General features: G+C 45.7%; 2 protein-coding genes across 3 annotated transcripts; both read left to right on the top strand.

Moving 5' to 3' along the window:
- Positions 1-7286: 7286 nt before the first annotated feature.
- On the top strand, positions 7287-9621 carry LOC120838825 (neprilysin-1-like). Its single transcript, XM_040208899.2, has 2 exons — positions 7287-8555; positions 8714-9621. The coding sequence occupies exons 1-2, from the start codon at positions 7324-7326 to the stop codon at positions 9579-9581; spliced, it is 2100 nt and encodes a 699-aa protein (XP_040064833.1). The 5' UTR covers positions 7287-7323; the 3' UTR covers positions 9582-9621.
- Positions 9622-40764: 31143 nt separating this feature from the next.
- Positions 40765-223900, top strand: LOC120843711 (long-chain-fatty-acid--CoA ligase 5). 2 transcript variants are annotated; one of them, XM_042292462.1, is made up of 21 exons: positions 40765-40975; positions 41962-42062; positions 156037-156206; positions 163529-163643; positions 164320-164387; positions 164515-164616; positions 166863-166962; positions 167310-167482; positions 168805-168837; positions 169456-169578; positions 169926-170003; positions 170992-171126; positions 174399-174481; positions 179922-180072; positions 181064-181136; positions 187600-187688; positions 189648-189764; positions 196236-196379; positions 204163-204264; positions 214067-214138; positions 222631-223900. In XM_042292462.1, the coding sequence occupies exons 2-21, from the start codon at positions 41972-41974 to the stop codon at positions 222766-222768; spliced, it is 2157 nt and encodes a 718-aa protein (XP_042148396.1). In that variant the 5' UTR covers positions 40765-40975; positions 41962-41971; the 3' UTR covers positions 222769-223900. The 2 variants fall into 2 exon arrangements, with proteins under 2 accessions (XP_042148396.1, XP_042148397.1); XM_042292463.1 differs by lacking the exons at positions 40765-40975; positions 41962-42062 and adding an exon at positions 107385-107718.
- Positions 223901-288358: the final 64458 nt, after the last annotated feature.

Consider the following 288358-nt stretch of genomic DNA (forward strand, 5'->3'; position numbering starts at 1 on the left):
CCGACAAAGACGGAAGCGACTGTGGGACGTGGATCTACGTTAAATCTGCTCAACAGCCAAGATCATGGCACGGGATCGAAGTAAGTTCGTGTTTTGTTCGTTTGGGCTAGATTATTTCCTGCGTTCAATAGGCTTGTTATTGTCTGTAGATCGCTTGCTTTTATCAGTATTACTAATTGTGCGCGAATGGTGTTATGCGAGGCTGTTTTTCTTTTTTCTCCGATGCAGAGGCTGTCTACTCGCTTAAGGCTGTCTACTCGCTTAAAGTCGATCAGTTGCGGCGGAACTCTTTGGGAGACGGATTGGGGGTGGGGGGGGCAAAGGCGGAAGAGGAGGGCGGGGGTTGATTTCCTCCTTCCGCCGTATTGTTTACTGGTAAGCTAGAATGTCTGGAAGAGCGCGATGCCCCTCCATCGCCGACGCCACTCTCCGTACTTGCGTGCTGAGAGCTGGACCCGACAAAAACAGCGATTGATTGATCGAGCAAGTCCGTAGCTTTCGCCGCCCCAGTCGTCTGCAGACGCCTTCATTTTCGCAGTTCGTACCCAGAAAAAAATTGCCAAAAATTGATGCCGCTATGAATTTACCCCATGGTGATTGATGCATAGCATACCACTTCCGATCGCAAAAATTTGTGCCCGCGAAATAATTTTTGACGCTGGCATTTATTCCTCGCGAAATGTCGAGCTCTAAAGATCATTTGCTGTACACGTGTTTCGTATGATCCAACGCACGTGTAACGAATTTCACACCTCCAGAAACACTCAGGCTGCTTGAAATGGTGAAGCATTTATTCTCTTCCTACTGGTGTATTTTTAGAGGCTTTCAAGTATTAATTACAAGCTTCTAGGGAAATGTACATGCATGTCCTCAATTAAGGTAATGTCTCGCCAGTTTTTGGTATCTATTTTGTTCAGTGTAAGTATATAGTGTTAGACATATTTGTCGTGCTAAAGCCTGTCAGAATTTTTCCGAACTCTGATCTCCACGAGATCACAATACCATTGTTTCTGTTGTAGTGGCACGGCAGAGTCTATACTTGTTTGGCTCCAGTCTTTGTAAGGGGGACGCTGTAATCCGATTCTACTCAATTCTGGTGTACTACAGAGCACTATATTTGCGGAGCTAGTCTTCGGTTTTTGTAGTTCCATCGAATATTATATTTCAGCTTTTAAGTTACGTGTTATTTAGCATGTAAATTTACAAGCTTATCTAGATTGAAGGCAGCAAATATCTTGCCAGCACTCATGCTACGTGTTTGAAGTATATTGCGTTAACATAATTGACCCAACCTTTGATTTTTATTTGTCAGTGCCTCAAGGGAAGCAAGGAGGAGTGGATCGCCGCCCCTGCCCGTTTCGATCTGGATGAGCATCGTCCCGGCGTGCGGTTGGGTATCACTACTGCGTGGTGCGCGTTAAAGACCCCAGGATAGCAGTTGTACCGCGCTGGCTAAATTATTCTACAGCTGGGACAGCAGACGCCCACTGAGGCAAGCTAACTTCCGACTGTATAAACATACACACAATTTTTCTTTTTTTTTTTTTAGGAGTGGGATTATGTAGACAAACTAGTGGGTTTTTCTATGGGTACGAAGCTGTCCGAAGGTCAGAATGGAAAATACACCACCAAGTTCCGCCTGGTTCAAAACAGCCACAATAATGAACACGGAATTCAGAAGAATAGTAATACGAAGGACTTACGCAGGCAGCCACACTTTTTGAGTTCGCAATGACATTTGATTATGATCACAAATATTCCTGCTTTGCTCAAGGTGGCCTAGTTTACACACCATATTGGTGATCTTTAGCGCAGTAGGAATATTTTTTATCAGAATTAAACGTCATTGTTAACTGAACAAATGTGGCTGTCTGTGTAAGTCCTTCGTGTTTTTATACTTTTTACTTCTGTGTTCATTATTCCATTTTTTGTTCTCATGATTTAGTCCTTTTGTTTTTGTTTGTTATGTGTTCATTATTTTATTTTTTTATTTTTATGAGGTTTTAGTTAAAAATATGATGCCCTCGTCATTTCCTAGTCCGGGAAACAGTGGTGACCTCGTCGTGTTCAAGGAGCAGTAATGACCTTTTCATCTTGTATTGCTTCCGCGGCAAACAACGGTGTCTGTGTGCATGTGTGACGATTAATGACACGGGAAGATTTGGCGACCGAACGGAAAAACAAGGCCAGCGAGGAGCGACTGGGGGCTTTGAACATCACACGGTGCGAGGAAGAACTTCAACGACGAGGCTAGCAAGCTAGCCATTGTCAAAACTGCTGTGCTCGACCGGAGAGTTGAATCAGGACTGTGACTCTGTGAGTAGGAATCAACGACTTTGAAACTTTCGTATAGTTTACAGCTTAATTGTTGCCTTCCGTTTGTTTTATTTAATAGGTGTCTTTGTGCTATTACATTTTTAGACTACTTTAATCTTTGTCCGTGCTATATTACAGTTTTGTTTCTTATCATTTTTTCTTGAATGGCGGAAGTACTTGTTTAGAGTTTTGGCGCTTTTATAAATAAAACTTTTTTTGCAAACCATATTCTCGGTCTGCTCCCTCGACAACCAATCCCGCCAAAGGGCTGTTTACTTTCTGACGTCGAATGGTATGTTACAATGTTTCCGAGCTAGCGATCGCCTCCATTCTATATTTGTAGCATACATATTTGTTGGAATGACAGATTCCGAACCAGACCAATAAGGATTGGTCAGTGGCCTATTCTGTAGATATATCTATACGTAAACACACGTTTGGCAGTGTGGGATAGCAGTAAAATGTATATTATGTGGATATTCATAGAAATGCATTATATGATCCCATGTCTGGACCTGGAAAATAGGGTACCTGCCCCATGCAAATAATTTTCATGTGATTCTGAAGGAGCATCGCATGAAAATTGCTATATATCGGGTGGATACCCTATTTGCCAGGCCCAAACACGGGATCATATAAAGCAGTTCATATATTGCATATAAGGAATTGGGCAGATATGGGTATATAAGTAATTGGGCAGATATGGGTATATAAGGAATTGGGCAGATATGGGCATATAAGGAATTGGGCAGATATGGCTTTATCAGTCCAGATATGGCCTGATTATGGATATCTGGCCATATCTGCCCAATTCCTTATATATCCATATCTGTATTTTTTAATATAAGTCCAGATATGACATTTCTGTAAGGGCTACGTCGACGCCGCTGAATACACCCGCCGAGAGGCGTTTGCCCTCTCGGCGGTTAACGATGCAGGCTCCCTTCTGACCTCCGCAACTCTTTACACTACACTTTCAGAAGAGGCAGAAGAGTTCGCCATTGCTCTGGCGATGACCAACACCTCCGCCACCACAATCGTTAGCGATTCCAAAACAGCTATCCGTAATTTCATGAAGGGGCGAGTTTCCCCCTACACCCTACGCCTTCTCACCACACACCCTCCTCACCATTCTGTCCACCTAATCTGGACCCCTGCGCACTCCTCCCTTCCTGGCAACGAGGCCGCCCACACTTCCGCCCGAGGACTCACCGACCGGGCTGGGGACCCCGCACCTCCTGGGATGGAGTTTCGCACGGCCCGGGACCGATTGGTCACCTTCCACGAGATCACAAACCATTATCGACTAAGGCGGCGCATCTACCCTCCCCCACACCCTTCCCTGCCTCGAGCTCAAGCCACTACGTGGCGACAGCTCCAGACCAACTCATATCCCAATCCGGTCCTCTACTCCCATATACACCCAGGCCTCTTCACCCCCTCTTGTGCGCTATGCCATGGGAGGGCAGACCTAACCCATATCATTTGGAATTGCCCGAAGGACCCTTGGCCCGACGGGCCTGGCATTGCTACCCTGGGGCAGTGGGAGGCCACGCTGCTCAGCTCGGACCCGGTCCTTCAGGACAGGGTCACCCAACGGGCTGAGTGGGTCGCTGGGGTCCATGGACTCCTAGCCACCAGGCGGGGATAAGCCCCCTATCCTGCCCGCTCAACAATCACCCTAAGACAAATAAAGTTTTTCCTCCTCCTCCATCCAGATCGGAACGGGCAGGGGTGGGGATTGCAGCGCGAGCTTTCACTCCACGTGCTTCGAGCTGGTGTGCGCTAGCCCACTCGGCCACCTATCCCCCCAGGACAGGCGCTAACTCACAACTGACGGTTTTATATACAACGTTAAAGAAGAAGGTGAAGGAAGTGTCTGGAGCTAAAAAAGAAGAAATAGGTCTTTTCCTAACCGGGGCACTCTAAGAAGATTGTTAGACTAGAAAGACTAAAGCACAGTAGACCAAGACGAAATTAGTAAAAATTAAACAAAGGTAACAAAGGCCACGCTCGCAACTACAGCACCCTTGGCCATGCAGGAGCCATCGACATTACGAGCGCGATACGCATCGCGCTTCTCGCTGACTGATTTTGAAGCGAGAAGAGGATGTCGTTTCCGTACCCTTTTAAGCTGGGACATAGCCTCCTCTATACTCGCAAAGCCTTGCAATTCAACGACTGAGCTACAGAGCGCCCGGTCGCAGATTTGGAGCGAGAGGATCTGGTAGCACAGAACATTTCTCGGGAAGCTAGTAGTGAGCGCACAGCTGCTGCAGCGGCGAGGACGCGCGAGGAACGCAGCAAGGAGCACGAACGGACATTCCATCGCTCAGGAGAAGTGTGTTTCGGCGTCTCACCGCAGCGGTGCGCCCGTTACATGACTCTCCTCTCAGCCGTCGTCTGCCGCTCTATTTTTTCACCAAATACTTTACTAGGGGGAATGCATTCCACTCCTCGAAAATACAATAGCCTCGGCGCGGACAGGTTTTCTGGCTTGGCGAGAGCCATCTATCGTCGGGGAGGTCTCGTCTACTGGGTGGTAAATGATGATGATGATGATTGTGGTTCTTTGAGGCTGGCTTTTTTTTTCAAAGGCAGTGCCCGGTGCGCGCGCCGCTGGCCGTTCGATTGTGTGTATTTTTATGTATCTTATATTATTTATACATATATACGTGTATGCATAAAAAACACAACGACGACCACGTTGAGAAGACGACACACCGGGCGACAGCGGTGCCTCAATCTGAGCCCTGGTTCCTCGAGAGCGGCAGCTTCTACTTTGACCGGGCTAGCTCCGCGAAACCTGCTGCTTCGACCGCAGTGGACCCCAGTGAGCAACAGTGCCATCATGTCCCATGGGGCTTTTTCATGCACCGATCAAACGGCGTGCCAGATCCCCCAGCTCGCTGCTGACCCGCCCAACCCGCCTCCACGAAATCTGGACTTCTGCGAATCGAACTGTTATCCTCCCCAATACCAACAATCCATGTCGTCGTCATTATGCATGTATATACTCATCATATTATCATGTACGCGGCAACGCGGCAACGCGGGCCTCCAAGGTACGGGCTGCTGTCTTTCCGCGGTGCCGCGGCTCTCCGGAGCCAAATAAACAGACTGAAGACAAAATGTTTTGCTGACCAGCAGCCGGTAGCGCATTAAAAAAAAGAAAGAAAAGAAGCAATAATGTTTTCTCGTTTACAGAATACAAATTCCAAAACTACACCATAGTAGTCACGCACATCAGTGAAATAGCATACGCGCGTTGCACGTGCCTCGTGCATAGACTGACCTTGCGCTATACTTTTGAAACATGAAGGGGCTTTAGGTGGAATCACCGTGGGTGGAATCGAAGACGACGCCGCCGCGGCTGCCGCGAACATCCACGTGCACATGCGCGTGGGCTGACGCGGACCTCCCCTTTGTCAGGGCAGGATTCGGCGCTGTAGGCGTTCTGTCTAATGCAAATGAGCGGAGTGGGATGTAATAATAATAATAATAATAATAATAATAATAATAATAGTACCTTTATTTTTTCCAACAAAAACAATGTTGAAAAGGTGACTTGGGAAAAAAGCTGTAAAAACAGCTTGACGAGCCCCAAACCACCTACACCAGCAGTCGCGATGCAGGCACTAAAGATGTATTCCCCCTATACTCTGTTTCCCCTTATGTTGTACCGCAGAGAAGGCTACAAGCGCGAGCTCCTTGCTCTAGGGCACATCTAGGCGGCACAAGCTCTCGTGCATTAAGGGCAGTTGCCAACGTTATGAGCTCGCGCTTCTAGCCTTCGCTGCGGTACAACAGAAGGTGAAACGGAGTATAGTAAACAATTTGTTTTCACTTTCGGCGGCCGCGTCACACAGTGGTCCGCCAGGCCAAGACCAGGCTTTGTCTGTATAGAGGAGGCTACGACTGAGGTTAGAATCTCCGCCTTCCTCGCGAGCTTTCTGCCCTTGCTAACACTGGTGTGAACGCGCAGGCACGCCCAACAAAAGCTCTGCGGAAGCCAGCGAGCTCGCGCTGAAGGCGGAGCTTTCTTATTAAAGATGAACGGAGTGTAAAGCCGCTTGATGTGTTCACGCTTGTCTTGCAAGCAGCGTCAAATGCGCCAGTGCACGAGGCCCGTGTCTGGAAGCAAATGGCGGCGCAACACTAAAATGAGCGGCCCTTGGAAGCGAATGGCGGCGGAGCACCCGCTCGTGGCAGGTGTCTTGCGCCTTTCCACAACAATGGTCGGTGGAACTTGTAAAAACCGCCTTTATCAAGGGTAGAGTTCAAGGGACTTTAGTCCCGTCTACAACTTCCTCTTTTTTGTTATTTGTGCGCTGTTCCCAGCTGTAACATGAAACCACTCGCCTCCATCGCAACTTTAAGTCACTAGAAGCAGTAAAAACACAAAGGAAAAACAATGAGAAACCCAAAACTACTAATGAAAAAATTAGATTGAAAATAAAAATAAATAAATATATAGAGTATATTGACACGCTATGGGGTTATACCACTACTCAAAACAGATTTCGTCATGCGGAATTTGTATCACCGCCAGGACATAATTTTCACGTTGGTGGCTTGATGCTCTGACACCCTGACCTTGTCTTCAAACCCTATTTATTAAGAATAGGGTGCCTTCATGTGCGCTTTGCTTGGGGTGATGACATCTGGCCATTTTGTTTCTAACGCTTATTTTTATTTTTTGTTCTGAAGCGCGTGAAAGAGCGTGTCCCTGCACGTGCTCGTGGCGCTGACTGTGCTACGACGACATTTTGTTTCCTGCGATTTCTTTGTATTTTCCCTGTGAGCGCGTGCTGTCGGCCTCGGGTACTACAAACGATGGCATCACCCTAAACAGAAGAACATTGAGGCACTCTAATTAAGAATACACTCACAAAAAAGAAGAAGTGAGGTAACAGGTCTCGTGCCTCTTGGTCACCGCCCGTGCACATTTTCCACGCGCTCCCAGAACAGGCGAACGGTCGCACCTCCGAGTCCAGGTGCCAAACCATGGCGGACACCACCGCAGCGGCCACCGAGAACCCTGGGGCGGGCAGCACCCGCCCCGTCAAGGCCATCTTGGTGGCCGTCTTCTCGATGTCCTTGGCGTTGGCAATCTCCCTGGTCATCGTGTTCCTAGTGAAGAACATCCACCGACCTAAGTTCCACGGAGAGTTCCAGGCGGCTCACCTGTTCTCCTGGCAACGCCAGCGCTCGGGCTTCATCTACACGTGCACCTCGGAGCACTGTCTCAAGGAGGGCGAGCAGCTCCAGAAGCACATCGCCTGGACGCTCGACCCCTGCGACGACTTTTACGATTACGTCTGCAGCAGCACCAAACCGGCGTCGTCCGTTCGCAAGTCGGCAGTGAAACACTTTCTACGCGAGATTCACGACGTGATCCGGAAGTTTTCCAAGTTAGGTTGGCTGAAGCGCACCAGTCTCACGAGCCAGGTGACTTCGTTTTACAGGGCCTGCAAAGCGGGGCCCCACAACGCTGCTCCAGATGAGACTCGTCGGGTCATGGCTTTGCTGAAGCTCGGGGGTAAGGACAGCTACGTGGAGGATAGTTTGGCCATGCTGGCGAAGGGGTTACAACTTTATCCTTTCATCCATGTTTCTATCACGAAAAAAGCGAGGAGTCAGACCGAATGCATCGTGCTTAAGAGGCCCGGAGACTTTGGTGGCGATCACATTTTTGACATTCCGAACTCGTTTTCGAAGTCGTTTATCGCCTTTGTGCGAAACATGGTCGGCAGCGAGGAGGCCGCACATAATGTGAGGGACATCGACATCTTTCTGAAGAGATTTTCGGGATTGAGGAGCGAGAGCTTTCAGAAGCTGCCAGAATACGAGACTACAACCTTACGAGGGCTGAAGTCGGATGCATGGGACTGGAGCAGGTTCTTGGGAGGTCTCGTCGATCCCATTGAGCCGGACCAGTGTATTGTAGTTAGGTCGCCGGACTACTTTAGCCACCTTGTCAAGTTGCTAACGAAGTTTACACCAAATCAGGTGCAAGACTATTTGCGATACAAGGTGATGCTCCATCTGCTACCATTCAACAAGCTCCGAAGTGTGGCCTCCAGTGCATCTTACGAGAACGTGAGCCGCGAGGTCTGTTCTCTTCTTACTTACAGACTGTACAACTACATTTTTGTGAAGCATTTCAACGAAACGGTGCGACTGGATGTAATTACCAGCGCGGGAATGAAAGAGGCCATTTTGAGAAATTCATACAGGTAAGATTTGCGTTAATGTTTTTTTAGCTATTCTTTACTACAATGAATCAGCTTTTGATAGACTGCAGACTTCAATATTTTTTTTTAATTTTAATCAAACGTTTAGAGGCAGTTTCTCGCGGCTATTCTTAAATGTTATTGTTTTGGTTTTCTTTCAGGAGCGTTCTTGACTCGGCAACTCAAAGTCCGATGACAACCGTGAACAGCATCGAAGACGAGATTATGTCCATAAGCCCTAGCTACTTTAGTGTTATGGACAACGTTGAGGACTACTATTCCGCAATCGCATTTGAGACGGATCCCAAAGATATCGTTGTATCGTACGTCAAGATGAAAGTCGCACTCTCCACCAACTACCTGAAACGGATCCTCAAATCTGGGGAAGTTATCTACGACACCAACTTGGAACTTACGTCTCACTTTGACCCGGACACGAACGTCCTCGGCGTTCCGCTCTCCATAGCTCCGCTGATGCTAAAAGGAAGGGAGTTCTTTCTCGAATCATCCACCGTGGGCTTTGTGATGACGCGCTTCCTCTACTACGTCTTCCAGGAGAAGTTCATGTTCAGTTCAGACAGCGAGGCAGAAAACCTTCAGTACATGAAGTCCTGCTTGGAACGCCAGTACAGCATTATCGAAGTTCCCGCCCTCAACAAGACCCTCGACGGTCAGCGGACTCTGAGAGAAAACATGGCCGACAATGTGGCCGTGGCCGTCTTGCACAGGGCCTACAAGACATCACTACTTTTCTACATCTCGACTATGGACGCGCTGGGTTTCCAGAATGTGTTTCTCCATTTCGAGAACCTTCCTAGCGTGAGTTCGGAGCAGCTGTTTTACCTGATGTTCGGTCAGTCGTTCTGCGATCCAGAGGAAGACACAGCTAGAGTCGTGGATGACGCCATGTGGTCTCCAGCGAAGTACAGAGTGAACGTACCGCTCAGCAATTACCAGCCGTTTGCAAAGGCATTTGAGTGTAAACTGGGCAGCAGAATGAACCCCAAGAAGAGATGTCCCCCGCTTTAATTCTGCACTTTGGAAATAAAACAACTAGTTTCTTGTGCAATAGGTCTTGTGAACAGATGAGATGATGGTGACGTTGCTTTATCAACAGAAGCATAGTATGAAAGTTTCTTGCGCGAGCTCTGTGTTATTTACTTTTCTGGCAATTTTTTTCTGAACTAAGTTTCGCTCTTTTCTTGTGTTTATATATATGCCACAAGATTTCACTTTCACACACTCAGCGGTGGCAGCCTGGAACCACACTTCACTTTTATTTGCAGCGGAGACGAAAAAAAGTCTGAAAAGGGGGGGGGGGGGGGGGGGGGGGAGGTGCTTGCTTGAAGAAAAGATGCGAAAGAAAGTCCGAAACGAGCGAGCGTGTGTGACTTGACTTCACGTGCCATTCCCAGTGTTTAACAAAGTACATCTAAAAATTACTTGAAATAAAGTACAAAGTAAATGAGAGGTTATGCACTTCAAGTAAAATAGTAAGTACACCGGGCGCCATGTACTTGAAGTAAAGTACAATAAATACAGTATACTTTTAAACTAAAGTACAAATAGTTTTTTTTTACAATCTTACATGATAAACTTGCATTCCCCTATACTGTTTTATTTATTTTTTTATTTGGTTAGCATTACTTATGGGTGACCGGGGGTCACGGTGTAATATAATACTCTTCAGGTGAGGACAGCGCGCTCCTCGCGACGTGCCCGATAAAGTTCCCTCTTCACTCTCTCTCACTATGGTTTCAAGCGGCGCCGGCAGGTGACTCGTCGACCCGTGGGCACGCACAAGACGGCTCGTGCCGCCTCATGTACTACACGCGCAGAGCTCCAGCGAGGTTGTGGCACGTGCAGAAAGACCACGGTGTACCGGGGTGTCATGGCAACGAGATAATTTTTTTCGCTCTCCCACAGTTTCGCCGGTTGACCGCCGGCGACACTGTGGGAGAGGCATGGCGGCGAATATTGCATAAACTCAAATGGCCTGCAATAATGTGCTTAGATGGGCCAGTTAGTACATTGCCAAGGGTATCTCGCTGTTCGTTTGCAGAAGATGCTCTTGCACCCTGTCATTCAACAGCACACAACTTTTGGCAAAATACAAAAACAAGGTGTCAGGCGAACTACACGAGGATTTTCACATTAGGGCTAAGGGAAACAAGTGCGTCAGCGAAACGTGTTTAGCCCGATCTACGGATGAGTATGAGTATTACAAATGTGAGCTGGGCAGGGATTGACTGATGACTGTGCGTTCCCATTGGGAATAATAGTGTGTACTTTTTCGAATAAACTTCAGTTGAGAGTGCGCCCTGTGTCGTTGTTTTTCTGCGTGTCTCGACCCGTGTTTTTTTTAGCGCTTTCTACCCTTTTCAAACGGCCACAAAGTTATTGCTTTACTCTCAATAACAAAATATTTAACGCAATCAACTTATAAGCCAGTTGCTGACAAATAATAATTTTATTATACAAATTCAACAATACCAAATTTGGGGAATGCGGATTCTTGAGCGAGTTGGTACTGATACTTTGAGAACATGATAGCGCTTCAAGACAGAGATGAGAGTAAGAACGAGACAACTACAATGCGCTAATTTCAACTGTTAATCCTCAGAAAAGCAAAGGAATAAATACTCTGCATCATCGCGCCATGCATCCAATCCCATGCAACGCACAATGCTCTCAAGAACTGTGTCTCCTTGTCGCCCAAATTGATCGACGCTTCGCTGACACATCGATCCCCGTATTTTTTAGGAGGTCTTCCTTTGTGATTTTTCTTACCGTCTTATCTCTATGCTTTCTAATAACAGTGCACAATTAAATTCGGGTTTGCACCCACAGTCATGGCAGTGCACTGACAAACGACCTTCACGCAGTTCGCTCACTTATTGGTGATGTTCGCGCAATCTATCATTTAGGCATCTTCCCGTCTGTCCCACATCCTTTCTGCCGCACGTCAGCGGGATCTGATAGGCAACTTTTTCTGTGCATTCAACAAACAGGCGTCAAATAAAAGCGATCGTGCTCGGCGTCGTCTGCTTCCATTTTATTCGGAAACCGTCTGGCACAGGGGAGGAAACGGAAAATGCATAGAAGCAGTTTAGGAGCCGCGTTTTCTTTCTTTTTTTTTTCCGTTCAGTAGGCGCTCCAAAGACATCCTTACAAAAAAAAAAAAAAAAAAATGAAACGAGTTTTAATTGAAAGTCATTCAATTGCATAGAAACTCAATTGAAACTCATTGATCATTTTTGTAACTCCAGTTACTCCGTTCGGAGCTGAGGGGGCCGCTACTGAGCTCGCCCATTGCACCAGCCTGCAAGCACGTAGCCAGGGGGGGGGGGCATCGGGACCGGGCCTCCCCGAAATCTTCCATTTCGCTGGGACCTCCTCTCCCCTCTCCCCTTCATACACCATTTCGTCATCGGCGGGCCCCCGCCCCCCTCCCCCTCAAAAAAAAAAAAAAAAATCCTGGCTACGTGCCTGGCACCAGGGGTAATGGGGGGTGCATCATGTATTTCCGGAAATGATGGCAAATATTGGATGAAGTCAAGTAGTCGCAGAGTGATTCTCTTACGCTCGCTGGCGAACTATTTTACATACTCAACATTTTAGGCACTTATTTGAATTCGTCTTACAGCCGCCATTTCTTCACTCAGAGAAATGATTAGACGGCATCTCAAAAAACTCAGCGCGTTTTTAGCTGACGATACGCAATTTACGCCGTTTACAATACGCCGTTTACGATACACCGTTAGAGCGATATGACGCATCGCTCCAATCGGAGCGATGCATCGTCTGCTCGCGTGTAGGCTCAAGGTAGAATATGCCCCCCCCCCCCCCCCCCTTAGTATTGCTTCAGAGTCGGCAAAGGATCATTTTGTGATAAAAATTTAGCAAGACTAAATTTGGGGAATGTAATTTGAAGTCGGGAGTTGTATTTCCCTCGTAAAGTACCAGAAAATATATTTTAAGTGAAGTACAAGTACATACTCAGAGAATGTACTTTGAAGTCGGGAGTTGTACTTTCCTCGGAAAGTGACAGAAAGGGTGCTTTAAGTAAAGTACAAGTACACATTCAGAGAATGTACTTCAAGCAAATAAACATACTTGAAGTAGTGCTTTCAGTACAATGTACTTAAAAGTACTTCCCAACACTGGTGCTCTCTCATTTGAAATGTAGTCCAATCGCTCGTGACCTCCCGCCTGGCATTGTTGCGCTGCGCCCACAACTATCAGGGTATATATACAGATTGTTCTACCTCTAAGAACGTCGTGGGTTTTCCCAAAACAACGAATAATGAAGAAGGAGAAGACCTCTCGAGCATGTATCCCACCTCAGCCAGGGTCGAAAGGAATATGCAGAGCCGTGTCTTGAAGAAGTTGAGTTCTGGTTTCCGCTGGATGCATCGATGCCAAGAGGAACGTCTCCCGGGAACCACCAGCCGAGCCAAGACTACCAGCTCTCAAGAGAAGAGACACCGGCGTGTATGGCGGTGTGCGTGCCGTTGCGAGCGGCGAGATCATCGACCTCTTGCAAGCACATTGCGTCAGCCGCTTGGCAAGGGCGGCTACGTATTTTGTCATCTATAGGCCGCGCCCAAAGGACGCGATTGTGCCAGGCCCTGAGACGCGCCCACGCCGTGAACGCTTTCACCGAATACGTGTTGCTTTCACTCTGGGGAGAGCTCCTTTCTTAACGAGCCTTCTCTCCTTTGGGGTCTATTTAACGGAAATTCAGAGAGACCAAAGAGGACTCAATTGATCTCTGTCAGTCACATACAGTATATGCAAATCATCTGTGCATAAAATATATTTCCCAATGTTCCCACTCGAGTATACTTTGTCGGTGCTATGCGGCCAGTGAGCTACAGCCCCGACACCTTGTCTCGCACTTGAGACCGTCTCCGGGGTCGCAACAACATGTTAACACTGGGCTGATCGATGGACACCTTTAGCTCGCGCTGAAGACCCCGGAATTTGTGGGTTCAATCCACGCCTCTGCCAGTTTAAATATGGATGAGTATCGGCACCTGGCTGATGTCGTGTATCACTACTGCGTGATGCACGTTAAAGACCCCAGGATGGCAGTAGCGCTGCACTGGGAAAATTTCTTATTTACAGCCGAGACACAACATGCCAATGGGGGCTGTCTAACATCTCACCGCCTAAACATGCACAAAACACAATTACTTTTCTGAGCCCCTTTATTTCTAGGGTGTGTACTCTTTTGGGATGTTCGAAAACCCTAAACAATGAGGGACACGAAAAGCGCCATTAAAAAGACGTTTCGATTTCCATCACATAGTATATTTCGCTTCCTCATCATTGTTTGGATTTCCGGAAAAGCAGTACAAGTGCAAGCAGGTCGTTTCAATTGGTACTCTCCCTTGCGAATCAAAACCAGCCTCAAAGTTGCCGTTTTCAGCTTTTTATTTGGTGTCACTACTGCGAGCATTCACGAATAGAAAAATTGCAAAATATTATTGATATTCTATAGTTCAGACATTCTGTGGGATGACTTATTGATATGACAGTATAAGTAACTTATAATAATTGGGTTAAAGAACTTATAAGAATAGTATGAGACAGAACAGAGAGAAGCCTTTAGGTTCTTTCTGTTGAAAATGGCCAAATAAAAGCAATTTCGGGTAAATTTTATTATGACAGTAGGAAGGTCAAAGTTCTTGCACTGATTGACATACAGAGCAAAAGTGTCTTGAGTAGATGACATAAGTTTCCTGTGCGAAACGTCGTGTGTAACTTTATTATACCAAAGTATATAATATGTCCGTAAGAGTGGGCATTGAAGGCTCCGAAATATGACTCGAGCATTGGAGGGACACTAAAGAAACCTAAAAGGTTTTGTGATGATCGTTGTTTATTACGTGTATAGGCTGAAGATGCTAGGGTATTTTTTCACAAACTTTTGAAAGTAATGGATTTTTTTTTCTTATTTTTTTCCCAGAAACCATTTTTTACAGGGATACGGAAACCAAATTTCGGAGCTCATATTTTCGCTTCAACATGAAGCGGGATGAAGTAGGACTTCTTTAATAGCAATATTTTGTGGGGAAATGTAAAGACAAATATTTTAAACTAATTAAACGATAACAATAAACAACCTGGTGGATGTCTGTAAAGATTCGATGGAATGTCGTCACGCCATCATGTCAGTAAGAGCAGCGCCGCAGCGGGAAGTACGCTCACTCGTAGAGATTACTTATACATGAACGTAGTACCGAGGCGCTTTGGTGAAAAAAGTCCCAGCGGAGTTGGTCACCATTGGTTTCAGTTTCAGGTGGTCTTTCTGGCAACGCTTTTTTGGGGTGGTTTAGGGATCGTCGCCCTGCGATGTAAGGTCGACGCTACGAAATGTATATTTAAAGGAACCCAATGCCCACCCCTCCCTATGACGGCATAGCCGGCTTTGTCGACTCCTACGAACTCAATCGCTATGAAGTCACCACGACTGCCATCGTTGCTAAAAGATCTCGGCCCGCACGGCTCTGCAAAGCGGCGCACACGTAAACAAATCGCTACGGCGTTTTACGTGGCTTCGGGGATGCGGGAGTGAGCCAACGTCCGGGACGATACGTTTGAACTACAAGAGCGTTAGGAAAAGCCACGTAAATACCTGTTCACATCACACTGGGAGCGGAACCGCACTGGTACCGCGCTCTTGGTAGTCGCTTTGGGGACGATCTATTACAACTGATTTTATGAACTGCTGGGCCACCAAATCGCAACTCAATGCTGACGTGACGCCGCAAAGAAAGGTTGAACCCCCCAAAACTGCTCTAACTCGACATGTGTTGGCGTACCGAAATGTGATAAAAAGGACATACCAAACAAAGTGTATACGTACGCATGTTGCGGAGGCAATGCATATGGCGTTTATTTGCGAAGGCAATGCATATGGCATTATGATAATATCAGCACAAGACGATATTCAAAATATAGCTTCTTCCACTTCAGAAGTACCAGGATGATGCTGACTCAGATAAATTATTTTTTCAACTCGCTACATGGTCATTACTTCATAGACATTCACAAATGTGCTTGTTAGATATGCCAAATTTTACAATGCCCGATTCCCACTAGAGTGGCAAGCAGAAACAACCGACAGGGACAAGCGTCAAATCAGAATATTTAGCAATTTGACAGGCTTTGTAGAATAAAGGACGCTATGCTCAAGCACGAGCGTCATGCACGCGAGGGTATCTTTAGCGGACTCGCAATCCCTCGTGCTTACTTCAGGAGCACCGAACGACTAAACGCCTGCCAGAGGTGCCATTGCGAGCATGTTGCATGTATTGGAGGCTTGACCGTGTCCATTGTTTTTGTTTGTCGCCCTAGTGGGATTCGGGCATAACGGAATTCGGACAACACAACAAGTACATTGGGCCTCATCGCTTCAACACGAATTCCTCCTAATAACTTTTTTTTTGTTAACTGTATCGACCATTTAGATTGATGATCGACGAATGCTGTAAATAGAGACATTTTTGTGGTTTTCTTGATAATATTTTTAATAATTAAAGGTGTTTTTACTTTTAAAATGCCTAACGACCTGTCTTTGCCTGGCAGTAAGTCAAATAAGAAATACCACTGTCTCTTTTCTATTGATTTTCCTAATTTTTCTCAGACGTAGCAGTGAAAAAACATGGGTTCTTCCATCTAAACACGTGCACACTGCACAGGGATCGCTTTTGATCATGCTCATTTATTTCCGTTTTTGAAAACATTTCTAACTCGAAATATGTACTAACTATTGTTATTCAACTGCAAAAATCAGTATACAAAAATCACAATCAAAAATAACACGGGGGGCGCCGTTTGTTTTCACCCATCGGCTGACGAGCTCCAGGCGATATCACGCCTGTGCGTCACGTAAAATCAGTTCCTCCAACCGAATCATGACGTCGCCACCGGTAGATTATTACCGGGGCTGCGTCACTTATAGCTAAAAAAAGCTTGGTCAATATTGCCTGGGATACACTAGCTGCCTTATTCATCGATTAGAACTTCGAAATCGACTTCCATGTTCAATGCTCACACGCAGCCGGTGTAATTCTTTGGATCAACACGCTCGTGTTTGGTGTCTCAACTATGCAATCCGCCTCCGTTCGAATCGGGAATGCGGGAAATGATTCACTCTTAATGTATAGCAGAAAAACTTTTGAACCGGCATAGAACTCTTCCTAAAAAGATACATTTTTTTTTTCATGTTTTATTTGTGTTTAGCAGGAAAAAAGTCTCCGGACATTTTTCATATTTTTTTTTCTGTTAAAAGGATCTTCTTTTGACGAAATTTGTGCGCCATCTGAATTTAACATCATCTTGACACAAAAATTAAGAAGTTTATGCTGTAAAATTGTTGAAATCACCTATACAACTTTTCTACAAGGGCGCAGCCATCTTGATTGTCGTCACTTCTGGTGTGCGGTAAAACATCGTTTCGATCTCTCCACGCCGCTGGAGGGTGTTTACGAAAAATGCGTGATTGTCACACATTCTTGTTTTGCCTCACTTATATTTTCTCGCATATTCCAGGTTGAAATAGTTTGTTATTTTTTCGTCCCGCATACCAGATACGGAAACCACGTGACTCAAAACGACAGGAAACAGAAAACGTCTATACGCCCGTTGTGTCGTAGGAGGCTGCTTGCGATAGTCAGAATGATAATCCATGGTTAAATGATTTCATCTCGAAAGTTTATTTTTACATTTTGAATTTCGAAAATGTCTGAGACTGCGGAATCTCTTTTCATAATGTAATTTGGAATCTTACACTATAATGAATGCCGTGCCAGCAGAAAACGTTTAATTTTCTTATTTTCTGGAGAAACGTTTGAACCCAAGAACAGGCATTTGAACCCAAGAACAGGCATTTGTGTTGCGGAATTCAAGTTTTCATTATCTAATTGTCAGGCAAAACTTCAGAACCATAGAAACAATGTTAATGTGAAAAACATAGCACGATATTTTTTCCCCAGCAACGTTTATTGAATTGACTGGATGCATTCAATATATATATAAGAACGGTAATCGTGCGGGGTCCACCTGCGGCTCACCTTTGTACCGGTACATTTATGAATTACACTGATATTCCTGGCATTATTTCTTACACTTGTTCTGATTATTCATCCTGTATCAGTTCGGTCGAACTACGAAAAAAAAGCTGGTGTGCTAAAAATCTAGAAGAGACCAGAATCTGCTCGACGAGAGGACAAGCTAAACCGCTGTGCAGTTTGAGTAAACGTAAGTGTGTGGCGTTGCCGAGAATAAGATGGGGCTTTGCAGTGTAGACGGCTGCAAACACCTTGCGCTGAGAAGAAGAAGAAAATAAATGGTGCTATGGAGAATTTGGCAGCCTTGAAATGGCGCCGGCTACTCCAAAGTCCAACCTTGCGCTGAGTGTTTCGTTCACCGGCATGCCCCTCTTAGATTACGTCCTGGACTTCGCAGTCACGTGAACTTATATAAGCGGTTCATTTACATTTTTGAGAACCATCGAGCTGCTCAAACGATGGATTTCGGCCCTTTGTCGCAACAGTGACTGGACCTCACCGAAGTGGAGTTTCGTTCGTTTGAATTCTGATGACTTCGAGAGTCATGCCAAGTACACACGTGCCCCCGCCAAATCAAATCGAGTTGGTCCAATGTCGGTCGATACATATTAATAAAACGCCATAGTCAAACTTAACTGCGTGGTTAAATGTTGGTTGCGATGCATACCAATAACACCCTCAAACGTTTTGTGAAGTTGTGTGAGCGCACCCCAAAACCTTCCACACGGGCGTGCACAAATTATTTGCTGTCAAAATACCTAAGTATTTAAAATTCCATCCATGCAAAACACATTTCTCAAGCTGAACGAAGTTACAAACACCGTTAGAACGCTGGTATCCAATCGCACGATGTTAACGGAGTGTAAAAAAATAATTCCTTCCATTTATTGTTACGCGACCAAATAAAAGGAAGCAGTCGCAATCAGCTGCCGCGATCATGAAGAAAACTACGGTAGAACCTGACGCCACTCATTTCGTAGATGCAACGCAACCCTGTATCATTCCATGGCCACGTGTGGTTCATACTTGAAAGAGGAATTGACGAGGAGGATGAGAAAGAGTAGAGCGACGCGTGAGGATAAATTGGGAGAGCTGCGTAGGTGACGTCCACCCCCCCCCCCTCCCCCCAACACGCACACACACAAAATACCAATGAGAGGCGACGCATGTATGACGTAGTGATGGCAAACGTGCTGTGTCTCGCCGCCCCGTGACGCCTTTTCACTTTTCAGTTTTAGTGACTACAGCCGATGCCACGACCTATGCGGTGTTACGACTCGCCATTATACACTCTGTGCGGGAACTATAGGGGGCGCTTTGAAAAACGCGCGTAGCGCCGCTAGCGGAGGAGCTGGCGTTCGACAGTGAGGCGCGTTCAGCAGCCTGCGGCGCCTTTTCGCATGCGAAGCTGTGGCGGCGGAAGCGCGCACGGACGAAACTTTTGCTTTTTGAGCCGATACGTTGAGGGTGACGTTGCATGACTGCTGGGGCAGACCTAAGAAGGGCATCTAGCTGTTCTCAACTTCTTATATATGGAGTTTGAGTCGTTATTAGGGGTGATTTCTCTAGTTGCGGCCGAAAAAGGGGTTAGAGCAATTTTACGAAAAGCAAGACGGCCGTCACCATAATTGCTCTGAGTGGGAAATTTGTTTGGCTCGTCGCTGTAAACGGAACTGCTGAAACGATGATATTTGGAGGCGAGTGAGATGTTCACTAAGTTTGTGCACGAAGTGTGCCAAGTTTCATTAAGACAGCAAGTGTGGAAGTTATGTTTCTAACGAATAAAGAAATAAAGCTGTAGGGGATATCCAATATTGGACCCAAAATGTTGTGTTATAACCGGGCTGTGCGAAGTTCAGATTTGGGCACGCAGGTGCTTGGACTTGACAGTAACATGATACGGCACTTATTATACCAAAAATAGGTGGCATAGGGAAACCAGGTGGAAATTTGGTTTGGGCGGTGTAGCCCAATGGCAACCGGTTTTGACCATGAAAGGGCTGTCAAGAGCATACCACTCGTCGTGTGAGGCGGAGCCTTTACAGGTAGGAAGGGACTAGTGGACTGTACTTCCGATTGAAACAACTTTACGAAAGGTGGTTCTAAAGCCGAGAAAACAAAGTTGTCGGCCAACACACGGTTTAGCCGCCAAAGGCTTTTGCGGTCAGCTCTTGTGTAATAACCTGTTGCGCGAGGTGCTGACTTTGAGCACAGAGGTACTTTGACATGACCTTAACTTGACACAACACTTATTATACCAAAAAGAGGTGGGATAGTGAAACCAAGTGGAAATTTAGTTTGGGCGACGTAACTAAATGGGAACCAGTTTTGACCGTCAAAGGCTGTCAAGATAATACCACTCATCGTGGGAGGTGCACACTTTACAGGTATAGAAAGGGACAAGTGGGCAGTACTTCCAGTTCGAACAACTTTGTGATAGGTGGCTCTAAAGCCGAGAAAAAAAATTGTTGTCTACAGAACTCGGGGTGTCAGTGTTTCCACATTCAAAAGGAGGCTGATCAAAAAAGAAAGCACACCACATAAACTTCCATACTCAATCGTCGATTCTCCAGTGATTCCGAGTTTCATTGTAGTTTTCCTTAGAATCATATTTGTCACTTTTTTTTTTTACCGTTCGAATCTTTCTACATGAAGTACAGATTGCGTGCCATACTTGTCCGGAAACATCATCGACACGTACGATGGGCACGAAACTCCTTTGGAGGGCATTCCTCCAACGAAATTGGCACTGCATACCCGCGAGTGTGGGATGGCATTTCAGTTCGTCCCACCGGCGCTAACACATATAGACGTCACTGGTACGAAAACAAACGCAGAGCGTAAAGCGGCAGTGTAGAATATTTCAGCCGTGCCGACACAGTGGCAGATATGATCGGAAGACTGAATTTCTCGCGTAGTACGGCACGGGTCCATCGTTGTCGCTGTCCCACAAAACATCAGCGAGGTGAAAAACTGTGAAACGTCCCCACGAGATACGTCGCATAACTATTGAAGTACTTAACGACGCAGCACCGGCAGCACTTCATGCTGTGAACCCAGCGCAACAGCACCGCTCCGACTTCAACGCGTACCAACGTACGTGGCGTGGTTTCGGTTTCGTTTTCTCTGGGGTTCTCAATGCCTACCTTCGGTAATGGCCGCGCGGCGGCGCGCCAGTCGCGTCGCACGGATTCTGAAAAGTTTACCAAATGCCGCCTGCTCCCGTTTCCAAAGGAGGCTGGCGTCACCATCCTCCCCCGGATTCCCGATGAAAGAGGAATACTTCGTGACCTTTTCTGCCCAGAAGGCTGCTCGGAGGGGCTTTAGCTCGGCGAGGTTGCTTCGGCTTGCACGTGACGTCACTGCACCATGTCGGTGGTCGTTCCTTCTTGCTCTTAACAAAAAAAAAAAAAGAAAGGAAAACGCGGCGGTAAAAAAGTGTATGCTGCAAAAGGATACGTCTTTAGTAGCAAGACCACCACAATGGCAGCTCGTTTGACGTTCCCCCAGTGCAGGCCATTGATTATAAAACCCTTTCAAAAAGTCTGACAACAATGGAAAAAAGCTAGATCTGGCTGGGTACACTGGGCAGCGGACACCATCTTGAAGGATGCTCCAGGTTTGCGTACGGGGCCCTAGAACGGATTTCGTGGTGTGATGAGGAGGTCGTGGGTGAAACACAACTTTGGTACAACCGTCGTTTCTTTATCACGCACTGAGAATATTTTTCTCTTTCTGCTCGGAGTACGAACAAGAAACTGAGTGGCACCATTAATTTGTTAAAAGTGGGAGTACATTAGTTCCTTTAACGCCCTTTATGTGTTTCGGTGATGTGCTCGCAGACACCAGGGGTGCTATGTTGCGCTTTTTGGACTCCCAGGAGAATAGGGAGAAGGAAGTGACGTCAACGACACAGCAAACGCAGATTGGGTGTTGATTTCGTTTTCTTCTGTCAACATCCAATCTGCGTTTGCTGTGTCGTTGACGTCACTTCCTTCTCCCTATTTTCCTGGGAGTCCAAAAAGCGCAACTTAGCGCCCCTAGTTGTGGAAGATGAGTGAATGTTCGTGGCTACTCGAGCTCAGGGGCTTGCTGTTGTATCATCCTGTTATTCTAGAGTCTATTCCCGAACAGTCACGAGTGTATGTGTACGCAGTGCACAGTTGTCGGCAATCTGGTGACCAGAGGCACACCGATTGCTAGTCGCTGCGCTCGCAAGTCCTCTGACTTCCAAACTCGCTAGCAGGTTGCAGTCGCCATGTGAAGTACGTAGGCATCATGCCTGGAAGCAGTTTTGCGAAAGCATTGTTCCTTTCCAATGAGTTGGAAGGCGCTAGCATATCATCTGTGTAGGCTGGTTATGTAAAAGCCAAATTTGATTGTATCGCAATTCTCACTGTGCTGTATTTAAGTTCTGCCACAGATTGTAATATTGGCACACACAAATAAAGTACATGTTATAAAATCTGTTGCACGAAATTTATTTTAATTTCTTGTTTAATGAGTCGTATCAGCGGCCGAATAATTTTCCCGCGCCTTGTAGAACGTAATTTCTAAAACGATCAATCATTGGTAAATAATTGGTACACCTATTAACCACAAAACTATTGTGATAACGTCACTTTGAGTTGAACTTAGCAGTCTGAACGCTGTCACTAATCAGCCGTTCAGTCTTGTCAGACAAGCACGTGAGGCCGTAGTCTTACCTATCTTCCACGTCTACGAACGCAACTTCCCACACGAATAAAGCCGTATTCAAAACCGATAGTCGCATACTTTTATTGAATAACATTAGTAACTCTATATGTAGTGTAGCAGACTCAATTTCAAATCTAAGCGTTAAACGAACCTCGCCACGCGGAACGGGCAGCCGCCACCACGACTGTGGCTCTGGATATCACGGCAGAACAAGACAATACAGCTTCTTCATCGATTCTGGCAACCAAAGAACTCTGCATCTGGCTTTACACAACAAAACGCGAACGTATTGCGACTAGTATTGCAACATTGCAACGTGCGCAAACTGGCATGAGCGACACGGTATCCTTCAAAATGGTGGAGGTGCTAGTTGCCTTTTCGTGCAACAGATTGCGGTCTTTTATCGAAATGGTCTATAAAGCTTTTCCACAAGGGCGCAGCCATCTTAAATGCTGTCACTTCTGGTATTCGTTAAAACATCGTTTTGATATCTCTCCACGCCGCTGGAAGGTGTTCACTTAAAATGCGTGATTGTCACACATTCTTGTTTTGACTCACCTAATTTTCTCGCACATCCCAGGTTGAAATGTCGTGCTATATTTTCGCCCCGCACACCAGATATGCAACCAACGTGACTGAGAACGAAAGGAAACGGAAAACGTCATCAGGGAGTATTCGCTGGCGGCCATAGCTATGTGCGCAAATGCTAAGCACGTGCTGATGGCGAGCTTCCACAATTCTTTTGCAACGTGCTTTCCGCACAGTCAAGAGTGCCGGTCTTAGCAGCCTAATGATGTGAGCTCGTTCTGAGCATACGCTCTAAACAGCACCCACAAATATGGCGTCTAGTGACTACTCCCTATAGTCCCAGCAACCCCATTTTTGGGAGCGACAATAAACACCATCACTTTCAAGCTTCATAACACAAACACTCGTAGAAGGCGAATTTTGCATCTCGCCTACGGTTATGTTGGCGACTTTCAACTCCAGCTCACCGTGCTCTTCGACGCCCGCACGTTCTCGCTCGTTGAGCAAACACGTACCAGTGCAAGCCTGCCAAAGCTACCTCCACGCGCATACTGCACGTGCGCATGAGGCACCAGTCGGGAACCCATGTTTGCAAACACCGTCACTTTCAATCTTGATAGCACCAAGAGCCCCACCCCTGCCCGTTTCGATCTGGATGAGCATCGTACCGGCGTGCGGTCGTGTATCACTACTGCGTGGTGCACGTTACAGACCCCAGGCTAGCGGCTGTACCGCACTGGCTAAATTTCTCATCTACAGCTGGGAGACTCGTCGCCCCTGTGAGGCAGACCAAGTTCTAGGCTGTATAAACACACACACAACCCAATTATTATTATTGATAGCACCAACACACGTAGAACGTGAATTTTGCATCTCCCCTAGGGTTATGTTGGCGACTTTAACCACAGCTCGCCGTATTCTAGGCCACTGGCCGCCGCCATGTCTCTGCTGGTGCGGACAAGCCCGTGCAATTGCAAGCTTGCCAGAGCTATGTTCACGCGCAAGCTGCCCGTGCTTGCACGCGTGGGGCACCAGTCGGGGCGCCGTCCTTGCAATTGTCTATAGTGAACTGGAACTCTAAGTATACTCCGTTTACCTTAAACGCACCCTGAGGAGGTACGTGCTTGGCAGACGTGCGGCACTGACCGGAATGCCACGCTTGCAATGGTGTACATAGACCAGCACGCTTTTTACAAAAAAAAACAACAACAACAAAACTTAGCATTTGCCGACACCAAAGGGAGGGGGGGGGGGGGGGGGGTAAACCGCTCGTGCGGAGAAAGCAGCTTCGAGTGAAGTAAAGCGTCCGCGCATGCACCGCGCCGACAGCAGCGCCGACTTAGCGGAGTGACGTCAGATGCGCGTATTGGAATGGCGGGGTGTCTCTTTGGGACGCCCGACCTCCAGTCCGTGCTCGTGGCCATCCGGTACTGTTGATTCGCAAGCATACTCGAAGATCATGAAACGCGCCACCTTGTTATCTAACGATAAAGCATTGCGCTAGAGGCGGGTCTGCAAAAGGGCATCCACGCCTTGTTTATCTTGCGAACGACTATAGATGAAGGGAAACTACGTAAGATCAGCAGGACTTTTACGTCAGGAACCATATAAAAACATAAAAAAACTACGAAAAAAGTTTAATATATTTTTCTAGTAATACAGTGCGAGACAGATCTAGCTAATGAGAATGCAGCATTTGTTTATTCTCAGCTGATAATTGTGGCTTACTAAGAAGGCGTTTCTGCCCGAAAAGTCTGCGATTTAAAGTCTTCAGAGCACAAAACTATGTGTTCCGACTCAAAACATTTTAAAAAAATTTACAGAAAAAAAATATTACGAAGGCTGTCTTTTCAAGTGATAATTGTGGCTATCTGGAAAATGTGCACCTGGCAAAAAGCTTGCGGTTCTAAGTCTCCAGAGCAAAACAATACGGGTTCCGACAGGAGGATACATTTTAAAAAAATCACGGGACAAATAATATGCTAAATATCAAAATGCTGTCTAGGACTACACTAGAACACCTACCCAGCTACAGAATAGGTAGCATTTGTATCTTCTCATCTGATAATTGTGACCTCCTGTGAAAGGCGCAGCTGCCCCAAAAGTCTGCTGATCTAAAAAAGTCTTCAGAGAACAAAATTACATGTTCCGACACGAGAAACCATCTAAAACAGTTACAAAAATAAATAAACCAGATCTAAAAACGTTCTCTCGAACTACACTAGAGCCCATGGCCAGCTACGAAAGAGGCAGCATCTGTATCTTCTCAACTGATAATTGTAGCTTCCTGTGAAATTTCACTCGCCGACTCTGGGCATCTTGCCAAGAGTCTGCGAGTCAGGGAATGGCGGATTTCGACAATAGGAATCTTTGAGAAGTATTACCTTCAAATCAAGATACGGCTCCTCCGAAGTATGTACTCTATCTCATAAAAGGTTTGCCGCGTTGTGGGAGGCTATGAGCCCGAAGTCTGCTTGAATAACAACTCTTTGTTCGCGATAGCAAACCGCCGTTACGAGGAACTTCAAATGTATCTAACTCGACAATAAGTGACATTTTGAGAATGCTCTCAAGGAATAAGCTAGAAATAGCACCCCCCCCCCCCCCATATAAAGCAATAATCTTTAGTTTTATTAAGTGTTATTTTTTTCCTGGTGGCCAGACGTTACCGCAATCACGATGTCGACGATTTTTCGAATTTTATATCGAAATGGTAATAAAAGGTACTAAATTGAACCGCTTAGGCTTGTGGCCCAGATGTGCACTTTCAAAGACACTAATAATATGGACGGCAGTCTTTCGATTCTTTGAGAGAAACAGCGAAAACCGACAATCGCTCACTCACACTTACAGTGTCGCGCTCTGTACAATAGGGGCGTCTTAGAATAACGGAGGCAAGCACTTTTAGTAAGAAAATAATAGTGTTGCCTTAGTTTTTATATTACGACACTGTTTTTAGGTTACCCAAAGCGCTTGCGTACGTTATTCTAATACTTCTCTGTAGTGAGCGGGATATTCTCAAGAGTGAAAAATCAGACAGCTTGATAGGCATTTGATTGTCACTTCATTTTCTTACGAGTTCAAACACAGAACCTTCTCGCACACAGGAAAACCCCATAAACCACAAAATGCTATCGCTTCAATTGAGGAAGTCGAGCAGGAAAATCGTGCCATCGGAAAGGCGACGCTCTGAATTTGATAGTTCGCGGCTGTTCACTGGCCCTCACGGCTCCACCATTTGCAAGTTGCTGCAGAGATATCCTTGTCAAGGCCTCATTTCGTTTTATCAGATTGATGCAGCTGTAAATGTTCGGGTGAGCCCTTCCTGCCAGACACAGCGTTTATCTTACAACGTCCACGATCTCTTCTTCCTCTACTTCTTGCCACAGCTATATCCCGGTGTTAGTCGTGAACACGTTATACGGTGCCACGTCTCTAAGGTTGTTTCGGGAGAGTTGAGAAGTGAGTTGAGCAAGGACAGACATTGGAGAGCTGAACCTAATCAACTGTTAACGAACAATGCAAACGAACCGACCCAACTGATAACGAACGGGAAAGGATGAAACGAGAAGCACGCGTTTTGAGCCTGGTTGAAAAGGGAAGGTACAATCGGGAAGGTCGAATTGGGAAAAGGTCGAAACATGAACCACCCAAATCTCAAGGTTGCTTGATACAAAAAAAAAAAAGAAGAAGAAAAAATTAAACATAATATCTTAAAAGAATGGACGTTGACATTTTCACATTTTCATCTTGGAGTCTCTTCTTGTATTCAAGGGCGTTTTTCGCTAAGATAAAATATTCGTCTAAATAGATATTGTCCTTGTTAAAAAGGTTTTTGTATAGACTTTCATTTGATGTCTAACATAAGTCCTAAAATTTAACGTAACGAAACCTATCACCATTCAAACCGGGTAATTTATCGTCAGCGAGGCGAAATGCTGGATTAAAAAAAAAGAAAAAAAAATTAAAACAAGAACTTTGTATCAGCATTTTGAGCTTTCAATGCAGTTAAAAAAAAAACATAAAATATATAAATACAGGTATGGGCAAAATAGATGCAAATATTTATCTAAATACGAATACAAAATACTTCGTCAAAATGTATTTAATTACAAATCAAATTACATTTCCAGAAAGTATTTAAAAAACAAGATACAAATACAACCAAACGTATTTGCAATGGTTTCCTCCAAATAGTTTTCCAAATACATTCCTCATAATTTGACGTCAGCGACTTCAGGGTAGCCTGCAATGGGTTTCTGGGTACCTCATCTTAACTTTGCATCACACATGTGGGACTTGGTATGCGAGACTCTAATAACAGAATAGGAATATAATCGCGAAGAAATAAAATAAGCCTTAACGCAATAGGAAAAAAAAAACAGAATTTCAAGCAGTTCTTCTTGTCGATTACATTTTGCTGTAGACCAACGAAGAACCTAGACGACCAAAACGCGCAGCACTAACTAGCCAATTTTTTTTTTTTTTTAATCTTTGGAATTTGCACCAGGTACGAAAATCTAGACGACCCGCACATTTAGAATGTCCCAGACAAAAATGTGAGCGGAAATCAGACTGGAAAGCATCAGAAGTTTTCACGCGCACTTATTTAGCCAGTCTGTCTGTGAACGTCAATTTCGTCACTATTCCTGCCCTGGACCAGCGCCGTAATCTGGTGTCCGAAGAATATCTTGGTATGTTGTTGCCCCTGGCATTGAGATAAAAAAAAGAAAAAGAACAGCTTTGGACACGCCTTAGGATGAAAAAAATTAGTGGTGGCAATAAGTTTGAGGGATGTGTTTTCACCCACAAAATTGTATTTAATTAAATTTTGGTTGAAATACCCACGTTTTGATATTTAAATGCACTCGTCAAATACATTCTCCTATATTTAAATTAATACAAATGAAAAATACTCAAAGAACTTGAAGTACGTATTTCAATACTTATATTTGAAATACTGCTCATCCCTGTATATATATATATTATTTTTATTTTTTTTTTTTTTAGGGGGGGAAGGTATTGAGTCTGGCGAAGCGCCCAAAAACGCGACCTGTAACGATCGCCCATACCCCAAAATTCGTCTTTGGTGATTTGAATTGAAAACGTCGAGAACTAGACACTTGACGCAAAAACGGTCTTTAGTTTTATCCTAGTGAAGAATTTGCTCAAGATATATATATATATATATATATATATATATATATATATATATATATATATATATATATATATATATATATATATATATATATATATATATATATATATATATATATATATATATATATATATATATATATATATATATATATATTAACATTTTGAGGTATGACTGCTTTCTCCTGTACGGTTTGAAAGAGACAAAAACGTGTATATAGGCAAACGAGTTAAGTGCAATAATAGTTTCCGCAAATGTCTATTTAGGTGACGCCTTTATCATACTCAAACTTCGTAAATGTAGGTCTCTGGAAAAAAATTAAGAAAAAAAAAAACACCTTTTCTATCCATAATCCAAAAAAAAAAAAAAAAAGGCCTGGTTGACTCTGTTACCAAAGATGGTATACCTCAGACACCCGGATCGCTTAAATTTGTTTTCAGGCGTTCAGCGTGAAAAAAACAAAAACAAAAAAAAAAAAAACATAAAAATGAAGTTTTTGTTTTGGTGTTTCCCGTAAGTACAGCGTCCACCAGGGTTTTTTCTCCGTATGCATAGAAATACAATTTTTATTTCTTAAGAATGTTTTTTTCTTCAAATACCTTTACTCGCGAAATTTGAATATGATAACTGCACAACCCAAAGACGCCTTTGCGAAAAGTTGAATTTCACTCTTCTTCGTTGACCTCTTATTATATTTTCCGCTCTATGGCCGAAGAGCGCTCAGGAACACCGTGTCGATTAAAAGCTCGTACAAGATCTGGCCAAAGTGCTGCGTCACAGTGGTAAACAGACATCCATTACTGCAGCCGCGTTTCTGCAAATGGCCCATTGTCAAGCTGGGTTGTATGAACCGCCGTTGTGTACGACACGTGGAAGCAACGGGACGTGCAAGGAGGGTTGCATATATTTATACTTCCCGCTGCGAGCACGCTTATCAGTGGCGACAGCCGGGCGACGCGTCCAATAGACATCCGTCAAGAACGCGACGTGACGTAACAATCGTAAACAACTTGAAACAATGACTTCAATGCTGTTAGTATATATATGGCGCCGCGGCCTGATGTCAGGCTTAGCAGATTCGACACGGCGCACTAGAAACGAAGACGAAGTAGAAGGGGATACACCATAGAGTTATTATAATGTACGCTAGAGGTTCAACTGGCTCTAGTGTCTATGCGACCACCGGGAGACAAATTGAAGCAGTCAGCAACCGGTCTACTTTTACTTTGCTCCTGTGCATTCCCATGGAAAAACGCGCGTGCATTTCGTCTCTTCGCCGAAAAACAACACGGAACGCTTTGTTTATTTGTGTCGTACCGAATTGTATGTACCCTGATTCACATTCTAAAAATGTAATTGCTTTGGTTAGCGCATTTTTCTGCATGCGTGAACGATGTTTAACTTCGCTAGATTTCAGTCCCAAACATGTGTTCCAAAGCAGGTGTGTAAAAAGAAGCGACGTTTCAAAGCAAAATTACAATCGAAAGGACTATACAGTGTGTTCAAGGTTCACCAGCATTCTGGTGACGCTTATATATTACTAATATACCAGCCCTGTCAACATGAAGATGACCCTGTCGTGCATGAGCCGATAAAAACATTCAAAACGTAAACAATAAAGTACGTGGGTTATGGAACATGTCTCTTCGTATTGTTTTCTCTATCGGGCAGCTTTTATCGGGCACTTGTTCTCAAAGATTTCGAGCGTGCGGGTGATATTTTGAACGTAGAATAAGCATCTTCGCGCAGAGCAGAAATAATAAAGCAGTAATCCTTTTCCTTTTTTTTTAATCAGAATATATCACGTGGCCTTCGATTCATTTTGATCGTATACACACGGGTAGTTACTGATCCAGAGTTACTGAGTACGTTCTTAGGCTCTTTCTTAGTTTTCCCGACGTCCTTCGTTCGTTTGGCACGTATATCCTTCATGCTGAAAAGTGCCGACGTCGTGTTCGTGCTAACAGTGTCCGACCGTGCACATAAATACACGTACGAAGCTGTTTTAGCACCGTTTTTAATGCAATGAATTTGAAAGAAAAACGCCGTAACTGACCAATTATTTCGTCGGCCTGACTGAGAAATGTTCCAAGCTACCTAGTGCGTACGAATTATTCGGGATATTTGCTTTTATGATCGAGCGCAGGGAGAAAATGCACTCACTTTTTCCCCTACTAATGCATTACCGGAAGTCAATTTTCGACTGGTTACTGTCTGCTTCAATGTGTCAGCACACTAGCGCCACTTGAACTTCTAGCGTACATTATAATAATTCTATTGGCTACTCAGGACAAGTGCTTGACCTGTGTATACCCGTCTATACTTCGGTCTTCTTTTCTTGCGCGCTGTGTCGAATCTACTAAGCATGAACCAACTAGCCCGCATCGCCACCCTAATTCTAAGGTCAGTACCTGTGTACCCGACGCGGTCAACACCATCTCTACTCCCTTTCACTCTAGAAGTATATTCAAGCACAGGGAAAAACAAACAAAGAAAACGCGGGTTTTGGTTGACGTTGATGCCGCCGTCTAAAAAAATGTTTAACAGTCCTGCGTTAATCCACGGTACATTCACAGCGGTGGCTACGACACGTCACGGCGAATTCGTTAAACATCGACGTCGTGTTCGCGCACCCTGGGGTGCGTGAACAGAAGCGTTCTGAACAAAATGGACATCTGACCATTTTGTTCCGAATGCTTTTGTTTCTTTTCCTGTTCCGGAGCGCGTGAAGACTCGCTACAACGGCATTTTGATATCGGCTATTTTTTCTTTTCTTCAGAGCGCGGGCACTGAGCATCGGGTACTACAAAAACCCTGCGGTAAGGCCTCCGCTTCGCACGCAGCAGACCCTGGCTCAATTCTCGCCGGTGAAGAGCGGCCTTTTTCGAAGATTTTGCGACATCGACGACGGATCCGCCCTACCATGCGCCAAATACGACATGAACAACGACAACAGCTACAACATCAACGACGGACATCATATCTTGTAGTGGGAAGAGGCCATAACAGCTATCGCTGTAACAAAACGTATATAAAAGAGCTAAAAAAAAAAGTTGAACAATTAAGGGAAAGTCGCAGCTCGTGCTTGCAATGTCTCATCGAAACGACAAGAAAGCTTTTCGTGTTGCTTTATTGTTCCTGTTATTTTTTTTTCTCGAAAATTTATATCCACCAATAAAATGCTACCAGCTTGGCGTCCACGAGAATCTGAGAGAGCGGAATGACGCACAACGAAAGGCGACCGAAAAAAAATATTAGATTTTGATTGCCAGTGGCGCTGGTAAAACTTGAGAGCTATAGGCCGCCAAAAACGACGAGCGCCATGACGATGCACTTTTGGCGCTGTCCGATTGGTTCCATCAGCTGGTATAGCTTTGGCTGCGGTATGGCTCGATGTGACACGGGAGCCTGCGAACGGCCTTCTCTACGTCACATCGTCACAATCGGATGGCGCCAACTCGGCGGTGAACCCCTAATGCCTGTAGAGTGCCTCAATGTTGATTGCCGACTGCGCCTTGCTAGAGTGGGGACATCCTTCGGGAGAGCGAGTGCCGCTTTTTCTTGTTTTCCCCCTCTCGCTTCCGGCCACCGCCGCCATTTTGCCGACCCGATCGGTTGCCGATGCATGCATGGGATTGCTGAAATGGCTTGTTCTTTTGCAAATGCCGGGTTGCTGCGTGCCACAGTGTTCGAATCACTCGAGGAATCGGTGGAAGGTGTACGGCGTCCCAACAAACGTCAAATGGAGGCATCTGTGGCTTGTACAGATAAAGCGCGACGACTTGGAGCCGAGCCGTTCGTCGTCTGTGTGCAGCGTGAGTACCAACTTTGTTTCCTCGCAATCACCGTGTCTTTTGCCGCACAGTCTATTGCTAGAAAGTGGTATTTCAGGCCGTGATAAATTATTTGATATGAAGGCTTCTTGGACTTGGTATTGGAATGAAGCGCCGCAAATAACTTCCGCTGATCGTGGTCAAGGAGCGGCGACAAGCCACAACCGCTCAATCGACGGAGGAATCGAGCGGTCGTAGACAAGCAATACGACTTCTTTTATATCCTCAGCTGCGCGAGCTAAATTCGAGCGACCAGCAGGACATGTTCGTGTGCGCCCGCAAGCAGTCGGATCATCGACGGGATGCTGGTGTTTTACTCCATTTTGTCCCGAAGTCCTTTCGACGTTGCTAATGCAGAATATGAACTCGGCGTCTGCGTTGTTTTGCAGATATCGCTCTAATGCTGTACGAGCAGTTTCTCGTTTGATGAATGTCCGAAACTAATGTTTAGCTGTCGAACTTTTGCGCTTAATTCCGCGACTACTCTCCTGTTTCTAATGGATTGCTAACTTTAAGAACGATAAATAGAAAGTAAGTTATCACCTTCTACCTCTTCCTATTGGTGCCCCATATAATATTTTCGGGCCCACTTTGAACCCAGTGCATTTCAGGAGAGAAGAGCTGACGGGTGGTGAAAGCTCGAGCCGAATGCAGTCCCAACTTTGTTTTCCTTCCGTCGTAAGAATGCATACTGTCGAAAGTACCACCGGCCCGGGCAGTGCAATTTCTAGACATATACTCTCCTTGGGGGTTAAAAAAAAAAAAATATTAACCAAAAGCCTGGGTCGACGGAGGAATCCTTTGGGGTGAGGAATCTCTTGAGATAATATTAAATATAAACCGCATGTAAGCAATTCGACGAGCGACTTCACAAGCGACGACGACCCACTTCGCTGTCACTCAGTCACTCGCGTGACGAGGCAAACCTCATGAAAGCGACGGGAGCAAGCGACCAATGACGATGTGCGACGTTTTCTAGAAATACAAAAACCGAGCGACACAACGAGCAATAGTTAGAAATCTCCGTTGCTCGTCACTGCCACCGTCGCTTGTTAAATTGCTTACATGCGGTTCATCCTTATAAAAACCTAGCGTCACGACGAGTGACAGTGCCTTTGAACCGCATGTAAGTGCTTTAGTGAGCAACAAGAAGAGAGACGGAGATTTCTCACGGTTGCTCTTCGCGTCGCTGGAAGAAGTCAGGGACTGAGCAACGCGGCACTGAGAAATCTTCGTTTCTGTCTCTCGCTCTTTGTCGCCGTCGCTCGCTAAATCACTTACATCCGGTTCAGACGAGCGACAGTGACAAGCGATAAGGGTCAGCGACGAGCGACAGAAATTTCTCATTGTCGCTCGTCGCGTCGCTCGGTACTGGATTTCAAGAAAACGTCGCTTATCGCCCGAAAGTGACTGAAGCGATAACCCAATAGCGCAAAATGTCCCATTTTACGTCATCACCGGTTCGCTCGCGCGAGTGCGTGGCTGGTTTAGGTTGTGTATCGTTGAGAAGCTTTGTTTTATCACCGGCTGCGATGGGTAAAAACCCCGACGACATGCACCGCTTCAGCGAACGCCTCATCGATGAGGCGGAAGGAGAGAGGATCTTTTGGGACATGTCCCATGCCAAGTACCAAGCACATACTTTAAAAACTATTGCGGGGAGCTACGTCGCAGCGGCTCTCGGATCGCTTGCTCCCGTCGCTTTCATGTGGTTCGCCTCGTCGCGCAACTGACCGAGCGACAGCGGGTCCTCGTCGCCGTTCCTTGTCTTGTCGCTCGCCAAATCGCTTGCATGCGGTTTATACTTAATGCTTTAGAATTGGTGCCCTAGTACATGCGCTGACCTTGGATCATGATGGGGTATACCGTAATTCAACGTTAACTTTAGAGGCGGATACAACCAGTGGCTGCTAGAGCACGTGCGGTCTTAGTACGGACTGACGCTGTGCACGGACACTAACGAAGCCATGTCGCTCAACAACACCACTTATAGATTTGATCTTCAGTCTCCATGAACATAAGAACAAACGGCGGCATATTACTTATGAACAAATTGCTATATAAAAAGTCGCAATTACTTGCGTTGGCTAAGGCGCATGTAGCTACAACTGCATCAACACCCTAGGCTTAGGCAGGTGAGGCTGGCGGGATCACGTTTGGGCTTTTATTTCATTGTCTTTCTCCGTTCATTTCGAACTATGATGCTCCTTAAACCCAAGAACAAATATTTCCAACTGTTATTGAAGTCCTGTATGGCTGAGACCCCTGAACTTCCCTGTAATACCAACCCTCTCCCGTACGATGGCGGTAGCCATGAGCAAAGCTATATCCATATTGGAGTGAAAACATTTGAAGCAAGAGAGAAGTCTTATCACTTGTCCTGAGGTAGGAGCAGGAACATGTCTATGTTTAGAAGTCTCTTGGAAACTTTGCTTTATGTGTTACAGCGGCGCCAAAACAAAGAAAGCCACCGAGGCCAAGATGTCCCCTTCCTTCTGCTCTGACTTCAGCAGCCAAGGGCTGTTGTCAGATGGCCGCCACACTTGATGATAACCTAGATGAGCGCCCGAGCTCTCCACCATTACCTGCTCTACCCAGTCCTGAGATCCCAGCATCTGAAGATGACTTTCCTGGTCAGTGTCGGTGTTACCCGGCAGCAGGTGTGGCTACTGTATCTGCTATGAATACAGACGAGTATCGGAGTTCTCCACCACTTCCTGCTGCATATGATAAGAATGGCCTATGTACACCTGCACAAGATGGAAGAGACTTTCGCGATCATTATCACTGAGCAGCGAGGGACAACCCGTTCACTAGCTAGAGTCCTGACGGGCTAGACTATGCAGAATTCAAAATGAAACTGGCTGAGGTCACACAAAAGTACACTTGCAAGAAACTCACCAGAAGCTAATGGTGCCATTAAAAGCCTGAACAAAAATGTAAAAACACTAGAACAGGAACTCCAGAATCTAAAGGGTAGTATCAAGTTTCTGAATGACGATCAGCTCCGTCCACTTTCAAGAAACTACACCCAAGGCTGCACATGGTCTGTGAACACTATCAAGTAAGCCCTTCAAATAAAATATGCTTGTGGGACATCAGGTTCTAAAACACCGAGGAGTCTGTGCTATCCATTACCATCCAGCAGAACCCTTGCTCGAAGATTACAAGGCTTAAGCTTCCTTCCAGGCATTCCTACGGTGGTATTCGATGTTTTAAAGAGCAAGACGCTTGGAATGGATGACATCGAAAAAGACAGCATACTTTATATTGATGAGATGGAGATCACGCAATGTTACTAGCATGACCGACCGGAAGACTGCCTTTTGGTGGACTTGTTTTATTCCATACGACATGACGAATTGTTCTCTGCGGTTAGGGAGTGCATAGAGCGTAACGACGAGATTGCGTTTAGGAACTCTACTGGGCTCAGTGTGCACTCATTTATAGAACTGCTCACAAGTTACCTGGATTCTACCTTTGTGTCTTTTAAAAGTGACTTGTATGTTCAGAAGCATGGAATCTGCATTGGGTCACGAGTCGCCCCCGTACTGTGCGATATTTTTTTGGCGCGATTTGGCCGGGAAGTGCTCAGCAGTCTAAAAGAAAAGGGGGACGTTAAGATACTAAGATACGTGGATGACTTCCTGGTGCTGGTACCGCAGCCCACTGTGTTGGATGATAACCTCATTAAAAAAGTGCTGGGAATTTTCTGTTTAAATTCGCGAGGACTAAAGTTCACTCACGAAACAATGGCGTCAGGAAAGCTGCAATTCCTGGATTTAAGTTTAGATTTTCAAGAGGAGCACGTGTGCTGGGGAGTACAGACCACGCTCAAAGAAAACGGTCCTGCCCTTTAATTCAACACACTCTAAGCTGGTTAAGAGAGGGATCGCTTCCTCTCTTCTGAAGGCATCGTTGGCCAAGCCGTGCCAGCACGCCGTGAAAAGTAGTTTTGGCAACCAGGTGGAACGCCTAAAATCGTCAGGTTACCCTGATCGCTTTCTTCAAGAGGTGGCTGAAACACTTGTTTCCAAGATGAAAAAGAAAGAAGAGGAAGCCCAGGAGGAGAGTGAGACCCGCTGTTATACCGTATATATACACAAGGTCTCACACAACCTAAAAAAAGTGCTTTCGGCCCCGGAAAAGCTGTCCAGCCTGTGCCAAAGAATTGACAATAAACAAGACGGAGGTGACGTTTGCAGAAAGAAGCACTCTAGAAAATTCGTGGAATGCGCATCTTCGGTCGTATACGAAATTCCAGTGACATGCGGAAAAGGATACGGGGGGCCAAACGGGCAGATGCTTTAATGAAAGGGCAAGAGAGCACGCGCTATCAGTAAGGAATTCCCCCTCGGGCAATTTAGCTATTCATTGCGACAGATGCCCTTGCGCCCCGGAACTGGAAAAAACAAAAATTGTGGGAAAGCTGAGAAGTAAAATATCGAAAGAGATGTTCGAGTCATTTAACATTAGAATACAGGGGGATGACAAGTGCATTGCTGCCCGTCAGTGAATCTGACAGACAAAGAATTTGAATTCTTACTTGAGAAGCCCGATTGGGGGTATATAAATAGTGTGCTTTCAATAAACATTCAGTTGAAAGTAGCGCTTCGTGTTGTCTCACTTACTCTGTCCTTGTCTTGCGGTGCATTATGGGACATTTCCCATGATGCACCACGCAGTTACGCGGACGGTGACGCCGACGCCGACGCCGCGCAAGCCGGAAACGGGTACTAAGAGCTGCGCTCTAAAATCGTTTCATGGCTCCTTTGATGAGAACAACCGACCTTTGCGGCCGTTTTCTTATGTGTGACTTCGAAGCGTTAGACTTAAGGTGGAGGGCATTTTACGTATATGCCCCGAATGATCTCAGCGATGTAGTTTTTTCTTTAATCATCTCTTTCCGTATGTCATCTCTGACCCTTACGTAGTTATCCTAGGAGATTTTAACTTGCCATTTTAACTGCGTCTGTAAAGGCCCATTCACACTTTTGCGACCGAGTAAGACCGAGAGGCCAGACCTGTTTTTAAGCCTCTTGCAACGTCATAGGACCGGATGCGCTGCAGCGGAGCTGGTCCTAAGACATCGCAAGAGGCTTGAAAACCGGTGAACAGGCTTTAACTTGATTGACCGAGCGCCTGCTAAAACCCGCCTTGACAAGAGCGAGCATTTATTACTGGATGTGATAAAAAAGGATGTTTTGTATGACGTGGCAGATTTTCAATCTTGAGGAAAAAACATTTTTATGCGCACTTTCAACAAGCCTCACACACCCGGTTAGACGAAACTTACTCTACGTTAGATCTTAATAATGAAGTGCCATTCCCTCCGTTTTTAATGTGTTAGTATCAGAACCTTCGTTTTGACGAAAACCCGGCGGTGTCTTTCGTTTGTCATTTGTCGCGTGCGACGCTCCCATTGGTCCGAAGTGCTGACGTCAGCACGCGTCAACCTCTCCCTCTCTTCCCGGCGCTGACAAACTGACAGAAAGTGCCGTGTTTTCGTCAAAACGAGCCCTTTCGTTTTCGGCAAATTTTCGCGCACAGCAGGCGCGGAGCCAGAGAGCAAGAGGTGCTGCGCAACGGCACCATGACGAAACAGCACACTACAAAACAGCACGCGACAAAACAGCACGATTAAAACAGCACGCGTCAAAACAGCACACGTCAAAACTGCACGGTGTCAAAACAGCACGCGGCAAAACAGCACAGCGTCAAAGTAGCACACGACAAAAGAGCACAGTGTCAAAACGGCACAGTGACAGAAGAGAACGGTGTCAAAACAGCACCGCGACAAAACAGCACAGCGTCGAAAAAGGACATTGAGGGGCGGCGGAGAAAAGCTCACCGGAGAAAAGCTCACCGGAGAAAAGCTCACCGGAGATAAGCTCACCGGAGAAAAGCTCACCGCAAAATCGGCAGGTGCGGAGAAAGCTCACCGATTTTGTTTTTAACTTAGCGGATTCCGCGCCAAACCTGGCAATTTAACACAATTCGCATTCGTCACTTCATTTAACATATGTCCAGAACATCGTACACCGGTAAAAAAGACAGCATTTATTGACAGCTGACAGTACGCCGTCGGTAGCTCTGTCAGATGAAAAGGTTTGTTCTTTGCGAGCTAATATGAACCGTTTCAGCTCCGAATATTGTGCACTGCCTAATAGAAAAAAAGGCGTTTGTTGATTTAATCAGTGTCCGCTACATGTTTTCTTTCTATTAATTTCACTAACAAACCTTTTGTTGCGAGAACAGCTTCGTCTTGTCGTGTTTGTTGTCTTCACTCAGTCGCCGTCATTTGAGCGGTTTTCATCATGTATAACATTTGCCAACTCGCCCAATTCTCTCCTTTACATAATACGAGTTCTTATATAGTTCACGAGTAACAACAATGCCAGTGTGCGGCTCTGAAGGTCATGGGTGGCTCACCGTAGAAGAAGCACTATTCCACAAAGGCAACGTGCGGATCGCTAGCACGAACGGCTAGAAAACGTGCATGTCCGTGGAAGAAACAAGCCTCGATATCCTACTGACTGTTTTAACCTTTTTTCAAAAGTTAACAAAAGCTTCAAAGAGAATTTCAAGCGGCGCGTTGTTGCGCATCCACTTCCGGATATTCGGCATTTACAATATTGTTTTTTTAGGCTTTAGGCAGACATTAAGTTTTCAACTTTTTCCTGTTCTTCAAGTTCATAAAGCTCTCAGTTAGGCTTTCGTTGCCTAGAGAGCAGGCCACAAAAAACACTCGCCCGCAATTATTATTTTGGGAGCAGTATACCCAATAAGCTTAACAAATATTACAAAAAAATAGATTTTCTTTTTTACAAAGTTGACGAATTTTAATGATAAATTGATATATGTTACGCATGATCCAACAGCCTTTATATAAAAAAAAAGAAAAAAAATCGGTAAGCCTTTTTTCGCATACGCTCAATGGCCGGTGAGCTTTTCTCCGCATCCGCCGGTTTTGCGGTGAGCTTTTCTCCGGTGAGCTTATCTCCGGTGAGCTTTTCTCCGGTGAGCTTTTCTCCGGTGAGCTTTTCTCCGGGATTCATTGACAATATAGCTAGGGTTTGGCGTTTTCGGTTTTTAGTATTTTGAAAATCGGCGTACATTTTTTGGTTTTTATTCCAAACAAAAGTTCTCGTTTTATTGCAGTGAATATTTGTGGACTCAAAAACTTTTCTGTTCTTTTCGGTTTATTGACGAAAACTTATTGCAATACTTTATTGAAAACTTTATTGCAATACTGACGAAATTGCAATATTTAAAAGCGTTTGTTTAAAATGTATAGTGGGTAAACCAGGTTCTGGTTTGCTGTTTTGTTGCTGTCTGTGGCAGTCGACGCGGCCTGTTCTGCAAGAGGCACTGGGGCCCTGTCGTTATCTGGAATGGTTGTCGTGTGCTTGTATTTGTACGGAGGACGAGCATGAGCTTCATTATCACTTCGGTCGGAGAGGCAAATATCAATATCCAGATATTCGCAAGCGTCGGTACTCGGTGCGTTTTTTCCCCAATTTCACGACTCCGAGATGTGGTAAATTCGAGCCGACCACAGAAACGACAATAAAACAGTCATACTTATGTCCTCCTCTTGTTGACGGAAGCTAGGGGTGTAAAAATGTGCGCAATTTACGGACGCCCCCAAGACGTACTGTGCCACACAGAGAGGATGAGCATCCCACCAGCAGCCAAAACCTTTTTTAATTTGCACTGTTCTGTGCTTCCGACTGAAACCTGGCTGAATGACAAAGGTATTTTTGTCCCCTGGACAGTTAACTGTTTCTTGTTTACACTATCAGGAACTGCGAAGCTTAGTATTATTAACTGCCAAAACGCGATTTCTTTTTGTGTGTGTGTGTGTGTGGGGGGGGGGGGGGGGGGGGGGGGCGTCTTGAAACGCACTTTACGAAAAGACATTGTTATCTCACCGCATTCAATGCGGTTTCTACCTACTGAGGCGAACGACACTGTTCCATATTACATTATTATGCTGTTAGGTTTGTATGGCATATGGGAATCTCGAATCGATGTAAAGAAAGCCGTGCCTGAGCCAAGATCTGTACGTCGACATTTTACTCAGTTAGTAGCACAAGATAAAAGTGTCTACGACGGTCCGGAAATTGTTCCTGACTGGTTGCCATCATGCAATAACCTTACGGCAATGGAAGAATTTTAATGCAATAACCTGGGAACCTAACTATTCTGTATGTGATGTGTCCTTCTTAGAAACAGAAAATCCCGGTTAGCTCAGTTGGTAGAGCGCTCCACTGGAAATGGAGAGGTCCCTGTTTCAAAACCAGGACCAGGCGGATCTTTTCAGTTGCTCACCAGTCACCTATTTGTGTTTGGAGATTTGTGTTTGTCCTTTGTCCGACTTGTTCCCCCTCTCTAGGCTTTATTATTCCCAAACAAACAAAGCTTTTCTTTTTTTTCGGTGAGATGTACATTAATTAAAGTTGTTAATTAAACTGTACATTACAAGTTTAAATTTACTACAGTTTTCCCTTCGCCTACGTTTTCAGTGACCGGACGAATTGATCAATCCTTCCGACATGTTTAAAATACAAAGAATCACTTTTTCTCTCTACAGTGATTTAAATCAGATAGATCTCTCTCCGTAAACCAGGCAATATGATGTCCATGAGAGCGGGCCTATATCAGTGCCAAAATCGGACCGTTGACTTACTTCACTAGGTTTTCCGAATACGCGCATAGGGTTTTCATTATCCAGAGTGGCGTTGACGCGGCCGAGGCGGTAAGCATCCGAGCAGTTCGTCGTGCGATGTGCGACCGAGCGAGGTACGCGCATGCGAGGGCGAGCTCGGATGACGTTGATGGCGCAATCGCGGCGAAGCTTGCTTTCCACTCCGACGACGACGTGGAGCTTTCTGCGCTCCCTACGTCGCGGGTTGTCCCTCTCCCTCCGACGCGTTTATCCGCTTTATCGCCACAGTCATCCTCCGACGGCGGTGTGTGAGCTCTCCGGCGTCAACATAAAAAAAGGGTTCCCCTTTAGCCGGCTTGCAGCGTGCAGCACGATCTCGACACTTCGCTTTCGGTTTGTGCTCCCGCTCGAAGGTTTTGATTCGGAAGTTGATCGTTCCTCCTTCGTGAAACGTGAGTGCCTACCTTTGGATCTTTGTTCTTGGTCGGCGATTGACGTGTCATAGTTACATCCCTGTTTTTCCCTCGCTCTTCAGTTGATTCAGAATTCGATGTTGCATTATACGCGCTGGAACTTTGTTTGCTCGGTAATTCACATGCGATTGACGTTTTAGCGAACAGCGATCATTACGGAAGCTTTAACCCACCTGGCCCACCCGTATACACCGTTTCGCGGCGGCCGAATTCGCTAAAGTGTCTTTAGGTGAAAAGTCGGGGGCGGGACATCGTTCGCTAGAACGTCGTTCGACCAACGGAGTGCCACCCGAGTAGGGTTTATGCTTTTTGTTCAGAGTTTGTGGGCATAATAAAATACAAGGGCACTCCAAATGTTATCTCAGGTGATCAGTTAGAACATATAGGCCCCTAAATTGAGGGCTCACCCTTCAGCACACTATATCAAGCGTTACTGTACTAAATGGTAGAACTACTATATAATACGTTTTAGAATTCAAACTCTTCAGTTTTGCGACGGCCTGGAAAATGGAAACGGAATACATGACACAGAGTCATGTCTTGGATGCACAACGGCCTGAGGAAGCACAATTGATAAAATAACATTTCGAACCATGGCTCACCCGTTTTTTGTCTAATTACATCACTCGTGTATCCCTTCGGCGAATGTTTGAGATTTTTAATGGTAACTCGCAAGCACCCAAGCCTGGCACCGCTTTTATTTAGCGTATCAATGTCTCTAATGGCTAAAAAGTACTGTATATGATGACATGCAGTCTCACAAACATTTAACTGCACCACTTTCAATGTTTCTTGTCTCATTTCAATGTTAAGTTTTGTCAACTGAGTTAGTAGTCAACAACAGAAATAAAACAGCGTTTCAGTTTCGGAAACTGCACTAAGTTTAGGTACAACTGAAAAGAAAAATGTCACATTTCAATAAGAGTTGTTCAAATTTTGAATTAGGTATTTTCGCCTCATTTCAGCGTCGTCAAAATGTCAGCGTCAATGGACGGAAAAGTGCAGCAGGTGGACGATCAAAGCATCGACAGTGATAAGAAGATTGGCCACAAGACATTGAAAAAAAGTGAGTTACTCTGATACAACGACGACAGAATGCGTTTTTTTTTTTTCTTGCCTTCCTGCGATTTTACGATTCTTATGAAGTACTGATAGTAGTAGGACGACGGAACGTTATTTGCACCCTTTATCAGCTTGTCTCTCGGTGGTTTTACTATTCATTGCCTTTCAAGTGCTGAGAGTGGAAATTCTGCCAGGTCGTCAATATCACGCAGTGTACGCGATTGCAAGGAGAGCATCGGGCGACCTCGCATATGTACTTGTGAGATTAAGGTGGCGAACCTGCCAAGCATTACTGTCACGCGTATATTTTTTTGTAGGTTAGTTTTGTTTGCGTGTAAATAACATCTATATTTATCTTTATTCACCACATGCATAAATACACATGGTACAAGCTGCAGGGTAATAAAAACTGTCTAAGCAGTTTGACTGGCTCCCAGCGCCCTAACAGATAAACGGAGGAGACATAACTGTACAGGAATCTGGAAAATAAAAACAAAAGATCAACACAAGGTAAACTGGAAACACAACATTAATTAGGCATTATACTCATATATATATATATATATATATATATATATATTGCAAACGACTTAATTTTCGCGGGCTCAAATTATCGCGAATCGGGCCAAAGCTGAAAATTTTAAATTATTCGCGGGTTATAATTTTCGCGAATCGAGTGTAGCTTCCGTAGCGTTCACATATTGCCCGAATTGTTCGCGGGACATGTTTTTCGCGAATTGTAGGCGATTCGCGAAATTCGCGAAAATTCTGTCGTTTACTGTATATAGATAGATAGATATAGATATAGTGGGAGTAAGGGAATATTGACGAGTGCAGCCGTAGTAATATTGTAAACGAAGAAAGTAGAGTGATTATTCAACTTATTTAATCAATGTTATATATATATATATATATATATATATATATATATATTATTTTTTTTCGTGAAGTTACTGAATTTACAATTTCGCTCCTCACCGAGTTTTTCAAACTGAAACTCTTCATTGTCAACAACGAAAACGTAACGCCAGCGAAAGGCGGGTTCACTTTTTGGCGTATAAAATTTGTTCCCCACTGATTTTTAGCATTTTCATGGTGTCAAATTAGTGATTTAGAATTTTGCTCCAGTACCCGCGTACCAGCAGGGAACAAATGCTTGAAATAATATATTTTTTAGACTGCTTGCTCGACTGGAAAGCCTGCCTGCTACTGACGTCACGGCACTGAAAAGTCCGGGCGTACTTGAATGTTGGTTTTTCATCAGTTTCATTGGCCGATTTCACAATAACTATTGTGAATTTCGCAATACTATATAGCATACTGAAAAGGGCAAACGCCGGGGATTCAGAAAACATAGTTAATGTGGGTAGCTGAAAAAATCGCCGGAGTACTCCTTTAATGAGGTGCGCCGCATGTCCCCTAATTCCACACACACAAAGCTTCTTAAGAAGCATTTCGTGGTTAACGAAGGGGAATGCCTTGGTGAAATACAAATATGCCCAGTAGTACATTCATCTTAAATATTGCGTAATATAAATTATTTTTGCTCCAGCAACGCGAGCTCAGTCAGACGTTTTTTTGTTAACCCGCATTGGGACTCTCTGATAATCTTATGCTTTTATACAAATGAGTAAAGACGACCCTGGATGATTTCTTTTTCTAAACTTTTCGAAAAAAAAAAAAAAAAAACGTGAAGGAACGGCACTGGCCTTCAGTATTTGAAATCGTTTTGTCACCTTTTTTTTATGAAGTACTACCACTTTCGCCCTCTGAATTTTTCTAGAAAATATGGCCGTCTCCAAACAAAGATGAAAAATATATGGCATACAGTGGCCAATAATGTGCAAGACATGGAGGATTCGCCGTATTTGGGTATCGTCGGCGTCACAGCTATTATTCTTGTTTGCGCTACAAAATACCGTTTCTACTTCGTTTTCATTGATTGGGTTTAAGTAAAAAGTTTCTTCGACTTTTAGATTTATGTAACCACAAGCACCGACTGCATTTGCATTTCCTACTAAGTTTACAAAAGAGTAGTTAGAAACGTTTGCTAGAGAGCTACCAGACAACTCCACGTTATTGTGGGCCAGCGATTCAATGTTGCTTTGCATTTTATTCTGATGCAAAACATTACATACTGCCCTAAAATATTGCGGTAATAGTCTGCATTTCTTCAATTCCTTGTTCACTGTCAAACATAAATAGTCTGATTTTAGTTTTAAAAGGGTTTGCTGAAAGGATCTGGTAGATATGTTACGTCTTTTTTGTATGGGCTGCGTTTTTTTACAGCTTATAATTAATTGGCTCATTAGTTGGAAAATTTACACACGCTCATGATCAGTGTCGGAGCATTCGTAATGACACAGATATGTCGCATTTAGTTACGAGAGAGTTAATAAAAACCTGAAATAAAGCTTGAATCGACTTCATTTTTTAATTGTCACGTCTAGTTTGTTAACGGCTTTATATTGTGTGTACATCATAACTGCTTCGTTTTTGCTGTTACCTAGATATTCTGAGAAAAAGCCATGGTATACTAACGTGTACAATCAAGCGCGAGCTTGGAATTCGAATTTTTTAAATTCATACCATTAGTGTCTTTCAGCAGATTTGAGTGGCTAAGTTGGAGCTCCGCACATATACTATTTTATATTAACCTGTTTTACGACAAATGATCGTTGAACCCACTTCATTATGCTGCGAATGCGCAGTAACGGTCACAATGATTGTAGTAAATGTAATGATAATAAATAAGCTCGAATTAAGATTAGCCGCATCCTGTGTTCCGTGGCGCCTGTCAGGAGCGATACACCATTTCCGGCCACGCTTCCTGTTCTTAGTCGCTTTGCATTTCAATATAAGCATTCGACTTTATGTTTTGGTCACGACTTTGCGATTTAAGGCATTACCGCTAAAGCCCGTTCTACTATGTACCGATCTACCGGGTGTTGGAGATAAAAAAGAAAAGGAAAGAAAAAGAACCGTGTTTTTCTCACCGTAAAAATAAACTGCGCGTCGCCGTATGATCAGTTTCCGCACAATTGCAGTTCTAGCAGTTGGTATCAGATGCCAAAGCTTCAGAACTTACCGTTATCTAACTCAAAAGTTGTGAGTGATTCTCGGAAATTGCAATGAGGAAATGGCGACCAAAGGAATCCGCGAATGCCAGAAGATGAATGGCGAGACGCTACCGGAACACGCCCCGTTTTCTCATCCAAAATTTGCTGATAACTTCTGAACCAGATAAGAGTTCAGAAACTTGGGGATTATAGTCCGACTGCTAGCGCTACTGTTGGGCGGTAACTGAGCGTACCGCGATGCGCATATAGTTCGATTTTTCGGTGACTTGCCTGACTTTTTCGCCAACTATCCAGATTAGAGCCCCTGATATCCAAGCAAGGAAAGCAACACGGTGTGGGTAGACTGGCTTTGGGAGCGCATTGCAAAATACCGAATCGGGGGTACAAGGTGATACGAGATGGTTCTCATTTGAGGGCAGGAAAGATAGTAAGTAGTAAGATAGAATTTGAAGAGAGACTAAGGGACATGGAGGGAGGAGCGATGGGCACGGAGAGCTTTGGTCTATTTGTACATGAAAGGCGCCGATACAAAGTGGAGAACGTGAAAAAGAAAGCTCAGGTCGAAATTGTTAAGCAATATTATCGCAGATCAGGAAATTGCAGTTAAGAAAGGAGTTAAAGCAGCAGAGAGGGAAATGAGGGAAGAGGGGATGCAGACTCAGTCGACTCTGGGGACTTACAGAAAATGTAAGATGACTCTTGCTAAGGTATCTATGCCAATACAAGGGGAAGCTTGTTGCTGTTTGAGGCCAGGATAGGGACTTTACGAACTAGGATGTACAGAGCGAAATATTAGTACATATAGACACGGTGTGTGGGGATGGTTCTGGGGAGGAAAAGCAGGCGAGTGAACACTTATCACTCTACTGTAATATATATATATATATATATATATATATATATATATATATATATATATATATATACATAATAACACGATACACAAATATCATAGACGCGTCACCCAAGGAAAAAAACAACACGTGCTGCGCTTTCCTAGAACGGTATACAGGGACCGTAGCATAAAGACCTTTCAGTCAAGAGCGGTTTGTCTTTCTGAACTCGGAATTTCCTGGTCCGTGAGTTCAAGGTCGGATCATGAAACAGAAAAAGAAGAAAACGGGGCGGTTGTCCTCTCTCTGTCAGGTTCTGCGTGATCACGCTGTACGGCGAAGGTCACTGCGTACTTAGTTTAAATGCTGGCTGCATTGAAATAGCCTAGTTAGAGATGAAGAGCAGGCGGTGACGGCCTTGTGTCTACGCACACGGAAAAGAGAAAAGCATTCTTTTTCTTTGCCTGAAACATAATAAACCCCGATAAATTAGCGATAGTACGAGTATCGAGTCATGAGAGGAACATGAACACTTTGTGTCAAGATAAAAATCAGCAACAACAAAAACGATCACAACGATATCTAAAGACTTCTGACAATGCAAGGTCTGGCTTACCTAAACCCGAACGTGTTCTTTTTTTCTTTTCATTTTTACTATGCAATGTTTCAAAGGAACGCTAAAACGTCAGACTTGCATATCGTAAGGAGATAGAAACTAGGAGAAGAGCTGCGAACCTCCTCCACTCTGTTCCAGCTTCCAGGCCATACGGGTGGAATAATATTAATTGTAGGGCCAGTTGGGGCACATCAAGAAAATAGATTCAAACGTCAGTTGACAGTGCTTCTCCCGTCTCATTCTACCACTTGCCCTTGTCCCTTTGCGCTTTTTATTTCTTTATTTTAGTGATCCATACAAGTGCTATGAGGAATCATTAATCTTGTTTTGTGTTGCGTGCTCTTGGAAGATAACGTCAGCGTACGGACCCCGGGCGCGCGGCTCCCTGGGAACTGGGTCTACCGTACTGAGTCCACTCAGACATCAGTGCTTTGCGCCTAACATCATATACGGAGAGACGGGTCCTGTAAGCACTTCCATGGGGTGCCGCGCGCGCGATCCTGGTGGTCAGCATTCAGCATGATATTCCGGCAGAGGTCACACGCGGGTGAGGGCAGGCTGAGGGCAGGGTATACAGAATGACTCGTCCTAGTCCCGTATCAGCGAGTAGGGCAAACGGTTGCCGGCAGATGTCAGGTCGTGCTATGCTGAACAGGTCGTGCTCTGCAGTGACAACGATCCGCATCGGTTACATTTTGATTAAGTTGGTACATTTGATCATCTCTGCCCGAAAGTGCGGGACATGGATATAAAATAGCTACCTGCGCTATCAAGACTTGATATTCTCATTTGTGATTATTTTTTCGTGTGAACCTTGTAATAATATGCGACCTTACATATGCGTTTTGGTTACCTGGAAATTTTCACAGCGAGCTTCCGATTGTGTTAAGGCCACGGTCCCACTGAATGTGGCAGTTTGGGTACTTTTTGGCAGGTCTTTACTCATCTCCTTTTAAATACTGTTTTGTGGGATTTATGTCATTCGAAAGGCAATGCAATCCTCTTTCATTTGATATTATGTGTGTGTTGGTTTTTACTGTTCATGCGCATTTGTAGCGTTGCGAATATGACGGCGCGGACCCTCACTTGCTCCCCTAGTTCAAGTTTTATGAACGATCCATTAAAGATAACACGGTTCCAATATAGCAGTTTTGTTAAGATGATGTCGGAGCAGAATGTAACGATACACTTTTTTGGTATTTGCAATACTTTGTTTTTTTTTTATCCCTCCAAATATTGCCCTAAAATTGACATTTTTTAGCACAAATATGTTTTTAATGACAAGCGCTACGACAATGAAATTAGCTACAGATGTAGTGCTTATAATTGGTAATATGCAGAAAAAAATTTAGTGTTGTGTAAACTTTTTTTGTTTAGATATTTTATATCAATCTTAGCACTTTTTTGTGCTTCGAGTCATGGTACTTCAAATGCCACTGAGGAAATAATTAAACTATGATAAAATCTTTTATAACATTTAGAGCTACAATTGTTGCCCAAGAGGTGGACGATGGCTTTTTTTCATTTTCAAAGTCATAACGCTCCTGGAGCCCTTCAAACTTACCCGTTTTTGACGCATATCTTTTTTGACTTCAAACATATTTATTGGCATTTAATAACATTTATTGTTTTGAATAGATAAACATTGCGATGTATTAAATTTTCACAATGATCTTGCATTGTTTTTTTAATAGGTGTAGAGCTTAGCTAATTTTAAAACAATTAAAAACTGTTTGGGTGTTTTGTTGCGCTACCTGGCGGATGGCAGACAAACTGCTGATTTCTAATGTTCAAAACATTTCCGAGGGCGGCGTTGGCGTCTGTATCATCATCAATCACCGTGTCTTTTTGCCTCCACATTTAAAAAAAATATATTGGAAGATTTACTATCGATAAATGAATGGTTTAAGTACTGGGTCAGGTTAATAAATCTAAGACAAATAATTACACAAGCGTAGCGTGATATAATGTGTTCATTATTCGATATGATTGAAATCAATAAGCAATAAAGACGAAGAGGAAAAGAATACACCCGAGTTCATGCCTATACTTCGTTTCAGCTTCGGTCCAGACGCAGCCAAAGCTACAAGCGCGAGCTCCGGGCTTTCAGCATCCCTGCCAAGCACGCGCGCTCGTGCAGTGCAACCACTGTTCTGGACCACATGCTCGCGCTTGGAGCATCGGCTGCGTCTGGACCGAAGCTGAAACGAAGTATAGAGTCACTAAATGAGCTTAAATTATCGGCACCCCGTTCCCCAGAATTGTTTTGGCCTCCGCCATTTTGGGTCTTGTTCAGAGCAAACGCAACTGCCGATCGTCATGATCCAAAAGAGCGACTTCATTAGATGCGGTGCTAGGAAGCTGATGCAATATTGCAATGCTCTGTCGCGGGTTGTTTAAACATTAGTGAGGGACGGAAAAGCGTTCCCTGTGATTTTAGATAAAGCTTGAGATAACTGGCAACCATGATTTTAAGCCACAATATGTCCAAGCCTGGGGTCTTTAACGTGCACCACGCAGTAGTGATACACGACCGCATGCGGGTACGATGCTAATCCAGATCGAAACGGGCAGGGGTGGGGATTGAGCCCAGGATCCCTGGGTTCTGCAGCGCGAGCTTTTGGTGTGCGCTAGCCCACTCGGTCACCGATCTCCCAACTGCACTGCCTTCCCGCGCTCGCACTATATGCTCCGTTCGCCCTTCAGCTGAGATTAGAAGCTCAGCCTTCAGCGTGAGCTTTCTGTCCTTGCTAACACAAGTGCGAACGCGCAGGTACGCGCAAACAAAGCACTGCGGAAGTATCAAAGAGAATGGGGGCGCTGCCGAGCACAATGAGCCAAATTACGTAACCGCAAGTAATATCGTTGTGCTTTTCGAAAAAAAAAATCGTGGACAGGGAGGTATACACGACGTTTTGGGCGGTCGCCCTTCTTCAAGAGGAAGGGCGTCCGCCCGAAACACCGTGTATACCTCCCTGTCCACGAATTTTTTCGAGAAGCACAACCATATTACTTGCGATTACGTGTTTCTGTGGAAGCCAGCGAGCTCGCGCTGAAGGCGGAGCTTTTAGTCTCAGCATAAGGGTGAACGGAGTATAAGAAAACTCGCAATTCCAACGCTGAAATAGTCATTCCAGTGCAAACTGTAAGTATATCAGATAGTAAACAAAAAGTACTAGCTGTAACAACGTGCATGCCGAAAACCCAGCAATGTGTGGAAGCATGGTTCGTGTTGGCATCGTTCATATCCATATACGCGCCTCGTCTTTAAATGGTACTTTCTTCGAAGTGCCTGAGCCCAGAAAAATGTTGCAACATAATTCATTGAAGATTTCTATTTTTCGGGAAGAGAGGCCAAGGGGGGAGGGTTGCGGGTGATTATTTCACTGAAAACAATAGCGGATGGTCATTGCCTAGCATGGTGAGCGGTTCTCTGCTGATCACCACGAGAGCCACTAAATGAGCTGCGCTTAGAGCATCGGCACTCCGCTCACCGACATTGTTGTGGCCGCCACCATTTTAGTGATTGTGCAGAGCAAACGCAACTGCCGATCGTCATGATTCAAAGGTGCGACTTCCTCAGCATTAGATTTGGTGTTAAGAAGCTAATGTAATATTGCTTTGCTCTGCATTTTCGCAAATTATTTAAACACTTCTGGAGGGCGGAAAAGCGTTTCCTGTGATTTTAGATAAAGCTTCAGATAACTGGCAACCATGATATTAAGACACAGTATGGGGAAGTGTCGTTTCAATGAAGCGTAGCTTATTCAGTGGCACTAAACGACGATTGCGAACAGGGTATCTGGCGGCCGCCATGTTCCTCGTCGTGTGAGCAAGCACGTGCAATAAACCAATTGCTAAGTTACCCAACCACCAAGGAGAATGCAGGGACTGGTGTTCCACACGCCGCACGTGTTGGCCTCAGCAGTAGTAACTTTTCTAAAGCTAACACCTAAAACAAATGACATCCTGCAAGCGCGTTCGTCAGCGCTTTATTTTGGCTCTTTACTTCGAATCTTTTATGCGGGGAAGGCGGGCGCGTGTGGCGCGCGGAACACCAATCCCTGCATTCTCATTGATGCTTGGGTAATATAGCAATAGGTCTATTGCAGACCTACCAAAACTATCTTCACGCGGATGCTGCACGCGCTTGCACGAGGGCACCAATCGGGACAGAACAGCGGCGCAGCTCGCGTGACATGTCATAGTCTCCCCCCTACACGGGAGGGTATGGAAATACAGTTCACGTGGCGCTCATGCTCACGTGAGGTAGGCTGGGCCCGCTCAAGGCACAGATTCGTGCTGCGAAGTCCTCCTTGTAAAATACGGAGTTCCAAATAGTTTTTTTTTTTGTACAATTATTTCAGTTGCTGGTCGACAAGATCGACTGGGAAGATGAAGCGAGCGCCAGAATCGTCGTCGACAAAAACACAAACACGTTTTCTACCCCCCCCCCCCAAACCCCTTCCCCCCCCTCCCCCAAGAAAAAAAAAACAAAAAAAAACATCGAGAATAGGAAGTATTCACTGGCGGCCATAGCTGTGTGCATGACTGCTGAGCGCGTGCTGATGGCGAGCTTCTACAGTTCTTTTGTAACGTGCATTCCGCACCCTCGAGATTGCCGGTCTTAGCAGCCTATAAATGTGGGCTCGTTCAGAGCATGCGCTCTAAACATCACCCACAAATATGGCGCCCAGTGAATACCCCTTAGAGATTGATCTAGAGTTCCTGTATAGGCTCCCTACGGGAGCCGGAGTTGCGCGTTCATCCCCATAGCGCCGTCTTTCTTGCATGTCTTGTTGCTCCAGCTCGTCACGTGACTGAATTCGGCGAATAGCAGCGCCGCGCGTTCGAGGCGCGCGGCTCGCTTTGTCACGCTTGGCTCGGCTGAGCGGACACTTTCACATACGTGGTACACTCCTTTATTCTTCCAGCGCCATCCTTCACTCCCCGCCGTCCCTCGCTCCTCCCCGCGACTCCCGGGAGCGGGGACAAGTGTTGTCCCTAGGAATCCCCCCTAGGGAAGGAGTGTCCCCGCACGGTCCCGGTTGTCGCCGGCGCCACACACTCCTCACATTCCTTACAGGTCTCCCCCCCTTCATTCGTGAAATTGCAGGAGTGGCATCTGGTCGATCTTCGTGGTAGGCTGTCAACTGGTCTGCGTGGGCCACTCCGCGGCGACGTCCGGGAGTTGGGTCCCTCAGTAGGAAGTCATTCTCGCCCAAGCACTGTGCCACCCGGAAGGGCCCAGAGCGCCGCGGTGCAAGCTTGGCCGTGATGCCCTTGGCCGCATTACTCAGGGTGTGGCTATCCAGTAGGACGAGGTCACCCTGTTTTATTGTTGTAGGCTTCCTGTGCCGGTCGTAGTTGGCCTTTTGGGTTTGCCTTGCTGCCTCCTGGTGCTCTCTTGCAAAGCTGAGAGCATCCTGAAGGCACCTGGTGACCTCAGCAGCAAAGGCATGGCAAGCCGTTGCAGGCGGTTCAGTGTCGTCTTTGCTTCCTGGCTGCTCCCACGGGGTGCGCAGTTCCCGACCGTAGCACAGGAACGCCGGCGTGTATCCCGTCACTACGCTCTCAGCCGTGCGCATGGCAAAGGCGATTTCGGGGATGTGACGGTCCCAGTCTTTGTGGTCGGAGCAGTAGGCTCGGAGGCACTCCTTCACTGTGCCGTTGTGGCGCTCCACCATTTGTCCTGCCGGTCGATAAGGCACCGTATGGCGGTCCTTGATGCCCCAGTGCTTAAGGAGACCTTGCCATACGGTGCTCACGAAGGGCTTTCCATTGTCACTGGATATTGTCGCAGGTGTGCCATGACGGCAGAACACCTGCACCATACACTCCACAATGTTGCTGCTTGTTGCCGCGCGCAGCGGGAAAAGTTCGATAAACTTGGTAAACCTGTCGATTACCACGAGCAGGTACTTGTGGCGTCGAGGCGTTGATGGCAGAGGTCCCACGATGTCTACACTGAGCTCCTCCATGGGCGAAGTGGCCCACTGACTGCTCATAAGCCCTTCAGGCCTCTGGCGGCGGGCCTTTGTCCGCTGGCATACCTGGCAGCACCGGACGTACTTGGATACATCGGCTCGCATGCCCAGCCACACGAAGCGTTCAGAAACACGTTTGAGGGTTTTGAAAAACCCTGCGTGAGCTCCAGTGGGGTGGTCGTGTGCCATCTTGAGCACTAACTGGCGAAGTTGGTCCGGGAGCCAGGGTACCTTTTTGTTACCTCTGTGCTGAACGAGCAACCCATTGGCCTCCAGCTCTGTCGTCTCAGCCAGGTCGTCCAGTAGGCGTTGGTCTGTACTGTCGTCTGGGAGCTTCGTTCCCTTCATCACCATTCTGAGCTTGGACAAAAGGGCGTCTTGATGCTGCTCGTGGACCAGGCTTCCCGGGTCACTCAGGACTGTGGCATCGTCCATCATGGACACTGTCGCAGCTGGTTCAAAACTGATTTGGCACTCAGTCTCCGGGGCAGCAATGGGGAAAAGCGTCTCTGGCAGGCTGTGTCCAGGGGTGTCCATACACTGAAGCGGAGCTCTGCTGAGGGCGTCGGCTGGGACATTTGCAAGCCCCCTCCGGTGCTTGATCTTGCAGTTGAAGCCCTGAAGCCGAAGAACCCATCGCTTGACTCTTGGTGAGGCTTGGTCTGTACTAAACATCCAGGCCAGTGAGGAGTGATCGCAGTGGATCTCAAACTCTGTGAACTCCAGGTAGGGTCGGAATTTGTCCACAGCCCAAACCACCGCGAGACACTCCCACTCCTGAACGGTGTAGTTCCGCTCCGACTCAGTCAGCACTCTACTGATACTGGCTGTAGCTGGTCTAGCTGGGCCCCTCTGCAGCAGCACTGCCGCAATGCCAACTCCACTGGCATCAGTCTCGACGACGAAGGGCTGATTCAGGTCGGGAAGACTCACAACCACGTCGTGGGCCAGGGACTCCTTGAGTGCGGCAAACGCTTGCTCCTGACGATGAGTCCAGTGCCATTTATGGTCCTTCCTCAAGAGGTCTGTGAGTGGTCGGGCAACAATGGAAAATTGAGGAATAAAGCTCCGGTAGTAGCCGGATAACCCCAGGAAGGCCTGCAGTTGCTTGACTGTGCTGGGCCGAGGGTAGTCCAACACCGCAAGCACCTTCTCATCGTCGGGTCTGCATTCCCCTGGGGAGATCACGTGGCCCAGGAACTTCAGAGACCGACGGCAGACTTGGACCTTATCTGGATTGATGGTGAGTCCCGCTGACCTGATGCGCTGCAACACCTCCCGCACATGCGTGACGTGGCTCTCCAGAGTATCCGAATACACGAGGACGTCGTCCATAAATGCCATGGTGAATTGGTGATTTATGCCGTCCAGAACCCTGTCCATCAAGGTTTGGAAGGTGGCCGGGCCCCCTGCCACTCCAAATGGCATCCGTGTGAACTCGAAGGTTCCCAGGTGGCAGATGAAGGCGGTCTTGGGAATGTCCTCTTTGCACACAGGAATTTGAAAAAAACCCTGAGGCAGGTCGAAACTCGAAAACCACTCTGCCTGACCCAATTGTGCCAGCAGCCAGTCCGTCCTGGGCATGGGGTAGACTGGCACCCTGGTACATGCGTTGAGTGGCCGATAATCGATGGCAAGCCTGAAGCCACCTGACTTTTTTGCCACCAACACTGGTGCGCTTGTCCACTGGCTGTTGCTTCGGCGGATGAGTCCTTGTTCCAACAAGTCCTGCACACAGCCGTCAATGATCTTCTGCTTTTTGGCGTTGACAGGGCGCAGCTTGCAGCGCACGGGCGGACTCTTTCCCGTGTCTATCTGATGATGAGCGAGGGTGGTGCAGCCCGGAGTTGTGGTAAACATCGGCCGAAAGTCCACCAGCACATTCTCCATGCAAGTGTCCACTTCCGGTGCATGACTCTGAGGCCGATCACCTCTGGAGGTGGTCTGGTCAGAGGCGCCGGCGCAGGCAGGTTCTTCCTCCGTGAAGATGCCCTGGAGGCAGTAGGAATCCTCCCCGGCCAGAGGCTCCTCAGTTGGCCTCTTTTCACCCTTAGCAAACGGAACAATGCACTGGGGTTCTGTGCCAATCGTCCACCCCCCAAGTGCCACGTGCACTGAAATGCCGGTGATCGTCAAAAAATCTCTCCCCAGGACAATGTCTCGGCAAAGGTCGGGCACAAACAGGAAGCGCTGCCTCCGAGAACCGGCCGCCCATTGGATTTTGCACCTGAGCGATGTGGAGGATTGAGACCAGCCTGTCGCGAGGCGCAGCGTGCGGACTTCCCTATTGTGACTGGCTCCTGTAGCTTGGGCAGCTGTCATCGCCGGCAGTCCCAGCAGACTAACGCTGGAGCCCGTGTCGAGCAGTGCCTGGAAGGTCGTCGAACCAATCCGCACGTCCAAGAGGGGTTCTTTCCCACCGGTAGTTGTCGCCACCTGCAACGCGCTGTCGTAGATGCCCGCCGGGGCAGCATCTACCAGTTCCCGTTTCCCGGGCACTGCGCTTGGAAGTGGCCCGGCTGCTGGCATTGGAAGCAGAGAAGAGACGCAGCGGGTGTTGACGCAGCCCGCCGACCGGTGGCGCAGTGACGAGCGGCGTGGCCGATTCCTCCGCAGCGCTGGCAGTGAGCCTGTCTTCCGTTAGGCTGCTGCCACTGGGTTGCCGGCAGCGCGAAGGTGGCTGGGGGCAGCATCGGTAAAGCTGGGCCGTAAAGCTGGTCCCGGTGGTAGGATGGCTGGATCGCTGCCGGGTGAAGTGGCCAGGGGTACGTCGACTGCGTAACTGCGGCCGGGGAAGCGAACGTTGCAGCCGCCGTCGATGGCTGGACCGCTGCCGAGTGAAGTGGCCAGGGGTACGTCGACTGCGTAACTGCGGCCGGGGAAGCAAACGTTGCAGCTGCCGTCATCGCCGGTGGCGGTCTGGGAAGGCCCGGAGCACCAGCTGCAGGCCTGAAGGCGAGGTCTCTGGCCACTTGGTTGGTTTGGGGAGGCGGCGGCAAGTACTGCAGCCGTCGCCAAGCGCGCTGCATGAGGCCGTCGGCCGCCTTCGCCAGCTCCGCCAGGTTCGCGAACTGCGCCCCCTCTGCCAAGTCCTGCAGCTGCGGGTGCATTTGCCGGAGGACCCGGTCCACTTTCTCCGAGTCCGGCACCTCTTCTCCGATTCGGTCGTAGTATGCCGCAATCGTGTAAATGAACTCCTTCAAGTTCTCTTCCGGGTGCTGTGTACGGAGTCGCAGCTCATCCTTGAGGCGACGCTTCGCGTCGATGGAGGCGAACTCCGCACGGAACGCGGACGTGAAGTTATCCCAGCTGGCGAAGTCGCCCACAAAGCGCCACCACAATTTCGCACTGCCCTCCAGTGCGGCTGGCACGACCTGGCTCAGTCGTTTGTCGGCGGCGACTCCCGTCACCAAACAGAAGTTCTCGAGCCGCTCCAGAAATTCCTCGGGCGACTGAAGATCGCTGAAGCCCGAGAACTTCGGCAGCTGGGCCGCGATCCTGGGCACAGGGCCACCGGAGGGATGGACTGTGGCCACAGTCGCCACGGGCACTTCGGCGCCGGTCAGCATCGGAGCCGCCATTACGGCTTGCCGCAATTGTGCTGCAGCGTGCTCACGTTGCAGCGCTGATCCGTCGGTCTGTCGAAGGAGCTGCTGAACTAGCCCCTCTGGCACTGTGAAGGAGTCCATGGTGCGATCCCGGACGAGCCCCCACTTGTCACGCTTGGCTCGGCTGAGCGGACACTTTCACATACGTGGTACACTCCTTTATTCTTCCAGCGCCATCCTTCACTCCCCGCCGTCCCTCGCTCCTCCCCGCGACTCCCGGGAGCGGGGACAAGTGTTGTCCCTAGGAATCCCCCCTAGGGAAGGAGTGTCCCCGCACGGTCCCGGTTGTCGCCGGCGCCACACACTGCTCACATTCCTTACAGCTTAAAAGCAGGGGAACGTTCGGCGGGGCACGCGCAACGTCTACTTTCCTGCACGGCACTTGATCCGGCTCATCACGTGATCGGATCTCGGCGAATAGCGTGGCTGCACGTAGAAAACAGACGCGCAACTCTAGCTCCTGTATAAGAGCCTATACAGGAACTCTAGACTGATCTTACCAGCCAGTTTGGTGGCGCCACCGCTACCGCAATGCATCGAGCGAACTTTAGTCTTTTTGCACGTGCGACAACCTTGCTGGAGCTCTGCGCGTGCAGAGCCCGAGAACGAGCCGTCCCGAGCACTTGCCCTGCCGCCTGTCAACAAAAGTTATGGCGGCTTCACGCATGCGCCCAACGCTTAGTGAGATCGGTCTATTTATTCGAAGTTGTTGTTTACATTCCGATTGAAAAGGAGACGAGCTAGCTATTTGAGAAGGTGAAATGGAGCAAAACAATACAAGACGCAGAAATCGAGATTATGGTGCCGTTATCCGCATGTCTTCAAACTGGAGTGTTTTAATGCAAAAACACTTGAAGTCGAACGCTCTTTGAAGGGCGCGGGAACCTCTACGTCGAAAGTTTTTATCCTTGGGTCGTATTTTTTAACAACACTACGGAAATCACCAAGAAATCAGCCGTTATTAACATTATATAAACCCCCTTCTAAAGTGTGCCCTCTCTTGGATGCTGTGGAATCTCTGTTCAATGGCGGACAGAAAAGACACCGCCAATGTTGGAACGCTAGAAACTCTACTAATGCCCCTTCATTTCTAGCTTTCGTAGTTAAAAAAAGGGTGTGTGTGTTTTGTTATGCAGCCAAGAATTCAGCCTGCAACCTCAACGGGCGACTTGTTTCCCAGCTGTGGATGAGAAAGTTATCCAGTGCAGTACAGCCGCTAGCCTGTTGTCGTTAATAGCCGATTCACACGACGAACCAAATCGCGATTTTCGTCCGCGGACCGTGTACCACGTGACCGGCACGTCACCGATTCCTGCGATCCGCGCCTCCTCCGCGGAGGCGCGGACTGATAAAGTCGAGCGCCTTTTTCACTCGCGGACGTTTGGCGGCAGACTGACTCGGAAAGCATTTAGTCTGGCAACGGTACATAGTTTTCTTGGTATTTTGCTTCTGTGCGTTCAAAACAAAAATGGCGCGTCGTTGCGTTTTGTGCGTTTGTTGGTTCATTTTGTCGTACGATTCTTGGTTCCACGCGTGAGAGAAACTCCAGAAACTTTGTCCGGCTGACGCGACGCAGGTTCCGGTGCTCCTCCGGGTCCGTGTCAAGAAGCTCCCGTCAAAACTAGTCTAGCACGCCGCGATAATTCTTGCACGTCCAATCAGGATTTCACCGAGCAACCCCCTCTTGTGGATGTGGTGTGCTTGAGTGTTGTGCACGAGCGCGGAGTGTGTGAAGGCATCTCCAAACGCCCCTCCGCGAGCCCAGAAGTTCGTCGCGTCTACGCCGAAGCTTTTTCGGGCAGGATAATGCCTGTGTCACTGTCATGCTTTGGGTTAGTGGCGCTTCGCGCGAAGCCTGTCCCGGTGTTTTGTTCTCGATCTGTACGTAGCAGCGGCGTACGATTCTTTATCGCGGTAGCAACCGTCGATTTCTCTCTTGGACAACGGTGCTACTGTGCGATGTGGGAGTTTCGCGGCACTGTGGGGTGCGAACAGGTTCGGTCCGTCCTCACTGGCGTCTGCTCGTCGTCTCCCTCGTGTGGATGCGCTTGGGAGACGGACGAACCGCGGATATGTCGTCACGTGATCAATCCGTCCGCGGATCAGTCCGTCGTGTGAATCGGCTATAACGTGCACCACGCAGTAGTAACACACGAGCGCACGCCGGTACGATGCTCATCCAGATCGAAACTGGCAGGAGTAAGGTTTTTAACCCAGGAACCCTGGGTTCTGCAGCGCGAGCTTTCGCTCCACGTGCTGCGAGCTGGTGTGCGGTAGCCCACTCGGCTACCGATTCCCCTTCGTAGTTTTAGAAGCTCACGTTCTGCGGTGTCGCTTGTTTTGCCATTGTACAGTGCTTCAGACATTTTAACAATTGGGACGTAACTTTCGAAAGATCTTTATTGGCGACGTGAGCAATCGAAAGCGTCGCTGTGATCGACCCTCCACGATTGGCTGAATGCTGACTAAGACCTCAGCAAAGGACTTCTCATCGACGGAAATAAGAGTGATAAAAGAACTTCAATTTTGACGGTGTTGGCAGTGTTGCTTTCAGAGCGCAATAATTTCAAGCTTCCACCATGCTTATTTGGCGACGTGCGCGACCGAAAGCATCGCTGTGGTCGGCCGGCCATAATTGGCCGAATGCTGACTATGACGTCAGGAAAGGATTTCTCATCGACGAAAATAAGAGGAACGCAAGGGCTTGAATTTTGATGGTTCTGCCAGTGTCGCTTTTAGAGGGTAACGATTTCAAGCCTCCACAATGCTCATTGCAAACACCATCGAACTTGTTGTTCGTCATGTAATGACGTCACGAAGGGGAGCCATGGGATGGCGCCACCCAAAACATCTCGCCGCTATTAGAAACACTATCGAACTTGTATTTCGTAAGGCAATGACGTCACGAGAGGTAACCATAAGAGGGCGCCACCAAAACATCTCGCCACCAATATCGCGTCTATCCTTTCAAAAGAATACATGACACACCGAGGGGCTTGCAGTCTCCGATGCTCCTAAAATAAGCATGGATTGTTGCAAGTCTGCCGAAACTACATTCGCCAGGATGCAGCACGTGTTTGAGGCTTGTCGGTGTTTATTTAGTGGCTCTAGCCGGTGTAGGCTATTTCTGTTTGTTGCTCTTGTGGGACTCGGGCATGAGCAGTGTGACTCTGGGTTAATTAAATTAGGTAATCATCCCCTCGTTTTGTGTGTTGAGTGATACTTACTTCTATTGGCGACGTGACCGATCGAAAGCGTCGCGGTGGTCAGCTCTCCACGATTGGCCGAATGCTGACTTTGACGTCAGCGAAGAATTCCTCATCGACGGAAATAAGAGTAATGTAAGAACCTCGATTTTGACTGTGTTGACAGTATTGGTTTAAAGGCTCAATGATCTTTAGCTTCTACCATGCTAATTAGAAACACCATCGAACTTGTTGTTCAAAGGGTAATGACGTCACGAGAGGTAACCATAGAAGGGCGCCACCCAAACATCTCGCCGCTAATACTTCGTCTCAGCTTAGCATGGACTATTAGCCACGCATGCTAAGAGCGCGAGCTAGTCTCTTTGCATGAAGCCTCGGCGGCAGCACGAGCGCTCGTGCAGCGAGTCCTCCAATCAAGGCAGTCAAGGCTAGCCGCTCGCGCTTGCACAGCCTTCGCAATTAGTCCATGCTAGGATGAGACGAAGTATAGTAGACCGCACGCTAGACCTTCGATTTTCTAGCTGGAACTCGTGCCGTCACTTCGAAGCATCGATTGAGCACGCGCCCCCTGGGCCCAATTTCTTCAGCGGACGATCTACTGAAACTCTCTATTAACGATGCCATCATCGGTTACAACCACTAAAGTAACTGGATCCTGGGAATGTAGCGCTATTTCCTTCTTTGCCTGCTAGCCGGACACAAACAGATACTAACATACAGACGACCAAACCTCGCAAGGTGATTGGCTGATCTGTCTCAGTTGCCATTGTGATCACCATTTCGGTCGATTCAAATCTTCGAAGCTTCAGAAGGGTCGTTCTTAACCAGACGCGCCAAGGTCGCTATGAAAATTTATCATAATGAAAGCGTTCCTCGCCAATGTAAGCGTCTTTGGCACTGCACATGCAATCAACTTATCAATCATGTTTACCTCCCCAGATCTCTTACAATGATATTGCTCTTCTTGCGTATTTAAGGACAGGAAAATTAATTTTCAATGCATCCAAGCACCGACACAGCATGTGGTTGTGGAACGAAGATATACGTCTGTTTCGCCGTTGTGTGGATAGCAAAATGTCGGTTTACAAGAAACCTCTTTATAAAGATACCTGTCACCAGCGAATTTAGAGCGGTTCACCAAGAATGGAGACGTCAAAAGAAATTGCTCATTCCATGAACCAAAATTTCGACCATTCGGGGAGCTTGGTGCTACTTTCCTAGATCCTAGTAATGATGATAATGCCAGAACCTCCAATCGCCTTTATGCCTTTTTTCTCCCCTCTTTCTTCTATCACGCGCAAAGAACTTAGCTCTGCGAAGAATGGAAGACGAGGCTGAGGAACCACGACACGTGGCGGGACGCCGCTGCCTCTGGGCGGTGCGCGTGGGTTGGCAGGCTGTTTCATCTCGGCAGCCTACGCAGCCCGTGACGCGTGTCACAACTACAGCAATCTCCAAATCGCCGGTCTGAATATCTTGGCTGTGCAGTAAAGTGGTCCTTGTGTCGTCGACAAATTGAAACCTATTTTGTTCGTTTGTTTTTTGTTACGTTGTGCTTGATACAATGACTCGAAATCTACGGCTTCCAATGCACGTCAGCAGACTTTGGCATCGACCTCAAAATTTGCGCGTTCCTCCTTCTTTGAACATCGTCTAACCGGCGCCTCAGGTAACCTTCGATTATTATTACTTTTACCTGGTCCAGGTTTCTAAACAGTGTACCCAACGTATTCAGAAGCGAACATGAGCGACAGTCGGTTTGTTGCTCTAATATTGTTGGTCCGGGGCACATGATTTATTACAGGATATAGTAACAGACTTTTGTGTTTCACTCGTCGCACGGCACATATGTGCCTCCCATATTTTAACGCTGGGGGCCGTGGCTGCTATCATTGCAGCTATTGCTCTCTCCTCCGCGCCTATTTATATTTCTTGCACAGGGCGCGATGGATGCATTTTTGATTACTTACTGCTCCTCTGTATCTATCGTATCAAAACAATCTTGGCCTTAGATAATTAGGATACTCTGTGGCGGTGGCAGAATCAGGAAGGAAACGTTCCAGAACCTGATAGGCCGTGGCTGCATAGCGTAAACTGATCACTGTATTTATTTATTTATTTATTTGCATACTCTCAAGGCCCGGAGGCATTACAGAGAGGAGTGGTACCATACAGTATAAAATCGTTGGCTACTTTCTTGAAGTCTGTATCTTCAGTGATGGCAGCAATGGAGGTAGGGAGGTGGTTCCAATCGTTAGAAGTCTTGGAATGAAGGACTCAAAGTATATCAAAGTTGTATGCTGGGCTAGCTGGTATTGGTCTTGGGTTGCCAAAGGCATGGTAGCGCTTTTTTGGACGAGGACAAAAGAAAGAAAGACAAGACAGACACGAGCGCTCGTGTCTGTTTTGTCTTTCTTTCTTTTGTCCTCGTCCAAAAAAGCGCTACCATGCCTTTGGCAACCCAGGATCAAAGTATATGTTTGTTCGACATGATGGAGTCCCCACCTTAAACTGATGGTCAGTGCGAGACGATATGTAGAATGTACGAAGATATAACTGGTCTCGAAGAAGCGGGTTATGATGATAAATTTTGTGGAATAGGCATGTCACGAGCGGTACCTGTAAAGGTACCGCTCGTGACAAGAAAGCCACCGTCATAGCCAGAAGCAATTTGTTGCCTCGGCACGAGAAGCGCCGACATTCCCTTTTAATGTCAAAAGCGCTGCTTAGCTTGAAGACATTTAGGCCGACACAAGAAAGTGCAAATGGCGTTGTATAAGTTGTCTTATTTATTCGTTGATGTATTAGCAATGATCGGTTATATACGTCTCAGTCTATGTCGTATGGGTAGCTGCGTACGGGTTTTTCAATGAACAATGTATGTTCAAGAGTGGCTATTTTAACTTTTCCTATGAGCTATAAAAAAGCATGCTTCAGTTATCACCGAGTTTTCCTACTAAGAAAGCGTCCGGACTCCCCAAGTCCTCAAACATAAGAAGCGTCTTATCTGTCCTTCTTACGTGAAGGATTCATTGTCTGGTCGAGAGCGTCTAGACAAACAAGCTGACCCGTGCTTATCAACTGGAGACGCGATGTCTACTACCCCGGAGTACTGAATCTTAGCACCTATAAACAAGTTAAATGGCAAGACGCTTGTATTGACTAGGCTTCTGATTTTGTTTGCCGTTCCTGCACCTTCTATCCTTCCAACTTGACCACAGAACACACAGACGCAAAACACATTTACCTCTTAGGTGTATAAATAAGCTTGTCTTAAGGCTAACATTCCAAGGCTGTTACAACAACATTGTAAGGGGACTGGAGAATACCTTAATGATAGAGTTCTGCAACAACAAGTTTCTAAGTAGCAGGCAAATCATACAGCAACACATGAGCAGAAACCATAAGTGGATACTCAATGGAGTACGCACGAGATCGGAATCGCGTGACCCTGTTGGCTAGTTCATGACCGTATATGTATGGTGCTCGACAATTCCGAAGGTTACAAGTACATTGCTTTGTTCTCGTCACTATTTCACATAAAGCGCCGAGGAAGTGTCTCCATGTCAAAGGCATTAATATAGGCAATATTCATCGCTGTCATGTCTCTTACACCCTTTTCCGCAGCAGCACCGTTTTTCACATCGTTTTACACCCTTCAAATATGAAGGGCGTTCCACGAAGAGCATCCTATTCTGTTATCAGTATGGGCATATAACTCCGAATAAAGATCCTGAAAGGGCGTTGCCATGGCTTATCGAACACTCTTTCTTTTCCTCTAACGGTGTAAAAATAAAAAAAAAAAAAATAAAATAAGCTGCAGTGTCCCAGCAATGCACGCCCTTCTTTATCTGTCGGCTCTCGGAAGAATGAACATCTGATTATTCAGTTTTGACACAGCAGCCGCTTTTTTTGTGACATCCTCTAAACGAGAAACTCTACCAAAACGATTTCTGTAGAGCAGAGGCATGCCAGACTTCTGCTCGCCCGCCGCATGCGGTTCGTCGCATGGCAAGATGCGTGCTCTCACAGTCTTGAACTCTCGGAGACAATAGGAAGTATTCACTGGCGGCCATAGTTGTGTGCGCGACTGCTGAGCGCGTGCTGATGCCGAGCTTCCACGGTTCTTTTGCAACGTGCATGCATTCCACACCATCAGGATTGCCGGTCTTAGCAGCCTATTAATGTGGGCTCGTTCTGAGCGTGCGCTCTGGACAGCACCCACAAATATGGCGCCCAGTGAATACTCCTTATAGACGCTTTCAGGCAGCTGTGCATGGGCGCCACCATAACCGACCTTCAGTTTGTGTACATTTATTTTGATTACCTCCCTCCACCGTTACTACAGCAGGACAGGATATTGCCATTTTAGATCCATATGTGTCCTTCTCCCCAGAATTGGCCTTTCCGGAGGCTCGTCAAAGTTCACTTCAGTGGCTTCGTATCTTGGTAATACAAGAGAAGGTCAGTAATGGGGGCTGTAATCTGGCGCGTGTGCAAAGCGTCTATGGCCCCCTTCGATAGAGCGCGCCATCTACATGCTACCGTGGCAATTATCCGAGTCCGCCATTGTTCGGTCACGCACTCTGAACATGTATCGAACACGAGGGTTGCGTCAGCGTTCGGCAGGAACTCGGCTCTGCTCGTACCGAAAACGAATGCTGCGTTGGCGTTCGGAGAGGACTCGGATCGTCCCCGATTGCACGCTTCGTGCCCAACAAATGGCGGCCGCCAATGTTGCTTGATAGACTTGTGAAAATGTTCCGCTGTTATGGACCCCCTTTCAGCTCTTCCGTTTCCTGCCCAAGCTGCCTACCTTCGAGAACATATGGGCGTCTCGTGAGCTTCGAGCGTGCACGCGTAACCAAAGCACGACGGAAGCAAGCGGGCATCTTAAATAGGCGCCCTGCGCTGCTAGTTCTTTTTTGTGACGTTTTTCTAAGCGTCCCAGCTCGTTGCTCGCCCTCTCGCGGCGGAAACGGGAAGCGCTTTAGTGAGGCTCCCCCTTAGCAGCCTTGGAGGAACTATTTATCATCATTGCTCGCGATCTGTGAATGCAAATATTGTTATTCGGTGTCCCAATGCATGCAGTACGGCAGCGCGTAGGATCACAGTAGACTGTTTCACCGGTATCCAACTTTGTCCAAACGTGTCGCGGTGAACAGCTGTGTAGGGTGGCTACGCGTCCCTTGTAATTGCGAAGGCTATGACTGACGGAGCAACGGTTGGTATGATGTAAATAAAACAGATATTTTGTGGAATTTCGTCGGCAGAAAAAAATTCGGTTGTGTGTATATTTATACAGCCTAGAACTTGGTCTGCCTCAACGGGCGACTTGTCTCCCAGCTGCAGATGAGCAATTTAGCCAGTGCAGTACAACCGCTATCATGGGGTATTTAACCTGGACCACGCACTAGTGCACGACCGCACGCCGGTACGATGCTCATCCAGATCGAAACGGGCATGGGTGTGCATCGAACCCAGGACCCCTGGGTTCTGCAGCGCGAGCTTTCGCTCCACGTGCTCCGAGCTGGTGTGCGATAGCCCACTCGGCCGCAGATCCCCCGGTAGAAGAGAAATGCAAATCGCATTTTGTGTTTGTTTTTACTCGTTTGGTTCTGGAGGATAGTTGCCTCGGAAGGAGCAAATGCCGCAAGAACCCAATTACTCAAGAACCAAATACTTAAAGAAAAGTCACTTTCGTGCCAATGCTGCTTAATATTGATGGAGTTCAGTAGCATACGACGAACGCTCGCGTGCTTTCTCGGGCGACCGTTGCTCGCACGCGAGCTCGCGTAGTCACGAAGAAGCTCCTCCGGTCATCGTCGCAAGCAGCAACAGAGAAACTCGATCTGCTGGAAAGTGATTAAGCTTTTATCCAGGCTGCCTTCCGCAATACCTTATCCGCCGTCCGGCCGCTAAGAAACTAATTATAAGTTATAACGCTTTACTACACAGTTGACTTGGGATATCGGCGTCATTTGGTAGTAATTTATTTTTATTATCACACAATTTTTCAATAAAGCGACATTGCTCGTCTGAAACTCTGAGCAAAGTTTTCAGGGCGCAATGGTCCTCGAAACACATTAGATGACGAAACATTGCGAGTCCTGCCTTGAGGATATAGAAAGTTCGACGAGGATGCACCCCGACGCATGTGCTCATTGAGTGGAGGTAGCTCTATAATGATGCTCGAGATGGGAGGAAGCTACTGCGAAAACAGTGTAGTGATTTTCCTCGAGGTTAGAAAGGAGATGAGTCCGTCCTTCTGATGACGCATCCGAATGTCCTTTTCTTTTCCTCGGTTTGTTTTTGGTTCACAATTACTAAGCGTATGAAGTCTGTCTCCAGCTCGCAACAAAATAGCGATTCGCGAGTATATCAGATTGTTCGCGTTCTTGCGTGAAGCACCCTTTGTAGTTTCTCATTTCTCGGCTACACTTTGTTTTTTCTTTGTATTGTTCCCCAATGGATTCGTTGTTCCAGATGAACGCATGGTCTGTAAGACGGAAAAAAAGTGTCATTACGGTATGGGACTGTGCTCAGTGTCTGATAATGCACACTTGCCGTATTGATGTGTGCCTGCGAGTCCGAGCTCATCGGAGCCCGACTGAGTACCCTTGAGCTTAGAGCAAAACATTACCTGCTTGGTTGAGTACCCTTGTTTGAACTATTCGGCTTTCAAATCAGGGAGAACTTAATCAAATGTTTCGGAGATCCGAGAACCTTTCAGCGCTGTATACGTCAAGAGCAAGTCAAAGGCGCACCGTAAACACGCGCTGCACAGATTCGTCGCACTATATCACTCTTTTGCACGGCATGCTGTGATGTATCAAACCACGACTCTAAAAAGCGATCAGCAAAGCGATGCTTAATTTTTAATGAGCTTCCTTGATACCTAATCATTGTCACCCCGAGCACCATAACTCCGTTTTGTTTTGTTTTGGTGGAAGGCACAGCAATATACTCTGGATTTGGGCCGACACTGAAGCTGTCAAACTTTTTTGCAAACTTGCGGCAGTACTACGAGCAATGGGCACTGTGCTTGGCAAAGGGTTAAACGAATAAAAATCACTACACTTTGATTTAATCAAATACTCGTAATTGCGCGATGCCCTCGAAAACTCATCTCCTCTTTCACGCGTAGAGTTGTCCTCTTCGTCGAAAAATCTGACAATTTTGTAAAAGAGTGAGCACTATTTGGGCACGAACGCTCCGTTAGTCTTAACTGCAGATAGGGTTCTGTGTTTTTGGATAAATCCGTGAAAATTTGAAAGACACTCGCCGTTAAGTTTTCCGTCAATTCGGAATTACCCGAAAACCTCTGAATTTGAAGGTCACAAAGAAAAAATAAAACAAAAAAGGCGGTGGTTTACAAATAAAATTTAAAAGAGCACAAGATCAGTGGTACTGAGGAGGTGCAGCTTAAGTTTCCTTTGAGATCTCGGACTACTTACAAAGGGGTTTGCATTTTGGCTCGTCAAAGTTCCTTCAAAAAAACGGCTCATGGTAGCAAAACATTATTTATTTTGTTCCTGATTTTTTTACAAATTGGAAACACAGTATAATAAACTCCGAATTTCAAAGAATTAGGAATCTAACAAAAATCAACTCCGATGAACCCCATATTATCAGCGAAAAATCAACTCCAAAAAGCACCCTCCGAATTTCACGAGGAATAAACTCCTAAATATGAGAGACTATTGTCCAATTAATCATGCGAGCGACGAGGAGAGCAGAGTACACGCCTCGCAATATAGGATACCTGTGAACACGTGAGAGGCTTTATTCTCCGTACTCCAGCAATGATCGTGCTTTTGGGTAAGCACATAAAAATGACCTGCCTCAGCTACTCTTCCAAACCGTTCCGTAAATATGCATTATCCCCTTCTTTAGAAACCATAACGACTGCAAAAAAAGCTCTCTCTCTCCCCCCCCCCCCCCCCCCCACCCCCTAAAAAAACAACAACAACTTACTAGATGTCTAATTGTGGCGGCGCCTTGTTTATGTGAGCGACGGCCGCGGAGTACAGTCTCCCGATGCACAAGTACCCCTCTTCGCGTGACTTCCACAACTGAGCTCGTCTAGTAACGCATGACCGTGCATTCATAGCTTGGGCGTGACGTCATTCCACCTTGCTGGTTGCATTTTGGGTAATTTATACTTTTACTCGCCGATAAATGAAATTTTGTGGTGCGCAATGCACGTTTCATAACCTGGAGCATTCAATGTTCCAGTATTCGCGACGTGCGTGACCGAAAGCGTCGCTGTGGTCGCCTTCCACGATTGGCCGAACGCTGGCTATGACGTCAGAAAATGATTTATCATCGACGGAAATAAGAGGAATGAAAGAACTTCAATTTTGACGGCGTTGGCAGTGTTCCTTTGAGAGCGCAATGATTTCAAGCTTCCACCATGCTATTTACAAACCCCATCGAACTTGTTGTTTGCAAGGTAATGACGTAACAAGGGGGAACCATAGGAGGGCGCCACCAAAACATCTCGCCGCTAATACCCTGTTCACTTTTAAGCTGAGACCTTCGGCACAAGTTCGCAGGCTCCCGCAGCGGTTTGGTGGCGCGTGCTTGCGCGTTTCACACTTACGTTAGCAAGGGCAGAAAGCTCGCGCTGAAGGCGGAGCTTCTAGTCTCAGCTGAAGGGTGAACGGAGTATAGCAAGGTTACCACAATGGCCGCTGATGCGGCGTTAGTGCGAGCCACGTATAGATTTTAACCGGGTTGAGGAATGTGACGCGAGCGCGCGCTTGATCCAACAGCTCGAAAAAGAGGAAAGATCGCTCTCCGACTGCATCTTTTCGGATTTCCCGACGGACGCACGGGACTGAAAGGGGTCCGCGAGACTCGTGCACTTGCAGGCGTGTCCTGCTGACGTCACTGAAAGTGCCCTTTCGCGCAGTCAGTGTCGGTAGTGGCGGCAGACTCAGACCGAGGAGGGGGGAGGAACCGTGCTATTTCCGACCGTCAGAGGGCGGCGAGGAAAAACAAAAGTATTGCGAAGAAAACTGGCACACGGCGCCGTCTTGGCTCACAGGAGGAAGCCGTGCGTCCTTCTGGCAGCAGTAGTCGCGGGGAGCTTCCCGCTGGCTCGGTTGCTGCAGTCGGTCCTTGTCCTCGCAAACGTCCGGATGCGCGATTGAATACGCCGTTACCGCATCGTAGGACACGTGGTAGGCCGGCCTGGTCCGTTGGCTGTACCGCCCGTTCTGGAGTGCGAAGATGGTACCCCGCAGAGGTACGTGCGCACGTCCGTTCAACTGCAGGGCGGGGGGTTAGAGGACGCAGCGAGAGGTACACAAGTCAAAGCTCCGAGCTTTTGGAGATGGTTATGTCACAGTAACGGTTCCGCGGGGTGAGGCGCGTTGTAGTTCAAAGTGGATGAGGTACGCGATCTTCGGTGTCATTTCGTTGCATAGTTGACGACACTGTGGGAAGCCAGGTGCGATGCCGTCCATAAGGGCGAATACTTGTGCAGTGAAGCTGCGGGGGGCTAGAAAATAATGGAATAGGAGCAATACTAACGCGTAATAAGGACATCATAATATAAAGGTTAACATCGGTGATCGCCCTTGTCGTTTGCTGCCGATTAAAAATTAAATGGAATAACAAAAGGGGAATACGAAGACACCTACTGGGTTTTTTTGTGTCATGAAATTTTGAAACATGCCTGACGATGAACTTATACGCTTCCCTCACTTGTGTTTGACGGGAGAATGAAACATCCGTTATACGATAAAGCAAATTACATACGTGTAAAGTGGCTTTTTGGAAATAATAAGTTTTAGTTTTATTCAACAAACACCGGCTACGTACAATTATCAATGAGAATCTGCCATAAATGTGTCTCATGAAAGCGGATGCCCGGCTAAATGGTTATGAAACACCAATATGCCGTGCAATAAGACATGACAAAGTACTAATGCAACAACCAGGTAAAAGTAAAGCATCTGTATGGTAAGAGTAGTTCACTGGAGATAGCTTAGTGCACAATTTGACCACTTTAACAGAGAGTACTCTTACGAAATCGGACGATGGTATACCCCTGCTGGACGAAATAATGATACCAACGCCGTCGTCGTCGTGTTCTTGGTTTGTCTCTTTCTCTGGAGCTGAATGCTACAATAAAATTTGCTTAGCTTCTTATTATGTGCCAACTAAACCTCACTAGTATGATTACTTTCGATAGGAGTGTCCACATCAGAGTCGTACGAAACGAGTAACAACTAACTGATTACTCGTAATAAATTATATCTTATTGTAACTGTTTAACTCCTCAATAACTTTATTTCTGCGGTAACCTTCGCTGTAATTCAATTACTATATTTCTGTAATCAATTACAAATAATCTCGTATATGTTTTCGAAAGAGCTAAAACGATTGAGTGACGTTTTTTTACGTAAGAATCGCTGTCTGGCCCGTGCTTCGATCTCTATGTTGCATCAACGTTGGGCACATTTTTTACCCCTAAACAACTAAAAAAAGATACAAGGCACCTTAAGGATTATAATGTCAACGCACTCAGCGACGTTTTGACTGTCCAAGTGTCAAGAGGGCCTCGTATTTTAGAGGACTCGGAAGTGCCCGTCGAAGCACTGCGCAACCACGATCTGGTACGCAAAGTGCTTGTGCGCTACAACACCGCGCTCTTCCCTCAAGCGTATCCGTCGAGAGGGTCTTCAGCGTCGCGACAAATATCTTCGCCAGGAAACGTGGGAAGATGACTGACGAGAACTTCGAACGACAACCGCTGTTGAAGAATGGCATAAGGAAACAAAATGAAACCACTTTGAACATATGTAAGCATTTCTGATTTTGTAGCAAAAAGTTAACAAAAGTAACGTGAAAAGCAGTCAATTACTTTCTGGTAATTTTTAATTACTTTTGTGGTGCAGTAATTGAATTCTGTAATCAGTTACATCTTTCAATAAAGTAATTGTAATTGTAATCGGTTACTTCTTTCAGTAAGGCGCAAAAGACTGGTTTACATTCACCATTCAACACAACAACGACTTGTTTTCTACTCCCCGTTTCTCACTTTTACGCCTCTGCTGCCTGGCCGCGATAGTTGTACTTCCCTTCGCGCTTTAGAAATTGTAGATTTACAAATACCACGAAATCGCGCTTTAATACCTTTTCTAAACATAAGTGTGGACTACGAGTTTTGTTGTCGCCGTTGAACCTTGGAACTACCTATTCAGTGGGAGGCGTCCTTCTCATACTTCGTTACTCCATTGTGTAGTCGAGAATGGCTTCTCTGGTTTCCTCTCTTTAATGCTCAGCCGGAAAGTGTCTGTCGAAATTTCCACAGAGTTCTTTATTTTTTAGGTTAGGAGATCAAGGCACCGTCTGGTTCAAGTTTCCTCGACGCTCTCGAAGAAAACGTTTGGAGTGTAATGCATATCGAGGATCGCTCGCTATCTCGTGCAGCGTACGCGAAAGACGAGCTTGGTATTCGAAGGGATCCAGTAAGCCTTATTGAAGCAGTAGATAGAGTGTGTCGAACAGGCAAAGTCCACTGGTAACTGACCGACAATTATCTTCCCACGACTTTTATCATGTCACATGCCTCAACTTTCTCAAATAAAAGTGAAATTCTGTACAAGTGATATAAGTCGTTGGAACACCGTTTATTTATCGGTTAAAGTGGCCTTGCCTTTTCTCTTTCTCTCTTACTCTACTCTTTCCCTTTTCTCCAGCTTGCTTGAATTGTGGCTTTCTTCCTTTAGCAGTACGAAGGATGCGGTATGCATTCCTGTGGTCTTCGGTTTTATGACATTGTCTAGGCTCACAGATTTAATTAAATTTTCGAATGAGGATCGCCAAATGTATGTCAAGCGTAACTGACGTAACATCACAATGCTGTATAGAGCCGTTTTCTTGCGTGCTTGTGTTATTATTTTAGATGATTTTTCGATGAACCAGTTTTCAAAAAGAAGTCTCACCCTGGATACGTGGTGAAGCAATCATGCCGTGTTAGGTTTATGTCAAAAATGTAACCTTTTTGCTAAAAGTCCTGCACATTAATGCTCTTCTGTCGAAGGTACAGCTCCAAAAAGCTAAATTCGACAAGCTTGGAACTCAGAGTAACTTTCTAACATTTAAATTGTCTCGTTTGCTTATTACATTCATGGTGGGTTCCATTTGTCGTTCAACTGTTTCGTCTCTTTGTATGAAGACCCCTTTACATCTCGATCTCGACAAACTACCGAGCACCCGTATTCAATGCCGGTCACCATTGTGACTAAACTTGTAAAACCTACTACCGCACATGCGCTCGAATTTCCGTGCATATTGGAGAAGCATAAAGGGTAACTCAAGTTGTGAGCCTTGCCTTCTGTCTTTCCTTGGCTTAGTTCGACTATGACACTCCTGGTCTCATCTGTTTGACGCTACGAATAATGCATCTTAAAAATAAAAATAAAATTTCAGTCACAAGACTGCGTTTTTCGGTTTTTCTATACTTCGTTTCAGCTTCAGTCCATCCGCAGCCGACGCTACGAGCTATTGGGACCAATCAAACGACGTCAAAGGCGCACATCACTAGGCCTTCTCTGTTTATGATTGGTGCAGCGATGATAAAACATGTAAATAGAAACAGGGCGTCTTTGGATGCTAGTTGATTAATCCCATCAGCTCATATCATCCGCTGCGTCTGGACTTGAGATGAAACGAAGTATAGAAGTTATTGAATTCACCCCAAGGTTCCAGCGTCTGTGTGGACTTGGGAGACATCTTATGCCAGCATCGCAGCATCATACCACGGAACATAAACAGTACCTTCTGAAGAATTTTTTTTTAAATTTATTGCGGCTTTTTTTATTTTAATCATGCTGTGGTGGCGATTATCATGACCCGGCGTATACCCAAGCCTCACTTTCACACCACTCCCATTATGCATTTTCGCGGCGCTGATCACCCAGACGAAAAATACCGACTCACTGGGCTGTGAATGCGCGCGCATCATGTGATATTCCGCAGTGAAAAGGCCACTGCGCATTTTTAAAACGCTGTCCACAGCAGCGTCCTGTCCACTGTCCAGTAGAGAAAAATGGCAGCCCGCAGAAAGCGGTTACTGTCAGCGCCACGTCTTCCAGGCCAAGATAGACTGCTGAGTAGGGGTTGAGTCTCGGGTCCCATGCACTAAAGAAGAGTTCCCACTTCGATATTCAGTGGCGCTTGTGAGACGCGAAGCGTATAGGCATACTTTTTGAAGAGGTTCAGTCAAGTGTTTACTTCAAAAAGCGCCTCAAAATACGGGGGTCACGAGAAAGAAGGAACAGGACCAAGCGCCTGGTCCTGTTCCTTCTTTCTCGCGTCCACGTATTTTTGAGGCGCATTCTCACGTAAACATGTACCAACTAGCCCACGTAGCCATTCTCTTGAGTCAAGTGGCTGTGTTCAAGTCAAAACGGTCGGGCTGCCGGAGAGGAACGCCCACCCATGTTGATGTCGAAGCGGTCGAAGCTTCCTTGCCGTCTGTCATGACACCGTAGAAATGCAGTACGTGCCGAACGCTTCTGACACCATGTCGGGGCGTAGTCCGTCCACAGATAAGGCGCCTCTCGGACCTACGGCAGCGGCGAAGTGACCTGCCGGAAAGACGGGAACAGAAGAGAGATTTACTTCCGAAAGCATTCATCTATACACGGTTTCCGACAAAATGATATCGACCTGCGTACAGCACTAGCGCCCACAATAAACCAACACTTTTTTTTTATAGAGTGTTGGTTTCCGCGTCCAAAACAGTGGTCCCTGGATTTGCGCCTGATGACGTCATAGAACTGTCATGCGGTCGCCGGTCAGGATCCTAGCGGTGGTGGATGTGGCAGACGCCTGTTCTGCTACAGGTCGTTCTCCAGTGTGGCAGTCAACGGAAGCTACAGCAGCCGGAAGTTAGGACGCCGCGACGACAGGGGCACTCGCGTTCACTCATGCTTTTCGCCAGCATTTCTACGACCAACCGCCAGGATCGTGACATCCGACAGCAGTACATTCCGGCTTCTGTGACGTCGTTTGTTGCCGCTTCGAGACCACTTTCGATCAATGGGCCGGATGGGATTCTAAACCCAGCAGTCGGAGACGCGCTCCCAGCACCATACTGGAATATACCTTTTTTCTAAATTATCCAAGCACCACGGAGCGTCAGTGAGTGCAGTTGCACGCGCTGCGCGTGCTGGCTTCTGCAATGGTAATAGACACTTTGCTGTATTACCCACAGAGGTGTTATAATGTACGCTAGAGGTTCAACTGGCGCTAGTGTCTACGCGACTTCCGGGAGGCAAATTGAAGCAGACAGCAACCAGTCTACTTTTGCAGTGCTCCTCGGTGCATCTCTATGGGAAAACGCGCGTGCATTTCGTCTCTTCGCCGGAAAATAACATGAATAACTTTTGTTATTTCGGTTGTACCGGATAGTATATACGTTTATTAATATTGGTAAAGCGTAATTGCTTTAGTTACGGCATTTTTCTTTACCACTGAACGATGTAAAACGTCGCTGTATTTTAGGCCCAAATCTCTGTACTGGCAGGTATGTAAAAACGAGCGACGATTCTAAGCAAATTAACGATCAAAAAAATGTAGAGTGTGTTCAATGTTAGCTAGCATTCAGGCGGCGCTTATATATTGCTAATATTTAAGCCTGTCATTATATGAAATTGACCCCGTCGTGCTCATCTTTACGATCGATTAAAAAAACATTCGACTTAAATATAAAGTGCGTGGGCTACAAGAGGTGTGTCTTTTTATTATTTGCTATGTCAGGCAGTTTTTATCGGGCACCTGTTCTTTGGTTTCCCCCTATTTTCCAAGGTTTGGAGCCTGCGAGTGATGATTTGAACCCAGAACAAGCATCTTCGCACATATTCACGAGCAGAAAGAATAAAACAGTACTTATTTATTGGAAATCGGACTATATTACGTGGCTTTCAATTTATTTTGATCATCTGCATGCACAAGGAGTTACTTATCCATTGTTCCAGCGTAGTTCTTCCAGTCTCTCTTCGTCTTCCACATGTCCTTCGTTCGCTTGGCACGTATATCCCCCACGCTAGAAAGCGCTGACGCCGTGTTCGCGCTAACAGTGTCCGACAGTGCACATAAATACATGCACGAAGCAGTTTTAGCACCGTTTTTCATGCCACGAATTTAAAATAAAAGCGTCGTAACTGACCGATTATTTCGTCTGCGTGACTGAGAAATGTTCCAATGTGCCTAGTACGTACAAATTATTCGTGATATTTGCTCTTATAATCGAGCGCAGAGAGGAAATGCACTCGCTATTTCCCATAGAAATGCATTACCGGAAGTCAATTTCAGACTGGTTGCTGTCTGCTTCAATTTGCAGCACCACACTAGCGCCAGTTGAACCTCTAGCGTACATTATAATAACTCTATGGTATCACCCAAGTATCAAGGAAAATGCAAGGATTGGTGTTCCACGCGCCGCACGTGCTGTCCTCAGCAGTAGTAACTTTTCTAAAGAAAATACCTGAAACAAATGGCATCTTCCAGGCGCGTTCGACAACGCTTTATTTTGGTTATTTACTTAGAATCTTTTATACGAGGAATGTGTGCGCGTGTGGCGCGTGGAGCACCAATCCTTGCATTCTCATTGATACTTGGGTAATTTAGAAATAGGTGATCCGGGTTGCCAGGTGTTTGTACTCTGACTTGCCAAATTTCTATGAGATATAGCCCAAAAATAGCCAAATGTCGATCAAAAAAAAAAAAATACCCCAAAATGGCCGAAAAAAACTGACCATTTGAAACGTTTGTTTTAAACACAAAAGACGACATAATGCATTTTTATACACCAAAATAGAAATATTCATACCACTAGCATCACTAGTTCACAGAACCAACAGCTAGAACACGGGTGCGCCACTATGGACAAAACAAAACGCGTCGTCCCGTTATTTTTTTTTTTTTTTTCAGTTTTTGGGAATTTAGAACATAAATAATGAACACCGTGTTATGTGCTCTGCAACGGTGCCGAAATTCCCCTGAAATAGCGTCGCTTGCACGTTCGGCGAACCTCCTGAAACGCTCGTACGAGCGCATGTCAACATACCTTCCACTGTTTTAATGGACTATTCGTGCGTATCGAGGTATGGTGACCAGAATGACGTCACAGGAAAACTATGCAGAATTAAACACAATGTATAGGTGCACGCCAATCAACAGGCAACCTAAGGAATGCGCAGGCTGTTGGGGCCGCAGGGAATTGCGCCGTCACTGCGTTGAGATGGAGGAATAACAGCACACGGCTGCATTCCGACAAAATTCGAGGGTAAACAATTGCACAAGGTGCGCAGAGCAAACGAATTTGCTTGCTGTCGCATACTTTTCAGGGTTAACAGACTGAAGCTCCAAATGTTTACGTAATTTACTCTAAAAATACCATGTTTGAGCCTATGAACCACTGATCTCTGCTATAAACCCAAGTTGTTTGAGGCATTTTGGTGTGCCCAGCACGGGTCAGAAATAGCCCAATACTAGCCAAATAGCCAACTACCACCATTTCCCGCCAACTGCAAATAAAATTAGCCCAACTTGGCTATTTATAGCCCAACCCGGCAACCCTGAATAGGTCTCTTGTATCTAAACCCGCCCTCCCCCCGCCCCCCCCTTCCACACACACGCACGCACACACCAATACAAATGCCACTTTGCACGCGCGTTCATCAAGGCCTTAGTTTGGTTATTTCCTTCGAATCTTTTATACGGATAAGGCGAGAGCGTTCAACGCGTGTACCTATAATTTTCAGTATTATATGCTTGATACTGGTGTAATTGTGGTCTATTGTCTATAAAACCAACTTTTTTTCTTTTTTTCTTTTTTCTTTGCTTTTGTGTTTAATTTTGACGTTGCTGGGTTGGGTCAAAATAACAAATGACATTGTTAGCCGATTGGGAGGCTCTAGGATTTAAGGTGGTGATGGCAGTACTTGTTTCCACGACTATACTTCTTTTTCTTTTTTTTTTTTTTTTGGGGGGGGGAGCATTCATGCTTGTTTTCACCTTAAGAAAAACAAAAAGGTAGTTTTGTGCATTGTTCCTACGCCGCGCGCAGTAGTTCTTAAAAATATTTGGATGTAGAAGCACCAAGCGATATTTTTGGCGTTTGAAACGTGTACCTTTTGTTATGATAGCATGTATCTTATCTAAAATGCACGCACATATATCTTAATTCTCTGCAAAAAGTGGGTAATTGGTGATGCTCCGCAAGGAGCCGTACTTATTTTTTTTTTTTTTTTACTACGGTTCTTGAGGTGAAAGCAAGTATAAGCAACCAACTATTTTTTTTTGTCGCCCAACACAGCTTTAGTCGTATTTCAACGTGACAACCGTCGCAGCAAAAGAACGGTCAATACAGTAACGCGCTGTGTACAAACGCGTTTGTCCACACCAGGCGTGCGCACAGCTCGTGCGCAGAAACCAGATTCGAGTGAGGTGTCTGCGCATGCGCCGGACTGACAGCAGCGCCACCGCAGCGGTGTGACGTCAGAACCGAGCGTTGGTGTATGCGTCACTCGCACGTGACATCATTGCATCGTGTGCAATAACCATCACGTGCAAAAAAAAAAAAAAAAAAAAAAAAAAAAAAAACAATTTTGGAGGAGCGAATGGTGTGCTGCAGGAGGTATACATACGTATTTGGCAGCGAGGCCATGGCTGCTGACGTGGCGTCAGTACAAGCCATGTATAGACCGTTTGCGTCGGACGGTTGCCATGTTAAAATTCGACGTATAGTTGGGTTGAGCGACGAACAATAAATAAATAGTTTAAGCATGACTACAATAAAAGCAAAAGTATGGCCAAGGAAAAAGTAGATCTATTGGCACGAACTTCTTGATTTCTATAGTGCCTTTCAATGGGCAAATAAGGTGATTTGCTATTTTGCTCCAACTCAGCTACGTCAAAACTCAAATGGTAACCGTCACAAAAAAGAAAAAAGAACAGTTTATACGAAATTATAGTTTTCGGTGTCTCACGGTGACTCGACGGTTCGTAGAGAAACGGTATCAAGAAGATATTCTGCTATGTCTTGGAACCGTTGAAGACAGTATCATATCCTGTACTGATAAGGCCTGGCAGTTCGATGACGGAGCCACAGAGTGCTCGGTCGCAGATGTGGAGCGCGAGGGTCTAGTAGCGCGGAGCACTTCTCGGGGAGCCTGTAGTTTTCATGGTTTTCAAACCCGACGAGAAATAAAGCAGTAACCCGAGGAACGCGAGAAGCACGAGCGGACATTCCATCGCTCGGGACGAGTGTGTTTCGGCGTCTCGCCGCAGCAAGGTGCACGTTACAAGCCTCTTGTCTACCGCTCTACCTTTCTACTTTCGACGGCCGCCTCTCGTGGCGATCTGCTAGGTTTTGTCAGTATAGATGAGGCTATGACAGTATATACACTGTTTCCTCGATGTTCCCAATAGAAGAAGAAAAAAAAGAGGGGGGGGGGGGACGCCAAGGTTCCAGAACCAGACACCGGTACACTAATAATATTAATAATTCAGAAGCGCCGACGACGTTCCTCGTGCGCGTGCAAGCGATGAGTCGAAACGCGGAGGGGGCGTGTGTCCCTCCGTCGGCCGCAACGAAATTTCTGGCGGCGCTCCAGTGTCCGTCCAGTGGGGGGTTGCTCCCTTGTTTTCAACCCACGTCGCCGGACGTGAACAACACACGCAAGCGCGTACGCGGTGCACGCCGCCCGACGCGTGGCGTCTCGGAGCACGCCGTCCACATTTCTGTGCGTTGAACTTCGAGACCGCTCTCTACGAAGAGAGACGAATACCTGAAAGTTTTGTGCGGAGCGTACAATGTCGTCGAATGCCTCCGGGCCCTAAAATTAGTGAAACAAATAAATAACTAAACAAGACCTCGAACGTGTTACCTTCTCAACTTCGTCTTGCGGTATCGCATATTCCTTATCATTTCTTCGCGCTTTGCTGCAAAGGAGTAGTTGTGAAGAATGAGACCAACTGAAACATCTATGTTCCCCTCCAATGGAAAATAGCCAAGCCAACCCTGATTCAACAAGTTTCCCCTACACCATGCTAAAGTATCCGCGGCAGGGTTGCCATATCCATTTAAAGCAGGTCATACATGGGTAAATTACTTCCGAAATGTAATTTAATTACAGTTACAATTACTTTGCTTCAAAAGTAGTTTAACTACAATTACTACTACGTGAAAAGTAATTAATTACAACTACAAATTGCTTTTTAAAAGTAATGCAATTACTTTACTTTGAATTATTTCTGAGAGCGACCCGACTTGGGCCATATAGCTTTAAACGAGTTCTATAGAATGCAACGTATTTGTTCATTCCTTGCCCCAATGTTTGAGGAGGCTTAAGCATCGCTGCATAGATGTCACGCTTTGTACTTTGCTTTTATGAATTTCGCTAAATTCATAGTAGAACTTTACAGTTTGGGGCAATGAATTATATTTTCAATGAATAATAATACCTCAGTTCATATGCTGGTAGATGCCAGACCACTAAAGAAAAAAATTGGGTTGACAGACGTTTTTAGCCAGGCAAATGAAGAGCGACAATTAGTCATATATGACTATTTTACGAGTGTTAATATAAAACTAAAATCCACGCGAACTAATACGACCGCATTCACATACAAACATCATAGTATTGTAAATTATTTACATCGAGTTGAAATTATAATGAAATTATAATTAAAACAAGAACCGAACTGGGGCTCCCGAATCATTGGTGACAATGTTCACAGGTGCGAGGTGAGTCTTTAAAGTGCTTATGAAACAATATCCGAAGTAAAACCAACAGGAAATAAACTTGAAAGACTACAAAAATACAAATGTGCGACAGTACTAGAAGAGGGACGTAAAAAACTAGCAAAAGAGAAAGAAAATAACTTCATAGACATGTAACATTCCCAACCTCGGCTGAAAGCTGAAGCTCAATTTTTTTTTCTTTCAATATTTTGGCATGTTTATGCTATCGTGTTCTGCTCCCACCGCAGACAGCGCCACACGGCACCGTTGAGGTAGACTCCAAATAGGATTGTCTCTCAGACAGCAGTGTAAGCAACAAAACAACAATCAATGTAGTAAAATTCATATTGTGTGTGTACGTGTGAGAGTGCCTGTCATTGTGCGAGTGTTTTACCGAGAGCTAGGCCGCTTGTGCGAGCGCTGAGGCTTTCAGAGAGGTTCCGTCGGCTCTGCAAAGTTTTGCAAAAGGAATTGTAATTGTGCCTGAAATTTTGCAATTACTGACGCTAGAAAATATTAAAATTACAATTTCTTTTAGCTGAAAGTAATATTTACTATTAAAAATTACCAGAAAAAGTAATTAAATTACAGTAATTCTATTACAGTAATTGAATTACTACCCGAGTATGAAGCAGGCAAAAAGAATTGTTTTTGTGTATGCCGAATTCGAATCAGTAGTTACTTTCTATTTCTATCTGCTCAATATGGTGAATATAAGAATTGTTTAGAAAGTCTGTCAGCAAACGCTCGTGCTGTCCGTTACCTAACTTTTCAGCTTCTCAAAACCTCAAACCGCAAGCGCAAAACTTTTTTTTTCTTTGTTAGGAATTTTTTAGCTATCGGGGGGGGGGGGGGGGGGGGTGCATAAGGTAAATACAATTATCTACCTGACGTGGCCTTATCATCCTTTTACATTGCTCAGCAAGCACACGCAAAAACATAATACCATCGATGTCGCTTTCGTGTGTTTACTGGCAATTTTAGTGTTGGCTTGCAGAAAGTGGCGTGACAACGAGGTTGGGTAGTAGCCGTCGCAGTTACGAATCACGCTACGAGGGTTTGTATTTTGAGGCTTCATCAACGCACGCCTGCAAGTGTGTTTACATTGTTAAAATAAAGGCAATCACTGCGTTCTTATTTCCTCTTGGAGTCACCGTTTCATGCGCGAAAACGAATGCAACGGTTACTGAGCCTTCACCAGAAGAGATAACAATTTTGTAAATATGCATGTTTTTCGATTTGAGTCACTTGACGTCAACTTTGCATGAAAGTGTGAGTTCCATATTCGCAACGTGCCGTTTTTAACCTTTGAAATTCCGGTTTCTGGTATTAGGACACACACGGACGTTTATGAAGTTGGGGAGAGTTAGGAATGTTGGCTGTGCAACGTCGAGGGCATGATAGTTCTGTGTTTAGTTTTATGCAGATACATGAAAATCGCGAAATAACGCGAACTAAAAACCAATATTATTCTGTTTTGGCACGAACTACTTGTGAGCCGAAAACAGGATTGTTATAATAATAATAATATAAATAATAATTTTATTTGCACATACTGGAAGGGGCACATGTGGTGGTGTACGGGGCTAGGTAGATAGGTGAAAGCCCTTACGCAGAGCGCCTGCCAGCCAGACTTGTACGTAGTTCAACTATTTTATTAATTTACTGTAGTGTAACTACTTTTCTAGGTAGTTTAGTAACTTTGAATTACATTTCTATTTTGGTAATGAGTAGTTTACTTTAACAACTTTTCGAGTGACTTCTACTCAAATTACAAATTACTTTAGAAATGTATTGGTTGTTTTGCATATCAACAGAGATGAGATGTTGGAAGCATCGGCTGATATTTGCAGAGGGGGAAGCATGTAGCGTAGAAAAGAGGGGGGGGGATGAAGAAAGAAAGGGATTCGGATAGTCCGAAACCCCCCGAACTTTTAACCAGCCCCCCACTGCAACAACACTGCTATGAGGCGCGGGGAGCGAACAGACACGACGCAAGAGAGGCGGAGTAACTGCAGGATTAGCGCCGAAGACTGGCGTTTCTTCGTATCCCGAAGCTCAAGGAGACTTGACGCATTTGAAGAAAGGGTTTGTCCCAGCTTCATTCAATGTAGGAATTCTTGTCCACTACACGAGGTATGCACACTACATCCTCACTCAAAGGAGGTAACAAAGTGCAGCACCCGCTCTGAAGTTGATCTGGTGCTCCTGTATAGCTTGTGCTGTCTTTCGAGACGTCATCTGGTCATTTCTCTAAGTGAAGAAATGGCGGCTATAAGACCGATACAAAAAATTGCCTTATAAGTTGATTCTGTTAAATGGCTCGTCAGCGAGAATAAAGCAATTACTCTATTAGTTGCCGCAATTCCCCCCCCACCCCCCCCCCCCCCAAAAAAAAAAAAAAAATCTGATGCACCTTTGATTTTGCCGCCCTTTTCCAAAAAAAAGTGATGCACCTCCGATTTCCCATGAAGCTATGCATACCGGCCTATTAAAAAACAAAACAAACAAGCAAAACGAAAAACGCTGTATAGGGAATGAAAGGGCATTCTGAAAGGGTGTGTTAAAGAGTACTTCTACTTTACTTTGGAAGTACATTGTATTTATAGTACTTCACTTCAAGTACATTGCTCCCGTTGTACTTACTACTTTACTTGAAGTACATAATCTCTCATTAACTTTGTACTTCCCAGTAGTTTTTAGGCGTACTTTACGCAACACTCTAAGCAATCAAACATTGTCTCCAAAATCAAGCTCAGGCAGTACTTCCTTGTTAGCATAGGAATAATAAAAGCAACTTCAAAAGTAATTTGCTCCTCTTTTACGGTAATTACTAATTTACTGAATTACTTTTCATTTCCAGCAATTTCTACTCTACTCAATTACTTTTGAGGCTAATACTCAGTAATTTAACTTAATTACTTTTTTTGAGTAGCTTGTACATGACTGCTGTCAGCCCGCCACGACATATTAGAAAACAAAACAGACAAATAAATGTGGAGAATATACACACTACAAAAAGTATGTAAAAAGGAAAGAAAAGAAGGGAGAAAACATGTATCACAATATGACGTGGATGCCAGCTGCATCCCATACATACTGGCAAGCTCTCGTGACTCTGCCCATTTTGACGGCAGTGGGCTGCGCACACTGAGCCCCCTCCCCCCCGCCCCCCCCCCCCCCCCCCCCCCCCGTAACTGTGCAGTTGTCAGTCAATATTTCAACTACCTCGTTGCATCAATGGAAAGGTCAAATGAAAAGCACGTTATCCAGAATGCACCGCATCAATTACTGGTCGATCTTCTGTTCTTGAGGCAGAAAATATTGAAGAGAACCACACTTGCAAAACCTCACAAACGCAAAGTTACCGTGTCGCCTACTCCACACCTCGCCGTAACCGCTGGTTGTACTGAACTGTACGATGAATAGTAACCGCGCGACTGCACGGCGTCCATTTGCGATCCATGACCCCATCGCTTTCGTGCGCGGGCGCCGACATTTGCCAAATTTTTGCCGAATCTTTGCCGAACTTTCTTTCAAAATTTTGGCATGTCCGGAACTTTGCCGAATCTGAAGTTCGGTAAATTCGGTCCATCACTAACTTTTACGGCGTGTGTGTGTGTAGGCATTGTAAAAGAGGGGGGCTGGGGGAGAGGAGAGGGCCAGTTGTGTATGCGCACCGGGCGCTTTGGTCACTGCCTCCTTTTACGGCGCAGGCGATAGACCCCCTAGCAACGACGCTCACGCCGGATTGGCTGCTCGCCAACGCGCGAGAACTTAAATTTCGGACTCGGACTTCGCGTTTATCACTCGAAGCGCGCTAACCCACGCCCGCTCGTGCGTTCACGCCGCTTCGCGGCGACAGTGTGCGGCTGCTAATTACAAAACTATTAACCCACTTATCCTCCCCCCCCCCCCCCCCCCCGTACACGCCGCTTTGCGGCGTCCAGTCGGTATCCTAAAGCGCGAAACACATACGACGAAACCGTCCGATCCGACGTCCGATCTGGCAATACGACGGTCGGAGGCGAGGGTTTTCAACGCTCTCCGGTGCTACGAAAACCCTCGACCCCAAGGTCATTCCGGCAGTCCGCACATCGGATCGGACGGCTTCGTCGTACATGTGTTTCGCGCTTAAAAGCCCCGCTGTCCCCCATGCACTTCCGTAAATAGAGTCGCATACGATTTAGTTCAGCGATGTTTCGTCAACGACATTCGTTTTTTTTTTTCAGTGTTAATCGTAAAAAAAGAAATGTCGTAAATATCGCCAAATGCCTCGACAAAACAAAATGTTCCAGGAAAAAAAATAAAAGAAGTATAAGCCCACACCATGGATAGAACCCGCGGGTCTGATACGTACGAGGCATGCAGACATCTTACCACTAAGTTACGCTACCGCTTCGGAAACGCATTGTATCCACTGCCTATGTTGACGGCGGCAGCGCCTATCTCCACGAACCAGCCAATTCGTCATGAGCGCCGTTGCAAGGGCTTATATCGCCTGCGCGTTAAAAATATGCCCCGCGGGTCGGGGGGCGGTGCCCTTAGTATTCCTTGGGCGCCGCCGGCCAGTGTTTGCCCTGCCCAGTGGCGGCCGTTTCAGGGGGGAGGGGGGGGGGGGGGGCAAAACACATGCCTTTCCCCCCAGCCTGAGAACTGGGGGAACAAGCGCCCCCCTTGCCCCCCCCCCCCCCCCCCCCGGGTTGGTACGCCCATAGATGTAGTAAGAAAAAAAGGCAAGGTTTCATGCAATTTAGGTGAATATATGCTACTGGTAAAACATATAAAATAGCGCAACAGAAACAAGGACAAGAAGTAAACAGGACAGGCGCTATCCTGTCCTGTTTACTTCTTGTCCTTGTTTCTGTTGCGCTATTTTATACGTTTTACTAAGATGAACCAACTAGCCCAACAACGTACCTTACTAAACTATGTATGCTACTGTACAGACCCCCCCTTCCCCCATTTTCATGAGAAAAAAGTACACAACTCAATTTGATGACACGCTACACTATCCATATTCCGGTAGCAGGTCCTTTTTCGTGTTCTTTTTAAACACAAGGAGCGATGTGGAGATACATTACATTTCTGAGGTTATCGTGTGTGGTTTTTGGGTGGTAAATCTTATAAAATTTGTTTTCATCCCTCTTCTATAAAAAGGTTTTCTATATCTAAAGTTTGATATTTAGCGAAATATGGGGGGAGTGACCTGTGTGGTGAATGTTTTCAATGCAGCGCAATGATTTTTTTTGTAGTCCTAATAGCTTGTCCAGATTAGTTTTTTTAGTGATATCCCTGACTAATTGGCAGTAATGAAGATGACACTGAATTAGACTGTAATTGAGCTGACATAAGAACCAAGAAGGAAAAAGATGTTTAAGTTTGTGTAAAATACCAATAGATCTAGATATATGAGAGCGAACAGGATTTATATGGTCTGTCCAACTTAGGGTTGCTTCGAACCTAGAAACCGATAAATTTAAGTGAGGACACTTGTTAAGTTTTTGTGTTTAAAAACTACCGTAATGTTACTACAAAGCTGCTAATTCATGTGTCTAAAACATTAAGTATTTAGACTTTTTTAAATATTTTATTCTATCTGTTTTGATTCTAGCCAGAGCGCTAGCTTATGCATCTGCATGTTTGATACATACTCTATTACGTTAAGATTTGCATTCATGAAAAAAAAAAAAGAATTGGTGTAATCTGCGTAAAGTATAAAAATTCGAGTTTGAGGTATCTTCACTACGTCATTAATATACAATAGAAAAAGTATCAGTTCAAGGCTAGAGATCCTTGGGGTACATCATACTTGATGTTCGTGAATTCCGATTCCCATCTACTTATTTTTACGTACTGTGATATAAACAAAAGCGAACACACTAAGGTATAAGGGGTACAACTTGGCATTAAATTTGGAATGTATCTCTTACACCATAGCGTGTTTTTTTAATGATGTCATGATTAATAAAATTAAATTCCTTGCGAAAAAAATCTACACAGCTGATTTTGGAAGGTGATTATTAGCTTATCTTTAATACGTAAGTCATCTTTTTCTGTGAATTTTTTTGTTGTTTTTGAAAGCCGTATCATGGTTTTACGCTTGTGTGTCTTACCTTGATATAAAAAGAATGCCTAAGATAAATTACGTGTTCTAGTGTTTTGAAAAATTAAGCTAGTACCGAAATTGGCCTATACTTCTTTACATTGGGGATGTGAACCACCTTTACGTATAACACAAACTCTCGCAAGTTTCATTTTTATGGAAATATACTTGTCAATAATGAAATGTTGGAAACAGGTATACTTATAAGGTATGAAACTGCTTTCATCCGTGCAGACTTTATACCATCTGATCCGGTTGATGTATTATTACTTAGTCTTTTAAGTAATCTCATTATTCCTGTTTCTGTCACAGGGCAAAGAAAAAGAGTTCGCGGTTTTAGCGATATCCATGCACGATTTATAACTACTACCATATGCAGGTGGGGTAGGTACCAGGTCTTAAGGTGCAACCCCACCGTGAATGCCGTTTGGTTCTTTGTTGCCGGTTTATAACTTTCTTATTAAGCATTCTAGAGTCATGAAGTTAATGTCAAATTAAATAACTATTTTTCAATTGTACAATAATGTCTCGATATCATGATTATTTGCATTGTTTTTTATTAGATCTCTTAAGCTTTTGATAGATCACAGTTTCTAACATTGAACAATGGTTTCCTCAAGTTATGACGTCCTTACGTCCACGATAATTTGCGTGAACGGTCGGTTGGATATAGCGAACTAAAAATATGAGCATCGGACTGAACAGAGAAGGTATATATTGGAATAAAAATAAACTACTGCAAACGGAATTACGTCATCTAATGAAGATTCTGAGACATTAAATTACGAAGCATCCTCCAATATTACATTTTCCAGAACTTCTATATCCATACATCACACGTGACGTTTAGTATAACACCTCAAACTTTTATAATTCAGTTACGGCAGGGTTGGGCAGTATCGCGATACAAATGTATTGCAGTAGTATTTCAGAAATGCATTTTGTATCTGTATTTCTGTATCGCGATACATTTTTTTCACCAGTATCTGTACTCCTGTATCGAAATACATTTGGAATGTTTCTTTGTATCGCGATACAATCAGGATGAAATGTATTTCATTACATTTCTTAAGAAATACTACCCCTCCCCCCCGAAAAACAAAATGCAAGTCCAAACGCATTTTTTTTTATATTTCTGAGGGCATTAGGGGTCAAGGAGATGCCGAGGCTTTGTTACTATATGCTGACCAAGGTTCCTTACGATTCTCTAAACTATTTTTCTATGCGTCCTCTTCTCTCTTCTGAGAAGTGTTGCGTAGTCGGGGATTCGAACCAGGTGGCGTTCCAGGAGTGGAGTCAGAGCATCTTCCACCGCAGGTCCTTAGGTACATATTTCCTGAGTCATTGTTTGCTGACATCCAATGCCCACTGCTAACCGTCTCTCTTGCCTTAGCATACACAGCACACCCAGTCGGCAAAGCTGAGTCACAGTCCGTTGCAGCACGAACCTGGTGGTGGTTGATTTGAAATAGTAGGATGACTCACGCAGTGAAGTTCAACACATATCCGAATACGTCTGCGGCTGCGCCAGTAATATTGCACGGCTCAAGGGTCATCAGCCGACGTGAACTTGACCCGCTGCTCTGGTGATCCGAAACCCTGGAAGTGGCCTCACTGTGCCGACCCAGACTTCGTACACCCTGCAACTCTTCTCGACCGCGCGGTTTCGCTGTTTCTCGGAGAGCTCACACCTGTGCCGGCAATACCTAGGTCGCAATCCACGAGGTCTCTGTTTGGATGATGCTAGGCGAAACTTGGACTGCAATCCATGCGCCGGTGGCGGAGGGTCGGCAGAAAGAACCTTCACAACAGGGATGCCACCGTATTGTTTTTTCAACCGTAACAGAAGATAAGGCATGTGTTCCAGGAAGCTTCAGGTGGTCCACTATTCTTAAAAATTCCAAATGACACTGCCTGCACGATCTTCAACGAGGTAACCTACGACGAAAGTACGTATCGTGCTTTCATACAGCAGCGTGGTAAATTTTCATGTTCAAAACCTACAGATAAAGAATACCAGTTCATTCCACCGTGATGTCATGTGATAAATGTTGACAGGGGCGTGGTGACTAATTGATGGGATTTAGGGTGACATAGAGTTTATTTAGAGGTCGAAGCTTTTCGCATTCCTAGTCAGACAGACAGGATGTCAGGCAAGGGACCAGGGTCAGTCCTTGATGGAACGTTTTTTTCTGTACCCATTGAAAACTCCTCGTCGTCCGAAACCACTACCTTCAAGACAAAGTGACAAGCCTACGGGAAAGTAATTTCGGGATCAAAAGCTTCCACTTCAAACTCCAAGCTTCATCTCAGTTGGCGTCTCAAACAAATTTGAAGAATGTATTGCAGTATCAGTATTTGTATTTCTGCCCTCCCTAAAATGTATTCCTGTATTTGTATTTCCAAAGACTTTTTGCCTCTATTTAAAATGTATTTCCGATACGTATCGCGATACATGTTTACAGATATATCTTAGTAACAGTATTTTAGCTATTATTTTTATCCCAGTATTTGTATTTCCGAATAGATTTTTGAGTATTTCTGCCCAACCCTGAATTACGGCAAGTTGCAGTTTCTTATTGTCAAATGCAAATAGCGACACCTCTTCAAGAATAGCTTGATGTGCATTTGCCGTCATGTGCCACTTGGAACGCCACGTGTAAGACATAAAAATCGCCAGATGTTAGGGTGTCAGATGCCCAGCTGCCCACAGTGAGCAAGCCGGAGGTGTCAGAACAACAACCGCGAGGCTGCGGGTTTACCACAACTACTTTTGCGCGCATTCCATTCTGTGATCCAAATGAAATTGGCTCCATGAAAGGGATTCTGCTAGTTGTGATTTCGCCACGTATGCTAAAACAATTGAATGTATTTATCAATTGCAGAAACCATTTTTGCAACCGGACTAGGCTCGTCGGAAGGACTCGACTGTACTTTGTTTCACGACCACCGTGGTGGCTTTTGTGTGGCAAGGATGTTAAAACAAAACATCAGAACGTCTCAGTGGCTCTGAACCGAAGCGCTGGCCTATGAATTCCTATTTGTCGGGTTTTAATACCGGCCGAGTTGCCCGCAATCGGACGGAGGCCAATCCGAGATTTCGGTAGCACGTCAAAAGATCTCTATTTGGTCGAAATGAAGCCGCGGTATTTACGCTGGGGCGTCGCAGAACACCTTTGTCAATTTGGCTGGTAAAACCCCAAGATTTGAATAGTTTTTAGAGCGCAGCCAACGCCACGGGCTGATGAAGCCACTAAAGCAGCGCCAAGAGCGCGAGGCCATGTACTTCGTTCCCTTGTGCCTGTGCAATCATCGGCTAAACGGGCTAAACCAAGTTACAGGAGGATGTCCCGTTGGAATGTTTTTCATTTTACACGAGCTTATACTGGCACTAGTGGGAGTCAAGGATACTAGCACGCAATGCTACTCACCAAGAAACTCATTTGTTGTGGTGTAATTTCAACGACAGGAGCGAGCGTTTTCATTCTCTTCTTCGCGAAACTTAAAGGGGCGGTGCAACAATTTCCGGACTTTGGCTAATTAATTGCGGGAACTGATCCCGGCCACATATAAAACGAAGGGCCGAAAACTATTCTTTCCTGCTTGCCCTAGTTTTCATTAAAAAAAATGAAAGAAATTGATATCTCTGGCACCCCTCAACTCAACATTGAAGCGGCACCAGCTTCGCCTGTGACGTCATTCGGAGTGGCGTTGGTTTCCGGTTGGGTTCTTTTGGCTTCCGTTTCCCCAGCGCTCGCCGGCTCGCCGGGCTCGCCCCTCTCCCGCTCTCCCGCCGATTCCCGACCAACATGGCGGCATGGGCGGACGGCCTGAGCGACGTCGGCAGTCGACGCGGCGGGCAATCGAAGTCGAAGTCGAGGTCGAGACACCAGGAACAATAACGATACCACGATACTACGAACCACGACCAACGCACTCCGTCGAGCGAGGGAAAGGCAAAACGTCCGGGTTGCTCGTGTAGCCGCCGTAGGCGCCTCGGGCGTCGACGGACGACGGCAACGGCAGGTTTTGTTGACTTGCGGTAGATGGCGCCACAAATAATTCATACCCTTTTAGCGGCAATATTAGGCTTCTGAAGCGTTTCTGCATGCCTAAACAACAATATTTTTTAAACTTAACCTTAAATCAAGCTTACAATTGCCTAACACTATCACTTACAAAAACCACTCCGAATGACGTCACACCGCAGGTTCTATTTGCGGCCACCATGTGGCCGCAGGTTGGGAAAAAAAGCGTTCTTTATTTTGCGATTACGCAGCGAAATAGAAGTATTTTGGGATATGGTGGCACTTTTTCTCTTACTTATGCCGAAGTAAACAATATAAAAAATACAAGCTGCACATTCGTTCAGTGTTAAAATCATTGCACCGCCCCTTTAATGACGTAGCTGGGCGGTCGCAGTACCGCCTAGAGCCACTCGATATGGCAGCGTAGCTGCCAGAGTAGCGCCACGCTTTTCCCTGTGCCGCCTCTCACCGCGATTGGTCACACGCGGTACCATAGCAACGAGCTGAGCTGGCTCGGTTTCCGTAGCAACCGAGTGACGAATCGTCACGTGACCTCTCAAGAGCCGTGATGTCATCTGTCATCGGTAAGATGGCAGCGCCCAGAGCTGGTGGATGCGAGTTTGTTCAGTGCGCGGAGTCGTGATGTACCGCAGCTTGCAGACGATTTAGAGCTTCTTCGTGCTTTCTGACGTAGGTGTAACGTGAAGATCTGAAAGAATGACACTTTATGCCCTTTCTGTGCAAGATCGCTCTGGATATTAGCACCTGTGCGACAGCATCAGTAATATCGCCTTAGCGGTGCTCGGGTTTCCGGATGTGTGTGAGGATCGATAAGACATTTAGCATGCAATTTTCGCATTCTCTTAGCTTTATTTGAACGTTGGATTGTCTGAGAATCGATGCGAAATCTATGCGTCGCATGTTGGGCCTTGGGGAATTTGTTTTTGCCCCAGGTAACCGCATGATCACAAACTTTTAGCTAGGAAGCTCCTGCGATGTTTACGTTTTGTACTAATCAACAAGGGAACCTAGGTTCAATCCCCACCCCTGCCCGTTTCCATCTGGATGAGCATCGTACCGGCCTGCGGTTGTGTATCACTACTGCGTGGTGCACGTTAAAGACCTATAGACCCCAGGCTAGCGGTTGTACTGCACTGGCTAAATTGCTTATCCGCAGCGAGTGACTCGTCGCAACTTTGAAATGGCTGACCAACTACACGCTGTATAAATATTCACACAACTCCCAAGTATACTAATCAACGATTTTACGATATGCGCAGCGCAAGTTCGTCTGCTTCTTTTAGTAGGCGTTGTGGTGACGTCAAACGCCGAGCTCTGATTGGTTCTGAATAACGAATAGTGGGTAGGCCTCAAGGCAGCTTGCTTTTAGGTCTACCCACTATCCTTCAATCGGAGCCACTCAGATCTCGGCGTTCTGACGTCACCACAACCCTTGCAAAAAGAAGCAGACGAACTTGCGCTTCACATAGCTTTTAGGATAAAATTTTCGCATTTTTCTAGCTTCCTTTGAAAGTCTGAATTTCTGAGAATCATAAGGAAAGGTATACGGCACGTGTAGGGCCTAGGGGAAATTGTTTCAGCCCTGGGTCACCGAATAATCACAGCATTTTTTAGTGAGGAAGCTCCTGCGATCTTTAACCTTTTTTACGAATCTCCAATTTTACGAAATGGCAGTTCTTTTGATTTCGATATAACTTGCTTTCGTTGCAATAGCTTGCATTTGATCGCAGTGTTTTTTGGTGTTTTTTTTTCAAGTGAAAAACTGGCGTTTGCTCAAGTGACGTAAATGAAATGTCCTGCTATATAACAATGCATCAACACATACTATTAAACTTAGATGCTCAGAGGTGTGTTCGTCTTTGTAATTAACAAGTTACAGACGTATTTATTTCTTTCGAGGGTAATATTTAATTTCTGTAGCTGGGCCCGTTTTGTGCTCCTTAATGCCAGTGTGCTATGACGTTATCATCATGTGTGTATGGTTCTAAATATCCTCTTTACAATGCCTACAAAGGCCAAAATGACATCAACCGACCCCAACTCACGCATTGGACACGAAAACTGCGTCGCTCGGATGTCAGCAATCAATTCGTGCATGGATATTTGAATTCGCGTTCCTGGCCAATGAGTGCCGTGAAAAAACTTATCATCACTTGCGAATGCCAAGTTCTACGGTGTGCTTAAAAAGCACGGTGAAAGCTTGGGGTCATCGCACCGGTGCCCTAGCATGTCACGACTGCGTGATTTCACAGTTCCCTTTTGAGTTGAGGATTACAGGTAACGAAGAAGAAGTTTAAAAATAATTTTGTAGCCCCTTTAACACGGATGTGTGTGCTACACCAGATAAAAATATTGACTTCTTGAATGCCGGTAAATTTCCGAACGACCATATGGCCTGTCGGCAAGAACACCTCATATCCGGCGTCCGTCTTTTTTGATGGCGTTACAATTTCCTAGAGACCACCATGACGTCCTTCTTGGTTGAACCCCGTCGACGTCGCTCCTCACCAGTCGGTGAGAGAATCTCATCTTGAAGGGATGATCGGGTCTTGAAGAAGTATGATGCTAAACATATACTCGCTCACTATGGAGCAGTCGAGCAGCAGTCATATCCCGAGCCAATCGTCCTGTCGTGGCCGGCGTAGTAAGATTTTGTTCCATCGGAGCGAAGTCCGAAAGTACTATACTTCGTTTCAGCTTCGGTCCAGACGCAGCCGATGCTACACGCGCGAGCATGTGGCCCAGAACAGTGCTTGCACTGCACGAGCGCGCGTGCTTGGCAGGGATGCTGAAAGTCCGGAGCTCGCGCTTGTAGCTTTGTCTGCATCTGGACCGAAGCTGTAACGAAGTATAGGACGGTAGGTTCGTCCCACGAAGCGGCCGCCATCCCGGCGGCGCCGAAAACCACTCGCCTTGTCCGTGCACGTACGATACCATAGCAGCTCTCGTCGCCCGACAGTCCCCGGGCTGCAAATCGTCTCACTTTTCAGAAAAAACAGGCACTGTTCCTCCAGAGGTTCTTGCCGTACCGCGATGCCAAGCGTCTTATACCACTTTTCAATGAACGAATGGAGATATCAACTAGACTACAAAGGTTGCCGCCCGGCGTCGCTAGAAGCACCGTTACCATGGCAACCTCCCAGGCCCAAAATGGAGATCACTATCAGCGCTTCTGACGTCGTGCATCTAGATAATTTTGCGTCGTGTCGCTACTCTGGCAGCTACGCTGCCATATAGAGTGGCTCTAGTACCGCCCAGTAACGATATTTGAATGCGGTTCATTGATTTGACCCGATCATTGCGTGGGCACTCGACTTGGGCTCGTGATAATTGCTAGCTCGAGAAGCATTCGGGTAGTGGCCCGTGCTCAATCGCTGCAATGGCGACAATAGCCGAACAATAACAAAATCTGGAACTCAGCTCGTGTCCTGTGCCTTGCCAACCCCCGCGCGTGGCTATGATTAACATTGGCGGCATATATAATCGGCTCCAGATGACGTGGCCGCTTGCTCTGGCTGCGAGTTGAGGGAGTAAACGCTGCTCGGTTATTTTTTTTTTTTTTTTTCTGCGACTTCGATTGCGTGTGGTGAAAAACGAGCGGGTGTTTTTCAGGTCGGTAACGAAGAAATCCGTTCTGAACGGTATTTGCGCAAAGTACAAAAATAGTTGCATCGCCCCTTTAACGAGGTGCAGTGGGGGATCAATGGCCGAGTGTGTTGGCACACCGTAGTTCTGAGCACCTGGTGAAATATGCGAGCGCGAGCTCCGTTCAAAGCGAGCTCACGCTGCAAAACCTGCAGGAACTCTGGGCTCAATCTGCCGCGGCGGGCCATGAGAGAGAGGAGGGCGGGGGTTGTTGCAGTGGAGGCGGGCATTGGCAGGCGTGACGGGAGGTGGGAGAGAGGGGGGAGAGGGGTGTCGCCGCGGGCCACCACCCCAGGTGCCGCTGACCCTGCTACTGCGTGTTGCGCAGTGATACACATCCGAAGGCTAGCGGTCTTATCTACAGCGGGTATCAATGTTGCCGTACGAAACTCCTGCTGTCTAAAAGCTGACAACTAGCTGATTTTGAATGCGCGTGACATTGCATTTTTAGTGCGTGTTCGTGTTTCGTGCTGCTCTTAGCATAAACAGAGTACAGTTGTCGGACTTATAGAAAAATAATATATCACAAAAATAACATCTTAACGCAAAAAAAAAAAAAAAAAAAAACCTTAGGCGCGTTGAGTTTAAGAAAACAGGAGAGCAGAGGAGTTATTACGATTGGGATTTAAATGCGACAGCATTTCGTGTTTACATCAATTTAGGTTTGATCGGAGCAAAAGCTCTGCGCCGAGAGAATGAGGAAGGGGAGGAGACTAGAGCGCGACGTCAGAATGCCGACCTTTGATTGGAAAGGTGAGTGGGTAGACCTAGAGCTAGCTGCCTTTATCTCCAATGCACTCCTCGAACACGTTAGAACGCTGAAAGCTGGCATCCTGCGTTTGGCTTTCGCATCCTAACGCGTTCGACGAGTGCAGTGGAGACAAAGGCCGCCTTTGTCTCGACTACACTCGTCAAACACGATAGAACGCGGAACGCCGGCGCCTGGCGTTCGGCTTTCACAATCGAATGCGTTGGGCCAGTGCAGTGCAGATAAAGGCAGCTCAGGCCTCGGCGTTCTGACGTTCCCGCGCGCTCTCCGTCTCCTCTTCTCCCTCACTTTCTCGACGCATAGACGCTTTGCACACGCGCCAGATCACAGCCGCTATTGCTGACCTCTTGTCTTACAGATGCCGAGGCAGTGAAGCGGGCATTGACGCGCTTCCTCAAAGGGCAATGCCGGGGAAAAGAACAGAGCAGTATCTAAAATGGCAATAACTCGAGCTGTTTTGGTAATGATGAAGTGAAATAATAGAGATAAGGAGGAAACAAAAACTGAAGGTCGGTTATGGCGGCATTCATGCACATCTACTGCAAGGCTCCATGCTTTGAACGGCTTTACCGAGCACGTGCGCTTCTTCAGAGCAGCATACTCGCTCTTGTACGTTCTGCTCGCTCCCACTTTTGGTGGAAACAAATTCTTCATTAGTAAAGTGTTCGGTGAAACAAAGCTTACCTTCTGCACATATGCGATGCCCTCAGTTTTCACGTAACTTCACGCTTGTTTACCATTATTGTTTTCGTTTACAGTCCCACTTCGATTCAGCTCGTGCTCTTTGGTGTTCGGCATGCATTACAGACCAAGGTAGCCCAAAAACTAACTATTTCCCGGATTACAAAAAAAAAAAAAAATCTTTCTGGCCACGTGTGTCACAATCAACACAGAATATTCACAACGTCGCGTGTGGTCGCTCGCGTCGGTAAACGTTGTTTGTCAAGAAGAACTGTGACGGCTATTCGCGACTCCAGCAAAACGGACGCCGCCAAGCGGGAAAACCGGGAACCAGCCGGTCCAGGTCGCTCCGCGCCCCGCCGCGTCTCTGGTGGCTTTCGCGGAGATGTGTTGTCGGCGCGGTGGCGAACAATGTAATTTGACGAACGTCCGAATATTTCTTAAGTTTGCCTGAGTGATCATTAGTGTTGGTGAAGCCTCAGTAGGTTGTTCTCTTCTATTACGTGTTTGAAAGCCCATTTACTCCTCAGCACACGGTCGCGTGGTTTCAATTTCTTGGGTGGGGAGGAATCACGGAAAAACTTTTTGATTTCTTGTCTGTCTCTAATCACATTCAAAGTGACGACTGCTTGGTAACTGATACTGGAGGGAACATCAATGTTGCAGTCAAGTGAATGGGAAGGTTCGATAGCTGCTTTTCTTGAGTTTGGTTGTGTTCGGTTAGCTTCAAGTTTGAGCCACCCACACCGGTCGGTGCGTTGGCTATTCATCTTGGCTGCTTTTCGCCGAAAAAGCCTCTGGACCACACTGAAGGAGTTGGGATGATTTCGCAATTACTTGATTCAGGAAAACTTGCTCGCTGCAAATGATGAATGAGGGAAATTATCTGTTTTCAAAAGGTGGGAGACAAGTCTCGCAACGTTAAATGCTATCACGGCATTTTGACCTATCGCGCCTCCAATATTTATATTACGAGGACGTCGACTCCCGCCAGCAGCAATATACGTCTACATTGGTCAGGTTGACCGGCCACGAAAAATACTAATTTTATCCGTTCAGGATTCGAAGCAAAGTTCAATGCAGAGAGGTTCTGCGTGGATCTTCAATGAAGATTCTCATCAGTTTGTCTCCGTGCTGCCGGCTATAGAACCATTTGGCTAAATTTAAGTAGTATGTCTCCGTCTGTCAAATATACTTTTATTCAGCAGCTCACCTGATAGCTAGTCAACTAAGCTCATATTTCAACCCGAAGGATATACTAATATCGCTTTAGTGGGACCCCCATAGTACGTAATATAATACATAACCCGCTCGTCAAAATGATTCTCGATTGCTACTAAAACCTGAATTGAAATACGAGTATGAGCTGCTTAGTGGGGCGCCGGCGGGTTAACATGGTCCTTGGCTCAAGAAGCGGTTGCTTAATTTTTGTAATTTTCCTGCAGCCTGTGTTCTTGGCCGAGCAGACGACTGGAGCTGTTTTGTAAAGCGCGGTACGCACAAAAGCTCGATTCCGCGGACAGATAAGTCGCATGGCCGAGGCATGCGAGTTAGCTGAAAAGTTACTTTCTGTGGAACAATTCTATAGTCATCGCCGCTTTCCTTAGATGATCAAAACTGATTAGTATATTACCGTCTCTCCGGAGCCCATAGTTTCGTTTTTGAACGAAACCTCCGAAACGAAAGTTTGACACGAAAAGAACGCGCCACCTGTTCAGGTGGCCCGTCCGAGCCGCCGCGACCTGGACTCAGCCGCCATGTTTGTTTGGTGGTGGCGCCCCCTATAGGTCGCTGGAGTCGCGAATAGACCTTTTTCGCTTACCCTCGTCCTCAGCCACCTAATGGGCGTATCCGGAATGGGCGACGAAAAAAACAATGAACCATTTCAACCTGTAAGTAGCAAAGAAATAGAGGGGAGGCAATAAGAGAATGTGTGACGGTTACGCTTATATCCTAAATGTCTTCCGTTGGCACGGCAACGGCAAAACAACGTCTTCGCCCATACTGGGAGTGACGATATTTCAAGATGGCGGCGCCCTTGTGAAAAAGGTTAAATGGTTCGATAGTGGTTTGTTCCACTCCTGAATAGACGTCCAGGTGTGCAGGCGACGAGGAAAAGCAGGTAGCCCATGCACAGTGTGTGCCCACGTCGTCCACCTTTAGGCAATTGATCTATTTACAAGATGGGAGAGGGGGAGGGTGCGAGAGAAGAGGAGGGGAAAATGTAGGTAGTGGTGCAGCTAGGGGAGACACTCTGAGCTGGATGGCGCGTGTCACAGGTGCCGTCTAGGCTCCCTAGTGCCGTCCATCCTCCCCGGATATCAGCTGGCTGAGTTCCTTATCTCACGTCGGGGCTCACTGTCATCAGCTCAGGTGGCAAGGCCATCCAAAGCTCAGCGCCCTAGTGACAGTATGAAAGCACGTGGCAAAAGGTCACTATCAGCACGCGCTTTGTCGCAATCCTTATGCAGATAGTGAATACTCACTATCGGCGCCCCGAGATAATCGGTAGCTGCCAGCAAGTACAGTTTCCTATCAACCCAGAGATTAACTCTTTCGTCGCCTTATGTTGTAAGCAATCAGGAAACAGCTCACATCAAGCCTGAAGGCCAAGAAGCTACTACGAAAATTCAAACATTAGAGCCTGATCGGTAAGTTTTACAAGCTTTAGCTTTCAATGCACCCTTGCCTTTCAATGCGCTCAAGTCTAATGTAACACGCAGCGCTGCTTTAGTGTTCATCAGCGTGCGATGTGCGTGCCTTCGCCATGTTTTATACAACGTCACAGCCCACACTTTTCGTATTTTTTTTTAATTTTTTACACACCACTATATATATAGTCCGTGCCAGGTTAAGAGTTCAAGGAAAGCTGCTCCCAACCCTTTCCCTTTTAGCAGAGCGAACGCCGGAGGGGACGTCGCCTCTTCTTCAGCGCTTGCTCTGCTAAAGTCGCTGGATATAGTTTGCCCGCACAAATTACCAAATTAGGACTGCTACATTGCTTTAACTTTGTGCAAAAACTATCCACAGAACCAGAATATTTGACTTCCCAGACATTGCTTTTATCACTGAACCGTCGTACTAAAATTAATTCTGACCGTTAATGGTTGACTGAATTTGTAACCGTGTCATTACTTTTGTCCTACTTTGGGTTTACCGCTCAATATCTACACATGTAAATTTTTTTTCCAATCTCATAATGTTAATTAAAAAAAAAGAGTGACTTAATTGACACAAGCCACCAAAAGAAAGTAGTTCATTTGTTTTAATTCTTGACGTATTTATTTCCTCAAGCTAGAATTTTGGAAACCCAAGTCTTTCACATTAACACTTTTTTTTTTCTTCTTGAAATTCACAAATTTAAACACATGCACGCAAAAACGGCCGGCCCGTCATATAAATCTGACCACACTGAGATATGTGGAATTGGCCATCGATATTATTTTATATCTTTTAACGTGTCGATTGTTTTGTTGTTCACGTGTCTCGCCATTAGCACAGGACGATTTTCGCGTTTTTTTCTCACCACATTTGCTGGAGACGTGAGCCCAGAGCATAGGCAACTGCCCCCTTTGCGCAGGGACTGGTGCAGCCGGGCGCGCTCCGCAAAAATTTCGCGCAGTGAACAAGGACCAGAGATGTCAATTTCCGGATATAGAAAAATATCACACAGCATCGAAGCGCCACCACGCACGATTTATTGTATGGATGTACAGGTCTGGAAGCCGAACCCATCGCCATCTGTTGGTTCAGAATCACACTAACTAAGGGTGTGGTTGCACCCTATGGAGTGCACATTACATTTTGCAGCTAAGAGAGAATCCGAATATAAAACAAAATCAATTACGATTTCATTCGGAAGGCGCGAGACACGGGACCAGAGTGTACCATAGCTTTCTGGAATCACTAAAAATTTAAACTTATTTCCCATAATACTGTCGGCGAGCTTTCTTAATGTCCGCATTTAGTTTGTTTCTGGACTTTTTATATTTGCGTAATACCTCTTGACCCCTTGTTTTGATAAAAAGATCGTTAAGTTTATTTCGGTGATTCATCATTTTAAACATACCATGAATCGCTCACGTCTTCGTTTCTTGCGTTTTTTACATGTTTAATGAAAAAAGCTTCACGATAGCCCCTTTTGATCTTGGTTATAAAAATATTGTTGCATACACTTGGGTAGTGTTCATTGCATACATCATTCCTGTCTTAATTCGATACAAAGTTGTAGAAACCAGCTATACTGGCAGTGTTTATACATCTTAGGGCTGTTGTAGTTTCACAGGGGCCATGCTTTCTGTAATTTCTTTTTTCGAGAAAGAAGAACACAGAAGATGGGTAGGTGATCGCTTATAAGTAGGGTTCCGCGTTTTCGGATAAATCAAAAAAAAAAAAAATAAAAATAAAGATTTTAAAATACATTCGCCGGTAAAATTTTCGTCTATTTGGATGCATTCGAAAAACTCCGAATATCGAGGTCACGACGGCAAAATAGAAAGCAAAAGAAGACGATATTTTACAAATAAAATTTATGAGAGAATAGGCTCAGTGATCCCGTGGAGAGGCCACTTTAGTTTCCTTTGAAATCTCGAACCACTGACAAAACGTTTACATTTTGTTTCGTCAAGGTTCGTTCAGACGAAGGGTCGTGGTATATTTCTGGGTCACGACAAAGTCTATTGTTTAGGTTTGTCTGGACCATACTATTTGTGTCGTTTCATAGGAAGGTGGGGTAGTGTTTCATAACAGCGATAGCAATGAACCCGTATATATATCAATGGAGGGCACGACAGATGAAGCTTCCATGCTTCGCAACGACTACGTCCAGAAGTTTAATTATTTCAAAATATTGACCGTTTCCGAGGTAACGCTAGTTTGCAATATTTGTCATGGGATAGTTAATATTGCCTATGGCACAGCACCGATGGCAAACGCAGCTGCAGAAATATCATGCGATAGAGGTGAGTTATTTCAGGCACATTCGCGTCTAGATATTTTTTTCTACTTAGAATTTTGAAAAATTGTGAACACAAAAAAAATTAAACTATGAATTTCAGAAACTTGGGAATCTAACAAAAAATAAGCCCTAATAAACTCCGATTTCTCAGCTGTAAATAAACTCCGAAAAACACCTTCCGAAATTTACGTATTATAAACTCCGAAAACACCGAATCCGACTTATAGGTTCCAGTACAGGAAAGAATTCCAGAGATTGCGTCACTCGGCAAATTACTTGTTTCACATAAATCAATTAAAGTCGCACTACCCTGGGTTATTCTTTTTAAACCCGAATGAGTCTATAACAAAGAAACTATCGGCATGCCGGATGCGAGCCAAGTGGATTGATATTGAAGTCACCTATTACTGTAATTGGCAAATTGAAGATAGTGACATGCTCCAAAAATTCAGGAATGTAATCTACAAGTACGGATATTGCCAGTGGCGTAGCCAAGAAGGAAAGCTTATGATCAGCTCCACCCCCCCCCCCTTCCCGGTCCGCACTCCAAGCCATGGACATCAGCCCCCTCAGCCACCCCCCCCCGAAAACTTTCTGGCTACGCCACTGGATATCGCTCCATGGGACGTACGATATACGTAGGGTTCCGCGTTTTCGGTTTCTATTTTTTCGAAATTCGGCGTACTTTTTTCGGTGTTTATTTGAAAAACGAATTTACGGCTTTTTTCGGCGTATATTTATGCCCACAAAAGTTTATCGGCTTGTTTCGGTGAATATAAAATAAACACCAACCGACACTGGATCAGATGATCCTTCTAGCTCTGATATTTGTGATCACTCAAAGAATAACGGCACCGATACACTGAAAAATAAATAGACACTTCATTTGGCAAATGTGTGTGCAACTGTAAAAGAAACAAGAAAAAAAAAAAACAAGTACAAACAAGTCAGATACAAAGCCTATGCCAAAAAAAACATGGAACTTCACCTTTTGTGCATCAGGATTATGTGATCTTATTATAGTGCACACACGTGTACTTTAGCTTTTCCAGGTTCTCGATCGTTGACCCGGACTCTTGTTTCCTGTTAATATGACCCTGAGCTTTGAGAATGCCCACTCACTGGTCACTGGCAGGCTGATGAGATGAAGCACTGCCTGAGCCAAAATCGGCCAATCAACCAATTGTGACCGCCAAGAAAGACACGCTGCGACGTTTTGAAGCGCAACACAATATGCAGAGCTTCCACGAAGTCAGTTTTCCTTAGAACAAGTTCGAAAACAGGCTCGTACATGGCGAAGTCATTACGCATTTCAGACTTCACATTCCGATCGATGATGCGCGCATTAATTAAACCAAAACGTCGTGATAGCATCCGTGTATCCCATATACATTCGGACATGTTTCGATAGACACTGTCGTTCCACTTTTTTTTTGCCACGGCTCTGCGGTACGACTGGAAGGTCAAAGTGACCTTTTCCGGTTAAAACTGAATTTTAGAAAATGAATTCGACGTACTTTTATCGGTTTTTATCGGTTTAAACCGAAAATTACGAACCTAAAAACTGACCTTTTTCGGTTAAAACCGAATTTTTAAAAATGGATTCGGCGTACTTTTATCGGTTTTTATCGGTTTAAACCGAAAACTCCGAACCCTAGATATACGGCTCCAGCCATCGAACAGTCATATGTCGCAGCTATTGATTCATAGTCGCTAGTGACACGTGAGTACTGGGACATGACATGGCTATTTAAAGGACACTAAAGCGGTTCCTCGGATCGTCTTCTTTTATGGAGCAAATAAACTCAACCTATACCCGCCCTAACCATCCTAGAAAACTCAAAGTTGCAGTCATGGGTGGCTCTTTTCCCTGTTAAAAACGCAACCAGACATTGCGACACGTCCTTTTTTTTTTTTCCTTCGATATATCAGGAAAGGGGCGAGTCGGTATCTCATAAATTAGTCTTATTAGTTAACGCTTTATAGGCAGTCTTAGAGGCAATCTATAAATTAATGTTCAATTAAAGGGCTCGTATGAGCGTATTTTCTATTTTGTATGACGCTTAGGATGCCCAAATCAAATTATCGCCATTCAAAAAGAAAAAAAAAAACGACTTAACGTTTTGTTTCAGTGCTTTTTTAAATATTCCATTATTCCCGAAAAACAAACAACCAATCGTGTAAGTCTGGGCCTCCAGCCGCAGCTTTGTTTTATAGCATTTTGTAGATTTTCCCTTACAGAGTGTCACAAAAATGCTATTCAGAGAAGAAAAAAAAAAAGGGGGGGGGGGGTGGGGAACACATAGTCCGTTTCTCGTACGACGTCTATCGTCTGATGGTCACCGCAGACGCAGGGAGCGCCGTCAACGCCAGTCTTTCCACCGGCGCAGAGCTACAATCCGCACCCTCGCTTTCGCTGGGTTCAAACCCAATCGCCCAACTCCCCAAATATGCGCCGTCCAATCGCGCACGGGAGAGGGTAGTCACGTGACGCACAGGCGCCATGTTGTGTGCGGGAAAAGGATCGATGTTCCCGTAGAGGGACTCGCTCTTTGCCCTCGCTATCGATTTTGAGCGTGGCATGCCGGGAATATATCTCGTCAGTACCCGTGCACTGCGACTGCTGCTATTATCCAAGTCGCAGATACAGTGGGGAAAAGGCACCGAGACACGCCAGCACGTGTCGACCGGCTTAAGTGGGTGGGGGATCTTGAACTACGGTTTGAGTGGAGCTTGAGTGGGATTGCGACACAGTTGTCGATAGACCTCAAGCCGTCTTCTATTTGGGTGTTATCTTCGCTGGTACTTCTGCGTACTCCTTGCGGCACATGAACGAGAGCCTCGCAAAGGTCGTCCGTTCAATCTTCTCAGGTGGGTGCAGTTCGAGATGACCTTCACCGGTGTCTCGGCCGGCTGAGAGATGGGTGTGCCATCGATTGAACTCGTAACTCCTGTACACGGAGATATATTTAGACCCGCTGCTGCATCCAGAGTGCCGCGCAGGTGATCCCTGATTGGTCCTAAGCCTCGTCATTCGTATTGCCCGGGGTGTATTATTGTAATTTTCGTGAACTCCGTGATTTGCGTGTATGAAATCCACGTTTTTAAGTCCGTTGTAACGACTGAATCATGTTTCCCCGGTTTGAACAGACTCGGCCGGTTTTCTTGTTTTTTTAATGTGAACTTAAGTTCAACGCTGATTGTTTTGCAAAAAAAGGTAGCATTGGAAAAAAAAAAATGTTCGGTCTGTGTTGGATTATTTGGTTTGTATGTTAATAACACTTCCCAGAGGAGGCGTGGTGTTTTCTATCTACTTCCCCATTTAGCCAGATGTTCACAACTTTTGCGTATGTCGTACCGCTCATTTTTTTACTTGGGTCGATCGCCCGCCGTAAAAACCGGAAGTGCGCACTAACTGAAAGGATCCATGTTGACATTTCTGTTGGCACGTCATACTCTTCGTGTGACGCATAATGACGCAACGTAACCGCGCCATTCCAAATGTTTAATGGGAAACTATTCTCTTAAATTAACGTTAGAGTAATGGATTTGATAATAGTCTATATATGGAAGGGAAGACCGGGTATTTCTGAGGAAAGTCGAAGTGCTTCTTGTTACTGCGGTTGGTCATTGACGTTCTAGTTCGAAATGTACACATTGAAACAAACCTTGCATAAACTTAAGTTTGAGCGGGGCTATCTGTAGGCAGTGTATGTACGTGTTGTAGGGAGTGTTTGTTTTTGATTCAAAGAGGTTTAAAGAGGGCTCGGGTCATTTTTTTTTCTGCACAAGTTTCGAAATCAGGACACAAAAACTTGTTATTAAATATTCCAATACCTTTTGAGATATCGATCGATTGTCTTGTGAATAGGCATTAAATTGTCATTCTGCGAAATGCCCAGATTGATTTAGCCTTTAGTAGTAATTTCTGCCCAATACTGCAATTGCCACATAACATATCGAACAAGTAATTAAAAGTTTATTTAACAGGCTTTAAATATTAGCTAATTGTGAAGGTTATTCGTCCACATAATGTCCGCCAATCCAGATAATTGTAGATTGAAGACTGTATTTATCTAATGATCACACCTTTCCTTTTTATTTGTTCAACTAAAAAGGAAAAAAAATGACCGCGTCTTCACGTGGTGAATGATGTTGATTGGGGCGAAGCTCTGGTGGTGCTAATGATACTAATTTTGTTCATAGGTAATGCTGATGGTGCTGATTTTTTTTTATTGCTCATAGATAGTGCTGAGTTCCAGGTTGCGTTTCGACTTCATTATTACTGCTTTGTGGTCGGCGAAATGCAGAGCCAGTGGTTTTGCATTTGACCGCAGCGCCCTCTCGTCTATGAACGTTGAGCCAATGCATGCAAAGTTTAATGCGATTATATACGCATTTGACCGCAGCGCCCTCTCCTGTATAGACGTTGAGCGACTACATGCAACGTTTCATCCATGACATCTCCAGCTTTTGAGCTACTACCACATCTCAGAGCTCGTCCCGCAATCCGGAGTGGTTAAGGCGATGGACTAGAAATCCATTGGGGTCTCCCCGCACAGGTTCGAATCCTGTCGACTGCGCAAACATTTTTTTCTTTTTTTAGGAAGACAGATGGAATGGCAATCTATATGAGCACGGACGCCGGACAAGGGTAGACCATAAGGAGCTTCGCCCCTAAAATACGCTGTGCTTGAAAAGATCTACAAAGCCGAATATATTAGTAGCTCGTCCCGAGTCCGAAATATGATGATACACACAAATAAAGATGTGAATTAAAATCTTTGCCTAAAAGGGCTACCGATTTTTCTCTCTCAGTATTTCTAACTCACTGTGATTGTTGTGAACTTAACTGGAACGCGTCTGACAGACACGAATTCGACTTGATGGCGTTTGCAGAAGTGATCCTTCTCTTATTGTTCAGAATTTGCGCACATTTTCTTCTATTCGCAATAGCCGTTAACCCTGCGCTGGACGTAATCTGAATGAACAAAAATTAAACCGACATGAAACAAAAAGTAGAGAGAGAGACATCTGTATCATACAAATAATCTTGACTTCGGATGCAGATTTAAAGTTCCCCATTGAATTGACGGGTATATCTTTGGATATGGGTATTCGGTTTGTATTTAGAAATTGCGATAGTGGTGTGCCGATAATAGTTGACTGTAAACGTGACTGGCGCATCCATCATCGATAATCATATTACAAATCGAGCTTTGCTGTGTCGCTTGTTGACGAACGTTGACAGTCTGATAATCTAGATGACCAAATGTTGGAACTACATATTATAATTGATAAACCTCGTGCAATAGACGTTTTGATACTTGCATATGAACCGCATTCACAACCTTTGTCCGTATATAGCTGTACGTACGTACGTCCCGCAATAATCCAGCCGTTTTAAGAGTTCGTTTTAATGACTCCTAAACCGCAGTTTTGATGAGCCTTGACATGTGAAGGCTTGACATGTGACGTGTGACGTGCGCCTTGAGACGCGACGTGCGCGCAATAAAATATGCGATCGTTGTTCCTTTGCGCTTATTTTATTAAATAGGATGTTGGTACAGTGACTCACAAAAATCTTCTATGTGAAGTTTAGCGTGGTCCAGTCTTCTGCAATGCGTTGAGCTTGGCTGAATGGAGCCGTTGTCTTCACAGGTTTATTCGAGCAGTCGCTGTCTTCGCAGACTTGCCCAGGAGGCAAATCACGTGCATTCATCTGGATGCAGGTCGGGCGGGACGTGTAAATGGAGTCCGTATCAGCCAGCTAGCCAATCTGAAATATTTCAAGTTTTGCAGAGACGACCCTACATTACATTCTAATTCCATTCTATCAAAATGACATTTTACTTTTTACGTTAAATACTGGAGACATAAAACGAAAAAAAAAAATTATGATCGCCAGTCATTGCATGTCCAACTTAGCTAATAAATAAGTAGCTGACACACGTTGTTAGCTTTTCGTGTCCCGCGCTTTTGCGTCGATAACTTCTAGTGGGTAAATAAATTTCACGGATGACTGCGGTGATCGCTGCAAAAAGTGTCAGCGTCTTGGAAGTTACGAAAGGGAAAGGTTAAGAAATCTAACAATTAGTGTGGAAAGCGAGGTTTTCAAGTCTTTCGTGCGTTTTCTACTGCCCAAACAGGCGTGGCTAAAGCAAAACCGAGCGGAGGGAATGCGGAAATAAAACCGCATTATCATCTAATGTTGCGACGAGTCAATAATCACGTTAAGTTTACCCGCTCAATACTCAATAAAAGGGAATATCGCGCTATACCGCCATTGTGGCAATTTGTTTCGATCGTAAAAAGATCGATCCAGACAAAAACGTAAAAGAGAACTTTTTTTTTTTTTTTTTTTTTTTTTTTTTTTTAGATGACATTATAAAAACAAAAATTACGACATTATTCTAAATTTTGTTCAAAGAAATCAGCTGCTTTCATTGCCCTGAGGCAATGATCGCCCAATGATCGCCCTTTGTTACCCCATAGTTTTAATACTTTTTAACTGAAAACGGAACATGAAAGAGCGAACCTTTCCTTTCGTTCGGGTATCCAAAACTTTTGACCGCGCATTTCCAAGAATTACCGCGCCACTTGGCGCAGCAGACGGTGTGGCGACGAGATGTATTTATATTTAAAGAGTTCTTCCAAACATAGCGAGTTTTCTATGGATACCAAAACCCTGAGAGCCAGTCCGATCGCGAAGCGCTCCCACCACAGCAGACGAACCTCCCTTCGCTGCCCGCCCGCGTACCTCGCGCGCACCGGTTCAAATGGTCATCCGAGTTCCTTTCCCGGCACCAGCTAGCGCCACAGCGCAAAAAAAAAAAAAAAAAAAAAGGATATATATATACATACATACATATATAAATCTCTCTTATATATATATATATATATATATATATATATATATATATATATATATATATATATATATATATATATATATATATATATATATATATATATAGCCCACATTTATTTAAAATAAAATAGAATTAGTCTCCCTCTGTTAGGGAAACGATACTGATGGTGGCTTTCACTCAATTCGTGGAATTGAAAAATTAAGTGCTTCGTCCGTCTGGCCGAACCTCACGAATTATTTCAAGGACGTGATAGTTTCTTGGGAGAAGAGCGTGTTGGTTTAAGTCATGGATGAAGAAAGAATAAAACAATTAAAACAGGGACGACACAACCACATCTTTCATGAATGATGTGGTTGTGTCGTTCCTGTTTTAACTGTTTTATACTTTCTTCATCCATGTGATAGTTTCATTATGGATACTCATGAGATGCACAGATCAACATCGGTGCGTACTAATCACCATAATCGAACATTTTTTCAGACCGCCTGACTTTTTACTCTTGTTCCATTGAGGCACTTGCATGTATGCACTACCGTGCATACATGCAAGCGAATGACATCGCAACCATTTTACCACTCGATACTTTCTTCTTTATTATCATTTTTTTAAATGTTTTTTACAGTGACGTCAATACACGGTCTTTCGTGTCACCCAGCTCAGCGCATAGCTTCGGCTAATGCTTTAGCGCAATTTCACCATATTCACCGCCCAAAGGTTGTTAAAAAAAGGCGGAGACTAGGTTAGCTGGGGATAACATCGTTGTTGTCTTTTTTTTTTATATTTGTTTTGGGTTGTTTGTTTATGCTTCGTCACGCACTGGCTGCGCTGGATGCAACAAAGTGTGTTGTACTGAGTGCTGTGTGGTGCCTTATTGCCTACGCCTAAACACAGGCAAAAGGCACCATATTTTGTAGATCCAAATATCCAGCACTTTTACTTTGAATCAGCCTCAGAGGTTTTATTCTTTCTGTTGCCAGCCTCAGAGCTTTGGCAATTCGTGTTTTAGCTAGGGTGCCTCGATAAACGCTGACATCGAGGCACCCTAGTTTTAGCTTACATGTCCCGCCATCTGGCGACATGCCGAAGTACTCGGTGAACTGCATTGCAATTGCCTCTACTAGATGGCGCTACCTGCGCAAAACAGACAAATTATGCGTTTCGCACGCACACCACGCACACCTCACCATTTCACAGACGCACAGCACAAACCAGCCGCTCCGCTTGAGAGCCAGGGACGTGTCTGTAGTGCGTGTGTGCTCGTGTCAGTCCGTTTTGCGTGTCTAGTATCTCTGATCGTATGTTCCTGTATCGTCCATCCTGTTAACTCTTTGTGCCACCATCGCCTCGGCACCTCACCGGTGTCATTGCTACAGTATTGTCCGCGTCCCAGACGTGTTCGTTGCTCTCCCTTCGTAGCGTCGAGCTACACGCTCCAGTGTCGGCATGGTCGTCCATTCAAACTCTTTCTTCAAGACACTGGGTTCGTAGGCATTCTTTTTCTGTCGTGTCTGTCTCGTGTTTTCGTGCGGCCCCTCCGGCTATCTAATATGCGTCGTTTACGCTGTCCTTAGTTGCTCGCATAAGTAGTCGGTGTGTATACTTTGAGTTGCCTTTGTATGACCGCGTCATGATTTGCATGCGCTGCTTTGTATGTTCGTGCTTTTTGTTCGAGCGATCGACGCGTACGTAAACGACTAGAAAGGACGGCATATGTCGTCATCCGTTGTGGTCTGAACTACGCGTCTTTTGCAATTTGACAGTCGGCGTGTTACTATACCACGTGGGCTTCTTTTTTTCTTTAACCCTTTCGATACGCCAGAATCGTGCGTTCGTTTGGAGGCTGTGGGGAACTGAAGTACACGTCACACGTTTGCTCTTTAAATTCGGCTTCTGCGCGTCCTCCGCGCGCACCGGTGTATTTCACGCGCTGATGAAATGTCTGATATTTCGGTTAATTTCGCACTACACGTGACGTTAGTAGAATCAGAAAAATTAAAGCGTCAGTGTTCGTCGCTGAACGCGAACACTGTAGTTACGTGAGGTCAACGACTGGCGATCGAGGCATCTTATTTTTCTTTCGAAGTTTTCCCGTTTTGTAATCCGCTTCTGCTCGCCGTATTCATGCGCCGATGGTCGTCACACGTGGATGATCATTATTCTCGTCCTTGGTAGTTGTGTCCGCTTTGCTCTCATGCTTTCTCGATCGCGTTCGTCTCTGTAGCGCTGTGGCTTTTTTAGTTTCAGTCGCGAGGTGCTGGAATTTCCTCCTGCTTTTCTGGTAACACGTGGCGTTGAGAAGTGCAGCTGTGATCGTTGAGGAATGCTTTCTGCCACGCTGCTCAAAACGGTAGCAGAAGACAGTATCCAGAAGCGGCGCGAGCCCGCTTTATATTGCGCAGGACGCGGTTGGCGTGATGGAAAGTTCGGTTGGGACTTTTCAGTGAAGGTAAAATGTCACAGGGGGGTCAGTATCATTCCGTAGTATCGTTGCCTCGGTCTTACGTGTGGGCTGGCTCCACATTAAAAAAACAAAAAAAGAGACAGGATAAGAATGATGCTACAACTTGTAGGAAATCGCGTACCGCCGCCGATTCGCCATTTCCCACGTGGTCCGTCAACGAACCGAGTCCAGCCTGGTTCTTTCACGGGAGCGGGATTCCGCTCCCCGTTTATTCGTACAATAAAACACAACACTACAAAACACTCAATCTAAACTACAAATACAAGCTACATTACACAATTATTTACAAATGCACTTTCAGGCTAAAGCTAAACACAAAGGAGGCCCTTAGGCCTCGCGTCCCGCGATATCCTAGATCCGGTCGCCACCCACTTGCCTGCCTGCGTCTCGGTCTCGTCCGGAGTTCTTAGAGGCCTCTCGCCCCCTGCCCCACCGAGTATATCTGTCGATGGGCGAGGAGGTTTCTCCTCGCCTGCCACGGGGGCGCCTGCAGCGCCCTCCAGTGGCTAGGAGAGAAAGCGGCGCGTCGGGAGCCGAATTCGAGATCCCGATCGACCCCGCGGCAACACGACCATGTGATCGTGTCGCGGCCAAGATTGGCCAAATGGTTTGATGGGCGCCCTCGTGAATTCACGGTGCGCCATACTCCCCTCTCCTAAAAATCGAAGTACGCCGGAATTCAGACGTACGGCTAGGCTGCTGGGAACACCGTCGCTTGGTTTGGCCTGGAGACCCCCCACACGCACACACACACCGCTGGTCCCATGGGTCGTCCTCACTGAGGTCCATCAGTTCGCCCGAGACCTGGGGTGCGCGGCCACCACACACCTCACAGTAGACTGTGTCGACTTCGGCTTGGCGGCGGCCTCCGGGGCAACGGGGTCCTTGAGCAGTGTGCCTGGCCACCATGAGACTGGCCCCTCCACAGAGTGGTGCACCGGAGAGGGACTGTGGTTGCGACCCAGCTGCGACCGCCCTCCCGGAACGATGCGGGGCTGGAAGTCCAGTGTCACTGAGAACTGCACCCCGGCGTCCTGCGTGGCGTCGCGGACATCCCACAAGGCTCCCCGAGCTGTGGTTCCTGCCGGGGAATACGCTGCCAGAAGACGAGGAGCTCAGCCCAAGCTGGTGTTTGTCCAAACGGCGACTCCTCCTTTCATCCCTCCCAGAGAGGACCATTCGATGCACACCAAGTTGCGTCTCGAAGCAGCAGCCGCAGGGGCGATGACGCACAAGAAAAAAACAAAAAACATTCAAAGCACAAACAAGGAAAACAAACACTGAGGGTTCCGAGGCACCCTCCCCCCACCCACAAAGAAAAACAATAAAAAAAAAAATGCCGGGAACGCCGATTTCGGATCGCTCCCCCCTCTTCTTCCCTTTCCCGGGCCACGCACTCTACGAAGTTCCGATTCCATCGGGTTGCCTCCGGCTACGCGTGTTGTAGCTGTGCCGCGGTGGTCCCAGGAACTCCTGAGATCGTTGGCGCCCGCGAATGCCCCTTTGCGGCCGCTTGACCGGCTCATCCCCTTCCCTGGGGAAAAAGGGTTTCAGTTCGCCGATGTGAACTGTCCCGCGGACGAGATCAGAATTCTGGTCCCTCAGCGTGTATGTCAGTCGAGACTTCTTGGAATCGATGACAAAGGGGCCAACCCACTTGGGGGCCAACGCCGCCGAGAAGAACTTACTCGCATCGCTCTGCACGTGACTTCGCCGCAGAACGGTGTCGCCCACCTCGAACTGCGCATCGCGGTGCGCTTTGTCATAGGTGTTCTTCTGCTCCGCCCGCGCGCGAGCCCTGTTTCCGCGGGCGGCGTCCAGCGCCCGCGACAGTCGCTCTCTTGTGCGCGTTGCGAAGTCCTCGTACGAGGGCACCGCTCTGGCCGCGCTCTGTCGCGGGCGAAGAACCGCATCGGTCGGCGTAGAGAGTTCTCTGCCGAAGTTCAAAAGCGCAGGCGTGAACCCAGTGCTGCGGTTGAGGTTGGACCGCAATGCAAACGAAATCGAATCCAAATGCAGATCCCAGTCCCGCTGCTTTCGAGCATACGCCCCGAGCAGCGGCTTGATGTCGCGGTTCCGCCGCTCGGTCACATTTGCTTGTGGATGGTAACACGAAGTCTTACAATGCTTAATCCCGAGGGCCTGGCAGGTTGCCGCGAAGACTTTCGAGCAAAATATCGAGGCGTTGTCACTCACCAGTCTCTCGGGGAACCCGTAGCGACACCAGACCTCGGACAGCCTGCTCAGGACTCCCTTGGCTGTCACCTTCCGCATTGGAAACATCTCGACGAATCCGGTGAAGTGGCAAGTGACTACCAACACATGTTGATAGCCTCCGCTTGACCGCGGCAGGGGTCCCATCAAGTCGCAGGCCGCGATCTCCCATGGCCGCGTACTCACGATGGGCTCGAGCAGGCCGGGTGGTCTGCCGCCCCTGGGCTTGCGCTCTTGGCACACTGCGCAGCTACGGACATAACGGCACAGCTGCCCCTTCATGCCCGGCCAGGTAGCGAAACGGCGCAGCTTATGCCACGACTTCGGTGCACTGCCATGACCGTCCGCATCGTGGTAGTGACGCAGCGCTGCCACTCTGAGATCGCGGGGAATCACGGTCTTGAACGACTCACTTGAATCGCTCTCTTCCGGGAAGTAGCGCAGCAGGACGCCGTCCCCATCGATCAGGTAAGACTCCAGCTCACCTGCTTCAATGTCTGACTCCTGGGCGGTGGCACTTGGCCCTCTCGGTGTTCCGGAGTGCCGGAGCGTCTTTTCGCCCGTCTGGTCAGGATCCATCTCTTGCCTGAGCCGGTCGAAGATAGCGCGACAAAACGAATCGCTCTGCTGTGCTTCGTACAGTTCCGTTCGGTTGAACGCCGGTCCCAGTGAGGTAATCGCCTCAGCCAGCTGCGCGACGCCGCCACAGTGGGGAGCGGAGCGAGAGGCGGGATTTCCCGTCTCCTGGGGGATGGCCCCGCCTCCGTAGTCTGTTGCCTCGCGCGGTGGGGGATCCACGGGTGCGCGGGAGAGCGCGTCGGCCACCACATTTGTCGTGCCCTTCCGGTACCGAATTCGGTACTCGTACTTCTGCAGTGTCAAGGCCCAGCGCGCCAGTCTTCCGGCGGGTTCCTTGATTCGGGAGAGCCACGCGAGGGCCATATGGTCCGTCTCGATCGTGAATTCCGTCCCCTCGACATAATGATCGAACTTCTTAAGAGCAAAAATGATGGCGAGGCATTCGCGCTCACTCACCGTGTAGTTCTTCTCCGCCGGGTTCAGCGCCCGGCTGGCAAATGCCACCGGGCGGATCTCTCCCTCTGTCTCCTGCAGGAGCACCGCGCCGAGTCCCTGGTCGCTGGCGTCCGTCTGGATCGTGAAGGGCCTATTCAGGTCTGGCAGTTTGAGGGATGCTGTACGCGCCAAGGCCTCGGTCAGCTGGAGGAACGCCTCCTCCTGCGGCGCCTCCCAGCTCCAGGGAGCAGCTTTCCTCAGCAACTGCGTGAGGGGTGCCTGCATGGCGGCGCAGTTCGGGATGTAGGCTCGGTAGTATCCTATCATGCCGAGAAAACGGCGCACTCCCCCGACATCGGTAGGGACTGGGAACTCCAAGATCGCCCGCAACTTGTCCGCGTCGGGGGAAACTTTTCCTCTCTCGATCCGGAATCCCAACAAGCTGATCTCAGAAGCTCCAATTTGAGCTTTAGTCGGGTTTAGTGTGAGGCCGGCGATTCGTAGTTTGCGCAACACGTCCTCGAGGTGACGAAGGTGGTCCTCGAAAGTTTCCGAGTACACAATGATGTCGTCCAGGTACGCGAGCGCGTGCTGCCACTTGGCATCTCCGAGCACTCCGTCGATCAACCGCTGAAATGTCATCGGTGCACCTGTTAATCCGAACGGCATCCGAGTGAACTCGAACAAGCCTCGGTGACACACGAATGCAGTTTTGCTTTCGTCGCCCGGGCTCATCTCCACTTGGAGGTAGCCTTTGCTTGCGTCGAGGGTAGTGAAATACTTCGCCTTCCCCAGATTCGAGATGATTTCTTCGATGCTCGGAAATGGATACGCATCTTTTACGGTCACCGCGTTCAAGCGCCGATAATCGACGCAGAGTCTCGATGTTCCGTTCTTCTTGGGCACCAAAACCACCGGGAATCCCCAGGGTCCTGATGACCGGCGAATGATTCCCGACTTCAGGAGCTCATCGACTGCGGCATCTATCGCTTTTCGCTTCGCCAGGCTCACAGGACGCGGATTGGACTTCCAAGGGCGTGCGTCCCCAGTTTCAATGCGATGTTGCACCTGCTTAGTGCAGCCCGGCTGTTCGGTGAACATTTCGTCAAAGTTGTGCAGCAAAGCCGCCAACCTCTCTCGCTCTGGTCCGGACAGTCCATCGGCATTGGCCAACGGGTGGCCCATCTCGTCGCAGTGCTCGGCGGAGCTCGGAGTTGGGTGACTCATGGGCATGGCGTCGTCGCGGTCGGTTCTTTCCTGTTCTGTCGCTTTTCCCAGCGCTGCCGCCATGGCCCCCATGGAGCGCTCTCGGAAACTTGAAAGGGGTGCATGTGCCCCCTCTCGGTACCCGCCACTTGCCACGTCAATGATGATGCCAGTGTGGGCCAGAAAATCCCGTCCCAGAATGATGGGCACTGTCAGCCCGGCCAAATGGACGAACCGCTGTCTCTGCGCGCGTTGATTCCAACGTACCACGAGACGCACTGCTCCCCTCGAAGTCGTCGACCCACAAGCCAACTGGAAAGTGGTCTCCCCATGCCTCACCCGAACGGACTTCTGTTGGAGATGCCTGAGGACCTCGTCCCCAATTAGCGACGCACTAGCCCCGCTATCCAGAAGAGCTGCGAACTCCTTTCCCGCCACCGTCAGGGAAATAAATGGGGCCGCGGTGCTTGTCGCTGCTCCGACTCGATACGCCGTCGGCACGCACACGGTCGAAGGGGTGTCGGGGACCCGCTCGTTGGTCGGTTTCGCCGCCGATAACTTTATCGGCGGCCTCCTCCGTTTCCCGGAATCTCCCTTGTGCAGTCGCGCCTATAGTGCCCGATTTCGTGGCACCGAAAGCAGCGGCCTCGCCAACCTGGGATAGGATTCTCCCCAGTGGGACGTCCGATGCGCTCACCCCTTTGTGGCAGCGGGTCGGCGGCAGACTGCTCCTGGGCTGCGGCGATCCGTGGTGCGCCGGTCGGACGGAATTCCGTCGCGTGGACGGCCGCGCTCCCTCCTCGGCGCGATCCTGGCTCCAAGGCGTCATCCGTGAGCTCCCAGGGATTCCCGCTCGGCTCCCCGCTGGCCTCCGCCATTGCGGCCTCCCCCCGTCGATACCCACGTGGCACCGGCCCCTGCCACGCGCATCGGGGTTCGAGCGTGTCGATTGGTGCTGGGGGAAGGTGGTACCTGCGCTCCGCCAGTATGTCGGCCTGAACCCTGCGCGCCTCCTGTGCGAGCTCACTCAGACTTCCGAATGGGCGCCCACGCAGATACCGCGAGAAGGTGGGATGCGCCTGCCTCACCACCCGCTCGACCTGCTCCTGGTTCGTAGCATTCGGATCGGCGATCTGCAGGAGTTCCTGCATTGCCCGCAAGTACTCTCCGAAGGGCTCAGCGGGAGCCTGCGTTCTTTCCTCCAGTTCCCTGCGCATTCTTGGCAGGTAGTCTGCCGGCAAGAATTCTTGTCGGAAGAGGGCCGTGAACTCGTCGAGTGTTCCGGCTGACTCGCCCACAAGGCGATGCCACCTGGCTGCTGGGCCTACAAGAGCCACCGGCAGAACTCTGCCTAGCGTCTCCTTCTCTGTCAGGCCGGTAGCCTTCCGATATCGCTGGATTTCCAGCAAGAAGTCGGTCGCGCTCAGAGCTCGATCGCTGTGTCCGCTGTACTCCGGCACCGGAATGCGGATGAGGGTTCTTGGCGGCGGCGTTTGCCCCTGCATGCTCTGTAAGGCCTGAGCGAACGCCGCAACCAACGCCGTGGATTCACGGGACATCTCTGTGCTTTGCGGCATAGACACGACCGGCGCTACCGTCGGCGTGTCCGGACTCGGCGCTGCGGTCATCGCCGCGCCGTTCCGCTCCGCCAGCCCCGTCGATGTAGCGACGTCGGCCAAAAACATTAAATCCGTGAGGGCGAAATTACCCGTGGCCATCTCGAACAGTTGTTTGGACGTACCCTTCCCACTTTCGCAGTGCCGCGGTATAAACTTGCCAACCAGGGGGACCGCCCCGCGTGAACTTCCACGCAGTGTCGTCGACGGACGTTGCGACCGTAATTACGGCTCGACTGCCCCAACGTTGATGCGCCATTTGTAGGAAATCGCGTACCGCCGCCGATTCGCCATTTCCCACGTGGTCCGTCAACGAACCGAGTCCAGCCTGGTTCTTTCACGGGAGCGGGATTCCGCTCCCCGTTTATTCGTACAATAAAACACAACACTACAAAACACTCAATCTAAACTACAAATACAAGCTACATTACACAATTATTTACAAATGCACTTTCAGGCTAAAGCTAAACACAAAGGAGGCCCTTAGGCCTCGCGTCCCGCGATATCCTAGATCCGGTCGCCACCCACTTGCCTGCCTGCGTCTCGGTCTCGTCCGGAGTTCTTAGAGGCCTCTCGCCCCCTGCCCCACCGAGTATATCTGTCGATGGGCGAGGAGGTTTCTCCTCGCCTGCCACGGGGGCGCCTGCAGCGCCCTCCAGTGGCTAGGAGAGAAAGCGGCGCGTCGGGAGCCGAATTCGAGATCCCGATCGACCCCGCGGCAACACGACCATGTGATCGTGTCGCGGCCAAGATTGGCCAAATGGTTTGATGGGCGCCCTCGTGAATTCACGGTGCGCCATAAACTGCACCGGATCAGGCGTGGGAATGCGTGTCGGTGTACGAAGATATCGGTCGTTGTAGAGTATATCGTTTTCCCCGCTTCCGTTTTTTTTTTTTTTTCGTTTTTTTTTTTTAAAGAATATGTCAGTTGACAAGTGCTACACAATGGAAAATAAAGCACAATTCTCAAAATCGAAAAAAAAAAACGAAAAAAAAAAACAACGAACTGTGCTGCGATTGCAGCGGTTTCTGTTGCGTTTTTGAAGGTTGTTCTTTATGAGATTCGCTTTTTTAGTAGACGAGTTCGGCATTTTCAGGTCGTGCCGACTTTGAAGCTACACACGTCTTGGCGGGGGAACTTTTGAACAAGAAAGGAGACTTGCTTGGATTGCGTGGGCGTCAGGTCACTCGGAAAGCACAACCGGTCGCACGAGCACCCGAGGAGGGTTGACTACGAATGCCCTCTGAAATTTGGCGGTCGCCGCGAAGAGAACGCGTCGTGCAGATCCCGCCAGAAAGGGGCACTAGCGCACAACTATCACCGCAAAACAAAGAACAAAAAGAAAATAATAGATAAAACTGTCCGGTATTTGCTTCATGGGCGCGCTACCTGACGCACCAGACTGCAAACCGTGCATTGTTCTTTGAGGATCGCCTAACCGTGGCTTCTCTCGACCTCTACTCTGTTTCACCTGACGAGGGACCACAACGGACGCTACGGGACACCCTAGCCAATCTGACACTAAGAACGCGTCACGTGACTAGGCGTTCCTCCCAAAAGGTAACGTGACACCCGTGCCGCTTTGGATCGGCGGAAGTCCGAACTGCAGGCCGCTCGTGATGAGCGGTGACGCAAGTTTGACTGCCAGCACAGCGTGCCGCACCAATTCAAGCTGGGGTACGGGCGAGAGTGCCTCGTTCTCAGATGCGCGCCGGCATCTTGTGCAACGGGGTCCAAATTGCGTCTCCACATTGCCGACAGAATGATAACAAAAACAAGCTATTACCGTAATAAGCGTTTGTGGCATTGTGTTTCGCATGTTATTGCAGTGCCCATACGCAATGTGCTTCTGTCCTAAAGAAAACGAAAACGCGGGGGACTGTATTACCTTGCGGCTCCCGTGTCATTATCCTGTGCACTTGCAGCGTTCTGTTTCATCTTGGCTAAATTGCTGTCGATTTGTGGGTAAATAGGTTCACGGTTGCTATGGGCTGGTGGTGAGATGTTGTGATACGCGGCTGGTTGAGTTTTACCGCGACGTTCCATCTTTAGATGGCGGGCTTCTAGTAGATTGCATATTTCTTGATCATTCAGAAGGCATTCGATATCGTACCTGAGACATTTATTGTTAATAAATTCTCAACATTAAACATTCCAATTCACGTGCTTGCATGGCTCACCGATTATTTTTTTGTTTTAAAGAAAGCAATCAGTTCTACTCAATGGCAAGCGTTCAAACTCTCTGGCTATCATATGCGTAGCCCCACAGGGTTCTCTTTTGAGCCTGCTTACCACAATGACGACTCTTGGTCTCTGCAAGGTGATATTTCCCGTATTTCCGCTTGGTGTGACACGTGGAACATGAAACGAAACGTTGCTACGTGCCATCCATGTTTGATTCACTCGAAAACGTAAGCCTTTGAGTTACAAAGTAAAGCTGCGCAATTCTTTCGTGGTCTGGATCAGTGGTTCTCGACCATCGATGCTTCGCGGACCCCTTGTGGATCGGCGGAGATGATGGAGGATCCCGTTCGTGGTGAGGGGAAGGGAAATGTATACGTTAAATGTAATAATTATTGAATAAATGGATATAACTAAGGGCTAGTGTGAAGTATACCTCTCTTATTGAAATTCGCACGAGAAAACTCGCCCGAAAACTGAAATATTTCTTTTCGACCTGAAAAAGTACAACTTTTATTGTCGGGCTTGACTGATGAGGCAGGGCTTCGCGGACCCCTAGAATGCCTTCGCAAACCCCAAAGGGTCCGCGGACTCCCATTTGCAAACGACTGGTCTGGATATTTCGCGAATTTTCTCCAAGAACGGGGTTGGAGAATATTTTGCTATCCGGAGTGATGGACTGTGTATTCGGTAAGCACGGGCAACCTATGCGCGTGGTCTGTTTTTTTCACGATATTTAAGAAACCACGAAAATCAAGTGGTTCATAGTTCGCATAGATGTCTAGTTGATTTTTTTCTTTCTTTTTATTATTTTGACCGCACATCTTTTTTAATAGAAAAGACAATTACTATACAAACGTTGATATTTCAAAACAATCAACATCGTAAAACTTGTCGTGTAAAGCACTTACTGAAATACTAGAAATGCTCATTTTATTGCATTGCTTTTGCTTTATAAATGCTATTGCGTTGCTTTTCGCGCCATAAAACCTTCAACCTATTATTGCGGTAATTATTTCTTTATTAATCTGTATATCTTTAAATAAAAGTGCCAGATTTATTAATTTTATCCAGGACCCATTGTTCTCCGTTTCGAGGAATAGTCCTCCGATGTACTCTATGCATAAACCTGAGCCGACACAATAAACGCAAAGTGTCTTAAAAAAAAAAAAAAAAGCTTTTTTTTTTTTTTTTTTTTTTTTGCGCAAAAATACAATTTACGCGCAGTGTCGTAACTGCAGCGCCATTTGCGCAAAACTGCGCTTGAACGAACAGCCCGCTATATGCTACTCAAAATGCTGTATTTGTGAACATTTTGCGCCCTGTCTGCGTTAAAGGGGAGCTGTTCTCGAGAAGGAAACACTGGCACGTGACATTCTTGGCGATGCCACTGAAAATTAAAAAAAAAGTACAGTTTTCTGTTTTGGGTGCCTATGTACTATGTGCGAAGACTAAGGCTCCGCGAATATTGGAATCGTCGAATAGTAGTTTCAAATATTATGCTATCTGATATTCGGTCTAAAATGAACTGCGATATTCATACTTTTCAAAGTGTAGATCGCGGCGGGTTAGCCCCCTTGAGTGCGCTTCTCCTCAAGCACCGGTGCACTGCGGAGAAGCAATACCCGCGGAGCTGACACCGCGATCTCGCGACTCTCTTCGCCGCAGCCGAGCCGCGCGCTTAGACGGAGAACACACCTTTCAAGCGGTCTGGTGCACGCGCGCGAAAAATGTATTAAAAAAAAAAAGTTGTAAACGTTGTTGATATTTACATTGCAGATGAAATCTTCAAAATTTAACTGTGGCTATTATGCAAGGGTATGCGTTAGGCAGCGATGTTCTAACCACCTGTGTTCATTATTTGTGCTTGTTTTTTTTTAATGTTTATTTCAGAGTCGAAGGAAATATTTGCATATAGCAAGAAGATTTCTAAATTCCCTCAATTAGGTATGGCTGGGCTCCTCGTAGGTTTAATTTTATGTAAAATATTTCGTTTACTAGCCATCCCAATGTAGTTGTCGGACTTTTTGAGGCCACAGTCTATAAATATAGCTAGATTAAATTCAACGGAGCTTATAAGTGGGCAATTAGAAGCTTGGGATCAACTTTCGCTAGTTTAGCTGAAGTTTTGTGTATGCATGGTGTAACAGTAAAAGGCGTGGAGAAAGGCGTAGCTACTATTCAATATTCGATTGAAAAATATTATGCCGAAACCACTATGCACTTTGAATTTGCTTCGAACCCAAAATTCATTACTTGCACGTGCTCAGCGAAGAGTTATCGGTTTTTATGAGAACGGTGCTCACATCGATTGCAATGAATAGCTAGCGTTACTCGTGATCGGTTAGAGTAGCTATGTGCTCCGCTTAGGTGCATGCTCTATAAAAAGTAGCAGGTTGAATACGGGCGAGGGCAACTTGAGACACATTTAACACAAAGGTGAGATGTCAAACTCGCAACAATTACGTCACTGTCATACAAGCCCTACAAAGTAGCCAAAAACATTTTAGAGCGCAGCTCTTAGGCGGCCGTTTCCGGCTTGAGCGACGTCGCCGTCGGCGTAACCGTCATTGCGTTATGGGACGTTTCCCATAGTGACGTCACGTGTGACATCACGAGGGCCACATTTTCCCGCAATATTTGGTGGCAAATTTAGCGGAAACTTTTACCCTCGTGACTTCACACGTTACGTCACTTCTGGCGTCACGAGGGTAAAATTTTCCCGCTAAATTCAGCTGAAAAGTTCTGCCCTTGTGACGTCACACGTGACGCCACGTCTGACGGCACACGTGACCCTCCCCTCCGTACCCTCCCCTTCTCCTTCTCAAGAGCTGCACTCTAATTCGGCATTACAGAGAATTGTAAACGTCTTTCATTTTTTTTTTTTTCACGTCAAACACAGACCGAGGATGCCATCCGTACTCGTAATAGGTTAATTGAGACATCTGCAAAATTACCGGCGTATAATTGTTCAATATATAAATAAATATCTGTAGCAGCCAGGTGCCCTGTAGGTATGACACTCTAGTTTCCCAACACTCCAACAACTGCAGTTTCTCTTTTTTGTTTCTTTCGCAGGCTAACTGTCAAAGAGATCGTATCAAATTGTCTGACGTGAAAGCTCAATATTCTCTGCTTCAAAAGTGGGAATCTCTGCTCCAAAACCCATTGTTCCCTGCTGAAAGAGCTACTCCAAACCACCACTTGTCAGTTCCACCGCTGTAGCGCATCGTCGAGCTCTCAGTCTTCGCAGAAATGTAGTGTTATCGGTCTGAGCTAGGTGCCAGAGTTTCAGAACGAACCGGTCTCCAACTCAGTTGCTAAAGAGTTTTGGAACTTTCAGATGGTAAAATGTTGCGACAAAGCGCGCGAATGTATTATGGGGCTGAAACTTGCAACTGCCGTTGCAAGTTTCAGAAAATCATTTGTAACGTTTGAATTAGGTAACGGTTTGTCCCGCTACTTTGGCACCTAACTCAGACCGCAGCGTTCCTGTTTGGCGGCGACTGGGCGTTTGGCAATGCAAAATGTATTTTTGCGAAAAAAAAAATGCATTTAATATTTATTTTTTGGGGGGACACGCTGTATTATGCTGGGCGTTGCTCGGGGTCACTCGCGTTGAAAGGAAGCGTCGGCACGTGCTGAAACGACAGGGCCACGTCGCCCGCTCCGCTGCCGCATTTCTTGCCCAGGGCACTTTGCAGTGAAAGGGAGTCTGAAACGAGAGCAGGGAAAGGTAATGCAAGATAAACCGGTTAGCCTCCTAACATCCGCGAGTGCGGCTGAATGAGCAGGAGGCCGGCAGTGCCGGCCTCCGGCCGCGGCAAGCTGAATGACACGTCAGACCCCAGACGGTTACGTAACTGGCGCGTGTTTTTTTTTTTTGTTTGTTTTTCCTTTTTTTTTGTAAAGTGAAACGATTTTTTTTTTTTTTTACGGATTATGTGAACTAAATGGCAGCATATAGATATTGGGTTAAGAAAATATAGCGTATGCCCGGTGTGCAGTCCGCGGGGGTATATTTGGTTGAACAAACTTTGTTTTCTAGATAGTCAACATTAATGCGTAAGCCACTGCTGAAAAAAAAAAAAAAAAAAAATCCCTTATATAGGAGGCCTTGACATATGCCTGCTTTGTGTAGCTTGCAAAAGAACCTTGTCTCATAAATACATTCTTATTATCATGCTTTCTCAATTAAGAACAAAATCCGTCGCGTAATAAATCAACTGTAGATAGTCCACGCCGTGTAAAATTTGGACTTTGAAACATATATAGTCCGCTTGGACCATAGTCCGGAAAATATCGTAGATTTACAGTAATAGGGAGTTTTCGTAGGTGGTTTTCGCCGCCCCCCGACGTTCTCCACAACCGGCTACGATACCCAGAACTCTATAGTCGAGGTCATCGGCGCGCAGGTGCAGTAGCGGCTTCTTCGTTGCGGGGGACTTAGCAGAGGTGGAAACGCGGTCTACGAAAACTCACTGATGAATCTTAAGGCCCGTTCACACTCTTGCAACCGAGTACGACCGAGAGAGACCAGACAGGCTTTTAAGCCTCTTGCGACTTCTTAGGACAGGGCGCGCTGCTGCGGAGCTGGTCCTAAGACGTCGTAAGAGGATTAAAAACCGGTCTGGTCTCTCTCGGTCGTACTCGGTCGCAAGAGTGTGAACGGCGCATTAGGATGAGCAGAAAGTCTTCGCCATTTAGAACAAATTTTGCCTCTTGAGTACGGCTACAAACATGCTGTAGCGATTTTACTAAACCGGCGGGAGTAGAACTCCTTGTGTTCGAGCCGTTGTTGCGCAAGTTCGTAACTAGATTGTATGTGAAGAATGACGTCTTGAAAAGTCACTGTCAGGACGACAGAGCGCTTCTTGTTGGCCCGTCCCTGCGGCATGCGCTCGTTGGCTGCCGGTGCACGCTCCAAACTCCACGAGACGTCGAGGTGTTGTCGAAGGCAGGAAGTACGCGCTGGAGGCCGGGGAACTGAAACTCCTGCCTGCCGTTTTCATCCTCCCAGCGACTATACGTAGGGTGTCCCCAGTCACCAGGCTCGATCTAAAAGGGACCGTAAAAATCGGCGCCTGCACGTAGCAATCTGAACTTTCCGTCAAAGGTGCATCTCACAGGTCGGTTTTTTCTTGTAAAATTACAAAGCGTAGCTTCCTTTCTGTAAAAAATAGGGCCAAAAAACTTGCCAGGGTCAACGGCGGACGGCGACGCAGACGACCGAGTCGAGTTGTGGGGTGCTTTTGGCGCGCGTATTGATAGATGGCGTCGGGAGCAGCGTCGGGAAGGTGCAGCCGACCAGCGAAAGAAAGCCGACGACTCGCATACGAAATCCGTTGGCAGCAAAAGCGCCGTCGTTATGCAGACGCGTTTTTTTTTTCCTTTACGTTTTGATTTTATTGTCCGCATTCATTTTTTAACCAAAGGTATATTATAAAAGGATTATGTTCGTTTAAATAAACCACGGTGGTCGCGAGCCGCTTCGATAAGGAGGTAGCGCCATCTATCAATACGAGCGCCAAGTGCGCCCGCTACTCGACTTGGTCGCCTGCGTCGCGGCCCGCCGTTGACCCCGGAAAATTTCTTTACCTATCTTTTGCAGAAAGGCAGCTACGCTTTCTAATTTTAAAAGAAAAGATCGACCTCTGAAATGCACCTTACGAAAAGTTTAGATTGCTATCGTGCAGGCGTCGACTTTTATGGTCCATTTTAGATCAAGCTTGGTGACTTTGGACACCCTATAGCTGATGTTCCAAGTGACAGCTTTCGGGTGCATAATTTTATCCTGTATGGATGGAAGCTTAGTCGATGGCTATAAATATGTTACGACATGTTATATTGTGATATTATGTAGCGAAACACCGGACAGTAGAATCGGGCTACAAGCCACGTGTTTTGTTTTAGCTGATTTGATTTTGCGTTATCGTCCTTTTATTCGCTTTATCGTTGATTCCGGAAGCCCGTGACGCGGGGCGACTTTCCAAGGTTGTGGTGATAGTGAGGGCGATCATGTAACCGCCCGATTGACCGCGTATCTTGCGCGTGTCGGCTTTTTTTATCGCGGCTTTCTTTTGGTCAGCGCGGCGTATCGTAGCTATAAATATAAGCGCCGAATTAATGACGTACGCCGCCACCGCTTTATCGAGGTGCGGGTGTGTTGGCTGCCAACAACTTTATCTGCTGCCCTGTTGTGACGAGGCTCGTAGTATCGATCGTGGACCCCGATTTATCGGTGACGCTTTTTGTTCGGTATGGCTGACATTGAACTTTGAGTAGACTGTCACAAACTCGTACAGATTGAGCCTTCGGATAACGTTCAGGAATATCTAGTTTTTCAACGATAACCAGGTTTTTCGAGAGGATTGGCGTGTCCTGCTTGTATATACACGACAAAATCGCGATTGAGGGCAGTATGAGTGCTTTTAATCGAGCTACTCCTTCGAGCATCAGCATCGATGCTGAGACGCACCTCCGCGCAGCAAAACAATATTTCTCTTGGACCCACGTAAGGCACAGCGCAACCTCTGGTGCAGCCAGGGTTGTTTTGCTGAACCTGGAGCCCCTTCGAAGAGGTTTCGTATAACGAAACCTCCCTTTGAAGCCTCGTTCACACATTTTAATTTTGAGTGCGATCGACCGCGTTACAACGGCTCGTGATCGCTTGTCGAGTGAACACGCTGGCGGCATCTATTTGGTAGCTTTGGAAATAGTTCCGATATACGTATAAGTAGACTGAAGGTGTGGCAAGATTTGCGAAGTGAAATCTCCGCTCATAACGTCAGGGCCGGGTTAAGGTACGGGCTAAGGGGGCTGCAGCCCTGGGCCCAGGCTGTCAGGGGGCCCCATGCCGGCCCCTGAAAATTTAAAAATGTTAGTCTTTTTTTTTTTTTATTTGAGAAAGTTTAGGCAGAAAGCAGAAGAAACACTCCGAAGGGCCTCTGGCGCAATGGCCTTCTCGTTCTCTTTTCCTCAACAAGGAAACAAGGATGCCATAAAGTTCCCGTCTCTAGATCAGCTGGCGTTTGTGAGCTCGTTGTACAAGAGCGTGCCAGAACAACAAAATTTAACACGGCCTCCCATGCCCCTTGTTAGATTTCTTTTTTATTGGAGCTTTTTGGAAGGACGGTTATGGAGCTTTCTTTTGTACTGGGGCCCCCTTAGCGTGTTTTACGGACAATTGTAGGCAGTAAGTTAAGCAAGCGTTAAGCAAGCAACGCAGATGGTTCACACATGTTGTGTTAAACCTTTTCGCGAAACTCCCTATGGAGTTTATTCCAGAACGATAAGTTTGGAACAAGCGAAAAGCTGCCCGTAAATCTTCCGGTCACCGTTCCTATAGCCACCAACAAAGAAGCGTTTTAAGGAGCCGGCTCTTAAGACGCCCCTCAACAGGTTTCGATAGGTACTGACTGCAAGGAAGTGCTCTAAAGTCGATATCTGGTCTGCCAGTGCAACTGAACACTCTTCCTTCCAGCGTCTGATAAGAATACTGCAAGGGTTTCACCAACCTCTGAGGTATAACCTCTTATTTTTTAACGTTGAGTCACAAAACAAAATGGCCGCCGAGGTCTAAATTACTGCATTTAAAAATAAGATTAATACTAAATCTGATGCGAAACATTTTCCCCGTTCAAAAAGACAGCGTATAGGTACAAAAAAGAGAACATGTTCTCGATTCTCATGATAAATTCTTTAAATGCAAATGTGCCCGAACGACAGCGATCGATGTCTTAGAATCGCACGCAGTTTCTCCTATGCTTTAAATGTGGAAGTCTGTGTTTGTTTGCGAAACGAGGGTTCAGTTATTAGAAGAGCGTTTACGAAGTAGTTTGATCCCGATAAAGACTGCTTCAACCAACGAAATTTCTTTCTTGCCTATGTCACTTCCTTCACTGTTCACACCAGTAATTAATTAACAGAGGGCTAGTTAGAAGTTAAAGCACTTCCAATAATTTGGAACAATTACAAGAATGAGGGCTCTAGATTTTCGTGGCACTTGTCGATTTGCGAGGCATGCCATTTAGGGAAAGCGAAATTAGAATGGGAATTTTGCAGGTACCTTTTCGGTTGCTGTATAACTCAATTAGTGTGTGAATAATGATGTCACTCGACATGTTAGCAAAAGGGTCACCTGTGCTACAAGTCGACATATTGACCAATTTGTATAAACTGGCCCGGGCATGTACTCTATGAATCCAGCTGTAATTCTAGTCAAACAAATTCATGAACGGAGTCGACATCTTAAACGGAAGCAATTTAGTGTTATTTTTGTTACTGTTGTTGTTTTTGTGGTTAAGTTGCTAGATGTGAACGACAAATCCTAATATTTTCCGTAATGCCTATTTGATTTCATTTTTGTACCTCAAAATTACTGTATTGTAAATTGCTAGAGGGGTTGATTATTTGCGAAGTAGCTTCTAAACAGTCGCACCCGCCTTAATGCCACCAAGGAAAACTTTAATTTCATTTAATCTACGGATCTAAACAAGGCTCGACAATAATCATACGATGAAACATATGTAGATTTAACAAGTTTAAAAATATACATATTCCCGTCGTCATCGTTACCACCACCACCATTGTCCTAGGTAGAGGCCTCGTAACAGCCTCAGCCCAGGGCCCCCAAATGCCTTAATCCGACACTGCATAACGTTGTCATAATTCTTCCGTGCTCGCGTTGAAAGAATAATGCGTGACAGAAGGAGGAAAAGTCGAACGGGGCCACCTGTTGGAAGGTGCCAATGTGTCGTCGTAAACGGTTAGAAGCGAGAACAACGCGCTCGATCACACTGCCCCCCCCCCCCCCCCCCCCTTAAAAAAAAATTAGGCGATTATTTATGTTCTCGGAAGACTACCCAATAAATATTTTGCTGCAGCGTCACGTATATGTTTAATTAAAAAAAAAAAAATAAAAAAACAATTTAGCCTTTTCACTCTGGTGAAAAAGGAAGAGCAGCGGAGCTGTAGCTTCTGTTCACGGCGGTGGCTTTCCAGGCGAGCGATCTGCTATTCTTTTGCAAGGGAATCTGAAGCGCTCGACGCATCAGTGGAAGTTTAAGGCCCGTTTACATTCTTGCGACCTCTTAGAACAAGGTGCCTTGAAACTTCTTACAACCAGAGTAGAGTTCCTGTATAGCTCCCCCGAAAAGGGAGCAGAGTTGCGCATTTGTTTTCCCCGCGCCGCCACGCCGAGATCCATCACGTGAGGAGCAAAGCATCCGGCGCCGTGTAAGAAAGCCACCTTTACGGTCGCTCCGCCGACGTTTCTCGCGCCCCGGCGTATGTTCCCCTGCTTTCGCCCTCCTTCTCCTCCTCCTCTCCTGTTGTCCATGCGCGGCGGCGCGCCCGGCGCCGCTATTCGCCAAATTTAGTCACGTGAGGAGCAAAGCATCCAGGGCGTGCGGGAAAACCGGCGCTACGGCCACCCGCCGAAGCTGAATGCGCAACTCTGCTACCGTAGGTAGCATATACAGGAACTCTAAACCAGAGGACACACTGGCGCCATCTGTTGGGTAGCAATGTAAACTTGGTGGTCCGGCATATTTTCTGTTTCTCTCGCGCATGATCCTTTTTCTTGTCTCGAAAAACTTTTGTGAACGTTATAAACGAGCCTTTTTTTATACGTATTACGCACATTTGACCTCGGAAATCACGCAAAACCTTCGCTCTTGTGAAATTCAGTTCCAGGTTCACCGCATAGATGGCGCCAGAATGCCAGTGTGTTCTTTCGTTCTAAGAAACTTTAAGAAGTTTTAACAAATCTCGTCTCTCTCGGTCGTACTCGGTTGCAAGAGTGTGAACGGGCCGATAGCGGCCTCGCGGCGGTTGCGGAACCATTCGCGCTGCTGCGCACATCGCCGTTCGTTCCGTTCCCGCTCTTCTTCCTCCAAACGCCTCCGAATAGGGTGCCTACATGTCTCCCTGTTTCAGGGTGAAGACATCCATTGTTGCCTTGAATATGCCAGCGCGTGACGTTCTGGCGCATTTTGTGCGTGACCTGGACGGTAAAATGGCGTCTATGCACTAGCCAAAGCTACGCGCTCGAGCTGACTGACACCGGATTGCGCGTACTTCAAAATGCATAAAAAAACGATTGGGCGGAAAAATGGCTGAGATGTCACCACTCAAGCAAAAGCGCGCGTGTGTATGAAGGCACTCTACCTCCGAAGAAATGTTGCCGCCATCTATGAGCGACGGCGGCAACCTGAGTGTTGTATAGGCCGCGGGTGTCGACATTAGTTTGGTACCGGACACGATCCTGGGGCAGCGAACCTTTAACAACTCCACTGTAAAAAAAAAAAAAAAAAAAAAAAATGCAATTGTTTGTAATTGAAACTGAAACTGGACTGTTGAGGAAGAATAAATGTAAAGGTGGAGAGAGTTGCAGAAGTCACGTAGCTGCACCCGACCGCGTTTTCTTTTTCTTTTTTTCCTTCGTTGTTCCGGTCGGACGAAGCGAACGATAAGCGCGTACGTCGCACTTCGGACAAAAAACGCAGAAGTAAAGCACGTCGTGTTTGACGTTTGCGCGTTTTTCAAGCTCTTACCAGTTCCTGTTTGTCAGTCGAGCGATGTCTTCAGCGAGGAGTAGGGGGCGACGACTTGGCGCCCTCTTCGTGCTTCTCAACTTATGGTGAATTCCGCTCGCAGATCTTGAGCGCTCCAAAAGCGCTCCATTTGGAGCGCGCATATTCCGCTCGCAGATCTGGCTCAAGTTGGTCATCTTCCGCTCGTAGATCTCTGGCAGCGCCCGCTCCACGGAGCGCCCCAAACTCCGCCGAACTTGCTCTGCGGGATTTCACAGATCTCTCCGGAAATTGACAGAGCGGCCCACGTGATTTCCGTCTAAATCGGCGGTGCGCATGCGCGGCGAGGTTGGAGAGATCGGCGGGCCGGTCGGTGGAGTTGATCTGTTCGGGTGCGTCGGTTGTTTACTTTGGACTGTGACGGCTCGAACGCTTCTACCTCGCGTAGATCAGGGATAAAAAGCCGGGAATGTGGAGCGTGGCAAATCGTAAGCGCTGACATCTGTGATCACCGAGGAAGAACGAAAAAAAGAACGACAGAAAAGCCGGAGGCAGAGGCAAGGTTAGGCCTATTCATTCTGCAGCCAGTGATTGTTTACCTTTTTACACTGCATTCCATCGGCGTTTTCCCGTGAAATAAAGCAAGATGTGGTTAGGCAACAACCGCGCAAGTGATGGTTTGTTACCTCTGTGTTTATTAAAGTCGTACTAGCAATCTGAACTCCACCGCTGGCAATCGCTGTCCGTGCCCCGCCGCTTCGAGGCGGCCGAAAGGTATGTGACGGTGCCGAACGCGGACGTCTTCGCTATTTGTGACATGGGCGCCGTGGTACGTATAATTCCGCCCGGCCTGTGTCGCGTGTTACTTCTGCAGCTAAGCAGTGACAGTCGTCACTGGTCGTCGGAAAGATCAGCCGGCTGAGGCGTTGGTGGGCTGGTCAAGTTCGAGCAGCGGCCATTTTGAACGGCGGAAGGAGAAGGGGTGGGGAGGGGTGTGGGGGAGGTCGCTCCAAAAATGGAAGTTTATCTTCCCCTCGTCGATACGGAGCGGGTCCCACGGAGCGGAATTTTGCCTCCCTCGCGGATTTTGGAAAGCGCTCCAGATCTACGAGTGGAATTCACCATTAGTGGTCGGGCGTGTCGTACGGAATAAATCCTAATTTTTTTGATCCATAAAAGATACCTCTTTCAAATCTAGACAGACTCAACGGTACCGCGACCTCTACTTCACAGGTCGCGGGGCCATTGAAGTAGAGGTCCCACGACCGTCGTCCGTGCACCTTCACTTAGTCGTCCAGCCCACGGGGCCCGCGATACGACGCCACGTTGAGAATTACGCAGAAAATGCACAGAGTGCTTCCGGTTCTCTGTGCAAGTTCTTTTTTTTTTTTTTTGCGCAGGAATGGGTATAATATTTTTATATTTTTAATATTGAATGTGTGCTTTCGATGACCCACGGCTTTCGTTATATTTGGTGTGTCTGTCTAAGCAGCACCTCCTAGATAACAAAGCTGTAGTGCTGATAGAGATTTCGTCATGAGCGACTGCCAACTCTGGGCACAGATTGGACACGACGATGGCGTCAACGTTCGGCTCAAACTTGACCGGAAAGCCTAGCGCTGACGCAGCCCTCGTTTCCAATCTGTGTTGGCCTTCGCTAGTGACGCAAAAATGTCAGCCCTACGGCCTTGTCTTCTGGGCGGTGCTGGTCGAATTCCACGGAGAACGGCACGTGACTACGGAGAAGAGAGTGAGCGCGACTCGAACCAGCCAGTTCTCGGTCGGCGGTTTTCGAGCATCAAATTGTGGTCTGGGAAGTTGAGTTCTCATATGCCATGTGCAAAAAAAAAAAAAAAAAAAAAAAAAATATATATATATATATATTGGCAAGCTTGAATATTTTGTCTGTGCAACGATTTTAATGTTGAAAGAATTTGCAGTTTGTATTTTGAATATTGTTTATTTAAGCACAAGTGAAAAAAAAATTTTTTCGGGAAAAAAATTTTACGTCGCGTAATCGCAAAAACACACACACAAACAAACAAACAAACAAACAAACAAACAAACAAATTATTTGCGGATTTGCGGGAAACTAGGGGAACTACGCTGACCCGTCTCATCGGGGACACGCGAAAGTCCACAAAACCTGTCCCTTTCCGCTGCTACACTCGCCGTCAGCTTCGTGGCGAACCGTCTTTTGTGTCGATCGCTCACCGAAACCTTCGACGATGCTAAGCCTCGAAAAGTCCAGAATCGTGGAGGAAGCGGCTTGTTTCTCTGAAGAGAGAACCCAACGGGGAATTGGGTGGTCCTCCCGAGTTCGTCACTCGAAAGACAACCTGAGAGTTAAGAGTCACTGACCATCAATTTGTCTTTTATATATATATATATATAATTAGCTCGCGCAAGAAAATCGTTTCATATATGACACAGATTAATTCCCTCAGTAAATTGGCCAACGTCTGAAAATCGTTGCTCCGCCCATTTAATGTTTGCTTCGTTTGAAAATCGAAGCCGGATGTGGAGGTTCTCTGTCGATCGGCGCTTTCCGCAATATCTGCGAGTCCCCGGCGGCCATCGCGAGAGGTTCGACTCTGGTGACCGAAACTTGGCTCGGGTCGAATGTGTTATGCTTCGGCGCGGCCTCCTGCCCCGGTGGCGTGACGGACGGGGAGCGGAGATAGCGGGCTATGTTGGGACGCGTACCCGGAGCACACACACACGTACACACACACACAAAAGAAAAAAGAATAAAAATATTTTGCTGCGGCTCTGGGCGCTGCTCGCCACGGTCCGTCACTGGCTATCTGCGGCTCCGGCCAAGCGGACGGCATGGCCGGCCGTCTAAAGACGGAAAGTTGCCCAGCAAGGGTCGCGCGCTGATTCGCTGCTGGTCAAGAGTTGTTCAGCGAAGTTTCACGGCTCGCGTAACTGTTTCGAAGTCCGCGAAATTTCACGGCTCGCGCGCAGGATTTGCCACTCGTCCTCATCCACCTTTATCCCCCTGGTGGGTATGGCCGGGAGCGTGATTACGTGGCGAAAGAGAGGTGTATGGCTTGTCCGACGAGGACGTAGCTTTCACTTCCCCCACTGCACCTAGGTTGCTAGGTGTTAGTCGATCCTTTGCGGCATGTCGTCCTTTATGCACACGCTACGTGACCAAAAAGAAAAAGGGTTTTGGGAATGTTCACCTTGCTGAAAAATGCCGGGAGGCTGCATTCACCACGCTTTATTATATATAACCGCTGCGCGAAACGCTAAAGTATTTCTTCGAGAATCAGCGTAGCGGCAATAGCAATCTCGGCCCCCTTAAGTCAAGCTGCGTATGTGGAATGAAGGCCTGAGAGCATGTTCTTGAGGCGCGAAGTGTTGAGTCGTTTCCACTGTTGGAGGGGGGGGGGGGGGGGGGGGTTCTAACGGTATTTGCGTCGGCCGTTTGCCGGCGTGCTTCGTATCCCGCGGAGTTAGTCACGAAACACGAGTGAAAGTTTGAGATTATGCGTTCGAAAAAGTCGTATGTTGGCACTAATTAACAGTACGTATCTAACTTGGTCTAATCAGATCTTTACAATATAGTATCATCAACTGTTAAATGATACAAATCATATATATTTTTGCACTCCTTTAAAATATTCTGTTTCTGCAATGTACGTGATCCCAAATTTTCAGCGATGGTGTCGTTCGATGTATAATGTTATAATTTCGCAGTATTTTAACTATTCTATCGACCTCCACATTATAGCGATTAATTTATCGACCCGAAGGTATACTGATTAATTACCTAAAAAAAAACAAAAAACAACCTTGGTCGATGCACAGATGTACTAGATGTATGGACTCATATAAAATTTAGGTAACTTTATAATGTAAGCAGATAGTTTTTTTTTGTTATTATAGCTTAAGAAATGGTCCGTTTACGCGGGAATATACGAGATTTTCGCAGCTTGCTAAAAACCCATCTTCCGCAGTGCTTGCACTCCTTCTGCGATAAGCTTTCAAAACAAAACTAAAAACGAATCAGCGGCACGGCACGTTTAATAAAAAAAAAAGGGGGGGGGGGGTTAATTTCTATAAAACGTACCGTGCCGCAGCTTAAAAAAATGAGTTAAGAATTTTTTTAGATTAACGCTGGAAGAGGCGAGCACGCGCTGAACTCAAGATAGCCACATTGCGTGAGGGCGGAAATTCGTCAACCTGCTGTTTGCGTGTCGGCAGTCCGCCATGCTAGTGACGTGATTTATTGTCAGCGGAAAACAGCACGGGCAAGACGGCTGCGGGAACGTGCTGTCAGCTTGGATTTAGTGCAAGTGCGCGGGAGTGCGGCTGATTATAGAACTCTGCATTTTGACCAGGTGGCATGGTAGGGAAAATTTTAAGCCGCGCTCAAAATTTACGACAAAACGCTGTCTCCGGTACGCGAGGAAGTAAAATTACGCCGCAACATTTACGAGGGCGCTCAGCTGGTTTATGAATTAAAATTACACGCGCGGCTAAACTGCTTCGATGGGATGATCGGGCAAATGTAAGGCATCTGCTTCTGCGGCTATAACAGCATGAAACTGACCGAATCGCGTTCTGAGGAGGAATGATTACTCAAAATTAGGTTCACTTCATGTGTGTAACGTAGCGTTAGCGGACCTTGTAGCCTTTGACATTCTTAAAAAGTTGCTGACGAAGTATTTTTAACGTGACTGGACACAATTTTTGGCCCCTTGACCAAACGTTGTTTACGAGCAAACCTACATAATGCAGTTGGTGCATGCCCATACGCTTCGTCCTTGAAAATCGGGTTCCTGCGCGTGCGCTCGTTTGCAAACAATGAATTGATGGTGCGAGGGCGTATCAAGAAGTGAATTGCTTTTCCGTATCAAAGACAAGATGTATACGCACTTCACGCATGCAATTAATATTCCTTTTTCGACGTGGTCGCCAAGAGTATGTAAACAGTTATCGGAACGCACGATGTAAGACCGCAGCGCGATCGCTTTGCTTTGATATGTTTGTCAGCTGCATGAGCAGTAAAAGGCAAAGCATATTGTGTAACGTTTCCGGGGTTTTACGTAGATTGGTGCGATTTTGTTTTGTGTTTTTGTTTTTGTTTTGTTTTTTCACTTTTTACAAGCTTACTGGCCGACCCAAGTATCCTCGCACGCAACGCCACTGACCAAGAAACTTCTTAGTTGCTGTGTAATTTGAAGGATAAAAGCCAGTGTTTTCTTTCAGTCTCCTTCGCAAAACTCGATGTCGTCTATGGCTTGGACGCTCCCCGAGTAACGATATTTGAATACGACTCATAGGTTGGACCCGAGCATTGCATGAGCACTCGATTTGGGCTCGTGATAATCAATAGCACCGACAAGCATTCGGATATATATGGCCCGTGTCCAATCGCTACAATGGCGACCGAACTCTTACAACGTCTGGAAGTCAGCACGTGTCCTGTGCTTTGCCAACCCGAGCACGTGGGTGTAGTAGACATTGGCGGCATATAATCGGCTTGCGATCACGTGGCAGCTTGTACTGGCTGCGAGTTGAGGGGGGTGAACGCTGCTCGTTTTTCTTCAATTAATTTCTGCGACTACCATTGCGTGTGGAGAAAAACTAAGGCGTGTTTGATATGTTATATGGTCAGGGATTTGTTCTAAGCGGTATTCGCGCTAACTGCAAACAATCGTTTCACCGCTTCTCTAAGACGTTTCTTTCTCTTGGTCTAAGTAAGCCAAGCTTTACATTTTGTAAATAATAACTACTTACACATCCCACTGTCCGAAATTTTCATTCCTCAAAAGCATCCTTGTTTTTCTCAAATTACATTATTTTTGAGATGCCGGCCCATATAAGGAACTTTTTAAACTTCCAAACTTTAGATAATTTTTTTTCTTGGTTTAAGTAAAGCCAAGCTTCACTTCCGTAATGAATAACTCCCTACACATCCGACTGTCCGCAAGTTTAATTCCTTTAAAGTATTTATATTTTTTCGGAATACATTATTTTTGACACGCCGGCCAATATGAACTGAAACTTGTTGAACTTTCAGACGTGTTCATCTCAGTTTCACTCTGTGGCATCAAATCTCTGTTCAAGAGCGATATCATTTCACAACAAAACTATATATGAAGGCAGTTTCAGAAGTTTCTATGCTTAATATTTATTTTTAAGGAATGTGGATGTGCTTTAAAGTAAATTATGTTCTGTGTTTCTTTAGACACGAGGAAGTTAGTCTGCCCCAATGGGCGTCTGGGCTCTCTGCTCTAGATGGTAAATTTAGCCAGTGCAGTACGGCTGCTAGCCTGGAGGCCTTTAACGTGCATTACGCAGTAGTGATACGCGAACGCATGCCGGTATACATGGCCATCCGGTACGAAAGTGGCGAGTGTGGAGACTGACCTCAGAATCCCTAGGTTCTGCAGCGCGAGCTTTTGCTTCACATCCGCTCCGAGCTGTGGTTCGATAACATACTCGGCCACCCATCTCCCCAACACACTTCGACATTTTGCTAATTTGTTAACCTAATAAACGCAAGAAGAGAATTGCAGCATAGGCTAATGTTGCCACTATTTTTTAAATGCGTTAGCATTTATTGGCCTGGTTCATGGTTTGGGCTAGACTGAACCGTGGACTGAACTGGTTTCGTGGTGCGCGGCGCAGTTCTCGCCGTGCTTTATCGCTTCGTTTGTTTCTCACTTTACGTCCACCACTTTCACCCTTGCGTAAGAGGGAAGGAGTCTTATTGCACGCTTCTAATGACCCGCCGCTGTTGACGCGCACTTTGCATCGGAAACCGCCGACGCTCGGGAGAACAGGCTGGTTCTCCGAAGACAACAAACCCCCGCGCTATATGCTAAAGCATTTCGTCGAGAATCAGCGAAACAACAACAGCAGCGATTTCGAAATATTTTTTTTCTTCTTCTAATTACAGTGTGTTGCATCGAATTGAGTGTTGCAGAGTACAAGGCCCCGACGTGGACACGGCCGCTGCGGGGCTCCCACGCGGTGGCACCGGCCACCGCGACGATCTTGACGGTACCGAAAATACGCGAGCGGTCGGCGTATACAAATTCGGCTCGGGAGGTCCCCCGTCTAGTGAGGCTTTATAGCGGGCTCGCTCGTCCTCGACGACGACGTCAGAGCGCATTTGGAGGGCGGCCAGGGGGCCGGGGCTTGACGCGGGCTCGGCATGCGACGTCTCGCATTCAAGCACGAAAACACGCGTCCGCGCTGATATGCGCCGTTCGGAAAGAAGCGGCAACACATTGCTGGCTCCAGCTTTTGAGCGATCTGAGCGAACGGTTCCCCGCGTCAGGGTGTTGTTTCTGTGCTCGTAAAGAAAAAACAAACAAACAAAACACTTTTCATTCGAGCATTTTGTAACACCACACGCACGCACGCACGCATCCTTCCACACGCACACACACACACACGCACATACACTCACAGAGACAGGCAGATTCAGCTTTGTTACTTCGGGTTGACGAGATTCATAAGCTTGTTATGGAACGTCATATGGTTCTCTCATATGCAGCGGTAATTCAACTTCGGTCATCACCGTACATGTACGGCGAGGATCGCACATTGGAAAGTGGCCAGCTAAACGCGAAACCGCGCGGACCGCGGGAGATAGTTGCAATGTGTTACGTTTTTGGCAGACTATCAACGTTATATTCGCAGTTTCCCTTTGCCGGGGCTATTTATAGTTTTCAAATTATACTCTCTGCACATGTGGTAGGCGCGAGATGATCGCTTTGCATGTCGGCTGCTCTGGCGGTAGTTGCGATTGAAGCGCCGGCTCTTCCGATTCAGACTTCTAATGTTTCTCAGAATGCATTCAGAGGATAACGGCCTACCCTCCGACGGAGACGCTGTGTAGCGGTTCAAGATCTGAAACCGCCGAAACGTCGGCGGTAATGGATAGGCCAAAATGAACGCGATTGAAAGAAAGATGACAAGTTTTCGCCTTCAATAGTTCTATGCGATGCTTGTAAACCCGAACAGCTTGCAAAAACTGTACGTGTTCCCGCTAGATAGCTAAGAAAAAAATTAATTAACTTTTTCTTTGCGCTATTTCATTGGAAACAAAACCAAACCAAACCACTGGAAGAATATTTGGCGAAAGAAATCTCGACTCAATTGCTGGGCTAATTACCAGCAATTGAAAACAAACAAAAGAAACAAACAAAAAAGAAACCTTGAAAGTACTTGTCCACTTTAGCTTTTGCTATTTAACTATTTGCTAAATGTGCCATAAATTTGTCAAAAAAAAAAAAACTAACAAAAACAACAACAAACAAACAAGCAAAAAAACACTTCGCTATCTGTCGGTGCAATTCTTTTTTTTTTTTTTTTCTTTCGGAAGTGGGATGGCAAGGATTTATCGAACAAGCATATTTGCGACTTGAAATCTCGTCGAAGACTGCAGGCCAAGATTCATCTGTTCGGAGTGGACCCCCCCCCCCCCCCCCTCCCTCCCCTCCTCCCCCCCACCCCTCCTTTTTCACTCCTGCGCTCGCAGTCCGCGACTACACAGAACTCGGAGTAGTTTGAAATAAGAAGCCGTCTGGCGCATAAAGTTTTTATTAAAACACAATAGAACACATAAAACGTAATTTTTGTGATCACCGACATACCGAAGTGATGTTGATTTGATGGGAACTTGAACGCATAATTGCTGGGAGTGGGACAACCCTCGTGACTTCCGGAATCTCTGACGTCAAGTTCCTACCGCGGTGGATCTTTTGATTTTGGCTTGACTTCCTTTTAACGGGCCATTGCATGCCTAGATAAGGGGGGATCGGTGGCCGGGTGGTCTAGCGCACACCAGCTCGGAGCACGTGGAGCGAAAGCTCGCGCTGCAGAACCCAGGGATCCTGGGTTCGAGCCCCACCCCTGCCCGTTTCGATCTGGATGAGCATCGTACCGGCGTGCGGTCGTGTATCACTACTGCGTGATGCACGTTAAAGACCCCAGGCTAGCGGCTGTACCGCACTGGCTAAATTTCTCATCTACAGCTGGGAGACTCGTCGCCCCTGTGAGGCAGACCAAGTTCTAGGCTGTATAAACACACACACAACCCAATTTTAGATATAGTAAATTAAGATGTCTTCATATCATAATCAATCGCGTTAAAAACAAAGTAAAAAAAAAATTAATGTTTGGGGATTGGGGGAGGGTAGCTTCCGTTTCTTGACAATTATAATCGTCTCTTCAGATACACAGCGGCGTTGGAGTGCGCAGTGCAGGAGGTCAAAATCGTTCAGCAAAGAATTCGTGTGTGGATATGTCGGTCTTACCTTCATGCTTCTTCCTGACATTTCACCGTTAGTGCTGAAACCCGAATGCCTGAGCAACGGATTTCGCAAAATAAGGCCGCAGAACCGTTGAACGGGACGCTACGAACTGCAAAACATCACTCATACATCGAAGTCGCAAACGAATGGCCGTACTTTTGGAAAACAAGGGCGCGATCAAGAGAGGCCTATGACGTCATAGTCCTCTTGGAACATTTGAGAAAGAGGGGAAGCGGCCTCGCCTCTCTCCTCCTCGCTTCGGTTCACCAGCTCGACGAGACGTAGTAGCGAGGACGATAGGGAATGAGAATCGCAACGTGACTTGTCTCGTCGGCCTCGTTGACCGTGTTCAGTCGCGCACTTCTTTTCCGAAAATACGGCGATCCCTTGTCGCTGCATGAGTGATGTTTTCGGGTTTTGCAGCGTTCCGCCCATCTCTCCAGCCTTGTTTTGTGAGCTCGAAATTTCGGTCCTTTAAAGAAATGCTGTGTTTTTGTAGCTACAGAAGTCGTTTCAAAGCTGGCATGTGCCTTTAAGCTTCCGAATTAAGTACCATCTACGGTTGTGGCGACGCCTAAAGATCTGCGGACTGTGAGCTTCGTTTCCTCTCCTTCGGACTGTAGATTTTAGGAGGGTCTAAATAAACGACCGCTTTGCCGCGTCTGTTTCGGGCGGCCGGTTCCTCGAGTCTCGTCGAGCGCGTTGTTTGTGTATACGGACTGTGCGTCGTCACGTTGTGGGGCCTTCCGGCATCTGGATCCTTCTGTATAACGGCTGTTTACTTACCTCGGCTCGGAACATCTGCGCTTCTAAAATGAATGTAATTATGAATGGAACGAACGTGCGAATAGAATAACGAGGAAACACGTACATAAAACGAAACGAAACGTCGACGCGGACACAAAGAAAAACCCTCCTCTGGAATTTTAAGGGGTGCGGTTGGTAACTTTCTCCTGCGCACTCTAAAGAAAAAAGGTTAGTGAGTTAATTTTTTTTGCAGAATACTGAGGCAGTTAATAGGGAGATTTAGTAGATCGTTAATTATTTAGCTAATTAGTACGTTTTTTTTTTCCGTTTATTTTGCAATCTCTGATATCCGCCGTGGCGAGCAACGTGTTCCTGAAAGCTTTTTTTTTTTTTTTTTTCTTGGCTGGTAGGAATTTTTGAAAGATAGCACACAGACGAATGAAAGGAACGAGACTGCAGGCAATGGTATACAAGCGCGAGCTAGCCCGCGCTTCTGGCCTTGAGACATGCATTTCTAGCGCTAGCGCTAATTCTGGTAAGAACGCTTCGAAGCAACAACATCGAGCTCTCGTGCTTGTGGCATTGACGGCAGTCTCAGCTGAAGGGTGAATGGAGTGTAGAGGAGGTAACCGGGGTTTACCGGTCGTTTTTAGCACGAGAAGAGGTTTATCGCTGCACAACTGAAGATAATGGGATCAGCGAGAGCAACTACGGCGTCGGGTGATCTGTCTCACGCACGCATTGCTGTGATAAGCGGCGTGGATAAAAATATCGAGCTAGCGCGAAAAAAAGGAAACACTTTGCAGGAGTTATCGGTTCTATCTAAGCTATGTGCAGAAGGCAAGCAGTAAACGTGTTTTTTTTATGTACGCCATAATTTAGGTTATAGCTAAAGAAAGAAAAGGACATGACTGAGTAACACTACTTTAATATTGATAGGGCATCTCGTAAGTGGTGGTGGCATCCATTAGAGAGTTTTAAAAATTATTCTGTTCGTCTGTTTGTTCCACAAGTTCCTTATGTTCCGACAGCTGCGCAGAAAATGTCCGCTCGCAACTGCACGTGCTCGCTGAGTCGAACGTATATGGAGAGAAGCTGAAGGAGAGGAGGTGAAAACGTGTGATGTCAGAACGCCGAGCTCAGAATAGAGGGATTCGTGGTAGCAAAGGCTAGCTGCTTGTGTTGTCTCCATCCATTCAGAGCGAACAAGAGCGTCGCCTGCTTCTCGCGCTGTGTCCGGCGTTCGAACGCCAAACTCTGCGGCCAGAAACTGTGGGAGAGAAGGAGACGAGGGCGCGCTGGGAGGTTAGAACATCGAGTTCTGGTTGAAGTGAGACGTAAAGCTTTATCTCCACTGCACTCCTCGAAGGCGTTAAAACGCGGTACGCCGGCGTTTGACTTTAGTATTTGAACGCGTTCGACGAGTGCAGTTGGAGACAAATACATCTAGCTATACGAGGGTCTACACTCTAATCATTCCAACCAGAGCTGTGTGTTGTGACGCCCCTGCGCGCTAGCTACTTCTCTCCTGACCTTCTGCCCGCATAGGACTGGATATCCAGTAGTCGGGACCGGTGTGGCTTGAAAGGCTGGCAGGTGAGACCCATAACGTGACGGGCAGTTCACGCTCATCTTGTTTTTCGACAGTGTATTTTCCGCAGCTCTTTCGGTCCGCGGCACTTTTTATCAGACTTATATCGGCGCTGAACTCTCAAACATGGACGACATTGGCGGGCGTTGACCTCAGTAGGGTAGGTTATTGATTGTCTCTCCGATACTCAATACTTGCGTTGAGTCCGGCCGAGCGCGAGGGTTGCTACGGCAACAGCGGCGGCGGCTCCAACAAGACCAATTTTTACCCAGTTTTTTTTTTCGGAGCCGACGCAGTTGTTACCATAGCAACCCTTGCGCTCGGTTGAACTCATCGCGACTGTGTGAACCGTCCTCTATACTGTGTGGAGTGCAACGTTCGTAGACATGATCGTCGTAGACAGTGGTAGGAGTTTGTAAGGAGTAAACCGATCTCACAGCACGTTTCATTACTCATCCGCTGCCGCTCATGCACCGTAGAAACTGTAGCCTTTCAGCATGCGCGATAACCCCACTGGAGGTCTGCGCAAGCAGAGCACGGAGGTAGCGCGAACTGTTCCGTGAACTGGTGCCGGCCTCTTATAAACTACAGCATAGCCTCGTCTATACTCACGAAGCCTGGCAGTTCGACGACGGAGGCATATAGTGCCCGCTCGCAGATTCGGAGCGCGAGGATCTCGTTGTACAGAGGATTTCTCGGGGAACCTGGACGTCAGCGCACAGCTTTTGCAGCGGCAAGGACCCGAAACGTGGTTTTCAAATCCGACGAGAAAAGAAGCGGTAGCGTGAGGAACGCGAAGAACACGAGCGGACATTCCATTGCTCGGGAGGAGTGTGTTTCGGCGTCTCGCCGCAGTGGTACGCCCGTTACATGACTCTCCCAGAGCCGTATATTGGGAGAGTTTGGCCATTCACTGGTTTGAATAGGCTAGCATCTCGTGGCTCTAAAAGTGCGATTCGCGAGCTCTAAAAATGCGATTCGACTAATTTTAGCCGTTTTATAGTCGCTAGAGCAGGAAGGAGTAACTCTTGGTGGCTGAAAACGTGGCTCGTGTGAGGTTTTCGTCACGTCCATATTCAACGGTGTACAATAAACGAACGCGCGTTTCAAACCAGAGCTATTCTAGTACACCATACCAGAACAAACTGCTTAGTTGCGATAATTGCTCCTGCGATATTGAACGCTTCTATATTTCACGCTTTAAATGTCGTTTCCAATATTGTGACGTTGAGATCTGCTGACTGGTCGACGCTGTGTCGCACATTTACGCTCTAACCGCGGGGAAAATATTAGGCGCTGGCGGCGGCCTTTGCTCCGCCCATTGGCCAAATCCTCCCAATATACGGCTCTGGGCTCTCCTCTCATCCGTTGTCTGCCGATACCTTTTCAATTTCGGCGGCCGCTTCTCGTGGCGATCTGCCAGGCTTTGTCAGTATATATAGAGGAGGCTATGACTGCAGTAATGGCGACGTTACGCACGCATGGAATGCTTAGTGAGATCGGTCTATTCCATGTCTCTTTGGTCACAGCTGTATGGACGCGACTTCTGGATTGTGATTAATGCAGTGAGATTTATTAGACGATTGAAATTGCTGCCTACTTAGGAGGTACTTCTCTTCACAAAGTTCGGTATTCGCAACTCCAACGCCCCATAGGTGGCGGGGCGGTAGTTCCAAGATGGCGGAAGAGACGGGGATAGATTCTCCAGGGTTTCCCGTGCGCCTGCTCGCTGACGCTAGTCAGTGCGCTAAAAATGATTTATCTGCAAACGCGAAGTGGTTAGGGCAGGATCATATTACAGGTGACTGAGATGTTGATCCGCGTTAGCAAAACTAGCATGCTGATATTTAAAAGTTGCAGAAACTTCGACTTGCGAAGCTTTTTTTTTTATCGGCAAGCACGTTTTACGTACCGGCCACGTCACTGTTTGTGGCAGAGTATTCTTGAGGGTGATGAAGATATCGTATTTGCGCCTTGCCTGGCCATTAGTGCTCTAAAAAGTGAGCCGCGCACGGTGACCGTCAAGCTTCGGAAGAGCAGCGTTCTCAGTATCGATGCCTTCGTGTCACAGGCTCGCAGCTCGCTGCTCACCGTCTCGGTTTTAATGTGTTGCAACACGTGATCTAACTGCTCTATGGTTATTGATAGGAAGTTTGTTACCGCAGACTACCATGCGGTGCAGCATTACAACCGGAGGCTCGCGCTGCCCCTTTGAAGCACAATTTTCAGCGCGTGCCAGGAACGTTGCCTTGCTCACGGTAGCCAACGGTAGCCTGCGGTAACGCTATGCTAAAACTGCCTATTACCATAATCGGCGTGTTTAGGGGTTTTATTCTTTGCTCTACCAAAAATAGCATATTTTTGGTAGAGCATGCTGCATATACCGTACTTTCTTTTTCTTTTTGTGTATTGTGTTATTGGCAACGTTGTGGCCCCCTCGCCAAAACTGCCCGTTCTAAGCTCTCGTCACGAACGGCTGGCTGACACGGACGCGCTTAAAATGCTTCGGGCATTTCTTTATTTATTTTGTAATTACCTGAAAGCAAGTACGCGTATTCTATAGTTTAAAAGTACTTGGAATAAATGGTCATGTTCCTAAGGCCTTCAAACCCATTCCCGACGTGTAATTCTCGACATATCCTTTGAGCGACCAATTTTCTCCCACTTAGGGCAAAGCATACACTTTTCATAGACCGAACGCTAGAGCTTACATTATTAGCGGGAGCGTTTGCCGTCGCATTGAGCACATATTGAGTTAGCAACCATGCACAAGACCGGCAATCCGCAGCGTACGCGATATGCGAGAAGTCCCTAATGAGATTAGACATCCCGGTTCTTCGTGCAACGCTGTTGCGAGGTGGAGCACAATAATACCTATTTTAACGCGCTCACTTTTTTCGTTGCAACGGCTTCACGTATCAAGGCCGACAGCCCCTGCCACCTTTACCGCGCCGCCGCCGCCGCCGCTGCCGTCCTTGTTTCTCTAGTTCTCCGCTCGTCCGCGGGAGGGGGAGCGACGCGCTGGAGTTGCGAATTAGGATAAGTTAAATATTTTCCGCTCTCGGGTTCGCGTTTGCTTTTCATAGACAAGATGTATCTATCGCTTGCAATCCGAGCTAGCGCTAACCTTACCACCAGCGTTGCATGCGGCACCAAAGAAAATGTATCTGGCCGTCTCGCCCCCCCCCCCCCCCCCCCCCCTTTTTTTTCTTATCCTTCTTTTTAATAGCTTGTGTAAGTTTTAATATAATTTGTCGCGTAGCTTTTTTTTTTGAGCATGTCATACGAGCTGCAGGCAGCTCTGTTATGATCTGCAGGCAGCTCTGTTTGTGCGAGATTGGCGCTCGCAACGTTGTCAGCTCAGTTGAGCGCAACACGCTTTGATAAATCTCGTGCCCGCGATCGGGCGAGGTCAGGAGCTCTCCGAAGACAGCAGTGGTGCGTTAGATTGTGCGCTCGGATGACCATTTGTGGAAGCCGCGAGCAGAGAGGGTTAAACGTGCTAGTTGTTGATGCCAGAGGGTCTTGTTTATCTTCGGCGCAGACTGCTATAACAAGATATGGTACACAGCGCGACAGAGTGTTTATGCCATCCTTCTGGCGGCGGGAACATTTTCAGTTTTCCGCTAGTTACCATCGGTGTGGTCCTTGCTACCCTCTGAACTTGCAGGTCAGTACGCTTCAGTGTCGTCAGTATGTATGTAAGGCCGTAGATACGCTGATGGGACTGAAGGATTGCAGTTGGCAAGGTGCAGAGCGAGCCAAAGATTAGCTTCACGAACGGGCACTTCTCACAGTATACTGCCGCTTTCGGAACAAGGGTTTGTAGATTTAGGGATCGTTCCGGAGAGAGATAAAAAGGAAAACAACGATAGTAGATTGCGCGTTCAGTAAAATGCAGGCTGATCAATATAGTTCAGTTGCACTTGGCTAGCAGCCGGCGGCATTATGTAAGCCGAGTTTGTTTTTGGGGCTTTTCACGCTGTCCTTTCGGGGCACAGCATTTTTACATTCAGATATTTCCTTTGCATTTTCGTGTTAAAGAAACTAGGTGTCGAAGGGCGGGTAATAATACCCACCCTTCTACCAAAACTTCGATGCAACTTTTTTAATTTTTTTTTTTTTACGTTGGGGTTGTGTGTGCAGTCGGTATACGTATGTGTGTGCAGTGGGTATACGGTATAGGCGCTTTATTGAACGTATACAATCTATCGATCTGCATATGGACCACCATAAAGATTGCATAGAATTGGGAAAAGGGCAGTTGAAACTTAGCGTGGCCGTGGGGTAGATTGATGGAGCAGGATGGGATGAATACGAGAGCTTCCCAGCGACTACCTCCGGGAGTTCATTGACTTTAAGGTATCGTCGTTTATCGAAGCAACACTTGTGTGGAACTTTGGACGTGGGACAAATTAGTATTGCCAATGGCAGTGGCACCGGCACCAACGCGAAATCCAGCTGAAGAAATGAATATTAGTTGATAAAAGCTTCTTTTGTTTATTTATGTGGCATACATTTACATCCTGATATTATTTATTTATGTATTTTTAATAGGAAACACTGCGAAATTAATCAGAATTTCGGAGAATCGGGAACAAACAAAAATAAACAGGGAAAAACACCCCCCGAATTTGAGGACTTTTTCGGATGCCCGACCTTCCAGCGCAGGCGCTCGTTGCCTTCCGCCGTGCTTTGGATGCACATGCACGCTCGAGGCTCACGAGACGCCGAAGCACTGTCGAAGGTTGAAAGCTCGCGCTGGAGGCGGGACAGCTGATGGGCATCCTTGCTGTTCTCATTCTGTCAGTGACACGCACATATACATCAGACCGACGTCAACTGAATAACGGCCCAAGAACTGGAACCAACAAAATTAAAACAATGAAAAAAAAAAGTCCGAGGACATTTAATCACTTCTTATGAGTTGTGAATGCGAAAGCATGAATGTCGTTCTTCCTTTCCCTTAGTTCGTCTGCGGTGTACTTGCGTGGGCGGCCACGTTTCGCTACTGCAGAGGTTGCGGCTGGCGGCCGAGCGCGCTCTCATGAGGCGGCCGCCAATGGCTATCTAGGAGCCGTTTTGCTCAGCCAATGAGAAAATTAACATTTCTTTCACGTTTCTTTTTTTTTTTTTTTGTTTTAGACGTCGCCGGCGCCGCTCCAAAAAATAACTAATGCTTTCGCATAAAAAAAAAAAAAAAAAGTTTAATTTTTGTGTAGGCGTTTCGGTCTCTGAGGCGGCTACGATATCATATAAGGTCCATTCGGGAAAATCGCCGCCGATCGCTGGCTGCTCTATTTGCTCAGGCTCTATGCCTCCGACGAAATGTGTATACATACGCAGCCCAGCTCTCTTCATGGGACCTGTATTGTCTTTGCACACGTGCACATGTCCTTGCCCTTCCTTTGTTGAGGCGCCGAGTAGATGATGGGTGTGTCAGATCGTTCGACTCCTACTTGTATCCACGCAGCCGTTCGCGAAAGTATCCTCTTGGCAGCTGGGCTTTGTTTTGTGCCTCGGGACTGCGCGATGACGGACCGCTTCTGCGCTTGACGGGGAGTGTCCGCCGTGGGTTCAGCCGCGCATCGCTCACTCTGGCGCAGTTAGATCGACCTTGAACGCAGCTCGAGCGCAGGCGGGGGCCGTGCAATTATAGCAGATTTCTTGTCACACTCGACGCGCATCATAAAAAGAAGGCTGCGCAGGTAAGATGGTTTGGGCGCCGAGCGCAGTTAGGTGGGACAGTGCTAAATGGTGTGTAATTTGATTTTGTCGTCGGTGGATTGCATTCTCCAGCTGTTTAGCTCACGTTATTTATGTACAGAACAGCCATATGAGTCGACTCAGTTTGCTGCTAGCCGAAAGTGGTAAAACGTTGCTTGAGGTAGGGTGCCTATGAAACCGACTGCAGCACTGCTACAATATGAAATGTGTCAGTCTACTCCAACCATTTTCTTAACAGTTCGATGTACCCGGAGGCGTATTCAGAGAAAATGCTTGTGAAGTAAGTTGAAGTATAAGTTAAGCGGGCCAATTTCGGCCCTTTAGCCTTTAGCTGGCTTCCATATTTGCCCGCCTTAAACAAGGCGTTGCGAATTCCATGAAAACGCGCATACCAGTGTGCCCCAAATCGGCCCGTTGACTTCACAAACCTTTCCGGCATGAACACTGCTGGGCCAGCTTGCTCACTTTACCGCATCCTGTACTTTTTGGCGAGCCGTTCATTGGTGCCTTTTTTTCGCTTATTTGAGATCCCCACATGGAGACCTTAGAGAGCTGCATTGGGTAACAAATTAAATGAAATAAAACTTTATTTTTTTTGGTATGGAAATGAGGACACGACAACTTTTGAAAAGCTAACGTGCGTAGCTATGAATACCTCTGATCACAACTTAGGTCTTGCTCTCTGTTTGTCCGGCATTTCTTTTCTCGCCCCCCATTCCGCCCTCTTGCGGCCCTCTTCACTACTAAAGGGCAGGTGAAGTTGCTACAGTTCTCCAGACACTCTTTACAATGTAACGGTTCGGAAGGCTGCCATGAGAAAAGATCACGATAAAAAAAGGAAAGAAAACGATGTTGAATGTCCACTTTTTAATAACGATGTGATCGCAGCGTCATTTGCGCCAACCTGAGCCAAAGTACTTACCCTGCTACATTGCACCGAAATATCGAGAATTTACGCCAACGTGGCGCCAAGTGTTACCTGCAGTTTCTCAATACCACAAAAAAATAAAATCTCGGACCCTGCCTCACTGCCGTCTGGCGCGAATTTTGAAGAATTTCGAATATTCCTTCGAATAACCTGTAAGGTAAGGCGGGGCGAAACGCGACATTTCGTTAAAGGCCATCTGTCTGCGAATTTTGCAATGGGACTAATTTGATAATTTGCCGAAATGTGCCGAGTGTTCTCCGTTTTACTTAATAGAATATCTATTGAGTGGAGATAAATGCGGAATTATTTTTCGTGGGTCAACGAGCCGTCAATATGGGTTGAAATCACGCACTCGCATTCTTTTAGGGGTGTACGGCTGAGTTTGGGAAAGCTGCTGCGCCAAGATATGTTCTTATTTTATGTGTTTTTTAGCTGCGAATAAAATTTTATCGCTCTAAGTTTTGAATGTTATGACACTAAAAGTATTTAAGTAGCTTTTTGGTGGGTTCAGTGTTTGTGCGTTGTAATCGTATTGCCCCAGGATAATCTGGACGTACAAAAGAAGAAAGAAACAAAAACAGCCATGGTGCGAAAATGAATGGAAGAAACACTTAAAATTGCGCGTCAGCAGCGCCAGTTTATTGATGGTATACGGGCAACGCATTGGAGGTACCTATGTTCAGGCTCTATATGCGTGCGACCAAATGTGTAATACTAGTGATGGACCGAATCTGCCGAACTTCAGGTTCGGCAAAGTTCGGCAAATGCCGCAAATGTCTGCGCACGCGCGAGAGCGCGACGGGGCCATGGATTGCAAATATGGACGCCGTCCTGTCGTTCGGTTACCATCGTGCAGTGTAGTACAACCAGCGCCGTCGGTGACGGCGCGGTGCGGAGTAGGCAACACGGTAACTGCGCGTTTGTGAGCGAGTGTGGTTCTCTTCAGTATTTTCTGCCTCAAGAATAGAAGCTCGACCAGTAATTTACGCAGTCCACTGCGCAAGTGACAAATGATTCGGTACATGATTCTGGATAACGTGGTTTTCATTTGACCTTTGCCAGTGATGCAGCGAGGTAGTTTGAAACATTGGCTGACAATTACTTTAGAACACTCCTCGCAATTATAACAATCCTGTTTTCGGCTCAGAAGGATAGTATGTGGAAAAACAACATAATATAGCTTTTTCAATTAGCGTTATTTCGCGCTTTTCCTATATGTGCATAAAACTAAACACAGAACTATAATGCTCGACGTTGCACATCCGACATTCCCCATCTTCCTAAACGTCCGTGTGTGTCCTAACATCAGAAACCGGCATTTTAAAGGTTAGAAACGAGACGTTGCGAATATTGAACGCACTCTATCATGCAAAGCTGACGTCAAGTGACTCAAATCCAAAAACCTTCATATTTACAATAATATTATCTCTTCTTTTGAAGGCTCAGCAACCGTTGGATTCGTTATCGTGTTCGAAACAGTGACTCCCAGAGAAAGCAAGAACGCAGTGTTATTTCCTTTATTTTCACAATATACACACACTTGCAGGCTTGCGCTGATGATGCCGCAAAACCGAAACTCTCGTAGCGTGATTCGGGAGTGCTCACTGCGCCACGCTCGCTTCTACCCAACCTCGTTGTCACGCCACTTCTGCAAGCAGTCACTAAAATTGCCAGTAAACACACAAAAACGACACCGATACAATTATCTTGTAGAATATCACCTTATGTAGTAATAACTGTGTCATATGCATTACATGTTGCATTTATGTTGGGAAAAAAACCACATAAAACGTTTCTTCGCCAGAAAAAACTAAATATCAACGTTTAGTCTGGTAACAATGTATCTTTGCAGAGTCTTTCGAAAAGTTCGGCAAAAGTTCGGCTCGGCCGAATCCCAAGATTTGGCACCGAATTTTCGATTTGGCAAAAGTTCGGCCCATCACTAATACGTACCCAAAACAGGTTCCTTCACGGGATCTATTGTCTTTGTAGACGTGCCTGTCCTTGCCCTTCCTTGGTTGAGACGCTGAGTAGACGACGGGTGTGTCAGGTCGTTCGTCTCCTACTCTTATCCACGCAGCCGTTCGCGAAAGTATCCTCTTGGCAGCTGTGCTTTGTTCGATGACTGGCCGCTCCCTCTGCGCTTGTCGGGAAGAGTCCGCCGTGGGTTCAGCCGCGCATCGCTCACTTTGGCGCAGTTTGATAGGCCTTGGACGCAGCTCGAGCACAGGTGGGGGCCGTGCGATTATAACGGATTTCTTGTCACACCCGACGCGCATCATAAAAAGAAGGCTGCGCAGGTAGGATGGTTTGGGCGCTGATCACAGTCAGGTGGGACAGTGCTAAATGGTGTGTAATTTGATTTTGTCGTCGGTGGACTGCATTCTCCTGCTGTTTAGCTTACGTTATTTATGTACAGAGCAGCCATATGAGTCGACTCAGTTTGCTGCTAGCCGAAAGGGGTAAAACGTTTCATGGGGTAGGGTGCCTAGAAAACCGACTGCAGCACTGCGATAATATGAAATCTGTCAGGTCTGTTCCAACCATTTTCTTAACCGTTCGATGTACCCGGAGGCGTATTTGGAGAACAGCGTGCGACGTGAGTCAGCGGGCCGATTTCGGCACTTTGATTCGCGCGTTTTCATGAATGTCAACTCGCCTGGTTTGAGGGGAGAGAGAAAAGAGGGAGGGAGTTGCGACGCTACAGGTAAACACGGCTCAGTGATTCGCGCACTTGCCTTTAGCCAACTCTCAGATTTGCCCGCCGTAAATTAGGCGATATCAGAGTGCCGAAATTGGCCCGTTGATTTCACAAGCTTTTCCGGCGTGAACACTGCTGGGCCAGCTAGCTCACTTTACCGGATCCTGAACTTTTTGGCTAGCCGTACATTAGTGCCTTCTTTCGCTAATTTGAGATCCCCACATGGAGACCTTAGAGAGCTGCATTGGGTAACAAATTAAATGGAATAAAACTTTATTCTTCTGGTATGGAAATGAGGACACAACTTTTAAAAAGCGAACGTGCGTAGCTATGTATAGCTCTGATCACAACTTAGGTCTTGTCCGGCATTTCTTTTCTCGTCCCCCATTCCGCCCTCTCGCGGCCCTCTTCACTACTAAAGGGCAGGTGCAGTTGCTACAGTTCTCCAGACATTCTTTACAATATAACGATTTGGAAGGCTGCCATGAGAAAAGATCACGATAAAAAAAGAAAACGATGTTGAATGTCCACTTTTCAATAACGATGTGATTGCAGCATCATTTGCGCCAACCTGAGCCAACGTATTTACCTTTCTACACCCTGCTACATTGCACTGTAATAACGAGAATTTACGCAAACAGGCGCCAAATGTTACGTGCACTTTCTCAATGCCAGATAAACTAATATCTCGGACCTTGCCTCACTGCCGCGCCCGAATTTTGAAAACTTTCGAATCTTCCTTCGAATAACCAACAGGGTAAGGCGGGGCAAAATGAGACATGGGGCGATACGCGGCACTTCGTTTACCGCCATCTGTATGCGAATTTTGCAATGGGACTAATTCGATAATTTGCCGAACTGTGCCGGGTTTTGTCCGCTTTACATTATAGAAAATCTATTGAGTGAAAACACGCTGGCGAAGATAAATGCGCAGTTATTCTTTGTGGGTCGACGAGTCGCCAACCTGTGGGAAAATTAGGCACTTGCATTCTCCTGGGAACGTTTGGCTAGTTTGGAAAAGCTACTCTACCGAGATAAGTTATTTTATTTCTTTTTCAGCTGTATTTAAAGTTACAAGTCTTAAATATTATGACGATAAAATTGTTCATGTAGATTTTTTGCGGGTTCAGTGTTTGTTCATGCGCTGTAGTATTACCTAAAATAGTCCGAACGTAAAAAAAAAAGAAAGAAAAAAGAAAAACAGTACAGGAATGTTGCGAAAATGACTGAAAGAAACACTTGAAACTGTGCGTTAGCAGCACCCGTTTATTGGTTGACGGTGCAGGCAGCGCATTCGAGGTACGTAAGGATGCGTTCCTATAGGCGTGCCACAAAACTCACAAACGAACGTAAAGGGTTGGCGAATCTTCCCGACCAGCAAGATAAAACCTTTGGCTAGACTCACAACATGAAAGACGTGGGTGATCGTCAAGGCTGTCTCCTGCGTTCGATGCATCCCTCGCCACTGCGGTCTTCCAAAGCTGAAACCACCGAAATTCTTAAAGCCAGTATGGTTGGAATGATAGACGGACGAACCCCAGCGTTGCGCGAAACGCTCTCGGCTCTGGACTGGTTAGCGAGGCTCGTGGCGTTGCGTCAGTGGAGAGCCGGAGAGATGCAAGATTCGAAAGTGCTGAAGAAATTTGACCCTGGCAGTCGCGCTTCATATGTGGACCAGATTCAAGTGCACATTAGCTGCTTGGCTCGTCGTAATCGGCGCCTAATGAGGAGCCATCGGAGCTGACTGACTGATGACCCTCAAATAAAACGAAAGGCCTCGTTGTCCTCCCCTTTCAGTTTACTTCATTCTGCAATGTACCCTGCACAATATGCTGCATATCTGCTCCGGTATCGCTTGCCCTCCTAGGGGGTCGACGTCTCGACGTTGTACCGGGGTGCGAGTGTTGGTCTTCGCTCTACTGGTGATGGCCGCCTGCCCGACTCCAGTGAGAAAACGAACGAAAGATAGGTGCCAAGAGCAGAAAGTGCCCTTGCGGGTGTGTGCGCGCCTCGGTCTGTGCCGCGGAAGCGGGGATGTTGATATAATCGATGTACGTGAAGTTTCCGGAAAAAGCCACGAGGGACCTGCGCAGCAGGGTTTTTGTTTTGCTTGGATATAGTGGAACGATAGTAACAGTGCGGTGGCTGGAAGAGGCCCCATGCACTGCGATGTGCATAGTGATCCGCTGAGCAAGGTTGTTTGAGCGACATGTCGTTTGAAATGTGGCCCACGCATAATTTGACATACGTTCTTGTCACCTGTATATTATGTTTTTAATATCTTGAAGGCCTTGGACAGAGCTAAGTAAACAGGATAACAAATGCGCTTACGAACAACGAAACGGGCACTAAAACGTAAATAACAATATTAAAAAAAAAAAAAAACGTTATTTACTAGATTAAGTATTCTAAATATCGGCTTTTTATTATTTTGCTTAGTAGGTCTTGAAACATGTTTATATTGTCAGCCGGGATTGTGTTATTGGGAACGTTCCATCCTGGTGTGAAATGGGGATGGGGATGGGAAATGGGGAAGTGAAATAGGAATGGGGAATAATGTGCGTCTAAATGTTGGATAATGAACGTAAATGTTCTAAAAGAGTGGCAAATGACACTTAACCAGCACAAATACTCCGAGTCCCACAATAAAAGCAGCCTTTGACTCCGCAATTCAGCTACACTGGAACACGGGGGACAAGATCAGCGTCAAGTGGGTCCCCGAACACGAGGGAGTTCCCGGCAACGAGCTTGCACACGAAGCCGCGCAGCGGGCGATGAGAAACCTCTCGCACCCGTCCCTGCAGCCCCGGCCTTCGGACATCAGCTCGTCACGCCCACGACCGAGCGATTGCCACGACGGTCCTCATGAGGACCAAGATACGCACGACCCCGTTGAAGAACTGCGACTAGACCAACGAACAAGGAAGAACCTGGTCCCCAGAGGAACACTCTATCCCGAAAAACACATTTTGGAAAAAAAGAAAAGAAAAAGAAGTGGTGCTGCTACGGAGCATTCGCACCGGCGGAGCGGTGACTCCCAGCTTCCAATACAAATTATAACTTTATGCTCTCAAAAATAAACACACCTACGCAGTACCATCTGACCACCATTGCAAACTTTGCAGAGAGTAGGACTCGTGTCCCAGTTTACACCATATACTCCGGGACTGCGGAAGGTCTATAAACGTACAGGCTCTTCATCTTCAGCTAGATGGGACAAACCGACCGGCCGAACAATTCCGGGACTGGACGCACCCGGCGGGTGATTCCCAACGGAAGATTCGGGTGCTCAGATCGTTGTATCTCTTTATCTCTACAGTCGGCCTGACATCCTGCATTTAAATCCGCTTCCCTAATTCCCCCAGAAGACTGTACCAGGCCACAAGGTCACTGCGTAGTCATCGCAACGCAGTGACCTTGTGGCCTAATGTCGTCTTTTGGATTTCTTTTTAAATTAAACGTTTTCAGTCATTTATCCTCCTCAAAGTTTACAGAGATTTGTTTGCTCGCATGATTTGGAGGTGCTGTAGTAAAATAAATTCAGGGTAAATTCAGGGGAATCTCCTCCCACATCTTCTCAATTTAGCAGAGCGAAAGCTGGAGAGGAGGCTATCTTTTCTCCAGTGTTCGCTCTGTGAGAGTGGAAAGAGATGGGAGGAACTTCCCCTGAACTGTTAAGCTGTCACCAACTATCGTTGGAATAAATCAATCTTAAAGTTCGTTTTCCTATATTTTCTCGCCAGATCGAACGAACTCAAATTAGAGAACGGACGAAACCGCATTGTGAGGGATGCTCTAGCAAAACACCCATCATTGTAGATAGCGATTTATGTATGTAATAGCGGCTAATCAATATGTGGAGTGGTCTGTTCATGAAACCTTTACTAAGCTTATCGCTATTAAGGCAAAATCGGACACGGAACAAAGTTAAAGATGCATTGGTGAGTCCTTAGGGAATTCGTGAGCATGACCCTTGGGAAACGCTAACGCTGACCTCTTTTGCTTTCTTTTTTTTTTTTTTGCTGCCTCTTTTTGGTTTTGTTACGGGGTCAGTGTGAGCGTTTCCCCAAAGGGCGACGTGTGTGGCGTTTCCCGAGGGTCATGCTGACGCATTCCCTAAAGATCCAACAATGGATCTTCATTTATTTTTTGTAATATTTTTCCGGCTTCCGTCGCACGCAGATTCACATCGGGAAGTGTGAACGCGCAGGCATGCGCAACCAAAGCACTGCGGAAGCCGGCGAGCTCGCGTGTGAACGGAGTATGGGCGCTGCTTCCGCTCCTCTGTTTCGTCGCCCGCCCGCCTTGCATGCTAAGGTACGGCATCCGCTGCCTGACGCTGCTGCAAGTTCAGACTCGCCCCATGGTCCGCGCGCGCATTGGCTTCCGCCCCGTGACGTCGCCTCCCTCTCGCCTTTGACCAAATACTTTTTTTGCTTTGACCTTCACTACTCTCCTCCTCTCCACGCAGCGCGCTTCCCTGTCCACGGTTTTGTCCGCAGACGAGCTTTTCCCTGTTATGTGGGTACAAATGCTAACGCATTAATAGATCTGCTACTCGACTAGGGAAAGCTTTGACCGCTTCCATATTATGAACCTTTAATGCGAAAGAATTAACTGTCTCATGGAGCGAGCTGACGTCATCAGTCTGAGGCGTGAAAACGGCTCCTAGTTTCCGCGATCCCAATGGGCGCGTTCAGTAGCGCCTCCCTTGCCTCTGAACGGAGTGATTCGAGTCGGAGTCATCGGAGCGCCTACTGAACGGCAAAAAAACCCGCGGCTCCAAACCTGCTTCTACGCAATTTCCGCTTCCTCCCCTGTGCCAGACGGTCTCCGAATAAACTGGAAGCAGACGATGGCGAGCACGATCGCTTTTATTTGACCCCGGTATTGAAGAAGTCTTTACAAGGTCGTTGAAGAAAAAGCGGGTAATTGTACACATCAGCGCTGCTGTTCGAAGCGATGCAACGCGATCGAGCCCTTCGCTTGGCGGTGCAAAGACAGCTACTGTTATAAAAGCGGACAAAAAACGTCGTCAGCACACGCAAAATACAGAGCTCAGCGAATCTACCCCGCCGGTTGCGATACTTTTATACGGCCATACGTTTGCTCTGCCCTTCGTAACGAACTTCCTATAAAATGTATTCGTATACACTCGGGAAGTCCGGCCGCGCTCGGCGATCAAGGTTTTGTCGGCCGAAGCGAGGCTCAGCCAACGTGCACCCCGATTTAGCTACGCAAACAAAACATTAATCGGTATCATGCTCTGCGTGAGTGTCCAACCGGCTTCCAAAGTCGCGTTCATACCCTGTTTTGCTCTGTTGAGTGCGGACAGGACTATCGTCAATTACCGAGTTTCCGTGCAACGGTGATCAAGACACAGCGTCAAATGAACGTTTGCGTTGTTTATTAGCATATTCATACCAAACAAAATATGGTCCAATGCATTTTCCAAAAGAGCCTTACCTGAAAAAGATATTCGAACGCGTTATTCGTCTTACCTAGAGCACTTTTCATTAACAAAAGCGAGCAAACCGCGCACCCGCGACAGAACCGAAGCAGTTTATCCCGCCATATTGTTTGTTTTTTCCTCTTTTAGCGCCGGAAATCGTCACCAGTCAGGAAATGACGTCATTTTAGCTTCTTTGACTCTACGTGCACAGTCTCCGGACTCGGTGCTTCGGAGCTTGACTCCGAAGCCCCGGAGTTACGTGCACCGGAAGTGACTTTTGGCCGTCCAGTGGAAGGAGTCAGTGACTCCTTGACTCCGGGGCCGCTACTGAACGCGCCCAATAGGAGTGATTCGCCTTCGGTTTCATTGGCCGGCACGCGTCGACGCGCTGCGCCATGCACTCCGAAATCCCGAAGCGCGCGGGCGTTAGTACGCAGCAGACGACAAAGGAAGCGGACGAGCGGCTTTTTTTGCAGATCGTACCAGGGGCGGATCCAAGGGGGGGGGGGGGGGGGGGGGCGGCCTTCCCCCCCCCCCCCCCCTTTCCCCCCAAAACGGAGTTCTGGATGCGCCCCTGGATCGTACGCTAGAGCTTCGCTTTACTAGCGGGAGTTCGTGCCGTCACTTCAAAACATGTATTGAGCACGCGCCGGGCGGGCGCGTGCTCAATTCACGTACGTGCCTGCGCATCGTACGTGCTTTGAGCGCCGCCAGTTTGGCCCAAATTGGCCCAAATGGCCGTCACCGGCTAAAACTTCGATACACTATTTTGCGAGTTGGCAGGCTTGAGAGATTTTGATATGGGCACGCACTTCCATTGCCCGAGCGCTCTATACTTCGTTTCACCTTGCGTCCGAGCGCGGCCGATATTATGAGCCAAAGGACCAATCAAACAGGGCAAAAAGCGCAACGTCATGGCGTGCTCTCTGCGCTTGATAGCGCTAGCCGGTGGAGGAGCACGTACAGAGAGACGGCGATTCCCGGCTAGTCCTATCAACGCTGTTGGATTGGCCCTTTGGCTCATAACATCGGCCGCGCTCGGACCGAAGCTGAAACGAAGTATAGCAATGCAGACATTCTTCCAAGTAAAACGCTCATGCTGCGCTAACGCGGATTTCATTCTAAAAGCTTCCCGCACTGATAGGTCAAATATAGTTTCGTTTTGTACGCAGATTTTTTTTTTTTTTTTTGTGACCGCTTAACGAGATTGCAAATTTTGCTGGTTTTGAAACCCTATGCTTGGCGTTTTTGTGAAAGAAGGTGCGTACATGAGAGCAGGCGAGCTAGTGACAAATCAACTTGTGTAATCTAAAAAAAAAATAAAAAAAAATAATAATCTTTTTTTTTTTTTTTTGAAGCAACGATGCAGCTTGGAATACATTTTTTTATTAGCCAAAGGACATATATATCTTACTCGTCTCCCGTCGCCTTTCACTTATTCCCGTCTCTGAAAGTTTCAAAACGGATTTTTGACAGTTCCGTATTGCTTCTCTGTCGAAGTTCTATCGACCGAATACTAACACGGGCACACACACATATGCGCGCGCACAAGACAGTTCATCAGTGGAGCGCTTGCCTCGCTCACAGGTAGGGTGCCACGCTTAAACTGCTCTCAAATTAACCAACCTCTTGTTGGTGTACCCCGGGGCTCGCTGAACTTTTCTGAAGCGTGTAAGCGAGGCTCGCGACACGGTTGTAAAACGATTCCGCAAGTAGGACGATATATATTTATATGTATATATCTTTTTATTTCAAGCAGTTAACTGCGGCGTGATAGCAGAGTGATAGCAGTGTCAATGAGAACGTTGACTTTTTCTCCGCTTGCTTGACGAGTGGAGGCGTCTCGGGTAGCGGAACTCGAGGAAGCTGTACCGCCACCGTTCTTGGCGATGTTTGTTTCGGAAGGAAAGTTGGGTGTCTTTCCCTTGTCGGGCGTCCCCTAGACGGCTGATGATACCGTCTCGCTCGTGCAGAGCTCTAATCGGATCGGCATCTCGGCGTCTCGGCTCCTGTTGACGGTGTCTTCTGTCAGTGACGCGCGGGAGCCCTTCTCTCCGCTCGGCCGACGCCGCGTCCTCTGCGTTGGCTCTGCCCAGAGTCCGAGTCGGGAGGATGATGTCGGCGGTGTCCTTTGTCGCAGGGCCGTCCCTGCTCGGCATGAACGAGTACCTGTCGTACGTGGGAGGCGTGCACGGAGTGGTGGCAGCGGCGGGCGCGGCGGCAGCCCTGGGTCTTACCTACATGTTCGGCCGATCGGCGACCCCCATCGAGCCCCTTGTCAGCCTGGACAACCAGAGCAGGCTCGTGTCGGTAAGTTTGTCTGTAGCGTACATCTAAAAACGTAAACTACATCTAAAAAGTACTTGAAGTAAAGTACAAAGCGTAGGAGAGGTAATGTATACTTTGAGTAAAGTAGTAGCCTGCACCGGGCGTGATGTACTTGAAACAAGGTACTGCAGTGTACTTTCAAAGTAAGGTACAAGTGCTTTTTAACACTATCTTTCATGATGCCCTTTCATTCGCCTATACCACTAGGGATCTCAAACATGCGGGCCGAGCTCAGCTATGACCGCCAGTGAATACTCCCTATACAAGTGCAAGCTCTCTGCTCAACAAGGCACCTCGGCTGCACAAACTCTTGCTCAACAGGAGCAACTGTCAAAGATAAAGCTATGAGGTTGGGCTTCTAGCTGTCAGTCAATACCTTTAAAATAAAGTATTTTTTTTACAATGCTGCTATAAGCATCGCCAGGAAAGCAATAATTGGCGTCTAAAGAAATATTTTTCTATGCCTGTTGAGCCTAGTGAATTGTGCGACAGGGCAATGATGGTGTGCTTGCTCTCGTTCTATTGAAAACTACGAGTACTGTGGTATGGTGGTGCTTTAAATATTTTTATAACATTAAAGGAGCGGTGCAACGATATTCAATTGGAATGTTTTTCACTTTACACGAGCTTACTGGCACTAGTGGGACTCAAGGATACTCGCACGCAACGCCACTGGCCAAGAAACGCCTTCGTTGCGGTGTAATTTCAAGTACAAAAGCGATCATTTTCATTCAATCTCTCCTTTGCAAATTTTGATGACGTAACGTGGGGACCGCAGTGCACCCCAAGTGACGATATTTGAATGCGGTTCATAGATTGGACCCGAGCATTGCGTGGGAACTCGATTTGGGCTCGTGATAATTACTAGCTCGAGAAGCATTCGGGTAGTGGCCCGTGTCCAATCTCTGCAACGACGACAATAGCCGAGCCATAACAATGTCTGGAACTCAGCGCGTGTCCTGTGCTTTGCCAACCCTAGCGCGTGGCTATGATCAACATTGGCGGCATATCATCGGCTCCAGATCACGTGGCCACTTGTTCTGGTTGCGAGTTGAGGGAGTGACCGGTGCTCGTTTTTCTTTTTTTCAGGAACTCCTATTGGGCGTGGGGTGACAAACGAACGCGTGTTTCATAGGTCATTAACGTGAGGGATCCGTTTTAAGTGGTATTTGCGCAAAGTACAAAAATTGTTGCATCGCCCCTTTAAGCGTGGGCCCACAGTAGTCGTGAAAGCTAAAGAGGGTAAATGATGAGCTTACAAAAAGCAGAAGGCACAAGCTTCTTGTCTATAGATCTCTTGGGTGTCGCTGGGACAGTCGGATGCTTTCCAACGTGAAACACAACTGTATGTTGTTTCTTCCTTTTTTCTTTGTCCGAAAACTGCCTAACATTCACCCCCCCCCCCCCCCCCCCCCCCCCCTTTTCCACTCTAGTCCACTCCCACCCCCTTGTTCCCGTTGGCCCTTGTCTTTCTGGGGTAGGCTATCTGGCCCCCACATTCGGATGAGTTTGAGACCCTGCCCTATACAATGGTTTTTTAACTGGTTTGCGTTGCCCCAGGAGTAATCGTGGGTGCCTCAGTTATTTTTGGAAATGGTGGTGAATCTTAGATAAAGTCGAGGGGCTTCAGGGTTCAAAATACATAATTCAGTAATATAAATATAACAAGTTCAAATTGGGAGAACGTACTTCGAAGTCGGGAGTTGTACTATACTTGGAAAGTACCAGAAAGAAGTACTTTTAGTGAGGTACCAGTACATACTCAAAGAATGTATAAGATCGGTCTATCCCGTGCTTCCTAGACAAGCCAAGCCAAAAGATCTGCTGCGAAACGTGCAGTGCCGAAAGGAATGCCGGGAACTCCAGTGTTGGGTAATGTACATCTAAAGGGCTGTTTATACTCTGACGTTGAGCGCAGTGAACGCAGCGTAGCGCAGAACGCGCGCCTTTCATTGGCCGGCAACCAGGAACTCGATATGTGCGACCAATCAGTATCTGTGCGCGCTGCGCTACGCCGCGCCCGTCGACGTTACGTTGGAGTATAAACGTACCTTAAAAAGTACTTGAAGCACGAAGTAAGTGAGAGGTTATGCACTTCAATTAAAGTAACAAGTAAACTGGGTGCAACGTACTTGAAGTAAACTGTTATAAATACAATGTACTTTCAAAGTAAAGTAAAAGTAATAAAGTAGAAAGTTAGGCTAGTTGGTTTCGGTTATACATGACAAATACACAGCGCAAAAGGAAAAAAAAGGGAAGAGATACACCCTTTTCCCTTTCTTTCCTTTTTGTCCTTTTGCGCTGTGTATTTCTCATTATGTATAAAGTAAAAGTATTTTTAACACTTTTATGATGCCCTTTCATTCCCCTATACAGTTTACTTTGATGAATTTAACTGAGACTGGGTAGGAGGAACATATATTAACAGTAGCAGAAAAAGAAACTGGGACAGACAATGTCTAACTCGGTTAAAATTTTTATTTAATTGCCCTCCTTATATACAGATCTTGAATGCCACCAAAGTGCAGAACAACCTGTTTCTCAAGAGCAGTTTTTTTAATTGGTATAATTGCTTTGCGTTAATTGAAGGTGCATGCATGAGTTATTTTCAGAAGTGGCAGTGAATAGTGAGTGAAGTCAAGTAGTCACAGCGTAGTCATTTTCAAAAATTGTGCCAAATTCAGAAGCCCCTCCGACTTCTGAATTTGGCGCTGCTTGCACTGGCTTGTACCCAAGGGGGTTAAATGTACTAGGGCACGATGTCAGCCCCGTAGCTTCCGCAAGCAATCCTCTCGGGGAGAAGTGTCCTCTCCTCTCCTCCTCGCTTGCCCTGACTGAGCGAGAAGTAGCGAGAGTTCGAAATACTGCGAGAAAGCCGCCCCCAGAACAAAGTGATGCCCATTGTCTGCTCGCATTTCTGGTGGGAATAGAATATCCCTCCCAGTATGTCTTCAAAGTTGACAAAGCCACATTTCGTGATACGAAGTTAACAAAACCAAATTTGGGGAATGTACCTTGAAGTCGGGAGTTGTACTTTTCTAGAAAAGTACAAAAAAAAAAAAAGTTCAGCCTTTCCACTTTCGTGAAGGAAAATCAGCGGCAGTGTACTCGATACACTGCCGCAACGTGTACGCGCCCGTTTCCCGCTTCTCGTCCGACACGCCGCCGATCCTCGATACATCTCCGGCGAACGTGACGCCAAACGGGTGATCCACGAACTTCATCCGGAACCAGGGGGGTAAAGGTGGGTGAGGAGGAGTGGCAAATCCCGTGCGCCGACATCCTGGGTCCCGAGTGAAAGATCGCGAAAGAGAACGACAGAACACGAGAGAAAGAAAGCAACGTTGCCATGGTAACGCGAAGAGTGAAAACTCTTAGCAATATAAAAAGTGATAATTTAACGTTGTAAACTAAATTATGAGCTATTCTAACGCTTATAAAAAGCAATAAACTCATTACGCTGCATTAACTTCCCTTCTGTCGGAATCTCGGAAATCTGGTGGTTGCGCAGTTTCGTATTCCTCAACTGCGCCCAGCTGCGCCCCACTGGCGAGGCCGGGTATATGGTTTAGTTTAGCGTTAACGCGAGGCCGTACATCTGCGCGCTTTTCAAAAAGAAAGCTTCGAAAGGAACGTGAATATCTTTCCACCGGTAAGTTCGTGAATTGTTGAAGTTCACGAAACTGCTCTGATGATGTAACCGTGTTTGGGACCCAGAAGGTCTGCCTGCATGATCCGCCGCTAGCGGCAGCCAGAATGTATGGGAAAATGGCGGACCTTTTCCTCTAGAGTTAGTATGTATGATCTCTATGTCCGGAACATCGCCGTCGCGCCCGGAAAATGTTCAGCCAGCGTAGAGTGCAGTCGTTGCCGTGCTGCCTCGCGCTTGCGCTTGGCCTCCGTGGCACGATCGTCATCCGTGGCGTTAGCCCGCCGGCGCCCTTTACATCGCTGATTCTGTTCTGGGCGGCGGCTTTCCAGGCGAGCGATGTGCTCTTCTTTGGTAAGGGAGTCTGAAGCGCGCGGCGGCTACGGACCCATTCGCGCTGCTGCGTACGTCGCCGCTCCTTCCGCAGCCAGTCTTCTTTCCCCGAAAGGGCGCGCGGCCGACCCATTCTAAGTCCAAACCGAGACTGATAAAAGCGCAGGAAACAGCGCGCAAAACAGACGAGGACGAAGAAACACACGTGATGAGCGCCACGCTCGTTACGTATGTTTCTTTTTTGTCGTCATCTGTTTTTCGCGCTGTTTCCTACGATGAATTGCCACCAACGCGCCGCCCAACTGTCCATTCTTCTATGATAGCTGTAGAGTTCCTGTATAGGCTCCCTACGGGAGCCAGAGTTGCGCATTTGTTTTCCCCGCGCCGCCACGCCGCTATTCGCCGAGATCCATCACGTGAGGAGCAAAGCATCCGTTGGCGTGCAAGAAAGCCACCTTTACGGTCGCTCCACCGACGTTTCTCTTGCCCCGGCGTATGTTTCCCTGCTTTCCGCCTCCTTTTCCTCCTCTCCTGTTTTCCATGCGCGGCGGCGCGCGCGGCGCCGCTATTCGCCAAATTTAGTCACGTGAGGAGCAAAGCATCCAGCTCGTGCGGGAAAGCCGGCGCTACGGCCACGCGCCGAGGCTGAATGCGCAACTCTGCTACCGTAGGTAGCTATACAGGAACTCTAGATAGCTGGAAAGGTTGGCGCCATCTCCGAGCGACGGAGGCAACCATACTGGTTATGTGCTTGCGGCCGTCGCTTATAGATGGCGGTAGATGTCGAGAGGCGTTTTTGTCGACAAGTGTTTTGTACCGGACACGATCCTCGGGAACCTAGTCCTTAACAGCTCCGCTGTAAATACAGCAGAGCTATTAAGTTGTTTTACAGCTCCGCTGCATAAGTTGTTTTACAGCTCCGCTGTAAAAACAACTTATGCACCACCTGCCCCCCCCCCCCCCCCCCCCCCCCCCTCCCCCCCCTGTATTTGCCACTGGTCGGCAGACACATAGCAAGTTCTACTGTACGGTTAATTTCTAGGTGGATTGCGGGAGAAATCTTGTGCAAACACAATAGAGCAGGAATGTGATTACTACCATCAAATTAGCACCATGAGATTTATTTGGTTCCTTCAAACATGTATGTACATAACCACTTCGGTTGTGTTCACAGGTCGGGTTTTTCACTTCCGCTCGAAATGATGGGCTACTGTTATATTTAGCTTGACTTTAAAGCATGAAGTCAAAACCTGACTCAACTCCATTATAGGAATCATATTTTGCAGGGTTTTAGTAATTTGATTTAGTAACTCAATTAGTTTGTGGTAAGCCTTCAGATGGGAACCAAGTTCTTTCAATTACACTGGAAGGGGTGCTCTTTCATGCACCATTTCTTCTTTTCCTCTCTTTTGACTTTATGAGATAGTTGCTGTACCTGGAGCTTACATTTGTGCTTTCATGTCCTACTCACAAATTGCAAAAAGCTTTGTGGGTGTGAACATGCGAGAGCACATGCATCGGCTCTCGTAGATTTTTGTTCGGCTTGGGGAAGAGGCTAGGGAATGAATTAAGTATGTGAATGATTTCTTTTTAGTCCAGCATAGTATAGCTCTAGTTTCTATGTATGCCACCAATCTTTTAAACTATAAAAGTATAAATATTGAAACTAATGTATTAAAATGTATTTTGAAGCTTTAACCAACAACAGCAGCTAGGTACTGAGATTTTTTTTTTTTTTTTTTAATTTTTTGTTAAGAGAAAATTACAATTAGTTTTCTTGGAAAAAAGTTGTTCAGTTTTCCTGCAATTTTGAGCACACATGAAATAGACTCCAATATGCTCAAATATGGTTTCCTCAGGAGTTAATATTTTTGTTTTATTGCTTTAACAAACAAAAATTTGAAGGAATTTGTTTGCTCTTTTTATAGCTCTGCAATTCAGAGATTAGAAAAATTCCCTCTTTATAGCCTTGGTGCCCCTTAAATCTTTTACCTCTTTGCAAGACAAGCTACTAGTGTATTTAAAACTGTTGACATTCCCCCGGGGAGTTTCAGTCAGGACAGCATTTGAGAGTCCCCATCTGATTGATGGCAATGTAAATATGTTGAGGTACTTTTCAAATGATAGATCCCCTGCTCTTTTATCACAAGTTGCAGAAGAGAAGAATGACTGTATACTGCTTGACTAAATACTTAACAAAGTTTTGATGAGTTAAAAGATGCTTATTCTTGCTGTGCTTTTGTTTTTACGTGATAAGATCTAGTTGTCAGGGCAATAAGGACCGCTTTTGTGCTGATTTTTTATGTGCTGGATGACTTTATTGTTTAACCTGAAATAGCAATATGCTGAACAATTTTTAAACAAAATTGGCAAAATGTAATTAGATTGGGCTTATGTTTTCTATATCTTGTCATGTTCTGACAATGCTCTTTAGTGTAAAAGCTGCAGTGTTTTAATGTACTTGAACTGCATGCTTGAGAAGTTATCCCCAATGTGGAAGGCCATATCCAGGTAGAGAGACTTGCACTTCTTGTGATATGGATCTAGCTGATATCTAAAGTGGGCTGTTATTTAGTTGCACTCTAAGATAAAAAAGTAAATCAATGTTGATTTTTTTCCTTTAAGATTTGTTTTATTTATACACAATTGCATTGTGTTGTACACTTAGTTAAATTAAAGAGCTGTAACTAGATTGTGCTCTTGTGTTCAGTATCTTATCTAGTTCTCATATTGCTGTCAAAAATAAAAGCTGGGATTTTTTTGCAGTGCTGTGGGTTTGAGCATATTTATCTCCAGTGTAGAAGCTTAATGTTTGAGATGCCATGTAGGAATGCTAACGCTTCCTGTGATATAGAGCTGGCTGATAACTAAAGTGGACTCTTATTAAGTTGCACACTAGAGCAAACAAATGGATCAAGGTTGGAACTTTTTTTTTGCTCCAAGTTTCTTTTTGCTTGTGCCCAATTACATTGTGCTGCTCCCTCAGTTTAAAAAAAAATTGGAGAGCAGTAACTAGATTGGGTTTTTGTTTTCAGTATCGTATCTGGTTCTTACATTGCTTTCCAAAGTAAAAGCTGGAATTTTTTGAAGTACTGTGCACTTAAGCACGTCAGTGTGGAGGCCTCATGTCTGGGACATCTTCTAGGAAAGCTAAAGCTTCCTACGATATAAAGCTAGCCGATAACTAAAAGGGGCTGTTATTTAGTTTCACATAGAAAAAAAATAAGCCATGGTTTTCACTTTTTTTTTTCATATAATTTTCTATTTACTAGCATCTAGCTGTGCTTCCCAATGTCCAACCCTGCTTATCCTTTCTCCCCAGGGTCTTGAAAGAATTAGGACGTCTCGTCTGTGCCACGATGGAAAGCATCTTGAGTACCTCTATGAAGACTGCAGGACATTGTTTGACGTCATGTACAGAGGAGCTCGGGTCTCAAGTAAGCGCATGTTTTATCTCTCCGTTTGAACTCCTCTTTTTCAAATTTGTTATCGCAGTCATATATTTTAATATTTTGACATGCTGAGCGTAAATGACAATTTAAAAAGGGCCCAGTGCTTGTTCCTTCACTGACTTGGCCTTGCTGATCACCTCCTACAACTAAGCTTGCTCCTTAGTTGTTGATTTTCATTGACTTTGTAGTGACCCTGCAATCAGTTGGGACCTTCTATTTTCTATGGCAATCCGCATCTTTTATGGTGCATACTACACAAATGTAAAATGTAAGATTAAACAAACAATTTTTTTTTTGTCAAACCTTAGGCTCACTTTAGTGTATTGAGCCTCATGAAGTGGAATGTGTGTATGCAGGTGATGGAATTGCAAAGCAGGAAAAACAGCCAAAATAAAAAGTAGAAAATAAATGTGCAAAACTGTGATTTCCAGCCTCCTCCTACAATGAAATCTTTGTTTGTAAATTCAATTTACTTTCAGCTTCTAACGCAATGCAAATATCAGGAAGTTGAATTTTTCTGACATGTTAGCATATGTTCCCAAAAATCAGTTCACTACATAGACAGAAATTACTCCAGAGTCTTTTTGAGTTGTTCCATTTTTTATAGATACAATGTCCATAGGTGTTGCGATATCCAATTAAATTTTTTCATTTTCTTCAGACAATGGGCCATGCATGGGCTGGAGAGTCCCCGGCTCTGGCGAATACAAGTGGATTCACTATAACCAGGTGAATACTAAGGCCAGATGGCTCCTATCCTATTCTATGTTTGTAATGAAAACTATACTTATTCCTCTTACTTTGCTTTGAAGTGTCCTTCAATTGCACAAACTTTCTTTTTGCGTTTGGGTTGCAGGTCCTCGAGAGGATTAAGTGTATCGCATGTGGTCTTGTCAAGTTGGGAGAGAAGCCCGGCCAACAGACATTCATTGGCCTGTACACACAAAACTGCGTTGAGGTAAGATGTCCTCTGGTTTCCTGAGAATGGGTATTAACTCTTTCAGTGCCATGACCCGCCTGGCTAAAATTGTAATATTGGGTTAATTGTTTGCCAAAGGTGCGAGTCGATAGCTCTCTAGACTTGGCTTGCATACCATAAAATACCGAGCAAGGGCCCACACAAAACTGAGATTCAAAAGCAAGAAAGCAAAAGGCGCACATGGTAGTGTAGGCTCTTGTTTGATCCAACAGAGGGGGGATATAAGAGCAGTACAGGGCTCTAAGCAAGTGCGACGCTCTCATCAAGTTTGCTTTGTGCTGGAGCTCTGGCCTTGAGCTTTAGCACATTTCACCGCCACACGCACAAAGTCTTTCCTTTTTGCACTGTCTTCTCGGAGAAGCAGCCACCACGGAGGTGCACCTCGGAAGACTGCTCGGGTGGGCGCTTGATATGTCCATTGCCTATACTTCAAATGTTTGTAAAGAAGGGAGTGGGTGCTTGTTGTGACATGGACACATACTTGGTATTTTACAGCACGTCAGAAGCAGTTTGGAAATTTAAGGGCTTGCACTTTGAACATCTGGTTTATTAGAGATGTAGACAAGCTGGCTTACAAGTTGCACAAGGCGGGCTAACGTGATGTCGAAATCCGAGACCGAGGAACGCAAAATGCTTTCACAACATTGAAAATTTACCAGCTTGCCCATATCTTTTCTGTTATGTCTGCAGTACGGTCAAGTTTTATTCATGTGGAAGCATTTTAATTTTATGCAGTTTATAGGCTCTTCCTTTGCTAGATTTCGATAGTTGTAGCATTTAAAAAGTTAGGGCCTTACAGTACATATTTTAGAACTTAAAGTATACTTATGGCTTATAGACATAAACTTAAAAATAGCAATAAGAAAATAAGACTTACAGCATGCAAAACTCTTAATACGACCTACTCTAGAGTATGCTTCGGTCGTTTGGGACCCCGCAACCAAAACAGACATAAACAGGCTTGAGAGAATACAAAAGAAGGCAGCGTGTTTTATAATTTCAAATTACAGATCAACGTCCTCTGCGACAGAAATGTTAAATGTTTGTGGACTTGAATCTTTAGCGGTTAGGAGAAAAATTGCTCGTTAAAGCTTTTGTTTCTTATTTATCATGGCCAAGTAAAGATCAACTGCGACATTTATCTTGGGAGCATTACCAACAGATTGGCTGGACTAAATCATTCGAAAGCATTGCAGTCATATATGGCCAGAATTGATGTTTTCAACTACATATTCATTTTTTGCAAATACGATTAACGATTGGAATAAGCTTCCCGAGCATATTGTAAATCACAACAATATTTTAATGTTTGAGGATGCTGTTAGACTCTTTTATTGTGTTTAAAACATAAGCATATCGCCTCGGTGTTATTTTTTCTTGTTTCACTGTCTTTGAAGTTAAGTATGTATATATCACGTGATTCTTTGAATGTTGTATTGAAGGTATGAGCTGTATTGTTTTGTTATATGTTGTTTCTCCCTGCCACGGCCCATGGGCCGGCAGTAGGTGTAAAAAAATTAAAGACGTTTATAACATTCTGGCTGTGTTCCAAATCTTACCCAACTGGATCAGAGTTACTCTGGCGGACTGTATTATGTGACAGCACAGATTGAAAAACGCTGGATACGGGTAGGTTTCAGAATGCCAAGGGTACAAAATCCTTACCCTGGAGTAAGATTGAGTAAATTTTGTAATACGGCCCCTGTAACGCCGAATTTGAGCGCAGCTCTTGAGGAGGAGGAAGGAAGGGTACTGAGTGGAGGGTATATCCGTCCTCACTCCTCCTCACCTCCTCATCCTCCCTGCTACTCCTCCCCTCATCCTTCGAGCTCTTCTCCTCCCTCCTCTTCCCCTCTTTCCTTCTCTTCCCCTCCTCCTCCTCCCTTCCTTTCTCCCTCCCCTCTTCCTGTTCTCCTCCCCCTTTTCCTCCTCGCCGTACGTTGCATCATGGGAAATGTCCCATAATGCACAGCGCGGGACATTCGTGACTTCACGAGGGTCCTGCACGGTGCATTATGGAACATTTCCCATAATGCACCGCATGATTACGCTGACGGCGACGCTGCTCAAGCCGGAAACTGGCGCCGAAGAGCTGCGCTTTGAAAAATAGTCATGTATAGCGTTTTTCAAAGGATTTATGTGTGGTGCAAACTTTTAAAGTGATATCTTGAGCTTGCGGCATTGCAGGAGATCCCATTAGCCTAAATATTGCGCTTTGCTTGCAGTGGATTATCACAGAACAGGCCTGCTACTACTTCTCCATGATCATTGTGCCACTGTATGACACTCTGGGAGCTCCTGCATGTGCTTTCATCATGAACCAAGGTATGTGTTAAAATATGTATTTTAACGTTGGTTTTTCACTGCAATGATGCAAAAAATCATGAATTTTTGTTTCTTAATATTCTCACACTTCAGCATTGAATGGTTTGCTATGTTAAACACATTTTTAGCATTATCACTAATTGGCAATTTTTTTATTTCATCTTGTGTTATTTTTTCAGATTATTTTCTCGCAAGTTTATACCATTTTGGAATTAACCCTCCGACAAGATGTCTAGTTTCAGATAGTGTGGGACCAGGCAGTCTTTCATGAATACGATGCTGGCATACCTTAGAATGGTTTCTCTGCAGATGTTATCTCACCCTGCTTTTCACTTGCATCCTTTCAGCTGACATTGAGACAGTCGTCTGTGATACTCAGGAGAAAGTTGAGTGCCTTCTAAAGCAAGCGTCACAAACACCCAAATTGAAGCGCATCGTCGTCATCAAGGACGTTTCCGAGGACGTCAAGCAGAAGGCCCAAGAGGCAAACATCATGCTCATGAAGTTCTCGGAACTCGAGGTTTGTACCAAAACTTTTTTTTATACATTTTATATATGAATTGCTGAACTAGTTTGAAGCAAGATTTTACAAATCTTGCTTCAAACTTAACAAAAAAAAAGAAAAAAAATTATAATTTTTTTTTCATTTTTCTTTTACATTTTTTGTTTGTTAATATGTTGCTGGCGGTATCTTGCACCGCCACAAGAGGGCTATAGGTACCGTCCATGGCAGCGTCGTGGTTTTTACTATTCATCTATCCGGTGGCCACGGACCCAAACCAATTCAAAGCCCATAGCCTTTGTTTGTGTGTTTGGCGGCGTACGTTGGTTCGGTGTGCTCAGACGTGGTTGGGCCTCTCTGTTTTGGCCAGTTTCGAAACAAGGAAGTGCAGCGTCTGTGTTCGTTGCACGTGTAATCGTGGCATTCCCCTGGTCATGGTGGCCTCGCGGCGCAATGGCGGGCTCCAGACCTCGAAAGAGGTACTTTAAGGTGTTCCTGAAGTTCTACATGTCGGAATTCCCGTGCTTCGTGCTGTCCAAAAAGGGAGTGAAGTTTGGATTCTGTAGAACGTGCACGTGTGATGTAAGCATTTCGCACGGTGGCATTAATACGTCGCTTTGCGTGAACGCCCCTCCCCCGCGCGGCCGCGGAAGTTTTACAAATTTAAAAGTCCACAGGTTTGCCGGTATGCGAATATATAAAAGCAGCACAGTTTTGCTTATGAATAGGAATGGAAAGAAAAATTATTTATTTTGAATATACTGCAAGCAGTGAGACCAAGCAGGTCAATAGGTATATGTTAGAAGTAAACACACCCTCTGCTATTACAAAGATTATCCAGAAAAGCACACACGTTTCCACTTCCAAACTTTAGCTATCTACTATACTAATTCTTAGAACAAGCTCATGTTCATAAATAGCAAGGGATATATGTCAGTTTTTGGTACATGCTCTAGGTATTTTATTGCAAAAAGGATTGATAAGTACTTCTCCTCTGGGGCCACAAAACCTTGGATGTGGCACGGAAAATTTTACAACTAATACCAGCACTGTACTCGAGGAAAACTTTTCTTGGCATTTCTGAGGAAAGCAGGAAAGCACAAGCACATTTTTAATCAGTGCTCGAAATGTGAGAGCATGCATGCCTGTACCTTTGATTGTACTCGGGGAGTTGTCCCCGAGTATAGTTTCATCACTGAAAAGTACCATTGACATAGCAATGACTTGAACTAAATAATTTGAGCAAGTCTCGAGGGAGACTTGAGCAGTTGTTTATTTCAGGAGGCAAGTTTTTTTTTTGTTGTCTGTTTAACTAAAAGTTTCAATCTCTTAAATTCCAGGAGCTTGGAGAGAAGAACTTCAGGCATCCTCTGGTGAGCTGGTTTTTGGTTTGGTATTTTTCCAAGTTAGGTTGAACTGATCTACTGTCCAGTGTCCTTTAAATATTTTCTATCAGTACTGATCTATAACTTTTTGTTAGGTACAAATTTAGTGAAAATAAAAAGGCAATTAGAGTGGTAAATTATTTAAAACTCTTGCTCCAACTGCTCTGCCTAATCACCACCGTATCCTCTTCTCCTTCTGCACCTAAGTGTTTGCATGTTCTAATATGCAATAATTAAAATTGTCCTGCTTGCTGAACTAAAATATCTGACTGACTGTGATTCCAGCAACATGGTATAATACTTCTGTTTTGAATCTTGGAAGGGAATGCATGAAACTAATGTTAATACATAAGTCCATCTGATAAGAAGTAGCAGGCACATACTTTACTCCTCTAATGTTACCATGAACAAAGGCAGTACTATTAGGTACCCTATGGTGTTATACTCCACTGACCCAGATAAAACATGCAATGCTGCTCAATTCAAAAAGCCATAAACACTGGGGTAGGCCTCACAAAAATCTCTGGGTTGTTAACCTCGGCTAGAAAGCTTGCAACTGGGGTATCTTCTTGGTCAAAGTTGACATAGTTCCTTTTTTCTTTAAAGCCTCCCCACACATCTGATTTGGCCACAGTGTGCTATACAAGTGGTACCACCGGTAACCCTAAGGGTGTGATGCTGACTCACCTCAACATCATCTCTGACCTCTCTGCTGTCATGTACCAATTGGTGAGTAATTAATTTCTCATAGCCTTGTGGATAGTTTGGACCATGCTTGAACAGAACCTTTTTGCAAGTTATCCATATGAACTGTCATTGCATTCACTCCACAAATATTTTTACTGCATGCCAGTGTTTGTTATCCCATGTGTAGTTCATGTTTTGTTGCAAGACGTAAAGTTATTCTGCGTTTTGTTGATGCACCTGTTGGCTGGCTGTCCACTCTGGTATTATAACTCGTATCTTATTCCTTCAATAGCTTTATTTGAAAACATTGGGTACCCTCACTGAATGTGGATATGCTTTAAATTTTTAGAGGAAATGTTTAAATTTTATTTGGAACTAATTTTTTGCAGGGTGACCTTGCCCCTAAAGGTGATGATGTGATGATGTCCTTTCTTCCTCTGGCACATATGCTAGAACGATGCTGCGAGGTATGTCTAATATACTTTTTTTTTAAAGTAGATTCACTGGAATTAATGCTGTTTTCAAGTTTACTTTGCCTAATGTACTCTAGTCTACAAGAATTACAGGAGTACGCTAAAGCTTTGCCTTTAAGAGTGGAATGTGATAGCTAAATATAAATTCCCGCTCGTTTCCAAGCTGTGCAAGCGTGTCTGCGTGGTTTAGTCGGGAGCGTGTCTGGCTCGCAACCGAAGGTTTGTAGGTTCAATCCCGCTTCGCCTAAAATTCTTTGAATTTTTTCTTTAAGGCAAATGAATCGCTTATCGACCAATCAAGTTTTTCCGGTTCCACTGATGCCGATGCCGCCTTTCCTGCGACTTAAACTCCTTAAAGCTATCACTTTAAGAACTTGTTCAGTCTTGCTTTTGTACAAAGCACTGCTGCAACAGTGTTCATTTGGCAAGAGCACCCTGTTCCTACTGTATGAGCATGTACCCTACTGCATGAGCACTAAGCAAAACAAATAACTTGCGGGGCTTGCCAACATAATACAGTAAGCTTTTTTTGCAGCATAAATAATCTTCAGCAGCCCTGTTTCTTCACACATATATCCTTTTCTTGCAAATCAATAATGCTTCAGTTAAAAAAAAAAAAAAAATTCTAACGGAGTCTATTTGACATGTCTGAAAACAGTGTTTCTTGAATGGGCACAATCTACAACTACCGGTTATCGCAGCTTTCTGTGAAGCTCAAAGATGCTGTGCATCAGTTGATCAGCCAGGGTTTTCGCTGACAGTCTAATGGTTTACAAGAGCCCTACATGCAGTTTCAGCTACTTGAGTGTACCCGTATCAGAAACCTTTTTTTGTGCTGAACTGGTCAGCCTCTCTCAAGGCAGATTCAAGTGGCTCTACAGTGTATATATTTTAAATACGCCTCAGGGTTATTATAATGCAGGTTTCAAACAGTAATGCCATAATCTTGCGATGGGAGCTTGACTTTGTACTCATTTTGCAGATGGCAATCTACATGATTGGTGGCAGGGTGGGCTTCTTCAGTGGAGACATCAAGGAGCTTGGGGAAGACATGAAAGCACTAAGGCCCACAATCAGTCCCACCGTTCCGCGTCTCCTGAACAGGATCCACGACAAAGTGAGTGCTGGCACATACTGCAAAGGGTGTGCACAAGCTGCGGCAGCACGGGTCCGAAAGTTTGCTCTAGTGTAGTTGTGGGGAGCATATTATACTTAGCGTTCTACATGTTGCTTGAGCTTTTGCTTTGTCTAAAAGCAGTGATGTGATTGCTGCACCAAAGTGTGCCAGAGTGCCTATCCTGCTGCATCCTGCTACATTTCACCCAAATATAAGAAATTGGCACCAACATTGCACCAAAATGTAATTTCGCTTTGCTGAAACTAACAGCTTGGGCCCCTCTGCACCGCTGGATTGACATGGTGGGTTTTTGCGAATTTTCGGAACTTTCGATAATTGCCAACAATAATGCAATATTCTATTCTATTTTCGTGTTGAATATCGGCAGTACTCGGGAGTTCTGCCACACTTCTCATACTTCATGGTTTGTTCATGCAAATTACTTATATCCGTTTAAGTGTGCTTCTCACTGCGCACCTGTGGATTGTGGAGGAGAAGCGGCCATGATGTTCACACGGCGCTTTTGCATGGCTTCCTTTGCCGCAGCACAGCTGCTTGGTAAGGGAAAGCACAGTCCTCGAGAGCGGTATAGTCCATGTGCACATGTCTGGTACTGGGAAAAAAAAAAAAAAGAAAAAGGAAGCTTCTGGGGATTTCTGATGTGACAACTTGCTCTGTAGTTAAATTGTCACAATGAAACCTCCACCAGCATGCAATATTCTGCAATATCCTGACAAGTAGCGTGCATCATTGGTCGTGACTTTGTTTTTCAATTTCGAGATTGAATGAAACTTGGTTCTACCAACACAATTTTTTTAACAACCTTGAACGTGTACCTAAATTGCACAATAGCTTTGATATTCTTTTTCTTTTTTTTTTTTTCAAATCCTGCTATTAGTTATTTTCACTATACTGGCTTTAACCTATATAACAGTGATGTCAATAAAACTTGAAAAAAAAAATAGCTTTGGCAGTGGAGGAATGGAAGGTAGTGAATTACCTTAATTAGTTCCGCTAGATTTTTTTAAAGTGATATGTATATATATATAGTGCCCACTTGCTGAATTTAGAATTCTCCCAAGTCAATACAAATAATTTTCCTTAACTGAATTGGGAATTGTAGCTTTGTTGCAGCCTTCAGCCTCTGGGCAATAAGGTTAGGTTTTGTTTCCAAACTAATTTATTCTAACACTATTTCAGTGTAACACAATTGGTTTTCCCTTTGATTTCATACCTAAACTTACCACTCGCAGATATTCCCGCTCTGTCCTTCGCCAATTAGCCGGTCTGTCAAAAGCAACTGCTGCAGTGAAGCTTGTTAAACAAAAAGGATAACTCTCGATGTAACATTCTTGTTGCTTTGTCTGGTGTTTTAATCACACAAAGCAGTTAGTAGTTAAGTGCTTGATTCAATTAAACTCTCCTGTGAAATGAATGCTTACCCAAAAAGGCATTGTTTCTACTAAGACAGTCTGCCACATGAATCTCAACATAATATTTACAGTGAAATGAGTAAGAACCAAGTGTAATATGGCTTTTCGTGTCTTTTTGCCAGTCGGGACCAATAATGCTCTTCGCTATCATTGTCTGTGAAAAACAGGAACCCATGTTACACATGCGTTAATTTTTCTTGTATCAGCATTAATATGGCAGAGCCCAGACCTAAGGTAATATTTGTTATAATAACTTTTGTTTAAAAAAAGAAGAAAAAAAAATTTAGGTTTGAGTCGTAGTATATATATATGGAAAACTTATAAAATTGGAGGCCTCAAGCATTCTTTATTTTTGTCTTTCAGTTGTAAAAGTACTTCGAAATAACTAGGCTTGAGTTTTTTTTATCAAACCTTGGTTGAGGTGCAACCCCACTGATTATTTTGCTTCTTTTTAATGACTAATGACTTCCTTTTTATGCTCTGTGCAATTGTTAATGAGGCGTTAAAATCATTATTGAACTAAATTAATGCTCAGAAAATATTGTAATCTGTAGTAGAGTGTTTATTATTCAGGTTTTAATGTGCTGAGAAACTGAGGAAGAGGAGGAGATGAGCTTGCGTGGGTATGTCGGGAACGTCGAGCTCTGGTTGGAATGAGTTGTGGCTAGACCTAACGCTAGCTTCTTTTCTCTTCACTGCACTCGTTGATGCGTCAAAGTGTGCAACGTCAGCGTCCTAGATTTGGCCTTCGCATTCGAACGCATTCGACAAGTCCAGTGGAAACAAAGGCAGTCTTTGCCTCCACTGCACTCGTCGAACGCAATAAAATGCGAAACACCGGCGTCTAGCATTTCACTCTCGCATTCCAGCGCGTTCGACAAAGGCAGCTAGCTTTAGGTCTACCCACTGATTATTCCTATCGGAGCTCAGGATTCGTGACATCCCAACGCACTCCCGTCTCCTCCAATCCCTCGGTTTCTCGGCGTGTAGATGCGAGTTTCAGAGCTAGAACCTTTTTGTTTCCTCTAGTTGTAATGTTACAGCTTCCACAATAATTTATTTGCACAGCCTGTGGGATACTTTCAAAAAGAGGCAAAAAAGGGCAAATAATTACCCATAAAAGACAAAATAAAGACAGACAGCCCATCTTAATAATAGTAACATGATTCACACAACACTGCAAAACTGAAGGCAGGGGGAGGCTTCACGCTTTCTGATGTTATGTGTCAAATATGTCTTGATTGTCGTTTTTCTGGAGACTCGAGCTCATAGCTTTGCAGCTCTTCTGGCTAATACGAATGCTGGTGCAGCCAGGATGCGTGTTCCATAGAAAGCTCGAACATTGAGAAACAAGAGAACAGCTAAAAATGTCAAATTAAAAAAAAAATGAAAAAAAAAAAAAATTCATACTGAAATAAAGTGCCACCTTACATGATTCAATACATTAATGTCCAAGTCTATGCCCATTTCCACTTCAAGAAAAAAGCAAGTTTTGCACATTGTTCATACATAGCACAAAGTAAGTAGTTCTTACGAGATTCGGTTCTTGGGAGAGAAAGCGATGCTTTTAGCAATTGGAACGTCTTGATATGATGACATATACATAATCTGAGATTCACCTACATATATCTTAATTATCCCCATAAAGGGGAAAATTAGTACTGCTCCACGAGGAGCTGGAATGGTTTTACTACTGTTCTTAGGGTGAAAACAGGCATAGATGACGACTGCAGAACCACCCGTCAGTTTAGAATCACTAAGTGAGGGTGTTATACTAGAAAGGTGTAGCAATGCCTAATATTGTAAGCAATTTTGTCTTTTTTCCTTTTTTTTTTTAAGGTGATCTCTGCATGCAGTGGCAGCTTGATGAAGCGAACACTCCTGAACATGGCCCTGAAGAGTAAAGCAGCAGAGCTTGAAAAGTAAGTTGCTTGCTTTAATAGACCTTAGTAACTGAAAAAAGTGCAGGCATTACAACTCCAATATGCTTGAGATGTTAACTTAGAACAGCAAGGCTGGTCCTTCCTTCAGGGGGCTACCACTCAGGCACGTAGCCAGGGGGGTGGCCCATGGGGCCCGGCCCCCCCCCCCCCCCCCAAAATCTTCCATTTTGCTGGGACCTCCTTTCCCCTTCCCCCTCATACAGCATTTTGTCATGGGCGGGCCCCCCGAAACAAAATCCTGGCTATGTGCCTGCTACCACTCTGATGTAATGAAGCACTAAAAATCAGTTTTGGCATTGTGTTTACAAAAATTTACCGGCACTGTTCATCTTGTCCAAAAATATTTTTTTCAATCAGGTCCTTATTTTGAAATAATTAATTTTAAGGTGTCGTAAAATGGGTCTGTTTATCTCTGCTAACTCAGAATAACCTGCTTAGACATTTTGCTGCTTTATGGAAGATATATTGCTTATTCTCAGCCAATCTTCATAATATTTTTTGTGTGTGTATAACAGTTGTATTGAATGTATAAATATGTTAATAGGGCACCAGTATTTTTAAATGAAAAAATTCAAAATTGTCATAAAAAAAACATGGGAACCAACCTAGAGCATTCATTTGTGGATACTGTAAATGACCTAATCTTTGCGTTTTTGCGAATTTCGCGAATTGCCTACATTTTGTGAAAAATAAGTTTCGTAAACAATTCCGGTAAAATATAAACACATTGCAATATAAAGTATTGAGATTCCACCACGTTGCGAAAATTAGAACCTGCGAATTATTCCAAAACTCCAGCTTTTGACCTAAATCGTTAAATATTGAGCTTGCAAAATATAAGTCGTTTACAGTATTTGGATTCTGTAAATCTTCTAGTTTGCAAAGATACATTTATTTTCTGATTTCAATGTATGAATTTTTTTTTTTCACATAACCTTGCATCAATTTTTAAGAATTTAGGAAAACATCAAATTGTTAGTGTAGAAATGTTGTGAAAATTTCACATTTTACAGGATCACAACTAAAAAAAGAAAAGCTCTAAAAGCAGTGCTTTAAAAGGAGTGTTTAGTTTCTACTCAGGAGTAGTTAAGCTGAAAATTATTGAGTATATTTTACAGGAAACAATTTTTCCTATAAAAGGACATTTTCACGAGAGAGATGAGCTGTTATTAGCCTCAAAAGTGATTACGTTTTCTAACTTTTTTTTTACTGCATAATTTATTTAAACGCTAGGATTTCCGAGGAAAATGTGACGGAGGGCCACGGAAACCATTACGAAATACAGTGGAACCTCGTCCATACATTCCCGGTTTTTGCTTTTTCCCGGCTTTTATGTTCAGAAGCACCAGTCCCACTGAGCTCCCACACTAACAGACTTATTATTTCCCTGCTTAGTGCGTTTGCTTTCCTGGTTCTCATGTCCAAAAAGCCGCCGACATGCCGTCGAAGGCGCCGGCCAATTCACGCGACAGACCGGTTCGCGGACAAATTGATTGCGTAACGGCACATACACAGATCGTCCGCCTCCCAAGTGTAGGGATGTCGCGAACCACCCTAGGTTCGATTTCGAAAGGTTTCAATATTTGCGAAGCGAACTAAGGTTCGATTTCGAAAAATTTCGATAGTTTTGTACCGACCGAGGTTCGATTTCGAAAAATTCGCAACTTTTGTCCACAGCGGAGCTTCGAATCCGAAAATTTCGAAGCTTTCACGGTTTCTAAAATTTTGAATTCGAATATTTCGAATATTTTTTTACTTCAGGATCGATAAATTCGAAGATTTCGAAATTCTTTGTAAAAAAATTTCGAAAACTTCGAACGCTTCGAATTTTTATAGACATGAAGTTCGAACAATTCGAAGATTTCGAATTTCTTTTGGCTTAAAGTTCGAAAAGTTCGAAAGTTTCGATTCTCTTTTAACGCTACATTAAAAAAAAAAAAAAAAAAAAAAAAACTTCGAAGATTTTGAATTTTTTTCTAATCCAAGTTTTCAAAGTTTGAAGTCCGATTTTCAAGTTTTTCTACAGTTTCAGTTTCAAATAACGTTTTCACGACTCACTTGTTTTCACAAAATCAAGTTTAGAAAAGTTAGGGTGTGATATCTAGATTCTGCGAAGTTGGTAAGGCAATTAAATGAGACGACGAGTGTCCCGGACATGCTAGAATATTTGCCAGTGCAGAATTGTGACCGCCAGCCCCCCGGGGGGGAAGGGGGGGGGGGGTCTTTATCACGCAGTAGTGATTGCACGAACACACTGTTTAACGAGACACATCCAGTTCGAAACGGCCAGGGGCGAGCAGGAGGTTGAGGCTCAGAAAAACCTTGAAGCGACCTGGCAAACTAGCTCGCCACCCCTTGCACGCTGGTAGTAATCCGATCCGGTGAAGTTTATAATTGTCCTGGAGGTTTATTTTCTGGGACGGAGGAATCGCCTCGCAAAAAGCACAAAAACCGACACAACTCGAGGTCGAGGAGCGTTCTACCATACAAGTGGCGTCGGAAGAGGAAAAACGGGGGGGGGGGGGGGGGGGGGGCTTCAGGCTTTTTCTCCCCTTTGCAGGTATTTCGGACTGTTAAAGAAAACAATACGGGGAAAGAGGGCGTGGTCGAGCTTATTTTAATCTGAAATTATTTATGCATATGTATAGCTACTGTCGCTCTTCACTGCATAAAAGGTTGCGTAGATGGTCACTGTTAGAAACTCGTTGTCAGAAGGCACTGCTCGTCACATGCTTAGTGCTTCGGAAGTTCAAAGCTGTCTTTTCGACCTAAACACCTGTGCCGATAGTAACAAAAGAAAAAAAAAAAAAAAGAATAAATGCGGGAATAAAAAGCAGGAGAAAAAAAAAAAACTATCAAGCATTCGTCGGAAGTGTTCTATTCGTGTATATTCAGAGGTTCAGAACTTCGAAACAAGTTTCTTTTACCAAAATGTGTACAGGCTAAAAGAAACACGTCCCAGGAACGTGAAGCGAAAAAAAAAAAGTTTTCTTTTAATGACGTGCTGAACTTGAACACTACTAGAAATCTTCTGCAATGAGTTAATTTATTCCTTAACGTGAAAAAGCAATAAATATATTATTTTGTATTCTGCAGATGGCAATGATATGTACTGTCTGTGGTGCTAATTTAAATGCGATACCTCAAACAACTTAGACGAAAATAAATATCAAGTTTAGGTCATAATTGCATGCAGATACATGTTTGGACATTTCTTCGAAACTCACGTTGAATAACAATAATCACATCTTAAGACGGCACTTACCTAGGCTATACATAGATCATTCTTAAAAAAGTATAACATATCTACCGTAAATAGCTCCGGCTGCAGCGTGCTTCAAATCTGGCACAAACGATAATCGTCAAAAACCCGTCGTCCGTCCTCGCCCCTTCGGGGATTTATTTCTTTAAACCTAAGCATGCCAGAACATTGAAATAAATGACATTGTCTTTCGTAAGGAACGCAGCACCGCGTGTAAAAGTTCGAGAAAAAAAAATTACGAATGTACCCCACTCCTTGAAATCAAATGAAACCGGCCGCCGGTCTTTCGAAGTTCGACGAACGTCGAACTTTTACCCTAAAAGTTCGAAGTTCGTCGAACTTCTGACTTTTCAAATTTCGAAAGTTCGAAACTTTTCGAATTTTCTTGATAAATAAGTTCGAAAGTTCGACATTTATCGAATTTTTTGGTCAGTCAAGTTCGAAAGTTCGACAAGCATCGAACCTTGCAGCGCAATAAGTTCGAAAGTTCGAAAAAGATCGAATTTTTTAGCGTAATAAGTTCGACGGTTCGAAAAGCGTCGAACTTCTTAGCTTAACAAGTTCGAAAATTCGACCTCCGTCGAATTTTACGATATAGACAATTCGAAAAATCGAAATCTTTCGAACCTTTCGAACCGCTTGATTCGATCATCGAAACTTCGATTCGAAAAAAGTTCGCGGCATCCCTACCCAAGTGCATTCACGGGGAAGGGGGAGACGAGAGAGGATGAGGATAGACCGAACGACTCGTCGACTGCACAGTGGCACCGTCATCCAATGCGACGTATGCCGCTACGGTTGCGGCGCTATCGTGTTAATACAAGAAGAATTGTTGTGTGCTGCTCTTATGTGTCGCACGAGACAGAACACCGCGATAGGCTTTACGCGAAGTGCCACTAGCTTTACTAACCCGAGGCATAAGACAAGTGTAATCCCGCTCGAGGAGGGTCGGAGAAGTGACAGAGTCCTGGGCTTGCGAAGGGGTGTTTGCTCATGTCCTCAACCCCGTACAATCGCGTGCGCGACACTTTAATGCAACGCAGCGACAAAAAGTCTTGCCCAACCTCGTCGAGCCTTGGTCTTGCCGCACGAAAGGCTGGATAGATTTGCAGGACAGAGTGCGGTGTGCTAGAATGAGTCTTGACAAAAGCTTTTTGACCTGCCGGAGTACCGGAGCCAGCACCGCGGTCGGCTGGAAACGGCATCTGCAGCTTTTCTTCATGCGTGGAACTCGAAACTGTACGACAAAAGGACGGAACAAACGTAACGAAGTAATGCGCCATCTTTGCTTTGCTTGTCAGAAAAAAAGAAAAAAAAAAAAAAAAAAAAGAAAAAAGAAAGAAAGAAGGTAGGCTGTTATTTGACAGAACACTTTTCGAGTCAAACACTGCCAAACATTTATGAAAAGCTTGACCAAAACAGCCGAACGCCTTTTCACTTCCAGATTATTTTACTTCAAACACGTTTAATCTAACCAAAGACTTTTTTTTTTTTTCGTGTTCGTGTTGTTGCACGGTTTTTGGTTCAACGCGCGAGGGAAGCTGCAAGAACTTCTCCCGGCTGACAGGCTGCGGGTTCTGGTGCTCCTCCGGTTGTGTGTACAGAAGCTTCTGTCAGAACTAGCCTAGCACGCCACTATCTCTCGTGCATGTGCACTACAGCCTGTCATCCAGCAAGACCTTTTTGCAGCTTTGAGGTACTGATGTGTTGTGCACGAACCAACGAGGTCATTGGAAAACACTGCCTTTTCAGAAGCTCAGGACTCCCTCAAAATATCCTTACAATAAAAAAAAAAAAGAAAACATTGTACAGTTTGCCACAAGCTTTGTAGAACACCGCAGAAGCACGCTGTGTATGCCAACTTTATCCATTGGGTCCAAGATAGATAATTTTATTTATAGAGCACACCATTTCGGCCAAAAAGTTAATTGATGTTCAGCATACTTCCAACCCGTGATGTGCTATTTCTCGTGTCATAACTTTCGATACTCGGTACTATGCAACAGCACCCCGACCTCGCACCCCGACCTCGCACCCCATGGTCACCTTTTCGAGCCGACTTGCTCGGCCTTTGTTTTATTGGAACTTTAACTTGCCCGTTTTCATTATGTGACTTTGGCAGCTGTTCTCAAGTGCCATCACATGGTCTATCTGCAGTTGCATCGTGAGGCAAAACAGCATATGGGATTCGCTTGTCTTCAAGTCAGTTCACGAAAGCATGGGAGGACGTCTTCGTCTGATGGTGGTTGGGTCGGCGCCCCTGGCTCCCAACGTCATCACCTTCGTCAGGTGTGCCTTGGGTGCCGTGGTAAGTTTTTTTTTTGTTTTTTGGGGCTCTTAATAAATGCAAATATAGGTTCTACATGAATCTCTCTTCAGGGTTGTCAGTGTTACGGTTTACTGACTTTGCGGCATTGGAAATCGGTGAATGGAAGTTCGGTATTTCTCGCGAGGTTTTATAAATATAGGCTCAGACATTTTGCTCTTACTTATGAGTTGGCATTTTTTAAATACAATTATAGATCAACAGAAAGCTCAGTCTAGAAATAAAAATAGTCATGAACCTATACCTGAACAAATACATAATAATTCTTCATAGCTGGGAACATTAATGTGAAATAAATTACTGTACGAGTCAATTCATGTCTCATCTTTTAGCCCACAAAAGCATTGTTAATTGCTGCGTTTCCCCAGATTATACATTTCTTTGCTTTAGTCCCTGTAAAACATACTATTAACATGCTACTGGGACAGGGCTTAATTTTACAGCTTCTGAAAATAGTTTGGCTCCACTGGATTTTTAGAAAACACATTCATGGTTCTTGTCTTAACACTGGGTTTTACGATTTTACACAGTTGATGCTTGCCACATTCTCTTTTATTGCTCTCTATTCCTCATTGCTCTGTTTTTTCTAAAATGAAAAACTTGAAGGCTTGGTTTTTGCTCGGTGCTCAGCCACACTCTATCTAAAATTGCAAGGAGAAGAAATGAGAAAAACAAGTGTATTCTTTGTCTTTATTAAATCATGGGCAAAGTCAAACACGCTACAAAACTATAAAACACACTATAGTGCTCAGAACCTGTGTTTGTGTTGAGCTGTGTGATATATCCTGTGCTTTAATAAAGAAGTCAGTACTTTTATGTAGTGCACATTTTTCTTACCCCTTGTGCTGTTCTGGATCTGATTTAAATTTACTAGTGAGCCCCAGTCTGCACAAGGTTGCCTTTTAGGGTCATTCTACTGAATTGAATTTTGATGGTGTTACGAAGCTTGACTTTCTTTTTGTGTATCACACAGATCGTGGAGGGCTATGGACAGACTGAATGCACTGCTCCATGCACTTTGACGTTCCCTGGTGACTACAATGCTGGTATGAGCCAGCATCACTCTGCATAGATAGTTGTGTGATTCAACACACTGTTATTGAACTTTCTTTTAACAGATGTTAATTCATTCGCTTGTTTCACAAGCAGTTTGATGCCTTTTAGCGGTGCACTTGTTAAGTAGTCCTTAATGAAAAATAAAAAAAGGGAGAAAAGAAGAAACCAGGATTGAAAAGTAAAATTAAATATAATGCACCTTCAAAATCTACTAATTATCAAAAAATACAAAATCAATTGCGCGTAGAATCTTGTTCAAAATGGTTATATGTTTATTGAAAATCTGTTGTGTGTTCTGCGTTATACAAAGCAGCAGGATGGAATAATGAACAGAACCTTGTGCTAGGCCCACGAGGAACACAAAGTAAATGTGACTTCTTGGGGTGAATCATATTCATTTTTCACGTCATACAGGAGCATCAAATCATGCATCATTCTCCTCCTACGCAATATATCGAGGTAATTTCATGTGTCTACAGGTGCTTTCATAACTGTAATAATCATAATTTAGTTGAAAGTGAGTTATATAATACACAAATAAATCTTCTTTGGACACACCCTGACACTTGAATTAGTTACTCCAATACAGGTTCAAACAGAGACATGCATTCAACATGGCAATGCACAAGTGAACAGAATGAATGCAAACAACAAAGTTGATTCGCAAAACTGCATGTTATCTTAGTCCTATCATCCAGAGCTCTAAAGCAGGAGTCTCAAACTCTCCTCAGTTAGCGGGCCGCAGTGACAAAATTTAGTCCCGCAAGGGCCTGGTCACTAAAGTAGGTTGGAGCAGTGTGGAGGGGAGGGGGGGTTAACAGAATGCCAGCTAACATTGCCATTTGAAAGAAGGCCCTTCCAATATCTCATATATCGGTTTTTGTCTATGCATGCTCCTGACAAAAGTAGCACACTGCGCATTGTCTTTAACGTCAGTGCTTTCATCGACTGCAGTTGAGAAGGCTTCAAACTCGTGACATTGGTTGATCAATCCTTTTAATGTTTTCGATCATCTCGTTAATTCTCTCGGCAACTGTGTTTGGAGAAAGACTGCATTGGCAAGTGTCTACTCGAAGTTGGTGATGCTACCTGCCCCAGCATGAAAAAGACCTTTAAGGAAATTTCCTTAAAGGTCTTTTTCATGCTGGGGCAGGGAGCATCAGCAACTTCGAGTAGACACTTTTTGATGAACAGGCTTTCAGTGAATGGCTTGGATGATTTGGTGATAAGCTCTGAAATAACGAAGCTTGCTCTTACCGTCTCATTGCTTGTTTTGACTGCCTTTTTGAAGAGGTCTTGCTGCTTTACCAATGCAGCCTTCAGTTGAGTCATGGTGTGCTCGCGGACCTTGCCAGTAAGAGCATCATACTTCTCGTGATGGCAAGACACGAAGTAGTGTCGAACATTGTAATCCTTCGGCACAACCGCAGTCTGGTTGCAAGTTAAGCACAGCACCCTGTCCCTTAATCTTGTGAAAAAATAAGACAGTTCCCATCGCCCTGAAAGCACCTCTTCTCGTCTTCCACTTTGCGTTTTGCAGATGGCTTGGAGAACGACATTGCGGCTCGCTAGAGTTCCAGGACAGACAGCTTCGTTCTCTGTGCCCTAGTTGGCGTCGTAAAACTGGAGGACATTGAAACTTACCATGACAATCAGTCCCTCGGATGTAGAGCGCGACCCCACTTGCCAACCAAAATACGATTCAGACCCTAAAAACTTGAGTCTGCTTCAGCATTTGGGCAATTGTTCAGCTTAACTAGGTAAGGTGAAAGGCTAGAGTCGGAGTGGTCTTGTTTACATCACGTCACATATCTCTAACTTAGACACTGTAATCGCCTGCTTTTCATAAGCCGTGTGCATCCTTGAGCGGATAATGCCCAGCTAACTTGTCGCTGTTCACTAGACAGTGGAAAAAACGAGAGGACGAAAAGCTGGGCATGTGTGGAAGTTGGAACCACATTTATTGACAAAGAATGGCAGTCAGGACAGAAGAAAAGGAGGGAGTTTCTGGCGCCTTTCCCATACTCCGAACAAATACCTCGAAAGCTCCAAAGTAAGCGAGAACATCTCCTCGAGAGTGGCCTTCCGACTGACTTAATGCTGACAACTACTGTTCGAAGGTCAAATGGGTGCGATTGCAGATTCAAAGGTGTGGGGTTCTGCAGACAAAGAACGGATGATCCTCCTCTACTCCCCAAAGTAGGCGCTTAATTTGGAGTCTCAGTTTAATGCACTCATGCAGGGATGGAGGTGCTAACAATGAGGAAATGGATGAGCCTTGGCGAGGTCAAGAGAGACCAGCAGAGCACAGAGTGCGATTACCAAAACCAGGCCTGACCAAAACTCTGCTACTTTATTCTCACTTCCCGGCTTTGATGCCGGGTGCTCTCCTCTTCTCGCCGCCTTCACTCTTCTCTTCCTCCTAAAGCGGGATAGAGGGGAGATCCGGTATTTTGGAGGAGCAGGCAGCGAGGCGCCAGGTGGAGCCCCTTCTCTTGGCGAGCAGCATGGCCTTCGGCAACTTTGGGCCACTATGAAATCACCTCTTGAGCCAAGACATTTGAAGAGAAACATGTCCGTCGGCCTTGCCGGCCTAGTTCCTCTCTTTTGCAGACAGCTTTCCGTTGCGGTATGAAGGCTCATGAACATACTTGTTAAGAAAATTTTCAGCCTTGTCACTCTGGTGAAGAAGGGAGAGCAGCGGAGCTGTAGCTTCTGTTCTCGGCGGTAGCTTTCCAGGCAAGCAATCTGCTCTTCTTTCACAAGGGAATCTGAAGCGCTCCACGCAGTGGTACTTTAGGCGATAGCGGCCTCGTGGCGGTTGCGGAACCATTTGCGCTGCTGCGCACATCGCCGCTCGTTCCATTCTCGATCTTCTTCCTCTGAAGAAATGCTGCCGCCATCTATGAGCGACCGCAGCATTTAGTTGCCAACAGTTACGTGCAAGCTGGGCTGCTAGTGAAAGGTCCGCGGGCCGCATGTTTGAGACCCCTGCTTCAAAGGATGCATAAAATATAGCAGTGACATGATGATTAAAAATTGGAGTATCCATCTAAACTCAAAAATTACAAACCATTTCAACACAAGTAATAAGTGGAGCATCTAATACACAGGGAAAACTTAAAATATAATGATTTTTTTAGAAACTAGCATTGCTTTCGTCTTGCACTCATTTTGAAGAAGGCAACCCTAAGTTTCTTGGATGTCAACGCCTCGGCACATGCACTAAGAATTTCAACTGAGCAACAACAAACATCGTAACACTCCCCGGGAATATTTTATGACAATCATAAAATATTAATGAGCAGTAATTAAACTTAGTAACCCATATAATTTTCATTCTACGGCTTTACACATTTTTTTGGATTGAATCCTATGAGCCACATTCACAAAATTATGAATTTCCGCTTTTCTTGACAAAAGATAGTAATTTTCTTGAAGACCCTAATTTCCATGGGTATAATAGAACGCAAATCAATTAGAATTTCTATATTTCCTTGAAAACATATTATTCCATGAAATGTCTCAGAAAGTTGGCCACACCATTTGAAGAACACCATGCTGAAATAGGGTGTATGTCATACTGAAGATGCTTGCAGTTTTGATATGGTTAGTAAGGAGCGGTTTTATTTTGCTTGTTGAGACCCCTTTGCTTTAGGGACTCGATGATGGCCAGGTAGGGTGAGATCACCCTTTGAGTATCGTGGTGGCTTAGCTGGGAAAAGACGGAGAGTTTGGGAATGTCGAAATTTTCCTATTTCCAGATGTTCATATCTTCAAACCTCCTTAAAACTGTTCTTCTGGGTTGCCACTAGATCTATTGTGGAGGTACATGGCTACATACAATAATTGGTCAATTTTAACTGTGTGAAGTTTATAGCTTACTCAGGTGTTCTATTGCTGCAGTATACACAGTGGTACATTTCTGTAACCTCAATCAAGCGGTGTTTATAATCTGCTAATTAAATGGAGCTACCGTATTTACACGACTGTAGGTCCACCCATACTTCAATTCTTGCAAACTGGAAGCATTCCATTGCCAACAAAAACGAAACATTCGCGATATCAAAAACTCCTTGACTTGTTACAAGTTCAGCTGTTTTTACCTGTAGCATTGCGCCACTCTGTGCGCTCTTTTTACAAATTCTATATTACTTGTAACCTGCGCGAACGAGTACCACCAGCCGTGATTTGCATATCAGCCTGAATGCACGGCGGTGAGTCTTAGGGTGGCAGCACTTGATGTGGGTAAGAGCCACGCCGAAACGGTTGCTGGAACAGGCTTGGTCCCCGCCACTTCTTTTCACACGATGCAGGGTCGCATGTTGCTTGATTGAGCATCGAGAACGTGCGACGGCATTGGAGGACCAACTATGTTTCACTGTATGACACATGTGATCCGGACAGTTTAGCTTTTCGGTAGAGGTGTGGGAATATCAAAATCTTTCAAAACGAATCGAGTTGAATAATAAACATTATGAACTGAATCTAATCAGTATTTTCGAATAGGAATAATAGTTTCAAATAAACCCATTTGTGAAAAAAAAAAAAACAATATATATATTTTCTATTTGATGTGAATTAAACAAGAAATCTCGATCAAAACACAACTGGAATTTTTTTTTTTTCAACAAACATTTATGAAAAGTTTATTTCAGTTGCAGTAAGAAAAATGTCACACATGTGACTGATACAAAACAGATGAAGTAAAAGATCAGTCAGTAAAATACCATTCAAGGAGTGAAGTTACCGAACATAAATCAGAGTACACAGGTGGAGATGGGTTGGCAAGCCGCAACGCAGTCGGTGATCGCGTCGCGGGTGAACGCTACCACGTGAACAAAAACCGAATTGCACAAGAAGTGGCAAATCGGCAGGCTACAGCAGGGCTGGAGATCGTGCGATCGCACTGCGCAGCCGCACTGACTTTGCGCCTTCTCTTTCCGTGTGCAATAGTTCTGTTGATAAAGGGCGCCCAAAGAAACAATATATTAAAATATGTTTTTCTTTTTTGGTGGAGGAAACCAGTCTCACTTTTATCAGTGAAAACGGATAAAAATAAATAGCAAAAGGAATACTGGCAAACTAATGAACCGGAACATCAAGTGGAAAATAATACGAGCCCATTATCGCCGATAGCCGAGGTCAGCCATAAATCCATATCCGAATCCATAGCACTTTGGCTACTGTAGTGACTGTAGGAAGGACTGTAGTGAGTGTGGTCGATCATGTTTGTGTTCACGACGATGCACATGCGGTTGCAAATTGTAGTCCTTCATCAAATCTATCGCAGCGTTTTGCGCCACGACCACTTCACCAACTCCACAATCCAGACATCATGGCAAGCAAAGGACAGATCGTGCTACCGCGTGCAAATAACTTTCCAGTGCTTCATACAAAGAAAAAAGGCACTTAGGTTGGCTTTTTGGGTTTGCCAAGCTTGAAACCATACTGCGCAGTCCAAAAACAAAACGGGGAACTTGACCGTGACACTATTCAGCAAGTTCTGCGTTATTCATAGTTTTCAAAGTATTTGAAGAACTCGAATGCTTCGAACAGTGAAAGTGTAAAGCGAATCGAATCAAAATGCAAGCATTATTCGCGAAGTATTCACTGTTTTGAATATTCGCACACCCCTACATTTTGGTGCTCGTTTACGGCCATTCTTCGTCCAAAAGCGACCGAGAGCTGCTCTGTTGGACGCAAGTTCGACCTGTTAGATTGGGTGGTGCGCCAGTTGCCTCTACAATGTCACAGGATCTTAATTGTGACGGCAAACGAAGAGGCTTCCGCGAGCCAAGGTCTGGATAGGTCTATGCTTTCCAGAGTAAGAGGTCAGGCCTGCAATGGTACGCTGCAGAAGTGCGCGATCAGTCCCTACCTGTGGTGTGCGATGCAGTCGCCGAACAAGTGCGGAAGGTGCGGTTGATGCAATCATTTGCAAAGTGTGAAATTTTGTTGCATGACGCCACTGATGTGCTTCAGGAACGTAGTAGGGATGACGATGGGAACTTTATTTTGATGACATGCAATGTCGACTTCCAATCGAGTTGACTTACAATCATGTAAATACGGTGGCTTTTTTTTAAAATTCAATGTAGTGTTTTGTGCTATATGAAGAGTGTACCGTGTGCTTTCATAGGCGGTTCCTGGAAACCCAGGAATTCCCCTGGCTGTTCTTAGTGGTTCCTTATACAGCCAAATTCTCCCGCCAGTCTTACAATTCCTACCGACGAGAGCTTTTTGAGTTTGGCACTCATTTGTTTCTCTTTACCGAGAAGAGGGAAGAGGAAAGGCAGCTCGGCTAAGGGTTTCCCTAGTCACAAATAGTCTGGAATTCCTCCTTCATATGCTGGGAATGGGACGAGATGCTAGTCAACTAAAAATAGTGTGAGTTATATTTCCACTGTGAGAGCTTAAAGCGTCACTGTTGCGTTCTCACTGGGATTGCAGGGCACGTGGGCCCTCCGATTGCTGCCTGCAGTGTGAAGCTCGTTGATGTGCCTGACATGGAGTACTATGCTAACAACAACGAGGGAGAGGTGAGGTTTTCTGTTTAATTTGGGCCCATATATGACATTTATTTGTTTTGCTTTTCACTGCTGTTATGTGCCTTGTGTGTAAAGCCAAACATCTAGATTTTACCTACAGAACTGGAGCAGAGATTGTGCAAAGGGTCGCAGTACAAATGTGCCTATAGTAGTGATGCTGATTACTCGACTTGACCGTAACCGAAGCATGTGTGATGTTACTAAAGCTATTGAGTTCTGGTTTGAAAATGACTACCTCTGATGGTGTTATCATCAAATATTGAGCTTGTGCCCATCTCACAAAAATTGCCCACTGGATGGTTTTGAAATGCTTGAAAACTAAGCAACAGACATATAAAGTGCCCACCCCAGGCTTCTGAAAAACCAAGTTAAAAGAGCTGCTCTTCCTCATCAGCTGCTTCTCAAAGCACCCTCGTGAAAAACGGTGAAACCCACCTTACTTTGTGCCCCTCTTGAATTTTTGCTTTTAAACCTAATGAGCGCCCATCTCCCGTTCATTCCATATTTTGAGTGGGCACTGTCTCAATGTACACGTTAAGGGTGGATAAGCTTTTAATCCATTCAAAACTTCATTGAAATATTAATATTAACACTAGGAAACTAGGTATACTCGTTGTTACACCAAGAAAAAGGAAGTTTTGTGCATTATTCGTGTGCTGCGCAAAGTAGTTATTACAAGATTTGGTTGTCGAAGGAGTAAGCAATGCTTATGACATTTGAAACTTCTATGTCTCGATAAAATAACATGAAGATTATCTACTATGGATCTACACATATCTTGATTCAGTACATAAAGGGGTGCAATTAGTAACCTTCCACGAGGAGTCTGGCTTTTTCTTACTATTAAAATCTTGAGGTGAATACGAGTATAATTGTAATAGTAGTTCTTTACTTTGTTTTCAGTCTTGTTTTTATGTGACCCAGATGAGTATACCAGTTTATTTTTGTAATAGATTTTTTGTGCTGTGCAAACCTGGCTCAATGCCACTACATGGTCACACATTTTTGGTGTCTTTGGCAATATAAGAAGGGTCACTGCCCCCAGCATCCTGTCACTTTTACTGTAATAAGAGAAGCAAGGAGCTATGTCCTTTTAAATTGCACATTGTTTTAATAAGAAAACATCTTGGGTTGTGATGTGGGAGTAACTCAACAAAACCGATAAATGAAAATGTGTGCCGAAAGGGCTACGCTAGTTCCTGTAAACATAAGTAGCGGTACTGCGGCATGGTGTGTGTGTGCCTGTTCCCAGCCAAGTAAGCCTGAGCATTTCGCATTTTCGGCGCATGCCCGTAACTCTGTCATTTCTGGGACAATTTAAAAAAATTCAAACTCGATTTGTTTTGTCGAATTGCTCCTGGTGAAACAGAAACGTTTAAAAATAGTTGAAAATTTGTTTTTGCCCTTCGAAATTCTCACATTGCCGGAACATGCAGAAGGCTCCCCTGGAGCATTTGGCTGTGTTGACATAAATGTGAAGCTGCTTCGAGACGCCTGAAGCAGCGAACGTTTTATTCCGAAATGTCCAAACAGATCATAAGTTCTAGACGTTTTCAGATACTATCTGCCTGGAGTGTGCAAGTTGTAGCTAATCATGCTTTTTTTTTTTTTTTTTTCTATCATAAAATTAAAATATGCCTACAGAAAAATTCCAAACTACAGTCTGGAATTAGATTGTCGAAATGGGAAAGTCAATATATAGACAACACGTTTTTTAAAGATGTGAACATTTCCAAACGACACTTAGGTTTCATATTCCTTTATTTTTGCTTACATCCCTTTGCTAAACATTGTCGGCATGCGAACTTTCCATACGGCTGTTTGGCACTTAACTGAGAATACATACGATGTAAGTGGAAAAAAAGGGAAGGGCAAGATCTAACCTGGCTGCTCCCTGTTGTGGCATACTTTTTGAACCTCATGTCCTGCTAAAGCCAGCTGCACTTTCAGATCTGCGTGAAGGGGCCAACGGTGTTCCAGGGCTACCTCAAGGACAACAAGAAGACTTCAGAGGTTCTGGACAAGGACGGCTGGCTCCACACGGGCGACATCGGCAAGTGGCTTGACGTGAGCATTCCTTTCATGGCCCTCCCTTGGGAGAAAGGTTGAAAAACTCGTGATTTTAGCAGTGCAGGTTTCTGCTCCAAAAGCTGTGTATGTTTTTGCTTATCTCTTAAGACAGTTCAGGGGATCGAATTTGACAAAGATATGTTCTGCAAGAGAGGGTGTGCACACAAAGTGAAACTCGTAAACGAGCGCCCATGTCCGAGTGCATGCAGGTGAACAAAAGGGCTTGTTAGGCCTGTTTGAATTTTGTTGCGCTAAAAATTTAGGAGGTGGACATTGCTCAAGATTTAAGTATGGAACAAATATTTGCTTTTTCCTCTTGTATTGCATCAATCAAAACATTACTTCTGTAACCTTGGTCTGATTATGCCATCTTGAAAACCACCTTTCTGACAAATTGAGTAATTGATGCAGGGTGTCAATTCTCCACTTTTGGAAGATGTATCTACTGTATTTACTCGCATAATGAATGCACTCGCATAATGAATGCACCCGCCACAATAGGTACCAATATTTGGACTTTTTTTTTTTTCTTCTCGTAATGAACACACTTTTCCTCTCGTAATGAACACACCTCCAATTTTTGACTCTGCGAGTTTCGAATTGCATCCACTTAGCTAGCCACCAAGCCCACCAAGCCAATTTTCTTTTGCCGCCAAGCAGTTAGGCCCTAACCGAGCCAACCCAAGCCAAGCTGCTCTCATAATGGTTGCAAGTGCGTAGTTGCAGAAGTGATCGACCGTGAAACCGATCCGCACGCACACTTGACGAAGCTTGGGTTGAGGAATTACCCAGCCCCGGGCATTCTTCGCCTATTGGATGCCTTGATGCCATCAAACACGCCGTCGTCTGTGGTCCGCTTTTGGACAGTGAGATCATGAAAGGGGTTAGGCCTAAGAACGGTCGCGTCACTCTCCGTGCCAAGTGAGCTTCGTAGGGCGCTTTTCCTTCGGCAAAAGGCACGCCGAAAGTGCCCTAAAAAGGTTCGCAATTTATAAAGCATGGCTACTGTGGCGTGCCTCCACCAGCTGTGGGTGTGCCTCTGTAGAGGCTTGCAGCGACAGCATCGTCTTCCCTGCAACACGCTCCCTCGAGCCGCGGAGGAGGCTGGCACGCACCGGGGATACCCGACACCAGCTCGGGGGCCCGGTTGCGGGCCAGTCGGCCAGACCTTTGTGGTGGTAGACTAAACAACTCAAGTCGCCCCCGCGGCAAGAGAGGAGAGAGGAGAGGAGGGCAGACGCCTTGCGAGCAGCGCCCGGTTAGGACGCAGGAACATTCCTCGTAGTTTTAATGTCGTCGTTCTTGTGTAATCTCTCAGAAAAATAAAACAAGTTCAGTAGAACATTATTTGAATCTACATTGGTGACCCGGACTAACGAAAAACCCTACCTCAAGCGCTGCGATGAATCTACGCGCCCCCTGCGGAAGGCGTCTCCGTCGTCGCCCTCAAGCTCCCACCGTACTGGCCTGCGGATCCCGAGCTGTGGTTTTTACAAGTGGAAGCGCAGTTCGCGACTCGGAAGATCACCACTGATCGCACTAAGTATCATCACATCGTGGCCAGCCTTCCACCAGACATCGCCAGCGAGGTACGCGACCTGCTCCTCCAGCAACCAGCCACGGATGCCTACGCCACCCTCAAGCGGCAGCTGATCCGCCGCACAACAGCTTCTGAGGAAAGACGGTTACAACAACTCCTGACCACCGAGGAACTTGGTGACCGCCGACCTACCCAGTTCTTGCGCCGCATGCAGCAGCTGATGGGTGAGAAGGCATCTACAATCGACGCTTCGTTCCTGCGGAACCTGTTCGTCCAGCGTCTGCCCCACAATGTGCGCATGATCTTGGCGTCCCTTGGAGACTTCGGTATTGAACACCTGGCAGAGCTCGCCGACAAGCTGATGGAGATTTCGACTCCGGTTGTATCGGCCGTCCGAGCTCCTACGGACGAGATGCAACAGCTCCGCGCGGAGATCTCCCGCTTGACGACCGCCGTCGCGACCCTGCAGCAACATCGCGGACGTAGCCAGTCGCGGTCCCAACGACGCCGTCCATCTTCTTCACCAGCACAAACGGACATCTGTTGGTACCACTGCCGCTTCGGCGATAATGCCACTAAGTGCACCACACCCTGCCACTACACGGGAAATGGAACGGCGGAGCACTAGAGGCGGCAAGTGCCTCGGCCACTCCGGACAGCCGCCAACGCCTCTTTTACGTCCCCGACCGCGACACCGGGCTCCGCTTCCTCGTGGATACCGGTGCCGAGGTCAGCATACTACCGGCAACACCTAAAGACAAGCGGATGTCCAGCACCTCGCAGCTCCAAGCTGTGAACGGGACGCCAATTCCCACCTACGGTGAGCGTTCGCTAACCTTGAATCTCGGTCTCCGACGGACCTTCCGCTGGGTGTTCGTCGTCGCGGACGTGCAACATGCCATCATTGGTGCGGACTTCCTCCGACACTTCGGACTTTTGGTGGACATAGGACGAAGGCGTCTCCTCGACACGATAACTAACCTCTCCGTGTCGGGCGTATCATCCGCAGTGCCTTCTCCAGCTCCGGCGCATGTCATTCCTAACGCCCCAACACAATTCACAACCATCTTGTGCGACTTCCTGGAGTTGACGCGCACTGGCTGTGACGAACGCCCTGTGCAGCACAGCGTTTCTCACCATATTAAACCACCGGAGCTCCCGTCCATGCTCGACCGCGTCGTCTCGCCCCTGACAAGCTGCGAATTGCTTAACAGGAATTCCAGCACATGCTTGAATTGGGCATCGTGCGACCGTCGTCGAGCTCATGGGCCTCACCACTGCACATGGTACAAAAGAAAACAGCTGGAGACTGGAGACCATGCGGCGACTACCGCGCATTAAACCGCGTCACCGCTCCCGACTGTTATCCGATCCCCCACATCCAAGACATAACATCCAGCCTCGACGGAGCATGCATCTTTTCAAAGATTGATTTGGTGCGCGCTTATCACCAAATCCCCGTCGCCCCAGACGACGTGCCGAAGACCGCGATCATCACGCCATTCGGACTATATGAATTCGTCCGGATGCCGTTCGGTCTTCGGAACGCTGCCCAAACCTTTCAGAGGTTCATTGACGAAGTACTCCGGGGACTAACCTTCTGCCGTGCCTATGTCGACGACCTTCTCATCGCAAGCTCCTCACCCGCCGAGCACGAACAACACCTCAAAGCTGTGTTCGAGCGTCTCAGGGGCTACGGCATCATCATTAACACCGCCAAGTGTCAGTTCGGTGTAGGTGAGCTGGAGTTCTTGGGACACCACATTGACCACCAAGGCATTCGTCCACTTCCCGCGAAGGTTGAGGTGATCCGGAACTTTCCTCGACCGTCAACACGACGCCAGCTGCGGGAGTTCCTCGGAATCGTCAATTTTTATCGGCGTTTTGTCCCCCACTGCGCAACAACTCTCCAACCGCTGCAAGAATTTCTCAAAAAGAGCCACGGCGAAGCAGCGGCTTTGACCTGGGATGCAACAGCGGAGCGCATGTTCGCCAAAATCAAGGCAGACATCGCCGACGCAACCCTTTTGGTGTACCCCGAGGACAACGCTCCCCTGTGCGTCATGACGGATGCTTCGGAAGTTGCGATTGGAGCGGTCCTTCAGCAATGGCAAAACAACATCTGGAAGCCCATCTCCTTTTTCTCCAAGACACTGTCACCCACCGAGCGCAGATACAGCACCTTCGGACGAGAGCTTCTCGCCGCATATCTGACGCTTCGCCACTTTCGCCATCTCTTGGAGGGAAGAAGCTTCTTCATTCTCACTGACCACAAGCCACTGACCTTCGCAATACGATCGCTGAAGTCGGATAGCCAAACCCACACAACTCGTGAACTTCGCCAAATGTCGTACATCTCGGAGTTCACGACGGACGTGCGACACGTGAGCGGCCGCGACAACCCGGTGGCGGACGCCTTGTCACGCCTCTGCATCGGCGCCATTGAACGCCCAGTGCTGGACTTCGCCGTCCTTGCTGCTGCTCAGAAAAGAGACACCAAGCTCGGCCAACTGCACACAGCTACGCACTCGATGGAACTGCGAGAGGTATAACTGCCCATGCATGACGCAACTCTGTGGTGCGACATGTCGACGGGAACGCCTCGTCCATTTCTTCCCGCACACTTCCGTAAACTGGTGTTCGAGAAACTGCACTCGCTATCGCACCCCGGCATACGGGGAACACAGCATCTCGTTACTTCTCGCTTCGTTTGGCCCGGCATGAATCGCGATGTTCGTCAGTGGGCTCGAGAGTGCATATCCTGTCAGCGAGCTAAGATCCAGCGACATACCATTACGCCCCTCTCCACCTTCGCGACTCCCGATGCAAGGTTCGACCACGTCCACGTTGACATTGTCGGACCGCTACCACCATCACAAGGCCAGCGGTACATCCTCACTTGCATAGATAGATTCACACGCTGGCCGGAAGCTATTCCCATCTCGGACATCACTGCCGAAACCGTCGCTCGCGCTTTTGTGTCAATTTGGATTTCACGTTTCGGAGTACCGTCCATCATCACGACCGATCGCGGACGCCAGTTTGAATCGTCACTCTTCACTCAACTGACGCGCCTGCTTGGATCAAAGCATGCGAAAACAACCGCCTATCATCCGATTGCCGATGGGATCATCGAGCGGTTCCATCGGCAAATGAAGGCAGCCTTGAAAGCACACCAGCGCACCGACTGGACTGACGTTCTGCCCTTCGTCCTTCTTGGTGTCAGGACAGCGCTCAAGGAAGACCTCTCGTGCACAACAGCAGAGTTGGTCTATGGCACCACACTACGATTACCTGGCGAATTTTTCACACCAGCGAGCAACAGAGACTTGTCCGACCCAATAAGCTACGTGACCCGCCTAAAAGAGGTCATGGAAGGACTACGCGCGACCCCACCTCGAACGGCTCGTCGAGACCGTTACGTCTGCACACATCTCGACACCTGCACACACGTGTTCGTTCGACACGACGCGGTGCGAACTCCCCTCCAACAACCGTACGACGGCCCCTACAAGGTCGTAAAACGGGGACCCAAACAATTCACGGTCACAATCAGGGGAAACAACCAAGTAATCGCCACCGACCGCCTGAAGCCCGCTTTTGTAAACACCGCTTCCGACGCCGATTTCCCCCTCCCCATCCTTTCACCAGCTACAAATTCTTCGCCTCGTTCTTCACCGGCTTCTCTACCCGCGCAAGACCAGCGAGCGCTCCCTATCTCGAAAAAGCCGGGAAGAACCACACGCTCCGGACGGCGAGTTCACTACCCGGACAGGCTTCAACTCTCCCTGCGTGAACCATAAACTTCAAGTTCTCCTGCTCGTGTCACCTTTCTGCGTTCTGTGCCACTAGGGGGGGAGTGATGTAGAGGCTTGCAGCGACAGCATCGTCTTCCCCGCAACACGTTCCCTCGAGCCGCGGAGGAGGCTGGCACGCACCGGGGATACCCGACACCAGCTCGGGGGCCCGGTTGCGGGCCAGTCGGCCGGACCTTTGTGGTGGTAGACTAAACAACTCAAGTCGCCCCCGCGGCAAGAGAGGAGAGAGGAGAGGAGGGCAGACGCCTTGCGAGCAGCGCCCGGTTAGGACGCAGGAACATTCCTCGTAGTTTTAATGTCGTCGTTCTTGTGTAATCTCTCAGAAAAATAAAACGAGTTCAGTAGAACATTATTTGAATCTGCACCTCCATTAGTGCGTGCACCTCTATCAGTGGAAATGTGCCACAGTACCTTGTCATGTCATACAGGTACCTAATATATGACATTTGCACAAAGTGTGTAAATGCAAAAATTTTACCCCGCGTAATGAACGCAGCCCCAAATATGTGTCAATTTTTCGGGAAAAAAAGTGTGTTCATTTTGCGAATAAATACGGTACCTTTAGCACTCCATAGGCAATCGAGTTTATTTCGATTCAAGATTTGGGCATTCACTTTTGAGGTTTTAGAGCCAAAAATTGTAGTCTTGTGAAATTACATGACTCTGCCTCCTGCTATCGATATATGAGACCACATGACATGGAAATCGATACCTCAGATCGCAGACGCAACACATTTGCGTTTCACGGTGCGATAAACATGCAAGAACCCACTACAGACTTTTACGGGAACCTATACCGCACACGTAGATCACAGACACGTGAAGTTCAAGTTCCTGGGTGTGTCAAAAACACTTGGGAACCGGCCACTAACTCGCACGTCACAGGAACCGATACTGCAGATGTCCGACAGGAATCGGGGGTGGGTGATGCTTAGAGATTTTTAATAGGATGGGCAATCTCTCTGGGGGGGAGGGCATTCATACAGGATTTTACAACAATTCGTTGGCTGCCAGGTTCCTTTCCGTCCACGATTTTTCTATTTTGCCCCTTGTGCTTTTTATGGTGGCTGTTGAAAGCTTTGTCTAAGTCCTTTATATTTTCCCTTTCAGAATGGTTGCTTGCGGGTGATTGACAGGAAGAAGCACATCTTCAAGCTCTCGCAGGGAGAGTACATTGCTCCAGAGAAGCTGGAGAACATCTTTATACGTTCCCTGTTCGTAGCTCAGATCTTCGTTCACGGCGAGAGTCTAAAAGTGAGCGCTTTGTTCGAAGCATGTTGTGCACAAAGAAAACGTAGCATGATATTGCTTGGTGTGAATTGTTTGCATCCCACATGAAGGAAAGGTGTAAAATAAGGTCTTTTGCACCACACACAGTTTCGCCATCATGCAGAGCAAACTTGCCCTAAACGACACATGCAGATGTTAATACATGCCTTGCACTGATGTCATGTAATCCATTTTGCACCACCATTAAAGAGAGGGAGAGGAAAGTTGCTTTTGTGCGAATTTTGAGCGACGGGTTATTTTTCTGTAATCTAGAGGGACAATAGCAAAGTCTGGGGCAAGTCTGGGACATGCAAAAGAGAATCCCCTTGAGAGGGGAGTTCCTCCTTCCCCTCTTCTCTGGTGGTTGCCAGAAAACTGACGGGATGACGCCTGGTGCAAGGCATGTGTTGAAGTAATACCCTAGGGCCGGTTTGCTCATCTTGCGGTCGCGGATGCGGCCAGGAGGGATTTTTACGTCACGTGACCAGCTCCATGGGGACAAGGAAGTACCTAGCGTCCCTGCCTTATGTGATCCGCATCGCTTCAAGCACAAAAGCCTAATTTCGCTCGCAGAAACTGATTGCAGGGACTTTCATCTGGAATCTAATTGACCGCCCCTTTATACTGTAGGAGCGGCAGGTAAAGTTACTGCCAGGGAGGGTAAATAGGAGCCAAAATAAGGAAGAAACCACAGGAGATAAAAGCGGTAGCAGTATATTTATCTACCTCCGCCGGCGCTGGCGCTTTGCCCCTGCTATGGTCGAGAGGTTTAAGCGCCGGTACTTGTCGTCGCGGCGTGAAAGTTCCGGGTTCAAATCGCGCTAGGGACTTCTTTCTTTTTTTCTTTTTTTTTTTGTATTTTGTGAGCGTCTTACTTTTTAGCTGTGATGCTTTTTAGGAAATCATCCACTTGCACTACCGCGCCTTACACGGTTTTTTCTGTTAGTCCCACCTGTTCAATCAAAACATCGGGAAGAAAAAAAAAAAGATGAACGCAAATTAACGCGCTAATACAATCATTTCATTCCATTTGTTGATCCAAAGTCATTTTAGGAGTTTGCATTAGAGTGAGGGACCTAAAATGACTTTGGATCATAAATGGAATTAATTATAATGAATTCCATTTGTTGTTCCAAAGTCATTTTAAATGTTTGCATTAGAGAGAGGTTTGCGATGTCGACGCCTAATTCATTTTTGCATTCGGTCGTGATTGTCCGCTAATGTAACTAAAATTCAACAAATAATGTGGTAATATTACAAAACGATTGCCACAACAAAATGTAAAGAGTATAAATATACTTTTTATCACATTCCATGCAAGCAAAAGTATGATCGCTTTTATTTCGGTTTTACTACTTTCTCAGACGTTTGACTTGCTGCCTTGCCTGTAGGATTTCACTCAATCAGTGTAGCCACAGTTGCTAGTCTTTTTTTTTTTTCTTTTTGCTTGTTTTTTTTTTTTTTAATTGTCACAATTGCAGTTTTTATTAGTCCTAAATAGGCGTCTCTTGTTATTGAAAGGAATCGTAGCAAGAGCATTGTATATTTAAAAACACATAAAACTAGTTGCTGGGGAAAGGATGCTTGTTTCGGCTCCGTTAGTGTGAAAGCCATAGCGATGCTGTTATCTTGGTTTCCTTTTAATGAACATTATGAAATGATTGTATTAGCGCGTTAACTTGCGTTGATCCTTTTTTTTTTTTCTTCCCGGTGTTTCGATTGAACAGGTGGGACTAACAGTAAAAACCGTGTAAGGCGCAGTAGTGCAAGTGGATGATTTCCTAAAAAGGATCACAGTTAAAAAGTAAGACACGCGCAAAATACAAAAAAAAAAAAGAAAAAAAAAAAAAGTCCCTAGTGCAATTTGAACCCGGAACTTTCACGCCGCGACGACAAGTACCGGCGGTTTAACCTCTCGACCATAGCAGAAGGCGCGAGGAGTCTGCGCCGGCGGAGGTAGATAAATATGCTGCTACCACTTTTATCTCGTGTGGTTTTTTCTTTATTTTGGCTCCTATTTACCCTCCCTGGCCGTAACTTTACCTGCCGCTCCTACAGTATAACGGGACGGTCAATTGGACTCCAGTTGAAAGTCCCTGCAATCAGTTCCTGCGAGCGACATTAGGCTTTTGTGCTTGAAGCGATGCGGATCTCTCCGCCATTAGGCAGGGACGCTAGGTACTTCCTTGTCCCCATGGAGCTGGTCACGTGACGTAAAAATCCCTCTTGGCCGCGGCCGCAGCCGCAAGATGAGCAAACCGGCCCAGGAGATAGCCCTCCTGAAACCTTATAGCAACTTGGGTAAAAAAAAAAAGGGGGGGGTAGGTCAACTTTCAAAGTGTCAGGCCATGCAGGAATATGAAAGCCGGTTTTTTAATGATCTATTCGCTCAACTCGTCAGCTCACGATTCAGATGTAAAATTCTGTTTACAGTCACCAACCGATTTTCAAATGCCAAAATTTCAAACATACTCGATTATTCGGATAACTTTACGAGACTCTTACTCACCTGATAGAGCTAATGTATGACAGCAACTGAAATTCCTGACACCAATCAACTTGTTGTTAGATATTTTGAACTTGGTTTTCTCCATTCATTCACAAAGCCACCACCTTGAATTGAATTGCCATTCCTTCGCTTTTGTCAGGTTGTAGCCTCGAACACCACCATCCCACATTCTATGCAATAAAGAAGCCGAATTGAGGCTATAATCCAATTTTCCAGTTTAGTTATAGCCACCATGGTCACCGTTCGGCAGCTGCCGTTTTTATGCTTTTTGGATACGAGTTCCTTGGGTCGATATGCCTACTAAAAGCAAAGGTATCTTCCTTCGCCGAATGGCATCTTCAATCAGTTCCAAATGGCGCCATCGAAGGCCCTGAAAATGGCGGCAAATATAGCAAGATGACAATGGAGAAAGAGATAACTTCCTCAGTACTGCCGAAGTCACCTAGGCAGTGAAATTTCTAGGAGTGTGCTATATCTTGGTTTTTTTCATGAACAGAAAATCGTGCCTTAAATCGGGGTGTGCTATCTTTCGGGGGTTTCATCCCTCAGGATATTGCAATATGCAAATTCAACATTAATGCAACACTGCTGCAAACATGTGAACTTCCTAAAAACAGTGACCCAGATTGCCAATCAGATCAGTTTATTACTTTGTTCCTTGAAAAGTAAAGCAATGTATAGGGTCAGTGATGGAAGTGATGCGCCAATCGCGCCAAATTGCGCCAAGGACGCAATCCTGCTACATGTAGCACCAAATTGTCATTTTACCGAAGAATTGCGCCATGCCTGCGCCGAGATGAGATGTAGCAATAAACAATAAAAATTGAAGTCTTATCAAAGCGCATGGCGGTACCGCGGTATTTTCTGCGCCGCAACTATTACGCAAACCGAAACTGCGAGGGCGCATTATCATCATCATCATTGAAAGGAACAACGTTAGCAACATCTGAGACCAAAGCCGCAGAGGCTGAGTGAAGAAACGTCCAACTAAGCAGCCTATATAAAAAAAAAAAAAAAAAAAAAAAAAAAAGGCTGAGCTTATGGATGTTTTCAATGTTGGCTCGCCCTGTTCCCGTGCGCTAGCTACCAGCGAAGTCAAAGCTAGCGCGAGCCCAATGCTCTGTGCATTCCTGACTCGCGCGTGGGCTTGTTCATGCAGTGTGGGCACCGTTACGGGCTCCATGCGCGCGTTTGTAGCTTCGGCTGCGCTCGCACCGAAGCTGAAACGAAGTATAGTTGAGTTGCACCAAACTCTGGGTGGATGTAGTGCTGGTAAAGCCTCACCGTCCTTTTCGGAGCACAAAGCACTGCGCGACTCGCGCGACTGCGGTGTCTGCTCCGCGGGTGTCGCTTCTCTGCAGCGCGTCGGTGCATGCAAAGGAGCGCACTCAACGGGTTAACGCGCCGCGATCCGATCGTGACTTCGCCAGCACATCGAAAATGAATCGGAAATTCTGAAGCGAATATCAGATAGCGCAATATTTGAAGCTGCTGCCCGAAAGACAACTCTAATCTGAACTAAAACATTCCAGAACAGTGAGGGTCGTTAGATGCTGCTGCAGATTCCTGAAACGAAGTGCAGGCTGATAAAACTAAATATCCTGTACCATCAGAACTCAGTGTGACATATTTAATTGTATTTTTTTATCTAACGATCAGATAAACTTTGTTTAAAAAAAAAAATGTTTTTTTTTTGTGTTTACTGTGTTGAATTTTATATATCCTGTCAGTAAAAGGCGACAGGCGCTGTGTTCCAATAATAGAGATTGGCTTTATATAGCAATGCAGCATTATTTAATTTTCAAGTAATATGCCAACATATGCCGGACCCTGCTCCAAAAGGGCCACTACCTGCTCCGAAACAACATTTTGCCTGCTACAAGGCCTGCTCCAAAAGGTCAAATGGCACTTCCATCAATGTAGGGTGTCTGAACTCACCAGGCTCAGCCTAAATTGGACCGTAAAAATCGGCACTTGCTCGTAGCAATCTAAACTTTTTGTCAAATAGGAATTTCACAGGTAGTTTTTTTCATAAAAAATTACAAAGCATAGCTCCCTTTCTGTAAAAATAGGGCCAAAAAAACTTACCAGGGTGAATGGCGAATGACGACGCAGACGAGCGAGTTGAGTGGCGGGTCGCGTTAGGTACGATGGCGTTGGGAGCAGGGTAGGAAAGTGTGGCTTGCCAGTGAAAGAAAGCAGCCGACATGCAGACGAAATCCGTCTGCAGCAAAAGTGCCGTCGTTATGCAACCGCATATTTTTTTCACTTCAAGTTTTGGTACATCTCAAAAAGATTGTTAATTTTAGTAGAGCACGACCATTACAAGCAGTCTCAATAAGGAAGTAGCGCCATCTATCAATACATGCACCAAACGCGCCCCGCCACTTGACTCGGTCATCTGCGTCGCTGGCCATCGTTGACCTTGGCAAGTTTTTTGGCCCTATTATTTTACATAAAGGGAGCTATGCTTTGTAATTTTACTTGAAAAAACAACCTATGATGAAAAGTTTAGATTGCTGTGAGCAGGCACCGATTTTTACGGTATTAAATGGTATTCTCTTAAATTTTGTAGTGAATGTTTGTCACTGAGATCATGCCAGTTTAGCTTGGCACTGTTGAAGTAAACACATTTTCTATACTTCCGATTTATTCTTATTTACTACTGCTAGTTTGCATCAGTTGCAGTGCCGTTTGCAGAAGAACCTTTTGACAAACTTTATACGTCTTTTTTGCTTACGACGCTGGCCTCTAAAGATAATAAAGGATCATGAAAATAGTGTAGAGAATAATCTAAAGCCTTAATTTAACAAAGTTACCTGCGTATCATATTTAATCAGCGCTGTCGCAGCTGAATCGGTGAAAACCGTCGCATCTGAACGTCACTCTCCAGTTCCTCTCTTGAGACTTGGGCGAGGTTTTAGAGCATGGTCAGCTTTATTCATTTTACACGTCACCCGTGATGTGGAAAGTATGGGACCTAAAATACATGGTACTGATCTCGTTTGACGAAATTGAAACCAATGAAATAAATTGTCTGTCTTGCAATGTAAATGCGTTTACTGTAGACAAAAAAGACTCATGCACATATATTGCAATAGTCGTTTACAAAAATGAATTAATATTGAAGTTATTAAATGAGGTGCAAAGAAACGTGACTACTGTATTTTTTACGCGTGCGGATTATACAGGAATTTTGCTTTTCGAGATTGTTCATTATGACGAGACGTGACGGATTTTGTGAATGAAAGAGTATGTTAATGCTGATGTATGTATAATACAAGCTTCTTTGTGAGCTAAGAAAAAGTAGAGGTGTGCCATGTATGAGAAGATTTTTGTGTTGACTAAGCACCTGGTGCGGACTATGCATATCGCGCAAACAATGCACAGTGTGTGGACTATGGAAACAAAAACTTCTTATTCGGCCTAAAATGTCCTTTGCGGACTATAGATGGGGTGCAGACTATAGCCTGGAAAATATGGTAGTTCTTAATTTGTTTTGCATGTCACCTTAGCCAGTGCTGTCAAACAAAAAATTCAGATTTGTTGTATGGAGGTTTAGACAGTGTGGAGTTACTCTTCCAAGGTGGTGTCTGGTTTCTCTGCTCTAGGTAAGCAATTTAGCCAGTGCAGTTCAACTGCTACTTCATTAACATGCATTATGTGAACATGCGCCACAGTTGAACCTCTTTATAACGAACACTGATATAGCGCATTATCAGATATAGCAAACTAATCACAAATTTTGGTTGGTCATGCTTCATTTAAATGGGAGCTCTAGTTATTTAACGAAACCAAAACCGTGAGATCTGACGCTCTACTGGTTATGGCAAAGCTAGTCCTGCTTTTCTTGCATCATAAAATAGTACTATGACGGTTATTAAAAAGTAGAAAAAAAAAAAATACAAAAAGTAATTTAAAAACAAAAATTCCGAAAGTTTAGATCGCCCGATGTATAAAATTCCACGTTTTGGGAGGTAGTGCCACTTATGAACCAAGAGGATGACAGCGGGGCATTGCTGCTGGCCTCTAAGCGTGGCATCAAGAACTAGTGCAAGCTAAAGCCAATCGCCAACCACGCCACCCATAGCAGAACTGCAAATGTGACAAAACGGAAAGCTCATTTTTTGGAGACGAAAGTGGAGGTTCTGAGGGTGATGGACAGCAATCGGGAGAAAAAAGACATTGTTGTGGACTTTGAGCTTGCACCAAGCACGATATCTACCATCCTGAGTGCAAGGAAGAAGATCAAAGACTGCTATGTAAACTCTGTCAAGATTAACCGAAAGCATCTTAGACCTTGCCTCTACTTGGACTTTGAAGAGGCTCTGTTCTCATGGTTTAAGGACGTAAGGACGCGAAAGCAATAATGCTGCTCAGTGACAGGTAGGATCTCGAGGTCCGCGATAGTGCGTTTTTAAATCGTAATACTGTGGACGTTCTTGCACGGGCTCGATTGCGGGAGCGTTCGTGTTGATTTTTGTGTGTACTTTTATAGCGAATATTGCATATAACAAACAAATTTCTGCTCACGATTCTAGTTCGTTATAACGAGGTTTGACTGTAGTACGGTGCTCATCCTGATCAAAATGGGCAGGGGCGAGGACTGAACCTGGAAACAATCAATGTGGTTTTCACAGCGTGAGTTACACAAAATATGTTTAAGAGTTGGGATCCCTGAGGAAGGTGTGACCTCATGAGGATGAGGTTGGAATTTTACCTCTGTGCCAATTAGCAGGTAGACGAAAAACTTGCTGACTTTGTCTTTACCATGGTGGTCTTTTCTAACCGTTCTAATACGAACGCTGATTGCAGGATGCCGACGTTTGGTATTTGCGTTCAAACAGGTCATGGCAAGAGACAAGAAATTCAAGACATGGCCACTTTCACACAAAAAGACAGAGTTTACAATAAAATGACATGCTATAACCAAAGAAAGAGAAGCTGAAATGTACACCGCAAACTCCAATGAATGCCGCGGAAACACATTTTATGTATGAAGATTTTATTCGTACGATCAAGTTTATTCGAGGATTTTGGTTCCCGTCCACTAACATATTCGGCCACCAATTTCTCACGCGGCAATTAACCCCACTTACATCAACTCTGCATCCGTGGAAAATAATCCAGTTTTGAATGAGGTTTAGGGGTTGCAACGTCTGCTAATGTTGTGCTTTTAAAATAAAACATTTAGCATAACACTGGAGTAATTTTTGTTTTTGAACCAATTTAAGTTATGGTTTTGTTATCTCCCTACAGTCCTGCCTTGTAGCGGTGGTCATACCCGACCAGGAATATCTGATGCACTGGGCAAGGGAGAACTGCATTTCTGGGACGTACAAGGAACTCTGCAGAAACAATGTGAGTGTAATAACTGCTCCTTGGAGCCTTGACTGCTTGTTGAAGAGTTTAGGAATGGGACACTTGGTGACTGCTTCAAACATTTGCAGTTACAAAATTTTGTTCAACTACTGTAGGCTCGCAATAATTCAGACTCGGACGTTCTATACTTCTTAGCAATTCTAACAAATTAAAAGATTTGGGGGTCCCGTTATGTTTTTAACCTATTTAAAGCCACTTAATTTGAACGGTGTTTTTGTGCAATTCATACATTTTCTTTTTGCAACCTGGTTGAGCGCGCTTCTTTCCGAGCAACGGTGCACTGCGGAGAAGCAACACTCGCAGAGCTCACTTTCGCGAATGTTGCTTTTCCGCAGCGCACCAGTGCTTGGTAAGAAACATGCTCAACGGGACTAAAGCAGGGGACAGTAGAGCAATGAAAACAGATGCCGTGCAGCAGTTTCCATAGCAACTTGTGTGGATGCCGTGACGTGGCAGCGTGGCATAGGTCCACGTCGCAGCATCCGCGCAAGTTACTATGGAAATTGCCTGGCAGCACCCATTTTTATTGCCTTTTTTTCTGGTTGAACAAACTGTTTTGTCTTTTTTAGATGTCGTGCTGTCTAAACAGTCCACAGTAAACAATGTTTTTAAGGGATGAATACATTTATAAACTTCTGTCACACATTTCACCAATGTTTCATGCATTGCATACCTGCTTATTAGGGTTGTGCAAATATTCGAAATTTCGAATAGTAGTTTCGAATAATGCAAAATTTCATATTCGCTTCGAGAAGAACTGCATTATTCGCGTTTTTCGAAGTCTTGATTGCGGCGGGTTAGCACCGTTGAGTGCGCTTCTTACCGAGCACCGATGCACTGCGGAGAAGCAATATCCGCGGAAGCAAGCTCCGCGGGTGCTGCTTCTCTGAATTACATCGGTGCTCGGTAAGGAGCGCACTCAACGGAATAACCCGCTGCGATCAACATTTGGAAAAGTATGAATATCGCAATGACATACATGGAAGAAAAGCATACATTCAAAGAGGGATGGTGCATGTGTGCCGGCTGTATTTGAAAATAAATGGAAACTTTGTGAATGTGTATATCTACATTGTAATAAAAGTTTCCAAATTAAACTGACTGTTATGCAAGCGCATACTATGTTAGGCAGAGGTGCCCTTACATCTTGCGTTCATTATGCAGGATTCATTCTTTTTTGACTCGTGGTTAAAGAGAATATTTGATATAGCAAGATTCGTAAATTCACTCAATTGGGTGTAGTTGGCCATTTCTATAGGATTCATTTTATGTCAAATCCATTGTTTACTTGCCATCCCAAGACATCAGACCTTCTGAGGTCACAGTTCATAAATATCGATAGATTAAACTTAGCTTTTTGAAATGAACAAGTGGAGCAAACTTTCCAAGTTTAGCTGGGTTTTTGTCTAAGCATTATGGATTGGTAGTGAAAGGCGGGAAAAAACTATTCAATATTCAAATCGAAAATATTCAGCCAAAACCACTATTCGCTTCGAATTCGCTTCTAACTCAAAATCTACTATTCACATAAGACTACTGCTTATGATTAGTAGGCATGTGTAGAGGAAATCGTCAAATATCTGCTTTGTATGTGTAGTTCATTGCATACTATAGTAGATAAATCATAAATTTATCTTGCATCACATTTAGATGAATTTTTTTATATTCAAACTTTGGATAATTCAAACAAAATTCGTGACTTCCTTGAGTTTGAGTTAGTGAGAGTTTACTGTACAAGGCTAGCAACCAAATGTTGCCAAGGCAACTGGGAATCTTAAATTGCATCTGTTGTGTCAGTTGTGTTTGACTTGTACCACAAGTTCAGAGGATTTGTGATCAGTCAGTCTCAAGTGTAGCATTGCTCCTTGTGAGTGGTCTGTTGCAAGCAATGTAGCTGTCCCAGCTACTTCTTGGGTTGCCAAGGCAATGCAGGTTGGCATAGCAACTGCAAGGCTATCCTTTGTTTACCATAAGAGCACAGTCAAAGGCTAGAAGACATACAAACACAGCCACACATGCTGAAAGCGCGAGGCCATGGCTTGCGTTCACTGCACTTGATTGACTTAGCTGATTATAACAGATACGTGACAAGGGACATTTTACTTTTGGCTCTTTGATTAACCTTATTTGCTCCTAGTGTCGGCAGTGATTTTACTTAAAGAGGGACACTACCTGGGGATGTCAACTTTTGAACTGCTCGCTCCATCGGCGTGATATTTGCAGGTGGTGTTTGTAGCCATATAGAAGAAGGGCATGCAAAGTTTCAGCCCTGTGAACCAATTTGATGAGGTACAGTCGCCGACCGATTATTCAAACTTTGCTGGGACCGAAAAAACGTCCGAATGATAGAGCAGTCCGAAAAATTAGCAGATTGAAAACCTTGCCTTTATTAATTCCAAGTGGGCTTAAGAAAACCGTAAATAGTGCCTTGTTTCGGGTTACACCTGCGTGCCTTGTTTTAGGTTAGGCCTTTGTTTCCGTTTGGCAATTTTCTGTTAGCTTGAGAATCGCTGCCTTCTTTTCTAGCGTTATGGTCGAGTACTTTCTGCGCTTCTTAACTACAGATCGCGGCGGCAGAACAACGTATGGGGCCATGACGTCCAAGCTAGCGTTTTCCGGACAAGATCAGAGGTGCAAATCCACGAGCGCAAAATGGTGACTGGCAACGCGAAAGAATGAAAAACAAAGCAAAATGATAATGATGATGATGATGACGTGCAGCTAAAGGGAAAAAAAAGGGCTAGCATAGCGTCACCTAGCGGTAGGACTCAAGAGTGCTCAAGTAGCGCTGCCAAACCAAGCCAATCCATTTGCAGCCAACATAGAATTCAAAATGGCCGCTTCTCGATGGTGTTTTCCGCTGATCGCTCGCGACGATTTTGTCCGAATAATCAAACTTTTGGACTTCAAGCTGTCTGAAACATTGGTTGTGAACAGGGATGGGCAAAATACATACAAATATGTATCGAAATACAAATACAAAATACTTCGTAAAAATGTATTTAATTACAAATCTAATTACATTTTCAAAAAAGCATTTAAGTACAAGATACAAAGACAACCAAATGTATTTGGTCTCCTCTAAATACTTTTCCAAATACATTCCTCAAAATTTGCGTCAGCGACTTCAGGGCTCCTGCAACGGGTTTCTGGGTATATCTCATTTTAAATTTGCATCGCACACTCGGGAGTTAGTGTGCGAGGCTCTAGTAACGTAATAGAATTATAATCACAAAAAATGTAATCAGCTTGGACGTAATAGGTCATAAAAGTACAGAGCTTCAAGCAGCTTTTTTTGTTGATCACATTTTGGTATAGACCAACAAACAACCGAGACAACCAAGACGAGCAGCACTAGCTTGATAATTTTTTATTGTTGCAACTCGCACCAGTTACGAAAATCTGGACGAACCGCGTATTTAGAATGTTTCCGGCAAAAATATGGATGGAAAGCATCACAAGTTGTCACAGGCACTTATTTAGCCAGTCTGCCTGTGAACGTTGATTTCGTCACTATTCTTGCCCTGGACTAGCATCGTAATCACAAAGTCACTAAACGCTTGTGCTTGATTGAGAGACACTGCATTCGGTGCAGAACGTAGTTTTCTTCCTGCTCTGGATACGTCTTAGGATGAGCAAAATGAGTCGTGACAATAAATTTGAGGGATGTATTTTCGCCCACAAAATTGTATTTAATTACAATTGTATTTGAAATACCCACGTTTTAGTATTTAAATACACACATCAAATACATTACCCAATTTGCAATTAAATACAAATGCAAAATACACAAAGTATTTGAAATACTAATTTCAAATACTTGTATTTGAAATACTGCCCATCCCTGGTTGTGAATATACACTATTTCTATGGGGCAGGGATGGGCAAAATACATGCAAATATGTATCGAAATACAAATACAAAATACTTCGTCAAAAATGTATTTAATTACAAATCTAATTACATTTCCAAAAAAAGCATTTAAGTACATGATACAAATACAACCAAATGTATTTGGTCTTCTCAAAATACTTTTCCAAATACATTTTTCAAAATTTGCATCAGCGACTTCAGGAGACCTGCAATGGGTTTCTGGGTATTTAATTTTAATTTTGTATCGCACGCTCAGGAGTTAGTGTGCGAGGCTCTAGTAACGTAATAGAAATATAATCACAGAAAGATGTGATCCGCTTGGACGTAATATAGGTTAAAAAATTGTTCAGAGCTTCAAGCAGCTTTTTTTGTCGATTACATTTTGGTATAGACCAACAAAGAACCGAAACGACCAAGATGCGCAGCACAAGCTAGAGAATTTTTTACTGTTGCAACTCACACCAGTTACGGAAATCTGGACGACCACGCATTTAGAATGTTCCAGGCAAAAATATGGATGGAAATCAGGCTGGAAAGCATCACAAGTTGTCACAGGCACGTATTTAGCCAGTCTGCCTGTGAACGTCAATTTCGTCACTATTCTTGCTCTGGACTAGCACCGTAATCACAAAGTCACTAAACGCCTGTGCTTGAGAGACACTGGATTCGGTGCAGAACATAGTTTTCTTCCTGCTCTGGACAGTGACAATAAATTTGAGGGTTGTATTTTCGCCCACAAAATTGTATTTAATTACAATTGTATTTGAAATACCCATGTTTTAGTATTTAAATACACACATCAAATACATTACCCAGTTTGTAATTAAATACAAACGCAAAATACACAAAGTATTAAAAATACTTATTTCAAATACTTGTATTTGAAATACTGTCCATCCCTGCTATGGGGTAAGTCACGGTTCCGCCTTTAGGTCTGAAATATTGAACAAGTCCGAATTATCGGAGTCCGAAAAAACGGTCGGCGACTGTACCATACCTCAGAACGAAGTAAAGCAAAGCTTTGCATGTAATCTGCTCAGTGAATCTATCATGGAGAAATGGTGTTGATAACCACATATTTTTCTGGTGGAATACATACTAGAATAACTGTTTGCCAGTTATACCATGAAAAGAAATTGAGGAAAAAATGCTTTTTCCAGGTTAAAAAAAGTGTATGAAAAAAGTTTTTTTTTTAAACATTTACCAAGTTTTGCGAATTACAATTTTTCATAATAAAGGAACATGAAAATGCAAAATCTAAGTTTATAGTATCCGGCTACATAAAGTTTCAGCATATAAGCCGTAAATATTAAGTCTCTCGATAGTTTCGTACTGAAATTATAGTTTTATTAAGGTGAAATTTATGCCAGAAAGTTGAACGAGTAAAAATGCGTTCAAAGTGCTCCAACCTCTACCTTTTCTTTAGCATCAGTGGATCGAAAATAATTTATAAAGAATTAACTATTCAGTGTACACTAGTGAAACTTTCTGGGAATTCTCTCTAGATGTTGGTGGATGTAAAGATGGCATTTTTAAAATGAACTTTTTTTTGCAGAAATTGTTTTTCTGGGTAGTCTCCTCCCTTAAGTTGAAACAAATTTAGGCATATAATATCGGTGACCATGGCAACCAGCAGCATCTCTTCTTCGTTAAACTGTTGCGCATGCCCGACATGACCTTTATTGAACCTAGAATGTGGTTAATGGGAGCCTGTTTAAGAGGTTTTTAGTGTATCTGACCATTGGAATTAGAGCTATGCACAGCAATGTCAAACTTTCCTCAGGAGTTTAGTTGCCCTTGAAATATTGAAACTTTTTTCTTTTTTATCATCATGAGCAATGGGAGGGGGGAAGGGGGGTACCGAGGAAAAAAAAAAAAAAAAAAAAAAGAGGCCGCATCTTTACGTGGTGAATGATGTTGATTGGGGCGAAGCTCTGGTGGCGCTGATGATACTGGTTTTACTGTTCATAGGTAGTGCTGATGGTGCTGATTTTTTTTTTTATTGCTCATAGGTAGTGCTGAGTTCCGGGTTGCGTTTCGACTTAATTATTACTGCTTTATGGTCGGTGAAATGCAAAGCCAGTGGTTCTTCTAGCGGATCAGCCCGGATCCGCTAGACGCCGTGGGAACGCATCTCCATCGCTTAAGTCAACGGTCCATGTCAGAAAGCAAATGTATGGTATGGATCGTTGTTATATTCGCAGTTTAGCATTTGACCGCAACGCCCTCTCGTCTATAAACGTTGAGCCAATGCATGCAAAGTTTAACGCGATTATATACGCATTTGACTGCAGCGCCCTCTCCTGTATAGATGTTGAGCGGCTACATGCAACATTGGAGTGTAGCGTAGTGGTTAAGACATCTGCCTCGTAAGCAAGCGGTCCTGAGTTCAAACCCCCGTGCGGGTGTACATTTTTTTTTTTTTAAAGTGGACCGATCCCGGAGGCAGTGCAATCGATGTGAGCACGGACGCCGGACATAGCTAGACCCTAAGGAGCTTCGCCTCTAAAAAGCTGCTTTTATGCAGTTGGACAAACCCTCGGTACCATTGCAAAGCAAACAACAACGCTAAAACGAGTAATATTAATAATGAAAAACAAACAAAAAAAAAAGTCAGTTATACAGACAATGTACTCTTTCATTCAATGTTAAGTATGGCTGGTTTGTTTAGTGAGGTAACATGAATTTCTTGGGATGCAAGGTGATTTAGCAGTTGAGGCAGTGTATGTTTGACTTTGATGTCCAAGGTCAGTGCATTATTGAGGAATATGCCATGGATGCATCTGGTGAGTTTGATGTACTGAACTGCGTAAGCGAAGGTCAGCGAGGTTGAGAAAAGTTTAGACTGATATATTATTATTAATCATTGAGAATAAATTTTCAATGCTTCGGTTATATAATAATTTTGAAATATATAGGTAATGATGGTGAAATCAAAGAAACAGTAGCTACTGCTCGAAGAGGTTTTCTTTTTTTTGTAACACTGACTACAGTCGTTGGCTGATTATTCGGATTCGATCTGGATCGTGCAGAAGTCCGAATAATCAAGCAGTTTGAAAAAGTGAATTCATCCAAAAAATCACTGTATTGGCACTTTATATATTAAATAGCTGGAGAAACAAGTCGATAGTTTACTGGACTGTGTTTCGTCTCTTAGCAGTCGAATCTGTTTGCATTTGGCGGTCTGTGTTGAACGGCTGCACGATGGCTGGCATGGAGTGCACTGTCCACGTCCGTGAACTTCTCGAATTTCAAAACAGCTTTGGTCAAGTTGTCCGTAAACGAAACTATAGCCAAAGAACAGCGGCAGACATTGAAGCAGTTCTCAAACGTTCAGATGGCCACGATCCCTTCGTGGATTCGATGGGCTTCCCGGAGGCGCAGCACAGAGCTGAAGTCAGAGTCGAACCAGCCGTTGAAGCAGACATTGAAGTTGAACATGCAGTCGGCGCCATTTGACACTGCTTGTAGACGTCGGCTGAACGCACACATAGAACGGCAGTGGACAATGCCCGGACGTTTAGATGGTGACAGTTCCTGTGTGAACAGCACAAAACAAAATTGCCAATCGAATCAACCTTAAAGGGATATTAAGTGAATTCTGAAATTGTCTATTAATGGTGACAACTTAATCTACGGGCTGTAAACATCCTAAAAAAAACGAAATTACACCCATTGGAGGCAGATTTCCCTAATAAAAATTTAATCAAACATTGTGACACGCCCCTCTTTCTGCACTTCAGAGCAGACACCAGGGGGTGCTGTCCAATGGCGTTTTCAAACAATAATTGATGTATTACATCTCCTATACCCGAGGATTTTACGTTTTTGTCAAAATATAATGCACAACGCACCTAAAAAAAGCAATAATAATGATGTTTGGAATCTTCACACAATTAATTATTTTCATTGGTCAAATTTTTTTTTTTTTGGAGGCGGTGGGGACACGAGGATGACTCCCTTGAGAAAAAATAGTGCTGGTGTATTTCTATTGCTGTGGGTTTACTAGGATGTCTTGCCATCTGGAGCTGGTCTATTTTATAGACCAAAAAGCCCAACAAACAATATGCCATAAAAACAAACCTCTACAGAAAGCACTGGAGTGCCCCTTCAAGGACGCGAAAAAAGTGGCGATGAATTCAACTCTTATCCTCAATCCAGCTTGTGTATCGTATAGACAGCTCCTCCTAGCATAGAACATGCATAGAGCATGGTGTTGAGGCATGGGCTGAACTAAACCAAACCATTTCGGCGGCTCGGTTTCACGGTGGTGGTATGGTGACCACTAAAAAATCGGAAATATTCAGCGATGAGGGGTGGGTTCTTTGGATTTTCACTCACCATTATGCATTAAGTGTATGGGGCGAGTGACGGTTGAGCAAATTGCCGGAATAAGCAAGCATGTTCGAAATTTTGGAGCTCGAAGAATATTTCGGGAACTGTATACTACTTAAATTAGTTTAACCAGTTGATGCCCACACTAGATGCACGTAACATAAGCCGAGATAAAAAAGTGATTTGTGAATTTTGAGTTTTATGCTTGTCGGTAAAATGTTTTTATATTAATTTATTATGCCCGCTATTTGTTAAAGCTTACTACAGATGTGTACCATTTGCTCATTCTATGACATGCTACTATAAGAAAATTCGGCAGAGACTTTTAAGACTGCTTACATGTAGGAATGCAAAAGCATTCCTACATTTGGTGCATTCCTACAAGCAGCGTGCTATGTCTTTCTATCGCACACGGCGCTCTGGCGATGGCATCACGCTCCCCCACTGCGCAGGTGCGGCGAACCCCACCAGCTCCACGCCTTTGTGACGATGCATCTGCGTTGCAGTGCTTTTCTTCGTTTTATTTCTGAGGCGCGTCCACTTTGACCTTGAGTGTCCCCGTTGGCTTCTATGACGAAGCATCTGCGTTGCTGTGCTTTTCTTTGTATTTTATTTCTGAACGTGCATGCTTGATGACGTGCATTTAGATGCCGTTTCGCTCAGCCAGTGGGCATTTAGGTGCCGTTACACTCGGCCAATGGGACAAGGTGCCGTTTTTCGCGGTTACAGACATTGCTGGCTGTGCGCCATGGGACCTTTAATGCTTTCGCATTAAAAAAAAAGTATGCACCGAGGGTTTTTACATGATTAACAATGTGAATAATATCTGGACCATATTTTAGGTTGGTGTTACTTGTTGGTGTTACTATACTAGAATCTCGTTAACTGGAACTCCAAGTCACCAGGTAGAGCTGGTCCACTTAGCAAAAGTTCCAATTATTAAAGGACAGTGAAGACCACCTTGATGACATCAGTGTACAGACTTGCGTCTGTGCCCTTTTAAAGGGTGTCATCTTGGCAGCTCATCAGGCTGTAACTTGCTGTCAAAGAGGAAAGCAATATTGTTTTGCTTCACTCCAAAAATTCAGTCTTAGTAAGCAAACACTGACTTAAACTTAATCCTCCATAGATAGTTACTAATGGCAGCCGATTTCTGGATATCAGTTGAAGAAAAATCTTTCCCTCTAGGCGTCATATCATATATGCCGAACTGAACTTTGAGCAGAGATTGAATTTTGCAGTTGATGTTATTCATAATTTACAAAACTGCCTTGAATCTTGAATAACAGCAACGCATGAAGTAGAGGTGGTTGGTGCACTACATGACGACAAAATAAGGTGCACAAAGCACAAACACATTAGTCGAAGAGGATGACACATGGCGCTCTGTTTGTCCACTTCTTCAACTTGCCTGTTTGTGTTCAGAGCTGTTCATTTGTTGCCTCAAATAATGAGCTTTTGTGTTTAGTTTCTTTTTTAGTCTATTCTGTGGCTGTTCCAGTTACTTTCAGTGATTTGTAACATTTATGCCGCTTCCAATTCTAAGTACTCACTTTGACGGTCTTTGTCGCAGATCGTCAAGAAATCCATCTTGGATGACCTCAGCCGCCTGGGGAAGGTGTCGGGTCTGAAGTCTTTTGAGCTGGTAAGCCTAGTGTTTATTTTTTGGGGGTGTGGTCACTCCTGCGCAGTTTCAAGGAAGGTTTACTGAAAGTAAATAAACCTTTAATGTGCTATGTGAGAATAGTAACTAATGTTTAGAACAGTATTCCCTCGTTATAACAAAGTCAGCAGGTCGGCAAAAATATCAATATCGGCGTTAATTTGATATAAGCGAGGGAGCCAAGAAAACGGCGACAGCAGCCTTTAAGGTGCGTGGGAACACTGTGGAAGGCTCGAAACATATGTTTATTCGAACCAACCTCGATGATGAATAACTCGCGGCACTTTTATTGAGGAATAAATAGAAATAATTAAGTAGAGTTTGTAGACACTTTTTTCCGTTTTCCGGGCATCAGTCCTCCTCCAATTGGCTCAGGCACTGGAAGAGCACACAGTCACTGCTGCTTTACTCTACCTTGTTCCATCGCAGCCGTAGAACGTTTCGCGCCTCTGCAGTCGTCGGTATTTCTCAAGGAGCCTAGCTCCAATTTCTCTTCGTCTTTACATTGGTCGCACACAAAGTCTACGATCACAGCATCCGTAGCGGGAGCAACAACGGGAATGTTCGTGCTTCGACAAGCGTGAACAAATCCAAGTTCACCAACGTGTTTGCACACACTCCTGTAGAGGTCATTGCAACTCCGGGAATCATGCTCTGGCTTGGTGAGCATGTGTGCATGAGAAAATTTAACGTGTGCAAAGCAGTTGGTGATCTTTGACATTCAAATCACGGGCGCTCTTTCTCTTGCATGGTAAACTCTTTCCGAAGTATGAACCCATCCAATATGTTTTACTCGCTCTGGAAGATGGCCTACAGTATTAAACAGTCAATGCCGTAATGTCGAAATCCTCGTTGATTTTGGACTTGGGCCGAACCTTGCTTTCTGTTTGCTCCGTTTTCTGTTTGCTGTTTGCCCATTTTGCTGTTTGCCTCGGTGGAGGAGGTGGAGGGAACACAAGGGAGGGAACACAAAGCGATTTCGTTATACCGAAAAACTGCTTTATAGCATTGCACTGGAATTTATTTGTGTAAGAAACTGAGGTCAAGGATCTGGAGCCATAATTTGGAGGCTAGTTTTTTGCAGACCAGTTACTACCGAATTTTCGCGATTCTAAGCACCTTCCCCCCACTTTCAAACATAAACACCTTAAAAAGAGTTTATATGCGAATGTAAGCACCCCCCTCCCCAAAAAGATATTTGAAATCGGAGACGCCGGTATCGCAGAGCGCCAGAGTTGCAAACGGCCGCTGGCGCGTGGTTTCAACGTCGGTTAATAGATGGCAGCACATAGGTAGCGCCATTTTCCACTTTTGCAGCCGTGCAGGTAGTGTAGGGAGTATGTGCACTGCAGAGCTGTGGTGTGTTGCCGTACCCTCTATATCTAAGATGTTTTGTCTGTTTGGTCTCCTTGCACTTGTTGCAGTCGGCTTAATCTGTTAAGCCTATTCGTCCGCATTGGCCTTGCAATCGCACTCCGTTCACTATGTGCACATGTTTGCGGAAGTCGTTCATCATGAGTGCAAAGAGAACTTCATACTCGATGAAGTTCAAGAGAATGGTTATTTCTTGCGCGGAAGACAACGGAAATCACGGCGCTGCTAAACAGTTCGGAGTGGACAGAGCATGTGTGATTCGGTGGAGGAGACAGCGGAATCAAATTTTTAAGGACGCCGCAACTTGCAAAAAGTTTACTGGACCGCGCAGGGGCCGGCACCCGGAGCTTAAGAAGGAGGTCTGCGAATTCGTCCACAGTGAACGATGCGGTGGCTTTGCCATCACGGCTGATTACATACAAAGGAAGGCTATGGAAATCGCCACACGGATGCAAATTCTTTGTTCGGCATTCCGCGCAAGCTGTGGCTGGGTGGAGCGGATGATGAAGAGGAACGTTGGTTTCTCTATGGGAGCTGCACCACTATCTGCCAGAAGCTACCGGTGGAGTTCGAGGACAAGCTTGTCAACTTCCAACGTTATGTGATGAAGCTGCGTCGCGAATCTCGCCACGGACTCGGGCAGATCGGCAATGCCGATGAGGCCTTTGTGTACATCAACATGCCAAGGACGTGCACCGTGAACGAAGTAGGCGCTCGAGAAGTAAAAGTGCACACGACTGGCTATGAAAAGCAAAGGGTGACCGTAATGTTGTGCATCACAGCCGACGGTCAAAAACTTGCGCCCTACATCATCCTCAAAAGGAAGAACATGTTGAAGAACGAGACTTTTCCGAAAGATGTCATCGTGAGGGTACAGGAGAAGGAATGGTTGACGAGGGAGCTGATGCAGGACTGGATCAGAGTAGTGTGACAGCAGCGGCCAGGAGCATCACTTGGCGGTCCTAAAGGCACAGAGTCCATGCTCATGCTTGATGCATTCCGTGGTCACGTAACTCCGGAGGTGAAGGCAGAGCTGGATATAAACAACTGCGACCCGATGGTCATTCCAGGGGGGATGACGTCTGTGTTACAGCCCCTGGACGTCTCTGTCAACAAACCGTCCAAGGAAAATTTGCGGCAAGAATACGAGGAGTGGGTCCGTAGCCCTGACCGGAAGAAGTCGTTGACGGGAAAGCTACACAAAGCCTCTCCATCGACCGTGGCGACGTGGATCTCAGATGCTTGGAAGAGGATCCGTGCCAATGTTGTGGTCAAGTCTTTTAAGAAATGTTGCATCACCAATCGTCGTGACGGCACCGAAGACTACCTTTTGTGGAATACTAACAGCAGCAGGAGCAGCAGCTCGGACAGGGGCACCGACTCGTCGTCGTCGAGTGATAGCGAGAGCGACTAGTCGACCGTTGTGCAAACTGACGGCAAGCGGGCTACTCTCCACTGTTTACTTTATTTCCTTTAGAACATTTATTCTTTCATTTTGATTATAATAAACTCATATTTCTTGTGCAAATTTCGTATTTTTGGGGCATGTCTCGAATCTAAGCTCTTTGAACATCGCGGGTGTGAAAAAAGGGGGGTGCTTAGAATCGAGTAAATACGGTACTTCATTGCATACTATAATAGATAAAGCGCTGTAACAAATATTTTCAATTTTGGGATTCACAGTTATCTTCTTTTGTTCCCTTTTATTGAAAAGCCCATGCGCTGCATCACACAATGTTTGCAAACGGGACTGTGGTGCTTTTTTGCATTTTAGGTTTAATGCATAAAGGTTAGTGTCGAACACCACCTTTACTGCTTTGCTGATTTGGTTGTTGCCTCACATACCGTAACATCCCGAGAAATAGCCCACCTAAAATCAAAGGCAAATCGGGTAAATAAAAGAAATGGGCAAACTTTCGGTGTTTGAAAAAATAGGAAATCATGTGAAAAAAAAAGGGGGGTGGGTTATCTTTCAGGGGTACGGTAGACACATTCCAGTGCAAATTACTCTCTTGCAAAGTGCGTGCTGAACTCTGACATTAGTATGTAGGATAACCGTGCAAAATACTTTTTTTGCACAAGCATTTGTGCAACAAATGCAGTTTCTAGAGTCACATTCTCATGACTGTGCCTGCCTCAGAGGTGCATAACGACACTTCTTTCGATTTTGTCTAATTTTTTTATTTAATGGTAGAATTGTAGTTTCCCACAATGCGGAGGGCAAGTTCGTCTGCTTCTTGCGCAGGGGGTAGCGGTGACGTCAGAACGCCGAGCCCTGATTGGCTGATCGCGACCCCCCTATCTGAGCGTCGTCTGCTCCTTTGCAACGTCGTCTGCTCGCAACGTCGTCTGCGTCTGTCTTACCTTTCCTGCGACTTTCGGAAGTGCATAGGCCAGATTCACGAAACGATCTTACGCCAAAAATGTGCGTAAGACAAAACTTAAGAACAAATTCGTATTTACGAAACGAAATTTTCGTAAGTTCGGCGCAGGTTACGACGAAATCCTACGACAGCTCCGAAGCCGTCTTACGCACTTACGGTCAAATCAGCATGGTGGCCGACAGCGTCGCGGTCGCGACGACCCACGGACGTTTATTTTTCTACGTGCGCTTCTCACGCGTCCCGACTTCAAGCAGCAAGAAAAAAGTAAAAAGCACTTGAAACAGACCACGACGAACAAGAACGCTGGATCCACAAACACCCGGGAACAGCTCCAGCGGCCACTATTTTACCGAACGCGACCAAGCGAGCTTCGGCAGTTAGGCCTAGCAGACACTCCGCGACTCGGCGACCCTCTGCCCTCGACCGGCTGGCGTGCTGAATGGAATATGCCCGCGCGACCCTTGTGAACCCTTTCCGTATTATACTTTGATCGCTGACCTCAAGTTTAGATTAAGAGGTCAATTTCTTCCTCTTGTTATCTCCTTGTTTCCCGAGGCAACGGTGACTCTCGCCGGTAAAAAAGCGGTGAATCTCCGACAGACGCAGGAAAGGTAAAGCAGCCATCGCTTTGACTAGCAGACGTAAAGCAGACGACGTTAACTGCGCCAACCCGCCGACGCCGCTAAAGAATGAGGGGTCTCGCCGCACACGAAAGGAGGGAAAAAGTATTTGGGAGGGTACATGCGGACACTAACACGCTCACCTCTCGGTTCTTAGCAAACAAACCTCGGCGCCTTGGGACACCTCGCCAGTGAGTCCTTTGACTTCCCTCCTTGATGCGCGTCTGCTAGTTGTTAAACAAAAACAACGCACCGCTCGAGTTATTTCGTCTGCCCTCTCTGAAAGGCAAAGTCGAGCTCGCTCGACTTCCGAAAGTCGCAGGAAAGGTAAGACAGACGCAAACGACGTTGCGAGCAGACGACGTTGCAAAGGAGCAGACGACGCTCAGATAGGGGGTCGCGATCAGCCAATCAGGGCTCGGCGTTCTGACGTCACCGCTACTTCCTTTCTCATGCGCAGAAGACGAAAATGAGTCCACTTGCGAGGCGTATATGAAAGACCTATTCACCGAGGCAATTTATGTGGTGGTGCCAAGTGGCCAAAGGCACTTTATTTTTCATAGAAGGAGTGGAACAAAATTTTCTTTATTTCCCCACCCCAAGCAATATGGGCCTGACCAAAACTAATTCGGCACAGCCACCTAAAACTGCCTTGTCGAAAGGGCCTCTCATGTAGTTAAGTTAGGGTGGCAATGCAGGCTGGTTGGTTCCTACTCAAAGATGAAGGAGAATGGTGTACACAAGACAAGCGCTTGTCTTGTGTGCACCCTTCTACTTAGTCTTTGTTTTTGTGCCCTGTGTTAATTTTACTATGTAGGCTGAGTCTATATCACCTTATTATTGTGGGGTATCGAGTAGGGTTGTGCGAATATTCGAAAGGTTCGAATATCGAAGCGAATAATGCCATAATCGATTCGGCCTTCGAATCGAATAGTACTATTCGGAAACTTAGAATATTTTCGAAGTATTTCGAAGTTTGAACACGGTGCAAACCACGACTTTATTCGAAAAGAGGTAAGCTAATACCCTAGTCACACGAGCGCTCTCAACTGCCATTGAGTAAACGACAGTTGACTCAATCGCGATCGGCCGGAGTTAAACGGCGGCTCCAACTTTCATCGAGCCGCTAATGACATCTCAGTTTAACTGAACGGACTTCTCCAACGGAGGTAAACTGGCGCCTATCCGCGGCCCGCTGCCGCGGACCATCGTTTGCGGGGCACTTACTGTTTCGGAATGCAGAAGGAGGCGCCCAGAAAGAATTGCGGCAGCAAACATTCCGGGAAGGAATAGGTTTAGGCGTCCGAGCTGCCGCTAAAACAATCCGGGCTAGCCGGCGAGCCACCAAACGAGCGAAGGTGGCGGAGGGAACTAGTTTCGTTCCAGGTTCAACCGTGTTCTTGAGGGCCCCAGAAGATGACATTCACGTCAAAAACTGTGTGACCGTGTGCTACGATTGCCAGAGCTACCTCCTGGCTTATTTTCGTCCTCTTGCCTCCGAGTACACTTGAACTAATTTCCCACGTGCTGCACGAAAAACGCGTACGCCGTTGCTGCCCTGCGTAGAAAACAATGATGGTGATACCGATAGTTTCTCCAATCTGAAAATGAAAATATCCTCATTTTGATAGTTACGATACCTCTCGAATACCGTAACTGTTGTCTTGGAATTAAGTCTGACATGGTTTTGAAGTGTCATTCAAAAGTCGAAATCACGGTGCTCTGAACAGTCATAAATTTCAAATATGAACGATATCGGCGTAGACTTCTAGGTGGCGCGGACCATACCAGTGATACCAGCCATCATTTAGACCATTTCCTTGTTCTCCTTTTGTTGCTCTTCTCGCGTTCTCTACTTCTGTCACTTTCACCATGAGCTGTGAATGCAGCTTGTCTGTGCGTTCCTGGAAAAGTCATGGACGACCCAAGTCACCAAACTCAACGGGCAATATGCCGCGGCGCGATTTGGGAGTTTTTTGATCGAGGACCCAACAGTGCTACATGTCACACGTGCATGATGTGCCTCAGGACGCCGACGGGTACAACTACGACTCTGGTAAATCACCTGAAGCGTCATCCCGGACCGTTTAAAGCGTTTGAGAAGATGGGTGCTTCTGAAAGTGCGAAGAAAACAGAAGCTAAAAAGTCTGACGGCAGGGTTGCGACTCCCGTACCTTTCAAGCCAAAGCTGAAGAAAGACAGCCAGCAAGCGAAAACGCTGACAAAGAGAACGGCGCTGTTCCTTGCCACAGGCCTACACTCGTACTCAATCGTCGAGGAGCCGGGGTTTTTGGCGTTGATGAACGCTGCCGTTCCCGAGTATCAGGTTCCTTCGAGGACAACCTTCTCCCGAGGTGTGGTGCCAGAGCTTTGTGCCAAAGAGAAAGAGCGCATCAAAGGCGAGTTGTGCGACCATTTCGAGAATGGATCCCCATGCTATGCCCTCACGACAGACGGGTGGACGTCGAGGACGGGGGACAGTTATGTTTCGATGACGTGCCACTTACTTGATGCACACTTCCAGCCCTGCAACTCTAACCTGGCATGCAGGCACATGCCCGAGGGCCACACGTCTGAAAACCTGAAGAGCCTCCTGCTTGATCTGGCTACAGAATGGGGACTGCCACAAGACATTGCAGTCTTTATTGTTACCGACAACGTGAGGAACTTTTTGAGTGCGGTATCGCGAACGACGTGGACCAGTCTGCAATGTTTTGCGCACACACTGCAGGTGTGTATACAGAACGCCAAGAAGGAAACGCCGGACTTCGACGAGCTCTGTGCCAAAGGCCGAGCAGTTGTAGGGCGCTACAAGCGAAGCTCCATGGCAAGAAGCCGCCTGAAAGAAATTCAAATTTCTATGGGATTGGAGCCCCCTGAGGTCATCCAAGATGTTGCCACACGGTGGAACAGCGAGTACGACATGTCCCGTCTCCTCAAGCTGCGTCCAGCTATTTCCTTGGACTTGTCTGAACGGGACACTTTTGACAACCTGACCTCAAGCGAGTGGCGCCTCATGGCATCAGTGACATCAGTCCTCAAGTGCGTTGAGGAGGCAACACGAGAGTCATGCTCTGTGAAGCACCCCACTCTCTCACAAGTGGTGCCACTAGTGCACTGTATGCAGGTCCTGCTGACCAAACAGTCACACAGCGGTGGAGAGGAGTCAGTCTTTGCAGGGAGCTTGCTTTGAAATGTCAAGTCCCGATTTGTGGACATTAAATTCCAAAATGCTCATGCGCTGAGCACTCTGCTGGACCCCCGGTTCAAGGCAGTGTGCTACACTATGCCAAGTGAAAAGCAATGGGCAAAGAACCATCTATGTGCAGCTGTAGAGAAGACCCTTCCCCCGGAAAAGAACTCTGAACAGACCCTAGATGTAACTGCACCACCTGCCAGTGCCAGCAGTGATGTGTGGGACGTTTTTAAGGCCCTGGCATCCACCAGCACCTCGAGCATCTGCTCCCGACGACCATCAGAAGAGGTAGAGGAGTACCTTTACTCACCTGTAAGGCCCCGATCGGAGAATTCCTACCTCTGGTGGAGGAATTTGGGGAAGGACAAGTACCCCCTGCTAGCAAAGGTTGCCCAGCTGTACCTCTCGATTCCGGCGACGCAGGTATCAAGTGAAAGGCTCTTGTCAACGTCGGGGAACGTTGTCACAAACAGGAGGGAGCTCCTCCTCCCAGAGCACGTGGAGCAGTTGGTGTTTATCCATAGCAATATAGAGTAAAGCTCACGACGTGATGCACAGGCGTCAATAAACTTGGGGGAAAGTTTGCTTCTTTGAATCTGTTCCCGACTCTTTTTCTGGTAGCCTAGAATAGAAAACATGTTGAAGACGACACGGCTAGCTGAGCCATATCGATGTGCAAACTATTGAAGTTGTGTTTTTTATTTTTCTCACTTTTAAATAAGCAAATGCAAACTATTCGCTTTGCTTCGAAATTATTCGCTTCGATTCGAAACTATTCGTTGAAATTAATTATTCGCTTCGTATTCGCTTCGAAGTGAAAATTCACTATTCGCACATCCCTAGTATCGAGTTAGTGCCAACAGGCTATATAATTACTTTCCCGTTTTTTCTTGTGTGCAGCTCAAGGACATCCATGTGCACCACGAAGCCTTGAGCGTAGAGAACGGACTGCTGACCCCAACCCTGAAGACGAAGCGCCCAGAGTGCAGGAAGTACTTCCTCTCCCAGATCGAGACCATGTACAGGAGTTTAGCTTGAGGAGGACATTAGTTCACACGCTTGCAGGCAATACACTTTTCGGAGCACCCCCTACTTAGGAAAGTAAAGGCACCGTGAAAAAAAAAAGAAAGAGGGAGAGAGGAGGGGAGCACTCTTCTTCCTTTACTCTGGCTGACGGGCATCAGTTTTGGATGCTCATGGACCATTCCTTTCTGCGGCTAGGTTAAAATTGTAGTCTTAGTGCCTGCGTGGGGTTTCTCTTTCTCTCTCTCCGTAGCTTTCTCTGGGTTAGGTTTAGCACATCGTGCTTTGTGCGTAAGGAACATCGACCATGCTCAGGAAATTGGATTTTTTTTTGGTGATGTGACCGTGCATAGGAGAAGTGTTCTTTGACGCCTGGAGGACTGCAATGTGTGCAGCATATTATTTATTTTCAGATTCTCGTGTTTTTTTTTTTTTAGTTTTTTTTTGTTGTTGTTTGAGTTGAAGTCATACAACATTACAGGACTATGTCTTTCATGTTTATTTTTTCTTTTTTTTTTGTTTCTAGTATGGCAGGCTCATATCATGTGATGGGGAGTGCTAAAGTCATGTAAGCATAATCTAGTCCTTTGAAAAAAAAATATTCCCGGTCTTGTGGGCTTAAGAAGTTTGCTTGACCTTTCAAAGGATCAAAATGCCTTGTGAAGGCAGTCCTTTTGCATTGACTCATTTCGCATCCCCTATTTTTGGTGCGGTAGTTCTCTCTGTGTACTTGCAACATCCAAAAATTTCGCTAAATTATTGGTGCATTCTCTCGCACGAAACTTCCCCGTGATACAGTTCTATCCCACATTCCATGCCGATATTTGTATGAAATTGCTTCGTCTGCCTCTGAAACACAGTTAAACATGGTAGTCTGAAGGTCTCATAAGTACCAAAGAACTCGTAGCTTCAATCCTTTACCTAATTCAGAAGCTCTACATTCCACTCTTTCCCCACTCTCTGCAGCTCACATTAATCACAAAACACAGCCTCTCTTGCAGCTGCTGTGCCTACATGTGCTAGATAAGCATTTTCTCCAATGTTGCACCATGACAAAAATGAGAGTTTAGCTAACAACACGAAAGGAAAACTATTTATAGCGCATAAAAGTTGGCCTTTGGACAATAAACACTGTGATTTCCAATTCTCTTTCGCGGATTGTGGATTTCATTCCCCACTACTCTGCTTCACTATGCCTTTTTTATCGGAAGTGGCGGGCTGCAGCCATGTTGCTCGCAGCGCTTTGTTTTGTTTTTTATTTTGCTCTGGAGTGCGTGAAAGCGTGTCTCACGGCACAGTGTCTTGGCATTGACAGTGCTATGGCAGCATTTTGTTTCTACTAGTTATTTCTCTGTATTTTCTGTACGAATGTATGCCACTGGCATTGGGAATGCTACAGAGAATGGCATCCGCCTTAACCCTAGTCCGGAGATTTCATTCTCTTTCTGCGAGTTAAAGGCCCGTTCACACTCTTGCGACCTCTTAAACCTGGGTTCCTAAAAACTTCTTAAACCAGAGAACACACTGGCACCATCTATTGGGAAGCAGTGTCAACTCGGCGGTCCGGCACATTTTTTTTTTATTTCTCGCGCATTATCCTTTCTTTTTTGACTCGAAAAACTTTTGTCAATGTTATAAACGAGTCTTTCTATGGGTATTACGCACATTTGTCCTCGGAAATCCCGCAAAACCTTCGCTCTTGTGAAATGCAGTTCCAGGGTCACCGCATAGATGGCGCCACAATGCCCAGTGTGTTCCCTCATTCTAAAAACATTTAAGAAGTTTTAAGAGATCTCGTCTCTCTGTCGTACTCGGTCGCAAGAGTGTGAACGGGCCTTAAGAGTGGGTTGGGGATCATTTGTAACTTGCAACTCCTAAGAGACAGGGGGGGATATGAGGGTGCGCGGAGACGTCAGAACGCCGAGCTCTGGTTTGTGTGGTTAGTGGGTAGACGCAAAGCTAGCTGCCCTTGTCTCTGCGGTAAACTCTCACTTGAGTGAACGTCGGTTTAACGAATACTTCAAAATAGCGAACTTTGGAAAAATCCCTGGCGGTTTTCCTTTGCATTCTATGCAAAAATGTTTCAGCTAAACGAAAAACGAATGTCAGAATTGCGAAGATTTCAGTTCAACGAAGTTTTCTGCTCTGCAGTGCTGGCATAGTCGATGCCCGCTGCCCCGCCACCACCGCTTCTGGAGCGGCAGCGCATCGTCGCTGTCGTTTACAGTGCCGCCGAGGCAAAGCAGTGGTGCGGTAGACGAAAACAAACCACGTGGTGTGTCTGCTTTTTCTTTGCCATCGGTTCCGTTCGGCCATCTTAGTTTTGGGTAACAACGGCAAATTAGAAATATACCCGTCGTGTTCAAAAATAGATTGAATATAATCCACAGTATCCGTAAAAGACAATCGCACGTTCGTATTTTGAGCCTAGTGGCTGTATTTTTCGTTATAAACGGCCCACTCGGCCAAGCGCTCGGAGAACAGCCAGCACAGAGCACGTGACAGCCAGCACAGAGCACGTGACATCCAACGCAATCGTGACGTAGGTCGTCTCAGGACGAGCAAAGCTACGGCGAGGCTGACATCGAGAGAATGGCCTAGTTGTTCCAGTTACCGAAGTGGCTGCTTTTGTACGAATTTTGAGTGACCGGTTAATCTTCTATAATCTTGTAGAGGGACAAAAGCGACTTCGCGGGGACACACAAGAGGGATTCTTGGGAAGAGGGGAGTTCCTACTTCCCCTCTTCTGTCGTCGTGGCCGGAGGTGAGACAGTTACCGTCACTACCTCTGAAGGTTCCTAGACGGGCATTACAAACGAGGCGTTGGCGACATCCACCAGCTGCTTTTTGCTAATTGCTTAATTCGTTTTAAAATTCCTTTTCGAGAGTTTCTTAACAAGATATTGGTGTGTTTGATGTGATACTGCTCCTTTGAACACACATAGACCTAAACATAAGTGCCGAAGTTTTGTTTAATCCAAGAGCCAGATTTTTTTTTCAGCATGCAATAACGTGTTTGTTTGTGACACGATTTAAGCAAGACGTGCCACAGCATGGACCATTTTTTCAATTTTATTGCTCACCCACGTCGTCAAACACAAAAGCTCCTGTGTGCCTGCCCAGACCGAACAGTCCGAGCAAATGCGATATCTCCCCAGCGGTGTCATGTGATAATAACAAGCTGGACGCGAAACTAGTTTTCTTTCCTTATCGCCTGGGTTCTAGAATCTAAAACAGCCTTCTAACGTCCGCATCTGCGCCTGTATCCACGTGTATATCATTCACGGCCGATCGCTGCAGTTGGTCGACGTTGTCACAATCGCGATATGTCCACTCGTCGTCGAAAAGGCACCGCTCACTTTCCCGGGCACGATCGAACAAAAGTGGCACAATTCCTTGCATCCTCCTTCGACTACATCTGACAGGCATAGTGTCGTTTCGCTTTGGCTAGCTCGAACACTCGTGGTGACGCCGCGCAGTTGATATAACCATGTATTCGATCTCTCTGTCAGTGTCAAACACTGACAGTGCTCGGAATTTTCGCGATATCTCCTATGTTCAGTCTGCTCAGGCGTGTAAGTTAGCTTTGTTGAGTGCGCTTCTCATCGCACTCTTTTGTACTGCGGTGAAGCGGCAGCAGCGAAGTAATCTCAATTTGGTTATCTTGCTTTGTCGCAGTGCATCCGAGTTCTAAGGGGAAACCATTTCCCCAGAGCGGGACGTTAAACATGCAAACGTCAAGTATACATAAAAAAAAGAAAGAAAATAACTTTGTGCGTGCGAATGTAACAGCTCTTGGTTGTATTTAAAATTTCTTAATTAAACTGCGGCAATTATTTAAAACAAGCTGCGGTATTCTGGCGGTATCTTATCCAAATTCGAAACTTGACAAGCGTACTCGGAAGAAATTTTATGTGAATCGCTCTATTGGTTTATTTTTATTTGAACTCCGTTGTTTAGTTGTCGCCTTTATATGTGTTTTATCCATTCAAGGTACAGTCAATAGAATGAATTAAACTAAATTAGGTGAAGCAGTAGAAGTAAGTTCAGGAGCAACCTTAACGTCTTTGGCTGGATTTAAGAAGGCATACTTATCGTTCGCGTGCCGATCTCCGTTATTTTGAGGTTCTGCATACAAAATGTTATTAACTTTTATAATTTAATGACGGAAATTTTTTTTTTGTTAAAATCTGAATTCAGAATTTTTTATTACAACTTTTAGGACTTGAATGGTAAGTACATTAATTTGTGTGCTCAAATTTATTACAGCATTATTTTAGTAGAATATACTATTTGATTTCCATTTTTTCCACACCTAAAGTGACCATTCACAGCGGTCCATCGATAAGCATTTTGTAGCCATACCTAGTGCTTCATATGCGCAACTTAACAGCTAGTTCTGTGTTTGATGATTTTTTTTATCTGGATAAGCCAACACACAAATCTTGATATTTATTTTTATTTATTTGTCTTGTTTTCTTTCTGACTGTTCCCGAAAGAAGGCAGTGGTATTCGCAGTATAAATAAAAATGAGTGTGTGCTTGGTGCTCCAAAAATTCATTTTTGCAGCTTCATAATGCTCGGTTGGCTGCTCCAAAAGGTGCTGCAAAATGACTCGGTTCAATCGCATCACTGCAATCGTTAGTTGAGATGGTGCAGAACTTTTTTTTCCGAGTTTCTAACTACATTTTTTGAATACCCGAAATGTGCTATTTCGTAAATTAAAGGAGAACTTCGGCGAAATGTTGATAGTCGCTGACTTTCCTCAGAATTGTTCCAGCACGTTCATACACGGATCGGAACCAGTAACCAAAGTTACAAGTCGTAATAATGTTTTATTTTTCTTTCGTTAAATTCCCGAATTTTCAGATTTGTCCTGAGAGACCTATTGACAACACTGAAAACGTGATGTCTCGTGTTGCTTGGAGTACAGCTCGTTCTCGACGTCGAGTGTCAACGGGTTACAGGACCTTTAATGGTGTGAAATAAATGCTAAAAAAATCTCGTGCCAGCAAAACAAAAATTTAAAACAAGAAATGCAAAAAAAATATTTTTTTAAGAGTGCTTGTTGGATTTGCAAGTTATACAACATGTGGCGTCGTCCCACTGAAGGGCGCGTGAAAAATCGGATGTTGATATTGGCATAACCTTAATTTGAAGCATGATAAAAAATATACCAAAAAAGAAAACTAGGACAGAGAAGGGAGGCACACAGGACAAGGCGTAACTTTCAACTGAATTTTAACACCCAGAAGCCGGACGTCACTGGTGAGTCTCTGAAGCTTGACTGATAAAGCCTGCTCCTTATTAGGGAAGGTGATAGAGGGAGCGCTGATACAAACATTCGAACCATGGGCCCTTGTCATGAAAGCCTCATGTATTTCACACTCCAGTTGCGTTAGGGGGATCGGTGGCCGATTCCAATTTCGAACGCGGTAGCGTGCGCACGTGGAATGGATCGCTCCGCTGTGAGCTCGATGACGGCGGCTCTGAGCCGCGGTGATGCCGTACGCGGCGATGTTCCCAACGACTACGCAGTGATACTGCCTACTCTGCCGACAGGAGAAGCCATGAAATGCAGCTTTGTGCTGCACGCTGATACCCGGGGGCGGCCGTACCGTGCTGAAGACTTCGTAGGGCCTCTGAACCAGGTGGGAGTTCGGGAAGACGTAGCAGAACTTGGCGCGTTTCAAATGGGGCACGTCTGGCTGCTGAAGCTGCACACCGCCTCCGCCAAAGAGAAGCTTCTGCGAGAGGGGACCATGCTGGTGAAGGGGCGACCATGCCTGGTCATTGATCCAGAGAAGCGAGAGCTGAAGGTAAAAGTCCACTGGGTGGCATTCGACGTAACTGCAGATGCCCTTCGACGGGCCTTCGAGACATACGGGGAGGCCAAGGGTGTCACCCGAGAGAAGTGGAGAATCGAGGGCCTGGCAGACGTGGATTCCACTACCGTCATCGTCCGCATGGTGCTCCGCGAAGGCGTAACACCGGAGTCCCTGCCGCATCAGCTCCGCCTCTACGGAGGCCCGCTCCTGGTTGTCGTCCCCGGACGGGCGCCGGTGTGCCTCCGTTGTCGACGCACGGGACATATACGGCGCGACTGCAGAGTGCCGAGGTGCGAGGAGTGTCGAGCCTTCGGGCATGAGGCCTCGGATTGCGTACGGTCGTACGCTCGAGCTGCTGCCAGCAAGACCACCGACAGCCAGGACAGAAACCTCGTAGTGGACGAGGAGGAGGCCGAGGCGGCGGCGACTCCAACCGCGAGGATTTCTTCGCAAGACCGTCAAGAGTTCGGTGAGCAGGAACACGAGCTGTCGGCGATGCCAAAAGGCCGGGTCTCCACCGTAACGTTGACGCGGAAGGCACTGTCGGTGAAAATGAGCCTAACGCGAAGAAGACCAGTGAGACGACACCGGCAGCTAAGGACGCGACTGACGCACTGGACGCCGGAGATGGTACAGCAATGGACTTCGCGACCGAGGCGATCAAGCGACGGCTCAGCGACCCGGAGCAGGGAACCGACCAGACGCTCCAGCAGACTGAGGGACCCTGGTTCATAGTGACGAGCAAGAGGGGACGACGCGCTGGCCGCAGCCGTTCTTTGTCTCTTCCCGGGTAGGGCGAGAGGTGACCCAATCGTACGAGGTCTGAGACTCGCTTTCCGATGGTTTCCCTTGAAAACGCCTTGCGCGTGGCTACGTTGAACGTTCGCGGACTTGCAGCCAGACGACGGCAGCAACAGCTCTACCGGCTGTTCACCGAGCATGACCTGGACATTGTCGCTATTCAGGAAACCAAAGTCGAGAGCGAGGACCAGACCGACTGCATGGTGCGGCCTTTTCTGGCGCGGTATGAAGTCTGCGTGAGTCATGCTGTTGGTTTCTCGGCTGGCTGCTGCCTGTTCCTCAGAAAATTTCTAGGTGCTGCCGTGCAAACCGTCACGACCTGCCCATCTGGGAGGTTTGTCATGTGTGATTTTTCTGTTATGGGAAATGAATGGCGTGTCATTTGTGTTTATGCACCTAATGAGGCTGAGGAGCGCCGGGTTTTTTTCCAAAACGTTTACCAACATTGCCAGTCCGATCGTTTTCTGATCATTTTGGGTGACTTCAATTGTGTTTGCCGAGCTGAAGACAGGTCCAACCGAACACGCTATAGGGATGCCAGTACCCTAGAATTAAATAACATTATTGAAGATTTTGTTCTGGAAGACGTCGCATGTTGTGTGCCTCGGTCAAACTGTATGCCTTTCACGCACTTTCAGGGTGTCAGTCACGCGAGACTGGACCGGGCGTATATCGCATCGGATCTGGTATATTTGTGTCGGAGTTATTCTGTAGACTACGGTGCTTTTAGCGATCACTGCCTTGTCACGTTCCAATTAGGTAAAAAGAAAGAGGGGGCCAGTTTCTCATGGGAATTATGAAAAATGAATGCGAAACTTTTAAAGGATGAACCATTCCTTTCCTGTATTAAGACAATCTGGAGGGACGCGCAACTGAAAGGAGGCAGTGCAAGCGAGCGCTGGGAAACATTTAAACAGGAGGTGAAATTAACTGCACTTGAAAGGACATGTCTCCTAAAGAATCAGGAGAAGAGTCAAGAATTGGAGTACCGAAAAAACTTAGACAAGCTGCTACAGGAAGAATGCCGGGCACCCGGCGCTTTCATTGAGGATATTAACCACTTGAAAGCCAAACTCGAAAATCTCGATCGCGACCGATACAAGGGGGCGGCAATACGGGCTCGTTCAGAGCGTTTTTTGGTGGGAGAGCAGCCGACAAAAAGAATGGTGGCGGCGGAAAAGAAATACGCGCGAGCTAATGATGTAGTTGAAATAGAACACTTAGGAGTCTTGTCCAGCGACAAAAGTCATATCGAAGAGGTGTTTGTTCAGCACTATAAAAAGCTGTTTAGTTGTAGCGCCCCACCACTGTCAGGATTTAAAGACGACTTTCTGCCTCTACTGCCGAAGGTTGACGGAAACGATAAGGACTTTTTAGAGGACCCAATCAGCTTGTCAGAGGTAACAAAAGCGATAGATGACTTAAAACCCGGAAAATCGCCTGGGCCAGATGGCTTAATTGCTGGTTTTTACAAAACATTTAAACATGAAATTTCATCCGTGTTACTCGAAGTTTTCACCGAGGCATATGAAAGAAAAGCTCTCTTCCCCTCCTTTTCACGCACACACACAGTGTTAATCCCAAAGTGTGACGATCCCGTTAAGCTTCGCAGTGTTAACTCCTACCGTCAAATAAGCCTTACTAATGTTGACTATAAAATACTAATGAAAGTCCTCGCTCGCCGCTTGCAGCGTGTGATAACGAGTGTTGTTGGGCCTCATCAGACATGCGGCATACGGGGTCGGACTATTTTGACCAACATTCATGTTGCGCGCAGTATCTTGGAGTGTTGTGACGGTGAGCTGCGCAAAGTCGCCATGTTACAAATTGACTTGGAAAAGGCCTTCGATGGGGTGTCTCATGACGTTTTAAGCCAAATTTTGGAGCATATCGATATAGGACCTATTATTCTTGAAGGTGTGCAAATGGCATATTATAATTGTACAACGAGTCTTATACCCCTGTTACACGGGCGCCCTTAACTGCGGTTAAGCTAAGCCACAGTTAGCGCACAATACTTGCGGACAACATTCTGCGGCTATGCGGTCAAAGCTATGGACGAACGTGCGCTTGAGCATCTTGAGCACCCATCGAAGCAGTGCACGCGCGCTCTTCACTTCTTCTGAAATAGCTGTCCGAGAGTATAGTGCGGCATCTGTGCTGCCACGTAACAGCAGTTAAAGCTGAGTTAACCGCGGTTAAGGGTGCCCGTGTAACAGCGGTATTATTGTTAATAAGCGAGTCAGTGAACACATTCCTGTAAAATCTTCTGTTAGACAAGGCTGTCCGCTCTCGCCATTACTGTTGGCGTTGTATATTGAACCATACTGCTTAAGTACCATTCGGAGTGAACATGTTCGCGGTTTTACCTTGAATGCGCGCGAGGTACGCATTTCGGCTTATGCGGACGACATTGCTATTTTTTGCACAGATAGCGAGAGTATTGAAGAAGCCATCGAGATCACCAAAACTTTTTGTACTCGGACCGGATGTTCAGTGAACTGGTCGAAATGTTCGGGGTTTTGGCACGGCCGATGGGCATCGAAGCCAAACTTTCTCGCTCAAATTGCCTGGTCAACCCTTCCCACCCGTTATCTTGGCGTACCATTGGAATACTATCGTGACAGCGCGGGTCTGTGGAGCGAAGAGACAAATAGGCTGCGCGAGAAAGCGGCCCCCAGTGCAGGCCGCCATTTGTCTATTTTCGCGAGAGCTACAGTGTGCAACTCATTTTTTGTCGCTAAGCTGTGGTATCTTCTACAGGTCTTGCATTGTTCTCGATTTCACATTCAGAAGTTGCATCGTGTATTCGCTGTATATGTGTGGGCGTCCAGCTGGGAGCGCGTCAGCCGGATGAATTTGTTTCGGCGCGTACGGCATGGTGGTCTTTCTTTATCACATCTTTTCATGCGCCAAATTGTTAACCGTTTTCTTTTCCTGCGTGATCAAGAGGATCCCTTTCTGCGTACTGTTCTTCAGGTTCAATTGTCGGGTGTCTTACCCAATTTCATCGTTTCATCCAGTGATGGTGCTACGGGACCACTGAGTGCTTATTTGAAGGAAGTTGTCGGTGCATACAAATTTTTAACCACGCGTTTCTCTTTAGAATATCTCAGTACTGTCTCTCGAAAGCGACTTACAAAAAATCTAATAGAAACGTCATTTCCAACCCCTTTGTATCGAGCTATTTACTGCGAGACTTCAGGACAGGATGTACTTCGACGCGTTAAGAAAATGCTGGTCCCGGCCACAATGAAAACCTTTTTCTTTCAACTGCACATCGGAACGCTTCCGGTTGAAACATGGCTGGACGAAAAGGGCATATTTGTTTCCTGGACTGTGAACTGTATCTTGTGCAAAAGGCCCGAGTCGATAGAGCATAAGTTTTTAGATTGTCGGGACGCAGTGTTCTACTGGGATGTACTGCAGCGAATTCTGAAAAAGGAACTTCCTCTAAGCGCACACGGGATACGTTTTCTGCCTGTTGCCCCAACCGACTCTGTACCGTATGATTTACTTATGGTTATTGGCTTACACAGTATCTGGAAGAGCCGCATGGCAGTGCGGCATGCTGATGTGGATGTTCGACCAGTATGTCACTATTTTACTCAGAGCATTAGTGAGATTAGAGAAGTGTATAAGGTTTTAGGAGAAGGGCCTGATTGGTTGCCAGTTCTAGACGGACTGGTCACTTTAAGATCATGTTAGTCAGAGTGCGTCAGTCGTAAGTCAGCTTGACCTTTTTCAGAAGTGCTTCTGAGGGTGTATTTTGTGAATGAATAAAGCCTGGCAATAAAGAAAAAAAAACGATCGGTGGCCGAGTGGTCTAGCGCACACCAGCTCGGAGCACGTGGAGCGAAAGCTCGCGCTGCAGAACCCAGGGATCCTGGGTTCGAGCCCCACCCCTGCCCGTTTCGATCTGGATGAGCATCGTACAGGCGTGCGGTCGTGTATCACTACTGCGTGAGCACGTTAAAGACCCCAGGCTAGCGGTTGTACCGCACTGGCTAAATTTCTCATCTACAGCTGGGAGACTCGTCGCCCCTGTGATGCTGACCAAGTTCTAGGCTGTATAAACACACACACACAACCCAATTATTCCAGTTGCGTTTTGAATCTTTCTGCAGCCTTAGTTATGTGGAACTCCGCATTCATATCTATCGCAGTGGGACAGACGGGGATTGCCTGGTGGCAGCTGAGTGCTCTAATTCTATCACTGATCCACCTCCCCGTATGTCCCGCGTAAACCCTACCGCATGACAGGAGAGTTTTACAGGTGACCCTCATGTCGCACTCACGAAACTTGGTGGCATAACATTCGATGCACACTCCTTCCGTCTCCCCTGGCTTTCCTTTTTTGTTTATTCTTTTATATAGCATAGAAAGTTTGTTTGGTGCGGTTTCGCACAACTTTTTCAGGTTGTGGGAAACCTTGTGCACACATGGCATAACAACAGGTCTGATCTCTTGCCTCGCCCACTCAGCCTGCTCTCCTCTGCCAAGCTCTTTCGGCTTTTTGATCAAACCCTCTGCAACATCACAAAGAACACGGGGTGAAAAACCAACATCCTGCAATCTACCTAACTGTGACCGGAAACTAGAACTCATCTTGTGTTCTTGTTACTTTTGTACCGTCCCTACTCGATGACGCGTGACCAAATCGTCTACGGAACCGCTGACAAAAAACTACGGGAGCGCATGCTTCGTGAAGAAAGTTTAACTCTAGAGAGGGTTGTGCAGTTCTACAAAACAGCGGAGCTAACGGAAACTCACAAAAAGGCCTGGGAAGCACCGAAGTACCTCGATCCAGTGTCGGCATCGCAGAAAGAAGTCGAAGCACAGAAATGTAGCAGGTGCAATCGACAGCACGAGCCAAGGCGCTGCCCCGCGTATGGACATTTCTGCTCGAAGTGAAAGAAAAAAAAAATCAGTGGACAGCGTGTTGCAGATCGCGGGTGTACGGGCATGACGATCGGAGGCTTAACAAGGCGGGACAGACGCGACCGAACGGTGCCATCTTGAGCTACAGCGGCGACCAGATTAGTCACCTAGGAACAGTGTCTTCCAGTAGAAATCGATTCCAGAAAGGCGACAATTGAATTCTTTGTCACGAAGAAAGCTCGGCAGGCACTCTTAAGCCTTCGGGCAAGCGAAAGCTTCGGGCTCGTGAGTCAAGTCGACAGCGTCATAAAAAAGACAGACCTGGAGCGGAAGGTTGCTTCGGACTTTCCGAAGCTCTTCGAGAGCCTCGGCTGTATAAACAACCCTTACAAGATGGTCCTGAAGGACGGCTCTCAGCCTGTTATTGAGCCGGCGCGAAGAGTCCCGCACATGTTAAAGGAACCACTCAAGAGAGAACTGGACAGAATGGAAGCCGCCGGGGTCATCACCAAAATGAGCGAACCCACTGACTGGGTAAGCCCACTAGTAATTATCCGTAAAAAGGATGGCAAAATCAGAGTCTGCATAGACCCAAGGCACATAAATGAGTGCCTCAAGAGAGAGCATTACCAAATGCCAAAAAGAGAAGACATTGATGCGGACCTGAAAAACGCAACAGTTTTTTTCACGGCTAGATACCAACTCAGGATTTCGTCAAATTCCCCTGGATGACGAAACCTAAAAAAATTTGCACGTTTGGCACGCCGTTTGGGCGCTATTGTTTCAAACGACTGCAGTTCGGCATCGCCTCGGCACCCGAAGTTTTCCAAAAAAGAATGTTCCAGGTTTTTCAAGATTTGCCAGGTGTAAAAGTCTACATAGATGACATTATCATCTGGGGGGCCACGAAAGCCGAACACGAGGCACGGCTCCGTACAGCTCTACGGGCGGCCAGTCGTGCAGGACTCACCTTGAACGCGGAGAAATGCAGGTTTTGCGTGAAGGAGGCGGTTTTCCTGGGAGACAGGATCAGTGCACTTGGTATACAGCCTGACAAGAGCTTCGTGGACAGCGTAGTGAATATCCCAGTTTCCTAAGACAAGAAGGATGTTCAACGCATGCTGGGTGTGTTCACATATTTCAGCAAGTACCTGCCTAGGTTCTCGGATCGGACCACCCTCCTACGCAACCTGCTCAAGACGGAGTCGGTATTCGAGTGGACCCCCAATCATGACAACGAGTGGAAGACCATCAAAACCTGACCACAGCACCAGTCCTTGCCTTCTACAATGAAGCACTGGATACTAAAGTGTCCACGGATGCGTCCAGCTATGGCATTGGCGCAGCTCTCTTCCAACGCCATGACACAGAGTGGAGGCCTGTAGCTCATGGATCCCGAGTCCTGACAGAATGCGAATCTCGATACTCCCAAATTGAAAAGGAAGCACTGAGAAGCACGTTTGGTTGTGAGCGGTTTCACGATTTTATGCCTGGAAGACCCATAACCTTGGAAAGGGACCACCAACCCCTCATCGCTATTGCAAAAAAGAATGTAGGGGACATGCCCCCTCACCACCAGCGCTTTTTTCTCAGACTGGCGAAGTATAACTACAAGTTTCAATTCTTTCTGGTCAAGCAGCTAGTACTTGCAGATGCGTTGTCACGCGCACCGGATCCATGAGACTCGCAACCCGTGCCTGAGGAACATGATGCCGAAGTGTATGCGATCGAAACACTGTCAGACCTGGTGAGCGACACCACAATGACCAAGCTCGCTGCAGCGACAGCCGAGGACAAGGTATTGTCGGAAGTCATCAACGGCCTCCAGGATGAACTAGGCATCGCCGAACGCTTATTCTCCACCCGAAGGTAGCGCTAGAGGTCACAACCAGATGCCAAAGTTTCAGCCCGATCCGATAACTTAATCAAAACTTATAAGTGATTTTCTGAAAATTTCAATGGGAAAATTGAGCCAATTTTTGCCCGTTTTCGGTTTCTGGTCGGCCGCCATTTTCCCGTTGAAATTTTCAGAAAATCACGCATAACTTTTGAATAAGGTATCGGATCGGGCTGAAACTTTGGCATCTGGTTGTGACCTCTAGTGCTACCTTTGGGTGGAGAATGAGAGTTCGGCGATACCTAGTTTATTTTTGCGGTAAAAAAAGAAAACCGTGTAAATTTTCTTCCGTGACACCCTATATTATGACTATTTTGTTGTATTTTTGCTTAGTATGTTGCTGGATATCTGTCATGTGCTTGCTGTGTAGGTCGATGAAGTGTATTACCACTTTTGAGGGGTCATAAAGCAGTGAGTTGAGATTAATTTTTTTTTTTTCATATTAGGGGTTGGTGAAGTTTGTGTTCATAGTCTATTTTAATGCTTTCTGTACACCCAATCGAGGTATTTTTTCTTCATGGACTGCCTTCCACAAATGACAATCTGCTATATCTTCGCCAGTTGCAGTGGCACCTTGGCCGTTCCCAAACGCGCTCTTTCTTACACCTTACACAACGCTGGTCCCCGCATCAGCAACACGATGGCAAAAAACAATACACCAGTTTATTGTTGCTCTCACCATTAAAAAGTGAGAGATTTATTGAGATTGATTAGTTTATTTTTCCTTGTTATATCAGTATCGCGTAGTTTCTTTCGCAGCTATTAAACGTGCAGCCCAAGTGATAGCGTTACTGAGCGACCTGTCAGTATAGTGGGAAGGGGGGCGGGAGTCGATATTAATTAAACTATCTCCATCAAAAACACGCGAATAATGAAAGTGGAGTATAGCACACACTCTAGAGGCCTTAGTACAAAGGAAAACCTACAATTTTTCACATTAAAAATTGTGCGTCGCGAAAAGCTCCAGTCGAACCGCAGTAGTGCGTGTCGAGAAGTGCCGACGACGAAACTGACGGGGGCACGTTCCTAGAGCTCAGAACGCGGCCAGTCGCCCAGCTTGCAATCGTCTATAAGACGATTGCAAGCTGGGCGACTGGCCGCCGCCATGTCTCTGCTCGAGCAGGCACGCCCGTGCGATTACGAGCTTGTGAAAGCTACGTTCACCCGCGCGTTGCACGCGCTTGCACGCATGGGGCACCACTTATGGCGCCATGCTTGCAATTCTCTATACGGTTTCGTCTACGCGCAAAATCTTCACGCGGTGGCCGCCGCTCTTGCCACTACAACTCTGTAAAACACTGTAGCCAAAGCTACGCGCCCGAGCTAAGTGACACCGGATTTTGCGCACTTCAAAATACATAAAAAAAAACAAAAACGATTGGGCGGAAAAATGGCTGAGATGTCACCATTCAAGCAAAAAGCGCGCGTGTGTATGAAGCACAGTGGAAGAAATACACTTAGGTGGTGACTCTGGCCGCTGTTCCCGCGGTGCTCATACCCACGGTGGGAGCACCGTGGGTATGAGGTCTCTCCTCGGCGGCCACGGCTTCGGGGGTATAGCTTGCTCGCTTTTTTCGCGGTTTGGTGGTGGTGTGCGGCCATGTGGCTGGACTCATGTTTTGCTTTGGTGCTGTGTCGATCAAAGGTACCATTATCGTGCAGGAAGGTGAGCCTTAACCCGAAGAAGAAGTGATGCTATTAGGATGGGAAAGACGTGCTTCGTTCTCAACTGCAATTCGGGGTACCGGAACTGTGCAGAGCGAGTGTCCTTGTTGAAAGCTCCATCGAATGACGCCCGCCTGGAGCAGTGGCGTCGTGGAATCCCGAGGGCCGATCCCAAGTTACTACTTAGTCTCCTCATCTCGTTGACCAAGTGAAGACCAAGCTTCAGAGTCTAATTTCTGTCGAAGACTGGGAATGCGAAGATGTCCTGGCAGAAAAGGCTGAAGAAACCAAGGCTGTAGACTGCATACTATATTGTGTAACTGGGTTTTTGACTGTGAAAATGAAAAAAAGCTACGCGCTGCCCTGCATGCCGATCCGGTTTCAGCATGGACAAAAAAACTTTTGCTGAAGCACCACTGACAAACCTGAAGAACAGAGGAGGCCTTATACACCCCAACAAGAACCTTTTCCAGCTGCTGAAGAAAGCGGAACAGTATTTTGTAGAAAATAAAAGCCACCAGACTGTCTACTGGGACACAATCGACACTGTTCTTGACACATGCACAATAACGTTTCCTTGCGCTGAACACAAAGAAGAAACAGTTGCCCAGTTGCTCCACTATTACTTCAGCATGCGAATGCGACAACACTGGCAGCATATTACCATGTGTATGAACAAACAAGCTCAAGAAAAGGAGAAATCAGCAAAGCAGCGCTCGTCTTAGTTTAAGAGCATGGGCGAGAAACACAGGATGTAGGAGATTGCGTTCTTTGGTAGTATGCAGTGAAGTTAGCTTTTGTGTACATTTTAAAGGAAAAATATTGGTCAGTTAGCTTCTTTACAGATGAAAAGTGATTTATGTCCTATAATCGCTACTATTGGTTGACTCTAAGTTACTGTCATCATGTCAGTCAGTATGTCATCATACTGTGTCATCATTTCAGTCACTGTGTCATCATAAATGTAATTTTTTTCTGCTCACAAGGTTTGTATGTTCCACAGTACAAGTTGACATTGTATGTATAAACCATTTGTAAATTGTAATGCTATAACCTTTATGCGCATGTAACGAATTATTTTAGCCCACTATGTAACATTATTATAATTTATTTTTTTTCAATAAGAAGGCAGGAGCAGGGTGGAAAAAATCACCCGACCTCCTATAAAGCCACGCAATGTGTGTAAACAATTTACGGAACTGTTACCAAACATGCTGTTTGACAAAACTTGCGAGCACGACCCAGCTGTTTGTCCTAAATTATTGAAGGCCCAGTAGATTATGCCGGGAAGTTTTATATTTATACGAGTATTTTTGTCACATTAAGTTATTATCGGAATGTTCTCGTTTAAAAAAACAGGAACCGCATGGGGGAAAAGGCAATCTGTGCCAGTACGCCAACATAAATCCATCATTTCGGTACACAGCACACAGTCAAATTTGGGGGTTTTACGTGCCTAACCTACGACGGGCATCTGGCACGCCCCAGCGGAGGACTGAGGATTAATTTCGACCACCTGGGGATCTTTTGACGTGCAACCGAAAGCTCGGTTACACGGCGCCTTCTCCGCAATAAGCCTCCGTCATATTGCGGGCACCTCGGTCGGGATTCGAACCCGCCACCTGGGGATCCGTAGGCCGGCGCTCTCGCCTCGGAGCCACCGAGGCGGCTCACACAGCACACAGGGACCGAGTAAAGAATGCATAATTTCCTTCACAAGCCATCTATACAAGCCTTCACAAGCCCCTTTATACTTGGGGGCCATCTATCCCCGTGCGCGTGAAGCGCGCTCGCGCGCCGAACATGATGTGGTCGCCGCGTGAGACAGAGAGTCATCACCTAAATGCATTTCTTCCACCGTGGTATGAAGGCACTCTAGTACGGGGACCGCAGTTACGCCCTCTGCGTACGTATTGGTGTCTGCAGCGGTTCTGACGCAGCTATCTAAATGAAATTGCACTTGGCACGTGCTTTCGTTAACGCTTCATTTCGGTTGCTTCGAGTCTGTTATACAGATAATACGAGCGTGTGCTGCCAACACCGTGCACCTATCCCGTGCACTTTGTCGCCATCAGAGTAAGATCAGAGACGAGCACTACGTCAGCGTTCGGCGATCGTGCCCACTCAGTGCGTGAAAGGACGCCCGGAGTCGGGCTCGGGCCTAATCGCCGTGGTATCCGAGCGTGATGACGTCACCTGGAGGTAGAGGAGGCTGTTCTCACGCTTTGGTTATTCTATGCGGTGTTGGTGCAGCGCGTGTGTTCACCTACGTTCCAGCACTCTTTTTGGTGCTTGGGTAATTTGGAAAGAGGTCTGTTACAACCCGTCATAACCCGGCACAATGCTGGTCCAAAGGCAGGAGGACACTGAGCGAGTGATCGCTTACGCAAGTCGGACTTTGTCGAAGGTGGAGGTAAACTACTCAACGACAGAGAAGACTGCCTTGCTGTCGTCTGTGCGATAACAAAGTTCCGCCCGTACTTGTACGGAAGTTCATTCGTGGTCACAGATCTCCACTCGCTCTGAAGGATCTATCGGGACGCCTTACTTGGTGGGGTTTACGCCTGCAGGAATTCGACATGACCGTGCTGTACGAGTCCAGCCGGAAGCACAGTGACGGTGACTGTCTGTCAAGGGCCACCGTCGAAGCCGAACCCACCTGCACCGACGACGATGACGACGAGCGTTTTCTCTGCGCAGTAAATGTCAGCGACATGGCGGCACTTCAACGAACTGATCCTGAACTGCGAGCACTCATCGAGCACCTAGAGGGAGGAGTGACTACAGTTTGCCAGGCCCTCTTACGAGTCCTACCAAACTTCGCCATTCGACAAGGTGTGCTGTTCAAAGAGAACTTAGGCGACAGCAACACGGTGTACTGTTGGTGGTTCCTACCACCCTTCTCAAAGAAGTCTTCCAAGAATGCCATGACGACTCGACGGCTGGGGACCTTGGCTATAGTAGAACACTTGTCAGGATTCGTAAGAAGTATTACTGGCTCAGGGCAGGGGCGGATCCAGAACTCCGTTTTATGCAAGGCAACCGGTAAATAATTGTCGCAACCGATTACCTAGCACGATACGCTGAGACGAAAGTCCGTCCATCGGGAACCGCCGTCGAAGCCGCCAAGTTTTTTGTTGAATGCATCGTCCTCCGGCACGGCACAACCGAGGTCCTAATTACAGACCGAGGATCATGGTTCATGGCACAGATGACCGAAGAGATTCTTCCTTTCAGCCACACCAAGCACTGTCGAACCACGGCGTGTCATCCCCAGAGCAACGGGCTGGCGGAACGGCAAAACAAGACCATCGCCGACTCCACAGGACGTGGGACAAAGTTGTGCCGTATGTGTACGTTCTCCTACAACACAGCGGTTCAAGAGACCGCTGGAGTTAAATCATTTCAGCTGGTTCACGGTCGCAAGGTAACGAGGATGCTCGACGCGATGCTACCTCATAAGCCAGCTGCCGACGGGAACGACAACGCCCAAATGATTGCTCTACGGTCAGAACTCCGCCAGCTCGCTCGACTCAAGATTCAAGCCCAGGAACGTGTCGATGCAAGCCGCCATAACCTCCTTCGTCGGGTCATCCATTTCCATACCGGAGACCGGGTGTGGGTGTGGACACCGATATGTCCCCGCGGTCTGAGTGAGGGGCTATTTCGGCGCTTATTTTACGGTCTATATGTGTTCAAAGGAGCAGTATCACATCGAGCACACTAATATCTTGTTAAAAAAAATCACGAAAAGGAATTTTAAAACGAATTAAACGATTAGCACAGATCACCTGGTGGATGCCGCTCACGCCTCGTTTGTAATGCCCGTCCAGAAACCTTGACAGCTAGTGACGGTGAGTGTCTCGCCTCCGGCAACGACGAGAGAAGAGGGGAAGAAGGAACTCCCGTCTTCTCGAGAATCCCTTTTGTGTGTTCCAGAAGTAGCTATTGTCCCCTTACAAGATTATAAAAGATTAACCCGTCACTCAAAATGCGTACAAAAGCAGCCGCTTCGGTGGCTGGAACGACTGGGCCATCGCCTCGACGTCGGCCTCGCCGTAGCTTTGCTCATCCCGAGACGACCTACGTCACGATTGCGTCGGATGTCACGTGCTCTAACCTGGGCCTTCCCCGAGCGCTTGCTATAGACAATTGCAAGCATGGTGCCACAAGTGGTGCCCCATGCGTGCAAGCGCGTGCAACGCGCGGGTGAACGTAGCTTTGGCAAGCTCGTAATCGCACGGGCGTGCCTGCTCGAGCAGGGACATGGCGGCGGCCAGTCGCCCAGCTTGCAATCGTCTATACTCTATTTCACCTGATGATGTACCGCAGGAAAGCCTACAAGCGCGAGCTCCTTGCTCTGGGGCAGAACACGGCGGCACAAGATCTCGTGCATTAAGGGCAGCTGTCAACGCTAGAGTCACTAAATAAGCTGCGCTTAGAGTATCGGCACTCCGTTCCCCGACGTTGTTGTGGGCGCCGCCATTTTGGCTCGTATGCAGAACAGGCGCAACAGCCGATCGTCATGATTCAAAAGTGCGACTTCCTCAGCATTAGATTCGGTGTTAGGAAGGTAATGTAATATTGCTTTGCTCTGCCGTGAACGGTTTAAACATTTGTGGAGGGCGGAAAAGCATTTCCTGTGATTTCAGATAAAGCTTCAGATAACTGGCAACCATGATTTTAAGCCACAATATGGCCAAGTGTCGTTACTCTGAAGCGTAGCTTATTTAGTGGCACTAGTCAACGCTATGACCTCGCGCTTCTAGCCTTCGCTGCGGTACAACATAAGGTGAAATGGAGCATAGAGCGGGCCGTTTATATAGAAAAATACAGCCACCAGGCTCAAAATACAAACATGCGATTGTCATTTACGGATATTGTGGATCACAGGGATGGGCAGTATTTCAAATACAAGTATTTAAAATACGTATTTCAAATACTTTGTGTATTTTGCATTTGTATTTAATTACGAATTGGGTATTGTATTTGACGTGTGTATTTAAATACTAAAACGTGGGTATTCCAAATACAATTGTAATTAAATACAATTTTGTGGGCGAAAATACATCCCTCAAATTTATTGTCTCTGTCCAGAGCAGGAAGAAAACTACGTTCTGCACCGGATGCAGTGTCTCTCAATCAATCACAAGCGTTTAGTGACTTTGTGATCACGGTGCCAGTCCAGGGCAAGAATAGTGACGAAATCGACGTTCACAGGCAGACTGGCTAACTAAGTGCCTGTAAGGCCCGCTTCAGACGAACAATTTCACCCAGCAACTTGACGTCGCAACACCAGCAACGCGAGCCGTCCGCGTCCACACGCAGCAACCGAATTGCTACGGCTTGCTATCATCATCATTCACCTTGAATTTTCTTGCAATATTTAGACATCCAACTACGCGCTAAAAACGTGTTTTTATATCTTTCAATGTCGTTGAGAATACTCATCTTTCGGAAAAGGTTTATTTCCAAAAACGATCAATTTCAAACCAGAGCCAAGTTTTTCGCTGTCATCATCACCACCACGGCGGTGTCACGTGAAAATATCGCGTCCCTGATTGGCTGCTGCCGCTGCAAACGGCTCCGAGTTGTTCGAGTCTGGTTCGAGTTGTTCGTCCGTTTCGAGCCGGACCCGATCTCAGCAATTCTTGTCGATCTAGGGAAAGCTAGGGAACAACCCGCCAGCAACCTCAAAATTGCTGGAAAAAGTGCCCCGTCTGAAGTGGGCCTAACAACTTGTGATGCTTTCCAGCCTGATTTCTATCCATATTTTTGCCTGGAACATTCTAAATGTGCGGGTCGTCCAGATGTTCGTAACTCGCACGAGTTGCAACAATAAAAAAGTTCTCTAGCTAGTGCTGTGCGTCTTGGTCGTCTTGGTTCTTTGGTGGTCTATACCAATAGGTAATCGACAAAAAAAGCTGCTTGAAGCTCTGTACTTTTTCCATCTATTACGTCCAAGCTGATTACATTTTTTGTATCATATTTTATTACGTCACTAGAGCCTCGCACACTAACTCCCGAGTGTGCGATGCAAAATTAAAATGAGATACACAGAAAGCCGTTGCAGGTGCTCTGAAGTAGCTGACGCAAATTTTGAGGAATGTATTTGGAAAAGTATTTAGAGGAGACCAAATACATTTGGTTGTATTTGTATCTTGTATTTAAATGCTTTTTTGGAAATGTAATTAGAATTGTAATTAAATACATTTTCGACGAAGTATTTTGTATTTGTATTTCGATACATATTTGCATGTATTTTGCCCATCCCTGGTGGATCATATTCAACCTATTTTTGAACACGACGGATGTATTTCAAATTTCGTTGAATTATTCCTTTAAAGCGGTACTTTGGACCCTACAAGATTCTCTGCCGCCAGGGGACATGAACTACGAAGTAGCGCCTGACGGAACCCAGCTTTCTTCATTCCGCCGGCCGTGACACCAGGTGGTTCACGTCGCTCGTTTCAAGCTTTTTTTTATGTACAAAACGAGCGTGTTGGTAACAGTAATTAAACATGAGTAAGATACATAGAAAGGGGGGACGGACAGCAATGACGTCCAAGTCATTGCTGTCCGTCCCTCTTTCTATGTATACCTTCCTTATGTTTAATTATTGTTTTATGCTCAATATGGGAGGGGGGGGGGGGGGGACAGGACGTTTCGTTTTCCGTTTACTCTTGAGTGCACCGTTCCTCATGTTTTGTTTTGTGCTGCATCGGGGCGATGCACTTTTTAAAGGAAGCAGTAATGCTGCGGGCGTTGCTAGCCAAGTAGGCAGTGCGCCCGTGGCCGAAAATGGGTTTTCGCTCCAGAACATAGAAGTTCAACTGTTGGCTTATGCAGATGACGTGGCCTTATTTTGTAAAGACAAGAATAGTATTGTAGCAGCGGTAAATGAGGTCAAGCCTTATTTTGGATTAACGGGGGCGGCAGTAAACTGGCAAAAGTGCTGCGGCCTTTGGCATGGCACATGGGCCACGAAACCAGACGTCTATCAAGATGTGTGCTTTTCGCCAACGCCGACCAAGTACCTTGGCGTTCCACTACAACATTATAAGAATCGAATACTTACTGGTCGGCAGGTATTCAGGAAACTGCGCGAAAAAGTTGGTAGATGGGACGGATGGGAAATGTCCATTTTCACGCGTGCAACAGTTTGTAATAGTTTTTTGATCGCAAGGTTTTGGTGTGTACTTCAAGTTCTGGCATAAACAAGGGTAAATATTCAAAAGTTGCACCGTGTGTTCGCCGTGTTCATCTGGCGGTCGGGATGAGAAAGAATGTGCCGCGACAACGTCTTTCGTCGCGTCAGCAAAGGGGGGCTTTCATTATCGCATGTATTTGTCAAACAAGTGATTTCACGTTTTTTTTTTTTTTTTTTAAGAGATCAATTTAATCCTTTTCTTCGGGCTGTAATTCAGACCAGGATGTCAGATAAGATTCTACCGTTCGTTGTCTCTCCGTGTTGCCGTGAGCGAAGCAGAATCGGTAGCTTTCTTGGAGAAGTGACTGAGGCTTTTCGGTTTTCTGTGTTCGTTTTTCTCTTGAATATTTGTCAAGTGTCACGCGAAAGCGCTTAACGAGGGATAATATTGAAATTGTTTTTGCAGTTCCAGTGTACCGTTCCCTATTTCATGCTGGCCCAGGGCAGGGTGTTTTATCTAGAGTAAAAAAGATGTCAGTTTCACCTGCTGTCAAAACTTTTTTTTTTTTTTTAAGTCACATGCAAACACACTCCTCGTAAAAACTTGGCTTCAACAGACACACATTTTTGTTCCTTGAGGTGTGGATTGCTTTCTGTGTAAAAAAGAAGAAACTATTGAACAGGTTTTCTTAAACTGCTGGGATGCGTTTTTAGATTGAGACGTTCTCCAGCGAACCACTAAAAAGAACCTTCCTTTAACTCCGCATGGCATTCGGCTCCTACCTACTTCCCTTGTCATGCTCCTGGGCCTGCACACAATATGGCGAAGCAGAATGGCCGTGAGACATGCGGACGTTGATGCGCGTCCTGTACGTTTATATTTTAAAGAGTCTGTTCGCGTCATCAAGTCAGCGTACGCCCCTTTAGAATGCCCACCTGACTGGACGGCGATTCTGGACGTTCTCGAGAACGTGAAATAATTGTAAAATGTATGCACGCGCATAGTTTGATGTGTGTGTATGTGATTTTACCATTTTGACTCCTGTGTTGGATCACGTGTCAAAATAAACAATAATAATAAAAAAAAGTGCGCCCGTGGCTGAATAGTTATCGTGCTTGGCTCCCACGCAAAAGACCGAGGTTCGATGCCTGGGAGCGGACGTACCTTTTTATTATTTCTGTAAATGGTCGCTTTTTGGTAAATTCGAGAACCCTGTTTGGGGGGGGGGGGGGGGGGGGGGGCTTATTTCAGGTCCGAATGTTGTGCGCGCCTAACCTTCTACGCCGATTGTTCCAGAAGCCCACGCGTGTCCAGTACATAAGGAGTTCTGCGTGGCGCAACGGAGTCACTATTTCGCCTGTGCTCGATACGGCCGTTACGCCGTCATCGATAGAGGCCTCTTATTCGCCATTCATTTTTATTCTATGTCGGCACAAGTTCGCAAAATTAAACGTTCAGTGTCTCTAGTTATTCGCCGCCTTATCATTTGTCCTTCGTGACAATATCAACAACCTACCTAACTGCATGTCTTCATGTATAAACATTTTTGCTGATGATTGTGTTATTTATTGCCAAATTCTGGAACCTGGTGATCATTCCACCTTTCAGTCCGACCTAGATAACATCTCATCTTGGTATGGTACTTGGCCAATGGAAATGAACGCCAGCAAATGCAAGGCGACGACAATTTCAGGTAGTCCTAATAACGTGTTACCATGTGACTACTTAACGATGTTCCCTTGACGCAAGTTGCCTCCTATAAATATCTAATCATTAAAATTTCTGTTAACCTTTTATGGCAAAATTCTGCGGACCAAATCACAAATAACGCTAATCGTGCGCTCGGTTATCCAATGCCAAAAGCTAATTCCTTTTTAACCCCAACCAACCCAAACTTCAGCTCTGTAAAATTCAGTCCGATCAAGGCTAGAATATGCATCATCGATTTTGGACCCTAATATTAACTCTCTTATTCTACATATAGAAGCCATCCAGAACCGTTCCGCGCGTTTCACCTTTTCTAAGTTATTTCCGTAGTGTCAGTGTCATTTCATTGAAATCTACTCTTACCTGATCTTTCATTGCGTAGTAAAATATCTTGTCTTGGTCTCTTTCCTGTGATTTCTCGCTTTAACTCTCCCCTCAGTGAGTCTCTCTTTTTTGCCACCGTCGTACTGTCTTCCCGCATTGACCACAAGTACAAGGTTGGCGACCCAAGCAGCCGCATCAATCCACATTTTTGCTCCGTCATTCTCAAAACTTGCGCCGACTGGTACCACCTCATCGCCTCCATCTCCGACACCAACCGCTTCAAATCTGCCATTTACAACCATTTTTTTTTTTATAATCCTGCTGGCTGTGTTTATGTTGACGTTTATTTTTTGTTCGCTTCACCGACTCGTCTCTGTAAAGGTCCGTTCACACTCTTGCTACCGAGTACTACCGAGAGAGGCCAGACCGGTTCTTAAGCCTCTTGCGGTCTCTTAGGACCAGATCCGCTGTAGTGCATCCGGTCCTAAGAGGTCGCAAGAAGCATAAAAACCGGTTTGGTCTCTTTCGGTCGTACTCGGTTGCAAGAATGTAAACGGGCCTTAATAGTTCGGCCCTTGAGAGTAAAAAAAAATATAAATAAACCCCATTGCGTTATATAGAACAATGGAGTTTCATTGGAACAATGTTAAAAACATATTTTTCTCTCTTATTAAAAAAAGAAACGTCATTCAAACTTTGCTCGTTTGTTGTCTTAGTTACAAGCTGCTTGCAGGCGTAAAGTATGCAGTTTTAGACCGAACACCTTTTAATTTACGTTTTGAAAACTGTATATTCTGCAATATTTTCAATACTGGCATTTAACAAAATTTTAAAAATTAATTTTTCGCTTTAGGAAAAAAAAGTGACTTGTTGGTTGTGTGATTTTTATACTATCTATAATCGTTGAATATATATTTTTAGACCGACCACCTTTACAGTTTTTTTCTTAACTGAGTATTTTGTCATATGTTTAATATTGTACATCTATTTTAGGAAGCATGGCAACGAAGTTTTATCGATATATTTTTCTAATATACATTGTTTCCCTTGCTACTAACGCAAAAAAATTTAAGCCTTCATATGGTGTATATTTTTTGAAAATAAACAGCTTTATATCAGCTTTTTATGACATTTAACGCAAACACTAAAAAACACGAGATAAAACGTATTCGATAATTTAGAAGAATATATTTACCTACCGGTGCTTATTTCAAAATCTCGTTTCAAACCTTAGAAAAAAGAAAACAAAAAAACTTTGTGCAAATGCCAGTGTCGTAAAGAAAATAAAAAAGAATATATAGTTATAGCAAATTTATATTAGAAACGGTAATTTCACGTCACCAAACCCAATTATAATGTTTTTCTTTGGACGGATGCCGAGAGGATCGAGCTTAGCCCTGAATCGTTTGGCGTGAAATGACCCTAATGACATATTCTGGCGTTTCTATTACCTCCCCACATGTAATGTGTATGCTGTGTCGGCTCCCTGATATTGGGCTCAGTGTGTTCTCGTTCTAGTAGCTTCGTGCTATAGCCTCAACTATCCGCGAACTTTCCTGATCACATATTCCCTGCTTTGTGTTCTCGGTTTTACTGCCCTGTGCCTTTCTACAGCTGGTTTCGCCTGCACTCTTCTGTCCCAGGTTAATCTCTACATTCCTTTACAGTAGTTCACTGATCTTGCTTCTTTTTTTCTCCCCAGGGTTTCTCAAGTAGTTCAACATGTCTTCAGGTTTGCTTTCTTCATATTGTGTCCAAGTGGCTATTCCGCCCTGCCCACATTTTCGTGTATTTCTCTCCGCAGTCTTTTGAAGCATGCTTTTTAACGCTAAATGTAGCGAGAAAATTCACGTCTTGCGAACAAAAACATCAATTCAGTTTCATCGCTAAATTTAGCGGGAAATTGACGCCACGTGACCAATACACACATTCCGTTAGCCGCTAAATTTACCGGGAAAATTCCCGTTTCGTGAACTACACACCAACCCGGTTTCCACCGCTAAATTTAGCGGGGGAAATCGGCGTCACGTGACCTATGCAACCATTCAATTTCCCCGCTAAATTGAGCGGGAAAATATACCTCCCGTGACACACCAATTCCCTCTACTGCATTTTCGTGCACCATAGGATTTTGAAGATAAAGGTCGCCGCTAATTTGTAATTGTTATCTTTCCACTAGCCTGGCTTGTTCTGAGCGAAGTCCAGGCTCCAGCCCATGTCTCCTCTCCTTCTACAACTTGATTATGGGTGTTGCCATGGGATTCTCTTGCCAGCCTACCTACACCGCGTTGTTTGACCTCTAGCCTTGACTGCTCCTCGGGCTTCGTACACGAGACACAATTTCCACATTTAAAACGTCCCGAAAGGAAAACATTGTATATATAAAAGTGCGCTTCTAAACAGTACAATTGCACTGAGGGCATTCGTTACAATGCGTAGATTCTAAGGCCGCGGTCACGCAGTCTGCAGACACAGTCTGCAGACTGCAAACACAGTCTGCAGACACGATTTATCGCAATATCGGTGGTTCGAATGCCGCGTGCCTAGTTTCTTCCTTGAACTGAATGCCATCCGGCATTCGAAGCACGAATCTCGCGGTGACTCGCGTTAGAATCTGTATGCAGACTGTTTTTTGCGCGATGTATAATGCCCGTGTCCTACTAGAGCGACAGACAGAAACAAACGACAGCGACAAGCCTCAAACCAGAGTCTTTCGCGATTTGGGAGGCTTTGTAGAATAAAGGAGGCTATGCTCAAACACGAGCATCATGCACGCGAGGGTATCTTTGGCAGGCTTGCAATCGCTCGTGCTCACTTCACGAGCACCGAACGACTAAACGCCTGTCAAAGGTACCGTCGCGAACATGCCGCATATAGGTTGGAGGCTTGTCGCTGTCTTTTGTTTCTGTCTGTTGTTCTAGTGGGACACGGGCATAAGCAGTGTTATTTCGCTTCAAGGATTTGTAGGTGTATTGCATTTACCGAACGATTCGCTCTTTCTCGCGTGAGTTAAAACGTGTTGGCGGCGGGTTTCGCGGTCTTTGCAAGATCAAATATACGCGCTCTCTTCTGGAGATGGCCACAAATAGCACTGTCATACTTAATTCACTTTAATGATAAAATAATGATGAGTAAAAAATTACGAAATATACTTTTGTTGCCAAAGAGCAAACAAACAAAAAACAGAAAAAAATCCACGGAGGCAAATTTTGGTACAAAAGGGAAGTTGTTTTGTTCAGATAGTCTAAAGTCCACACCGCGTAAAAGTTAAACTTGCGTAGTCCGCCGACTATAGTAAAAAAAAAAAGAAAAAAAAAAAGAAATACGGTGTATTCTTGCGTGTATCATCCACTCCCGTCAAAATAGGGTCGGCAAGAGATATTCGGTGTGATTATCGGCATTTTACCAGCTTGATTTGTGCAAAAAAAAAAAAAAAAAAAAAAAAAAATTAGGAAACGTTTAAGTAATCTAAGCCATCGCTGATTAAATATTTTTTCTTCGTGCCTCCGTCAGCAGAATTTTCCCGACTAGAGCAAGATCAGACAGAGTCAGTGTTCCGTACAAGCAAGGTGTTTGTACATTACGCTAAGTAGCATTAGGTGTAGTGAGCCATGTAATAAGATCAGTGTCTAATCTCGCAAAGTGGATGTAACGAAAACATCCTTCACGCCACACGGCTAAGGTTTCCCGCGACGGTTCGGGCAGATATATTAATGCATGAAAAATAATCTTTCTTACCGTCAATGCTTTCGTTAATTTTTCTCTTTGCTTCACTTTGATACTTCCGGCCCTGCTGAGGTCAGGACAGATCAATAAAACACCCATGCGACCATTAAGACGGATGATACGTACGAGGATTACACCAATGAGCATCCCCGAGACCGATATAAGCGTAATGTTAATCGCATAAGTCAACGATTTCAGAGCAACGAATCGCTTCTCGTAAACCGTCTTTACGTGATGAACACATCACGCAAGTATCTCATAAGGCGTTAAAAGAAGCTAATTATTATGCGTGTAGTATTTAATATTCGCAATATTTAATGGCTCAAGGGGTATATCGAGCTCTCTTCTCAATACGAAGGACTAAACAAGCGGATTATAAGTAGAACTTGTTGGCTTAACAATCTTGCTGGAGTTTGACAAACTGCGTGCAGGTTTTGCCGTTTCTGATCAGTGGATCGCGTTTCTACGTAGTTGATGGAAGAAAATCAAAACCCCCAGAATGGCTGTGCCTTTAAAGCGAGATAGCAGACCAGTCTTCGCGACAAAGGAGCTCATCCTTTTGTACCCGTTACACGCGTGGATCGTATCGTTTTAAAGCACGAAATGCTTGTTGCCAGAACCAGAACCGAATATTGTCCGTCCGTCCGTGCATTTTCCGCTAAATTTAACGGGGCAAATGACGTCACGTAACGTCAGGTCCAATGACGTCATGCGATCTAAAAAACAGTTCAGTTTCCTCGCTAAATCTAGCGGGTCAATTAAGATGACGTGACCTGTACAACAATTAAGTTTCCCCGCTATATTTAGCAAAAAAATTGACGTCGCATGACCCATTCACAAATTCTGTTTCCCCGCTAAATTTACCGGGAAAATCGGTGTCAAGTGACTTAGACACCCCACGTACCGTGACACCGTGGACTCTCTCCCCTCCCTGCCCGTTGGCTCTCCCTCTTCGATCCCGCCCCACTTACCTCCCTTTCCTTCCTCTTGCTCCCTTGCCCTTTCTCCTCCCCATCCCCACCTACCTCCTCTCCCTCTTTTGCTCCTCCTTTCCTTTCTCAGTCAACTTTCTGAGGAAGGGGCAGTCGAGACACAGATGACCAGCAATAGTGATATATATGGGTGGTTTCATCTCAAATCGTACAGGCAAAAAGGGTCGAATTTTTAATTTCACTGAAAAAAACGTATGTTTTCATCGGATTTTTTGTTCTCGACTTATGAATTTTTAGAGGCCGCGGCGAAAAGCAGTGTTTTTCACGCCCGTCGTGGGTCAAATGTTTCGCTTGATCTCCTGGCGTGGATTTTCACTCCACATTATATTATCTTTTTTCAAGCACTCTGTGGACACATTTAAAAGGCTCCAATACCATAAAATAATTTTAGGCGTTTTGCTTTTTTTCTGTAAAAATGTCGAAAACGCCCCCCCGGTCATTTGTTGACGAACTTCGACAATTAATTACTGGCGATCTACTTGGGTTACATCGTCGATATTTTTTATGTCCACGAAGACCCCAAGACACGCTATTTATATTTATTATAAAATGACTCGGCTGTATAAAATATCCTTTGCGGTACGTTTACGTTAACGTTATGTGAAAACCAAAAAGTACCATATTTGAAATTGATTTTCTAAAAAAACCCATTCTTTATTTTTTTATTATTTTTTGTTAAAATGTAGATGTGATATTTTTGTACACGATAATCAAGTCGAGAAAGCATGTAGTTTGTTTGTATATTCTATATTTAAGCATCAATATCGTACAAAAACGTGTTTTTACGGCTCGAAATGGACTTGCGAATTGCGCGTCTTCACAAACTTGGAAATATTTTTGCTTTTTCCAACCTTCCCACATAACAATCAAATATAGTAGTTCCACCCTGTTATATTTATTGATTATTTAAATTTTATTATAGGCGGCAAGCTACATCGGAGGAGTTCAAAAGAGAAAGCAACACTTCTTAACAGACAAGCAGGTGTCGTAAATAAATTTTTAACGTGTAGGAGTCGGCAGGACGTCGTATTGATTCGGGGCCCTCATTGGCCTGCATGAACGTCCCGCCCTTTCGGATCCAGCAGATGACCACGAACCTTTCGCGCTCGTTGTGTTAGATTGGACGGCCCGTGACAGTAAAGCGAGCAGCGCACCCTGTGTCACGAGGAGTGAAATGGTACGAATGCGTCGTTGACGCGGCGAACAGTGACAGCCACCCAGGAGGAGTCAGTCAGAGTATTGCACAAGGGAAAGCAAAGGAATCGTTGCCTGAAAGGATGAGGACATCACGACCTTACAATATCGACGGTCAACAACTGTTCTGCCAGCCAAAACAATGCCGCGTGCGCGCTAAAACCGGCGGCGCGGGACACAAATCCCGCAGACGCACACACGAAGATGGGCCGGTTTCGTTAGGGATGTGGGGAAATTTGAAACCAGCCATCCGTGCATGCGTGAAACCATACCAGCTGTTTGCCCTATAGCTTCGAGCGCCCTATCCTTACCTTGAAACGGTCGTGCTCTATCTCTCTCCGGGGAGATCCGATAGCACCCAAGGGTTATCTATTAAACTTGAGGAAGAAAACGAGAAGGGACTGTTTAAGTTTAATTATGCCCACCAACCCGCTCGTTCTGTCCCTATAAAGGGTTATCTTTTTTGGAAACAGCAAAGCCCGGAGACGGACATTAAAACGAGCGTGTTGGTAAATACACTTGTGTTTGTATTCTGCCCGGAGACTAGTTGGGTCGAAGTCAGCCTCCTTGTCAACTATACCTATTTGTGAAGGGTGGGCTTCTCCCGAGATGAGAAGTTAGCGCAGGCTGACGTGTTCTTTTGAAAAAGGGAAGGGGAAAGAGAAAGTTTGAGTAACTGCAGAAACTACCTCGAAAGCTCCTCTCCCGATATGAAGCTTGAGGCATAGTCTCGATTACCTTCTCGCGCATCGCTGCTCGAATCTATTCTTCACTTTCCTATTTATTTATCTTTATTTCCTACCGCTCTCCATGACACACTCTCTGTGTGTTTCGGACCGTTTCTGTGTCATCACTTTTGTGTATTACGGAAGTGAAAGGACATTCCCTGGTGACTTGTGCGATTTGCGTTGAACAAACCCCAGTGTTTGGTTTCGGAAAGAATTGTATATAATATAACGACGATGGGGTGACTTTCTTTGTCTTAGTAATATCACAGATAATAGCTAGTCGTGCTAGTTTACTGTGAAAGGTTTATAAATCGAAACAATACAACGTCTGTGCCTTTTGGTTATTGAAAGTCTACTAGGCCTGCTGATTTGGTTAGATATGTATCTCGGGGTTCCCGCTCTTATCAAAACATAAATAAATATTCAATACCACAAAATCCGTTTATAATTGGTTACAAAATGCAGAAGAAAATTCAAGAAAACTTTTCACAATTCATAGAAACGGATGGGTCGCATGTCTGACTTAGGCCTTGCAAAACAAAGACGCCTTTTTCCGATATTGAGGCCTAAATATAAAACATACAAACAAAATACACACTTTCTCGGCTTGATTTTCGTGTAGACAACTATCATATCTACATTTTAACAAAAAAAAAAAATAAAAAAATAAAAATTGTTTTTTTGAGAAAATCAATTTCAAAAATGGTACTTTTTGGTTTTCGCATAATGTTAACGTAAACGTACCGCAAAGGATATTTTATACAGCTGAGTAAATTCATAATACATATAAAGAGCATGTTTTGGGCTCTCCGCGGACATAAAAAATATCAATGTAACCTAAGTAGATCGCCAGTATTTAATTGTCAAAGTTCGTCAACAATTGACCGAGGAGGCGTTTTTGACATTTTTACAGAAAAAAGCAAAACGCCTAAAATTATTTTATGGTATTGGAGCCTTTTAAATGTGTCCACAGAGTGCTTGAAAAAAGATAATATAATGTGGACTGAAAACCCACGGCGGGAGACCAAGCGAAACATCCCACCCACGACGGGTGTGAAAAACACTGCTTTTCGCCGCGTCCTCTTTAAAAATGCATAAGTCGAGAACGAAAAATCCGACAAACGTGCGGTTTGTGATGACTGAGGTTTTAGAAACGGCGCCATAACATATATTTTTTTCATCGAAATTAAAAATTCTACCCTTTTTTGCCTGCACGATTTGCGATAAAACCACCCATATATATATACACGCACCTCGGAAGTTGCCAAAATATAAAAAAGTCCGGTCGCTCTGAGCACGTTGCGACGAGGTAGATTGTGAATGACCAGTTTGGTTACGTTTATTACACCGATAAACAACAAGTTACATAAAAGAAAGCATAACAGAAAAATCTCACAGATATTTCCCAGGTTCTTTTCCGCCTGCCTTCTTGCAAGGTTATCCACGATTGGCAGTCCAGCAGATTGACCCGTTCTTCTCATGTAGATATTGCTGAGGTCCATTTCCGCCTACCTTCTTTCCAGATCGTCCACGGTCACCAGTCCAGCAAGCTGGCCCTGTCTTCTCATGTAGATGTAGTCATTGCCCAGGTCCGTTTCCGCCTGCCTTCTTGCCAGATTATCAACGTCAGCAGTCCAGCAGACCGGTCCTTTCGTCTCATGTAGATATTGCTCAGGTCCATTTCCGCTTACCTTCTTGCCAGATTGTCAACGGTCAGCAGCTCAGCTGACCGGCCCTGTATTTTCATGTAGATAATGCTCAGGTCCGTTTCCGCCTGCTTTCTTGCCAGATTACCCAAGGTCAGCAGTCCATCAGACCGGCTCTGTCTTCTCACGTAGGTATTGCCCAGGTCCATTTCCGTCTGTTTTCTTGCCAGATTGTCCACGGTCAGCAGTCCAGCAGATCGGCCCTGTACTTCTCACGTATATATTGCCCAGGTTCTTTTCCTCTTGCCTTCTTGCCAGATTGTCCACGGTCAGCAGTCCAGCAGATCGGCCCTGTACTTCTCACGTATATATTGCCAAGGTTCGTTTTCGCCTGCCTTCTTGCAAGACCGTTTTTTGTTTTTCTGCCTCGACGCCGAGGCAAGCTCCTCCTGCTTGTCGCTGCCGTTACTGTTAGCCGCACGTCGCAGAAAGTCAGCGCGATCCTGCCTAATGCGCCAGTCAACTTTCCAAGGGAGGCGCAGTCGAGGTGGATGACCGACGATGGTGATTCCTCGGAAGTTCTTCTGTCCCGCTGAGCACGTTGCGACAAGGTATATTTTAGTGACGAGTGTGGTCACGTTTATGACGAATAACAAGTCACAGAAAAGGAAGCCTACGACCCAAAATAGAGGCTGTCGCATTTTAAAATAAAATGCATACACTGCGCTAAGCGTGCTCAGTTTACGCTCTGCTCCACTAGGCGCTGTAGAGTGCCCACATTTAAGAGAGAGAGAGAGCAACTGAAACCAGATAGAGTTTGTAATTTCATGGCGCATGCCCCTGAACAAATTGATCGCAAGTGCGCATGCATTGCGTAGTCATAAACAAGGAGAAAAGCGGGCGGAGGTAGAGACGCTTAGCAGACCACCAACGCTTTCGTTACCTGCTCGCAGTTGGTATTGCAAACCCGGCCCATAAACCATGCGACCGCGATCGAGCAGTTGGAAGCACTCTGCAACCTATAGGCACACTACGGCGCTGCCGCGTTCCCCCTTTTTTTTGTTTGTTTTCCGCACGCTCAACTTACTGCATCTCCAAGTTCGACAGGCTCCGAGAACTTCGCATCTACAGACCAACCGCAGATGATGACACCCACAAATAAGACATCCACAGAGAACTCACGCGCTTACCTTGGACGGCGGAAGGATGCAAAGTCAGCCGTTGGCAAGCCACCGCGGAATGCTCCCAGGTCTTCAGACGAGCGGTTGAGGCTCTACAGGAAACGCTGGAATCTCAATGTGGTACACCAATGGTTCGCAAATGGGGGTCCGCGGACGCTTTGGGGTACGCGGAGGCATTTTAGGGGTCCGCGAAGCCCGGCCTCATCAGTCGAGCCTGGCAGTAAAGGTTGTTTTTTCTTAGCTTAAGAACGTTTCAATTTTCGGGGAGTTTTCTCGTGTATATATCAATAGGAGAACTCTACTCTACACTATCCCTTAGTTATATTCATTTAATAAATCTTTATAATAATTAACCTATACTTTCCCTTCCCCTCACCACGAACGGGGTCCTCCATCGTCCCCGCCGATCCTCAAGTGGTCCGCGAAACACCAGTGGCTGAGAACCACTGTGGGTACACGATTCCTTTTCAAATGGTGCACACCGCCCCAAACCGCCAAACGATCGCTCGTAGTAGGCACGACGCCACTTGCGGACCCCAGCGAAAAGGGCGCCCAGCGATTTCGGCAAAGCTACACGGATACCATTTGCGCCATCCAGCCTTTACACGTCCCCAGTCTCTCGAGACTACCGCATCACATTCTTTGTCACCAGTGCCTTTGCCACGCTTTGGCAAGGGACGATTTTTATACCCGTGCCACACGGTCAACTCGAATGCCATTTACAACGAATGACATTTGTGTGATCGACCAATCGGCTCGCGATCTGCCGCGCGTGGAACGCTTGCAGTGTCGCGCGCTGATTGGCCGATCGTTCAAATGTCATTTGTTGTAAATGGCATTCGAGTTGCCCTCGTGGCACGGGTTTTAGAGCGCAGCTCTTAGGCGTTCGTTTCCCGGCATCGGCGTAACCGCGCTAAATTTAGCGGGAAAATTGACGTCACCTGATCTCAACACCTATTAAATTCCCCCTGAATTTAGAGGCTAATTGAATATGTGTTAAAGTCAAGTGACGTCAATTTTCCAGCTGAATCTAGCGCAGAAACTGCATTTGTTCATTGGTGACGTGACACCAAGTCACCTGACGTCATTTCGCCCGCTAAATTTAGCGGGGAAATTGAATTGGACGAGGAGTAGAGAGGATGGGATGGAGGAGGAGGAGGAGAATAACCTCCCCTTTGTACCCTCCCCTCCTCCTCCTCAAGAGCTGCACTCTAATTTCACATTACAGAGATTTGTCAATGTCTTTAATTTTTATTTTGTAGAGATAATAAGAGGCGTTTCTTTTAGAACCATGACATGGGCGTGCAGTTGCAAAATACGACGGAGGTTTAAAAAAAAAGGTCGGAGGGTACCTGATCTCTACGCTGAAGCTGGGGTCAACAGTATGTGAGGTGGAATTTACCCGCTAAATTTAGCGAGGAAATTACCAAAGTGCTTGAAATTTATCAAAAAACGTAGCGTGTAAGTTTCCTACTAAATTTAGCCAGAAAATTTAATTGGCGTATAAATTCGGGTTTTCCCACTAAATTTAGCGGAGAGATTACGTGTTACCTTCGCGTTGCGTATTTAATTTTTTTTTTGTTAATAAAAGTTTTCTTTCAAGTGTACTTTGTCTAAAAAAAGCAAAGAATATATGTACTGCTAACAGGACACAAAAGCGCTCTGATGTAGCCCAGGGCCGTCCGTACATACTCGCCTAAATTGTTCTCATTTTCGTCGACCTATACCGCTATCATCTATTCACTTACCCGATGTATCTACTGAGCGACGCCATCATTCGTAATTAAAACGATCCGCGGACCAAACGAAGCGTTACGTGTATACCCCTGCCTTTCTTTTTAACGGGGGCCTTTTCGGCGCGCTCATCCCTCCCTGGCTTCCGCAGCGTACTCCTTTGCACCGAACAGAGTTGCTGCTCCCAATCAAGCCTCGACTACACCCCGTTTCATTTTGCAACGGACCGCAGTGGACAGAACGAGCCATTCCAGCCAATCGAGCGCTGCGATCGCATCACGTGACTACACTCTGCACGCCTCGCTGCACCTCTTCCGTAGGTCACGTGGTGCTCACGCGGCATTGCGTGGATTGGGACGGCTCGTAGGTTCCGCCGCGGTCCATCGTAGAAGGTGAAACGGAGCATACCAAATTACGGCACGGATCGCGGACTACGTGCTACATCGGTATAACGATCGGCCTCTTTAGGTTTGGGCTTTTAGGCCGCCGCGCACACGCCCATTATATACGGTTCCTCCGGCTCCGAATAGCCGCATTTAAGGGTTCGCGTTGTGATGCCCGCCTCGTCGAGAACCCTCGGGTTGAAATGCTGGAAGTGGGAGAATAGCAGCAATCATTGTCCCGAAACACCGGGATCCGCTTGAACTTGAATTAACCGCGTCTCCCCCGCTATCAGCTTTCCTATCGGGATCAGATGTTCCGGTTATGGGGTATTAAAGAGTTTTAGTTGATCGTTCCGATACCTCCGATAACGATATGATGCATGCGCAAAGGCGGCGGCGGAGTATCGGGTCTCGTTATTGGAGTCGGCGGAACGATACCAATACTCCGTTAACTTCGCTTTCCCACAAAACGCAGTACTGAATGCGCTTCATGCTTCCAAAAAAAAAAAAAAAAAAGAGAGAAGAAAGAGATACACAGAAAGCAAACAGAATGGCATATTTTCTCAAAACCCTCACCTACAAAAAGAAAAAGAAAAAGAAAAAAAAAAGAACGAATTGGGTTTGAGTTTTGCAAGAGGTTTAATTTTCGAGGTCTTCCAAACAACTTTTGTTACCCGGTTCTATATTTGGTACTTCATTGGGCTCGTGATTGTGCAACAGTAGTTTCAATTGACCGGTAGTCCCGTGTCGCAAAGCGTGTAGATTCATAGCCTCCTCAGGCTATGGTAGATTGTTCAAGATAACATGCGTTCCGGTGGAGAAAAGAAAAAAAAAGAAGTTAGCTCTCGTTGCAATTGCAAAACGAAGCTTGAGCTTCGCACCCTTGCGTGCTGGTCTGCTCGTATCAGACTATCAATATATTGCATCTCTATAATATAACTTAATAGCCCCTTCAAAAGTCCCATGTTTTTGGAGGAGCATTTAAGGGTTCGCATTTCCAAGTTTTTCAGCCAATCTTTAACTATGTAGTGTTATGTTTTTATGTTGTTCACTGCACCTATCGCTTATTTATTTATTTATTTATCGGGTTTTTCCTTTCTACAAACGACCGAAGTCTTTGTATCAGACACTTACGTACCAAATACAGCATGCTCACAAACAGCTATTCATTCATAACATAACAATCTTATAGAAAAAGTTTAAAAACAATATGGTAGCTATATGTATAAGAGTGACTGAACTTCACGCTTAAAATGTTAGTAGTTCAGATAAATATCCACAGAGTTAGTGGAGATGTCACTAAATGTAAGTTGCATGCGAGTAATGGGACATAGCTTCTCCTGTGAAAAGGATAAAATGGACAGGCGTGTCTACTAACATGGATAGGTGCGTGGAAATTCACAGAACATAACAGAGCACGATCAAGTGGACCGTGAATCACTATTAAAACAATACGTCTCGCACGACTCCCCTGCTTGATAATTATTCTAAGTTGAGATTTCTAAGTATGTAGACATAATCATAAAAACACTTTCTATAGAAATGACGATTATAAATCATACAAATGATCGCGGTCGCGTAAACTAGAGAACCCCCTTGTTACGGGGCCGTAGCGCTCGATTTGTGCCTATTCAAGCGGCTGCGACGACAAGCAAGAGCTGACGAAAATAATCCCTGGAGAAGGAGGACAAGAGAGACAAAGGGCAAACACAAATCTCCAAACACAGCTAGGTGACTGTTGCGCGATCGAAAAAATCCGCCCGTTCCTGGTATTGAACCAGCGATCTCTCCATTTCCATTGGAGTGCTCTACCAACTGAGCTTACCAGGAGTTGGAACTCCTGGTTAACTCAGTTGGTAGGGTGCTCCATTCGAAATGGAGAGGTATCTGGCTTGATATCAGGTCTAGGCGGATTTTTTCGGTCGCGCACAAGTCACCTAGCTGTGTCTGGAGATTTATTGTTGTCATTTCTCCCATTTGTTCCCCTTCTCCAGGGATTATTATTGTCAATCCTGTTCAGCTCGCTTGCACCAACTGCAATGTGGAACTTACTGTGGAACTTATTTAGGAATAGAATAAAGACATCTGGTTGATATTTTTGTTCCATGGGAAATTACCACCTCGAAGCGTCGTCATGATAAACCATAGATGAACTCCGAGTTACGGAAACTTATTAATAAAAATAAACGTGCACTAACTCAATACCGAGCTCGTAATGACTCTGCGCCATACAATAAACTAAAGGAGATAGGTGTCGCCCTTAAACGTGCAATCAGTTCGTCCCGGGTAAACTACTTTTCAACACTAAATGTGAAACTTAGGCAAAACTCTAAGGAATTCTGTAAGTTTATTCGCTCTAATAAAAAAGATATCGTTGGAATTCCCTCCCTGTTGGTCGAGGGTCGCCTTTTGAGGATGACTCTTTACAAGCTGCCAGTTTCAATGATTACTTCAAGTCTGTTTTCTCGAATATCGTGACGGGGAATTATTGCGATTCCGAAGAAGTACCTGTTTCCACTGATTTTATGTTTGAAATTTAGTTTAATACACACTGTGTTTTCAACCTTCTAAAGAAAACTGGACAAGGTTCAGCACCTGACTCCGATGGAATTCCCAACGCTGTCCTGAAGTCTTGTGGTGAAGTTATTTCGAGCTGCTTGGTAATTTTTTTTACGGTATTGTTGAAATGTGGCTTCTTGCCTCTGGGTTGGAAATCTGCATATGTCGTCCCCGGCCACAAGTCTGGCCCCAAAAATATGGTACAAAACTACAGGCCCATGTCACTGACAAGCGTGTGCTGCAAAACTATGGAGCACATTATTGACACTAACCCAAGGAAACACCTTAGTCTTATCAGTTTCTTTAGCCCGTCTCAACACGGTTTTCGTACAGGATTTTCTTGTACCACGCAGTTGCTTGAGCTCTATCACGACATTTTACAATCGTTTGATAAGGGCCGACAAGTTGACTGTATCTTACTCGACTTCAAAAAGGCCTTCGACATGGTTCCTCATGCTCTTCTTACGAACAAGTTTCACAACTAAACATAGCTTTGGAAATATTTAATTGGATTGGCGATTACCTAAATTCAAGAAAACAATCCGTGTTAGTTAACGGTTTACAGTCGTCCCCCTATATAGAAATAACATCAGGAGTTTTTACAGGGGTCGGTGCTTGGCCCTTTATTTTTTTAATATACAATAATGATATAGTTGAAGGCATCTCTTCACATATTCAATTATATGCAGACGATTGCATTTTGTACAGTGATGTGACCTGTGATGCTCAAGTATTCGCTCTTCAAAGTGATTTAGATAAAATTGATGACTGGTGTATCAAATGGCGCATGCCACTAACGTATCTAAATGTGTTAGCGTTAGATTCACTAGAAAAACTAAATTTATGTCTTCATCCTACAAAATCGGTGGTGTTTCACTTGACCTGGCATCGGAGGCTAAATATTTGGGAGTTATTCTTTCGCGCCTATTAAGATGGAATAAACATGCTGACTATATTACAGCAAAAGCAAGCCAGTCACTGGGATTTATTATACGTAATTTTAGGATGGCTCCCCCATCTTTGAAGGAGACATTACATTTTTCTCATGTGCGGTCTGTCCTCGACTGCGACAGTGAGCTAAGGGGTCTGTTCTGTCAGAACCTTATAAATCAAATCGAAAAGGTACAGAATCGTGCCACGAGATTTGTTACGGGTAATTTTGATTTCAGAGCTAGCATAACTGAACTTAAATCATCTTTAAATTGGATGCCTTTGAGTCCACGACGGAAATTGTTCCGTCTCAAAATGTTACATAAAGTGTTTTACAACATTAGCGCAATTAGTAGGTCCAAATATATTTTTGAGCCCGCCTATGTATCAGAAAGAAGAGATAATTCAAGAAAAATGTGTCAGTTTCACAGCAGAACTGATGTTTTCAAATGCTCTTTTTTCCCACGGTCCATTAAGGATTGGAATAACCTGCCAAGTGACATTGTTGAAACGGCATTGTCAGAGCTGTTTTTTTCAAAAGATTCAATGTTACTTCTAACTACCGTTGTGCATTACTTCTTGAATAATTGTGTTTCACCTTGTGTTTATAGTGTACAAATTTTATGTATGTGCCCCTTCCTACTATAATGCCCCTTCAGGCGATGGAAGTATGCAAATAAATAAATAAGTAAATAAATATAAACATAACCCTGAAATGGGGGCCATTCACCCTTGTATGTGCTAGACTGTTGGCAGCTTATAAAACCCGTTTGCTCCACTGTCGTCTAACTGCTGGTTAGCTCATTTGGGAGAGCGCTGCACTGAAAATGGAGAAGTACCTGTTCGATACCAGGCCGGCGAATTTGTTTCGGTAGCGCACCAGTCACCTAGCTTTTTTTGGAGATTTGTGTTTGTTCTTTCTCCCCCTTGTTCCCCTTATTCAGGGATTATTATTTTCATTCTTGTCTAGCTCGCTTGCACATTTGCATTAATTGCATTATCAACAAAATCAAGGGGCTTTTTCTTGGTCCGACAGTTGTAGCATAAACGATACCAGAGTCACGCCAGCTTCTGCGAGTTGTCGATTTCCCGCCAGAACGTGATAGTAAACCTAAACCACCGTAGATTTGCGATAGAAATATCTCCATCTTATGTATGGTCTTAGGGAAACAGACACCTCTAGTCGGGTGCGATATCGTTCATAATAAACTCATTGATGCGTTGTTTTTTTTTTCTTCAGGTTGGATGGAAAATTTAGTGAACGTGTCCAGACAGCTTAACATTTGTCATTCGTGACAATATCAACGACCTACTTAACTGCATGTCTTCACGTATAAAAGATTTTGCTGATGATTGTGCTATTTATCGCCAAATTTTGGAATCTGGTGATCATTCCACCCTTCAGTCCTACCTAGATTACATTTCATCTTGGTGTGGTACTTGGGTAATAAAACTAGCAGCAATGCAAGTCGATGGCGATTTCAGGTCACCCTAATCATGTGCTGCCATGTGACTACTTAATGATGTTCCCTTGACGCAACTTGCCTTCTATAAGTATCTAATCATTAAATATTCGGTTAAACTTTCATGGCAAAATCACGCGGACCACACCACAAATATAATGCTAATCGTGCACTCGGTTATTTACGGCGAAGGTTTTCCTTTTTAACTCCAACTAACCTAAAACTTCGTGAAAAGACGGTGAGAGTGCAGGCGAGCTGGTGGTAGTTAATCATGTCATGTCTGTTCCTTCTACTGAAAGTTCTTCCGATTTCTTCCACCGCAGTCTCAGGTGTAATACGACATGACTAAAACTTCGGCTCTATAAAAAATTTAATTCGATCAAAGCTAGAATATGCACCATCGATCTTGGATCCGCGCGTTTCACCTTTTCGAATTATTTCCGTACTGCCAGTGTCATTTCAGTTTATTCTAATCTTAACTTGCCCGATTTTTAATTGCGTGGTAAAATATATTGTCTTGGTCTCTTTCATGTGATTTATCGCTTTAACTCTCCCCTCAATGAGTTTCTTTTTTTTTTTTGCCACCGTCGTACATTTCTTCCCGCAGTGACCACCAGTACAAGGCTGGCGTGCGAAGCTGCCCCACCAATTCAGATTTCCGCTCCTTCATTTTCAAAACTTGCGCCGACTGGAATCACCTCCCTGCCTCCATCGCCTCGACCTCCGACACCGACCGTTTCAAATCTTTCATTTGCAACAATATTTTTTATAACCCTGCTGTTGTGTTTATGTTGACGTTTATTTTTGTTTGCATCACCTTTTCGTCTTTGTAATAGTTCGGCCTTCAGAGTAAATAAATAAATAAATAAACCCCAATGCGCTATATGGGGCAATGGAGTTGCATTGGAACAATGCTAAACAAAAACATATTTTCCTCTCTTTTAGAAAATAATACGTCATTCAAACTTTACTCGTTTGTTGCCTTAAGGCCCGTTCACGCTCTTGCGACCTCTTAAACCTGGGTTCCTTAAAACTTCTTAAACCAGAGAACACACTGGCGCCATCTATTGGGAAGCAGTGTAAACTCGGCTGTCCGGCATATTTTGTTTTTATTTCTCGCGCATTATCCTTTCTTTTTTGACTCGAAAAACTTTTGTCAATGTTATAAACGTGTCTTTCTATGGGTATTACGCACATTTGACCTCGGAAATCCCGCAAAACCTTCGCTCTTGTGAAATGCAGTTCCAGGGTCACCGCATAGATGGCGCCACAATGCCCAGTGTGTTCCCTCATTCTAAAAACATTTAAGAAGTTTTAAGAGATCTCATCTCTCTCAGTCGTACTCGGTCGCAAGAGTGTGAACGGGCCTTTAGTTACAAGCTGCATATCTGTGTAAAGTATGTGATTTTAGACAGAACACCTTTTGATTTTCGCGTCAAAAACTTTATTTATTGCAATATGTTAAAAACTGGCAATTAAAATCGAAAAAATGGGTTTTCGCTTTAAGGAATAAACAACTTTTTATGACTTAGCTCTTTTGTTGTGCAAATTCTACCATTGACCTTTGAATATATATATTTAGACCGACCACCTTTATGAGATTTTTGGCTGAGTATTTTGTTTTACGTTTAATATTGGACATTTATTATAGGAAACACGGTAACAAATTTTTATCTAAGTATTTTTCTAATATACTGTTTCCCTTAATACTAACACAAAAAGTTTTACGCCTTTATATGGTGCATACTTTTTAAAATAAAAGGTGTATATCAGCTTTTCATGACATTTTAACGCATGGAAGCCTCACAAACACTCAAAAATAGTGAAAAACGTATTGGATAATTTAGATAATTATATTTACCTTCCGGTGCTTATTCCAAGATCTCGTTTTGAACCTTCTTGGAAAAAAGAATAATTTAACTTTTTTGGAAAAGTTTGCACCTACGCTGCCAACTGTCTTTAATACGTCAGTAAGGTCTGGTTTGCTTCCAGAGTTATTAATCGATCAATCAATTAATCAATCAATCGTTTATTTTTCCCTTGTGATATAACCAACAACTCGAAAGCCTTCTGGGTTAAGCGCACACACTTGAAATACACACAAAATAGAGAGTTGTTTAAAAATATGCAAGCGCACAAGCATGTCTATATGCCAATTAAAAACACATGCATCAAAATTACCGTTCTCCAAAAGACAGGTTTGTACTAAAAATATAGACATTGCGTGTTTAAAACATGTTGGATACGCGAAACCGGTGATGCGTTTCGAATGAGGTCTGGGTAAAATACTCTTGAATTTCTAGAGTTTGTTCTAAGTGGAATGCGAAAATGAACAGAGGTGAGGAAAGTAGGGCTGTCTACTGCATTATTAATTCGCCTATGCAAAAACTGAACATCCCGAACAGACCTTTTTTTAAATAAGGTGCCGAATGTCAATTTTGCTAAAATCGAATTATATTCATAAAAACACTTTCTTTCAAAATGTCTGTCGTAAATGATGCGCACAAATCGCTTTTGTACATGTTCTACATTTTCACTTGATGTTATAGAGATGGGGTTCCACACGACAGATGCAAATTGTAGTTCGCGAAGATGGCGCCGAGCCCGAAGGACGCGTGCGGCAGCTGCTCCGCGGGTTTTCACCATCGACAGAAAATTATCGCATGCTGTGTGTGCTCGATTTATTTTCACTGCAAATGCGTCGACATCGTCAACGAGGACTACGACCTGCTGATGGAAGAAGGCGTGAGCCGGTACAAATGCTCAAAATGCACCAGGCGAACGAGTCAAAAGGGCGGTGAGCTTACGCCTGAAACGACGCCAAGGCATGCTGCACCCGGCACCGAGAAAGATTGGAACGCCACTCCCCCACCGTAGACAAAAAAAGACATTCAAACAGTGCTCGAAGAACTCTTCGACAATTTCGCGCGATTGAAAGCGGAAAATGCATCGCTCCGTCAAGAGGTACATCGCCTCAACGAGACAGTTTCTTTGTTTGTGAAACAACACGCCTCGCAAACGAGTGATGACGCTGGTACTTCGACCTTGCCTTCGCATGCCTCAACTGCTGCAGCGTTTCCGCCTCTGCATTCCCAACATCAGAGGCTACAGATGCATCGAGAAGCACCGCGAGGTAACGCTTCGGTGGGCACCACCGGTCGTTCTGGACCATTGCCCTCTGTTTCTACGGAGCACCAAGAAGCTGTTCGGCGAAAGAACATGGATGAGGACGGCTTCACTCATGTCACGTACCGCAAGCCCGTTAAACCATCTGTCGGCACTTCGAAAACATCCAAGATATCTGCAATTCCCCCTGCCCCCCAAAAAAGTGCTCTATTTCTGTCAAGGCTCTCTCCTGAAACAACAACCAAGGACGTTGAAGACCTCGTCACACCTGTTCTACAAGGTAAATCATTTACCTGCACTAAGCTAAAAACGAAACTCCCATATTACGCATCTTTTCACGTTCTTGTTGATAAAGATGCATTTGAGGCCGTAAACAGCGTGTCTGTCTGGCCAGAGGGCAGTATTTTCAGGCAGTTTTTTGGTCCGCTCCCTTCGTCACGCCGTTTCGGAAGCGAAGATAGAAACGTTGTTTCGGGCGCTGTTGGGGGGACGCAAACGAACCTAACCACATGACAGATTACCAGGAAAATTTGTTGCCCGATGAAGTAAAGCAGCACGCAGAAATAGATGGCATGACCTCTATCTTGCATTTAAATATACGTTCTGTGAAATGTAAAACGAATAGTTTTATTACACTTTTACACCAGTTTTGTTTTATGTTTTAAAATAATAATGCTTTCCGAAACATGGTACCAAAGCGAAGACGATGTTCTTATCTTATCTGGCTACAATCATTTTTTCTTAAACCGGAGTGGCAAACGAGGGGGCGGAGTTTGCATTTATGTCAAAGAAGATATTCAGTGTGAAATACTTGACCCATTTAATGAAATCACAGATGACTATGAGATTCTAGGTCCGAAACATGGACGCCAGCTACTATCTGTATTGTATCGCCCTCCAGCTGGCAATCTGAATAATTGCTTGCATTTTCTTGAAAAGTATTTGGATTTTGTTAGTGCTAATAACTATTTGGTTGTTCTTGGTGGTGATTTAAATGTGAATATTTTGGAGAACTCGCCTGTTTCGTCGCGACTTAAGGACACTCTCAGTAGTAGCGGGTTTTACAATGTCATTTCGTCTCCTACTAGAATTACCGATTCTACATCAACTGCTATTGATGTTTTCATTACAAATATAAACACTGTTGTTGCCAGCGCAGGTACGGTAAGTAGTGATCTAAGCGATCATTTACCTATATTGTTATGTTTTAAAACTCACCAATTATCCAGCGTCGCTAGTAAACATTTTACCTTTCAACCTGTTAGAGACCGCCAACTGCGGTGTTTTCGAAGCACAATCATGGAAACTAACTGGAGCCCTGTATTCTTGAGAAAGTGCGTGAACAGCGCGTATGATGAGTTCATAAGTACATTCACGTCAATTTACGTCGCATCTTTTCCATACAAGACTGTCACGACTAAAAAGCGAATGAGAAAACTATGGGTTACCCCGTTCATTTTAGCAATGATACGGAAAAAAAAATCGATTGTATCAGACCTACCTCTCGTCAAGAGATAACGATGATAATACTGCGTTCAAGAAATATCGCAATCAACTTACATCTACACTAAAAAAGGCAAAGTCAGATTATCACAAACGTCTCTTTCACGCTGCGCACAAAAAGAGCCCCGCCATTGTATGGCAGCCCATAAACACAGTACTTCAACGTAACAATAAAAAACAATCAATAGATACGCTTTCGATACCTGGTTAAAATGTATCGGGAATACCGCTCTCTGATTATTTTAATCGCCATTTTACAAACTTACCTACCCGCGCTCACAATGCGTGTGCCTCCTCGTCTATCTCGAGTCGAGTAGACGAATCTGTTTTCCTAGCCCCTACTGACGAGTCAGAAGTGTTTAATGTATTTATGAAACTTAATAATAGCAGAAGTCACGACATTGATGACATAGAAATAAAGCCCGTCAAATTTGTGATTGATATAATTGCCCCAATGTTAGTACATATATTTAACTTGGCCTTGTCAAATGGCAAGTTCCCAGATAACATGAAACTCACGAAAGTTTCCGTTTTGCATAAGGGAGGCGATAACAATGTAATTACAAATTATAGGCCAATATCTGTTTTACCCATAATTTCCAAAGGGCTAGAAAAAATTATTTTGCGTCGTTTATATAACTTTTTTGATAAACATTCAGTGCTGACTGACTTCCAGTTTGGCTTCCGTAAGGGAAAGTCTACGGAATGCGCCTTGTTAACGCAGAAGGAACTAATATTAAAAAATATAGAGCAACGACAGATGACACTGGGACTTTTTATTGACTTTAGCAAAGCTTTCGACTCTCTTAACCGTGCAACGCTTCTTGATAAACTTTCCTGTTATGGTGTACGGGGCACGTCTTTGGCACTCATTCAGTCATATCTGCAACATCGCAAACAGTGTGTCTCAATAAATCGTTATACCTCATCTTTGCAACTATTGAAGTCTGGTGTTCCGCATGGCGGCATACTTGACGCACTTCTGTTCAATCTGTACATAAATGACATCGTCAACATTTGTCAACACTCACGTTTTATAATGTATGCAGATGATTCTAGTATTTTTATTTCTGCGACGAATATCGATGAACTGATTATTAAAGGTAATGTTATCTTAGAAAAGTTTCTCTTATGGTCAGAAAGAAATGGCCTCGAAATAAATACTACCAAAACAAAAGCGATTGTTTTTAGACCTGTAAATAAACATATTGATGCTAGTTATGCTCTTAAGATTGGAAACAAGGAAATTGAAATAGTAAGTCATCATAAAACGCTAGGCGTAATTTTTTCAGAGTTTATGCAATGGGATCATCATATAGAATTTCTAACTCACAAACTGGCAAAGGTAGCTGGCATCATCGGTCACTGTCGCTATCTTTTGCCTACAAAAGTTAAGATTCAAATTTATCATGCTCTGTTCGGCTCACAAATCAACTACTGCCATTTAGTTTGGGGCACAACGACCAAAGGTAACGTCAACAAACTAATAACTCTTCAGAAGAAAATTATTCGTTTCATTGCTAATGTTCCGTACGACACACATGCTGAACCATTATATTTAAGCTACAATATCATGAAAGTTTCTTGTATTTATGACTATCGTTTGCTATTTTCTTACGCCTTTTCAACTTCAGAGTTTATTGTTTTTTTGTCACAGCTAGCAAACCTGACTGAGCGTGAATCAGTCTTCGATGTTCGTCGTAGAGAATTCTGGAAAGTTCCCCATTTCCGTACAAATTATGCACTGCAGTCTCTTGCTCATAATCTACCTACATTGCTTAACAACATTGTAATGAACCGCATCGATATTCATTGTATAACTAAGAAAACATTGCGTACTTTTTTGTGTTGTTAAATTAAGAAAAAAAAATGTTCTCTAATGTCGGTGATTTTACAATTTTATTGGAACATTTTAAATTGTTTGATTTGAATATTGTAAGAAATATTTATAATTGTTTAAATATGATTGTGTTCCCTGTACATGCAAGGGCACCGGACCCAGTCAAGCTAGCTTCTGTTAGCTTTTTGCCCGGTGTCCTCGGCATAATGTTGCTGAAATAAAGTTCAAAGTTCAAAGTTTCGAACGCACATGCATGGATACTGTATCATCTCAAAAGACAGTGATGAGTGCTAAATGATACAGGTACAACGTCTAACGTTGTACCTGTTTATAAATCTGGGAAAAAATCGCAGGCCTCGAACTACCGACCTGTGTCGTTACTTTGTGTGCTTTCGAAGGTTTTTTGCGGCTGTGGTGCTGTTAATAATGTCTTACTTTTTTTAGAAATATCACTGTCGCATGTCAGCACAGCTCTATGCCGGGTCAGTTAACAGTAGCCAATTTAACGTGTTTTATGAATATCGCAGTACCCATTGTAAGTAAGCGTAGTCAGCTTGACGTAGTTTATTTTGACATGAGCAAGGCATTTGATTTAGTAGACCATAATCTTCTCTTGAACAAGATACAGCCAATGGGAGTGAGAGGATCAATGCTTGCTTTGATTTCTTGTTACCTAAGGGGCTGCCAGAATAGAGTTCAAACTAAGGGTGTGTACTCATCTTCATATCACACCACATCTGATGTTCCGCAGGCTATGTTCTGGGAGCCTTATTGCTCAAACTGTTTGCCGATGATGTACAGTCGTGCCTTTTCTGCTCATCCGTTATTTATGTGCATTAATATTTGTCTTCAGGTATTTTGTGTTACTGTCTTCGTGTCGCTTTTTATGCCTCTTCGCGCCTTGATTTCCCTCTCTTTTTGTATTCTTTGTCTCAGTGTTTTCCTCGTGTTTCGACAAACAGGCCACTTACTGTTCTTGGGTACGCAATAAACATTGTTATTATTATTATTATTATTATTATTATTATTATTATTATCATCATTATTACTTGAGAGAGAAAAAGTGGCTGGGTTCATCCGCAATTGTTCCAATATGCGGATGACACAGTGTTGCTTTCAAAACATCTTGATTATCCTGTAGCAATCGCATTACTCCAAGAGGACACTTGTCAACTTAATGACTGGTTTAAGACAAATTGTCTTACGATAAATGCATCTAAAACTCAGCTTGTCTGCTTTCGTAATCCTCTTAAGATGTTAACGCCCAATCATCCTATATATATGCATACCTCTCTTTGTACATCTTGTAACTGTTGTCCCATATCTTATGTAGATCAAGTTAAATATTTAGGAATTCAATTCGAAAGTGATTTGTCGTGGAATTCTCATCTGTCAAAACTTTGTAAACGACTGAGAAATGTATCTTGTTTACTGTACAATACCAGATCTTTAATACCACATTCAACGAAAAAGACAATAGCTCACGCTTTGGCATACAGTGTTTTGCGTTACGGAATAACTATTTTTGGTCACAGCCCAGGACGATGGGGTCAAAAAATAGACTCAGTCTTAAAAGGAATATTTAAAAGCATTGTTTATGGTTCCATATCGCAAACTGAAGAAGAGATCATAGCAGTCTTGGGCTTGCCATTGTTCCACTCCTTATTGGTTCAGACCGTTATATTGAAACACTTTTGGTGCGATAATTTCAGAGTACCTCATGTCGTATCTAGATCACTTCGACATACCGAGCGCTATGAAATGCCTTTTGTTGTGACAAACTACGGAAAAAGAATTCGGAATTTTTATGTTCCCTATATATTTAATAGCCTACCGGACGATGTTTACACTGTGGACTCACTAAACAAACTGAAGCAAATGCTCCGATCTAAAAGTGCAAGTTTTTAACTGTGTTGTGTATGTGCATGTGTTTGTGTGACCATAATCGTTTATATTGTGATGTATGTTGAGCTTGGAAGCTTACGTGTGTGGGGACGCTTTTTAATCACAAACTGTAGGGTCTTGTCCAACAAGCCTTTTGTCTGGCTTTGACAGACCCGCCTCACTATGAAGTGAACTACACGCGTAAATAAAGATTATTATTATTATTATTATTATTATCATCATTATTACTTGAGAGAGAAAAAGTGGCTGGGTTCAAGCGTTCCATTCCATCGTGCTGTATTTTATCCTAAAACCTGCCTGAAGGCCCAAAAGTTTTCTGCTTCATTGCGTGGTGAGAAACTAGACCTCGTCTCTGCACCGGTACAAGGAGAGGATTCCCTTCATGACCTCTAGTTCGCCGCCCCAGAGGTCCCAACTGTGGTTTTGATGAACGCTGATCATCGCAATACACCACCGAGTCTGGTACCTGAGTAACGTTTTCCAGCGCAACTCGCTTCGAAGTCAGCGGCCTTCATCCATACCCCCTTACGAGGGGGTATGGATGAAGGCCATGGTCTTGCGCCAGGTCACCTGCGACCTGGCGCAAGACCAAACCTAGGCCTTTCGGCGATCACACCTTCATTGCAGGTAACCAACCACCGGTGCACGGCGAATACCTATTTTCTCAATGACCGTTCAGGCTGCGCACAATATACTGTCTAGTCGATGTTGCTTTTTAGGTGTGCTTACGTTTCTTTGGGATATTTTCTTATATTCATATCAACTACATGTCTCTTCTTTGTGACGCCTGCACAAAATACATTCCCAAGACGACCGTCACATGACCTGCTCAGTTTACGCGAAGGACTACCATTTGGTGAAAACGTGTTCTTGCGTCGCCGAGTCCACGTTTGCTGCCATGGGCCCCGACAGAAAATAAAAATGGAGGTGCAAAGCTTGCCGCTCTAACCGCTCGTTCACACTGGAAGCGGATCCGCGTTCGCAAAGCGGTTGCGAACGCGGTTGTATAAAGATCCAGTACAATTGCACGCGCACTTGATGTCATCGAGTGCGCGTACAATTGTACTGGATATTTATACGACCGCGTTCGCAACCGCTTTGCGAACGCGGCTCCGCTTCCAGTGTGAATGAGCAGTTAGAGCAATCGTTCTGGTATAGACGCGGTCGACGTGAGTTCTGACGCTATTTCAATGCACAAATCCTCCTCCTCCTCCTCCTCCCCCCCCCGCTTTCTCGCGGCGCGGATTCTGGCCATGCACGAGACGTTGGACTCCCTGCTCGAGCTTCCGGGGAAGGTGAGTCAGCTTTTGATATCGAAATCTTTCATACACCTAATGAAGGCGTCTGTAGAAGAGGTTCAAACCTCAATCTCTTTCTTGACGGAGAAGTACGATAACCTTCGAGCCAAGGTGTCTACCCACGCGACGGACATACATGACCTTCGGGCGGAGGTGGGGGCAGTGAAGACCACGGTTTCCGAGCAGGCTCAGACAATTCAAAGCCTGCGAACGGAGATGAACGACGCTGAACAACGTAGTCGCCTTCAAATTTTGTAAATTCATGGATTAAGTGTCACACCTGGCGAGGCTTTGCCCTCCGTCTTAGTGGGGCTCGCAGACAAGCTCGGAATTGAGGGACACCAACCATCCGACAAGGTCTCCGCTTACAGGCTACAAGGAAAGCAAGCAGTAAGCCTAACCATTTTGGTGAAGTTTGCATCCGTCAACGCTAAGGACAGATAGATGCAGGCACGTGGCAGGCTTAAGCTATTGCACCGTGGCGGCTCACCAGAAAGGCTGTAGGGTGATTCCACGTCAATTAATACAATGATGGTCAGGGTCATAATTTTGATGTTTTTGTTAAAAATGTATATAAAAGCCATAATTCTTGGGAGGAACATTCAGCTATATATGACCGCCTTGAAATTCTTTTTTTTTTTTCGCTGAGCTATCAAATAGAGAAGCTTGAGGCGTGGAAATTGAGAACATTTCACGATGCTGCTTTTCACAGTCGCCATTTTCCCATCGAAGCTTTCACGTCACCATAACTTTTTAATACATTTCACAAAAGGTTTATGACACATACACAAAAAAATTAAAAAAATATCAATAAAATATTTCTATGCCAAAAAAAGTCATAAAACGAGCTTTAGAAACATGTTCACAATCTTTTGCAAAAACAAAGCTATCTTTTATATTACTTAACCAGACATATAAAAATGCGTGCCTTTAAATTATCTTTACGAATATATACAAATAATGTACTACCTACCCTTGATTGGCTTCTTGTTATTAAGGCGGAAATGCAGCTGATATCTGAAAAAGTGATAAGATTAAGTGTCGACATTAAAAAAAAAAAATCCATCTTTTATGTTTTTGAACTCTCCTTGGCACTTTGCAGTGACTTCAACTAAATTGTGATGGCAAAACATTGAGTAGCATATGACCTCCAAACGGGAAAAGCTACGACAAACCTTCACTCGGAGCGAGCCGACGTCTTTGTTGTAGCGGCTTTGCCGCATAACGTCGCCTTCATGCAAGCGTCAAAAGCTTGAAAGCGGGACTCTATCGTAGAGAGCGGAAAGTCCTGCTGTTCGGAGTATTGCTTTAGCGTTTTGTGATCATACCCCCCCCCCCCCCCCCCCCCCCCCCCGCTCTCTTCCTTAACCCGTTAATCACGAACAAGAAACGTCTGCGAACGTCACTGCTGGCGGCAGTTATCAATCGAAAGGAGGTCACATCACGTTGAAATACAAAGCTGAATACAATAAGAGTCAGTTACAAGAAAATAAGGCGAGAGTAGTTGTAAGAAGGAGAAGTATGTAGGTCAGTTGGTTAGGAAACATGGCAATCTAGACCCTGAAATGAGGAAGAACATAAATAACGGACAGTGCGAAACGAATTCTCAAACTCAGCTGAGCTTATTCACAATAAGAACAGCAATAAATGCATGTCCACAAAGAAACAAAATCAGAAAGAGACAGACATGCAACCGTAAAGACTTGGCCGAACGTGGCCAGACAAACTAAATTCCTCCAAGGCAACGGGAACGGGCATCTCTCAAGGAACTAAACAGATTAGTTTCACCACGCTATGTGAACCGACCCAGACAGATCCCCTAGTCCCTCCTCTCCCATTTTACTGCCGTAAGCCCCTTCCCCAACACACACACGCACACGGACACGTGCGCGCACACACACACACACACACACACACACACACACACACACACACACACAGACACACACTGCACTCTGACACTGAAAATGCAAAAAAAAAAACATAACAATAAAGGAGGCTTTCACAAGGTGATTCAAAGCAAAAGACGGCTGACTAACGCTTACCGGAGACTGTCTTTGGTGCTCAATAAGTAAAACCACAAACAAACAACACCAGCTTAACCGTGCACGACGCACCGATTACATCTATAGTGGAAGACAGAAGTTGATAATCACAAGGACACTTTCTTTCGGGATTCTGACCGGAAATTCGGAGCCGGGAGAGAGAAATTTAGAACCTCCCAAATAGGCGTTTGCGAGGGCGTTTTAAGTTCTTTCATTTACGAAGCGAGTAGAGTTTAGTGTCAGACCGAACAGCAATGGCCCAACGATTCAGCACCGTGCGATTGTTCTGTGTGGACTATCTACGAAGACACAAGAAGAAAGTGCATAGCGATAAGCACCTCGTACCGGTAGGGAGACTCAACAAAGTGCGGTTGGAAAAAATATTGGCTCCAAGGAGAGTGAATGAATGTTACCTTTTGCGCCAATACTGCTACAAATACCTCCAGAATGAGATTGCTTCTCCTTACAACGTGAGTACATCAAGCACTTCCTTCCGGGACTCTCATGAAATTTTGGCTGAAATCAGTCAAGAATTGTGTGCTGTTAGTCCGTCGGTAACTCCATTGAAACCACGTCAAACCATTAAAAAAGAAAAAGGCGCGAAGTGTATTTGAAGAAAAAAGAATCTCCAGTGAGTTCTTCAATTAGGAGAAAGCTGTCAAGCCTTTATGACGTGAAAACCGGCAAAGACAGTTGTGAGCACTGCGCCGCGCTGAAGGCATGCAGGTTCCACCAGGAACGCAACGGATTGTACGCGCTTCTGCCACCAAGCATCTTGAAGAAAGAAATATTGCGTCTGGTGCCAGAAGCGACCGCCTACATGATTGCTAAGACAAGAAAACTGCAGCGTAAAGGTGGTGTATGGGCAACCCCTGATCCCTACATGGGAAAAGTCGAATGCCGAGGACGTGAGGATTGCACTTGAGTACTACACACGCGACGACCTCGCATGCTCTGTTCAAAGCCCCAACAAAAAGGACGTCGTCAAAGCCATGATCAACGACAACAAGACCAAAGTCGTGAAAAGGTTTATGACCCGCTTTATTAAAGGAGCTTACCAGGTGCTTAGGAAGGACCATCCCCATCGAGAACTAGGCATCTCCAAATTTTATTCTCTACGACTAAAAGGGGTAAAAAAAAGTCCTGAACACGAAGTGTGCGCATGCATATATTGCGTCAATTTTCAGTTGCTTTTAACGGCAATAACAAATGCCTCGAAGAAGACATTTACTGAAGACGACTTCAAGCGCATCTACCTCTGCAGCGCTCCACAGTACGATTGCTTCCTGCACTATTGCGAAACGTGCCCGAAAATGCAGACCGTCTCGCTGCAGTCACTCCATTTCGATAAATACGAAGAGATCTATTTCGCGTTATGGAACGCCGGCGAACTCGTAAAAAAGGTTATGGACGCTTCCGCCTTCCTGAGGGAACTGGAGTCACGGAGCGAAAAGTATATGACGCAATCTTACATCCGTGACCTTCAACGAAGCCTGGTACGTGTCCCAAGAACCGCCTTACCACCCAAGGCAGTGATGCTCCACTTCGATTTTGCGGAGAATCGGACACAAATTCTCCCAACCGAAGTGCAGAGTTCTCACTGAACAAAACAACAGAAAAACTCAAGCGTCTCTCTTGACATGTGTGGTTACGTCCAAGCAATGCACGCAAAGCTTTGCCGTTGTCAGCGATGACACGACACATGACACAGCTCACGCTCTTCTATCCACAGAGGCTATAGAAGAGTATGCCGATAAACATTACCCAGTCTTTCTGAAATAATTTTTCCATCAGACGCAGCGGCAGCGCATTTCAAGAATCGCTTCCAATCGCACGAATTGTCCCGGAAGCCGTTCTGTTTCGGCAAGACGAATCTTTTCGGCCACTGGTCTCAAAAAACGCGCTTATGGTGGAGTAGGTGGTTCACCAACTTGAGATCTTCGCTCAACTGAACGATTGTCACTGCTAAAGACTTTGTGAAAGTGCTGCGTGAAGAAGTTACAAATGTCTGCATGTTCTACCTGTCTGTGGAACGGGTTGGATAGTTTCGTGAGGTGAAGCAAGCAAAGTGGACCACCGTAAAACCTGTGAGAGGGATCCATGCATTTCATCTGTGGAAGTTGTTATATGCCGAGAGGCCGGCTGTATACATGGCCACTTGCGCGACTGAGAGCGTTTAGTTATTGCGGGCGCCGTTTTGTTTTTGTGAATTGTAAGCTAAGTAATGATATTCCAGCTCAAAGTTCTGTTTTGCGTCATTTATACTCACCCCATTGCAAAAAAAAAAAAAAAACAATTTGAAAAATATAATATGCATGCCATAACTAACGCTCAAAATGTTTGGTGCTGTGCGGCAAAGACGCTAGACGAAGACGTCGGCTCGCTCCGAGTGAAGTTTTGTCATGGCTTTTCCCGTTTGGAGGCCATACCTTACTCAATGTTTTACCATCACGAGTTAGTTCAAGACACTGCAAAGTGCCAAGGGGAGTTTACAATAAAATAAAAGATGGAGTTTTTTTAAATATCGTCGCCCAATCTTGCCGCATTTTGAGAAATCAGCTACATTTCGGCATTCATAACAAGAAGACAATTAAGGGTGAACATATTTTCTTTATATATTCGTAACGATAATTTGATTGATTGATTGAACATGTTTTATTAATAAAAAAGAAGTAAAACGCGTACGACTCTCTCTAATCAATTCTCCACTGACATCGGAGAGAGAAGGGGGTGGGGGAATGGGGTGTGGATAGGTAGGGGGGGGTACCAGAAATGTCTCTATTCAGATGAAGTCCTGGATGCTTGCTGTCGCGACAAAGTCAAGAAGCGAGTCTAATATGGCTTTGCGGTGCTGCGGTGCGCCCCTCGGGTGTATCCAGTCCCGAAGGCACCCCGGCCGCAGCTTAGGTTGCAGTTTTCGGATGGCTTCTTCCCGCATCCGGCTGAGCTCCACACAGTCCCATAAGAGATGGGCACTTGTGGCTTGTTGTCCAGCTGCGCATCGTCTGCAAGATCCATCGTCGGCGTGTTCTCTTTCTAGATCTGTCTTGAACGCACATCTCTCGAACTTAGCCCGGACTGCTGGGGAGACGGCCGTTCCCGTTCGGAGCCTCCGAAGACGCACTCTAGCCCACCGACCGTACCCGTTTGGCAGTGGGTCATCGTCTTCAGGTAGCTTATTGCGCAGGACCCTTCTCCGCTCGAGGCGGGCAAGGGTCGCCTCCTCGTCCCAGTCAGGCTCCTCTTCGTCATCAGAGTCGTCTTGAATAAGTGCCGGCGGAGGGTTGTCGAGAATTGCACTTTGGCCTGTTGCGGGGGGGTAGGGAGAAGGAATGAGCTCCCGCGCGGCTTCGTGTGCTTTCTCGTTCCCCTCGATCCCGGCATGGCCCGAGACCCAGGAGATGGTGATTTTAACTCCTCTGAATTTGAGGGTCTTTGCTCTAGCTTTTATTTTTTTTACAGTTTTGCTGGGGGAGTTTCGCTTCCGGCAAGTGGCTAGGGCCTCTTTCGAATCCGTGTACACCCGTAGGTGCTTGGACCCCTCTGGAGTCAGGGACTCGTCTTCCACGGCGAATAATATGGCTCTTAGCTCTGCTTCTTTGGTCGAGTGTTTCTTGTGAAACGCAAAGTTTGCCTTAGATTCTGTATTAAGACAAAACCATGCAATGGCTGTGCCGCCTCCGTCTTCTCTGACAGCTGCGTCGGTGTAGACGTGTACTGTTTCGGAGCCGGGACGGACGTCCTGTACGGATTCCGCGTGTTTTTTGGCTGCGTTGTTCCTTCTGCCCTTCTGGTCTTTGTCTACGTTCTGCTTCATGGGGCGATGGTCCACCACTGCCTCGTCCTCCCACGGGGGTGGAGGAGGAGAGATCGCGGGGCGGCCCATTAGCTGATACCCAAGCAGCTGGAGAATGGCCCTTCCGGGTCTGGTTCGCTCGAGTCTCTGGACTTGTGCGATGCGATGGATTTCGGCCCTATCTTCCAGAGTATTGATTTTGGAGTGTTTGTGGAGCTCCTCTATTGGGGCAAATCTGGGGAGGCCGGTGACCACCCTCATTGCCTCCCTGTTCAGCACCTCTAGTTTGCGCTTTTGTGCTCCTGTGACACGTAGGTACTTTATACCGTAAATTGCCTTGGACGTGAGGAGGGCATGTACTAACATGCGGAGGGTGCATTCGTTTGCCCCCCACGATTTGGAGGTGGCCCTTCTGATGAGTCCCAGGGTCTGTCTCCACGTTTTGGTGACTTGTGCAAGCCAGGTGCTCGCTCCGCCGTCCTCGTCGATGGGGAGTCCTAAAACACGGATGCTGTGTTGACATTGAATGGGACGGCCGTCGAGGCATAGGTTGAAGAGATTCTTCACGCCCCTTTTTCCTGTTACTTGCGTCCGCCACCACAACGTAGGTCGTCTTTTCGGGAGAGGAAGTCATTCCGACTTCTCTCAGATAATCCGCCACGGTGTTCAAGCCATCCTGCAGGGCTTGTTCCTGGGCGCGTGGTGGGCCGCCTGAAGTCCAAATCGTAATATCTTCGGCGTATATGGTGAAGCCGATACCCTCAATTTCGGCCAACCTCGCTGGAAGGCCTGCCATCGCGAGGTTGAATAACATCGGTGATAGAACGGCCCCTTGCGGGACTCCTATGCCGTTCGTCATTGTTGGGCCCAAGGTAGAGCCCACTCTGACTCTATAGTGACGTCCATCGAGGAACGAGCGAATGAATGCGATGACTCTGCCGCTGAGACCGCTCTTTCGTGCTCCTTCGATTATCGAGTGGTGCGGCACCGAATCAAAAGCTTTCTTAACATCGACTGTGACGACTACCTTCGGATCTAGTTTGGGCTTCTGTGCTAGGACGTCCTGATGCAACAGAAGAAGGCTGTCCTGGGTGGAGAGGTGGGGCCTGAAACCCGTCTGGCGTGGGTCCAGGACGTTATTTGCCTCTACGTACCACTGGATACGGTCCAAGACAAGCCGCTCCATTAACTTGCACAGGTTTGATGTGAGAGATATGGGTCGCATGTTGGCGAGCTCCGTAGGGGGCTTTCTGGGCTTTGGTATGGGCACAACCCAGGACTCCTTCCACTCCTCTGGGACCCGGCCTGTCTCCCAGATTTTGTTTATCCAGTCCAGGAGCTCATGTTTCCGGTCTTCGGGTAGGTTTCGAAGGGCCGTATTTGAGATCCCATCTGGTCCAGGGGTTCCTCCAGCCTTGGCCTCATGGATAGCCGAGAGAAACTCCCCGAGCGTGAAGGGGGAATCCATGGGCGAGCGTCCGGAAACTGTACCGCCCTCCGGTCTTTCAGCCTCGATGTCCGCTCCCGGTGCTCCCCTGTTGGTGCCACTTGGTTGTGGGAAGAAGTGCGCTCCCGCTACGATGGTTAGCTCTTCTTCCGTAAGGCCCATTCGGATTGCCAAATTCTGTCCTGCCGTGCGTGTTTTGCCACGATTTCGCATTCCTCGGAAGGTGCCCCAAAGTCGAGCAAGTCCGGTCTTGACTCCAAAGGAGGTGCAGTGTTTTCTCCACCTTCGTCGGCATAGCTCGAGGGTGTACCTTTTCGCTTTCGCCGTGGCGCAGTTTAGTTTGACTCGTAGCGGCAGTGTCTTACCGTTGTTGCGGTACCGCTGCAGGGCTTGTGATCTTGACGCCCAGAGGTTTAATAGGTGTAATTCGGGGGTCGGCGTGCCCACCTTGATTTCCCGGGTTTTTGTCGCGAGGCCAACAGCTGCTTGTATCCGTATTGTGAGGCTGGGCTGTTCGTGCTCCCGCTGATCCTTTTGCAGTGCTTCCCGAAACAAGTCCCAATTGATTATATAAGTCGCTCGTTTCGGCGCCTGGGACCTGCGCAATGCGTTGAAGGTGACTTCAATGGGTAGATGATCGCTACCCATAGAGTCTGGTAGCACCTTCCAGGTTCCCTGGAGCTTCGATGAGGCCCATGAGAGGTCCGGGGAAGTGTCATGTTGCTTGTTGTGCGTTCCAATCCTGGTTCAAACGTCATAGTCGTTTAGTAGCTTGAGCTTGGCTTCTGATGCGGCTCACGCCAGCTTGACTCCCCTAGGAGTATCCCGAACGTAACCCCCCCATAGTGTGGGCGGCGTTAAAATCACCCCCTATATAAATGTGTTCATCCAAGGGGATCGCTGAGCAGAGGTCCCAGAGCCAGTCCGCTTTTTCGCACTGCTTAACCCCGGGTTTACAGTACACTGATACAAGATTAATCTTCGTCTTCCCAACACTCGCCTTAAAAACTACTACCTCCCTGCCCGGATTGCAAAAGGGGGCTGTGTCCAGTTGTGCGTGAGGTACGTCTTTATCCACGAAGATTGCCGCCTGGCCCTTGATATCTAACCGGTGGTTTTCCTTTTCTGGGAACCCCTCTTCGGGTTCTGGCTATCGTAGGTGCAGTGTAGGTGTAATACACTTGCAGTTTCATGGCGTCATTGTCCGTCTCTTGGAGGAGGAGAGCGAGGGGTCTGCCCTTCGGTGTCTTGCTTGCCCTCTCGAGGCGGAGTCGAATTTCGGCGAGGCGGCCGGTGAACCCCTGCAGTTCCATTGCAGAATCCACGTGGACTTCCCTACGCCACCTCGCCTGCGACTTCCCATTTTGCTACACTGCGCCGTGGTGTTGGTTGTTTCCCGGGTTACTGTCACCACCGCTGTGACGGCGGGCGAATGCCATTTGCTTTCGCGTGAGGTTTCCCGTGATGGCCTGACTTGTTCCATAGGCGGGTTATTATCACAACTTGCTGTTCAATCAGCACCTGCTGTGTCTGTACTTGCTGCTGCATTATCGCCTGTTGATCTCGGAGTGCGGAAACCTCTCCCAGAAGCTTTTCGATGGCGATCGTGAGGTCTCGTAGAGAGGGCTGACACCTGGTCCTCTCTGGAGGGGAACTATCCTTTGGGGGCCCCTTTCGTCGTGCTGAGGATTTGACCTTTTTGGCATATGTCTGGTCCCTCGCCGCTTTGTTGTGCTCGGCAACTACTGAGCCGAGCGTGGGCGCCCTTTCCGAATCTGGACGTCCAGAGTCGAGTGCGGGAAAGTCCTCCGCACCAAGTAGGGGGGGGGGGGCGGCAACGTTTTTTCTTTCGGACGGTGTCGACCTTGAAAACCCGACGTTCTTCCTTGGTCGTGTTGATTCTTGTTGGGTGCCCGGTCCCGGGACTGAGACCTGGGAACCTCCTTAAGCCTTCTGTTCTTGGGGTTTAGTTTCCGCCGCATTGTTTGTGTAGCCTTAACTGTCTTGGGACACGTAGCATCGGTGGCCACGTGTTCACCCCTACAATTTCGGCACTGCGGGCTCTGGTTCTGGCAATCAGACATCTCTTCATTGTGAGGGCGCCCGCAGCGTCCACACCATTGTGAGTCGTCAGGGCACACATCCATTTTGTGTCCTCTTTGGTCACACTTGTAACAGACGACCGCCCTGGGTCGGTATAGGGCGACTTTGCATACCTTGTGGAAATATGTGACTTGGTATGGAATCTTGTTGCCCTCAAATGTGATGACTCCGGTCTTGCCGCTTTTTCCTAACTGTCGGGCTGAGATGATCCCGTGTGTTCGGCACTTCAAGTTGGCCAAAATTACTTCCGGCGATTCCTCCAAGCCAGACGTGTAAATGACGCCCCTTACTTGGTTTGGGCCGGCGGCTTCATAGGCTTGAAAGCCCACGGAGCTCTTTCCAACTTGGACGAGAACGTCAGTCGCCGCGAGAATTCTGTCCGCCAGGGCAGGGTTCCAAACGTCGATGGCGATTGCATTGGCGTCCTCTTTGGTACGAATTCGAAGGTCCAGTGGAAATCCGCCGCTGTCCACTGCCTTGTGTACAGCTTCCAGGATCTTCTGAGGTGCTATTTCGGCAACGTGGACACGTTGCTGAGGTCTCAAGATGAACGTTCGACGCTGTGTTGTCACGTTCTGCGTAAGTCTCCTCGAGGGCTTGCTCGCGGTGCCGCCAGGGGGGGCAAGCTTTTTTCGTTTCCTCCTACCCACCAGTGTCCAACCGTCGTCTGTCGTCAATCCCAATTCCTTGGACGATGGGGAACTTTCCATAACTTCGGTGTGGCCGCCATTAAAAAAGGGGCTCCCTTGAGCGATGTCAGCTATAATGCCTTCCACCCCGTTTATAGGGGCGCTGATTAGTCCCGCTCCGGTTTCGGACGGTTTAACTGATGAAAACGTGACTTGCCTTCGGTCCACTGAGCTGCTGCGGGAGCCTGCGTCACTGGCAAGGTCCGAAGCTTCTACAAGCTCTCCACCATGGCTGTAGGGATGGCTCGTGTCATCGGCTTTGCGGCTGAGTGCTGGAAGGTCCACGGCACCATGGGGCGTCTCCTCCTTGGTAGTGTTTCGTTGGTCGCCGCATTGCGGCGGGGTTGGACTGGAACCTGCTTCCATGTTCATCGGTCTCTGGTTGCCGTCCCAAGGATCAGCCCCGATTCTAATGAGCCGGCTTGCCGAAGTCGCCGTTAGGCTTAGCGCGGCCGCCGCAGCGGAGCCGCACAAAGTGACCTGTCTCCCGAGATTCGGGGGTGACCACGGTGGTAGCGGTCTCTGCGTTGACCTCTTACCTTGCGGTGTTTTCTAGTACCAAAGTTTGGCACGTTGATCTCTGCTTTTATGGTGAAAAACAACGGGTAACGGAGCTCGACGTCAAAACGTCTTACTTCCATGCCTCGTCTTCTTCCTCTCGTAACGATAATTTAAAGACGCGCATTTTGATATGTCTTGTGAAGTAATATAAAAGATAGTTTATTTGCGAAAAATTGTGAGTGTCTCTAAAACCCGTGTGTATGTCATGTTTAATTTTTTTTCTTTATCTAGAAAAGTTTTATTAATATTTTTTATTTATTTTGTGTATCATTTGTAAAAATGTAATAAAAAGTTATGATGACGTAAAAACTTCAATGAGAAATTGATGGCTGTGCAAGGTAGCATTGTTAAATCGTCTAAATTTCCACGCTTAGAGCTTCTCCATTTTATATCTTGGGTTCCGTGTTTTTGGGTAAATCCGAAAAACTCCGAAAAACTCCGAAAAGCGCCCGCCGGTTAAACTTTGCTGAATTGGGATTTATCCGATAAACTCCGAATTTTGATGTGCCAACCTCCCCTCCCACACACACAGACGCATACAAAAGTATTTTACAATTAATGGTTTGATCAGCGCGTAGAGTCATTGGTCATGGGAAAATGCCACCACACGTGTGTTTCAAAGTTCAGTCAGAACAACAGGTCATTGTACTTTCGGGTAACGACAAAAGTCACTATGTTTCCAGTTTGGGTCATACTATTTGTGCTTTAGAGGAAAGAGAGGCTGTGTTTTTTTAACAGTGAAAGCTATGGACCATAGAGATTGCATAAAGTGGGGAAAAGGGACGGTTGAAGCTTCTCTATCACATCCTTTACCACTCTACCTCGCGAGGCAGCGCGATAGGGTGATGGAATAGTATGGAATGATACAAGCTGCCCAGCGACTACCTCCAAGAGTTTATTGATATTAAAGTCTCGACATTTATCTAAGCAACAGTTGTGTGGAACTTTTGTCGTAGGACAAATTTGTATTGCCAGTATTAATGGTACCAGCACCAAATAGAACTGAAGAAATTATTAATTGATACAATCAAGTTTTTGTTTTTTCCCGCACACGCTTACACCTGGATATTATTTATTTATTTTTAATAAGAAACACTGCAAAATTAAACTCAACATTTCAGATAATTGGGAATCAAACAAAAATAAACTCTGATAAACTCTGAATTTCGGCAAAAAATAAACTCCGAAAAACACCCTCCGAACTTGACGAAAAATAAACTCAGAAAACACGGAACTCTATTTATATCTCAGCGAAAATAATTGTTACGATTTTCATATATAGCTGAATATTCCTCCCAAGAACATGGCTTTCATATATATTTTGAACAAAAATATCAAAATTATGACCCGGACGATCATTGTATGGGCTGACGTGGAATCACCCTTATTTTAATGGTAGCTTAACGCAGACTAACAAGGAACTTTTCTGGCCAGCTCGCTCTCGTGCACGAGAGCGGGGCTACACATTTGTATGGGTAAAAAATGCAAGAATATTCGCCAGACAAGAAATGGGCACTCCACCTGTACGAATTCAGCAGCGAAGTGACCTGGACCTAATCTCATAGACGACATGGCTAGGTTTTTACAACAGGCTAATCTCCTTTCGTTTAATGAATCCTTTTCTTCTTCTTCCTCCGAGTTTTTCACTGTTTTGCAATTCAACATTCGCAGTATCCGAATATACTGGTACGTATTTAAGATATTTGTTGATAAAGTACGTGACCATATTGATGCAATTGTATTAACCGAAATAAATATCAGCGCTGATAATCTGTCTCATTTTAAACTGAAAAGATTTCAAAACTTCTTTTATAGTCGTTCATCCACTCGAGGAGGCGGAATTGGTGTGTTTATAAAATACACGTGGTTCACAACTCAAATTGATATACTATTTCACCACTCGGAAAGCTTGATGTTTAGCGTTCCAATTCTAAACACACAGTTTGCTTGCTAGCACTTTATAGACCTCCATCGTTGAACTGCACGCACTTCTTAGAGGAGTTAAGAAAAAGTCTAGAAAACTATCTAATGAAGCACAGTTACTTTTGGTGGGAGTTATAAACATTGACAACCTCAAGACATCTTAATAATTTGTTTGTGATTATCTATCACTACTTGCCGAATTCGGAATAGTACCTACCATTGACGGTCCCACCCGAGAGGAAGTGTTAAACGGGAACATTGTCTCTTCCTGCTTAGATAATATAAATATTCGATCGTCTGATTCTTCTATCCACTCCACTGTCATCCTACAGAAGCTCGTGGATCATTACTTTATTGCTTCTAAATGCGTTTTCCATTAAGGAACAGCTCACATCTTTGAGAGTGCGTTTCGTTTAGAGGGGCTAGATTTTGGTACTTTTGACCGGCTCATTAATAACTATGTCTGAAGCAAATGTATATCCTCCGTTAATAGCATTAGCATGCATTCTCCGTTCGTGGACATTATAAGAGGATTTTGAAACTTATCGACAACGATTGTGCACGTTATGAAACGTAGGCCTTCATTGCCCTGGTTTACATCAGATATCCTTCCAGCTATAGCTCGTAAAGAACAATTATGGAAAATATTTCGGCGCTCTCCCAATAACACCAGTCTTGAATTAGAATGTGAAATACAAAGAAATAGGGTTAATGCTCTAATTAGATCAGCGAAAAGGAACTATTATGCTAAAAAAGATTTTTGACGCTCGTTCTGACTCTAAGGAAAAACTTGGTCGGTTGTAAAGGAGGTTTGTGGTCACATGCCGACGAGCGCGTCTGAAACATTAAAAAAGCCCTTCAGAACGAACTTAACTTCTACTGTCAATGCCTTTAATGATTTTGTTTCAAAACTTACTCACTTTCTCCTTAATAATGATGAGGTTCTAACACTCTACCTTTCGTTTACCTCTGAGTCCGCTTTTCTTCTAACTCTTTCAGAGTCAGATTTGCGGTCATACCTGTTTGGTTTCAAGCGCTCTAGGTCGGCGGGTGCTGACGGCCTTACAGTTCGTGACTTATGTCGAAATTAGGAGTCACTAAAAAACGTTCTCCTTGCTCTTATAAATAATATTCTCAAAACTGCTCATGTACCTGATGACCTAAAGCTGGCTTCGGTTGTTCCTCTTTTCAAGGGTGGTGCACCAAGTCAAGTTTCTTCGTACAGGCCTATTTCAATATTGTGTACCATTTCCCAGATATAAGAGAACATGTTTTTGTAGTTATGTCAGTAGGTACAGCATAATCTAGCCGCATCAATACGGGTTCGTAGCTGGTGGTGGTACCACTAATCTTCTTGAGACTTTTTATGACATGATACACTCGTGCTTAGACAAAAAACATGTGTATGTGCACCATCTTCAGTGATGTCGCTAGGCATTCGACACTGTTAACCACACCATTCTTTTAGACAAGCTTCATAGGGTGGACTTTCGTGGTCCATTCCATGCTTTACTAAAAAGTTTTCTCACGAATCATTCCCAAGTTATATCAATAGATAACCTCCGCAGTTCTCATGCGCCCTTAACTTCCAGAGTTTTACAGGGCTCCATTTGGTCCCCACTATTATTTAACGTCTTTGTAAACAATATTTCAAACAGTAATGACTGCTTCAAATATATTGCAATACGCGGATGACACTGACATTTTCACGGCATCTAATATGCCAGCGTGCAATAGAAATGCTCCAAGCAGATGTAAATAAAATAATGAACTGGTTCTTAGGAAACAAACTTCGTGTAAATGCTTCGAAAACCAAGCTAATAGGCTTTGACAATCCATGAAAAAATGTAAGTTTGACCTCTCCGCTGTTTTTACGTAACTCCAGTTCCTCATGTGATAATAGTAAGCCTGTTGAATATGCTGCCTCAGTAAAGTACCTAGGCCTTAACTTTGGCTGCGATATTTCGTGAAACACTCACATGCCTTATATATGCCAACGACTGATAGCTGTCTCTTGTTTGCTTTACCATGTAAAATTATTTCTACCATTGTCACTTAAAAAGAGAATTATGCACGCGTTATCCTACAGTATACTCAGATGTGGCATCACCGTATTTTTTAACGGTCGTCAGTTCTGGCATCTAAGAGTTGATCGTATTTTAAAAGGAATTTTGAAAAGTGTCGCATCTAACAAAGCCTTTCTATCCTGTGATAACTTGTTTACCACGCTCGAATTACTTTGTTTTCACTCACTATTTCTCCAACTTTTATTTGGCGGTGAGTTGAAGGTGTCGTCAAGTCCACTTCGTGATCTGAGATCTGCTCCGCGTTTTCAAACTTCGCGGGAGCACTCATGACATTGAAAATATTCGCTCGTTTTATGTCTCAAACATATTTAACGAAGTCCCAGATTCTTTGCTTGTCCTTAATTCAAACAAGAAATTAAAAAAAAATTTTTTTTGAGGAGTTTGTGTTTTGTGTGTATAGACAGTGAACTTTGCTGCTTTTAATTGTTATTTCTTTGTCCTTCCATTTCGCATACCCCCTCGTGTCCTTCCTTTTTTTTATTGCTGAAGAAT

This window comes from Ixodes scapularis, unplaced genomic scaffold (genome assembly GCF_016920785.2).
Source record: "Ixodes scapularis isolate PalLabHiFi unplaced genomic scaffold, ASM1692078v2 PGA_scaffold3__209_contigs__length_174095766, whole genome shotgun sequence".
In the NCBI taxonomy this organism is placed as follows: domain Eukaryota; kingdom Metazoa; phylum Arthropoda; class Arachnida; order Ixodida; family Ixodidae; genus Ixodes; species Ixodes scapularis.

What these genes read in the sequence shown, in the direction of transcription:
- LOC120838825 (XM_040208899.2), top strand. Translation starts at nt 7,324, where the DNA reads ATGGCGGACACCACCGCAGCGGCCACCGAGAACCCTGGGGCGGGCAGC. An exon ending in ATTTTGAGAAATTCATACAG is followed by an intron (nt 8,556 to 8,713) that starts GTAAGATTTGCG and finishes GTTTTCTTTCAG; the next exon opens with GAGCGTTCTTGACTCGGCAA.
- LOC120843711 (XM_042292462.1), top strand. Translation starts at nt 41,972, where the DNA reads ATGTCAGCGTCAATGGACGGAAAAGTGCAGCAGGTGGACGATCAAAGC. An exon ending in AGGAACTCTGCAGAAACAAT is followed by an intron (nt 204,265 to 214,066) that starts GTGAGTGTAATA and finishes TCTTTGTCGCAG; the next exon opens with ATCGTCAAGAAATCCATCTT. An exon ending in GTCTGAAGTCTTTTGAGCTG is followed by an intron (nt 214,139 to 222,630) that starts GTAAGCCTAGTG and finishes TCTTGTGTGCAG; the next exon opens with CTCAAGGACATCCATGTGCA.